The sequence below is a fragment of the Schistocerca gregaria genome, chromosome 9, assembly GCF_023897955.1.
Source record: "Schistocerca gregaria isolate iqSchGreg1 chromosome 9, iqSchGreg1.2, whole genome shotgun sequence".
Classification (NCBI taxonomy): domain Eukaryota; kingdom Metazoa; phylum Arthropoda; class Insecta; order Orthoptera; family Acrididae; genus Schistocerca; species Schistocerca gregaria.
The window spans coordinates 175,237,571-175,523,240 of record NC_064928.1 but is presented as its reverse complement, the minus strand read 5'-3'; the positions used below and the strand labels follow the sequence as shown (position 1 = coordinate 175,523,240).

Below are 285,670 nucleotides of genomic sequence, written 5' to 3'. Positions count from 1 at the left end.
ACGGATGGGTCAAAACAAGGGAATTCCGTTGGTTGTTCTGTTGTTTTTTCAGATCGTGTCCTCAAGGTCTGACTGCCTCAGACATTTACTGTCTTTGATGCAGAATTTTCTGCGATCTTGCGGGCACTGGAGCAGATGAGACATTCTTCCTGTCCTAAATTTCTTGTCTGCTCCGGTTCACTAAGTGCCCTTCACTCATTGCAACGTTTGTATCCAGCAGATAAAATAGTCCAGACCATTAAGGGTGCACTCCTCCAACAACAGTAACTGGGGAAGGTGGTGGCTTTCTGTTGGGTTCCGGGACATGTCGGCATTGCTGGGAATGAAAGGGCAGATCTTGCAGCCGAGGAGGCATGTGTCGATCGACAAGTATCTCAGTGTTCTATCCCCCTGCATGCACTCACCTCGCTGTTGAGCTCACGAGTCATGTGTCGGTGGAAGGATGAGTGGCTGGAAGTGACTCACAATAAGCTCCAAATAGTCAAGCCCACAACTCGTGTGTGGTGTACTTCCTTTCAGCCCTGTCGACGGGACGAGGTTGTCCTCACTCGGCTTCAGATAGGCCACAGCCCTATGTCGCATGGCTTCCTGCTCTGGCGAGAGGACCCTCCAATGTGTGGTGCTTGTGGCGTCCAGGTTACTGTGCGCCACGTTTTATCGGATTGCATTTTATTTTCTGACCAGCAGGCCGTTGCTGACTTGCCAGCGGACCTTCCATCTCTTTTAGGCAACATTCGGACGAATGTGGTTAAAGTTTTAAAGTTCTGTGACATGTCAAATGTTTTTCAAAGATTTTAGGGAGAGGGTCTTAATTTGCTCACTGTGTGACTAGCTCGCCCATATTTTATGTAAGTGGCCAGCCAATGACAAATTTCCTGTGGCATTCTTGTTACTATGTTTTCCCTTTTCTTACGTTTTACTTTATTATGTAGCTTTTTCCTTCTTTTCCTGCTTTCTTTGCGTGTGTGCTTCAGTTTTATTAGGTCTCTCCACATTTGTTCCTTTTAATGTGTGTAAGGGCGCTGATGACCTCGTCGTTGAGCGCCCATAAGCCCCAACACACACACTCGACAGCTACCACCCAATTAGCCTGATGAATGTACTTTGCAAATTGCTCGAGAGGATGGTCAGCTTCATATTATGTCGGGTACTGGAATCTTGGGTATTTTTGTCCCTGTTTCAGTGTGGCTTCCAGGCAGGATGCTCTCCAACTGACCATTTACTTAGATTGGAATCAGCCATTCAACAGTCCTTTATTCACCGCTGGCACCTCGCCACGGTCTTCTTTGACCTACATAAGGCATACGACATGGCTTGGTGCCATCACATTTTGTTACCCTCCATGACTGGGGTTTGTGGTCCCCTTCCAACTTGAATCCGCAAGCTTTTATCTCACCGGCTGTTCCGGGTTCGAGTTGGCACTTCACTTAGCGCCGTTCAGATTCAGGAGAACGGTAACCCACAGGGCTCTGTACTAAGTGTCACACTCTTCCTCATTGCCATCAATGAGCTTGTGACCGCTGTTGGACCTCTGGTTACCTTGGCGTTGTGCATCGACGATTTTTGCATGTGGTGCAGCTCCCACATGGTAGCATCTGCTGAGTGTTGGCTCCAAGACACCATCCGACAGGCCTCTGCAAGGGCATTTCTTCCAGTTTTCTCCCTCCAAAACGTTGGTTATGCATTTTTGTCGTCGACCTACAGTACACCCCAAACCAGACTTTATTTAGGTGACCTGCTCCTCAATGTTGTAAGACAGTCCCATTTTTCGTATTTATTTTTGACTACAAGTATGTGGAAGTTTAATGTTCTCCGTCTCCTAGCCCACACATCTTGAGGTGCAGACAGTTCCACTCTTCTCCATCTTTACCGTGCTCTGGCCTTGTCCCAACTAGATTATTGTACTCAGTTTTATGAGTCAGCAGCTCCTTCCACTTTGAAACTGCTTGACCCAGTCCATCATTGTGAGGTGCAGCTGGCTATTGGTGCCTTTCACACTAGTCTCGTTGATAGTCTCCTCACAGAAGTAGAGATTCCCCCTCTACACATACGACGGAGCCATGTCCTTGCTTCTTATGCAATCACCATTCGCCCATTCCCTGACCATCCTGTGTACCCTGTGCTCTTTGCCAAAGAGGGATGTCTCCCCATCCATGGGTGGGATTGCCAATTGGCATGCGTCTCACTTCCCTGTGTTGGATCTCCACTCACTTGACTGCACTCCATATCTTTCCTCCCATACACCCCCACCCCCTCCCCCCGCCCTTCACCCAATTGCATGGTGCTCATAACACAGATTAGGACCGCTCTATTCTAGGATCCTAAGATTTAAGTCGCTCCTTGGTTTTCCAGCGTCTTAAATGTGCCATCCTTGCAGAGTTCCAGGATGCCACTTTTACACTGATATTACTAGGACAGTCGATAAGGTGGGATATGCTTTCACATCTCCAACTGGCTTTGAATACCATTTATTGCTGGGATCATGTGGTGTTCGCAGCAGAGCTTCTAACCATTCACAGGGTCGTCTTTTTTGTTTCTCAGGCCTCCCTCCACAGCATTTTAATTTGTTCAGACTCCATGAGCAGCCTGCAGACTATCGACTGATGCTACTCTCGTCAACCTTTGGTCTCCACTACCCATGACCTCCTCTCTGCCCTTGAGCATGCCGCCTGTTCAGTCGTCTTTCTCTGAGCCCCAAATCATGTGGGCATCCCAGGGAATGAACTGACTGACCGTTTCATTAGAGAAGCAGATACTGCCCGCATTTCCTTTCATGATTCTAGCTGCGGATATGAGGATCTATGTCAAATCTCTCTTTGACCAAAAGTGGAACACCATCTGGGGTGCTACTGCTCGCAGTTATAAACTCCTCAAATCGAGGAGTCTACAGCATTTTGGTGCTCTTCCTTCCACTCCTCTAGGAAGGAGTCCACTGTTTTTTGCCATTTACGCACTGGTCGTGCCCAGCTCACCCATTGTTTCTTCCTATGTCACAACCCACCCCACAATGTGGATTTGGAGCCAGACTGACGATATCTCACATATTGATGGAATGTCCCCTTCTTTCGGCCCTTCACGTTAAGTATAGCTCTTCCCAATTCCTTAAAATTAATATTAGAAGACGATCCATGGATGGTAGAAATGGTCCTCAGTTTCCTCTGTAAAACTGGTTTTTATTTCCAGGTATAAGGTTCTACTTTAGTCTCGGAGCAGCGGCAGCTTGGTTGTGGTTGGAACTTCTCTTACAGTCTTGTCAACCTTTTTTTCCAGGTTTTAGGTTTGGTGTCACCTTTTATGCCTTTACTGTGTGTGTTTAATGTTCATTATTTTATAATTTCACTCCCCTGACTGAATCCATGCACTTTTAGCGAACCCTCTTTCTTCTGTGACTAACTTCAGAATCACAGGACTGATGACTTCGCCATTTGGTCCCATAACTCCTCTCAATTAAGCAATCAGTCAATCATTTTTGTATGTTTTCTGTCCTATCCCTCGTCAACCTAATTCAATTAGTACATTATAAAATAGATTTTCATGCAAACAGAGCAGCCACTCTATGAGGGCCACCAAACAATAGTTTGATCTACTCATAATACTGAAAATAGGCCTTCAGTATAATTTGTAGTTGTACAAATGATTATTTGATAATTAAGACACCTTGAAAATCTGACACAGGATTTGGTGGAAGCCATAAGAGTGACGTCACAAGGCACCATACTAAGGAAGCTGCCTCAGCAGAAGTTGGAAAACTGTGGGCAGCGAGGAGGGTGTATAATGAGTTACGCCTGTTCCTAACACAGCCGTGAGAGCAATAGGTTGACAATTCATTTCCAGTAAATAGAATGGTGACACCACCAATGATGATGCTGTGTTGAAGGGGAGCAATATACTTTCTTTCTTTTGTTCTCAGTGATGATAAATATCATGCAAAATTTTTGTTTGTTATTTATAAATTTAAAACCCCCTCAACATAAGATGATGCTGTGAGGGTGCAGCCTTAAAAAAACCAGCTACTAGAAGGTAAGCATATCCATGGTAGTTGTGGCTTTGAGAATCTACAAATGGGGCACGCCTTTTATAGAAAACAACTAAGTATTGGTAGATCTGAGTATCATTACGTTTACAAGGACTCCCATATCTGGTTTTAGTAAACTGGTGTCCAAATACCATTTCTGATTAAATACAGCAATGTCGATTCTGAAATTGCGGCTTCAGCAACAAGATTTCGCTTTCACAATCGATCTTTGCTCCTGTGTTGCTCCCACAGGTATGAATTTCTTATATTTGTGCCCCCTACCACCACTGTGTAAATCATTTCACATGCGGAAACGCCTGCATATTGTCACGCCAACTTACACGTAAAGCATTCTGCTCTCTTCCACGACATCACTTCCCTTACCATCGCGTGCGAGTTTAAGCTCATTCTGCTCTGGTTTCTTCAACAACACAGACTGACAGTTGCTTGTTTATGCACGTGAGAAGATAGGGTCATGCCAAAATGATTTGCTTAATCCTCAGCTAAGTGACAAGATGTTCTTAAAAAGAGCGAGCCGCGCGGGAATGGCCGAGCGGTCAGGGCGCTGCAGTCACGGACTGTGTGGCTGGTTCCGGTGGAGGTTCGTGTCCTTCCTTGGGATGGGTGTGTGTGTTTGTCCTTAGGATAATTTAGGTTGAGTAGTGTGCAAGCTTAGGGACTGATGACCTTAGCAGTTAAGTCACATAAGATTTACACAAAACAAACAAACAAACAAAAAAAAGATCGATAGGAAAATCATTCAAACACTCAGCAACTCCTTATAATCACTTATTTGTAACAGAGTAACACACCATTTATATGAAGTGACGAAATGGATTCAAAAGTATGGAACTGAGTGTGTAAACTTGATGAGGTTCATATTACTGCAGAACGGTGAATATTGTAAAGGTATTTTGTTATTTCAGATTAACTATAGCGCTTTAGTCTTTAAGCGTAAATGTAACCATGAAATGGAAATGTATTTGTGCCTTTAGAGATTTAAAGCTACTCTTGACCCACCTTAAACTCCTATGTAAATATATCAGTGTTCATATTGGCACTATGACTGAGTAATGAGTGTTCTACATAGTCATACAATGTCTGATTTAGTACAATACCGAACCAACAAAACGAACATATATTTACAGCACCTGTGAGAACCTTGACTGCTCTGAAAATAAAAAAGCTGAACTGTTGACACAAGAACCTTAAGTGTATTGTAAACAATTTGCAACAGAAGAAAATGAAAATAGTTTTAATGTATATACCGTTCTGTAGACTGTGTTATTCCTTTTGTTGTAGACGATCACTAATTTTGTATCTTTTCATAAATAAAAAATTCTAAATTCTGCATTTTGTACTAGAGCTGCAATTACTTGTCATCTTTGACGTCCTCTCGGAAGAACATCAGTTAAAGGCTCTCCTCCTCACTATCACCATCTTCATGTAAATCCTGTGCTGTGTCTTCAAAATCTGCATCTTGTAGATGTTATGCAGTATAAAGCAGCAAGTTATTGCTGTTGGAACATTTGGTAAGGCAAATGCAAAACAGGAAACCACATCTTCAGTTGACCAAAGCTCTATCACAACTCCTTCTTTTTTAAAAGGTTATTGAATGACATGTGACTATCCTCAGTTGGATTACGAAAGGGGGTCATTAGCCAGGACTCTAGGCCATACCCTTCATCACCAAAAAGAACAGTGTTCTTACATTCACTCAACACTTTCCAGACACTTGAATTTCTCCATATTCGATTGCTATGTACTGATCCAGGCTGGCTAGCCTCAACACTCATGAACTGTTCCTTCACATAACACGTTGCCTGCACATTCATACTAGCAAAACTCTTTCGGTTGATACATTCGTCGCCAAACTGCACAGGTTTTGGAATTCGCAAATGTTTACAGTCAATTACACTAATACCACTTGGAAATTTACATTTTTGTAACCACTCATTTTTAGCCACAGTAATATCATGTGTTGATGACGGAAAATTGATCCACAAATCAGCTTTTTCCATTATCTTTTTAGAAACACAACTCACTGTTTTACTCACTGTAGTTTGATGAGTTCCCATTTCTTCTGCTATTTCAGACTCGAACCCTGGATCAGCTATATACCGAAGTAAAATTTTCCTCTTCTGTTGCGACGATAGTGCTCCACCTCTTCTTTCCTCTGTCTCTGTCAGAAAATGCTTTGCAATCCACTTAACATTTTCTTGGTTGAAACGATACAGTGTATTATAATGCTCTCCAGGTGGACATCGACGGGGTCTGTAGCATTTTTCGCGGTGTAAACGTGTTGCTATCTGAGCTATATCTGTGCTCTACAAACGTGAGGCTGCTACTGACCAGCCTTTAAGTTTTACAAGCAATTGCTTCCAGAGTGAAGCCATAGCTGCTATTTATTCTTCATCTAATACAGAAGCAAGAGCTCAAGGGGAAAGCAAAAGCTTTCATTTTTCTTTTTGTTCCCACAAGCAAAACTCTTGTTTCTCATTTTATTCATAAATTCCGAAGCTTTAGCTTCGAAATTCGAAGGAAAAGCATTTGCTTCACTTTATTCTTACGGGCCAATGAACTCGGCAGAATATATTTTGTACCAAAAGCTTCAACAACCTCTGGTCCTATTTGGTCCTGGTATCATACAGCACAAACCAATGAAAAACAAGCATACATGAATTGTACAACTAAAATCAACTTTACCCCAGGTGGTACACAACTCGCCTGTCGACAGACGGCAACTGGATTTTTCGGATTTTGGGGAGTCCAGCCTGGACAGTGCCATGGCAGTGAATATCGGATATCTCTGATGAACCTCCATACAAGCAGAAAACATTCATTGGAACAGTAAATATCAATACATTGATCCAAACAGGAAAACTAAATAATCTCACATAAGAAATCAGCTGAAAAAAAATTCTCATCCTTACTCGTCAAATAATATGACTAACTGACAATGAAACCCTGCATTACAGAAACTATCGCATCTTCAAGCGCAAAACACAACAACAGGTAGCGAAAGGCTCACCAATCTTCAGCATGGCATTTCTCGCACACAGATCCATCATCAACTCTGTCAAAGAAATCACACTCATCAACAATCGGCTTACGACTATGCACATTCAGAGCCCCAATAAAACATGTACAATCTTCAATGCAGACGCCCTCACCGACATCGAAAATAAGAAAAACTCTGAAAATATCGAAAAATTCTGGAATACACTCAAAAAAACCACGAGCAAAATTCACTAAGGTGATGTGAACATCCTAATGAGAGACTTCAACACTCTACTAGGGACACAAAACCCTATAGAAAAATCATAGGTAAAAATTCAGCACACTGAAACACTAACGCCAACAGCACACTTCTGACTGACATTTGCCAACAATTCAACCTCAAAATGATGTCTACCAGCTTTAGGGAAAAAAAACAGCTCTGAGGTAACATGCTTGCCTAACAGGTGCAAGCTGCTTTCGTTCGTCTTTAAAAACTCCTTGAAAGCCATATTTTTAATACTTTTGTAGCAGAGCCACAAGCAGACAGGTAGAAACTCAAGAAGGGAATCGTAAGACAACAGTCGAATAAAATTCGTATCGCTACTTTCAGTACCCCTTACAGTTAGTGTCAGAGCGAAAACCTTATGGTACTGCAAAATTCATAATGCCACTTTTGTTTTCTGGCGACATATTTTTTGTTGTTGTGAATACATAATTTCATCTATAAACTCTACATTTTCATAATATTTGAGTATAATTCAGAGCTTGAAGTAAATACAGACCTTTTCGAAGTCAAAAGTCGGTAATATCCTACTAATTCGTGTTAAAATAGACACAATTGTGTTACAGACACTTAATGATTTATTAAAATAGACTTCCGTCGTGATGTTTCTGTAGTAAGTTGAATTTAATTTGTATTATTACAGTGAATATTGTAATTGTGTTTTCCATTAGTTTATTGAACACAACAGTAACCATCAACGAGAAATCAGTCAGCAACAGTATATTCTTTCACGATATCTAAAACAACCTGACAATGCTAAAGTAATTTACAAATTCTATGCCTGTAGAAACCTACTAGTTCTAGTGATGTCTTTAAACGAGTGTAGTCTGAAGAGCATTTTTGTCTAGAAATGAAATGCCTTGACGATTGATCGATCAAGAGCGGTAAAGGTAATATTTTATGGGTGTACGAGGAGAGGGACAAGTACCTGAGAGATTACTTCCCTATCAATCTCCTGAATAGTTTTGTTTCTCAAATGAAAAGAGTGCGTTATCATGCAGTAGCACACGGATGTAGTTTTGTCGGTCGATTTTCTTACACTGAGACCAAAAGATGTCTCAGGTGTTGGCAACTACTCCAGCTGCGATAAACACATCCTTGGGGAAGAATTCGTAGTATTAAACACACTTTTGGAGCTATCAAATGAAAAATATTATGTTCACATTACTCTTTGCTCGAGTTTATGTTTTTTGGTGGGGCTCAGCCTTTCATTTCTTCTTAGGAAGTTAACGATAAAGGCTAACTCGTCACCAGTAACAGTATAGCGTAGCTATGTACAATGAGCGACCTGATGTTCAAGAATAATTCCAATAATAGTATCTCCGTTGATTTTTGTTGTTTCGAATTACAGCATACAGTACTCCTACACCAGACTTCTGAACCATGCCTTTTGAATGCAAGTGTCGCATGATGGTTAAATGGTAATCCATCACTTATATCAATAGTCAAGAGTTCCTTAAAGAGGAAAATCATTCATGCCCGAACGAATGATGTTTGTTGGAACAAGAATATCTTTTTTTGAAGTATTTATCCCAAAAGCACTCGCTCCACGCACAGTTCAAATCTTTCGAGCTGCCTCCTCTGCGTTCACCCCTCTGTTATACCAAAAGTAAATATTGATCTTTTTCCAATTTTGCCTAATTTTACAACGCTTAACGGTACTTCATGGTTTTCAAATATGCAAAATCCAATGCTTAACTGCAAGACGATAACTAGAACTTCAAAAGTAGACAATATGTCTTCCTGGTACTTCCTCATCTTACAGCGTTGCCAGATAGTGCAGATGGCCTGACTTAGCTTTGTCAGGGGCAGTCAGTTATATTGGTTCACCTTAAGTTCACGACTCGAACTGAGCCTCTGTGGCGCCCAGCCAGTAGTCAGTTTTTATGTCTAAGACTGTACATATAATTCAGACTTTAATAAATGTAATCCAGCTGCCATGGCAGAGCGTCTTCATGTACAAAGTAATCGGCAAAAATGTTTCTGTAGTGTGAACTGGTTGCATGCATACATATTCGTTGTGAATATCGTCATGAACTAAAAGATATCCATACAATGTGTCTAAATATTGAACACCATCACTCTTTTATACATAGTTGTGTAGAGTATAACACACCTTAACAATGTCTATGGCGAAGTCAACGTCCACATTCAGGAGCCCATAAAAGATCCTCGACTTATTTGCCATTATCCCGAATATACACTTTATGAAACGTCATGCTCGAGAATAACGATAGCTGAATACTTTTTTATAGTACCAAGTCGCAGACCTATGTACTGACACATAATTCTGTGTGACTGCGAAAATGCGTCGTCAGCAACAAATACATAAGGCACTGACGTTTTGTTTATGTCTCAAATATGTGTTATTCTTCCACAATGTCCAAGTTATTAGACAGTATTCGCTTATAGAACACTGATAGTTGAAATATCATTGAGTCAGCACATTTACCATGTGATCCCACATCTACAGCGACAAATTTGTAGTTTGCATCACAAACAGCCAATAATACAATAGAGAAATAATTCTTATAGTCGAAGAACATTGATGCACTGTTTGCTGGTTTCACCAGTTGCACATGCTTTCCGTCAATGGCACTCAAACAGTTTGGGAAATTGGCCTTAGTTTCAAAATCTTTTCCTGTTTGCAGCCAGTCGTTTTGGGTCAGTTGTGGCAAACATTCATCTTTTATGATAATCCAGATTTCATTTTTTTCATTTCGTTAATTATCATCTTTTTCATCATTTACATGATATAGGAATTGTCATAATACTGTCCACAATATGCACAGCAGAATATTACAGATTTCTATCAAACATACATAATTAACATTATGTTGAAAATTAAAACACATTAAATTAAAGTTATATAATATGTTGAAAATTAAATTTTGAATTAATGTGTTATTCTTTTACATGCTCTTTTAACATGTAACATTGATGAACATTGTGTTCTTACAATTTCTCTGATCGTTGTTACTCCAAGTCGGAAAGAATGATTTAAATCAATGAATTTCCAGTTGCCAGGTATCTGAAAGGGAGAAATTAATAAATTATTTCACACTTTTGCGAGAAAGGTTAGTTTTAATGCAACCTTTCTCTGCAAAAAAGACTTGAAATATTTTTCTAAGGTAATCTAATAAACAGAAATGTTCTAATCATTTTCTTTAAATTAACATGTGGCTCTGAGCACTATGGGACTTAACATCTATGGTCATCAGTCCCCTAGAACTTAGAACTACTTAAACCTAACTAACCTAAGAACAACACACAACACCCAGCCATCACGAGGCAGAGAAAATCCCTGACCTCGCCGGGAATCGAACCCGGGAACCCGGGCGTGGGAAGCGAGAATGCTACCGCACGATTAACATATGTCCCATCAGTACTTACTGCATGTGGTATGTGGAAATCCATCTAACATATCACTATTTGTAGCTTACATTCACAAAGAATAGGCATTATTGGTAACTACGATAATATTTCATTTTTACAGGTAGTCTTTACAGAAGAAATGGCGTAACAGTAAAGTTTCCCATAGCCAAGCAAAACGGAAATCAACCGGTAAAAGTGGTTCTGCTGCTGCGAGAAAGAAGCCATGTCTGTATTTTAACTCCTATCAATCTAAATATTACTGCTCCACTGTCGCATCACATAGAGCGTGTCACTTGAGAATGTTGAGAATCATGCTACAGTAGAAAGTTCTAAGTATACCATTCCAGGATACAGTGCTCAGTAAGAAAGGGAAATCAGAAAACGGAATTGCAAGCCAACTAATCGATGTTTGGCAAAAATCTGCCGAAGCCAGAAATCAACTGGACACACAAATGATGACAGATGAGGACAAGTTTTTTTCTTGTCTTTGGTCAGCGACTTAAAAAAAATAACTCAGCGCCTGAAGTTGTCTATAAAACGAAGAATCTTAATTATTATTGAAGAAGCTCAACCGCATCCTAACTATCCAAACACATCTTCCTACAATCATCAGCCGGATATTCCTCAGAACACCAGCCTCTGTCTACATCGTTATCTTGTGATGCAACAGGATATTATTAGGAAAACTATTTCATGCAATCTATTTCTTCTTCTTCTTCACAAACTAATAATTCAAAACAGTCTCCACCAGAAACCACCACCAATGATGGCAGTGTTGATAATCGTGTTACATCACCATTACTTACATGTTTCGGTGACTCATCACGTTAATTTTACTAACTACATACTGTAACAATTTCATTATTGGTAAACATTTTCTGTAATAAAACTTACCTTAATGTGATTGGCAGTTTCTTTTCATTTGCTATGCATTGTCGCATTGCTATGTTAGTACCTCTTGTGCAGTCTCCAATTTCCTTTAATATTTCTAGTGAAACTGAAGAATTTTTCTTTGTGTTCACGAAGTTAACAAACATTTCGTTTGTAGAGTGGGATTACAACATAGGATTAACTAGTATCTTTTCTTCTCTCATTTCACCTGATAATGCCAGAGGTACACAGCTGTTTCTACACTATGTGTGTGAAACTGAAGAATTTTTCTTTGTGTTCACGAAGTTAACAAACATTTCGTTTGTAGAGTGGGATTGCAACATAGGATTAACTAGTATCTTTTCTTCTCTCATTTCACCTGATAATGCCAGAGGTACACAGCTGTTTCTACACTATGTGATCAAAAGTATCCGGACACCCCCAAAAAGATACGTTTTTCACATTAGGTGCATTGTGCTGCCACCTACTGCCAGGTACTCCACGCCAGCGACCTCAGTACTCATTAGACATCGTGAGAGAGCAGATGGGACGCTCTGTGGAAGTCACAGACTTCGAACATGTCCGATGTGATAGTGAAGTGGAAACGTGAAAGGACACATATAGCACAAAAGCATACAGGCTGACTGGCAGAGACTGCCGATAGTTGAAGTAGGTCATAATGTGTTCATAATGTGTAACAGGCAGACATCTATCCAGACCATCACACAGGAATTCCAAACTGCACCCAGATCCACTGGAATTACTATGACAGTTGGGTGGGAGCTGAGAAAACTTCGATTTCATGGTCGAACAGGTGCTCATAAGCCACACATCACGCTGGTAAATGCCAAACGACACCTCGCTTGGTGTAAGGAGCGTAAACATTGGACGATTGAACAGTGTAAGAACGTTGTGTGGTGTGACAAATCACAGTACACAATGTGGCGATCCGATTGCACGTTGTGGATTTGGCGAATGCCCAATTAATGTCATGTACCAGCATGTGTACTGCCAACAAGGGCTTGAACCCCTTGTTGTTTTGCGTGGCACTATCATTGCACACATCTACACTGATGTTTTAAGCACCTACTTGCTCCCCACTGTTGAAGAGCAATTCAGAGATGGAGATTGCACCTTTCAACACGTTCGAGCACCTGTTCATAATGCACGGCCTGTGGCGGAGTGGTTACACGACAATAACATCCCTGTAACGGACTGGCCCACTCAGCGTTCTGACCAGAATCCTATAGGACACCTTTGGGATGTTTCTGAACGCCGAATTCGCGCAAGGCCTCACAGACCAACATAGATACCTCTCCTCAGCGCAGCACTCCGTGTAGAAGGAGCTGCCATTCCCCAAAAAACCTTCCAGTATCTGATTGAACGTATGTCTTCGAGAGTGGAAGCTGTCGTCAAGGATAAGGATGGGCCAACACCATATTGAATTCCAGCATTACTGATGGAGGGCATCACTAAGTTGTAAGACATTTTCAGCCAGATGTCTGGATACTTTTGATCACATAGTGTATCTCCATAATCTCCATAGTGCAACTGAGCTGTAGCCAACCGACTGCCAGTGGTACTGGCTAGCCACCACAGTCCTGGTGGCAGTAGATGCGACCACAGCCAGCCGTTCATTGTGGCTGTGGCCGCACTAGTGCGCTATTGCCCTAAGGCTGGCACTATACTGAAATCGGAAAGCTGTCATTTGACAGTAATTTAACATGTACTCTTAGGTTCGTGACTAGCCGCACCACTGGAAATAGCGACGTATCGTAAAATAAACAACCATATAGTTGTGGCAGGCAGGAATATATTCATCACTGATGCTCGTTTTACATGCCACTTTTTAAGCTGTATTCTTAGATTCCTGCCTAACCACACCCTTAGAAATTGAGGTATATTCGGGGAAAAAAGGTCAGATATTTGAACCAAGAAAGAATATAAATGTTATCGCTCGTTGTGTCACTCACAGCAATTTCATATTTCGTTTCTTAATCAGAGTGCTGTCACAAAATGGAAGGAACTCATTGCTGAGAGAGCATGCTCTTATATTTAAATAACGTCGAATATTACAGAATATACTTCTGTTACATGAATAAGAAATTCCTATTACAAACCTGAAGATGAGAAATATAAAATAAAATAAAAAATATTAGCAACATACTTAGTTCCAATTTACTGTTCGTACTATATCTTTTTTAGGACTCTACAGATGATGTCTCATTAAATGACACAATAATTCCCATATAGGATGATACATATCCATTGTGTCTTTTCCTCAAAACAGCATACTGGAATGGGATTTTCACTCTGCAGCGGTGTGTGTGCTGACATGAAACTTCTTGCCAGATTAAAACTGTGTGCCAGACCGAGACTCGAACTTGGGAACTGTGCCTTTTGTGGACAAGTGCTCTACCAACTGAGCGATAAGTTTCAAAACAGCATACTGTCGTAACATGCAAGTTATAATACGGAAACAACAAAAATATGATGAAACCATATGGCATCTCAAAAGTAGCGAGTGAGGAACGTCGCATGGCTGTTTTCCAAATTCAGCCGAGTGCCAGATGTACTTCCAGTTTTTAAGCTAGGTTTCCAGAGGTTTGAATTTCTAGCACATGCATCCCCCACCAGAACCCTTACATGCACGTTAACATTTCCACATGCTTTGAGATGGATATGCTACTTACACAATTTTCAAGATGGCGACAAGTGAAGCTATTTGTACAGGAGTTGTGAAGATTTTAGCTGAAGATCGTATAGTTTCGTTGACGGAGAAAAAATGGACCCACAGATGTTGAATATGAACAACAAATACACTAATGAGGGAATTCTCTGACAAGAACAATGTTTCGTTCGAAAATGATTTTAGAAAGAGCAACATCAATTTTGAAATCTTTTTGAACCATGTTTTTGGCTCTGTACAAAGGCTGACACAAGTATGTGAGAGGCAATGCCAGCTTGCATTATGTTACAAGTAACACTGAAATATATGGAAACTGGTGTCATTGGAATATACTTACTACATTCTGAAGATCACTATTTCTAAAATTTTATTTTATCTACAACACACTAAGGGTGCATCAGAAAGTCCACATCAACATCTACATCTATACTCAGTAGCCACCATGGCAGAGGGGACATTCCATTGTACCAGTTATTAGGGTTTCTTCCTCTTCCATTAACATGTGGAGCATGGGAAGGACGATTGTTTGAATGTCGCTGTGCATGCAGTAATTATTCTAATATTATCCTCATGATCCCTGTGTGAGCAATATTTAGAGGGTTGTAGTATATCCCTAGACTTATCATTTAAAGTTGATTCTTGATCCTTTGTTAGTACACTTTCTTGGGATAGTTTATGTCTGTCTTCAAGAATCTGCCATTTCATTTCATTGAGTAGCTCTGTGACACTTTCGCATGGATTAAACAAACCTGTGGCCATTTGCGATGCCCTTCTCTGCATGTGTGCAATATCCTATGTTAGTCCTATCTTGTACGGGTCTCACACATGTGAGCAATATTCTAGGATGTGTCACATGAGTGATTTTTAAGCAATCTTTTTAGTAGAATGGTTGCAATTCCCCAATATTCTACCAATAAATCACAGTATACCACCTGCTTTATCCACAACTAAACCTAGGTGTTCATTCCAATTCATATCACTACAAAGTGTTACACCCAGGTATTTGTATGAGTTGGTCGATTCCAACAGTGACTCACTGATGTTATAGTCATAGGATACTACGTTTTTTCGTTTTGTGAAGTGCAAAATTTTACAACTCTGAACACTTAGAACAAATTGCCAATATCTGCACCACATTGAAATCTTATCAAGGCCTGACTGAATGTTTATGGAGCTTCTCTCAGATAGTACTTCATTATAGATAACTGCATCATCTGCAAAAAGTCTGATTTTACTATTAACATTGGTGTTATGCCATTAATATACAACATAAACAGCAAGGGTCTCAATACAGTTCCCTGGGGAACATCTGAAGTTACTTCTACGTCTGACAATAGCTCCCCATCCAAGATAACATGCTGTGCCCTCACTACGAAAAAGTCCTCAATCCAATCACAAATTTCACTTGATACCCCATATGATTGTACTTTTGACAATAAGTATAGGTGAAATACAGAGTCAAATGCTTTTCAGAAACCAAGAACACTGCATCTACCTGGTTGCCTTTTAGTATCTCATGTAAGAAAAGTTCAGATTAAATTCCACATTATCGATTTTTTCGGAAACCGTGCTGGTTGGCATTGAGGAGGTCATTCTGTTCAATATACCCTGTTATGTTTGAGCTCATAATATGTACTAAGACTCTACAACAAATCAAAGTCACGGATATTGGACGGTAGTTTTGTGGACCATTTCTACTACTCTTATTATAAATGGGTGTGAACTGTGCCTTTTTCCTAGAACTGGGCACGTTTTTTTGTTACAGTAGCCAATGGTGAATTTATAATGAGAAGAGGGGCTAATTCAGCCGCAAATTCGGTAGAGAATCTAACAGGGATTCCATTGGGCCTCGGAGCTTTGTTCAGATTTAATAGTATCAGCTTTTTCTCACTACCACTAACACTAATACTCATTTCATTCATCTTTTCAGTGGTACGAGGATTAAATTTGGGCTATTCACCTCGGGTTTCCTTTGTAAAGGAACATTTGAAAACAGAGTTGAACATTTCTGCTTTTGCTTTGCTACCCTCAATTTCAGTTCCTGTCTTACTTGGTAGGGTCTGGACAGTAACTTTGGTGCTACTAACCGCCCTTACATATGACCAGAATTTATCTGGATTGTGTGAAAATTGTTTGACAGTATTCTTCTTGACAGCCAACTACGTTTCATTCAGCATCTGTCTATCTATAGCCCTATGCTTTTTTTATACCTATTATGCAGTAAGCTCTATTTCTCTAGAAGTTTCTTTACATTCACTTTATATCATGGAGGTTCCCTCCCATTATTGACTGTTCCACTGGACACATATGTATGCAGTGCAAGATCAACTACCATAGTTCTTGTACATGCTCCTGCCCTGTGCTAAAAGTTTAAAGTTGCTCACTCAGATATGATACTACTGATTTTTTATCTAGTTTATTGAACATATATATATATATATATATATATATATATATATATATATATATATATATATATATATATATCTTTCTGCTTGTTTTAGTTGTACTTTGGTAATCATTGTTGCCACATCTGCGTCATGGTCACTGATTTGACATGGACATCCTCAAAGAGGTCAGGTCTATTTGTTGCTATTAGTTCCAATATATTTCCACCATGAGTGGGTCTCTTAACTATCTGTCCTAGGCAGTTTTCAGAGAAGGCATTTAGTAAAGTTTCACAGGACGTCTTATCATGCCCAATTTTCCAATTAATTGTTTGATGATTAAAGTCTCCACCAATGATTACAGTATGATTGGGGAACTTACGTACAAGTGAGCTGAGGCTTTCTCTGGCGTTTTCTGTTACATCAGGAGAAGAGTCTAGCGGTCGATAGAAGGATTCAGTTATCATTTTATACCAACCCCTGATACTGTGTCTTCTCCAAACAATCTCATATGCAGTTTCAGTTTCTACCTTGGTGGGTTTGAGTATTTTATGTACTGCAACAAATACACCACCTCCATATTCAATTTGCTTATCCTTTCGAAATACTCTTAAATTTTTCTCAAAAATCTCACTGCTATCAATTTCAGGTTTCAATCAGCTTTCTGTACATAGTGCTATGTACGTTTCACTGCTTTTCATGTGCTTTTCTAACTCTAGCACTTTGTTACGAATGCTTTGACAGTTTACCATTAGGTTTCTAATAGTCTCCCATGTGTGAGGCATGTCCTTCAATCTTTCACTGATGCTTCTTGGTGTCCTACAGCCATCGATATCTAGATTGGTTGGAGAGTCGCCTAATCTAAAGCCCGGTTTAGATGGGACATGCGACATGAACAAGAAAGTCTTCATCTACTGCAATGCTCTGCAGACGGTACAAATACAACAAAGCGTTTACACAGTGCATGGCTGTCTAATGGCCTGCTCTACATATCTGTTGTTTCTGTTGTCAACTTACAGCAACTTAATCAGAAGCTTAATTTCACTATTCATTACTATCAAGTATTTAATGTGCTTTTTGTAATGGTTACTATATTTCATTGCATTTTAGACAGACACTGTGATGCTGAGTTTAGTTCTTTTCGTACAAGTTATGTGAAACTAAGTCACTTTCATGTGTAAACGACCTCACTATAAAAGCTGGAAATCATGTACAAACCAATAAAAATGTTGCTTTCCTGTTGCCAATGTTAATTTACTAGATTAACTCACATTACAAAATCTTGTAGGTTCCAAAAATAGTTTCAGTGGCAGCTAATTTTGCTTCTGTATCCCAAAGTAGTATAGCAACCCAGATCAAATCACACAAACCATACGTAGGCGAGTATTCGCCATGAAAGCAGTAAACATCAACCAATTCACCCATCATCTAGAAGATGCGCAGTTTGCAGTAAAAAGAAAAATCCAGTCTGAACAGTGTGGATGTGTTCAGTGTGCAAAGTACTTTTGTGTCTGAGAGCAGGCAAGAACTGTTTCAAGAGATACCACGAAAATTAAGAACTAGTTATTTCAAAGTTCAACCACCAAATATCAAATTTGTATACTATAATGGGGTGGTGGTTACCTGTAGTGACCACATTTAATGTTAATATTTTGTTGTTGTTTAAGTGAATTTTTACAAACTCAATGTATAAAATAGTAAAAGAAATTTGAAATTTCCAAATAATTTTTCTTGCCCCACTAGGATAAATTTTAGTGGTGTTTACCTGCCCCTCAAAGAGTTAGTCGAGATTCTGGTAGGTCACAGAGGTCACAGGTGCTGTAAATATACGTTTATTTTACAGGTGTGGAACTTAATTTGTAACCAAACATTGCACTACTGTGCAGAACAGTCAAAGATAGCGACAATACAAACACTGTTATGTTTACTGTACATAAAATTTTAATGAGGGACAAGAATAGCTTTAAACCTCTGAATTCACAAATAAATTTCCATATCACTGTAATATTTCACTCAAAGACTAAAGCAAAATATTATGATCATTATACCAAAATGAAAAAGTATTTTTACAGTGTTGACTGTGCTGCAGTAATATGAACTTCCGTTCATCAAGTTCACATTCGTAGTATGAATAGTTTTTCATCTATTTCGCCACTCCAAATGATGGTGTGTTACTCAGTTAGAAATTACTCTTTATAAGGAATTGCTGATTGCTAGAATGGTATTCCTGTCGCTCTGTTTAAGACCATACTGCCACTTTAGAAAGTACGTATTTATTTAGTTGAAGATTTTAGCATGACACTGATTTTCCATGTACATAAACAAACGATTCTAGATGTGTGCTGTGGGTGCCTTCGGTATCGGATTTTGCCTCATGAACCACATTACACACAGCTTTCACCTTTCACCATAGCTATTCTGTTTGACGCTACTTGATCACTTTCAGTGTTTGGTGTTACAAATGTAATGGTTTCAATCAATCTGACCATGTTATAAGCGCTTATATTAAATGCTTGACGTAAATTTGCCACTGGACATCCAGACTTTTAAGCACAACTGGTATTAAAACCTTATCCTATTCCTGCCATATTTAAGCATCAGATCGCCTAAGTCCCAGTCAAAATTTTACCTCATTCACATGCTTCGCTCAATTTTCTACAGTTACTTCTTTTACGCTGCTTTATAAGAGGAGAAGGAGATTAGTCTTTATGGATTTACGACAACGAGGTCATTAGAGTGGAGCATAAGCTAGGATTATGGAAGGACTGGGAAGGAAATCGGCCATGCCATTTCAAAGGAACCATGCTGGCATTTGCCTGAAGTGAGTTAGAGGAAACACCGAAAACAAAAACTAGGATGGCTGGATGCAGGATTGAACCTTTGTCGCCCAAATACATGTTCAATGTGCTGTCCACTGCGGCACCTCACTTGGTTGCTGCTTCATATCTGTTTCTTGGAAGCTTCCAGCGAAATACACTTGATATTTGTCGCAAATAATTTTATTCTGTTTCGTTACATTCCATTTCCATTCGACTGGATTTAGATGTCAATGACAGGAAGGAATCAGAGAACATGATTAGATTAGGTTAGATTAATACTAGTTCCATGGATCATGAATACGATATTTCGTAATGATGTGGAATGAGTCAAATTTTCCAAAACATGGCATAATTAAGTTAATTTAACAAGCTAATTAAGTTAATATAACAACGTTTTGTTTTTTTATTTTTTATAATTATTTGTTTGTTTATTTTTCCTTTTTTTCTTAATTTACATCTAAAAATTCCTCTATGGAGTAGAAGGATTTGTCATTCAGAAATTCTTTTAATTTCTTCTTAAATACTTGTTAGTTATCTGTCAGATTTTTGATACTATTTGGTAAGTGACCAAAGACTTTAGTGACAGTATAATTCACCTCTTTCTGTGCCAAAGTTAGATTTAATCTTGAATAGTGAACATCATCCTTTCTCCTAGTATTGTAGTTATGCACACTGCCATACTGCTGTTACTTTTGGATTGGGTGTGGTTGTTAATAACAAATTTCATAAGAGAGTATATATACTGAGAAGCTACTGTGAATATCCCTAGATCCTTAAATAAATGTCTGCAGGATGATCTACTATTCTGATTACACGCTTTTGTGCAATAAATACTTTATTCCTCAGTGATGAATTACAGCAAAATATGATGCCATATGCAATTAAGCTAATTTACTAAGATGACCCTTATTGCATAAGTAGCTGAACTCAAACGTTTCAGCAGATCATCAATGTGTTTCTTCCAATTTAATCTCTCATCAATGGACACACCTAAAATTTGTGAATATTCTACCTTAGCTATATGCTTCTGATTAATGTCTATATTTATTAATGGCGTCGTACCATTTACTGTACAGAACTGTAAGGACTGTGTCTCATCAAAATTCAGTGAGAGTACGTTTACAAGGAACCACTTAGTAATTTTCTGAAAGACATTATTGACAATTTCATCATTTAATTCTTGTTTGTCAGGTGTGATTACTATACTTGTATCATCAGCAAAGAGAACTAACTTTGCCTCTTCATGAATATAGGACGGCAAGTCATTATATATATTAAGAACAACAAAGGACTCAAGACCGACCTTTGTGGAACCCCATTCTCGGTAGTTCCCCAGTTTGAGGAATGTGCTGATCTTTGCATATTATGAGAACTGCCTATTTCAACTTTCTCCACTCTTCCAGTTAGCTACGAATGAAACCATTTGTGCATTGTCCCACTCATGTCACAATATTTGAGATTGTCTAACAGAATTTCATGATTTACACAATCAAAAGCCTTTGAGATATCACAAAAAACCCAATGGGTGGTGTTCGGTTATTCAGATCATTCAAAATCTGATTGGTGAAAGCATATATGGCATTTTCTGTTGAAAAACATTTCTGGAAACCAAACTGACATTTTTTTAGTACTTCATTTTTACAGATATGTGAAGGTACTCTTGAATACATTACTTTCTCAAAACTTTTGGATAAAGCTGTTAGAAGGAGATTTGACGGTAATTGTTGACATCAGATTTATCCCCTTTTTTATGCATAGGTATAACAATAGCATATTTCAGACTATCAGGGAAAATGGCCTGTTCCAGAGAGCTATTACACAGGTTTCTGAGAATCTTACTTATCTGTTGAGAACAAGCTTTTAGTATTCTGCTGGAAATGCCATCAATTCCATGTGAGTTTTTGCTTTTAAGCAAGTTTATTATTTTCCTAATTTCAGAGTGAGAAGTGGGTAAGATTTCAATTGTATCAAATTGCATAGGTATGGCCTCTTCCATTAACAGCCTAGCATCTTCTAATGAACACCTGGATCCTACTATATCCACAAAATTTAGAAAATGATTATTAAAAATGTTTTCAGCTTCTGACTTTTTGATCGAAAAGTTTTCATTCAATTTGATGGTAATTCTGTCTTCCTGTGCTCTTGGTTGACCTGTTTCTCTTTTAATAATATTCCAAATTGTTTTAATTTTTATTATCAGAGTTGCTGATTTCAGACTTGATACACATACTTCTTGATTTTTTAATAACTTTTCTTAATATAGCACAGTAGTTCAACATGCAACCCTGTTTCTCTTATTATGATCTTGTCCAATCTGTAAACAGACTTCATTTATCGTAAGAGCTGCAAACAGTTATCACTAACCTGTTGTTGTCCCTATGATGATAGTGTTATTCCTTTGTGGGAAGCAAAAGTGTCAGCTTTATTTTCTAGGTAGTCAGGACTCGGTATGTTAACTAGGATGGAGGATCAATGAAAGTTGCGGAAGTAGCATGTCCCAGGAAATGCGTTGGGATCCTTGCTCTTCGTGTTGTATATTAATGACCTTGCAGGTAATATTAATAATAATCTCAGATTTATGTCAGATGATCCAGTTATCTATAATGAAGCAGTCTCTGGAAAAGTCGCACAAATACCTAGTCAGAGATTGATAACACTTCAAAGTGATGCGAGTATCTGTAACTTACTTTAAATTTTCAGAAATGTAAAATTATTCATTTCACAAAGCGCATAACAACATGTGCGAACATGAAATGGACTGATCACACAGGCTCAGCCGTAGGTAAACCAGGTTATAAACTTCGATTTATCGGTAGGACTGTTGAAAAATAAAATAATTCTACGAAAGGAGATTGTTAACAAAACTCTCGCGCAACTCATCCTAGATTATTGTTTATGTATGTGGAACCTGTAACTAATAGGAACAGCAGTAAGATATTGCACGCGTACGAAGGAGGACAGCATGAAGGTCACATGGTTTTTAACCAGCCAAAGAGCGTCTCCAAAAATTGGAATTGGCCGGCGATTGATTTTTCTGAGTTGCGACATCAGCGAAATGAAGAGAATCATCCATCCATAGAGTGTTGATTTTAATTCTCTTTCATCCCAGTGCTTGGCAATTAACGTATCTAGATGAGTAACTTTCCTCTAACTTCGAGGATTGCGCAGATTGTAGATGTGCGCCAGTGGTGCTGCATTGAAAATTGTGCTGTACTCACTGACTTGAAACAGGGAAGTGGAATGTCTCGGTAGCGGCAGTGAAGTTCTATGTCAGTAATCAGTATTTTGTTTACAGAAAGTGTGGGTTAGCGAAAAACGTGTTTCAGTTAGTTGATTGGTAATGTTTTGAACTGCTACTAAGTTCGCTGCTGTCAGAATTAAGAAGAGTGTGAATATTTTTTATTGAAGTGAGTTTTTTTCATTTGAAAAATAATATAACAATAAAGCTAAGTATTTCTCATTGTGGCCAAGCGGTTCTAGGCGTTTGCCTGAAACCGCGAGAGCGCTACGGTCGTAGGTACATAACTGAGGTTGGCGTCAGTCACTACACAGTCTGCAAGAAATGTTAATTTTTAAATTTATCACACTCGCAATTTTTATATACCACTGGATTTTTAAACCGTAATAGCTTTGCAACGCCCTGAACAAAACACACAGCCAACACACATTTTGCTTTATTTTTTTCTATGTATCCTTGTACTAATCAATTACTCCATGTCTAGACATGTAATAGCAGTTGAAAATTGCCTGTTATAGTCATGCCAAACCCAATTTTCACTCTTAAAATAGTGTGTCATTCCATATCAAATCAACACACTTTAAATAAACATTTTACCTCACCCACTTAGATTTTGCTGAAAGTTCGTATACTTATAGTGGGTGCTGAAACTAAGAGAAATACCAAATTTCGATTTTTTTACCTCAAACCATTCCTGAAATATGGTCATGTAAACTTTTCAAAAACTGGCCAAAAATGTGTGAATGGACTTTTTTTAAATTGCCCTAGGAGCTGCCCTAATTGAGCTAGATAACTGGGAAAGGTGTCATTTTGCAGCATTTTTTATGCTCTTTCCAGTTATGGACAAAAAACATAGCTTGTAATTAATAACCTTTTTCAAAATGGTAATTCATATTTTTATTTAATTTTTTTTACAAAAAGTACATAATTGAAAATTTTCGAAATATTTCCATAACTACTTCATACTGTTGTAAATCACATGGCAAAATATAAGTGTGGGATGGTAATGGGTTCATTGTTGAAAAAAAATTATTCCGGACTCTTGTTTTCACCAACGGCCCTAGTTTGACCAAACTGAACTTTAAGGTAGTACGTCAGTAGACAACCCTATGATGATAGTGTTATTCCTTTGTGGGAAGCAAAAGTGTCAGCTTTATTTTCTAGGTAGTCAGGACTCGGTATGTTAACTAGGTTGGAGGATCAATGAAAGTTGCGGAAGTAGCATGTTCCAGGAAATGCGTTGGGATCCTTGCTCTTCGTGTTGTATATTAATGACCTTGCAGGTAATATTAATAATAATCTCAGATTTATGTCAGATGATCCAGTTATCTATAATGAAGCAGTCTCTGGAAAAGTCGCACAAATACCATGTCTACAACCATATACTGCAATAATTCAAAGACTGGGGCCACTGTTGAGATGATGTAGTCTGCATTGTTACCTTCTAAGGCTTTGTGTGCCTACAGCATTATTGTGCACTGTAGTTTTAGTGCAAACCAATTGTTACCTCTGTGTTGACCAGTCTGTATCTATTATATTTAATAGTTCATAATCGAGTAAATCTATACACTGAAGGACAGTTTATAAGTGGTTTTTGTAGAAATATGGAACCAAGCAATAAGTGCAGTGATGTAAGAGTGCAGTGTTGTAATCCATTGAAGAAGCCAAATAATTTTATTAGATACAGAAAAAAACTGAGAAATGTCACAACATGGATGCCCAAATTATTTGCTCAAATATCAATTGGTGCCAAGATTTGTGATAAATGTAGGAAAGATGTAACCAAATTGAAAAATACACCAGGGCCCATCAGTGATGAAAGTGTTGAAGAAGAATCTTCTGGATCAGAAATAATCATCAGAGACCAAGGCCCTGACTTCAGTAGTTGTTAAAATATTTAACACAACACTTCAAGAACTAGGCGAGTCCCCAATTGACAAGAGAAAAATAACATCTAGGCATTATGCCAAATCAAAAGTGAAGAAAATCTAATCAGTGACACGTAAATATTTTGTTGCTCCTGAAACTTCTTGGTCAGATACTGATACTGATGAATCCGTTCTTGAAAATCTTAAAAGAAACTTTAAAAATTCTATAAGTAGAACAAAAAAACTAATAATTCTTACAAGTTTACCTGAAAAGTGAAGCGTCAGGAAAATAATGAGGGAATTTAATGTTCCTAATTGCATTGTTTGGCAGTCCAAAAAATTTTGAAAGAGAGAGGATTAATGGAAGGTCCGAACCCAAAACCAGGGATGTGTTCACCAACAGAAACTGTCAAAAAGGTGCATTCATTTTATGAAAATGATGAAGTTAGCAGGGCAATGCCAGGTATTAAAGATTGTGTGACAATTACAGAAACAAGTGGAAACAAAACAAAAATATCAAAAAGACTTATTTTGTGTAACCTTAAAGAAGCTTACAAACATTTTAAAGACAAGTTTCCTAACATAAGAATAGGTTTCTCTAAATTTGCTGAGTTGAGACCAAAACATTTTGTATTAGCTGGCTGGAGTGGTGCGCGCACACACACACACACACACACACACACACACACACACACACACACACACTCTGTCTGCGTGTGCAGAACTCACCAAATCATAAAATTAATGATAGAAAATGCCAAACTAAATACAGTAACAAACTGGAGCTTCAACAGTTATAAGCAGTGCATTGCAAAAATGCTTTGCAACCCATCAGTTGATTGAAACATGGGAAACTGTGAATACTGCCCAGGAGTAACTGTCATACATAAAATTTTAAAAGGCTCTTTTCATGAAAACTTAATTGAACAAGTTCAGTTCCAACAGTGGATGTCAGTTGACCAATGTAATCCGGAAATTGTTCAGAAAACTTCTGAAGAATTCATAGATTTATTTTGTAGTAAGATGTCTACTTTGATTCGGCATGACTTCATTGCCAAGCAACAACGAACATTCCTCAACTCCACAAGAGAAAACCTTATGGAATCTGAATTTGTTGTCATATGTGATTTTTCAGAAAATTATAGTATAGTTCTACAGGATGAAGCTCAGAGTTTCCACTGGACAAAACAACATATTACCATTCATCCTTTTGTTATATATTACAAACAGGAAGACAAAATTGAGCATATGAGCTTTGTCGTTGTTTCTGATTATCTGGAGCACAATACAACTGTGATTTACACCTTTCTAAAGAAGCTAATTTCATATCTAACAAATATATTTCAAAAGATTCCAAAAAAAGATATACTATTATTTTGACAGTTCTGTTGCTCAGTATAAAAATAAGAAAAAATTCCTGAACCTTTGCCTTCATGAGGAAGACTTTAACATAAAAGCTGAGTGGTACTTTTCAGCCATAGCACATGGGAAAGAACCTTGTGATGGAGTAGGGGGTGCAGTAGAGAGACTGGCAGCTCGTGCAAGTTTGCAAAGGCCATACCAAAATCAGATCCAAACCACACGAGATCTATTTGAGTGGCCAGTAGGTTATATCACAAATGTTGATTTTGCATATTCCACTCAAGAAATATTCTTAAAAAGCCGACTTGAAGAGGCATTGACAATCAAAGGAACACAGCAATTTCACGTTTTCATTCCCAACACTACATCAAAATTAATAGCCAAATACTTCTCAGGTGATATGCCGAGTTGGGAGAGGGAAGTAACTACATCACCAGACAAACTGAAGTTACAAGATGTATCAGGCTATGTCACCACTGTATATGACAATAACTGGTGGCTTGAGTACATTTTAGAAAAAAAAACGAAGAACTTGATGAAGTGAAAATAACTTTTCTTCATCCATGTGGACTGGATAAGTCATTCTCTTATCCTGCACATGTCCTGTGGGTGTCAGTTGTGGATGTTCTCACAAAAGTGAATCCATTTACTCCAGGAGGAAGAATATACAGTCTTAATGAAAGTGATGTAAACCAAACCCAGTCAGCTTTATTAAAATGTAATATGTGAAGTTTCAAGACAATTTATTGGGAAACTGCTTTCAACTCATAACTTAATTTTTGTCTCAGGTTAGTGTTAATGTATATTTTACAGAAAGTTGGTACAGATACCTATTACCCAAAAACAAGGATTACGTATTTAATATGTTTAATAGTTCCATTTCAAACATCATGGACCAGAGCTATTATGTAAATACTTGTACTTATTCATACTTTATTTCAGTTTGTACAGTTAAATGCTCAATTTCTTGTTTTTGTTATAACAGTTAATATACTGTTAGTGAAGTTGTATGAAATTAAAATAAGCAATCAACTTAATTATAAAATATGTCGATAGTTTGGTTTAATAAGGTGATGTTTTGGTATTTCTAATAATTTTTTTTACTTACCTTTCAGTATATTTTAAAGAAATTCCTGTCTGTTAAAGGTCAATTTGGTCAAACTAGGGCTGTTAGTGAAAAACAAGAGACCAGCATATTTTTTTTAACAATGAAGCCATCATCATCCCAGATTTATATTTTGCCATGTGATTTACAATAGTATGAAGTAGTTATGAAAATATTTTGAAAATTTTCAATTAGGTACTTTTTGTAAACAAATTAAAATTAAATCAAAATATTAATTAGTATTTTGAAAAAAAGGTTATTAATTAGAAGCTATGTTTTGTTGTGTATCCCTGGAAAGAGCAAAATGCAACAAAATGACACCTTTCCCAGTTCTCTAGCTCAATTACGGCAGCTCCTAGGGCAATTAAAAAAGGTCCATTCACACATTTTTGGCCAGTTTTGAAAAGTTTACATGACCACATTTCAGGAATGGTTTGAGGTAAAAAAAAATCAAAATTTGGTATTTTTCTTAGTTTCAGCACCCACTATAAGTATACCAACTTTCAGCAAAATCTAAAAGGGTGAGGTAAAATAGGTGTGTTGATTTGACATGGAATGATTCTTGTATAATGTAATAGCATTTGATACAGGTAACTGTTGGTAAGTGTACTTTTATATGCCTAGACTTTATGAAAAGCTTTCAATTCTGCACTACACTGATGCATGTCCAAGAAAATGCACAAGTAAAAAAAAGTTAAACAAGTCTGCAATGGGATAAACGTGTTTTTGTCAGTTGGATAGTGACTTGTTATATTGAATGTAGAATAAACAGAAATAATTCAGTTTTACAAAGGGTGCCTACAGCATTGACGCCTTCATTATCGTGCATTTATCGTGAATCTCTCACACCACACAAAGTCCCAAGCAACTGGAAAAATGCACAGGTGGCTCCTCTATACTAGAAGAGTAAAAAATAGACCAGCTAAATTACAGATCAATGTTCCTAACATCAGTTTGCTGCAGAATCCGTGAACATATTCTAGGTTCAAATAAAATAAAATCTTTAGATCCTGAGACCCTCATGTACATGAATCGGCGCAGTTTTAGGCTGCTTCGTTCTTGCAAAACTCTGCTTGCCATTTTCTCACATGATATACTGTGAAGAATGGATGAAGGGCAACAGGCGGAGTCCATATTTCTAGGTTCCCAAGAAGCATTCAACATAGTGGAGACACTTAATGAAGGTACAAGCATATGGAATGGGTTCCCAGATATTTGAGCGGCTGAAAGACTTCTTTAGTAATAGAACTCACTATGTTGCCCTCGATGGTGGGTGTTCATCATGTTGCTGTGGTCTTCACTCCTGAGACTGGTGTGATGCAGCTCTCCATGCTACTCTATCCTGTGCAAACTTCTTCATCTCCCAGTACCTACTGGAACCTACATCCTTCTGAATCTGCTTAGTGTAGTCATCTCTTGGTCTCCCTCTATGATTTTTATCCTCCACGCTGCCCTCCAATGCTAAATTTATGATCCCTTAATGCCTCAAACCATGTCCTACCAACTGATCCCTTCTTCTAGTCAAGTTGTGCCACAAGCTCCCCTTCTCCCCAATTCTGTTCAATACCTCCTCATTAGTTATGTGATCTATCGATCTAATCTTCCGCATTCTTCTGTAGCACCACATTTCGAAAGCTTCTATTCTCTTCTTGTCTAAGCTATTTATCATCCACGTTTCACTTCCATACATGGCTACACTCCATACAAATACTTTCAGAAAAGACTTCCTGACACTTAAATCTATACTCGATGTTAGCAAATTTCTCTTCTTCAGAAACGCTTTCCTTGCCATTGCCACTCTACATTTTATATCGTCTCTACTTCGACCATCATCAGTTATTTTGCTCCCCAAATAGCAAAACTCCTTTACTACTTTAAGTGACTCACTTCCTAATATAATTCCCTCAGCATCACCCGAATTAATTCGACTACATTCCATTATCCTCATTTCGCTTTTGTTGATGTTCATCTTATATACTCCTCTGAAGACACTGTCCATTCCATTCAACTGCTCTTCCAAGTCCTTTGCCGTCTCTGACAGAATTACAATGTCATCGGCGAACCTCAAAGTTTTTATTTCTTCTCCATGGATTTTAATACCTACTCCGAATTTTTCTTTTGTTTCCTTTATTGCTTGCTCAATATACAGATTGAATAACATCGGTGAGAGGCTACAACCCTGCCTCACTCCCTTCCCGAATCATTGCTTCCCTTTTGTGCCCCTTGACTCTCATACCTGCCATCTGGTTTCTGTACAAATTGTAAATAGCCTTTCGCTCCCTGTATTTTACCCCTGCTACCTTTAGAATTTGAAAGAGGGTATTCCAGTCAAAATTTTCAAAAGCTTTTTCTATGTCTACAAATGCTAGAAACGTAGGTTTGCCTTTCCTTAATCTTTCTTCTAAGATAAGTCGTAACGTCAGTATTGCCTCACGTGTTCCAGTATTTCTACGGAATCCAAACTGATCTTTCCCGAGGTCGGCTTCTACTAGTTTTTCCATTTGTCTGTAAAGAATTTGTGTTAGTATTTTGCAGCTGTGCCTTATTAAACTGATTGTTCGGTAATTTTCACATCTGTCAACACCTACTTTCTTTGGGATTGGAATTATTATATTCTTCTTGAAGTCCGAGGGTATTTCGCCTGTTTCATACATCTTGCTCACCAGATGGTAGAGTTTTGTCAGGACTGGCTCTCCCAAGGCCGTCAGTAGTTCCAATGGAATGTTGTCTACTCCGGGGGCCTTGTTTCGACTCAGGTCTCTCAGTGCTCTGTCAAGCTCTTCACGTAGGATCTTATCTCCCATTTCATCTTCATCTACATCCTCTTCCATTTCCATAATATTGTCCTCAAGTACATCGCCCCTGTATAGATTCTCTATATACTCCTTCCACCTTTCTGCTTTCCCCTCTTTGCTTAGAACTGGGTTTCCATCTGAGCTCTTGATGTTCATACAAGTGGTTCTCTTATCTCCAAAGGTCTCTTTAATTTTCCTGTAGACAGTATCTATCTTACCCCTAGTGAGATAAGCCTCTACATCCTTACATTTGTCCTCTAGCCATCCCTGCTTAGCCATTTTGCACTTCCTGTCGATCTCATTTTTGAGACATTTGTATTCCTTTTTGCGTGCTTCATTTATTGCATTTTTGTATTTTCTCCTTTCATCAATTAAATTCAGTATTTCTTCTGTTATCCAAGGATTTCTACTAGCCCTCGTCTTTTTACCTACTTGATCCTCTGCTGCCTTCACTACTTCATCCCTCAAAGCTACCCATTCTTCTTCTACTGTATTTCTTTCCCCAGTTCCTGTCAGTTGTTCCCGTATGCTCTCCCTGAAACTTTGTACAACCTCTGGTTCTTTCAGTTTATCCAGGTCCCATCTCCTTAAATTCCCACCTTTTTGCAGTTTCTTCAGTTTTAATCTACAGGTCATAACCAATAGATTGTGGTCAGAGTCCACATCTGCCCCTGGAAATGTCTTACAATTTAAAACCTGGTTCCTAAATCTCTGTCGTACCATTATATAATGTATCTGAAACCTTTTAGTATCTCCAGGATTCTTCCATGTATTCAACCTTCTTTCATGATTCTTAAACCAAGTGTTAGCTATGATTAAGTTGTGCTCTGTGCAAAATTCTACCAAGCGGCTTCCTCTTTCATTTCCTAGCCCCAATCTATATCCACCTACTACGTTTCCGTCTCTCCCATTTCCTACACTTGAATTCCAGTCACCCATGACTATTAAATTTTCATCTCCCTTCACTATCTGAATAATTTCTTTTATTTCATCATACATTTCTTCAATTTCTTCGTCATCTGCAGAGCTGGTTGGCATATAAACTTGTACTACTGTAGTAGGTGTGGGCTTCGTATCTATCTTGGCCACAATAATGCGTTCACTATGCTGTTTGTAGTAGCTTATCCGCATTCCTATTTTCCTATTCATTATTAAACCTACTCCTGCATTACCCCTATTTGATTTTGTGTTTATAACCCTGCAGTCACCTGACCCAAAATCTTGTTCCTCCTGCCACCGAACTTCACTAATTCCCACTATATCTAACTTTAACCTGTCCATTTCCCTTTTTAAATTTTCTAACCTACCTGCCCGATTAAGGGATCTGACATTTCACGCTCCGATCTGTAGAAAACCAGTTTTCTTTCTCCTGATAACGACACCCTCTTCAGTAGTCCCCGCCCTGAGATCCGAATGGGGGGACTATTTTACCTTCGGAATTTTTTACCCAAGAGGACGCCATCATCATTTAATCATACAGTAAAGCTGCATGCCCTCAGGAAAAATTACGGCCATAGTTTCCCCTTGCTTTCAGCCGTTCGCAGTACCAGCATAGCAAGGCCGTTTTGGTTATTGTTACAAGGCCAGATCAGTCAATCATCCAGACTGTTGCCCCTGCAACTACTGAAAATGCTGCTGCCCCTCTTCAGGAGCCACACATTTGTCTGGCCTCTCAACAGATACCCCTCCGTTGTGGTTGCACCTACGGTACGGCTATCTGTATCACAGAGACACGCAAGCCTCCCCACCGACGGCAAGGTCCATGGTTCATGGGGAGACGAGGATATTCTCAGGAGTCCCCAAGGTTGTTGTGAAATGCTGTTTGTCTACCATGCTATCCTATGCCTCCTCCTTCAGTGACTCCTTTGATCACCAATGTGGGGTATGCCCCTCTTCATTATTACCTCCTGGAGTTCACTTTCGGGTATTTGCTTTGGCAGGTTCTTTATTACCTCCGGGAGTTCACTTTCAGATGTTGCTCTGGCAGCTTAACTTCATGATACCTACCACTTTCCTAGTGGGTGTGAAGTCTCCACCACTTTGCCTTCGTGCGGCGGCGTATGTTCACCTGGGACTTCATTCGCTTCCTAAGGGGACAAATCCAGCTTGCTCTATCACCATAAGTTTCACGACCTTCACACGGAACTTTGCGATAGTACCTGTGTGTACACTGATGACTCTTGTAGTGACTGTGGTGTCAGGTGTGCACTTGTTATTAGCATCAATGTTTTTCAGTATCAGCTTCTGGAACATAGTTCAGTATTTACAGTGGAGCTCTTTGACCTGTATCACGCCACTCAGTACATTCGGCAACACAGGCTTTTCAATTGTGTCATCTGCTCTGACTCTCTCTGTGCCCTTCAGAGCCTCTGTGAGCTGTATACCATCCATCCCTTAGTGCAACAGGTCCAAATAAGCTTTCACTTGCTCACTCTTGATTGAGCTGGTGTGATGTTTATGTGGATCCCTGGTCACATCGGTCTGACGGTAAAGGAGGTTGCTGGTGCCGCTGCCAAGGCTGCAGTCCTCTTACCTCAGCCTGCTAATTCTTCCACTCCCTGCGATGATTTCTGTGTCACTGTCTGTCAGTAGGTGGTGTCATTGTGGAATCGCCACTGGTCTTCCCCTCGTGAGAACAAGCTACAGGGAATAAACCTCTCCCAGTGGCTTGGCCAATCTTCACTGGGCCGTCTCACCATGAGGAGATCATTTTATCTAGGTTGCGTATTGGGCACTGCCTTTTTAGCCAGTGCCATTTGTTACGTGATGATCCCTCACACCTTGTACTCATTGCCCTCAACCTCTGACAGTTCACCATTCCCTGACAGAATGCCCTTTCTTTAACCACTTGCTCTCTCATTTATGTTTGCCATGTGAGTTATCAGCCATTTTAGTAAACAATGCACGAGCTGTCAAATATGTTTTACTTTTTATTCATTGTAGCAATATGGCAAAGGACATGTAACCTTTAGTTCAGAATCTCTTTTGGCTCTAGGGTGTATTTTATGGACATTTCTCCATGTCACTGTTTTTAGCTGTATTTCCTTTTGTCAATTGGGCTTAATGCTTAGCTGTTTTTAACTGCTTTTTCCTCTTTGTGTTCTACAGTTCTGACAATGGCACATACGACTCTAGTTGTTTTTGCACCCTAAAGCAAAACAAAACAAGCAGTTCTCATTGCCTGTGATCAGTGTTCAGAAAGGTGGATTACTGTTTGGATTGTCCAGCATACCCTGTGTGATTTCTGCCATGCACAAATTGTCAATCAAAATTGAATGTACCATTCCAGAGTTTACCCTACTTCCTTCACAAGTTTTAGTACTGCGATACGATAGTCTTCCATAACCAGAGCCTACACATGCTCAGTGATAGTCATTTTGGCTTGTTGAGGACCTACCTGATTCACTGCCCTATGATATGTGGCTGTCTTTTTAAGAAATTGTACGTTGGATCACTCCTTTATCTGAGTTCCCAATAGCTTTCTCCCCAAAAGCCTATTGAATCTTGTGAATCGTTTCCAGTTTGGAATCATAGAGTTGTTCACAAAATTTGATGCAATATCACTGTTTGTTGCAATATTGCTGCTCAAATTGTGCTTTCATTTTACAATCTACAGCTTGTAGCGACAGTCTATCTTAGTTCACTGGAGTAATGAAGGGTACCTAGCAAATGGAAATAAATGCAGGTCATTGCCATTTTCAAGAACAGTCATGCTGCAGATGCACATAATTATAGGCCTTCATTGTCGACAGCAAAGAGTAGTAGAATTATGGAACACATTTTATGCTCGGGAATTATGACTTTTTGTAATTTTGTTACAAAAATTTCCTCTGTAAAAGTCAGCATTGATTCTGCAAACAGATAGCCTGCAAAACTTAGTTTGCTCAGTTCATCCATGAGATCCAGAGCACTGTAGACAATAGTGTTCATGTTGATGCCATATTCCTTGACTTCAGGAAGGCATTTGGCATCATCATGCAATGCTGTCTGGTGGAAGAAGTATGAGCTGACTTCCTTGCAGACCCAACATGTCACTTGACAGATGTAGAGGTAATTTGCAGAATACCCTAAGGAAGTGTGATCCGAGTGTTACTGTGAAGTGTGATACTAGTGTTACTGTTTCCAATATATATAAGTGACATAGTAGGAAGCATTGGAAGTTCTTTAAGACTGTTCGCAAATGATGCACTTTTCTATAAGAAAGTAGCAGTGCCAGAAGACATAGATTTGCAGAATGAACTACAGAAGTGTATGGTGCAGTCTCTTGCACTTGACCGTGAATGTAAATAAATGTAACATGGGAAAGAAATCCACTACTGTACATCTACGATATTGATGACAAATTGCTGGAAACAATATCTGCCATAAAATATCTAGGAGTGACCATAAATGTAGTGACCGTATAATACAAATAGTAGGAAAAGCAGATGCCAGACTGGAATTCATATGAAGAATCTTAAGCAAATGTAACTCTTTCCCAAAAGAAGCGGCTAATAAGGCACTTGTTAGATGAGTATTGTTCATCAGTCTGTGACCATTTTAGGTAGGACTGATAGAAAAAAAAGAGACTGTAATGAGAAAATTCAAGAAATTAGACCTAATACAAAAGGTTACCAATAGTCATTCTACCTACATGCCCTTTGCGAGTTTAACTGGGAAGGGAGGCTCAGTTAATGGTACCAGAAGTACCCTCTGCCATACACCATCAAGTGACTTTTGGAGTATTGATTTAGATGTAGAAACTGGATGAACATTTACTCCATGCTCGCCATTTACAGGCTTTTTTGAAAAAATGACTAATTATTTCTGTTTAAGAGTATCCCTATGGCACAGGAGTTGTCGACATCAATCGGCATTTGAAAACAGCTGCTGGTATCTGTCTGGAATTATATTTCCATGGATGGACTGTTAGAGTTTTAAACCTTCATATTTCATTCCTTTCTGCATAAAACTTAGATTCATTAAATGATCAAAAAGATGATTTTTCTTCTCAATCTCGGATGGATTGTTGATAACAGATTCCACACTTGTATAAGTATACTGTTAGGCTATTGTTAATATTACCGGCTGCTTGAAAGAGATTCGTGCTAGATGTATGTGCACCCCAGATGTATCCAGGGATGGTGAAGCAAGGCAGTAAGACCTGACGCTAGTTCTCTTGTGGCAGCCATCTGCGCTGCCACACTCAGGTTAAGTGACACTCCCAGTCGGAAAACACAGTTGCCTTACAGTCAGCCACCAGGCAGTAGCACACCGTACAGCCTCCCATCCATAACGATCTCTTCAAATTTTTCGGTGACATCTTGGATATGCAAGATTGATAGTCACCAGGTAACAAAAACTGACAAGTCTATAAGCAAGACTTACACCATTATACAGCAGTGAACTGCCCTGAAGAGGACCGCACAAAGTCGGTTGAAACACCAGTAATTTAACTGTTTTAGTAGTTACCATGATGCAGTCCAATACCCAGAATTATTTTATCCAAAATGGCACTAAGGAATTTCAGAATTAAAATATTGATAGTAAGCATACCATATGAGGACTTGTTTTGTTTTAAAAGTGTTAGTAAGGGGCAAGAAAATTGGAAGCTGTCAACGATGGCCTAATTAGTAGCAACTGTTCCGAAAGTTGCCTGGAAAGACTTGAGAAACCCTTGGACATCTAATATATAGGAGCCCACTTCATCTCCTTAATGACAATGCATTTTTGAACAATGTTTCTACTGTTACATCCATTTTAGTGTGTTATATTATATGTTGAATATCTTGAGAGATAGTAGCACCCATCAAAACAAGGGAAAAAAGTCCATTAACATGGGCTCTAGAATGTGTACCTTAAGAGCTGCAAGCACTTTTTTTATTTTTGCTACTGTGACACGTATCTGTTCTGTTGAAAAAAAATGCTTACAGCTCTTAAGATAAGGTAAGCACTTATAGTAATCATTTTATAGCCCATGTTAATTGGAAAACATGGAGCTTACAGAAGAGATGTGTTTCACAGTATTGAAGATAAACTAGTGCTCAAGTCTCTTAAGGTATGCATCTTATGTATCTGGACTTTTTTCTTGCTTCGATATTTGGCACTTTTTTTAAACAATGAATATATTTGGGCAACCACATGTTGGAAACCGAACAGACACACAGTAACATTTATTAAATTAAGTTTGTCATCACTTCACTTGGGCCTCCTTTGGACCATGTGAATAACTACTTCTGATTTAACTTCAGAGTTTCCAGTAATTTTTCATTTGATCAAGTTTTCTCTGGAGCTGGGAAAATAAAAATTTCTTTCAAAACATATCATTGTTTGCAGTTTCGTGTTCTTAAATGTTAACTTCTGATTTTGTGGAGCTACTTGCACCAGGGAGATTTTTTTGCAACAGACATGTTCAAAAATTTTCTTGTGTGACGTGTTTTCATTCCTTGAAACCAGATGGCCGTAAAACATCAGTCTACGTTTTCTCATTGCGTCATTTAGTTGTTCAGTTTTCTTATACAGATCTTCATTACTCCTGTTTCAGTATTCACTGTTGTGTTTTACTTTCTCTATTATTTTCGCAGAATTTTCCTTTATTTCTGTTCCATGTTTTCTATTTTTCCTGGTGTAGTCAAATTCAGGCGTGTGGATGTGTATAAACATTCTGATTTTCTTACTGTAACGTAGTGCTGTAACTGTTTGAGAGATGATTGTAGACATCCTTAGTCAACTGAAAGGTCTTTCCCATCTTCTTTATTCATTTCCATGTCATGGCTGTTCTTTATTTAAATTTAACCAATTGTAGTAAACTACTTGGAATAGTCGAAACAAACTTTGGTAAACATTAGAGGTAAGAAAAACAAATCAAACTTCATAATGTAATATGAAAGCAAACTCTTCTACTTGGCAGTGAATGTTAAAATCTTCTTCAGAATTATAACATGAGAATAAACAGCACACAGATAAGATTTTTGCACTCCTTAAGTGTTGTAGCTTTGATGGATAGTGTTAACCATGACATGTAGTGTATGGTGTAGAAATATACCAATCTAAATTGCAACACCTTGTTAGCAGGCGGATGAAAAATAAGTTCCACTAAAAATCCCAAGAAAGGAGAAGTTTAAGAAGACCACAGCGTCAGTGGAATGATCACTTCGAGTAGTCGCAGAATGGGAGCATACTCAGTGCTACTTATGTGCGTGATGGTGATGTGATGTGTAGATATAGTTTTACATCAGCTGAAAACTGTTATTTCTGCACTCTAGTCTGATTTTTGAAGTTTTTAATATGTTTCACAGAATTAATTACAAGAATATCTTCACTCCAAACCACATCATCATCTTGGGGGATATTTCAATAATTTAAATATGCGTGATTGTACAATGTCATAGTCATCGCAATGATTATGTAGTGCTGACAGGTTGTTACCTTGTCGATAAGTGTCAGTGGTGAAAGCTGAGTTGTCATATTCATTGCTATGTTGAGCAACTGCATTCAGAATCTTCAAAAGGAGGTGATGTGTGTATTCTAAGAGAGCTTACCATTGACATCCAGTGGCAGCAATTTGTCACTGATTGAGATGAATGTCAGCCCAGAAAAACCAGAGCTCATGCTTATTAAGAGTTAGCCTGTTAACTATGGATTGACAATTGTACGTAGCAGAACAGGATTTATTCATTATTTAGTTCCTGACCTGGTTCTACAACCATTACTCTTGTATCGTGTGTGTCTACGAAGATGATGTAACTTACCAAACGAAAGCATTGGTATGTTTATAGACAAACAAACACAAACACACACATAAAATTCAAGCTTTCGCAACCAATGGTTGCTTCATCAGTAAAGAGGGAAGGAGAGGGAAATACGAAAGGATGTGGGTTTTAAGGGAGAGGGTAAGGAGTCATTCCAATCCCGGGAGCGGAAAGACTTACCTTAGGGGGGGAAAAGGACAATATATATATATATATATATGTGTGTGTGTGTGTGTGTGTGTGTGTGTGTGTGTGTGTGTGTGTGTTTTTCCCCCTAAGGTAAGTCTTTCCGCTCCCAGGATTGGAATGACTCCTTACCCTGTCCGTTAAAACCCACATCCGTCCGTCTTTCCCTCTCCTTCCCTCTTTCCTGATGAAGCAACCGTAGGTTGCGAAAGCTTGAATTTTGTGTGTGTGTTTGTGTGTCTATCAAAATACCAATGCTTTCGTTTGGTAAGTTACATAATCTTTGTTTTCAGATATATTTTTCCCATGTGGAATGTTTCCCTATATACATATCTGCGTGTGGTCTTTGTGGAACTATGTTTACTGTGCCCTAAACAGGTGGTAGCTTATTTCTGTTATATGAAACTGTTAAGCAATGTGTGACTTGTATTTTTACTGTGATATGTAATCCTCAACTCATAGTTGTTCTTTTATTAATTTCAGCTGCTGTGCAGATTTAAACAACCATGTTTCGAGACAGGAAGCCATCAAGGTAGGTATTTTATGTGGTTCTAATTGCCTTCTTTGCTGAATTAATATATGTGTAACTGTACTCTGAGGTGACAAAAATCATGGTATAGTGATACGCAGATATACAGACGGCAGCAGTATCATGTACACGAGCCTTTAAAAGGCAGTGGTTTAGCGGAGCTGTCATGTGTACTCAGGTGATTCATGTCAAAAGGTTTCCAACATGATTGTGGCTGCACAATGGGGATTAACCAACTTTCAACATGGGATGGTAGTTGGAGCTAGACCTGTGGGACATTCAATTTCAAAAAATTGTTAGGGAATTTAGTTTTCTGACATCCACAGTGTCAAGAGTGTGCTGAGAATACCAAATTTCAGGCATTACCTCTCACCAGAGACAATGGAGTGGCCAGCGACCTTCATTTAACACCGTAGAACAGCGGGATTTGCGTAGAGTTGTAATTGCTAACATACGAGTAACATTGCATGAAATAACTGCAGAAATCAATGTTGGATGTATGACAAATGTATCTGTTAGGACAGTGTGGCAGAATTTGCCATTAATGTGCTATGGCAGCTGACGACCGATGCAGGTGCCTTTGCTAACAGCTTTGTGCTCATGTCAGTTGGAGTCTAGATGACTGGAAAACTGTGGCTTGGTCAGATGATTCCCAATTTCAGTTAGTAAGAGTTGATAGTAGGGTTTGAGTGTGGCGCAGACCCCACGAAACCACGAACCCAGGTTGTCAACAAGGCACTGTGCAGGCTGGTGGTGGCTTTGTAATAGTATGGGCTATGTTTGCATGGAATTGACTGGGTCATTGACTGAAAATGATTGTGTTTGGCTATTTGGAGACTGTCTGCAGCCAGTCATGGAATTCATGTTTCAAAATTATGATCAAATTTCTGTGGCTCACAATGTGCCATGTCACCGGGCTACAATTATATGTGGCTGGTTTGAAGAACATTCTGGACAATTTGGCCACACAGATTGCCCGACTTTAATCTCGTCAAACATTTATGAAAAATAATAGAGAGGTCAGTTCATGTACAAAATCCTGCACCAATAGCCCTTAAGTAATTATGGCCTGCTATAGAGAGAGCATGGCTCAATATTTCTATAGAGGACTTCCAGTGATTTGTTGATTCCATGCCAAAATGGGTTGCTGCACTATGCTGGGCAAGAGGAGGTTCTGCGCAATATTAGGAGGCATCCCACGATTTTTTTCATCACAGTGCACATGTGTTGTATTTACCACTGTGCAGAGCGCCATTTTAATCAGTCTGTTATTGCTTCTTTGTTACAGCAGTGGGAAGTGTTATTTCTTGTTGATTTAAATACATAGATTGTTTGCAAAGGAGTGTTGCTGTTTCAAAATTTAATAGAAACTTTATTTCTCATTGTAACTCACTGACAGCAGCTGATTAACGTTTGGGTGTTTACTGTATGGCTCCTCTGACTGTGCGCTGTGTGGCAGCAAGGTTATATAAATCTGGACAAAAGTGAGATCGCCATTGACATGTCTTCGAGCAGACTTCGTTGAGAAACAGAATTAAGCATGTTGAGATAGGGGTTTCATTGTAGGCTTTTACAAATTTGAGAATTGTGTCTGATTTTATACTGATTAAATATTCCTGAAAACACAGGTAAGAATGTTGTGCGAAGGAAACGTCAAAAAAACACACAATGTGGAACCATTGCTCTGATTAGCCTACAAAATTAACAAAATTGGGAACTTTTAAATTGCACATTAATAACACACACACACACACACTTTGTTGCTAACTATTGCAGTGCTGCAGACTCGTGCCACATTGAGTACAGATGTCAGTGACAGAACAATATGTCAGGCAGTATAATGTTCGAATTTCTCATTCTTCTCACTTCTCAGAAGTTGTGACCATAAAATTTCTATACAGTACAATGAACTAAGTCATTCTATAATTCTGTGAAATCAGTGACAGTTCTTCTTCCATTAACATGAAGTTGGAACTTGGGCTTCCATTTCCCAAGCTTATGCATTGTTTAGATTTAAACACCAGATAATTTTGTTTTTGTGGTCTTCTTTTCAGAAAAGACTCCTTCTCATGTGGAATCACTTTAAAGTTGTGAAAAAATTTGTATGTATATTAATTCTTGAATGAATGACTCTGTGCAACTTGTAACTGAATTGAAGGAAACTTTTGTAGAGAAAAGTTATAATTATGAGACAGAATTGTTTGAGTGATATGGCCTTCTTGTTTAACCTTTCCCAATGAATACCACTATCCTCTCTGGAGATGGAACCATTAGTTCCGAAAGCTAAGAAGTGTCTCCTTTCATGTGTGTATGTCAGCAATACTACACATTTGGCCCCCTGGAGGCAAGTGGCTAAGTCAAATGAAAATAGCAGCAGTATGCATATAAAGGTAAAGCTGACTCAGCAATCAACAGCACTTCAGTGCAATAGTTGCAATAATGTCCTGACTGTCATGCTATTCAGTGTTGTTGTTATCGACATCTTGATGCACCTGTCCAGTCTGCTCCATCATGAGCAAATCTGTTTGTCTTTGCATAAGTATGTTGAGTTTCTTTACTGTTTGTGTTATATATTAATGACCTAGCAGGCAGTAGCAAAGTAAACCTCAGAATTTTTGTAAATGGTACAGTTATTTGAAATGAAGTATTGTCTGAAAACAAGAGCAGAAATATTCAGTAGTGTCTCCAAGAGATTCCGTAGTTGTGCAAAGATTGACGACTTGCTTTAAATGTTCAGGAAATGGTCAATTCATGCAAGTACCTGTGTATAACAATATGTAAGGATATGAAACAGCACCACTGAGTGTGTGGGATTCATAGTGAGTGGACTTACAGGGGATATTGAATGTACACAAAGAAGGGCAGCACAAAGGCCCACAGGTTTGCTTCACCTGTGGAGAGTGCCACAGTGAGGCTGATGAAACTAAACTGTTACTTGAAGATAGATGAGAAATATCATGAGAAAGTAAACTTAACAAAGTTTCAAGCTGATGTTTGTAGGAATATACTGCAGAGTGGCACATATAAAACCGGCCTGAACCGGAATGTCAACACGCTTGTGTAGCATTACTAGCTTATCAGTTTCTTTGCCCCCTTTTAACAGCAGTAGTGTGTGGGCAGTTCATACGAAAAGTAGTCGTTATAAACCGTGTACTTTATTGTCATGCCATACTCCATTGAAGAAACTGTGTTTGTTGTTGAAGAATATGTGTGGTCTGAATCCATTAAAGATGTTCATGACACTTTTCCTCCAAGCAATATTCCTGCAAAATCAACGATTCAGGATCTAGTGAGAAAGTGGCAGGATCTAGTGAGAAAGTGGCGTTAGACAGGCAGTGTTGTTAATTGAAAGAGACATAGTGTAATATAGCAAGACAGTCACACAAATGTTAGCATTCTATAACTGGCACATACAACCGGCATAGAAGTGGCACTTTTCAGGTGCTAGTTATGATGGGAATGGCATGTAGTCCATGTTCCTAAATGAGTGTTTCACTTTCAGTTAATTGTGAGTAGATGCTAGTCTAGGAGATCTGAGGAAATGAGTTAAGGCTAACATGAAGATGTTGTCAAAGTAATGTTAACAACTCAGTCCTTGATCCTTCATCCTGGAGATCATTAGCCTACAGCAGGGCACATTTTTTGAAAACAGCCACTGATAAGAAGCAGTGTGGAAAAGAAAGGAAATGCTGACATGAAATGGAAGGATAGAAGTTGCTCCACCTGTGACTGTTTTATCAGCGTGGTAAGTGGTGTTCCTCTTGCATCAGGTTGTACAGCCACCACTGCATGGCAAGACAACCTGCTTGACAGTGAGTGTTTGATGGGATGGTGATTTTACAAAAAAATGATTCCATTCGTAAATATAACGCAAGTAAAAACTAGCTGCAATATCCCTTACTAAGCCTTCCTTCACCACAGAAGGGAGAAAATAGTGGAGCACAATATTTGTACATCTCACCAGTGAATTAAAAGTGCCATATACACAATAAAAATAAATGGAAATAGCGTTTCTCGTGACTGGGGAGAATTAATATTCAGTTGGATAGATTACTACCACATAGAGAAGGCACTGAGTGGCCAACGGGAACATTGAAAGAAGGCCGTTAGAGAGAGTGTAAGCTTTAATCTTGGATCTTTCATTGTTTGATGTGTGGAAAATCAATTGTTCTGTATGTTGATGAATATAGTTGTCCTGCACATTTGATTTCTGGGTTATAATTTTCATTTGTAACCACCGGTGTTACAAGACCTAATTGTATTGACTCATTTGTGGTCAGTACTTAAACGTGATTTATTTATTTATTTATTTTTTATTTTTATTTTTATTTATTTATTTTTTTTTTCCTACAGGGGACCAGCAGGAAGAGGCAGAGGGGCATATCGACCCTTAGGCTTAAAACCCCGAGGTGCAGGAGGTAAGAGGAGTCGTATTGTAACACATTTCAGAAAAAAACGTTCAAAAACTGTAATGTTCTCAAAATACTACTAATAAATTTGTAACATTTGTTGCCTGTTCATACTGAAAAGTTTTTGAACTATTTCAACGCTAAATGTTGATACAACTACTTTCAGATGTGAAGAAATATTTACAGTTTTGCTTGTAGTGTGTGTATCCTTTGTTATATATGTCACAATGATTTTTTCGTCTACTGTGTGAAGTACTGCAAGCAAAGTATCTTGCACAGACAGGAGTTCCTCAATATTTACAGTAATGTATGTTCCTTCCTTATCATTTGATATAACTTACTCCTGCAAGTAGCCCCATATAGTATTGCCTGGTCAAGTCAAATTTCTTCTGAAATGACAGAATCCATTGTGGGAAAATCTGTTTAATAATTGAAGTGGCTGTGACATAGGCTTGAAAAAAATGCAGGCCATTCCCATTTCACAAGAAGGATCACCAGGCAGGTGGACATAATTTTGGAAAGTTACTGCATTGATCTATTGTGGAATTATGAGATATGTTTAATACACGAATTATGGTCTTTTTGAATAATGACAATGTCTATTAAAATCAACACAGCATCTGCACATGCAACTCAGGAAGTCCACAGCACCATAGACAACGGCATCCATGTTGCTGCTGTATTTTTTACTTTTGTATTGTCGTGTAACAAACTAAATCTGAACTTACAGAGTATCGAACCAGATTTGTGACTGACTTCAGGACTTCGTAGCATACATAACACAGCAAAATCAACAGCCCTAAATGTAATTTCAGGAGCACCCCAAGGGAGTGTTATAGTTACTGTTACTAACTCTATAAATGGTCCTGTGATAATGTTGGAAGATCTGTGAGGCTGTCTGCAGATGCTGCTGTTGTCTAGTAGGAAGCTTGGGACACCAGAAAGAAGCCTTAATATTGGTATAAATTGTACTGAAAGGTAGATTAAGCTTTGGGCTTTTGTGTAATAAGAATTTTGTAAATGCACTTGTTTTTTTATATATGAGGACAAGACTTACTTACAAAACACACCTCATAGTTAATGATATGGCTGGGACTATGATTAACTCTGTCAAGTAACAGAAATTTTTTTATCTGATTATAATCATATGTTTCTTTTGCTTTTCCAATTCTAGGTATTGGGCCCTGGTCTACCAAAGGAAGACGATTTGTTGATGCACCTTACAATATTAATAAGAAGAACAAACTGAAAGAACAAAAGCAGATACAGACAGCTGTGAATCCACAGTCTGTTGCAGAAGATTTTGTGGGGTACAGACAGAGGATGTTGATAACACTAGATCCCGATCGAAAATTAGAGGAAAAGGAAATAGCCCAAATCAAAGAAGCACTCCTAGATGCTCTCGAACCTCTAGAGGATGGGTATTTTCCACAGTTTTACGGGACTTCCGTGGCGAAGGGTGCGCTCGTTATGTCTTGTGCCAACGAGCAGACAAAACTCTGGTTAGAGAGAATTGTGCCAGAGTTGAAGCCGTGGAAGGGCGCAAAGCTCCTAGTAAAGCCTAAAGGGGAGGTCACACAAGGAACTAAGGTGCTACTCAAGACGCCAAAGTTGTTTGCCAAGACAGAGCCCAAAAAAATCTTGCAGATGCTCGGCACTCAAAACAAAACCCTCGATACAAGCGTTTGGAAGAATGTCAGTGTGACTTCTGAAGCTACAGGCCAGACTCTAGTCTTCATGGTTGATGACCAGTCTCTCGAAGCCATCCGGGCCTTGGACAATAAAGTTTACCTCGGATTAGGCAATGTTGATTTAGTCGTCTTAAATGAGGAGGATGGCAAGCAGACCTCTGCAGATACAGATGAGAAAAATGAGGAAGAGAGTGACAAGCAGGCCTCTGGAGATACAGACATGAAAAGCAAGGAGGGAGATGCCATGCAGATGTCTGTAGATGCAGACATTAAAAATGAGGAGGAAGTGGCCAAGCAGACACCTTCAGATACAGACATGAAAAATCAGGAAGAAGCTGCCAAACAGACGTCTGTAGACACAGAGGAAGCTGACAAAGAGACATGTGTAGATACAGACATGAAAAACAAGGAGGAAGCTGACAAGCAGACCACCTAGATACATATGTGGCTCTTACAGAACTGAAGTGTATTGAAGTTCATTATTGAAGAAGGAGGCCCAAATATTTAGACTAGTGTTGCTCAAATTGAGCAAATTCGTTTTCTTTCTATAGTGCAATGAGGAGGACAATGTGTGTGCTTAAAATTTCTGTGGCTAGGGCTGGACCTGCTTCCAGCTACAGTACAATCTTGTTAATTTGGACTATGTGGGATCAAAAGTAAGCCTAAAAATACAGGAGAATGTGGTAAAATGAATAATAAAGTTGTAGCCTTCGAGCCAGAAACTCATTTGATACTTCCCTTTTGTTAGTCTGCCCTGTGAAAATGTCTTTGTAACTACCTGCTCACCATGGTCAAGCCTCATTCTTCCTGCACAACTTTTAACGTTCACACTCCCCTCCAGCATCAAGTTGATGAGTCCTTGATGAATCAGGTTGTGTCCTGTCAATTGATCCCTTCCTTTACTGAAGTTGAGCCATACATTTCCATTTGATACAATAAATCCTCAATTATCCATCCTGCCCATTAGATGTTCAACATCCTTCTGTAACATGTCAAGTTTTTTTTTCCCCCTACCATTTAATGTCCATGTTTCGCATTCATATAAGGTTACTCTCTATACCCCAAACCCTTAAATTTATATTAAATGTTAATATATTTCTCTTTCACAGGAAGCTTTTCTTGATTTGCCTGTCAATTATCAGTTCTTTTATCACCCAAATAGCAAAACTTATCCAATTTTTAACATCTCACTTCCTAGCCCAATTCCCCCAACATCACTCAATTTAAATAGAATATATAAATATTTATGTTCATCTTATATTTATGTTCATCTTATAACCTCAAATGCATGATCCACTCCTTTCAAGTAATCTTCCAAGGCTTATGATGAGAAAACATGTGGTTCATTTTGATTTAAAATTATGTAACAAACAAAATTTACAGTTTGTCGAAAAACAAAAATTATTGTCTTTGTGGTACTTTTTCGAAAGACTTGTTGAGCTGCAGTGGAGTGCTGAGGTATGCTGCCTCCTTTGCTCCATATGCAGCTTCTTTGTACTCGTATGCTTCAGTACACGGGCACTGACCGTTTTTTTCAATACCTACATCAGAGCATCCGTTTAATTGTTCATAAATTATAAAAAAATCGCCTTCAACCTTCGCAAACAAATTCACTGAAAGTTGTATATACGCCACTGTATTTAAAAGTTGTTTAATCTAAGAAATTAAAGTAAAATGTTCATCAGAAATTAATTGGAATAAATGAGGGCTGGACAAACGAGGATGTAACATGAGATACTTTAATGTAGTCTTTATATGATAGGTCTTTACAATTTTGAACATTTCTTCCTTATTATAGACTTTTTAAAGTCGTTGTATTTCCTGACAAATAAAATGAAGTGTTAGTTGCTCTTTGTTTATTACTTGCAAATACATGTGTACTAGTCAACGATGCCTTTTTGTAAGTTATGCACTACTAACATATGTGCTGTTTTCTTTTTGCAATTACTAGTGACCTAGTGATATAAAGTGTGACACAAGAGCGAGCATATCACAAAAAAAAAAAGGATCTAAGATTAATCCTTGTTTGGGAAGATGTCAGCTCTGTGAAAAGAATTTCATGGCGTATGAAGATTTGTGCCAGACTGAGACATGAACCAAAATTTCCCTTTTTTCACAAGCAGCTGCTTTAACCAATAAGCTGTGTTAGTATGCACCCACTTTCACAGCATTGATGATGATTTTTTTCCTATTTGGGTTCAGCATTTCTGACTGGTTGTCACAGACCTCATTCCATGGCATTGCTTCTTCATTGATTTTGTCCTTATTACTCCATTATTTTCATTTCAGTGAATGTAATTCAATTGATATCCACGTGAGACTAACACACGATAAAGCATGTAGTAGTAAGCCAAATTTCTATGCAGTAAATACAATTTTAAAGGATTTACTTTTACTAAATAAACTTTATCATGAAGTTTTAATTGAAAATCCCAAACACTTTATTTTTATTCATAATATTCGTGCCCATTAGTATGCCTTACAAGTTGATCTGCAGCAAAGCTGATACCAACATTGTTGAGCTTTTACCCAGCTGTACTTTTTTGTAACTGCCGTCCATAACATATCTGATTGGTGAGGATTCTTGTAAGATATTGACAATGGAAACTAGTACTGCATCCAGTTCTTGCCGTATTCTGAGAAGGCGAAAAATAAGATTAAAGATCTTCTCAAAACATTTTCTGTTCAGTAATTATTTGCCTGGATAGTTCACCCAAGTCACATTTTTTTTTTCAATAATTCAGCTGCAGCCCCTGTTCAGTGTGGGTTTTTTTCTAGAGCACACTGATGCTTTCAAACCTATAAATATAGTAGAATATTGCATTTTGAGAGTATATCATAGCACCATTAGAATTACTGCATTTAAGTGACGTCAAAGTACTTTTATTTAAAACTGATAGGCAGAAAATAAAGAACACAGATAAATAGCCATGACTGAAGAACACATTTTAGTATTTGAGGCAACAAAAGACATTAAAGAGCAAAATATTGGTAAATTCATGTAAGATTCCCTAGCTACTTACTTACTTACATGGAATTTTCTTACTGCTTACTTTTGCTGAGTAAATACTTTATTTACTTTAGATGCATTACCCCAGAAGATTATTCCTTAATACAACAGGGAGCTACAAATACGCAAAATAAGCCGGTACCATTCGATAAAGACAACAAGAGATACTTCTAAGATCCAAAGATGTTAAACTGGGCATTTTGGTTAGCTTATTCATGTGTTGAATCCATTTCAACTTGTTATCCAACTGGATCCCAAAGAATGTCACATACAGCACTTTATTGAGTGTCTAACTGCGAATGCCTATCTGTGGTGCCAGAAGGTGACTCTCACTTGTTTTAAATTGTGTAATCTAGATCTTTGTGTTGTCAGTAAATTTAAACTTTTTTGCAGTGAATCAGATGTACGCCTGTTTTGCTATCTACATCCACAGATGGCAAATGCCAGTTCTCTAAATTTTCTCAATATTGTCTAGCAGAATGAATGTCATCTTCCCTTCGGGGACTCCCATATCAGTTCACAGAGCATTTCCATAATAAGTGTTGATTGACCTTATTGGTAACAAATAGAGCAGCATACTTACAAATTGCTCCCTTGCCTTCCTTTAATCTAACCTGGCAGCATCCCAAACACTCAAGCAGTACTCAAGATTGGGTCACACAAGTGTTATGTATGTGGTCTTCTTCATAGATGCACTACACTTTCCTAATATTCTCTTAAGAAACTGAAGTTGACCATTCACGCTCCTTACAATAGGCCCTTCACGCTCATTCCATTTCATATATTTTGTAGCTTTATTCCTAAATATTTAATCTAGGTATTTGAAAATTCTGCAACTGTTTTTCCTACTCATCATTAGCTTACGTTTTTCTATTTTAAGAGCAGCATGCAATTCATCACACCAAATAGATATTTTGTCCAAGTCATCCTCTGTCACTCAAGAACAACACTTTTTCATAAGCTACAATGCCATCAGCATAGTGTCTCAGATTGCTGCTCACCCTATCCCATAGATCATTTACATATATAGAGAAAAAGAGTCATCCCATCACCATTTGGGTGGCACTCCTGATGACACCTTTGTCTCTGGTGAACAGTCACAATACTGGACAATGTATTGAGTTCTTTGACTTAAAAAGTCTTCAAGGTACTAAAGGTCTTCAAGCCACTCTTATTTCTGAGCACCTAAACGTATGCTTGGAACTTCGTTAACAGTCTGCAAATACAGGTCATTCCAGGAATGTAGCGTTATGAAATCCACTTATTGCCTTTCATCCATATCTCACATGATATTCTGTAAGAAAAGAATAAGCTGAGTTTTAGTTGACCTATGATCTGAATTTCCTCTCTTAAGGTTCAGTTTACACCCTTGATTAGTATGCTTACAATCTGAGCAAACATTACTACTTTCGAACTACCTTTTAATGTCACTGGAAGATCATTTGCATTGCTTAAGAATTAGAGCATTATCAGTACTGACCCTTACTGCACCCCACGTGTGTGTGTGTGTGTGTGTGTGTGTGTGTGTGTGTGTGTGTCATTATGTTCTTAGATTTGTGTTTGTGGCACAGTTTGTCAGTGAGATCCTCCACTTTCTGTTTTGGAGATGGAACTCGAAACATGTAAGGTGGATGCTATTAATGGCATAGCGGTTTAGTCTGATAAGTAGAATTATGTGATTCTACAGTGAACGGCATTGAGGAGGCCACAGAATAAACCAACTGGATACTTTTTCATGCTGTGTAGCCTATAGCTTTCATCTCGGATCTTTGAGGACCAGATGTTAAATGGTTTATCTTACCAGTGGCTAACATTGTGAAAAGCCGCTCTCCATTGGTGTTGGTAGAATGCGGGGTGAATCCACTGGTAAGATAAACCATTTAACATCTGGTCCTCAAAGATCCGAGATGAAAGCTATAGGCTACACAGCAGGAAAAAGTATCCAGCTGGTTTATTCTGTGGCCTCCTCAATGCCGTTCACTGTAGAATCACATAATTCTACTTATCAGACTAAACCGCTATGCCATTAATAGCATCCACCTTACATGTTTCGAGTTCCATCTCCAAAACAGAAAGTGGAGGATCTCACTGACAAACTGTGCCACAAACACAAATCTAAGAACATAATGACACACACACACACACACACACACACACACACACACACACACACACACACACACACACGTGGGGTGCAGTAAGGGTCAGTACACATGTTAAGTCTGCTGAGTGGAAATTTTCGTTATTGTTGCCGCTATTGTGTGCAGGAGACACACATTCTCACCAACAAATGCTTGGTGCATCCTTTGGGCCACATCAGTTGACTCTTAGCTGTTGTGTGTCTCCTATTACAGTATGTGCAAGGAGAACGAACTTCATTCTGATGCACCTGAGACTGTTTAAAGTCAGAAGTTGCAATGAAGGAGTTTACAGCTACTCTCTCGTGCAGTAGCTGCCCAAAATAAAACCATTACAAGGCCCCCTGCCCTCCCCCGTCAAGCTGAACCTCCTGTGCTTGAACACGTCAAGTCAAATTGCATGAATCTTTCCAACCCACTCATTGCTTCCTCACACTTTCTCTCTTTTATAATGTTACCTCGAACTTATAAGTGTTACTTCATATAAGCGTTAGTACAAATGCAATGCAGTATGATCCTTACTTATAACTTTGTCAGTGTAATTAATAGTGACAGCGAAGACAGATAGACCTACTGTTCATTATGGAGCAGCTTTTCTGTGGGCAGAAAGTTTCATGCCATTTTATTTGAAGTCTCCAAGTTCCTCCAGTTGAACTAGATGTGCACAAAGGTGAAATAGGTGAGTAGAGATAAAAGTTTTCGCATACAAAAATGTAATTTTTCATGATTTGTGGTTCATAAGGATTACAAATGCTGAGAAAAAGTGCCTAAAACATTGCTATTATTTGTGTACAGTGTCCAAATTCATAGTTCGGAATTTTGTGTGAAACTGACGAGGTGTTCATCAATAATGGAAATGCCGGGGTGGATCAATGCTCAGCAACTGTGTGGTCCAGCTGTTTCTTGATGACAGTTTGTCGATGGGCATTTATTTGGACAGACAGCTTGTTGGTTGTCATGCCACAAAATAGAATGCAGTACAATGGTTGCAGCTTAGCTTGTAGATCACATGACTCCTTTCACAGGTAGCCTTGCCTCTGATGGTATAGGTGATGCTTGTGGCTGGACTGGAGTAGGTGGTGATGGGAGGATGTATGGGACAGGTTTTGCATCTAGGGCTGTTGCATGGGTATGAGCCCTGAGGCAAGGGGTTGAGAGCAGGATGGAGTGGTGATGGAAAAGGATATTGTGTAGGTTCAGCAGGTGGCGGAATACCACTGTGGAGGTGGGCAGGATATTCCTCTTTTCAGGGCACAACAAGCTGTAGTCAAAACCCTGTTGGAGTACATGATTAAGTTGTTTCAGTCGTAGGTGGTACAGAGCCATGAGAGGAATGCTCCTTTGTGGCCAGACTGTGGAACTTGGGGAGGTGTGAATGACAGGGGAAATAAGGCACAGGAAATCTGTTTCTGTACTAGGTTGGGAAGGTAATTTCTGTTTGCGAAGGCCTCGGTGAGATCCTTGCTATATCTGGGGAGTCAGTTGTTGCAGTTTTACATTATTTTTTGTATTTTACAAGTATTTGCACAGGTTTTTTTACACAATTTACATATTTTTATGCTTTTTATCCATCACACCATGGATCCCTGCTCCTTTCATCTGCACCAATACAGGAAAGTTTCCATATACTTAGTCAGAATCCAGTCCTGCATACTGTTCCTGTGCTGTTGCCTGGCTCATGGAATCTCCTAAAATGGCCTTACCATCAGATTACCCATCTCCAGCTGCAACCCCTCTTTCCACAATGACCTCCATCTGTTTGTATTCTGCCAGTCCATAGTCCTCACCAACCTAGTCCTCTAAATCTATGTAAATCAAGCCCAAACCTCCTTGCAATACCTCCTCTCTATCCATAAAATTCTTCTGCTCTGCAATGCCTGTCTCTCATACTGAAACTCTTGCCCTCTAGGAACCAGAGCAGCATGCACAACCACTATCCACCACCTCTACAACAGACTCCAAACCTCCCCCACATCCCATCATAACGACTAATCCTGCCTTGCAGACCTGTAACATTTACCACGTCCTCAGACGCTCCCTCCCCACACTAAACAGAATCCAGAACTTAAACAGACCCAAACAAAGTCATGAACTTTTCCTCCAAAAGCCTTAGTGCCACAGAAGTAACAATTCTTTCCAAAGACTTTTGCCCCACTCCCAAATTCAAACATGCTTGACTTGTTGCAGACTTTTACCTCTTCTCCCAGAACCTATACTGGAAAAATTTTTTATGCCACTAATCTTACCAATCAGACTCAATCGAAAACCAATGTTGAACCCTGCCTGAGTCAGTTCACTCCTCCACCCAACTGCAATCCATCCCCATTGCTACAAAATAACACCCCCCCCCCTCCCCCGTTAACATTCCAGAATTTCGCAATTTGCCTCAATATCATTTTCCCAAATCCTGCAACATTGAAGATAACCTTAAATCTGCAGAAAGAGCCACAATCCACCATCCCAAAAAACTGATTCCAACCTTGTAATCCTACTTGCTGACTAAGGCTCACCCACTGTGGTTTTGAACTGCAGGGATTTCCTGGCAGAACAACTCTCCCAGCTGTCAGATCGTTCACCTACAAACCCTGCCATAGTGACCCTGTTCCAGAAATCCAATGGGATCTCAAGTCTCTCCTCATATCCTTAGGCCCATCCCAGACCCTCTCCCATGAGTGTCCCCCCCCTCTCTCTCTCTCCCCCCTCCCCTCCCCTCCCCTCCCCTCCCCCTCCTACCCCAAGCACCACTCCCCATACTCCTACCTTGTATATACTTCCTAAATTCCGTAAGCCCAACAACCCAGGACACCCCATTGTGGCCAGTTATTGTACCCTCACTGAGAGAATCTCTGCTCTCATAGACTGACACCTTTGCCCTATCACCATAACCTAATCTCCTATGTAAAAGATGCCATTGATTTCCTCCACTGACTCTCCACAGTTCTTGTTCCTTTAGACACTGTGCCCTGGTCGTCATAATTGATGGCACCTACCTTTAAACTAACATTGCCAATGCCCATGGTCTTGCCGGTATTGAGTACTACATTTCCCATTGCTCAACGGATTCCAAACCTACAATCTCCTTTCTGGTTACTTTGACCAACTACTCCCTCACCCACTATTACTTCATCTTTGAAGGCATCTCCTACAAACTACTCCATGTATGGCAATGGAGACCCACATGGTACCATCCTATGCCAACTTATTCATGGGCCACCTTGAGACATCCTTCTGAACCACTCAGAATGCAAAACTCATCACCTGGTTCACATTCCCTGATGAAATCTTCATGATATGGATCAGGAGTTAAGACATCGTATCCTCATTCCTCCACAATCTCTAACACCTTCTCTCCATTCACTTCACCTGGTTGTCCTCAACCCAAGAAGCCACCTTCGCCGGCCGGTATGGCCGCGCGGTTCTAGACGCTTCAGTCCGGAACCGCGAGACTGCTACGGTCGCAGGTTCAAATCCTGCCTTGGGCATGGATGTGTGTGATGTCCTTAGGTTAGTTAGGTTTAAGTAGTTCTAAGTTCTAGGGGACTGATGACCTCAGATGTTAAGTCCCATAGTGCCCAGAGCCATTTGAAGCCACCTTCCTTGATGTTGACCTCCACCTCCTCTACATCCATCCACATCAAACCAGCCAACCGCCAGGAATACCTCCATTTCAACAGATGCCACCCATTCCATATAGCCCAGTCACCTGTATAGCCTTGCATCTTGCATAGTGATGAGCAGTCCTTCTCCAAATATAGGAAGGATCTCACTGAAGCTTCCGATATTAGTCGCCCAACCTTGTACAGAAACATATCTCCCATGCCTTATCTCTCCAGTCACCTTCCACCTACCCAAGCCCCACTGTCTGGCCACAAAGGATCATTCTCCTGATGTCACTGTACCACCCAGGACTGGAACAACTGAATTACATTCTCCACCCCTCATGTGCCGAAATGATGAACTACTCACAATCCTTCCACCTCTCCCACAGTGGTACTCTGTCACATACCAAACCTACACAATATACTCGTCCATCCATATTCCACCCTTGCTCACAACTGTTTGCCTCATGGCTCATATCCCTGTAATAGACCTAGATGAAAAACATGTGCCATACATCCTCCCACCACCTACCCCAATCTGGTCACAAGAGCTGCCTGTGAAAGCAGTCATGTGATCTACAAGCAAAGCTGCTATCACTGTGCTTTATTCTACATGGGCATGACAACAAACAAGCTGTCTGTCCTTATACATGGCCACCAGCAAATTGTGGTGAAGAGAGAGCTGGATTACCCAGTTGCTGAGAACGTTGCCCAACACAATGTTCTTCACTTCAATGACTCCTTCACTGCCTACACCATCTGGATCCTTCCTATGAACACCAGCTTACCTGGATTGTGAGAACTCTCCGTTCAATATGTCCTATGTTTCCATAACCACCCTGGCCTCCACCTTCGCTAGTTCCTGTCCTTCACCCATCTATCCCCTTCCCTGCTCCCACTCCAACACTACACACCCATCTTTTCCACCACACACCTACAGTCATTTTATCCATCCTCTACTACCCTCCTTTCCTGCCCCCCCCCCACCCCCCCTCGCCACCCCCCGTCATCTTACTCCTGACTGCACCTAGCTGCTGTACCCTATCGACAACACATCCCGGTATGCGCCCGGTCGTGTGTGTGTGTGTGTGTGTGTGTGTGTGTGTGTGTGTGTGTGTGTGTGTGTGGCGGGGGGGGGGGGGGGGTGTTTACTTTAGAAGTGTGCCTGTCTGCAACTCAACATATCCCCTATATGGTGAGTAGCAATCTATCCTTTCCATAATACTGTCATTATTCTAGCCTGGACCTAACTGTTTGAAGTTATGTAGATGTGAGACCGTGCTATCTAAGGACTTTTGGTGGACTGTATCTTTTTGCCTCTTTTGTCCTAATCTGGCTCCATAGTTTTAGCTCTGAAACGTACCCATCCGTCTTCCATTACACTCCTTTCCCCATTTCAATCATTGCCCAGTGCTCCCTGTGAAACTTACCCAAGTCCCCTCTGATCCTGGGAAGATTTTGTAGTTTAATATCATGCAAACTCTAGCTGGCAGATTACTCTTCCATTCCTTTTCCCCTTTACATGCTTTAGTGTTGGTCCTTTTGTACTACTCCCATCACAATTAAATTTTTCTCCTCCTCAGTATAATGAATACGTTTTTTAAAATCTCATCATGTGTGCAGTGTCACATACCATTCCACAGGAGCAATATGTATCCATATGTCTTGTTACTGATGAATGAAAACTTTTGAAATAAGTTATTCTATAGGGAAGCACAAATATTGTGCAGATTTTATTTTCAGTGGAGAGTCACTGTGAGGATCGATGAGTATCTTTGAGATGGGACAGTGATCATGCAGCTTTGTGAGAGGGCTTCTTTGAAGAAGTTCCAAAGTCCTCAAAGTCTGCATAATTTTGACAATAGATATGTTGATTTAAGAAATGTGATTTGTTCTATATGAAAATTTCGGATTGGATGTATGATTTGACAGAAGTCTGATGTTATCCAGTTAATGATGGTTACAGGCTGCCTCAAACCATTTGGGTCAATCTGCAACAGGTGATATTTTGGTCCACAACTGTCTATATTGAGATAGGGAACCAATGGTCAGAAATGCATATTTACTTTATGGACATACACAGCATACAGCATATAACAGTGGCACAGCACTAGTGATTGTTCAAGGGGGTGACCGCCAGTCTCAGTGTATGTATTGCAACAACACCTGCAGTTCTGTCGCATTCTCTTAAATATCCCTGCTATCTGTTGTACCAGGTGACAGGCACATTGGGCCCTACCAAGAAGGTCTTCATCCGTTTCTACGGAGCTTTCATACAAGTCTTGGCGTAACCCCAGAGGAAAAAGAGCAGAGATGAGAGATTGGCAATCACACTGGCCATGGAACAGGACCTCCCCTACCAATCCAACAATGATGTTACATGCTGTTCAGGTGCTCATGGGCATTGACATTGCAGTGGGTTGGTGCACTGTCATGCTGAAACCCCATCGTTTCATGATCAACAAGGGGTTCAGTCTCCAAGACTTGTGCCAGCACATCTTGCAGAAATAGCAGGTAACGTGGACCAGTCAAATGGGCAAGCAGCAATATGGTCCTATTTGGTGACCCTGTAGAATGCCCACCTATAAATTGACAGAGAATTGTTGCCAGTGGCCACCGATAACGGTGACACTGGGAGTTTCCTCACTCCAGACATTTCTGCTGTGGCTATTGAAAACACCATTGTGGATGAATGCAAAATCCTTTGGTCCCAGTGCTTGCACATGGGTGTGTGTATATGATAGATGCAATACCTATATCACCATTACTCTCCACACTGTATCCTTCGGGCTGTGCGTTTCACAGGCAAGTTGGCAGGTGCTTACTGCTGAGTGGTCAGCCACACAATCCAACACCACCAGCTCAAAGTGTGGTGTTGAGGCATATCTTTGGCAGGAAACTTGGTCGGTTCTCTGTGGTGAGTGATCACGTCTCTCGTAAGTTGGTACCCACGGAGATAAACTTATTCCAATTAGGATGATGCCTGTTGGGAAAGCATTTTCTGTGCATTCTTGCTGTTTTCCAGGCAATACATCTTGACACACCACACGTTAATGCATGCCTGCCAACTCTCGTGATCTACATCTACATCTACATGGATGCTCCACAAGCCACCGTACAGTGCGTGGCAGAGGGTACCCTGTACCACTACAATGAATAACATTCCATCTTTGACGACATGTCATGCTCTGTGCACAGTAACATCTCTTCATACACACAGGACAAGCTGTCTGATGCAACTGACAGTTGACACCAGGGATAGCGATGTCCATGCGGCACAGGTCAATGAGCCAGTGCAATGCGTGTAGTTGTCACATGACACACACACGCTGTGATCTACATTGTTTGCAGTATACCTGGCCAGGGGTGTGTGCTGTTTATGAACTGCTGGCTGTTCCAGTGTACAGCAGACACCTGGGATATTTATGGGAGTGTGGCAGAACTGCAGGCACCATTGCAACACATTCATTGAGACTGGTGGTCATCACTTGAAACAATTACTAGGAGCTAATTTCTTGTGAAGCAGTGTATGGTGTGCATGTCCATAATGCAACAAATATGCATTTCCGATCATTGTTCCCCTGTCTCAACTTGACCCAAAAGGTGTGGACAATATGTGGGTTATAACTATAAGTATTCTTTGTATATTATTTGAAAATATTTACAGTGGTAGTACCGAAGTAATTTTTAGCAATTACTGTGCAGCCAGTGAAGAAGTCTGCCACAGCCTTCTGAGAGGCCACAGTTTAATTACAGCACTCTTAATATACATTATTCCATTTTCTGATGTTAGAACAATTTTATATGTGCATCAGTGATTAAACTATTTGGTTATGTCATCATAAGTATTAGGGTTATGTATTCCGTCAGTTTTCTTTGTAGTAGTCTTATCTAATTACTTCCTAACTTACTACCTCATATTTTATCTTCATGGACATTGAGTGTAAAAAGCATTCGGACATCCAGATTTTATGGCTTTGAAGCTTGTGTAGGAATCAATTTGTTGCACTAACAATAATTTCCACAACCTGTGGATACTGTAGTCTTCATTCTACTCACGAGGCACACAAAATAAGATAAAACTTTATGCAGGTGTCCATTTATATATACAATAAGTACTTTGAAACCTATAGTTTTGTTTCATTAGTTCAAGTGATTAAATTATGCAGTAGCTTAGATTGAATTTTATATGAGAATGCAGGCTTTCTCAGCAAATTTTGATGATTAAGTCTTCTCGAGTTATCGTGTGAGTCAAGTTGTTGTTCAGCGACAATGTTTCAACAAGTTTCCTTCTTGTTATCTTCAAGCGAAGTGTTGGGTTTGTGTCCATTTCATATCTTTATAGATGCTGGACTGCAGGCTCATCTGCAATAGCTGGGCCAATTGTCCTCTGGAAGGGGCGTCATCGATGGTGGTTGGGGAGGAATTGTAGGAGGAGGGAGGGAGGGGGGAGGTGGCTCCTGTCATGTTGAAGGGTCTGGGTGTTGCATCCCGGGGCTTCCTGTCTATTCCATTTGCTGCTTTCACATCAGAGTACTCTCCATGTATTATTGCTAGTGCTACGTCGCATGCAGAGCTCAGTGGAAACCTGTATCCCGCTTGACAATATCATAATGTACCCCAGTCTCCACTGTCTGATGATAGAGTCCCAGAACCCGTTTGTCCAGCACACCTGTCTGCTCGAAACCAAACATACGACCTTCATTAAGGCTGTGCTCTGCCACTGCAGATTTGTCTGTTTGACCAAGCTAAACATGTCTCTCATGTACTGAGTGATACTGCAAATTGTGTCTGGCCAATATATTGCTTGCCACACTCACAACTGATACTGTAAGCTCCAGGTGTCTGTAGTCCTAGTTTGTGTTTCATTGAGCCAAGCACCCAGGCATATTTTTGATCTTGACCAATGGGTGGAAAATGTTTTTAATGTTGTTCTCCACTAATTTGGCAACCTCGGCCATGGGTAACCCAGCATATAGAAGGAATGCCAGACACTTTGTCTTCCTCCAGATTCGTGTCGTTCTTCTTCTTGCTCAGCTGGAGAGTGCATCTTTTGTGTGTCTCCAAGCAGCTGTTCTTGAGAAAGGTTACCCTCAGATATTGCAACTCGGGGGGGTAGACTCTGTGTCACGTTTGTACTCTGTGCACCAGGGTAATAAACACAGATTATTGAGCTGGATGGTGGCAGCTACTGGTGTTTGGACATAGGTCCACGTGTGCCCTTTTTTTTTCTATAGACAGATGTCCCAGTGTGCCATTAGTTCCTTCTGTAAGCTAGGCCGCCCATGGCCAAGATTGGCAGGGTACTGGAGACAAGCAACATTAAAACCATTTTCTGCTCATTGGCCAAAATCAAAAATTTGCTTGGCTTAATAAAACACAAACTAGAACTACAGAGACCCAGAGTCTACAGCACTAGTTGTGCTAGTGTGCCGGGTGATATATCGGCCAGGCACAACAGTGTAATTCGCAGCGCTCCTCAGAACGTGTGAGAAGCGTTTGCCTCAGCCAGACGGATGAATCTGGAGTGGCAGAGCACTGTCTCAACGAAGGTCGTATGTTTGATTTGGGGCAGAAATGTCGTGCTGGGTGAATGGGTTCTGTGACTTGATAATCAAAGAGGAATGGAGATAGGAGTCAGTGATTTGTCAACTGGGATAGAAGTTTTGAACCAAGTTGTGCGTGGGATGTAGCACTAGCAACAATACATCAAGAGTGCTCTGATGTGAAAGCAGTGAAGGTGAAAGATGGAATAGACAGGCAGTGCCAGGACGTGATGCCCAGACCCTCCAACACGATCCCCTGCCACCATCCACAAGTCCCCCCCCCCCCTCGCACCATCACCATCACCACACCACCACCACCGACACCCCTTCCTCAGGCACACAACTGGCCCAGTCATTGCAGATGAGCCTGCAGTCCAGTGTCTATAAAGCTATGAATTGGACATGAACCTGACACTTCGCCTGAAAATGACGAGTAGGAAACGTGTAGAAATACTACCACACATCAAAGCCTTGACTCAGCTGATAACCTGAGAAGACTTCTCCTTAGATTGAATCTATCTAAAAACATAAAACTGTGTTTTGTTTTATGAAGGCTGCATGGGATGATTTATGAGAGAGACATTGTTGAATAAGGTCCATTATTTTTACTTGGTCTTACTGCTCATGTAGCAAAAGCAACTTTTAGCCTTCGTAAATTTCTTCCTCTACACCAACCCCCACCCCATCCCCCACCATTTATGAATTTGAATATAACTTAATTTGTTCATAAATAATAATGTGTTAAAGCCACATATCAAATTACTGCCAAGTAATGTGAATATCATGTTAACCGTGCTCCTTGGGAGTAATTGTTACACTAACAGTAAGTCAACTTTCATAGCCAGTCAAGAGATTGAAGCACTGTTCAACATTCAGTTGCTTTCTGAATTTGTCAGGCGGGGATAAATTCCCATCCCTATACAATATGAATAGTTTAATAACACTGCACAACACAATTTTTTTCCCTCTGCATGAAAATAGGTGATAATGACTGTTTTTCATGTACAGAATTCAGATGTAATTAGTTTTCCTCCATCGTGTACAGTTTCTTCTGGTTATCAACTTTTCATCTGTTACGGAAATATGCTTGAAGTTTCAATTTACAAACAACAGGAAAACATTCTTCTCTGTGTTGTGATATAGTTTTAACAATCGTAAGCAGAATTCACAACCTTGCCTTTGAGTATTCATGCAATTTTGAAGCAAGAGTATGGGTGCAACACAGTAAGGACAATTATTACTGTATTGTGTGTTGAGCTTATATGGAGTTTACTCTATAAGAGTATATTCTGTTAGAAACTTCTGTACAGAATGTTGAGGCAATGTTAAAACAACCTCAATAATCATGGCACTGATTGCTATTTTTGTTTGTCCAAAGTAAAAGGGAATGCCGCAAAATCAAAGAGTGTTATTCAATATCCAGACCTGCCCTCAGCCAATTCCTCATGATGCTTCTCCAATTCCTAAACCCCCAAGCGATTGGACCATTGATGAACAATGTATAGAGATAGTATCTGACAGCAGTGGTAATGAAACAGCAGCATCAACCAGGACAACATGTGTTGGTCCAGATCAAGAGTATCTACCACCACAATCACCACCTCATCACATTGTGCAGCAAGAACTTAACCACCTCTGTAGAGCTTTGAATCCCTCCCTGGAAAAATCTCAGTTACTGGGTTCACAGTTGCGAGGATGGAATTTGCTCACTCAGGGCGGTATAATGACTCGATGTAGGAGGCACCAAAGTGAATTGGAAACCTTTCTATCTTCCTTCAATTAGTTTGTGTACTGTAGTCTCATCAATGGTTTGTTTGGAGTACTGCATCATGCTCACAAACGAAAAGAATGGAGACTATTGAGTCCTCGAAATCAGGTTAAGAGGCAGTCCTCCTTCATAATTGTAATAAATATCCCTCATTTCGCTTGAGATACTTTGTTAACAAGAAGATAGTTAAGAAATTATGATATGTGTGACAGGAAATTGTGTGCAGATCCAAAAGTAATGTGGCTACTGACCGATTTGCAACCGGGTTACTCAAAGTACTGCTGCTTTCTGTGTGAATGGGACAATCGCTACGAGAAAGAACATTATGTATGTTAAGAGTGGCCTAAATGAAACACCTACATTCCAAGCAAATGAGTTGCAAGTAAACTCTGAAGATGTATATCACCCACTACCACATATTAAAATGGGCTTAATGACAAGATTAGAAAAAGTGCTGGACAGAAAAGGTTAAATTTCAATGAAATGAACACCCGTAACTGCTTGCAGGCCATGACATACGTCAACGGGGACAGATTAAAATGTGTGCCCTGACTTGGGCTCGAACCCGGGATCTCCTGCTTACATGGCAGTCACACTATCCATCTGAGCCACTGAGGACACAGAGGATAGCGTGACTGCATGGATTTATCTCTGGCATGCCTCCCGCGAAACCTACATTCTCAACGTATTGTCCCGCACTACATTAATAGTGCCCCCGCCCATTATACTCATTACTCGCGGCGCGTTGCCAATTCCAGTAAGAGTTCGGGAACTGTCTGTGCATTCGCACAGAAGAAGAAGATGGTCAAGTGTCCAATATATATATATATAATAAAAACAAAGATTCCAAGACTTACCAAGCAGGAAAGCGCCGGAAGACAGGCACATGAACAAAACACACAAACACACACACAGAATTACTAGCTTTCGCAACCGATGATTGCTTCTTCAGGAAGGAGAGGGAAAGACGAAAGGATGTGGGTTTTAAGGGAGAGGGTACGGAGTATTTCCAATCCCGGGAGCGGAAAGACTTCCCTTAGGGGAAAAAAGGACAGGTGTACACTCGCGCGCGCGCACACACACACACACACACACACACACACACACACACACACACACACACACACACATCCATCCGCACATACACAGACACAAGCAGACATATTTAAAGGCAAAGAGTAAGGGCAGAGATGTCAGTCGAGGCGGAAGTACAGAGGCAAAGAAGTTGTTGAAAGACAGGTGAGGTATGAGAGGCGGCAACTTGAAATTAGCGGAGGTTGAGGCCTGGATATCGAGAAGAGAGGATATACTGAAGGGCGAGTTCCCATCTTCGGAGTTCGGATAGGTTGGTGTTGGTGGGAAGTATCCAGATAACTCGGACGGTGTAACACTGTGCCAAGATGTGCTGGCCGTGCATCAAGGCATGTTTAGCCACAGGGTGATCCTCATTACCAACAAACACTGTCTGCCTGTGTCCATTCATGCAAATGGACAGTTTGTTGCTGGTCATTCCCACATAGAAAGCGTCACAGTGCAGGCAGGTCAGTTGGTAAATCACGTGGGTGCTTTCACACGTGGCTCTCCCTTTGATCGTGTACACCTTCTGGGTTACAGGACTGGAGTAGGTGGTGGTGGGAGGGTGCATAGGACAGGTTTTACACCGGGGGCGGTTGCAAGGGTAGGAGCCAGAGGGTAGGGAAGGTGGTTTGGGGATTTCATAGGGATGAACCAAGAGGTTACGAAGGTTAGGTGGACGGCAACAGTTGCAGTCTGGCCAGAGAGAGCAGTCGTGTGTATGTGAAGTGTGCCTGACTCTGTGAGTGGGTGTGTTTTCCTTTCCTTCCTGAAGCAGGCTTTGGTCAAAACCTCAGTATGTAACAGTCTTTTTGTTGTGCGCATCTGCAACTCGACGTCTCAGTCTATGGTGAGTAACAATCTATAGTTTTCACAATTGCTAGTATTCCAATCCATACTTTCCATCATTTTAAGTGTATTATGTTTTAAAACAGAAGCAGCACTGACTGCTATCAAGAATTGATTAAAGAATAGTTGTTGACAGTATCAACGAGGTCAACAGCAATATATATTCACATGCTTAAGTAACCTTTGCCACGTATATGAAGAAGACTCTCATAGGTGACACAAAAGAAATTCACACTGTGACTTGGAAAGGTTACAGTAGCAACAGCATTCGCTGAGAGCATACCTGCGGCAGCCGACCAGCACAGCTTCACATCACAGTGCAGTGGTCGACGGCTGGCTATACAGCAGCTTACGGTAACATCGTGCAGTACATGTGAGACACTTTGGCTAGCAGTGTGCCTCATAAAGTGAGCTGTAAACAGCATCAAACCTAAAACTTCCTGGCAGATTAAAACTGTGTGCCCGACCGAGACTCGAACTCGGGACCTTTTACCTTTCGCGGGCAAGTGCTCTACCAACTGAGCTACTGAAGCACGACTCACGCCCGGTACTCACAGCTTTACTTCTGCCAGTATCCGTCTCCTACCTTCCAAACTTTACAGAAGCTCTTCTGTGAAACATGCAGAACTAGCACTCCTGAAAGAAAGGATACTGTGGAGACATGGCTTAGCCACAGCCTGGGGGATGTTTCCAGAATGAGATTTTCACTCTGCAGTGGAGTGTGCGCTGATATGAAACTTCCTGGCAGATTAAAACTGTGTGCCCGACCGAGACTCGAACTCAGGACCTTTACCTTTCGCGGGCAAGTGCTCTACCAACTGAGCTACCAAAGCATGACTCACGAGTCAGGAAGTAAAGGAAAAAATTGAATGTACCAGGGCTATATAGCAAACAAAAAAGAATTTCGGTGTCCTAGTGAGCATACTAAAGTATACAACGATTATGAAAAATATTTGAATGGTAATGAATATTCGGAAAAGAACTTAAGCTTTGAATGCTGTGTGTGTGTGTGAGAGAGAGAGAGAGAGAGAGAGAGAGAGAGAGAGAGAGAGTGTCAGGAAAGTTTGATTACTAATGGAGGTATTTATTGGGTTTAAGCAATCACTTGAGCTGCGAGCATAATGCATGAGCACTAGGAAGTCTCTGGAGTATATTGATTACATAGCATTATAATGTAAACATAAAGGAAAGACACACTTTTTTTTTAACTTTGTTTCTGGCAGATCACAGAATGGATCTAGAAGTGTTTGTATAATATTGACGTGTTAACGAAACTGAAATCATCTGGAGAACATGTCACCTTTGCAGATTAATCAGATTGACAGCTGCCAGGTTCCAAGGTAGCTGCTTCAAACTTTCATTTTTCCTTGAACAGTGTTTTCTTCTCTTTCTCTCCTGTGATCATTAACTTGAATATATGTTTCAGTATCCTACCTTTATGTTATCAACAGAATCCATTACTACTCTAGTAAATGATGTAAAGTCATTTATGATTTATTGTGTATGTGGACATATCGCACACACTACAAAAATAGGGAAAGGGTACAGGGTAAGCAATCATCCCAAGAAATGAATTTTTGAAAACAGTAATTAATGAATGGTGCTTATGGGAAGGTAATGTATAACATTGTATGAAACATAAGTAGAAGTTATAAAAGATGAAAACAGGAAACGTGTGTTAGAGTAACCCTGTAACGTCGCTATGCTACGGGAAACTTTGTCACGGGAGATGTAAAGATAAGCATCAGAGGCTGTGTGTACTGTTAAATATTTAAGATGGGATGTGGCTGAATTTGTTGCAGGTATTATAGAGGTGAACATTAGGCAAGTGGTCTATGCCCAGCCCAGGTGAATCCATAGAAGGAATGTGTGAACCACTTTTCTTAATGTAGAGGGGTGAATAGAGGGACACTTGCATTGTAGAGCTGAAAAGGTATTTACGCAGAATCTGCCCATAGAACAAAATGTAAAAAATGTATGAAGCTGCACAGTGACTGCAGAGTCACGCTATTGGAATGTCCTCCAAAATAGTTAGAAGCAAATAGACTTACCTGGGCGTTGATGGCTCTTTGCATCCATGTTTCCGCATGTGTTTGACTTATTACAAATCTGAGATTTGAGAGATTAAATGTCAACATGTAACATGTGGTAAAGATGAGCTTAATGATTTTTTTTTATATTTGAAAAGTTATGTTCTCGTAGTCTATAAGTTCAAAGTAAAGAGAATGCAGTCACATTCACGTAACCATAATATAGTCATTCCTCTATTTCTAGTACTCTTCATTACTAAAAGGAAACAATATCCAGAGGAATCCTATACAGAGGGACCAATAAAATACAAAATGAAAAAGTGTATTTATTATAATTTAAAATGAAACAAACAAAGGATTGGTTGAACATTTACGGAAACATTAGAAGAAAATACATTCAGTGTAACCCTATACTTTGCCTGAGCAGACTGAATTATTACTTCATGGCGATTCATTTTCAGAGATAAGACTGGCTTCTATTTACATGGGAATTTAAAGATGGAAATAATAAGAAACATATTATTATTATTATTTAAAGAATAATTTTTGTTATGCGATATTATGACTAATTAAGTCCCATAACATCTTTCGTCGAAGAGGTAGGATCTGTGGCGTCAACGTGGGATTGGGCGGAATAACATTTTCCACCTTTATCTATCCTCTTAGACCAATGAAAGATGTTGGTGGTAACCAAAAACATAATTTATGTAGTTTTAAGTGTGGAACATCCCACTGTACACACTTTGGTTTGGCATAAAAACAGGTAGGACATGACAGATGCCAGCTCTGGACCCTGGCAAGGCACTAGGGCGACTGCACATCTCCACATGCTGTGGAGGCTCAATTATGGTTTGGTGTTGCCTTGGAAATTTCAAAGAAAAGGAGGCATTGGCAAGAATGTAACCGGCAGAACAGTTGATCAGACATGAGAACTATCATTCCTGGTTTAGAAATCTGTGTAGAAGCATTACACGCACGTGTTGTGACTTACCGAGAGCTATATACTTTGAAAGACCTGTTCACTGCAAATTAAGACTAGGTTGTAAATAAAGACAAGCTCACACAGAAGTATATTTGTTATTTAATAGCTTAAATAGATCAAAGCTGTATTTTAGCTCCTGCACATTACAACAAGGTGAAGAAGTCCAACAGCCTGGTACCGTGGCACTGCATGGCAGAACCGTGAAAGTAATCAACTTGGAGGGTGCCGACCATCACACACACACACACACACACACACACACACACACACAAACAAACAAAAGCTTACACTTCAGGGAATGGAGGAAATGGACAGGAACTGTGCATAGGTGTTGCTCAGTGGGAATGTGGAAAGGCTGTGAGGTGTCCTGAGAGAGTAAGCAGGAGATCCAAGGTTCAGATCCCGGTCCAGTACACATTTTCGCTCATCTCCACTGATTCCACATAATGGCCCACTGCAGCTGACAGTGGTGATCCCCTTCAATTTATACAACAGTTGTAGATCCTGCATGATGCCTGTTCTTTCGGAAATGTCCAAAAGAACAGACACAACACGTTCATATAAAAGATATGAACAGCAAAAACAGGAATGAAGAAGACATATTTCGTATATATAAGGGGGAGGGGGGAAGAGGTTGCAAGTCATTTAATTAGGTCCTGCCTTGATTCACAAACATTACACAGAATAGATGCCATTAAAAAAAAAAAAAAAAGTGGAGGTGGTATTCCCTTGCCTTCCTCCTGCCTGTACATGGACTCCGAATCTTAGTGCAAATTGACTTTTTCACATTAACCAAACATTGACCAAGCCAAAGGAAGAGAGATGTGATTGAAAGCATCACTTTCATTTACAAGCAATTTGTGTTGTAAATGTAAGGTTCTCTGCAGTTTTTGTGTGTACCATTGAAAAATGAGGTGACAAGTACACAGCTTCATTTGAGTGAGCTGTTTTTATTCGCTTACTGAGAAGTTCTTCACTGATTAAAATAACACTCCTAAAAGAATGTTCATTGTGTGTATGGTCTCTCTCTCTGATTGCCAGTAGAGTTCTTCATGACTCGCCATTGCACGCTTCCTGAAGATTGGCTGGTACTGCTATTTATAACTTTAGCTCTGTCCTTGTTATGAATGTCAACAGTTGTTATTTCATGTTCCACAACAAATTACTGAAATCCCAGTTAACTTCTTTCTGAATTACTTGCATTACTTTCCATTCTACCCCACTTATCTTTGATGGATAAGTCCATCCTCTGGACAGAGGTGTGCTGCTACATCCATTTTTCTGGATATTTGCATCATCCTTGCACAGCTGTTTTTGTTACAAATAGAAGCTAAAAAAAAAAAGAATTTTTTGTAAGTGTCTCACTAGTAATGGCAACTTGCAGAGGTAAAATAATTTGCATTCAGCCTAGCTAATGGCTTCATCAAAAACCTTTGTTCATATTTAAATGGAGGAAAACAATTTCTTTTAATTTAATAATTTTAAATAGCCTGTCACTAATTGCCACAAGATGGACTGGGTGCATGCAGATGATGTATAGACAAGAAATTAAGTGGTCACACTTCATTACCCCCTCCCCCCTCCCTCCTCTCTCTCTCTCTCTCTCTCTCTCTCTCTCTCTCTCTCTCTAGTATATACACAGAAATGCCACTACAAGACCCAGGACTTTTGTTGCACGACCTCTGAGCCTCTATTTATTCATTCTTGGCCGTTAAGACTGTGTTCCCAAATAAAAAATAAAAAATATTTTATAATGACACACTGCTGATCAAACACATTCTGGCCCTCCTGCTTAATAGTGTGTCAGTAGACCTTTGAAACTAATAGTGTGTCAGTAGACTTTTGAAACACAGTTCTGTGTGACACAAATTTGACAAGTCCTCGGTAGGTTTCTGGAGGTATCCGGCACAACATGTCTGTGCACAAGTCATGCTGTTCCCAAAAAGTACAGGCTGGCGGTTTGTGGTCACTGAGATAACACTTGATAGCATTCCAGATGTGTTATGTCACGTTCAGATCAAATGAATTTGGTGGACGAAACAACAAAATGCTGCTCAGACCTCTGTAGCACAATTCTGGCCTCACAGCAAGTAGTTATCCTGCTGGAAGATGGCATATCACCCAGTCCACAGGTTTGTGCTGTAGTACCTTCAGTTAACAAGCACAGGTGAACATCTCTTGGAGCACAATACAGTCACAACTGGACTGTATCCATCACGCACTGCTCATTTTGTGCAGCCCACTGCAATTGTAATTGTCCACAAGGAAATGTGTAGGATTTGTCTGCTGCAGAGATGTGTTCAGTGATGTGCTTCGAAACACTCATGCATGCACCCACATTGCCATCTGGTGTCAGATCCAATTTACAGGATGCTAACGACAGTAGCACGCGAGAAGCTAACCCATTTCACCACTTATGAAGTGCTCGTTTACAGGTGCTGTAACACAATCTGCCCTATGTTGCTGTCGATTATGTCAGTGGTGTACCCCATTTGTGGCCCATATCGTTTCACGAATGATTTTACAGTCATCTCTGCTTGACTCATATAGGTTCCCGTACTGCAGCAGCAGCAGCAGCATGTGCCCGCAACACCAGCAGGAGACATTTGATCTTGCAGTGGGAGTATCATAACGTTTTGACTGTCAGTGTAAGTGCACTTTATTGGCAAAATTCAGTCTGGTAGCTAAATAACATTTGCCAGGAAATACTGGACAAATAACGCAAGATGTATAGAATGAATAAAATATTTACACACAGTTAACAGCATATAATAGCACAAACACTGGCATATAAATATTTTTTTATGAAATACATTCCAAGGAAGAACATAATGTGAGAGCACTGGAATGTGTTACACATATTGGGAAAATGAGTTTGCGCATAATATAAAAGAAGCACGATCTACATAATATGGCTTAAAGACTCACCGTTAAAGACGTGGGAATTCTTTCCTCCTCCTCTGCCATTATCAAAAATTATGAGCATACAAAGAGCGTAATTTATAACCCACACTGGAATCGTTCTGATGTATCTAGTGTACACCAGATGTAGCCCATTCAACTCAAACTTCTGTATACCTTGATGTTAACTGACACACACACAAAATCACAACTGCAATGATTATTTAAAGGCACTTGACTAAAATAAGAGTCAATGTATACACAACACTATGATATAGTGTTCTCTTAGAATTTAGTTAGTTTTCTGAACACTATTTTGAGTTGATGAATGCTGATTCTGGAATTTTACCCCTCTCCAAGCTTCATAAAAATTTTTGAGGGCTCCCTTCAAATTATAACCAGTGTCTTCCAGGCACCTGAGCAAACAAGTAGTATTACTTTCTGAAGTCTTGAAAATCCAAACAAGATGAGTAACATCAAAATCACTGGAGGATAAAAGTAGAATCAAAATTAAACTTTTACATACATCTACGCGAGTACTTAGCTATTAACAATAAAGTGCCTGGCAGAGGGTTCAATGAACCACCTTCAAACTGTCTCTCCACTGTGCCACTCTCAAAAGCGCAGGAAAAATGAGCACTTAAATTTTTCTGTGCAAGCCCTGATTTCTCTTATTTTATTGTGATGATCATTTCTCCCTATGTAGGAGGTTGCCAACAGAATGTTTTCGCTATCAGAAGAGAAAACTGGTGATTGAAATTTCACGAGAAGATCCCATCGCAACAAAACACGGCTGTTTTTTCATGATTGCCATTCCAATTCTTGTATCATGTCTGTGCACTATCTCCCCTATTTCACGATAGTACAAAATGAACCGCCCTTCTTTGAACTTTTTTTATGTCATCAACCGGTCCCACCTGATGCGGATCTCACACTGCACAGCAATACTCCAGAATAGGGCGAACAAGTATGGTCTAAGCAGTCTCTTTAGAGAATCTGTTGTACCTTCTAAGTGTTCCGCCAATGAATCGCAGTCTTTGGTTTGTCTGGCAACTACAAATCGTGGAGCCGATGGGGTGAATTCCGCTAACTTCATTCAGTTCGGCACACTTCGGGTCAGCAGACGACGAGCTCCCGCCAAAATGTTTGACTATTTCAGCAATGAAGTGAAGACATGCATTTGTTATCTGACCACCAACTCTCAGTAGCCAACAGATATATATGACCACTTAACTGCAAAAGTACAAAAATGTAAGGCCACGTCTCCCATGACACACAGCGTAGGGGTAGCGTCTGTGACTTGTGCACCTGAAAGTGACACTCTGGTTCGAGACCGGTCATTTTCAAAATTTTTTTTTAACTCTTTACGTTATAATCCTTATCATATGTTCTATCTACAAAGTTTTATCCATAGTATTTACATTGCAGCATGTCAAAGTACATTTGATGTGCCTCATTTGCTGTACATGAAGTCATACATCATTCGTGGCATGCCATATGTATCTTTAATCTATTTACTTCTTACTTTTAGATAATAAATCATTTCACAAAACATTTGAGTGATTTGATCTTGCTCCTCATTTCCAAAATATGAGAAAGACTTCAGTATACCAGCCAATTAAAAAATATGTTTTATGTGTTTTTATAAAAAACACAAGAGAAGCCACTGCTAGGCTAACATCTTATTTTGATGACAATGACTTAATAATAAACACTAGAAAAACTGTACACACAATACACACAGCACAAACGAAAAATCTGATATCACCAAATCTAGAGCTATATGGACAGACAATTGCCAAAACAGCCTATACCAAATTTCTTGGACTTCACCTACAATACAACTTCAAATGGAAAGCACATATTGAGCAAATAAGCAAAAAATTAAGTACTTCTTGTTTTGTGTTACATACATTAAAAAATTGAACCACATCTTCAGTGTGTATATTATGCAGTTGTACACTCTCACCTCTGGTACGGGATTATGTTCTGGGGAAATTCTGGAGATGCCATCAAAACATTCAAAATGGTTCAAATGGCTCTGAGCACTATGGGACTTAACATCTGAGGTCATCAGTCCCCTAGAACTTAGAACTACGTAAACCTAACTAACCTAAGGACATCACACACATCCATGCCCAAGGCAGGGTTCAAACCTGCGACCGTAGCTCTCACGCGGTTCCAGACTGAAGTGCCTAGAACGGCCACACTGGCCGGCCATTTAATATATACATATATACACCAAGCGGGAAAGCGCCGGTAGATAGGCACAATAAATAAACACACACACACACAGAGAATTTCTAGCTTTCGCAACCGGCAGTTGCTTCTTCAGGAAAGAGGGAAGGAGAGGGAAAGACGAAAGGATAAGGGTTTTAAGGGTGATCCTCATTACCAACAAACACTGTCTGCCTGTGTCCATTCATGCAAATGGACAGTTTGTTGCTGGTCATTCCCACATAGAAAGCGTCACAGTGTAGGCAGGTCAGTTGATAAATCAAGTGGGTGCTTTCACACGTGGCTCTGCCTTTGACCGTGTACACCTTCCGGGTTACAGGACTGGAGTAGGTGGTGGTGTGAGGGTGCATAGTACAGGTTTTACACCGGGGGGGGGGGGGGGGGGGGGGGGGGGGGGTTACAAGGGTAGGAGCCAGAGGGTAGGGAAAGTGGTTTGGGGATTTCATAGGGATGAACCAAGAGGTTACGAAGGTTAGGTGGACGGCGGAAAGACATTCTTGGTGGAGTGGGGAGGATTTCATGAAGGATGGATCTCATTTCGGGGCAGGATTTTAGGAAGTCGTATCCCTGCTGGAGAGCCACATTCAGAGTCTGATCCAGTCCCGGGAAGTATCCTGTCACAAGTGGGGCACTATTGGGGTTCTTCTGTGACAGGTTCTGGGTTTGAGGGGATGAGGAAGTGGCTCTGGTTATCTGCTTCTGTACCAGGTCGGGAGGGTAGTTGCGGGATGCGAAAGCTGTTTTCAGGTTGTTGGTGTAATGGTTCAGGGATTCAGGACTGGAGCAGATTCGTTTGCTACAAAGGCCTAGGCTGTAGGGAAGGGACCGTTTGATATGGAATGGGTGGCAGCTGTCATAATGGAGGTACTGTTGTGGGTTTGATATGGACGGATGTGTGAAGCTGGCCATTGGACAGATGGAGGTCAATGTCAAGGAAAGTGCCATGGGAGTTGGAGTAGGACCAGGTGAATCTGATGGAACCAAAGGAGTTGAGGTTGGAGAGGAAATTCAGGAGTTGTTCTTCACTGTGAGTCCAGATCATGAAGATGTCGTCAATAAATCTGTACCAAACTTTGGGTTGGCAGGCTTGGGTAACCAAGAAGGCTTCCTCTAAGCGACCCATAAATAGGTTGGCATACGAGGGGGCAATCCTGGTACCCATGGCTGTTCCCTGGTTGGTGTAAAAACTGTCCTATGCACCCTCCCACCACCACCACCTACTCCAGTCCTGTAACCCGGAAGGTGAACACGATCAAAGGCAGAGCCACGTGTGAAAGCACCCACATGATTTATCAACTGACCTGCCTACACTGTGACGCTTTCTATGTGGGAATGACCAGCAACAAACTGTCCATTCGCATGAATGGACACAGGCAGACAGTGTTTGTTGGTAACGAGGATCACCCTGTGGCTAAACATGCCTTGGTGCACGGCCAGCACATCTTGGCACAGTGTTACACCGTCCAGGTTATCTGGATACTTCCCACCAACACCAACCTATCTGAACTCTGGAGATGGGAACTCGCCCTTCAGTATATTCTCTCTTCTCGATATCCGCCAGGCCTCAATCTCCGCTTACTTCAAGTTGCCCCACTCATACCTCACCTGTCTTTCAACAACTTCTTTGCCTCTGTACTTCCACCTCGACTGACATCTCTGCCTGAACTCTTTGCCTATACAAATGTCTGCTCCTTTCGTCTTTCCCTCTCCTTCCCTCTTTCCTGAAGAAGCAACTGCCGGTTGCGAAAGCTAGAAATTGTGTGTGTGTGTGTGTGTGTGTGTGTGTGTGTGTGTGTGTGTGTGTGTGTGTGTGTGTGTGTTTATTTATTGTGCCTATCTACCGGCGCTTTCCCGCTTGGTAAGTTTTGGAATCTTTGTTTTTAATATATTTTTCCCATGTGGAAGTTTCTTTCTAATATAGGAAAAAAATTCTAAGTATAATGGAAGAAGTAGATAATCGCAAATTATGAAGACCATTGTTTCAAAAAAGGATGGTCCTGCCACTTCCTTGCATATATATACTAGAAAACATAATGTATTTAAAGCAAAACTTACATATAAAAAGACCACTCATCACTCAAAATTACACATTTTCAAAGCAACAACACAAAGTTATTTCAAAATGGCCTTATCCATCCTAGTATCAAACTATACAAAGCCTTGCCACATATCATTAAACACATACAAAACATTGGTCACTTCAAATCTAAATTGAAGTAGTACTTGGTTGATCACTGCTTTTACACGGTAAATGAATACCTACAAACGTCACTTCAAATCTAAATTGAAGTAGTACTTGGTTGATCACTGCTTTTACACAGTAAATGAATACCTACAAACATACATTTTTCTATGTTAACCCAATGTAGTCTCATTCAGTAGACTCTCTCTGTATATAGCGTAACAACAACATTTATTTAAGTATTCGTCATTTATTAATATATTAATGTGTGTTATTGTGTACAAAGGTATATTATATGTAAAACTGTTAATATTAACATAAAAATCTAAATACCTGTTGCACATTGTGCAGCTGTAGATGAAAATAGAACAATAAATCAGTTCAAGAATAACAGGGTTCTAAACATTGACTCATGAACTGTGTATAGTCCTCATTTTCCAAGCCTCAACATTGAAGGCTCCTGCAAAGTGTATTAGTCACTGCACAATCCCTATCTTGATGTGTTGGTAGTAGTCCAGTGGCAATATTTCTTCTTTCCGAGATGTCAGGCTTCATGATTGAGACACACTTTGTTTCCCGTTTCCTTTTGGTGGCCACAAACCTTTTCTGAGGCAAATTGAGAAACTTTGTTTGATGAAAGGGCAGGTAATTTAGTTGATGTAGATTGCATAGTTTGAAGAGTGGGCATCAGAGAGGACAGACATTTGCTGATGACTTCACATGCCTCTTTAGATGTGGCTTCATTCAAACATAGATTAAATTGTTGCAAAAGCTTTTCTCACTTGAGTTTCAGGCTTTTAAAGTGTCTCGACGTGACAGGGTTTTGCAGCTCCTTTACTATCGTGTCCTGATTATTGCCACTACCTGGCTGAAAGACAATCAAGTCAGTGTCTGAGGACTCAGGTTTGCTATCAACTTTTTCAGCTGTAAGTGTGCAAACTAAATGAATATGTTTGCACATGTTGAACTTGATAGCTGTATCAACACAACTACATATGTATTCATGAATCTACATCTACATGAATACTCTGCAATTCACATTTAAGTGCTTGGCAGAGGGTTCATCGAACCACAATCATACTATCTCTCTACCATTCCACTCCCTAACAGTGCGCGGGAAAAACGAACACCTAAACCTTTCTGTTCGAGCTCTGATTTCTCGTATTTTATTTTGATGATCATTCCTACCTATGTAGGTTGGGCTCAACAAAATATTTTCACATTCTGAAGAGAAAGTTGGTGACTGAAATTTCGTAAAAAGATCTCGCCGCGACGAAAAACGTCTTTGCTGTAATGACTTCCATCCCAATTCGCGTATCATATCTGCCACACTCTCTCCCCTATTACATGATAATACAAAACGAGCTGCCATTTTTTGCACCCTTTCGATGTCCTCCGTCAATCCCACCTGGTAAGGATCCCACACCGTGCAGCAATATTCTAACAGCTTTGCAGTCAGAGCAACATAGCTCACATTTGCATAGACTGCCTTGCAATTTTTTTTACATGGTATGTCTCCTCATTATTTGCTGATACTACTTCCCACTCTCTATCTCCACAAATAACAGTTTCAGGTTTCAACTGCTCTGATAATAGATGCTGTTGCCTTATGGCTGATAATTTGGTGGTCAGTTTTCCAGTTTTCCTTTATTCAAATGAATCAACCTATCACCCAACTAGTCTCGCAAGTAGTGCATAAGTGTGGATGGCCACATCCAGTCACTTGGGCTTTTTTCCCTTCAAATGTGTGTGTTTGATCACACCATGCATTCTTTCTCAATGCATGTTGGTGTTTGGGGTGTTGTGCTGTCGGTAACAATATGCCCAATTCACAGATGTGGCCTTGTAGGTTTTTTCAAAATACATCCCAAATTCCGAAAGGTCCGGTTCTGTTTACATGTAGTGTATAGCCTCTTCTAAAATTCCCTGAAAACTTTCTCGATTGTTGTGCTCCATTAATGTTCTACTTAGCTTATACACTTGCAATTGATTTTCTTGTCCCTTTACTCTACACAGATAGGGTCAACATGCCATGAACAGAACAATATGTGCTTGGGTAATCATTATTTTGCACCAGGCATTGAAAAATACATTGCCATGTAAGACATCAACACATTTGTATGTACTGGGACTTGCAGTGTGTTTCTTATGACCCTTAAAAAAACTTCCATAACTGGAAGATATCCTCTATTAGAAAACATGAACGAACGTGGAAATCCCTGCCATAATTTGTCTAACACCAATAAAGTTGTCAATTCGAACCCATAGTCATTTAAACCATGGGTGCTGTCCTTACAAACACAGTTAGGCTACCTCCAAATTTCACACTAGTAAAATCGTTTTTATGTCTTATAGCCTCAGCCTTCAGGTTGTAACTTTGTGCTACATTGTGGATATACACTCCTGGAAATTGAAATAAGAACACCGTGAATTCATTGTCCCAGGAAGGGAAAACTTTATTGACACATTCCTGGGGTCAGATACATCACATGATCACACTGACAGAACCACAGGCACATAGACACAGGCAACAGAGCATGCACAATGCCGGCACTAGTAAAGTGTATATCCACCTTTCGCAGCAATGCAGGCTGCTATTCTCCCATGGAGACGATCGTAGAGATGCTGGATGTAGTCCTGTGGAACGGCTTGCCATGCCATTTCGACCTGGCGAATCAGCTGGACCAGCGTTCGTGCGGGACGTGCAGACCGCGTGAGACGACGCGTCATCCAGTCCCAAACATGCTCAATGGGGGACAGATCTGGAGATCTTGCTGGCCAGGGTAGTTGACTTACACCTTCTAGAGCACGTTGGGTGGCACGGGATACATGCGGACGTGCATTGTCCTGTTGGAACAGCAAGTTCCCTTGCTGGTCTAGGAATGGTAGAACGATGGGTTCAATGACGGTTTGGATGTACCGTGCACTATTCAGTGTCCCCTCGACGATCACCAGAGCTGTAGGGCCAGTGTAGGGGATCGCTCCCCACACCATGATGCCGGGTGTTGGCCCTGTGTGCTTCGGTCGTATGCAGTCCTGATTGTGGCGTTCACCTGCACGGCGCCAAACACGCATACGACCATCATTGGCACCAAGGCAGAAGCGACTCTCATCGCTGAAGACGACACGTCTCCATTCATCCCTCCATTCACGCCTGTGGCGACACCACTGGAGGCGGGCTGCACGACGTTGGGGCGTGAGCGGAAGACGGCGTAACGGTGTGCGGGACCGTAGCCCAGCTTCATGGAGACGGTTGCAAATGGTCCTCGCCGATACCCCAGGAGCAACAGTGCCCCTAATTTGCTGGGAAGTGGCGGTGCGGTCCCCTACGGCACTGCATAGGATCCTACGGTCTTGGCGTGCATCGGTGCGTCGCTGCGGTCCGGTCCCAGGTCGACGGGCACGTGCACCTTCCGCCGACCACTGTCGACAACATCGATGTACTGTGGAGACCTCACGCCCCACGTGTCGAGCAATTCGGCGGTACGTCCACCCGGCCTCCCGCATGCCCACTATACGCCCTCGCTCAAAGTCAGTCAACTGCACATACGGTTCACGTCCACGCTGTCGTGGCATGCTACCAGTGTTAAAGACTGCGATGGAGCTCCGTATGCCACGGCAAACTGGCTGACACTGACGGCGGCGGTGCACAAATGCTGCACAGCTAGCGCCATTCGACAGCCAACACCGCGGTTCCTGGTGTGTCCGCTGTGCCGTGCGTGTGATCATTGCTTGTACAGCCCTCTCGCAGTGTCTGGAGCAAGTATGGTGGTTCTGACACACCGGTGTCAATGTGTTCTTTTTTCCATTTCCAGGAGTGTATTTTCTTGACAGCAAACGGAATTTTCATAGCAATTTTCTTTTCTATTTCCTCTCTTTCAAATTTCGTAAGTCTCAACTGGCCCATCTGCTGCTGATGACCCTCATACGTGCTACAAAAGATAACTGTCATTTGGGCTGATTGATAAAGTGTCACATCCATTCTAGATGGGCAGTGACCACCAGTTTTATTACTGCCCATTAGTTTTAAGTGACACTCATTGCTTCCACGGGGTTTGTAATTTCCACTTAAAATATAACTTACTGCTTCCATCCGCACTTTTATTACATTGTCCTCATGCATGTACAAATTCACTCACAGTATCTTTTTCTAATTCACGTTTCCATTCAAAAAATTTACTTTGATCACAAAATTCATTATTTTCTTCGCGGATAACTAGACCATGGAGCAATGAATAATGTTGAAGCATTCCGTTTCTATTTGAGCTGCGAAAGTCACATAAAGCTCGCAGTACTATATTTATGCGTTCTGTTTTATGTACAGCATACTCATGACGCTTTAGAGAATCTGCTCTGGGAGTGGAATACTCGCACCAAACACACGTAATTTTTTTTACCAACAGCAACCGGGTGCTTGCAGCGGATGTAGCGATATAAGCTTCTGTTGTTGCTATATGTTGCAATGCACAAATTGCAATTGTATTGCTCCATATTTCTAATGATAACCACACCAAACAATAACAACAACAAAAACGGCGAAGTAACGAACAGTACACACAGACTAAGCCGAAAGTAACAGCGACTGTCAAGTGCAAACTGTCAAGCTTTCACCACTGTGCTTTCGCCGTCTGACACCATAAAGCCTACGGTAACTGCACCACTCACCAGTGGAGGCGGAGGAATAATAATCTTTGGCGCAATCTCTGGCGCTGTGACTCAGTGCAGCCACCTTTCAATGTGAAATGTTTTTAAAACCATGCAAACTGTTTTATAGTGCATATTCGGTAGTAGTGATCTAGGCAATTTTCTTCTTAAAGGTATTTTGAATTCAGAAATTGGTAATAAAATGCAAACTGCTTTGCTACAGTTCAGGATTATTGAGAAAACTACTTTACCACAATACAACAGGGAGAGTTAAGAATAAAAACTGCTATGCAGTCTGATTGTCATTACTGTTTTTGCTGATAAGTAAAAACCAAATGAAATTTGTCATTTGTTAGTGACAGTTAGTCAAAAAAATAAAGCAAATTGTCAAAGCACGTTTTTAATGATGAGAACCGTAACGAAGTAATGTCAGTGTGTTTGTTTGATATGATTGGTAAACTTTTGAAGGCTACGTCATAGAAATGAGATATTTAAATTGCACATATATCAGACGAGACAGTCTATATCGTATTTTTCAAATCAATAAATTTATTATTTCATCAGTTTCGATTTTAATGAAATTTGGTATAAATTTCACATATGTGGAGCCTAATATTTGGTATGAGAGTAGAAGAACTTTGTGACAACATCATTCTTTCCATAATATTCTGCGATAGCAACATCTGAGGCGCACGGCATTAAAAGTCAGAGAGAATGATGTTGAAATGTAATCTGTACTAATGATTTGAGGGTTAAATGAAAAGACATATTCCTTAGCTCTTCAGCTGAGTTTCACTCTCCTAAAATAAAGAAAAAAAGTAACGATCATTTGTAAGTATTGTTAACTTTCACGCCAAAGATTGGTTATCAGGACACATGTCACAAGGCCATGTCGTCTATGACACATAGCTAAAACAAAATAAAAAAGAAAAACTTTTTCCTCTTATAGAAGAGCTTGCAGGTTCATATGGTTTACATGCGGTATATAACACACACTAACGCTGTTTCTTCTACAAATGAAAACACACAAGACGTGTCGGATTTCACACCGCCTTGTGATAGGAGGGTTAATTTTATGGAAATTTTGATTATGAAGGTTGTAACCTGAGCAATTTGGCGATGTAAGCTTTATTACTATCAGATGTTGCGGAACACAAATTGCAACTATATTTTTACATTTTTCAAATGAGAGTTGTACTAACGTAAACTAAAGTATAATAAAAAAAAGCGAAAGTGCAAAGAAGACTTCTGTAGGCTTTCACTATCATGAAGAAGCGCTACGAGCGGGAAACTCGAGAGTGTCCATTCAGCACCACGATTTGCTGTCCCTAGACACAAGTGTGGAATGTCTGGTTACCGGCTAATGAACATCTTTGTCGGTATTGGTTTCAAATGATGTGTAGGGGCGGAAAACAAGTTATGATTTAGTGAGTGGTAATAAAATCATAATATAGTCAATAAACTAATCTGTAACTCACAACTGCATGAATTAAGGCACTTATCGAGAAAAACGTAAGCTCATTCATTTGAAATAATGTTTATGGTGCTAGTGTTAAGTATTTTGTTATGTAATGTATAGAGAAGATTCTTCTTGAAGTCGTTTGCCGTATATTAAATGTAACAGATCAGCGAAGGCTATAAGCACATTAGAGTAGACAAACCCGTACGTAATAACAGAACAACAGTAGAACAAATGAATGATAGCTCCTTTAGTGTGTTTTGTCAAAATTTTCGAAGACTGCTATTCACACTTCTAAAATTTCGCACAATCCTTTTCGTTATACCTTTAAGTTACCCTACGTACTTATATTCACGCAAGTGGTTTTGTAATATTTACGTGTGTTACCACACCTGTCACAAACATCATGTAAGCAATAGCTGCTGAGAGAATTTAGAGGCACGTTGCTAATGAAGGCTGTTTGGACTATATATGTATTGTGTTGCGAAAAAGTGTTATACTATACAGTGAAAATCATCTGAAGTAAGGGTTTTTAAAAAAGCGAGACTGGTCTCTGGGATGTGGAAAGAAATTGGAATGTACTTGGAAATTTATGTGCAGTGCAGGAAATTACATTACTGTATTCTAGTTGTAATTCTAATTGTACACTACTCTAAATCATTAAATTTAGAATTTCTGTGAAGATCCTCCGAAATCTGATTTGGGAGAAGCGAGTTTCATATTCTGGCTATCCTCACATGAGGTTCTATGATTTTCCCTTGTTGCTAATATTTCTGCTGTGATCGTTCCATTGATAAGGCCATGGCCGATTTCCTGCCCCATCCACACTTAATCCTGTGTATATGTTACATATGTGCATTTTTTAGCTGCTAGAGGTTGAGGTTGTGTTTGTGTGTGTGTGTCATAATATTGTACCATTCCATCACGTTTGAATTCATTTCTGTACTGTTCTTAGAAACCCAGCTCCACAATGATTTCCATCTTCATTTTATTACCAATATACCATGACCCCTTGTGTACTGGACATCCTGTTACTAGGATATCTGCAATCTGCAAGGCTCATATTGCCTTTGTGTTTTTGTGATAAATTATGATGTCTGCTACTTCACTGTGTGTGTAAGTTGTTCAAAAAGTTCCATTCAGTAGAATTCACAGCCATAATTATCAAGCAAACTGGAGACTATGTAAGAAAATAATGCCACACTGCATATAGCCTGTGACTGAAAGAGGTGGTGCATTGTTTGATACCGAGATTTCATTTAGGAGGATGGAAATTAAAATCTCTGCTTGGAGAAATCTGGATTGAGGTTCTCCACAGTTTCCCTCAATCATGATAGGCTAAAGCTAGGATGTTTCCTCTAAATATGATGTGGCTAATTTCATTTCCCAGCCACTCCTAATCTACTTGTCTCAATTTATAATGATCTCACCATCAATGAAACATGAAATCTTATTCGTCCTTCCTTATCAGAAAAGAGCATCGGATAGTTCCAGTTTTGGTGCTCAAAATAATAAGCCACATATCTTGCCTCTCATTAGTTACACAAAGCTATCCTCTCATTGACTAGGGAGACCCACACATTGCCAATGTATCTATCGTAGAGCTGATTGCCACTGCCCTGTTGTAGACTTTGTTCAAAAAGTCTAATGAAAACCTTCAAAGAAATTAATTTCAGAGGGAAAACTACATTGGAAGTGCTTGAGGCTCGATAACGGTGAATCACTTAAGCAATTTTATGAGACGTGAAGATTAAAATAATTTTGTAAATCAGATGATGGATATGAGAGATATGTTTATTGTGTTTTAACCTACAATAAACATTAAGGTATTTTTGTGACATGAGGAGAACATTTTTACTTACTGCATGTAGTGAAAAACAGTATTAAATACAAGGAATGCATATAATTTTGTGCCATGTCATTGTACATCACCAAAGTTTCAGCACCAACGTTTAGCTTCACTAAGAACTATTCACATTGCTCTCTGTGTAATCTGAGATACGCCCATTAATTAATTCAGGTTCATCTGTCTACTCTGTGGCTTCATACTGAGTCAGGGGTAAATAATATCCATGATGAACTGCAAGTCTGTATGTCTATGGACTAGGCTGTGTAGAATAGGACAATGATTTTTTGGTGTTAAGGTCGTAATTGATGATTACTGTGTAGGATGACTACCATTCTTAAAATTAATTTCACATAATTCTCCACAAACGGCATGTTTCAGCAAAATTGTATCAGGATTTGAGGCCAAAAATTTGAACACTCTGGTTTCTGAAAAGTTAATAGGTTGTTCATCTGTTAACTCTTTCTTTCTGTTGTGTTAGGCACTAACTCTGCCTTCTTACTGGGGGTAACAAAATACTAATAGCATGAACCTACAAAACTTCACTGAACAGTACAGCAATTTAGCAGCAATGTAATGGCGAGCCACAGTAAAACGTATAGTAGACACTTAGTGATGCCATCACAAGAAAAACAATCATTTATGGTTAATGAACTCCAGATAAATATCTAAGAATTTGTCCCATAGTTTATTGTTCCATTAGATAATAGTATTATTTAATGTACTGCGCTGTCATGATAAGCCATAATAGTCTTAATTGCATTTTGTTGCTGCTTTACCTCTGATGATGATGCAATATCGCAAGTGAATTCACCCTCAAAATTATGGGTTCCCATATCAGCTTCACAATGCATATTTCTATATAAATGGCTCATGTGCAAGATGCAATTTTGCATACTAAAGCTCAAAAATGATGTGTTGTTTCTTGGTGCAATACAAAACAACAGTGTGTGTGTGTTGTCACCACGCAATTTCTTCAAATAATACTCCACCAGTGGCTTGCCATCCTCCATTAGATATGAAAAGTGTATAAATTTCAATATTTCTCAATGTGTGGCTTACCATTGTGTAGCCATGAGTGCCTCATTTATCCGTCGGCACCATAGATTCATGCCCAGATACACAAAGAAGACAAAATGATGCTAAATGCGACTCACACAATCAGAGAAGTAGTCACTATTTTAATGCTCCATCTATAAATAGAACGAGAAGAAACTGTAGGCTAATGCACTGTATGGCACAATAAAAAGTCCATTTTACCACACATGTTATGGCGATCAAGAATGAAACATTAACTATTTATTCAAACAGCCGGATCTACATGGCTGAATGGGTCTGTTTATTAACTTCATCTACATCTGCATGGTTACTCTGAAAATCACACTTAAATGCCTGGCAGAGGGTTCATTGAACCACTTTCACAATAATTACTATCAAAGAGATAGAGGGGCTGGCCAGTACTTACCTCAGCTCAGTACAGCCGATAGAAACACAAAAAATAACCGAAAATTTAAGTTCCTAGCTTTCGGAATAAATGTTCCTTCATCAGGGAGGAGAGAGGGGAAAGAAAGGGAAGAAGGGAAAGTGGATTTAGTTACTCACAACCCAGGTTATGAAGCAACAGGGAAAGGAAAACAGGGAGGGTAGCAAGGATGGAGGCATGGTTGTCAGAGGGAAGCCAAAGATATTCTACTATAGGTACTGTGCCAGCTTCAAACCAAAGAGGATGCGTACAAAAGTAAAGAGGTGTATAGTATAAAGATGTAGGATGAAAAGATGCATGAATGGCTAAAGAGGAAAGGGAAAGAGGAGAAGACTGAAAAGAAAATGGGAGTGAGGTTGTTTAACGTAGGTTCAGTCCAGGGGGATGGCGGGATGAAAGGATGTGCTGGAGTGCAAGTTCCCATCTCCGCAGTTCAGAGGGACTGGTGTTGGGTGGTAGAAGCCAAATGGCACATACGGTGTAGCAGGTTTCTAGGTCCCTAGAATTTTGCTGGAGGGCATGCTCCGCTACTGGGTATTGGACATCTCCTTGGCGGACAGTTCGTCTGTGTCCGTTCATGCGCTCAGCCAGTTTAGTTGTTGTCATACCAATGTAAAAGGCTGTGCAGTGCAGGCATGTCAGCTGATAAATGACATGTGTAGTTTCACACGTGGCCCTGCCTTGAATTGTGTATGTTTTACCAGTAGCGGGGCTGGAGTAGGTGGTTGTGGGGGGGATGCCTGGAGCAGGTTTTGCAGCGGGGTCGGTTACAGGGGTAGGAACAGCTGGGTAGAGAAGGTAGTCTGGGAATATTGTAGGGTTTAACAAGGATGTTACGGAGGTTATGGGGACGACGAAAGGCAACTCTGGGTGGTGTGGGGAGAATTTTGTCAAGGGATGATCTCATTTCAGGGGTTGACTTGAGAAAGTCATATCCCTGGCAGAGTAATTTATTGATGTATTCAAGGCCAGGGTAATATTGGGTGACAAGGGGGATGCTTCTGTGTGGTCTGGGGGTAGGAATATTGTTGTTGGACGGGGAGGAATGTATTGCTCGGGAGATCTGTTTGTGGACAAGGTCTGCAGGATAGTTGCGGGAGAGGAAAGCACTGGTCAGGTTATTGGTGTAATTGTTGAGGGATTCGTCACTGGAGCAGATACGTTTGCCACGAATACCTAGGCTGTAGGGAAGGGAGCGTTTGATGTGGAATGGATGGCAGCTATCAAAGTGAAGGTACTGTTGTTTGTTGGTGGGTTTGATATGGACAGAGGTGTGGATGTGAGCTTCAACAAGATGAAGGTCAACATCCATGAAGGTGGCTTGGGTTTTGGAGAAGGACCAGGTGAAATTCAGATTCGAAAAGGAGTTGAGGTTATGGAGGAAATTAAGGAGTGTTTCTTCACCATGAGTCCAGACCACAAAGATGTCATCTATAAACCTATACCAGGCCAGGGGAAGCAGCTGTTGGGTCTTCAGGAAAGCCTCCTCCATGCGGCCCATGAAGAGGTTGGCATAGGACGGAGCCATCCTGGTTCCCATGGCAGTTCCCCTGACTTGTTTGTAGGTTTCTCTATTATTTTACTCTCAAACAGCATTCAGAAAAAATGAACACCTATGTCTCTCTGTGCGAGTTCTGATTTGCCTTATTTTGTCGATTTCTGTTATTTCATTGATGATGATCATTTCTCCCTATGTAGGTCAGGATCAACAAAATATTTTCGCATTTGGAGGAGAAAGCTGGCAGTTGAAATTTCGTGAGAACACCTATCACAATGAGAATCACCTTTGTTTTAATTATGTTCATCCCAAATCCTGCATCATGTCTGTGACACTCTCTCCCCTATTTCTTGATAATACAAAATGTGCTGCTCTTCTTTGAACTTTCTCGATTTACTCCTTTAATTCGGTCTGGTAAAGATCCCACAATGTGCAACAGTATTCCGGAAGAGGATGGAAAAAGCATAGTGTAGGCAGTCTCTCTATTAGATCTGTTGTGTGTTGCCAATAAATCACAGGCTTTTGTTCGCCTTTGCCACAACATTTTGCAAATGTTCTTTTCAATTTAAGTTGTTTGTAATTGTAATTCCTAGGTATTTAGTTTATGGCCTTTAGCTTTGACTGATTTATCATGTAGGCCCTAACTGAAATTTAACGGATTCCTTTCAGCACTTATGTGGATGACATCACACTTTTTATTATTTAGTCAGTTGCCAATTTTCACACCATACAAATATGTTTTCTAAATTGTTTTACAGTTTGATTTGATCTGATTACTTTACAATACGATAAATGTGAACATTATCTGCAAATAACTAAAGACGGCTTCTCAGATTGTCTCCTAAATCATTTATTTAGATAAGGAACAGCCGAGGGCCTATAACACTACCTTGGGGAATTCCAGAGATCGCTTCTGTTTTACTCTATGACTTTCTTTCAGTTACTATGAACTGTGGCCCATCTGACAGGAAATCATGAATCCAGTCACATAATGAGACAATATTCCATAAGCATGCAATTTGGTTACAAGCCACTTATGAGGAAAAGTGTCAAAAGCCATCCATCTGGAAATCTAGAATCAATTATGGAAAAATTTAGGCAGGGAGTTTGAATTGTACATAGACCTGAAACTTCATTTATCAGCCATGCCAATCCACAAGATACACTGTAACAGTTGTTGTAGATATATTTTCTAACCAAGTAATATTATGCATTCTATTTTGGGAACATTATAATACCAATCAGGATACATGTCATTGAACTGACATTGTATCGTATGAGGGGCGTTCAGAAATAAAAAGTGATTCTAGAACATCATGCAAAATGCTAGATGGCAGTTGTGAACAGTGAGTACAGTGAAAGGACAGCACCAGTTTTTTATTAAGTAGAGAATGGATGAGATACGAGGTGAGTATCGTGGACAAAGAGGGCTGCATGGTTTTTCTGCAAGGAAGTAGTCAGAACAATAGATTCATAAATGTTTAACAGCAGTGTGTGGTCAAGAGGCTCCTGTTTATGGGGCAGATAATTGCCATCAGCACTTGAATAATGAGCAAAGTTGATATTACTGGGGCTCATTCTTGTGTCACACCCACCATTATTCACTGGGTCTTGTTCCATCTGGGTGTGCTTGATTCGATAATACAAAGGATGTGCTGTGGGCTAATGACGAAGTCTTACAGGCAGCTGTCTATGAGTGAGTGCTTAGTACTCTCAAACATTGATTCCGTGACACAATAATGAAGTTTCCAGGAAGGTGGCAGTGGTGTACTGACATCAGTTGGGAGTATGTTGAGAGATCCTGTGTTCATTGACTCGTGTTCATTAATAAATAATTACTATTGTAAACCATTTAGTAGTGCCCCTGTTAGATAAGGTTACTTGACAACATACTGATGATTAAGGTAGCAGAAGATTTTGTATTTCACACAAGTTTATTTCAGGAATGGGGTAGCACATATGAAATGGAAGACAGCCAGTCCACGACTGATTTCACCGGTGGTTTTCTTCCATCGTATACAGGAATTGAACAAAGTACAAGAAAGAATCACAAATTAGGAGTGTCATGATCACCCTATGGAATTTTCCTGTGATGTTTTATTGTAAAGTGTGAAGGAAATGATCCATGAAGATTGTTATATGACAATGACACTGTACCTGCCCTACATTTTTCTTGTGGAACCACTTGCTGCATTATTCATATGTGGTTGAATTTACAAAAATTTGCAAATTTACTTTACAAAAAGTTTCCTGCTTTTCGATCATAGCTCACAAATGAAACAGAATGGGCTATCTGTGTAGCACATCATGTTGCAGTGAAGGAAATGATTTTATAACACTGATCATTTTAGGGGCGAGTCACGGGTCCACCACTACCAACCTGATTTGTAACACTCCTCTGTGGAATTAAATAAGTCCTCCTTCCCAGCAAAACTAAAATTTGAGACAGTTTCATAGTCTCTTAGGCTGTGTAGTGTGTCATATTGTGAAAAATTACAGCCTCACGAGGGGTCCCATAATGTCATAAATTCTTGTACCATTCCGTGGGAAGTGCAACAAGCTGAATGCCACAGACAACCTGGACTCCTGATAGCAGGCATGATTCTCATGGATGACAAAGCCCATTATCATACAGCGAGGCAGACACTGGTTTTGCTAACGTTCTGTTGGGAACTTTTGGAACAGCGCCAACTTAACCCCCGGAGTTTGGTTCTCTTATCTACTTGTTCCATAGATCATATTCCAATAAATGTTATGATTTTGAATATGTCAACATAACATAGACCTCATATATTCAGTTAAAAAGAAGAAGAAGAAGAAAATAGGTACATGCTAGCTGTTTACAGATTTCTTATTTAAAAACTAGCTTTGTGCCTGTTGCTTCGCTCATGTAGACTGTATGATCTGCAAAGATTTTTTTTGTTTCCTTTAATCAAATTTTTATGTTGTTCACAAATTGCAACACCTTCTGAACTTTGCACGCTAATTAAGGCCATAGAAGACTGGTCTGTTCTAAATGTACTTCTAACCAAAAAACGATTCTGGTAACTGAAGTCAATGGCTTTTGTTGGTCATGTAATTTTTTTCTCTTCGTGATATTTCCATAGAAACGTCCATCCCATAACACATTACTACATATCTAACAGAAATGAAATACCAATTTACACAGATTTAGCTTCAAAAATTTTCTAATACAACAAAATATTTTTTAAAAGTTTTCATCCCCTATTTCACCTTCTTAGGGGTTGAATTTCCAAAAGTGGTGGAACACACGTTTTTATATTTCTTGCTGAGAAACCAAATACCAATTTTTGTGGTTGTAGCCTCAAAATTGACTTAATAGTGATGTGAATAGTGATATGTTTTCAAAAAGCTTTTCATCCACTACTTCACCCCCTTAGGAGTGGAATTTTGAACAACTCTTTCTTAAACAGTGGCTGCAGGATAAGATCCGCACCCTCATTAAACTTAAGTTTCTATCCTTAGCAGTTTGCAATGGGCGATGATTAGCCAGTGAACCAGTCTCGCTCTGTTTCACCCACATGGGGGTTGAAATTCCAAGAATCTGTGGAACATGTATTTTCTCATTTCCAACTGAGAAGCCAAATACCGATTTTCAGAGATTCAGCTTTAAAATACCTACATAATGGAATGTTTTCACAAAACATTTCATTCTCCATTTCACCTCCTTGGGAGTAGAATTTTCAAAAACAGTGAAATGGCTATTTTTCATTTCTAACAGAGAAGCCAAATTCAAATGTTCATAAATTCGATCTCAAAAATACTTGTATAATGAAATATTTCCATAAAAGCTTTAATCATCTGTTTCACCACAATAGGGGTTGAATTTCCAAAAACAGTGAAATATGTATTTTTTTTTGTCTGATTGAGAAGCCAAATTCAAATTTTCATAGATTTAGTGTTGCTGTCGTAGTGAAATATTTTTTAAAACATTTTATCCCCTATTTCAATCCCTTAGGGGTCAGAATTTCTGAAAACACTGATACACTTTTTTTTAATTTGTAACAGAGAAGTCATATACCAGTTTTCATAGAAGCAGCTTTAAAAATACATTAGTAGTTCATAAATAATGATTTGCATTTAAAAAAAGATCTTTTATTATTACATTAAAGGAGCAAAAAAGGAGAGGAGTGGGGAAAGGCAGGCAGGTGCATTGGCAGAGGACTGCAAATAAACTGGCTGGGAGATGAAAATAGGTTGCAGATGATATGACAGTGGGGGTGGAAACAGTTGGGTGCACGGTGTGGGGACAATGTTACTGTAGGTTGAGGCCAGGATAATTACAGAAGTGGAGAATGTGTTATGAGGATAACTCCCATCTGCACAGTTCAGAAAAACTGGTGGTGGCACGAATAGTCCAGATGGCTCAGGTAGAAGTAGCCATTGAAATAAATTATGTCCAGCTGCATGTTGCGCCACAGGGTCGTCTACTTTGCTCGCGGCCAAAGTTTGGTGGTGGCCACTCATCGTGGTGGGCATCTGGTTGGTAGTCATACCAACATAAAAAGCTGTGCAGTGATTGCAACTGAGATAGTAAATGACATGCCTGCTTCCACAGGTGTCACAGCCCCTGATTGGGTAGAATAAACATGTGACAGGGTGGAATAGGAAATGCTGGACGGTTGGATTGGGTAGGCTTTGCATCTGGGTCTTCCACAGGAATATGATTCTTGCGGCAATGGGTTGGTATTGGGAGAGACATAGGGATCACTAGGATGTTGTTGTGGTTGGGTGGCTGATTGCACACCACTGTAGTAGGGGTGGGAAGTCTCAGATAGAATGTCCCTCATTTAAGATCATGATGCTAGGTAATAAGAGCCCTGGTGAAGGATGTGGTTTAATTGTTCCAGTCCGGGATGACAAGGGACACTGCTTTGTGGCTTTTTCTTGGGGGTGGCGGGAGGATTGGGGGTGTGAGGAGATATGGCATGGGAGACCTGTTTGCAGGCTAGGTCTTGGGCATAGTACCTCTCTGTAAAGGCCTTTTTGCTGAGGCCCACAGCATTCTGAGCAAGGGAGTTTTTGTCTCTGCAGATATGAAATCCCCAGGTGGCTAGGCTGTAGAAAAGGGATTTTTAGAAGTGAAAGAGATGATAGCTGTCAAAGTGCAGGTACTGGTGGTGGTTGGTGGGTTTAATGTGGATAGAGGTGTGGATGGAGGAGGACCACATGAAGCAGATGGGAGAGAAGGTGTTGAATTGTGAATTAACGGAGATAGGCTGTCTGGGCCCTGAGTCCAGATCATGAAGACATCATCAATAAACCTGAACCAGACTAGGGGTTTGGTGTTTTGGGAGGCTAGGATGGTCTCCTCTAGATAGCCCATATAAAGGTTGGCATTGGAAGGTGCCAGGCAGGTGCTCACGGTTGTCTCACAGGATTGTTTATATACTTTCCCTTCAAAAGAGAAGTAGTTGTTGGTTAGGATGAAGTTAGTAAGATGTTTGAGGAATGAGGTAGTGTATTTGGCGCGCAAAGGACATTTGGGAAGATAGTGTTCAATAGCGATAAGCCCACAGGCATGAGGGATATTGGTGTATAGGGAGGGAGCGTCAACAGTGATGAGTAGGGATCCAGGAGGTAAAGGAGTGGGTATGGTGGAGAAATGGCGTAGGAAGCGGTTGGCTTCTCTGACATGGGAGTCTGGATTACGGGCAATTGGTTGGAGGCGTTGGACAACAAGGGCTGAAATTCTTCCAGTGGGGGCACAATAACCAGCCATAATGGGGTGTCCAGGATTGTTGATTTTGGGGAGGATGTAGAAGGCAGGTGTGCTGGGTGTCATAGGGATGAGGAGCGAATTGGATTCAGGAGAGATGTTCTGGAAAGGGTCTAAGGCTTTAATTAGGGATTGGAGTTTGTGTTGGACTTCTGGGATGGGATCAATCACTCTGGCAGAGTTTATTGGTGGCGGAGTCAGGTAATTGGCGGAATGTTTCTGCTGGCTAGTCTTTGTGATTCATAACAACAGTTGTGGAACCCTTGTCTGCAGGTATGATGATTAGGTCAGGATTTGTTCTGAGGTTGTGTATGGCTGTTCTTTCTTCTACTGAAAGGTTGATGTTCTGAGGAAGGGACCTGGGGAAGGATGGTGAGGCTAGGTTGGAAGTAATGAATTCTTAGAAGGTGACCAGTGGGTGGTTAGGTGGGGGGGGGGACAAAGTTGGATGATGTCGTGAAATGGAAGAGGCAAGGTTCAATGTTGGAATTTGGATGTTGCAGGGATTAGGAGGAGGAGAGTAGGTGTTTGATAAGTCCAGCTTGGTAAAATTTGGGTGTAGGGCTAAAGGTGAGGTCTTTGGACATGACTGAAACTTCTGTGGAGCTGAAGCTTGTGGTGGAAAGGTTAGCAACAATGTTACAGGAATGTTTTGGCTTTGGTTTTGATAGGGAGTTTAGGGGGATGGGGCAAGTTGAAAAGGTCAGCTAGGCAGGGTTTAGCTGCAATGAGGGGTGGACAAGGGGGAAGAGTGTGGGTATGATAGGGGTTGGACAGTGGTGCATGGAGACAGCAGTGGGATGTCAGCCGGTAGGATAACTTATGGAGGTGGTGTCTGGAATGCTCCTCCAGGTGCTGGAGAGCAAGAGATTGCATTTCAGAGATGTGATGTATGGAGTAGTGATTGTAGAGTAGAGGTATTTTGCAGAGGGAACAGAGGGGGTTCATGTGTTTTTGCAATACCAGATTTTGAGGGCTAGGGATTGGCAGAATCTGGAAAGGTGTATGTCATTGTGAAAGGAGGGGGTGTCAATCCAGAGAAACGAATCCAGTTAGGCCACTTGGAGGGATTCCACAGTTTAGGCAGCATTTGAGAAACAGGATGTGGGACTGGCTTTTAGCCAGGAAAAGGGAAACTTTTCTGAATGGGTGTAGAAAGAGGGAGCAAGGCTCCAATGTGCCAGGAATGGCATAAAGGAAATGGGATGACGCAGAAATGTGCAAAATAGGAGTTCATGGTTGAGAGAGATGCATAAACATGCACATAAAATATGAAAAGACTTTAAAAAATACACACAGATATGCAAAAACATGCACAAATACATTAAAAATGTACAGAAAGATGGGTGAAAAGGAACAATGAGGTGTGTGTGTGTGTGTGTGTGTGTGTGTGTGTGTGTGTGTGAGTGAATGTGTGAATGGTATGTACCTCTCTTTTACTGATGAAGGCTGTGGCCGAAAGCTTTATGTAAGTGTCTTTTAATTGTACCTGTCTGCAGCTTGACATGTCGTCTTCACAGTAAGTAGCACTCTGTCTTTTCCTGCATTGTTAGAATTAAAATAATACTAGGAAGCATGGTGCATAAGGATTTGCTTTGTTTTTAAAAGTATTAGTAATGGACAAAAAGATGGTATGGCATCAGCTGGGGCATAATTAGTGGCAATCATCTGAAAATTAGTGTGGAAGTACTTGAGAAAACAAGTTGCTTGCAGTTATCAGAACATAATTGATTGATCCCAGGGTGCTCATATTTGAATGGCATTCCTATTGTTGTATTCATTTTAATGTGTTAGATTTCCTTAGTATAAATAAGTAGACTTCAAGCATTTATGCAAGGAATAGGTGTTTGCTTATGTAAAACCTGTGTGCACACTTGCATGCCCACACAAAATTTTGCATAGGTAAGGAAAGTGGAAATTATGCACAGCATTAGACTCTGTCCTCAGCACACACTTAATAGCCAGATTTAGTTGTGACATTGTGGTATTCTATCTAATTTTAGCTGTCTTGCTCCGGCCAAATTCAGTACCCAAGAACTCCTCGTGTATTTTTATTCTGTTCCTCCTGCTGTACATGTATTGAATTTTGTTCATGATGTCATTCTACCTACAGTTAAAAATAAGAGAGATGGGGTGGGAGACATGCAAGTTGTAGTTAGGGATGGGGGAGGGGGGGGGGGGGTGAGAGGAAAAATTCTATGGCTCCCTTCTATGGTCTTGTGTTTAGGAGCGTGTTTGCCTTATTGTGAGACACGCACTGTATTATCATGTTGCCGGGACAATTGATAACATGGTGATAGATCCGTATCAAAATTCCTTTTATTTCCTAAATGCTTGGCCATCTGAAGTTCCCACTTTGGGCATTTTCATGCCTCACCATGCCCTACATGTTCCATGAATTTGGACAAATTTGGCTATGATGAGTAGCTTCCTCTCCTTGTAAGATTGCTTGCATTTTAGAATGGTTACGTTTCAAACCTGATGTTCTGTGCCCTTTCTGATAAAGGAAGTAAGTCAGTATTTATGTTCTGAATGGCTGTGTGTAGACTTATTGAGCTCATACTTAAGTATAACTGTGTGTTGTCACCTTATAAATGATATTTGCAATGGGGGATAATAACCAACACATAATTAACATAAAATGAGGAAAGTAATGGGCCCTATACTACATTCCTCCATTGTGACCACTTTGTTCCTATCATTACACACTGTTGGTGGTATGTAAGTTAAGAGTGCAACCATTGTACAGAACTTGGAAAAAAATTGACTTTTGGGTTTAGCGGGTAGAATACCGAAGTCGACAGTGTCAAAAGCTTTGCTGAAATTCAAAAAGTGCATAATAGTCGCCTCTTGTTTGTCCATAGCTTGTTTCAGTTTGTCAATCACTTTCATTAGAGAAACTTTGAAATTTTTCTGAAATAAACCATGGATCCGATTGTTTCCCATTAAAGAGTATTATACAGCTGTAAGTGGTGTTCTGTTTGCAAAACGTATTACCACAACTGTGGTTGTCGGGAACACAGACTTGTTTGTAAAGCATCTAGTAATTACTACAGGACAGAGAGAGAGAGAGAGAGAGAGAGAGAGAGAGAGAGAGAGAGAGAGAGAGAGAGAGAGAGAGAGAGAGAGAGGGAGGGGGGGGGCGGGAATGGGGGAGGTCAGTTTGCATTCGTTCATGAGTAAAAAGTAGAGACAAGTTACAGGAAGGTAGTTTTAAACTATGAAGACACAATAATATTCGTGAGAGAAGGGCAGAATAGTGACAGAGGGAAAACTGACCATTTACGTTAATATTTGGTGAAACATTAAGAGAGTGATGCATGTATGGCACGCACGGGGCCCCAAGCTATTGCAGTCTCCTTCCTTTTTCCAGACTGCATTACCACCCCTGTTCCTCTCCTTCTCTGTCCTTGCTCCTTTCTTCCTGGCCCCTCCTTTCCCCCTTGGTGGACTTCTTTATATGCACCTGGCTATTCTCCCAACTTTGTTTTGGTATGTGCTATTGTTTAGTTTGCTGTTTCCATCTCCTTTTCGGCATTTTTGGTCCCCTCGGGGTTTGAACTCCATTTCCGATGTTTTCCATTCAGTGTGAGCCATTTGGGGATGAACTCCCAACCTAGTTCCCATGGTGCAGGCTCCTCTCCCCCTCCCTTTTCCCCTTGCACCCTGGCCCCCTTCCTGCTAGGTCACCAGCACGGTTCCCAGCCCGGTGGTGGGGCTGTTAAGTACCCACTTGGCTGAGCCCCCTGACAATACAGGGATCACACTGCTAGTACCTGAGCTGCTGACGCCTCTTTTATGCCAAGGAGTCGATGCTCGTCACTTCGGGGCATCAGAACTCCTGGCAATGGCCGCCATGCCAGACGGCCCTTGCTGTGGCTGGGTGGTGCCCACGGGGTGAGCTCCTGGTCGGTAGGGCAGACGCCTTGCACATGAAGCGACAAAAGCTTCAACATCCTGGCCATTCTGTGGCCATCTCTTAAAGTGCTAGAAGACTTGACACTCCTTCTTCTGATCCTTCTGCCTTCACCTCCCTGGCCCCTTGGGAGGAGGGTCAAGTTCGCCGGCTTGAGTGGAAACCTTTCCCTCGGTACCTGGTTTGTACCAGGACAGATGGCAACAGTTTTGCCATGACCAAGCCTTTTAAATGCTTATGTTTTGGACACATGTCTTCCCGCTGCACCAATGATCCCCTCTGCTGTTACTGTGGGTACCCCCTCCATGAGGGGAGTGCCTGTGCTCCCCCACCAGTGTGTGTAAATTGTAATGCGCAGCATCCTCTACGCTCGCCAGCATGCCGGGTGTAGGTGAAAGAGCAACAGATTCAAGAGTATGAGACCTTGGATATACGTACCTACACCGAGGCATGTCAAAAGTATGACCGGCTCCATCCCGTGTCTATAACTTCTGCTTTTTCTTCAATTACGTCCATCCCCTCTTTTTCCCAGCCCCACCCCATTCGCCCCACACCTTTCACCTCACCCTCACCCTCACTCTCACCCCCCCACTCCCCCTCCCCCTCCCCGTCCCCCTCAGCACTCATACCCAGCCCTTCAGGTGCTGCTCCCCCTCCCCTGCCAGAGAAGTGCTCCCCTTCTTTGGCAGCTGCCGGTACTGGAGCTCCCTCCCGGGACTCCTCTTCCCGGCAACCCCCTGGAAGCGATTTGCAGCTCCACATCAGCCGCGCGATCCACAGCCGGTGGCCGCCGAGATTGCCAGGTGTAATTCCATACCCGACTTTGTTGCAGTCTGCCCTTCTCTTCCATCACAAGACAAGAACCAGAAATGCAAGAACAAGGGCAAAGCCCCTCCAGTACCTCCTGAATACCCCTTCTTTCCTCCTACTCTGCTGCTTGCATTGCTCTTCAGGAGACCCATTTTGTCAATTCTTACTCACCCACCCTTTGTGGGTTCCATGCTTTCTGTTGGAACCGAATTGGCTCGTTGCGGGCTTCAGGTGGTGTTAGCACCTTCGTCCACAAGGAAATTGTTAGTAAATGGGTTTCCCTCCCTACCACTCCCGAAGCGATTGCTCTAGGGGTCCACCTGGCCACTCTAATCACAGTCTGTAATCTCTACCTCCCACCTGACAGGCCACCCATATTCCTTGCCCTAACCACCCTTCTTCAACAACTCCCTTCTCCCTGCTTCCCTCTTTTGGGTAGGATGGTTGAAGCTGTTCTGGCAGGGCTTGACCTCTGTCTATTAAACACCAGCGCTCCCACACACTTGAGTGTGGCACATGACCTCTCCATCTGCAGTCCTGGCCTTCTTCCTTCCATTCAGTGGTGTGTCCACGACAACTTATGTGACAGCGATCATTACCCGATTGTTTTGACCTTCCTTCAGTGTATCTCGCTCTGTCACCCTCCCAAGTGGGCCTTCTCTAAAACTGATCGGGGTGCCTTCTCCTCTGCTACCATCACCCCTATACTACCACATAGCGGTATTGATGAGTCTACACAGACTTAGACTGCTGCCATACTTTCCGCAGCTGTTTCAGCCATCTCTTCTTCCTCGGGTTCCCCCCATCGGAAGATGGATGGTCCCTTGGTGGACTCCGGGAATTGCTATGGCCATAAAAGACTGCCCCAGTGCTCTTCAACACTTCAAGCGGCACCCTTCTCCTGCCTCCTTCTGGTCTTTAAACGGTTCTACAGCTGGGCCAGTTACCTAATCAAATTTCAGCAACGGATTTGCTGGGAACGATATGTGGCTGCCATAGGACCGCACACCCCCTCTTCACAAGTTTGTGCGAAACTCAGATGAATTTTTGGACATTGTCGTACCACTGGCGTTCCAGGAATTTCTGTGCCTGGTGTTGTCCTTACCCATCCGGACTTTGTCGCAGAGCATTTCGCTCAACACTTTGCCCAAGCCTCTGCATCGACTCAGTATCTGTCCACGTTCCTCCACCTGAAAGAGTGCTCGGAACGACTGCTTTTGTCTTCAGTTTCTCGCTGCTTGGAGCCTTATAATGCCCCATTTAGCAAGTGGGAATTCTCCAGGAACCTCGCCCTTTGTCCCGACACAGGTCCTGGACCGGAGCAGATACATATCCAAATGCTCCAACACTTATCGTTGGCTGGCCACCGTTGTATACTAATCCTTTTCAACTGTCTGTGGAGCGAGTGGGTGTTTCCTACCGAGTGATGGGAAAGCGTTGTATTCCGGTGTTGAAGCCTGGGAAGCCATCTCTTCAGTTGGATAGCTACCATCCAATTAGCCTTACCAACACCCTCTGCAAGCTCCTTGAACGACTGGTGAGTCAGCGGCTGTTTTGGATTCTTGAATACCGCAACCTTTTGTCATCGACTCAAGGTGTTTTTCGCTGTGGCCACTCTATGGTGGATAATTTGGTCCACCTGCTATCCAGTCAGCTTTTCCCCATTGGCAACACCTCATTGCAGTCTTCTTTGACCTGCATAAAGCCTTCGACACCACCACATCCTCACCACCCTTCACGAATGGGGCCTTCGTGGCGCTCTGCCCATTTTTATCTGTAACTTTCTCTCGTCGCTCTCTGTGGGTCCAAGTTGGTTCCTCCTACTGCACCGCCATTGGCAAGAAAATGGGATTCCACATGGTTCCGTGTTGAGCGTCCCTCTGTTTCTCGAAGCCACTTATGGACTGGTGGTGGCTGCTGGGCCAACAGTGTCCCCCTCTTTCTATGCTGACGATTTTTGTATCTACATCGCTTCCTCCATCATGGGCGCTGCAGAACGCCCTCTACAGGGTGCAATCTTGGGCTCTGCCCCATGGCTTTTTTCTGTGGCCAAGTTGTGTGTCATGCATTTCTGCTGTAGCCGTACAGTCCAACCACATCTGGACCTGTTCCTCGATGGCCAGTCCCTCGCTTCTTGGGTCTGGTCTTCGATGCCCGGTTCACATGGCTCCCTCATCTTTCCCAGCAGAAGAGGACGTGCTGGTTGCTTCTCATTGTTCTTACATGTCTGTGCAATACCACCTGGTGTGCAGACCGCTCTATTCTACTGGGATTGTACAAAGTGCTGGTCCAGTCTCGGTTAGACTCTGGGAGTCCTGTCTGTGGTTCTGCATCATCTTCGACATTGCAGATACTAGACCCCATCCACCATTGTGGGGTACGATTTGCGGCTCGTGCCTTCTGAAGTAGCCTCGTGATTAGCCTTCTCGCAGAGGTGGGGATTCCAGTGCTGCGAGTTTTGCGCCAACAACAGCTGATATCTTATGTGCTCCACACTCACTGCACCTCAAAGCACCCTAATTATGGTCTCCTTTATCCAGACACGGAGATCAGCCTCCCGTGGTGGCAGCCACTATGTGGACTTACCATGGCTGCCCCCATTCAGTCACTCTTTTCTGAGCTCCAGCACTTCCCTTTATAGCCTCTTTTCTCTACTCATGCACGTACCCCTCTGTGGTGTGTCTCTTGGCCACAGCTTTCTTTATCTCTCCATCAGTTCAAAGAATTCTGTTCCTCTGGAGGCCCTTCACCACCAATTCTACTGCCTCCTCAGTTAATTCCAGGGTTCAGAAGTGATTTATACTGATGGCTCCATGGTTGCTGGTCACACTGGTTATGTTTACATCTATGTGAGACACACGGAACTTCGTTCCTTGTCAGATGGCTGTAGTGTTTTTACTACAGAATTGGTAGCCCACTCGACCACATCCACTTCTGCTCAGGACTGTCCTTCACTATCTTTAGTGACTCCTTGAGCAATTTGCAAGCTATCAGCCAGTGCCTCTCTCTCTACCCATTTGGTCATAGCTATCCAGGACTTGATCAATGTGGATGCTCAGTGGTTTTCATTTGGACCCCAGGCCATGTTGGGACCCCTGTCAATGAACTTTCCGATCAACTGACTAAATTGGCTACTAACAGACCATGTATTCCTACTGGCATTCCGGAAATAGACCTTCGCTCGGCATTACGTCGTCAGGTTTTGGGACTTTGGAATGCAGAATGGCACACTCTTTCTTCGCCAAACAAGCTCAGGGCCATAAAGGATTCTACAACTATGGTGTGGTCCTCCTTACAGGCCTCTTGCAATACCTCTGTCGTCCTTTGCTGGATCCGCATCGACCATACTTGGCTGACTCACGGTTATCTCCTCTGTCGTTAGGACCCCCCTCTCTGTCGTCGTGGATCAATGTTGACTGAGGTTCACCTCTTACTGGACTGTCCCAACTTAGCCGCCCTGCGACAGACTTTTAGCTTTCGTGACTCGCTACCCCTGGCATTAGCTGACAGTGCCTCAGCAGCTGATCTAGTTTTACAATTTCTTCTTGATGGCAGTTTTTATCGCTTTATTTAAGGGTTGGACCTTCAACCTTATCGGTGGGTGGAGGGGATGACAGGCCATCTTGCTCCCCCTTCACCCCAATTGGACTGGCTTCGACTGGGCTTGGTGGTTCACCCCCTCTGCCTTCCCACTCCTTTCATTATGGGGTCTGTTTTATCTCGAGTGTCTATCTTTCCCTCCTCTCTGCTTCTGCCTTCTTCCTTCCTTCTCTGTCAATAGTTTGTAATTTTTATGGCCATTGTAGCTCCCTCTTATAGTGTGAGGTTTTATTGGTTTTAGTTATTCCCAGGTCGGAGGGACTGATGATTGCTTAGTTTGGTCCCTTCTCCAATCCAACCAGCCAACCAATGAGAGTGATGGATGTGTTTCAGCTTCATCTTAAAGCAAGCAGCATAACACTGCATTGTGTGCAAAGTGCAGGGTAGTCTGTTACAGAGACAGACAAGAGTGACAGAGTAGTAGTTTGCAATTTTTTTTCTTTTATGGATGGGCAGAGCTAGGGTAATAGATAAGTGAGACTTTGTGTTTTGCTTATGATGAGATGTACATAATCTCTGATGCAATGCGTGGGCTGTGAGTGCTCCGAGGAGCCAGTGAAGTAGGTACCGTGTGTGGTAATCACGTAAACTGTCTAGCCACAACCTACCCGACTAGCTGTAGATGTTTGAACGAGATGGTAGATGGATATTTGCAGACATAATACATACAAACATCTGTAGTTAGTTGTAACTGTCTAAAGCTCTTACTACTCATGAGACGTTGGATTACATTTCAGTAGAGCCACACAAAATTATCATTACTGTTACATGCAATAGTGCAGGTCGGGTAGAATGAGTTATTGCACAAGTTTACATTTCACATCACAAGCCCTAATCTCTATATTGTATAAATGTGAGGTGAAAGTTGGATACAGTAGAATCAGTCTGAAATCTGTCACAAAAACTGGTTCTCAAAACTTCCTCAGTAGTATTTCGTCAAAAGAAAGAGCTCTTCCCTCCAAAGATTCCCAACTTAGCTCATGGTGCATTTCTGTAACACACTCTTACTGATAGAGCTATAAAAATCTAAGTACCTCAAAATTGCATGAACTTCTTCTTTAACGATATTGAATAGGGATACCGAACACTCGAAGTACTCGAGAAAGAATCATCCGGTCATTATGTGCTGTCACATTTTACATGTGCTACAGTTTTCCCGAACTCAACTGATAAATTGTCAGCTGTTTGCATTTGTTACAACTGACTCTGTTACATGTTAACTCCATTACTTGCTGCATCAGAATGTTACACCTAGATGTTTAATTGATGTAACTAAGTCAAGTGAGATGCCATTAAAAGTCGAACACCACAGGAAAGTTTCTCCTACCCATCTCCGATGAATTGCATTTTACCAAATTTAAAGTGAGCCTCCATTCGTGGCATCAAATAGAAATTTTGTCAGAGCTATCCAAAATTCCTCTGCAGTCACTCGACAACACTTTAACCGTACACGACAGCGTCGTCAGCAAACGGTGCCAGATTGCCGGCCACCGTATTCGAGAGAGCTGCAACAAACATAGAAAACAGCAGCAGTCCCATCACACCTTCCTGGGGCACTCCTAACGTTAGCTGTGTCTCTGACAAACAATTGCTAGCCGGGGCAACACACTGTGCCGTACTATACGGAGAGTCTATGATCGGACCACATATCTCAAAACCTATTCTGTATACCTGGACATTTAATAGTCTTCTGTGTGGTGTATGATAAACACTTTCCTTTTACCTAGTATCACAGAATCTGCCTTTGTCTTGTGTCCACGGTTCCCAGTATATCTCGAGTGAAATGGGTTTGAAAGCTTCTGCTTTGCCATGACAGTCTCCACTTTGAGCAACCGGGTGCAAAATGTACGCTGTACAGGGTTGTGTGCCTTTTTAACCAGTGGTTAAAACATGCTTACACCATGCATATCACTCCTCTAATTTGTGTTTGCTTAAATAATGCGATTTTATGAACCACAAGTGGGCAGATGCGCAGTGAGGACAGTCTTAAGAACCTACGGGATGTGAATTAGAGGCACGTGTGAAGCAGTAGATCCTAGTAACTTACTTTTTTCAATTCTCCACATGTCTATTATGTGCGAGTGTCTTCGTCTCCGAATAACTACCACAGCCTACTTCCAATTGACGTGGTGTAATGTGCTTGTGGCTAGGTCTCCCTCCACAATTTTTACCTACCACACTTCCCTCCATTACCAAATTCCCTGATTCCCCAGCAGGTGTCCTACTAACCAGTCCCTTCTTTTCACAGTGTTTTGCCATACGTTTCTTTTCCCACATTTGATTCAATTCTTCCTTATTAGTTATTTGTTCTACTCATCTAATCTTCAGCCTCACCACATTTCAAAATCTTCCATTCTCTTCTTGACCGATCTGCATATTATCTATATTTCATTTCCGTACGAGGCTACAATCCAGACAAATACCTTTGGAAAGAACTTCTGAACATTTCATATATATTACACATTAACACATTCTGCATTTTATAGTCTGCATTTTATATCCTTGTCTGCTTCAGCCAATTCCAGTTATTTTGCTGCCCAAATAGGAAAACTCATCTGTTACTTTTACTGGCTCATTTTCTGATCTACTCCTTCAGCATACATGATTTAACACAACTGGATTGCATTGCCATTGTTTTATCTTTTCAGTGAAGCTGTGCTGTAAAGGTGTTTTCTCCCCAAATCAGTTCAGTACCTCCTTATTGTTTACATGATCTACCCATCTCATCTTCAGAATTCATCTGTAGTACCACATTGCAAAAGCTTCTATTCTCTTCTTGTCTGTACTTTTTTTGACTACATTTGACATCCTTATAAGGCTGTATTCCAAACAACCACTTCCAGGAAAGCCTTTTTTTTTTACTGTTGCCAGTATGCATTTTATACCATCGAAACAAAACCCCTTAATTTGACAAAGTTACAATCTTTTTACTTTTATTTACACTTGTTGAACCCTCTTTATCCATTCTGTTTAACTTCACAGTCCTTGCCATCTCTGAGAGGATTACTACAAAGTTTTATTCCTTGGCAGAATGAATTTTTCACTCTGCAGTGGAGTGTGCGCTGGTACGAAATTTCTCGGAAGATTAAACTTCTGTGCTGGACTGAGGCTCGAACTCGAGATCTTTGCCTTTCATGGGCAAGTACACTACCGACTGAGTTATCTGAGCATGACTCACAACCTGTCCTCACAGCTTTACTTCCACAAGTACTTCATCTCCTAAATTCCAAACTTCACAAAGTTCTCTTGCAAAACTTGCAGGATTGGGACTCCAGGAAGAAAGGTTATTGTGGAGACACAGCTTAGCCACAGTTCAGGGACGTTTCCAGAATAAATTTTACACCCTGCAGCAGTGTGCGTGCTAATTTGAAACTTTCTGGCAGATTAAAACTGTGTACCAGATGGAGACTCGAACTCGGGACCTCTGCCTTTCGTGGGCAAGTGTTCTTCTGACTGAGCTTCCCAGCCCTTCTCGAGAAGCTGAGTCGGTAGATTACTTGCCCATGTAAGCAGAGGCCTCGAGTTTGAGTTTCAGTCCAGCATGCATTTTTAATGTGCCAGAAAGTTTCATTTTTATTTCTTGTATCTGAACTTCAGTTCCCTTTCCAAATTTCTCTTCAGTTTCCTTATCGCTTGGTCAGACTGAATAACACTGGGGATAGGCTGCAGCCCTGTTTTACTAACTTCCCTGATTCCCTTTCTTGTCCTTCAACTCTTTTAGCTGCATTCTGGTTTGTTACACGTTCAAGTTGTAAGTTAATTTTATGCTCCTTGTGTTGTATCTCTGCTACCGTTTGAGTTTATCAATGTACAGTAGTAAATTGTGGACTGTGCGAAAACTGGGAAAGAAGAGAATTGAAGAATTTGGGACATAGTACTATAGAAGGATGTTGAAAATTAGGTGGACTGTGATGAAGATAAGGAACGATAAGGTCCTCCACATAATCTTCAAGGAAGGGTACGTGAGGAAAACACTGACAGCAGGTAGGAAGCTGTAGAAGGTAAAAACTGTGGAGGGAAGACAGATATTGGCATACATCGATAAATAACTGAAAAAGTTCGGTGCAAGTGCTAATTGGAGAAGAAGAGGTTGGCGCTGATGACTTATTACCTCCAATAACTTTGTAATTGGCAAATACCATTGGCAGGGTAAGGCAGTGTTGCTGGCTAGTACGTGGCATTCCACTTTCTTGTGCAATCAATATGAATCACTCCAAGTTCGGCTCCCCCTCTACCGGTGTAATCTTGCACCACTCGGTGAGGCTGTACATGTACCTAGTTGACATGGCGAGCCCACGGAGCCCGAGAAACAGCTGTGACTGGCAGACGGCTAGTCTCTACCACTCAACCGACTGTAATGTCAGTTGCAAAGTTATTTTAATCGGACTTTAATAGCTGAGAGTAAAGATGATCCTAAAACTTGCAAATTTTGAAACATGCTGAAATGTACCACATGGAAATTTTAAAAAGTGGAACAAGGGCAATGGCTGCAACAGGAAAAAAAGGTAAAGAGGGAAATTTTCAGTCAGTAACAAAACAACAGAACATCTCGCAAACCTTATATATTTGTGTAGACATATGATGCATTTTGTAAACCAGACAGGCACACAGAGGTGAATTTAACAAATTGTGATAACATCATTGGAAAATTAAAAAGAAACTGTGATAGACATTCGGTGTACGGTAAGAAATACCGAATGATGTACGGTAAGAAGTACCTCAGATTTGACAATATGATAGTGAAAACAGCTCTTGTATGTGGCACTGAATATTTGACTCTTCTCCAAAGCCAGAATAAACAGCACACAGATGAGATTTTGACACACTCTATGGGGCATTGTTCTGAGGGACAGGTTCAAAACAATGGCATATAGGAAAAGTGGTTGATGTACAAACATACCAATCTAAATAGCATGACCACGTAAGTAGAAAGGCAGAGAACAAGTTACCATTTAAAGTGCTCCAGTAAAAACACCAGGGAAGTAGGATGGAATAATCGGTTTGTGAAATTATAGAATGAGAGATTACTAATATGTGTGAGTAATTTTGATGTATTCTATAGTTATATTTTTGCCCGTGCTGAAAACACTTATTTTTGGACACTAGTTTGATATGTTCAAGCTTTCAGTAACTTTCAAGGAATTAACAAGAATTTCACTGTCCAAAATCCTCATATTCCCTCGAGGATCTTTGCTAGTTTAAAATATACAGAGGTTACATAGTGCCAAAAAATAGTTGTCTTGTCGATTAGCTTCAATGGTCAAAGCTGACGAGTTGTATCATATTCGTCACTACTTCCAGTAACTGTATTAAGCTCCTGCAAAAGATGAAGAATGTATGTACTCTGTGACAGACTACCATTGAGTGCCAGTCCCTGAAATCTGGGTTGCTGATGGAATTGAATGTCAGTGTGGGGCGGATTGAACTACTGTGTTTTGTTGTTATTAAGAGTTAGCCTATTAATAGTGGACTGGAAAATCTACTCTCCAGAATGTGACTTACTACATTATTCACTACGTGACCTTAGTCTGTTACCATTATTCTTGTACCATACGGCAACAAACGAAAAAACTTTAGACGTCGAGTACTGTTGAAGACAAATAATTAATGTGTGTTGGAGCTAGTAGTAGTACTAGTGTGGAGCTATGTTACTGTGTCCTGGTCAGGTGGCAGCTCGTTTGCTGTTATGTGAAACTGTAAAGCAACCTGTGGTTTGTATTATTACTGTGATATGTAATACTCAGTTTATAATGGCTCTTCACTGATTTCAGGTGCTGTGGTGATTTACACAGTCATGTTTCGAGACAGAAGATTGACAAAGTAAGTATTACGTGATTCTAAATACCCCCTTTGCTGAAATAATGTAGGTAACTCCATACGTGCTGTGTTTACCACTAAGTGGAGAGCTTTTTTAATCGCACTGCCGTTATTGCTTCTTTATTGACTGAGAAAATGGTAGTGCAGTACTTCATACATTACAGCAGTGGGACTGTGTTATTTGCCATCAGTGTAGGAGCACAGTTTGTTTAAAGTAGAACATTGATGTTTCAAACTGCACAGGAAAATTTAGTTCTCATTGTAACTGACGGACAGCAATTAATTAAGTTTCGGATGCACTATACGGCCAGAGTGACTTTCCTCTGTGTAACAGCAAGGTTATTTTAGTTTGGTGTATAAGTTTGTACCATTTTTTCATAAGTTTAACATACACAATAGATACACATAACAGATACTTAAGTCATCAATAATATATTCTCCTTCACTATTTATGACAGTCTGCCAACAATGGAGTAACTTTCCGATTCCACAATTGTAGAAATCATGTGATTTTGAGGTGTAGAACTTGTCGAGCCATGTTCGAAGAGCATTTTCATCTGGTAAGGAAGTTATTTGAAGATTGTTCAGTAGAGAGCAGAAAAGGTGAAAATCTGAGGGAACAAGATCACGTGAATTATGTGGGTATGGTATGGCTTCCCAACACAACTCCCATAGTGTTTTTTGTCACCTCGCATAGTCTTCGTGGGTCACTGTTCTTGGATTGCATCTGCAAAACATCTCAGTTGTTGACAACAGACCTCAGGGAAGAAGTTTGTGGTATACTGTGCCATCTCTGTTCCACCAGATGCATAACATTATCTTTTGTGGACGCACACAGGTCTTTGTGTGGGGAGTTGGTGCTTTGCTCAGCCATTCCTTTCTTTTCCTGATGTTGGCGTAAAGAGACCATTTTTCATCAGAAGTAACAATATAGAACAGGAATGTTCAGTGTTTTCATGAACCAACTCATGATGAGCAGGCAGAGACACACATTTGGCCACCCACTGATTTTTGTGATTTTGGCTTAGAGCATGCGGTACCCATACACCTGATTTCTGAACCTTCCGCATTGCGTGCAAATGCCACATGATGGTGGCATGATCACAGTTTACCACATTTCGCAGTTCTCAAGTACCATGACGTAGATCATAGTGGATTAATGCATTTAAACTAATGTCAAAGTGAGCCTCCTTAAAATGAGAGAACCATTTTTTTGCTGTGCTCTTTCCAGTAGCATTATAGACAAAGTGCAAATGTTTTAGGCTTCCTCCGCTGCTGTCACTTATCTATTGAACTCGTACAGAAGAATATGTTGGAAATCTGTCTCCAAATGACGAAGTAATAGTATGTAAACTCAAATGGCAACAGTGGACTACAAATAAAAAATGACAATTGATAAATAAACCCACAGCAACTGGAATATCAACATGCAAACCAAAAATGCTATGAACTTATGCACCAACAATATAAATACGAATCAAATATAGCACCATGACTGATGTATTTTGAAGGTAACTGAGTTGACAGAGTGTGTTGAGTTCAAATGGTGATACAATTGTAAGAGTACACAAATTCGAGAATTCTGTCAGGTTTTATGCATATTACATGTTCCTGAGTCCAATGTTAAGTCTTGTTTGTTTAGAGGAACTGTCATAAAGGCAGAAAATGTAATCGTTGCCACTGTTGGCCTCAGAAATTAGCCAGTCCAAAATGTTCAAGGAGGTGCGCGCGCGAGCACGCACACACACACACACACACACACACACACACACACACACACACACACACACACAGAGATATTGGTGTTTACTATTCGATTGCTGCAGATGTGCTTGCTTCTCAGACTCGGATGTCAGTAACAGAATGGTTTTTGAGAGGTGATAACATACAACTTTCTCATTCTTCTCATTACCCAGGAGCTCCAGTCTAAACATTCCGATACAGTTTGGCAAATGATTTTCTTCTATAAGTCATCCAAGCGGTGGCAGTTCTTCTGTTAATCTTTCCTGTGATATTGAAAATTAGTTTCTTGATCACAGGCTTCCATTCCCCAAGCGTCCCTAAGTATTTTGTGCTCTGTTCGGAATGAAACAAGCCTCACATTTTTGCATGTGCAATGTATTGTTGCTCGGGCTGATTTGTAATGTAGATAGTATGCACAAATACATACTAAACAACTGAAGGCTCCTGCCGGGTTCTCCTAATTATTACCTTTTTTTGACAAGCAATATGGATGATACCCTTGAATGTGCCACTGGAATTATGTTACAGGCAAACATTAGAGAGGCTGGTATGTTATTATTGATGTATTGCACTATTGCTACCTGTGCATACAAAATGTTAGAAAACAATTTATTTATTTTAACATTTGAATATTTTTTTATTAATATTTTATTTTCTTATGCGGCTAATGATTTGAAAGTGAATGCAAGCTTTTGAAACAAGTCACTGTTAAAAATTGTATGTACTGGGCCGGAAATCTAATTAAATTATACATGCCTTTGCTGTTGCAGTCTGCTTTACAGACAAGATTTCTTTTCTTCTGGGATTAACTATAAGGTTGCAAAGTAATTGGAACAACTCATATATGAAGACATTTGTGTGACTACCTTTCTGTTTTGACCTGCTTCAAGCTATTCCTTCCCCTCCTCTCCCATGGAAGGAATTATTAATTCTGAAATCTAGGAAGCATCTCATATATATCTCAGCAGTACTAGAGATTTTGCAAATGAGAATAGCAACAGTATGCAATGAAAGTTAACATTTTTTATAAAGTAGATGCAACATGGTTCACAGTCACCACAAATTATGTTGTCAGTTACTTTCTGCCACACTGGCAGCTATTGTATAGGTCAAAATATCCCTTTACTTTGCTTTTGTTATTGATTGGTTTTGACTCACAGCGTGAAAAAAAATCTGGGTTCAAGCAAGATGAGAGGGTTCTGGGAGGCAAAATCGTAAAAGTCTTGATGTAGGTTTAATTTCAGTGTACTACTTATTAATTTTTCTTCAATTTATGCTCTTGAAATAACTTTCAGTTGGTTCCTGTAACTGTGAAGATTTATTACATAACAGTGTACAGGTATCCAATCTTAATGGAGAGATCGTTCACACTAATAAAATGATCTGATATTTTACAGAAATATTCACAAGTATATTGTTGAAGAACATCGTCACTGACAAAAATCTTATGGTCGCTCAATCCGAGGCTTCCCACAAGCAGTCTGTGCAGTGTCGGAAGCTGCGTACCATGCCTGCTGCGATGTAAGGGCATCTGCGGCAAACTCTAACCGCCACATGCTGCCCAAAGAGTACCACAAACAAATATTAAAATGCAAAAAAAATATTTTAACTAAAATATAATATACTACATACAAAATATTATTTGAAAGTGGATTTTAATTACTGAAATGTTTAGAGGGCAAGTGCTAAAGAAAGGGAAGAGTTTAAAGTACCTGGAGAGCATAACAGAAGTTTGTGTTTAAAATAAAGAGATAAGTGAAATGGGAAGGTAAGCACACGGATTCCTGCAGAGCGGAAAATGCAAATCTTATACCAACTATATTACTCTCCAATTCATAAGTATCTGAAACGTGTAATGAAGAAAAGGCAGGACAGGATTTGCTGGTACGGATAGAGTAAGGAATGAGGCGGTGAGAGAAATAATGAAGGAGAACCCCTAGCAAGAGACAGTATAAAAGGTAAAATTAAGGTGGTACATCCATGTTAAGAGAATAGAAGTTAATAGAATACAGGGACAGGCTCGTGAAATGCCAATAGAAAGCCAGAGACCGAAAGAAAGGGAAAGGCAGATGGATCATTGGGTGAAGGAATGTGTGAAGAAGAGACGAGAAGACTGGGCAATGTGAAGAGGGAAACATGGTGTGGGGATATGATATGATGGAGAGGCCTGTGTTCCAGATAGACCCAGCCAAGGGCTGTGGACTGTAGATTATGACGACGATTGAATGTTTTCGCTGTGAGGCCTTTTTCAACATATTTTTTGAAACACTTAACATGTGTAACATAGTTAAATTACAAAATACAAAACATCCACTGATTGCTAATTCCAAAGAATAAACATATTTGGATTACAGTCCAAACACTCGTCAAATCACCTAATGGTAAAAATGATAGGGGTTGATTTATGTGCAGCAGAATTTAACACAATTAGCATTACAAATAGTGGGATATAGTAAAGGACAGCATCATGTAAAATAGCAAGTGGTTCTTGAACTGCAGTGGCAATTATGTAGTGTACCACTTAGCAGTGAAAGAGTATTTCTGGATTGTATTCAGTGTCACCTTGTAACCAAGGTGTCATAGATCTCAGTGACACATTATGCTCTGTACGATTCAAAATAATGTTACAGTAATCCAGAAAGTGATACTGCCCAGTCTATGAGCATGAGTGAGGGAAAGAAGAGGATTTCGTTATTCTGTAGGATGTGTTTGCAGGGAATTCGTGCCAGTATCTTCTCTTAACATAGGAGTAACTGACAGTAACATAATTATGATGTGTTATGATGATTATTAAATGGCTAACACCTTTTTGTGTGGCAGGTTTGCTGTTATGATGGTCCACAGTCCAAAGACTGTTTTGTTGCAGCTCTGCACTACAGTGCATCCAGTGTACAATTACTCCAACCTACACCTGTTTGAACCTTCTTACTGTAGTCGAGCCTTGGTCTCTCTCCACAATTTTTACCCATTGTAGTTCCCTCCATTATCAGATTGTTGGTGCCTCAGGATTGTCCTATCAGTCTCTCCCTTCTATCAGGCCAATCATGCAGTGATGCTCTCCTGTCCCTCCAGCGTTCTTATGTGGCACCACATTATCGTGTCTACTGAAACGTAATAAAGTTGTAACACTCCTTGCTGTTATGTAATCCACCTGACCGTCACCACCGAGGAAACAATATTAATAGAACTTTCTGATATTTGTCACTAGACATTATAAAGCTAGTTGATACAGTCCCCATTAGCATGTACAGTGTGTATTTTTGAGGCAGCACTAGTGATCGAGATGAAAACAGAGTACTTCTAACAGACATTCCATAGCTTGGCTGTGACACCAAGTTGTCAGCACTGTAATACATAAGTGAAGTTTGGAAGGTAGGAGACGAGGTACTGGCAAAATTAAAGCTCTGAGGACGGGGCATGAGTCGTGCTTGGGTAGCTCAGTTGGTAGAGCACTTGCCTGCAAAAGGCAAAGGTCCCGAGTTCGAGTCTCAGTCCTGCACACAGTGTTAATCTGCCAGGAAGTTTCATATCAGCGCACACTCCGCTGTAGAGTGAAAATTTCATTCTAAGTTGACTATCATTGTACAAGCACTACAAACCCTTCAATAATAAAATCATAATACACACATCAAAAAAAGGTTTGCATCTCCTCGCTTCCCAGAACTCCTGAAGATAGACATGGACTGTGGATACTGAATCACAGGCACAGTCCCTTTGATTGTTCAGAGATGTCACTAAACCCACCAAAAGATGTAAACAACCATGCATGAGCAGCGCCTATTAGACGGAGGGGATCTGACAGCCAATTAGTTCCCTCATTCCACCAGCAACGAGGTACACGGCTCGTGTTGTCTGTAGTTCTACCATCCCTAGATGGTCAATACTGCGGTTTGATCGCGTCCGCGTTGTTACTTTGTATCAGGAAGGGCTCTCAACAAGGGAAGTGTCCAGGTGTCTCGAAGTGAACCAAAGTGGTGTTGTTCTGACATGGAGGAGAAACAGAGAGACGGGAACTGTCGACAACATGCCTTGATCAGGCCGCCAAGGGCTACTTCTGCAGTGAATGACCACTATCTATGGATTATGGCTTGGAGGAACACTGACAGCAATGCCTCCATGTTGAATAATGCTTTTTGTTCAGTCACAGGACATCGTGTTAAGACTCAAACTGTGCACAAAAGGCTGCATGATGCGCAACTTCACTCACAATGTCCATGGCGAGGCCCATCTTTGCAACCACAACACCATACAACCATACAACGTGGTACAGATGGGCCCAACAACATGCTAAATGGGCCGCTTAGGATTGGCATCACGTTCTCTTAACCAATGAGTGTCCCATATGCTTTCAACCAGACAATTGTTGGAGATTTGTTTGGAGGCAACCAGATCAGGCTGAACGCCTTAGGCACACAGACCAGCGAATGCAAGGAGGTGGAGGTTCCCTGCTGTTTTGGAATGGCATTATGTGGGGCCGATGTATGCTGCTGGTGGTCATGGAAGGCACCGTAATGGCTGTACGATACGTGAATGCCATCCTCCGACCAATAGTACAACCGTATCGGCAGCATATTGGTGAGGCATTTGCCTGCATGGATGGCAATTCGCACCCCCATCGTGCACATTTTGTGAATGACTTCCTTCAGGAAAACAACATTGCTCGACTAGAGAGGCCAGCATGTTCTCCAGACACAAACCCTATAGAACATGCCTGAAATAGATGAAAACGGACTGTTTATGGACGATGTGACCCACCAACCATTCTGAGGGATCTACGCCGAATCGCCTTGAGGGGTGGGACAATCTGGACTAACAGTGTGCATTGATGAACTTGTGTATAGTACGCCACGACGAATAAAGGCATGTATCAGTGGAAGAGGACATGCTACTACATATTAGAGGTAATGGTGTGTAGAGCATTGTGGACTACCACCTCTGAAGGTCTCGCTGTATTGTGGTACAATGTGAAATTAGTGGGTGTGGTACAATATGCAATGTGTGGTTTTCACAAGCATTAAAAAGGGTGGAAATGATGTTTATGTTGATCTGTATTCCAATTTCCTGTACAGGTTTTGGAACTCTCAGAACCTAGGTGATGCAAAACTTTAATGATGTGTGTATTAGCATAGCAGAGATTTCTAACAGTGCTGTTACATCCACTGCAGCTTGTTTCATTTGTTTGACCACAGAGGTAACCTGTTCGAACTTGTGAAATATTCCTTACAGCCAAAACTGTACTGAGTCTGTGTATAGTATGCCCCCCCCCCCCACCCCCCTCCCAAAAAAAGTTAAATTTTAGGGACTAGTTCCTTACAACAGAGTCGGAAAAAAATCTAGTAAGTGCTCTGAAGCTCGTACCTTAAGAGATCTGAGCACTTGTTCATCTTTCATACTCCGAAAGATGTCTCTTCTACTGCAAGCTCTTTGCTTTTCATATTTTAGGAGGAGGTAGTATGGACAAAAACAAGGAAAAAAATCTAGTAAGCATGGGCTCTAGAATGGATACCTCAAGAGCTATGAGCAAGTTGTTGAGTAGAAAAGATGTGTTTCACTCTAGCGAAGCTAAAAAGTGCTCATATCTCATTTGGACTCCCATGTTTATCAGACATTTTTTCCTTGTTTGGTTTGAAACTTCCTCCCCTAAAATGTAAAAAGCAAAGGCTTTGCAGTAGAAGAGACCTGTTTCATGGTACCAAAGATGAAAAAGTGCTCATACCTCTTAAGTTATACATTTTAGAGCCCACACTTACTTTTTTTTTTTTTTTTTTTTTTTTTTTTAAATCCGTACTTAAAAATCTCGACCAGACTTCTTCCGCTTTGTTAAATAGATGTCACATCACTGCTTCCACTACAGTGCAATTGTAGCATCTGGTGTGGTCCAGAAAATAATGTACCTGTAAGACCTCCACCTGAAGCTGAGCCCGTAGTATCTCAAAAATTAGTTAATGGTACATAAAATCATGTCAATACAAAGAGACTGGACATATAATATATCTACGTAAACTACAAATTTAAATCACAGTTGCGGTTCATCGTCCACAATGGATATAATGAATAGAATATTAAATCCTAATACTCCATCCTTTATTTCTGATACAGCTAATACACATTTCCGAAATTGAAATAACCACATATGCTCACAGTGGGTGCAGGTTACAGATTGTCCTGTTTACTTTCCTTGGGAAAAGCTTGTCGAGACACCTTGGCAGTACATCAGTCTTGGAGAAACCATATTCTCCAGCAACAGGTATGACAGCAGCACAGTGTTTTGTATTCATATTGACATGCGTCAACAGTGGAAAGAAAGCCTACTTTGTCATATCCCACCAGACTGTGCCATGGGGTCTGTGAAGAGGACACACCTGGAGCACTAGGGGATTTGAGTCTCACCGTTAGCAAACATTTCGCTTGCCTCTTCTTATATGTGGAAATGTACTTTCTCACCTATTATTGGGACCCTTTTTCCGGACAGTTCTTTAAGGTCAGTCAGAGATTGCATTGGATTTGGTTTTGTCACAGTCTGAGTTCTTTTTGTATAGCTGTTTTTCAGATCCTTCTGTAGGGTTCTGAGAACATAACACTGTAGTGGGTTACACAAATGGCAGTGACACATTTTCAAATGGAGTGCAGAGTGAATCTTATTGATGTATTCCTCTCTGTCTCAACATTAAGCAATCTTTGTACACTTGTTACAAGACCAGACCAGAGGTATTTTCTAGAAAGTTGCTAATTCATTGGAATACTGTATTGTGGCTAAGGACACTCCTTTAATGTATACTATTAGGATGGTAATGGGACAATAGCTGTGTCCTACAGCAGAGCCACTACTAAAAAAATGTTTGTTATGCTTGTGAGATGAATTTTTTTCCACTACTCTGTAGCTACTGACTCGGCTGCCCTTCTGTGAGTGTGTAGTATGCACAATTTGTATAAAGAAGAAAAAACAACACAGATGATGCTGTGTCATCAGGCTTTAGTGCAGCAAACTTATAATTGTAAAGCCCGACTGTGGCACAGGTGGGGGAAGATTATGCAGTGAAATATTTATCCTCTTCATCAGTAAATTATTACACTATAAAAATAAATGGAAATCATTTTCTCGTGACAGCTTCTGTTCAGTGGAAGAATTTATGTGAAACCCAACTCTTACTTTTCTCACGTGCCGTAAGCTTTGGATCAGGGCAGTCAGTTAGATATTGGGGACGTGTACCAAAGAGGACTAACAGGGAGTATTGAACATATACAGAGAAGGGCAGCACAAATGGTCACAGGTTTGTTTGATCTGTGGGAGAGTGTGACAGAGATGCTGAAGAAACTTAACTAGCAGACTCTTGCACATAGATGTAAACTATCCCAAGAGTTTCAAGAAACGCCTTTAAATCATGACTGTAGGCATATACTGCAACCCCCTATGTATTGCTCACATAGGGATCGTGAGGGCAAGATTTGAATAATTACAACACACAAAGAAGCATTCGCTCAATTGTTCTTCCAGCACTCAATGTGTAAATGGAACAGGATGAAACCCTAATAATTGGTACAATGAAATGTACTCTCTGTCATGCACTTAGCAGTGGTTTGCAGAATACAGCTGTAGATAGACATTGATATTCACTGAGAAAATGTTTTCTTTCCATATCATAACAAGATGCTGCAGACTCAGATTGTGATTATTCAGTACAGATTTAAGATGCAGTAGTGACCTTTTCTCCTTCTCTCTCTCTCTCTCTCTCTCTCTCTCTCTCTCTCTTTTCCCCCCCATTTGAATAATGCTTTTACCATTCTTAGTACTTGAAACTTGAATCTTTTTCTATGACAGTCTTTGGATAGATTGCTACCCACCACACAGATGAGGATTTGAGTGACAGACAGGGACATTGAAAGAAGGCATTTAGATATTGTCAGCATCCATCTCAGATTTTCCATTGTTTGATATACCAGTTGTTCTGTATGTTGATGAATGTAGCTGTTCTGCACATTTCAATTTTGGGTTACTATTGTCATTCTTAACCACATGTGTTACAAGAATTAATTGCACTGAGACTCGTTCTCACTCAGTACTTAAATGTGAATTCTCTATCTCTTTTTTTTTTTCTGCAGTGGACCAGCAGGAAGAGGCAGAGGGGTGTTTCGACCTTCAGGCTTAAAACCCCGAGGCGCAAGAGGTAAGAGGAGTCTTCTTGTACCAGATTTCAGGAAAAATATTCAAAAACAGTAATATTTTCAAAACAGTTTCTTTAAATTTGTAACATTTGTTGCCAGTTCATATTGAACATTTTTTGAAATATTTCAACATTAAATATAATATTACTTTTAGATATGAAGGGCTTCAAGAAATATTTATAGTGTTACTAATAGTGTTTGTATCCTTTGTCACCAAAATTTTTTAGGCTGCTGTGTGAAATTCAGCAAGCTATGGTCTCGCTCAGACAAGAACTTCTCAAAATGTACATTAATTTCTTCCTTAGGATTTGCTATCAATACACAAGAGTGACCTCCTCAAAGCATTGTCTGGCCAAGTTGAATTTCTTCCCAAATGGCTAAATCTATTCTGGGAAAATCTGTCTTAATAATTCACCAGTACCATCTTTGAGGTGGAGGTCAACATTGAGGACGGTGGCTTGTTGGGTTGAGTATGAGTAGGTAAAGCAAATCGGGGAGAAGTTGTTGAGGTTGTGGAGGAATGTGGATAGGGTGTTTTCACCCTCTATACAGGTCATGAAGGTGTCACCATTGAATTTGGTGAGGCGTTTGGGATTCAGGGTGTTCAGGAAATATTTCTCTAGATGGCCCATGAATAGGTTAACATACTATAGTGCCATGTGGGTGCCCATAGCCATATCCCAATTCATTTGTAGGTAATGCCTTCAAACGAGAACTAATTGTGGGTGAGGATATAGTTGGTCATGGTGACTGGAAAGTAGGTTGTTGGTTTGGAATCCATTCGGCTTTGGGGAAGGTAGTGTTCAATAGCTATAAGGCCTTGGGCATTAGAGATGTTAATGTAAAGGGAGGTGGTATCAACAGTGATGATCAAGGACATTGTATGGTAAAGGAACAGGAACTGTGGAGAATCAGTGGATGAAATGGTTGGTATCTTTTATATAGGAGGGTACATTGCAGGTAATAGGATGAAGGTCTACAAGAGCAGAGATTCTCTCAGTGCAGGCACAATAACCCGCCACAATGGTGCGTCCTGGGTGGTTGGATTTATGGACTTTAGGATGGATGTGGAAGTTAGGAGTGTGGGGAGTCATAGGGGTGAGGAGAGAGATGGTTCTGGGGAGTTGTCCTGGGATGGGCCTAAGCATTTGAGGAGAGACTGGAGATCCTGGTGGATTTCTGGAACGATGTCACCATGCAGCGTTTTTAGGTAGTTGAATCTGCCAAGTGGCGGAGTCATTCTGCCAGGTAACCCTTGGCTGCTCAAACCAACAGTGGTGAAGCTTTTGTAAGCAGGTAAGATTGTAAGGTCATGTTAAGTTTTTAGTTGGTGGATTGTGGTTCTTCCTGCAGATGTAAGGTTAGTTTGCATGCTGAAGGATTTGGGAATGATTGTGAGGCAAGGTTTGAGGTTAAGAAATGCTGGAAAGTTAAGAGGAGGTGGTTTGGGGGCAGTGAAGGTGGATCACGGTTGGATAGAGGGCTGAACTGAGTCAGGCAGGGTTCAACGTTGGTCTTTAGTTCAGTTTGATTGGTAGAGTTGGTGGTGAATGTGTTTCCACTTAAGACTGGGAAAAGGAGAGAAGGTCTGTAACAAATGCTGCATGATTGAATTTTGGAGTGGAACAAAATGTGAGGCCTTTGAAAAAGACTGATACTTCTGTGGGGCTAAGGCTTTGGAGGAAAGGTTCATGACTGTTTCAGGTCTGTTTAGGTTCTGTGTTGTGGTGGGAGGGAATTTTTGGGGGTATGGTAAATATAGTAGGTCTAAGAGGCAGGGTTTATCAGCTACAAGGGGTGTGGGGGAGATTTGGAGGTTGTTGGAGAGGTGGTGGATAGTGGTAGTCCAAGGGAGAAGTAGGAAGTGAGCAGGATGGAGAGTTTTTTGAAGTGGCATTGTACATCTTGCTTTAGTTCCTGGAGGAGGACACCACCTGAAAAAACTCTTTATCCTGCTCATTTCCTACTCCCACCTTAGACTACCGTTGTCCACCACCCTTGCAACAATCTCTAAACCTCCCCCACAGCCTCTCAAAGCTGACAAACACTGTCTCGCAGACCTACTTCATTTCCCCACCATCAAAAACACTCCCCCATCTCTACACAGAATCCAGAACCTAAACAGACTTTAAACATAGTCACGAAACTATCCTTCAACAGCCTTAGCCCCACAGAAGTACCAGTCCTTCCCAAAAGCCTCTTCTTTTGTCCCACTCAAGTTCACTCATGCAGAACTTGTTAAAGACCTTCTCTCCTTCTCCTGGTCCATACAGTGGAGACACTTTTTCACTACCAACTCTACCAATCAAACTCAACTAAAGACCAATGTTGAACCCTCCCTGAATCAGTTCACTCCTCCATCCAACCGTGATCCCCCATCCACAAACTACCCCCCTTAACTTCCCAGAATTTCTTAATGCCAAACCTTGGCTCACCATCATTCCCCAAATCCCTCAACATGCAAACTAACTGTATATCCACAGGAAAAACCACAATCCACCACCCAAAAACTTTTATCAAACCTTATACTCCTACCAGCTATCAAAGGCTCCACCATTGTTGTTTTGAACCGCAAGGATTACCTGGAAGAAGGACTCTGCCAGCTCTCAGATTCATCCACCTACAAACCCTGCCCGTGACCCCTTTCCAGAAATCCAGGAGGCCCATTCCAGAACCTCTGCCCGGAGTCTGTCTGTCTCCTCACGCCTACCACTCCTTGTACTCCTACCTCTTACATGCTTCCTAAAGTCCATTAACCCAACCAACCAGGATTGCCCCATTGCAGGCAGTTACTGTTCCCCACTGAGAGAATCTCTGCTCTGATAGATCAACACGTTCAGCCTATTAGCTGCAACATACCCTCCTATATAAAAGATACCAAGCATTTCATCCACCAACTCTCCACAGTTCCTGTTCCTTTACCACACAGTACACCTGCTTGTCACTATTAATGTCACCTCCTTTTACACTAACATCCCAAATGCCCATGGCCTTACTGCTATTGAACCACTACCTTTCCCAACACCTGACAGATTCCAAACCAACAACCTCGTTCCTAGTTGCCACGACCAACCATATAATTACCCATAATTACGTTTCCTTTGAAAGCATTACCTACAAACAAATCTGGGGTATGGCTAAGGGCACCTGCATGGCACCAACCTATGCCAACCTGTTCATGGGCCATCTAGAGGTATCCTTCCTAAACACCCAGTATCCTGAACCCTACACCTGGCTCAAATTCATTGGTGACATCTTCGTGAGCTGGACGAGGGTGAGGACACACTATTCACATTCCTCCACAACCTCAACACCATCTTTCCCATTCACTTTACCTACTCATACTCAACCCACCAAGGCACCTTCCTTAGTGTTGGCATCCACCTTAAAGACAGCTACATCAGTACCTCTGTCCATATCAAACTTACCATTCACCACAATACCTCCACTTCGACAGTTGCCACCCATGCCATACCAAGATGTCCGTTCCATACTGCATAGTAACCTGTGGCCATTGCATCTGTAGTGATGATTGGTCCCTCTCAAAATACACTGAGGGCCTCACTGAGGCCTTTACAGATCGTAATTACCCTCCCAACCTTGTACAAAAACAAGTCTCCTGTGCCTTATCTTTCCAGTCATCCACCATGTGCCAAAGCCCCAACATCCAGCCACATCGGAGCATTCCCCTCGTGACTCACTACCAACCAGGACTGGAGCAACTGAATTACATTCTTCGCCAAGGTTTTGACTACCTCTCGTTGTGCCCCAAAATGAGAAATGTATTACCCACTATTCTTTCCACCCCTCCCACAGTAGTATCCTGCTGCCCACCAAACCTACACAATATCCCCATCCATCTTTACACAACCCCTGCTCCCAACATCTTCCCTTATGGCTCATATCCCTGTAATAGAACTTGATGCAAGAACTGTCCCATACATCCTCCCACCACCACCACCTATTCCACTCCGGTCGCAAACATCACCTATCTCATCAAAGCCAGGGCTACGTGTGAACCCAGTCATGTGATCTACAAACTAAGCTGCAACCACTGAACTTTATTCTATGTGTGCATGACAATCCACAAGTCGTCTGTCTGCTTGAATGGCCACTGGCAAACTGTGGCCAACAAACAACTGGACCATCCTGTTGCTAAGTACATCGCCCAACACAGCATCCCTCATTTCAGTGACTGCTTCACAGTCTGTGCCGTCTGGATCCTTCCCACCAATACCAGCCTTTCTGAATTGTGCAGGTGGAAACTTTCAATGCAATATATCCTATGTTCCCATAACCCCCTCTGGCCTCACCCTTTGTTAGTCATTGTCCGTACCCATCTAGCCCCTTCCCTGTTCCCATTCCAGTACTACACAGCCCTCTATTCCACCAATGCCACCAAGTCTTTTTACTTTTCTGCTACCCCCCTCTCTGCCCTGCCCTCCATCTAACCCCTTGACGTGTCACTGCACCTAGGTGCCCTTCTGTCCAGCTTGTTTCTGCACACTCCCACTAGCAGTACTTCACTGTCCCCCACTGCAAACCTTCCCCCCCCCCCCCCCCACCCCACCCCACCCCCTTGCCCCAGCCTCCTCCTTACTCACAACTGGTTGCCTCTCCCATCATGCGGTGCTGCTAGAGATTGTGGTCGTGTGTGTGTGTGTGTGTGTGTGTGTGTGTGTGTGTGTGTGTGTGTGTGTGTGTGTGTGTGTATTTTGTTTATTTGCAACAAAGGCACTGTTGGCCGAAAGCTCACTTTCCGACAGTCTTTTTGTTGTGCTTATCTGCAACTCAGCATCTCCACCATATGGTGAGTAGTGACTATCCTTTTCATATTATTGTTACAGTATATTATGGAGTTTCCTTTGTTGATTTTGTTTTAATAATTCAAGTGATTGTGACATAGAGTTAGAAAAAATTGCAGGTTACACCTGTTTTCAAGAAGGGTCATGAGACAGATGCTGATTATTTTAGACTAACATAGCTAATGCAGTCTGTTGTGGCATTATCAAACACATTATAAGGTACATATGGGTTCACGAACTCACCTTGTGAAGCTCAGCTTGTTATTTTTGTCCATGAATCTGCTTCCAGAAATGCATTTGATGCAATTCTATAGCACTGATTACTGAACAAAATATGAGCTTACCAAGTTTTGAACCAGATTTGTGACTGAATTCAGGTTTTATTAGCATACAAACGACAAAATCAACAGATCAAAAAATTATTTCAGGAATGCTGAAATGGTCTCTACCAGAAATAAAAAAGATATGGATACAAGGAAGGGCAAATTCGGAAGGCTCTACATCCCACACCTACAGCGTCAGCAAAAACTGAGGGAGAACCTCAGGAGGCAGCGGCCTTGGCTATTATTCTGTTTTGTGGGGCCTTATCTGGAAAAATTGGACACATTTTACGTAAACACCAAGTGAAAACCATCTTCCGTCCTCCAAGCAAAACCAAGAGCCTTCTTGGTAGTGTCGAGAACAGCTTTGGGCTACATAAATCAGGGGTTGATCTGAGACCTTGCCAATGTGGTAGTGTATACATAGGGCAGACCATCCGTACCATTGAGGACCGATGCCGAGAACATCAATGGCACACTAGACTGCAGCAGCCCAGTAAGTCGGCAATCGCTGACCATTGCCTGTCGGAACTCCACAGCTTGGATTATGACCAAACCAAAGTCCTGGCACAGACTTCCAAATACTGGGACTGTGTCATCAAAGAAGCCATAGAGATCAGAGTAAGGGAGCCACAACTAAATCGTGACAGCGGTTACATCCTTAGCAAGGTGTGGGAATCCACGATCACCTGGATTAAAAAGGAAAAGGATATTTTCCAGAGTGTACCGACTTCGGAGGAGGAGGGCAGAATAACGAGAGCGGTGTCGACAGACCCTCCTTAATGAGAAGACCTAGGACGCAGTGCCCAGACGGCGGGAGAACGGACGCTGTACCTGGGGCGCGGACCGCACCGACTGATACGAAATGCCTGAGGGAGGAGTGGGAGGGGGATTGTCCTATATATACATGGCGCCGGCCCACCGTTGGTCAGTACATCAGCGCACCTGATGATGGCAACATGGTCGATTGCTGAAATATTGTGTCCTATGCACAGTCATACCAGGCTGTTCACCCGAGATTTATTTTGTTGCCCTTTTTTGTCACCGTCTATAGCCTTTTGACTTACAAGGGCAGTAATCACAACTAAACTGAATATATCAATTTTACTTATATGAATTGAACTTTTTAAATATATTTAAATTTTACAATTAATAGTGTAACATTGGGACAAATAAAAATAAAATGATAAAAAAAAATGATGGCAACAGTGGGCTGCAAACCCGAGCTGATGAATTGGCAGTTAGTGCACTTCACCACTTGGCCAAGGAGCCGTTATATAAGCTGCTGCTCAAAAATTCCTCATATGGTATGCTTGCACAGTATCTTATGTGCACTTTCAATAATAATAATAATAATAATAATAATACTGAACCTGGTGCTGTGGAAAAGTAGCACTCATAGTGCCGGAAGGGATGATGTCACATCAGAGCATTTGCAGGCAGCTGTGTCCCTACTCAGAATTGATCATAGCATTTGACACTGGTTTCTAGTTGTCATAAAGAGAGCACAGCAAAACTTGTTTTCGTTCATTTTATTTGCACGCCAACATGCATTTGAAGAGAGATGGTGTAATTTTAATGTGATTTCCAGCTCGCATTCAGAGAGAAATGGCATAATTTTAGTGCAATACTTATAGTTTGCTACAGCATGTTTGCATGCCATAACCGGCCACTGGTGAAATTTATGAAAGCCCTTTGAAATAAAGACAAGTATACAGCAAAGTGATCATCTGTTCCCAATTCCTTTTCATTGTGGTGTAGGGAAAGTAGTGAGAATTTGAAATGGAAAAACTGAATGGGTATAAGATTTCACCAATAAAATTGGACAGAGGAAACATAGACGTTTGATTTGACTGTCTCACATTTGCAGAAGACATTGCTACAGTTTCTGAAAATGTTTAATCTACTGTGATACAAATAATCTTTTAGAAGAAATAACCTGTAGCTTTGGCTTAAGATTTTCTGTGGAAAAAACATTTAAGAAACATTAAAAATGAACGGAAATTTCTGAAAACAGTTATTGGTCAAATATGGAAGGCTAAAAAATTTAAATATCTTGGGGAGATAATCCAAGAAAATGATTTGAATAAGGCTACTACAGAGGAAAGAATACATAAAATGTGAAGTGCATGTGGTATAATTTTTACAGTAAAAAATTCATGTCTAAAAATGCAAAAATGAGGCATTATGGTGCAGTAGTGAAACCATAATTTCTGTATGCAAGTGGATGTCTAGCTTTTAAGTATAATTTAGATAAATTAGAAATACAGGAAAGGCAAATCGCTAGGAAATTTTTAGATCCACAAAGAACTATGGAAGATTGGAAATAATGAAGTAAGATTAAATTCATCAAACATAGAAAACTAATCAGAAATAACGAGAAAAAAGAAAACTGGCATTTTTTGGGCACTATAACAAATGAAAAACAATAGATTAACCCAAAAGACCTTCAAATATTCAAGTCAACAACAGACTGGTTCCACAAAGTAAAAAGAGTTTAGGCAAAGAGTATTGAATACGGAAGGATTTCAAGGCAGGAGAATGGAAAAAATGGTCTGTAGGTAGCAGTCAGAAGATGGGAAGAAAAAACATAGGGAAAAATTGAGGGTACTGGAAAAAAGGAAAAGAACAATGAATAAGAAATAGAAATTGGTACATTGTTCGTAGTTAGCCCATCTGAGACGGAGAAAAAAAACTCGCGAAGCAGACCAACAGTTCTGGAGCATCTAAGGGGAGTGCCATAGAACTTTTACAGTTTCTGTTTACAGTGTGTATAAATTACCCCATGAATAATTTCAGATGATCATTAAGGCTGTACGTGAATGATGGTGCTGTGTGTAGGAGGCTTGAAACTCCAGAAGCTTTAATATTGGCGTAACATGTATAGAAAAGTAGCCTAAGGTTAAGGCTTCCATATAGTAATAATAATATGTTAAATGCACCTGCGTTTTTAATATAAAGATAGTATTTACTTACTTTTTCTTTTTTAAAAAAAGTTCTGATAGAATGTAAATATGTCTGGATTAAAGGAGACCACTCACCAAAAAACAGGAGTGTGTAATCATCAACAGGCACTCACATAAAGAAAACTTTATAGCTTTGGGAGACTTCTATTTTGAACTAGAGTGCACACAATGTGTGTGTGTGTGTGTGTGTGTGTGTGTGTGTGTGTGTGTGTGTGTGTGCGCACATGCACGTGCACGTGCACGTGGGCGTGGGAGTGGGCGTGTGTGTGTGTGTGCACGCTCGCGCTCGTGTCACTAGCTCAAAAGAGGATTTTCCAAAAGCTAGAAAGTTTTATTTCTTTATGTGCACGCTAGTCGGCAAGCCAGTGAGTGCGCGTGCCCACACGCTCATGCCTATTCCCCTACATGGCACCGACTAGACACACGGTCACACAGTGCTGCATTTTGATAAGTGGTGTGGGTTGTGTTGGAAGTAGGTAGGTAGGTAGTGTGTGTGTGTGTGTGTGTGTGTGTGTGTGTTTTTGAGAGAGAGAGAGAGAGAGAGAGAGAGAGAGAGAGAGAGAGAGGGGGGGGGGGGGGGGGGATGCAGAGGCCTCAGGTTGTGAAGCATCAATTGAAATTGAGCATGGTATGCTTAGCAGCATTTTGTGCCACTGGACAGTCAACTTTATTCTCAGTAACAGTTGGGCAGTGGCTGTTCATCCTCGTGGACAGCTGGTCAGTAATCTTACCATCATAAAGAGCTGTAGAGATGTTTGCAGCTGAGGTGGTATATTACGTGGCTGCTTTCATAGGTGAGGTACGATAATCCTGTGACAAGACTGGAATAAAGAGTGCTGGGTGCTTGGATTGGACAGGTCTTGCATGTTGGTCTTCCACAGGGATGCGATCCAGGGGGCAAGGGGTTGGGACCGAGTGAGGTGGTGCAACAGTTAGCACACTAGACTGGCATTCAGGAGGATGATGGTTCAAACCCACATCCAGCCATCTTGATTAAGGTTATCCATGATTTCACTAAATCACTTGAGGCTAATGCCAGGATGCTCCTTTCAAAGGCACGGCCACCTTCCTTTCCTAATCCATTGGGCGTGATGACCTCGCTGTTTGGTCCCGTGGCCCAAACAAACCAACCAGCCAAAGAGTTGGGAATGGAGTGGACTAGGATGTTATGTAGGTTGGGTGGGTGGGTGGGTGATGGAACACCACTTGAGGAAGGGTGGGGAGGATCTTGCAAAGGATGTCCGTCATTGCAGGGCATGATGAGAACTCATCTAAGCCCTGATGGAGGATATGTCCAGATGTTCCATTCCAGGATGATATCTTCACCATCTTGACTGAAGGCCAAGACACCATATCCTCATTCCTTCACAACCTCGATTCCTTGTGTCCCTCCCACTTCACTTGCCCCTCCTTTAACCCTAGGTATCACATTGCTTGACATTGACCTTCACCCCTCTGACGCCTCCATCCACACCTCTGTCCACATTAAATCAACTAAACATCAACAGTACCTACATGTTGTTAGTTGCCCTGCCTTCTACCCCAAAAAGTTGACCACCAGGAGGCAGGACATGCAGTTAAATGTAACATGCTCAATTTCAATGACTACTTCACAGCCTGAGGCCATCTGGATCCTTCCCTTCGCCACCAGCTTCTCTGAACTACGCAGATGCGAGTTAACCTTGCAATACATCCATCACTCCCATAATTGCCCTCGTCTTAAACTCTGGTAACCCACTGTCCCCCAACAGTCACTGCTTCCAACATCTTGCCACTCACTCCAAAACTCACATTCTGACACCACTGTTTCTGACCAGTTGGGACAGTGGTGCATCTAGCACTTATTCCATTCTTCTGCCACCCGTCCCTCCATCATTCCTACCCAGCAAATTGGCTGCCTCCTAGCTAACAGCTAGCCACTCACCCCTCACTGCTAACCCCTTACCCTGCCATCCAACTCTTTCTCTTCCTTTATACAACCCACACGACACAAACCTCACGACAGACTAGTCCATCTGCCAAAATGCAGCACAGTGTGTCCAGCCAGTGGCATGTAGGGGCATAGGCGTGTGTGTGTGTGTGTGTGTGTGTGTGTGTGTGTGTGTACACTAACTCAAAAAATTAATTACTCAAAATGATTGCCAGTTTTCTTTCCTGGTGTGTGTGCCTATCGGCAACTCAACACTTGTGCTGTCTGGTAAGTGGTCTCCTTTACTCCAAAAGTATTTACTTACTTAAAGAACACACCTTGTACTTCCAGATGTGGCTGTTCTCTTGTTTTTTTCAAATGTGATTTGTAAATAATCTGAATATAATCTATTGTTCTTTCAACTCTAGGTGGCGGACACTTGTCTTCAGGAAGAGTAGTGAAGAAGGCCCAAGCGGCGAGAGCTGTATCACCTCGGAAGAAATTAGAATCTCTCAAACTGAAACTAGCTGCTAAAGGAATACAATACGATGCAAGTTATATTCAGAGACAAAGACAAAAGCAGCTACGGAAAGATGAGAATTCGTCAGCTGATGCAGAAGATGGGGCGTTGTACAAACAGAAGATGTCAGTAATGCCAGATCCTGAGCGTAAGTGTACTGAAAATGAAATGGAGAAAATCCAAGATGCACTTATAGAGGCTCTCGAACCTCTAGAGGATGGCTATTTTCCACGGTTTTACGGTACGTACACGGTGAAGGGTGTGCTAGTCATGTCGTGTGCCAACGAACAGACAAAACGGTGGCTGGAGAGGATTGTACCCCAGTTGGAGCCGTGGGAGAGCGGAAAGCTCTGCGTAAAGCCTAGAGGAGAGGTCTCACAGGGGACGAAGGTGCTACTCAAGACACCAAAGTTGTTTGCCAAGACTGACCCCAAAAAGATCTTGCAGATGCTCAGCACTCAAAACAAGACCCTCGAGACCAACATGTGGAAGAACGTCAGTGCGAAATCGGAAGATTCGGGCCAGACTCTGGTCTACGTAATCGACAACCGGAGTCTCGATGCCATCCGGGCCTTGAACAATAAAGTGTACCTCGGATTAGGCAATGTCGAGTTAGTTATCTTAAATGATGAGGAGGATAGCAAGCAGGCCTCTGCAGATACAGAAATCGAAAATGAGGAAGATGACAAGCAGACCTCTGCCGATAAAGAGATGAAAGATCAGGAGGATGACAAGCAGACCTCTGCCGATACAGAGATGAAAGATCAGGAGGATGACAAGCAGACCTCTGCCGATACAGAGATGAAAGATCAGGAGGATGACAAGCAGACCTCTGCCGATACAGAGATGAAAGATCAGGAGGATGACGAGCAGCCCTGCGTAGACACAGAAATGATTAATGAGGAGGAGAATGATGAGCAGACCACTGCAGATACAGAAATGAAAAATGTGGAGGAGAATGACGAACAGACCACTACAGATACAGAAATGAAAAATCAGGAGACGTCTGTAGGTACAGAAATAAGAAATGTGGACAGTGCTGACAAGCAAACCTCGTAGTTACAGGTGTTGCTCACACAGAAAGAAGTGAAGTTCATACATAAGGAAGAGATGCAGTGTGTGTGTGTGTGTGTGTGTGTGTGTGTGTGTGTGTGTGTGTGTGTGTGTTGGGGGGGGGGGGGGGGGGCACAGGCGCATGTGCTTAAAATTTCTGTGGGTATGACTCATGCTACTTCCCATCATAGTACAACCTTGTTTATTTGGGTGTGTGACCAGAGGAAAACTTAAAAAACAAGAGAAGGTGGTAATATGAATCATAATGTTGCGGACCTCAGGCCGAAAACTTTGACACTGCTCTTACTGTTGCTGTTCTTTTTTTTATGACTGGACTGCATTTGAGCCTACATATTGATGTCAAAACTGTCTCTCTCTATACAGTTTTTCTCTCACACACTTTTATTGATTACCAATTTAACATTTCTGATGCCTCAGGATGTGTCCTGTCGGCTGATCCCTTCCTTTAGTCAAGTTGTGCCATAAGTTTTTGTTGTACCTGTTTCAGTTGATTACTACTTCATTAATTATATGAGTGACTATCTCATCATTAGTTATCCGATCTGCCCATCACTCTTGAACATTCTTCTGTAACATTTTTTGTAACATGTTTCACTTTTGTACAAGGCTATTCTTCACACTGCACACATTAAATTTATATTAAATGTTTCTCAGGGAATGTTTTCTTGCTATGTCAGTCATTTGTCATTTATTTCATAAGCCAGACAGCAAAACTTGCCAACTTTTTTACCATTTTATTTCCAAGTCTAACTCTCCCTGCATCACCTAATTTAAATAGAATGCATTCCCTTATTATTTTTCTTTTATTTGTGTTCATCTTACACTATCTATCAAAGGTAGTATCCATTTCAAGGCTTACCATTGGGAAAACATATGCTTCTTTCTTATTTAAAATTATTTAGGTAACAAAATTTACAGTTCGTTGAAAAGCAAATACTACTCTCTTAGTGGTACTTTCAATTGACTTGTTGAGCTGCAGTGGAGTACTGTGGAACGCAATGTGTGCTACCTCCCTTACCCCCTGCTACATCTTCTTTATCTGTCGCAGTACCACAGGTACCGACTGATGTTTCCCATATCTACATCAGAGCATCTTTATTTGTCCATAGATTTATAGAAAATTACTTCAACCTTTTCAGACAAATTTACTGAAAATTGTATGCTCACCACTGTATTTAAAGGTTGTTTAATGTAGGAAATGAAAGTAAAATTTTCATCAAGATCTAATAGGGGTAAATGAGAGCTATAGAAACAAGGTTGTACCACAGCAGCAACATGAGGTATTTTAATGTAGCCTTTGCAAGACAGATATGCACAATTCTCGATATTTCCTCCTTAATAAAGACTTTTTAAAGTTCCTGTATGTTATACCTTTCCTAAAAAAAAAATAAAGTGAAATGTAAACTGTTCTTTGTTAATTTATTAATTGTGAATGCACAATTACTAGGGAAGGAATGCCTTTTGCTAAGTTAGGCGCTACTAACATATATGCTGTTTGCTCCTTGTGGTATCCAGTGAGCTAGTGATATAAAGTAAAGTAAAGGGTCGACAATAGGTTCGTGAACTTGCACCACTTATTGCTCGAACCGCCCTTTTCCGAGCCAAAAATACCCTTTTGGAATGGGAAGAGTTATCTCAACATATAATACCGCACGACATAAGCAAATGAAAATAAGCAAAGTAGATCAATTTTCGTGTCAAATGTTCACTCACTTCAGATACCTTTCAAATAGTAAAAATGGTAGCATTAAGTCTTTGAACAAGATCCTAAATGTGGGCTTTCCACGGCAGTTTACTATGTATCTGAACACCTATGAATTTGAACTGTTCAGTTTCACCAATCATATGCCCATTCTTTGAAATTAAAACATCAGGTTTTGTTGAATTGTGTGTTAGTAACTGTAAAAACTGAGTCTTACTGTGATTTAGTGTTCATTTTCTACAAGCCATGAACTTAGGTCATGAACTGCACTATTTGAAACAGAGCCAATGTTGTACACAACATCCTTTACTACCGAGGTAGTGCCATCAGCGAACAGAAACATTTTAGAATTACCCATAATACTAGAAGACATATAATTTATATAAATAAGGGACATGAATAATGTTGGTTGTTAAAGTAAGAGGTTAACCAACTGTGAGCTACTCCCCTTATTCCATAATGGTCCAACTTCTGGAGCAATAATTTGTAATCAACACAATCAAATGCCTTAGTTAAATCAAAAACTGTGCCTAGTGTTCAAAACCTTTTGTTTAACTCATCCAGTATCTCACAGAGAAGAGAAAATATAGCATTTTCAGTTGTTAAATGGCTTTTAGAGCCAAACTGTACTTTTGATTGCAAATTGTGCAATATAAAATGATCAATTGTCCTTACATACATGACCTTTTCAATAACTTTAGCACACACTGATGGCATAGAAATAGGTCTAAAATAGTCTACATTATCCCTTTCTCCCTTTTTATAAAGTGACTTTACTATTGAGTTCTTTAATTGTTCAAGAAACAGACCATTCCTAACGGTAAAATTAAAAATATGGCTAAATGCAGGGATAAGATGTGCAACACAGTTTTTTTAATATTCTGGTAATATTGTGTAAAAAGAGAATGTCATGGTTAAAAGAAAGTTAGTGCCATACTCAGGCACAAACTGAAATAGTGTTTTTTACAAGGAGCTGCATTAAACACATCTGATATGATACACTTTTATTGTGACCAGTGTTTCCACCTATTGCATGTTCAGCATTTCTGACTGGTTTTCACTGACATCATTTCGTGTCACTACTTCTTCATTGATTTCATCCTCATTAATCTTTTCTTATGATTTTAGTGAATCTGATTCAGTTGATGTTCGAAACAAACTAATGCAAGATTAAACATCTTAAAGTGAAGCAAACTGCAATGCAGTAAATAATTTTAAAGGATTCTCTTTGACTGCATAAATTTTATCGTAAAGTTTTAATTGTAAAACCTACTCTCTTTAATTATTTAATAATAATCTTGCCCATTAACATACCGTGCAAGTTGATTCACAGTGTAACTGATACCAAAATTGTTGTGCTTTCACCCAGTTGTCCTATCCCCGTTTTTGTAATTCTTTTTCACAGTGGATTAAAATTATTTTCAAAACATATTTTCCATTTTAAAATTACTTGCCTGAGTAGTTTACCAGAGTTGTATTGCCAGAGGTTTTTGTTTATCAGGTGCATAGCTCCTGTTCCATTTTGTGCAGCATATTGATGCTTTCGATTTTAAATATCATGCATTTAGATAAAGTAGAAATTTTCAGTTCCATAGTGCTCATTTTCACATTATGTCGTGGCTTTATTAGAACCATGCTATGTGAAACTTTTCCAATATCACTCCATCAGTGGTCCACAGGTGTCGCATTGGACTGTGTTGGGAAAGTTGCAGTGTTTCAATGAGAGAGCTGCTCATCACCTTCAGGCGCTTACTGACAAGTTGCTCGCCAATATATACACTGGTTGGCTAGAAAAGCCAAGGGATGTGTGGCTGTAACTTTAGTGTAGATGATTCGTAGAGGACTTCGACATTCAGAGCCCCAAGTCGATAAAATGGGCCACAGTCTTTGCATGTCCACAAATTGTGACCCAGAACATGCAGAGACACTGTGTTGGCGCACAATTTAAGTGTCTCTACTATGTCTCCCCGACTAAGTTGATTTGTCGGATTTGTTCATACGCAGTCAATGAACTTCCGTGTGTCTATTAATCATGCCATTAGTTACACATATTTAAACTTCCTTAGTGATGGAGTCTCAGTATATGAAGGCAGCCGAAAGGCTCTTTGTCTCTCCATAGTTCACGCTATGTCCTGTGTCAAGACTGTATTCAGCAACTGCAGACTTTGTTGGCTGACCTAATCTGGTGTGATGTCTATGTTCATCTTTACAAGTGTGACACATTTGGCCAGTGTATGATTTCCCACACTGGCATGGGATTTTAATATTTCTGGTCTCCTCAGACCTATGTAGTCTTTAACAGAATCCAGCACAGAAGGGCAGAAGACAAATTTTATATGATTTTCTTAACTAGCCTGCTAATCTCAAATGACATGCCACCAACACAAGATGGGGAAACCGTTCTTGTGAAGTTCTCGATTTCTTCTTGCTGTTCTTGAAGTTTAGTGCATGATGGTTGAAATACATTTTGAATCTGCTTATCAGAACATTAATTCTGTACAAATCCAGAGCTCTGCTGATCAGCTCTCACAATCTGAGAGAACTCTAGCCTATGAACAAAAGTCCCATAATACAACACTGTGTTAAGATGGGCAGTTGCAGCTTGTAGATATGTCAGTGTGACTTGGTTTACAGAACACACGGTGATCCAGGAAACCATCTTATTTTCTACGGATCAGTACATCTAAAAATGGGAGATCTCCACTTTCTCTACTTCTACGGTGAAGCAAATGCATGGATGGAGGGAGTTATGGTGTTCCAGAAGTGAAGGAAGATTAGCTGTCCTAAATTCCATAGCACAGAGGTGTCCTCCATGTATCTCCAGAACATTTAGGGAGACAAAGGGCTACCTATAGCAACACTGTCAGTTTGCTCAAGATATTGTTTGTTAAAGTTAGCCAAGGTAATCACGTGTTTGAAGAAATGTAAGATGTCCTCCTCCAGCTTAGCTCCTATGAGTTGTAGTGAATCCACAAGAGGTAGCCGTGTGAACAGAGAGACCACATCGAAACTCACTAAAATGTCAGTTGGTTCAAGATTCAAATTCTTCAGTCACTGTATAAAGTATTCTGAATTTCAAGTATGGTGTTCATATTTTCCTACCAAAGGACTCAGAAGAGAAGCCAAATGTTTCGCTAGGTGATATGTTAGGACTCCCCTATTACAGTAGGGCGAATTGGAACCCGTACTTTATATATCGTAGGCAGATCGTAAAGTCATGGTGGAACTGACTCTTGTACTCCTAAGCTCCTTTTAAGATATACAGCAATTATAAAAATCACTGAATTAATGTGATGATCGAAGCAACAAATTGTACTACTTGCAGCAACTGACCATTTTCTTCCTCCTCACTTCTGATGAATTAATACTTTATTTATTATAGATGCATAGATCGACAGCAAAGGTCAGTTACATGGAAAGAGTGTATACTTTGAAATGGCATTGCATTGATCATATCGCTTAAATAAAAGGTGCCTGGTGGTGAAAAAAAGTACTAGATTGGAGTCCAATCCCAATCACTCAGGTAGTTCTAAAACACGGGTTGCACAAGTGTTTTGTATGTGATCCCCTTCATAGATCTGCTACACTTTCCTAGAATTCTGCCAATAAACTGAGGTTGACCATTTGGCATTTCTAACATTGACCAAACATGCTCATTCTGTTTTGCATTTATGCCTGGATTCTTAATTGATGTTCTGTGAAGCAGCACAAAACTGTTACTGTATTTAAACAATACAGGATTGTTTTCCATTCTCATCTGTATTAACCTACACTTCTACACTTATAAAGCAAAGCTGCCACCATCACATCAAATAGAAATTTTTTCGAAGTCATCCTGTATCATCTTACGGTCACTAGAAGACGACACCTCACATTTACGTACTAGAGCTTCATCGACAAACAGTCACAGATTGCTGCTCGGCTTAGCCACCAGATTGTTTATGTATATAGAGAACATGCGGACCTGTCACACTTGCCTGGGGCACTGCTTCATTAACAGTCTGTAGTGTGGCACTGTGTCAAATTCTTTCTGGAAATATAGAAATATGCAATCTGTCCACCTACCCTACTTCAGTGGTTCACAGGATGGTTCACAGGACATTGTGCAAGGAAACGGCAAGCCAAGCTTCACATAAGCTACTATCTGAGTTCTCTCTCTTTGTTTGTGTTGATTAAGAACCAGAATGAGGGGCAATACTTATTTTTCACTGGACTCCACATGAGGTTCCCCATTAAGTGATTAGATTTGTGCCTGTGGCACAGTTTTTCAGGGAGATCCTTTGCATTCTGCTTTGAAGGGAAGATACCTCCTATGTAAGAGGGATGCTGTTTATGCCATAACAATTGGGTCTCCAAAGTAGAATTACATAATTCGCACAGTAAAAGGCATTGGCAAGGTTGTAGAATATGCTGACAAAATAAATCTTCTTAGCATGTTGCCTCTACACTCATCTCTGAAACTTCGGCAGACAGTCGCCAACTAGTTTTTCTGATGCTAGGCCATCACAAGTGGCTAGAATTGTCGCAGAGTCAATCTCCATTGTCGCTGGTAGAATGTTACGTGAATTTTTGTCAATGCTAGGCATTTGCGCTGAAGGAATGTTGGGACATACAGTTAATAACTAAGGGACAAAGACCCCAAGACCAGCACCAATGGGCAACATGTCAGTGACCCTTTGATGGAAGATCAAATAGCATTGCCTTCTACCTTAAAAAGGCCAAGAGACCACATTGTAAATCAGTGGGTTGGACTAAATACTGTTTTGGTCAGACTGGATACTTATAATAATCACCAGAGCAGATAACGTTTTACCTGAAGCATTCGGATGCAATCCATGGCATGTATCATGTGATCAGGTCAAGTGCAATGCATCAGTTACATAATTTTGTCAGCACCTATCTAATTGATGAGCCAGGTGGATCTATTACTATGACATTATTTTTCGTTATTCTTTGCAAAGTTGCCAGAAACCCCTCAGAAGTGTAGTCAGGATTGGAAAGTGCTTTGGGCTTGTAATTAATATACAGGACTCAAGTTTAGAAAAAGAAGCTGTACAGTTTATTTGCTAATGGGGGTTACATGTTGAGGATTGCCAAGGAGATGAGAGAAGATAAATCCATTAAGCCAGACCCATTTCAGAGGAGAAGGAAAAATGCCAAGGTAAAGGAACTGATCCACTTAGTGTCTGCTATAGTGGCAGCTTGAAATAGAAGAGAGAGATGTTTTTGGGGCGTGACTCTGAGATCTCTGTCTCGCAAGTCAGGTGATCCTGCTGCGTGATTTGATTGGCGGAGGGCTTTTATGGTGTCACTTCAGCCTACTCCATCGTGAACTGGACGATTATCATCATGTTGTCTGAAAGGTGGTGGACGAAATGGGTGACTTCTTTGTAAAAATTCAAGTAATAAAGGTTACTTGTGTTTAGAGCCTGGGAGCATCTTACAGTGCTGCTTTTAGGTACTAGGGTACTTTGGTACAGTTGAGCAGCTACACAAACTTGGCATTTACAGACCACTAGAATTATGAAAGTTAATAACCTTCCTCACAGTTCACATTGGCCTACCTTTTGTGATAAGACAGAATAATTCAAAATTGCTTGGACCTGCCACAGTTGTTTGTTTTCTGTCAACACCATATGCTGATAGTTGTGCACTAGATTAGTTAATATGGCATCTCAGCTCTGTAGATAAGTCCTAATTTGCAGAAGAGCTCAAAGGTTCTGTCATGTAAAGCCTACTGGCAAGACTCTAAGTGGAAATTCCGGTTTTGGCACTGTTACTGTAGTCTTTCTACAGAAGACACATTCTCAGCCAGACAGTTTGGTGTGCCGTATGGGCCACCTTAGTTGCCTGTCATGTACAGTATGGCATGACTGTCTCCTAGTGCAGTATGTGTAGGCAGAATGCTTCATTCTAATGAATCTAAACTGTGTTCAGTGTTATTAAAGCCAGAAGAAGCACTACTTCTCTCTCATGCACTGACTGTTCAACATTATTGCTTGCACTAGACTGCACTATGCTGACTCAATTGAGTAAATCCTTTGGGGTTGTAGTTAGAACTGAAGAGCAGTGTGGGATTGTAACTAAAACTGTATCAGTTTATTTTCTTGTGGGGGTGGGGAGATTACAGGGTGAGAATCACTAATGGAACGATAGAAGGTACCTCCAGATCCATCTAGGAGGTGAAGGGAAATGCAGAGGTGAGAAAGCTAAGCCATTTAACCATCTGCTCTGGAAGCAGCTCAAAACAGGAGGGAGCGACATTTTTTGGATGTGGCTCCGTGAGCCCTCAGTCTCACAAAAATCAGGTGATTTGATTGGCAGGGCAACTTTGTTGACGAGACTTTTGACCTATTCTGATGTGAACCAGCTGATTGTTGTTTGAAGTGAGTGGATTTTTGCGGTAAAACTGCTCCAGCCAAAGTTATTTGCGGTGTGTCACCCTGATGTTATTCATAATAAATCTTACTGTCTTTACTCTTGACGGTCACGGTTTCGTAGTTTCTCATTGCAGTAGACCTGCTATTTAGTGCTGCTGTTTCTGATTGTGGGATTCCATTTCTGTTTGCAGAAGGTCGAGGACTGAAAGAGAGCACACAACTACTCCAACTCACTATGAAATGACATATCCACTTATAACAAAATATTCTGCTTCTTTCATAAAACACATACAGTTGTGGGTATACATATCATGTTATGACAGAATAGTTAAAAGATTACATACTGTCTCTCCTTTTTCTGGACATGCCCATTGTCGCCTGCGCTCTGTTTCTCCTAAAGTTCAGAGGCACTGCCAAGCCGCAACTTCAAAGCATGAACAGGCGTCCACAGCAGGTAGAGACGCGTGATTGCTGCCATGCCTTGCTGATGTTTGGAGTTCACTCCTCTTTTACCCAACTCTGGTAGATACACAACAAAGGGTGCACACAGTCGGCTGTCCCACACTTACTCACACCTTAGAATACCTTTTTAACACTTACGAACATCTTTCATCAGCCTAAGAGGTAATAGTGGAACACGTTATTCTGAAGAATCTCATGTTATGCTACAGATTCCACCACTTAAATGAAAGATGAACGTTAACATTTTTTTCTAATCTAAAAGTTTCACCAATGATTATTTTCACTGAACTTAGTCTCATCAGAACAAACTTCATTTTTGTGGAAACATTCCACGTGGGAAAAATATATCTAAAAACAAAGATGATGTGACTTACCAAACAAAAGTGCTGGCAGGTTGACAGACACACAAACATACACACAAAATTCAAGCTTTCGCAACCAACGGTTGCTTCATCAGTAAAGAGGGAAGGAGAGGGAAAGACGAAAGGATGTGGGTTTTAAGGGAGAGGGTAAGGAGTCATTCCAATCCCGGGAGCGGAAAGACTTACCTTAGGGGGAAAAAAGGACAGGTATACACTCACGCACATACATGCATATCCATCTGCACATACAAAGTCACAAGCAGACATAAATGCGAGTGTATACCTGTCCTTTTTTCCCCCTAAGGTAAGTCTTTCACAAGCAGACATGAATGTTTGCTTGTGACTGTGTATGTGCGGATGGATATGCGTGTGTGTGCGAGTGTATACCTGTCCTTTTTTTCCCCCTAGGGTAAGTCTTTCCGCTCCCGGGATTGGAATGACTCCTTACCCTCTCCCTTAAACCCACATCCTTACGTCTTACCCTCTCCTTCCCTCTTTCCTGATGAAACAACAGTTGGTTGCGAAACCTTGAATTTTGTGTGTGTTTGTGTGTCTTATCAACCTGCCAGCGCTTTCGTTTGGTAAGTCACATCATCTTATAAAATAGAAAGAAACATTCCACATGGGAAAAATACATTAAAAACAAAGATTCCATGACCTACCAAACGGGAAAGCGCTGGTGGATAGACACAATAAAAAAAAACCAAACACACACACCAAATTTCAAGCTTTCACAACCAACAGTTGCTTCGTCAGGAAAGAGGGAAGGAAAGGGAAAGATGCTTTCCCATTTGCTAAGTCATGGAATCTTTGTTTGAGCATGTTTCTCAGCTTAGTCATTTATTTTTTCTTTATAACTGTTCTTATAGCTTGCCTTTCCATTTTTATATAAGTATTTTCCGGTTTTGAAGGTTTATTGGGAAAGAAGTATCACACCCCTTTTGTCTCTTCTCTCTTTCTTAATATAATCTGTTTCAAATAACAGTAAATATTTATTACAATGTGATGTTGTTTCCTTTATCATTCCTTTGTCGTTTTTCTCAATAACTACTTATTCTGGTCATACCTTATTATCATGAAACAAATCTTGTAAATACAAAAATGTACTAAATTTCATTTGTTATCTGTGGGTGACAAAATTAAAACACAATAAGAGATGTTACTGATTGTGCAAAAATTATATCTAAATGTTATTCACTTATTAAAATAAAAGTAGGGACATGAGGTCTTCCTCTTCTGATGTTCACTTCACTTCACTTCTTCTTGTGCTTCATTAGTGAACAGAGATATGTGTAATTGCTCTGTGTAATTTATTATTATCTATTAATAATAAGTTAATTTTCTTATAAATATATCTGTAGTCATTTGTAAAGTCATGTGGAACCATATATTTTAATCTGGTGTATGAGTTTTAACATTTTTGCACACATTGTTTGCAAGCAAAACAGCCAATAGCTTATCACATCAGGTCGCTTCACCATTACATACATACAAAGTCAAACCTTTGTATTATTTTTCTATGTAGTCTGATTTCATACTTTTTGCCACTTTCTACATGAAAATCAATTTGATATATTTTTTTGGTCAATGCTTTCAAACAGTGATGATTTAAAACAGACACTAGGGCCTGATATACATCAGGAAGACATCAGAACCACGATGGTACAAGTAAGCTACTGAAGCTGATGAAAGTGAAGTAAGTAATACTAAATTTTATGATTTGTGTTAAACTAATAACCAAATTGTGCCATCACTTTCGTGATGTATCTTTTCTGAGGCAAACTTTTCTTAACTGCATTGCATATATTTTGGTAACAATTAAATATTTTTTCTCAAATTTGATTCTGCCATTAAGGAGGGATATGTTAATACATGCACGCAAACTACTTATTATAATCAATCAGGTGCTAAGATTTTAACAGTCTACCATAAGGAGCTACATGCTCATACATCATCCTATACTACATTCCATGACTTCAAATCTCACATTTGTAGTAAGTCAATATGTATGGTAACACCGTTTAAAACATAAATTACTTCTCAGGTAACTTTATTTACTTTTGACTGTGTTAGAGTGCACTTCGTTAGCGTGACTCATTGTCACATTATAGCTTACTATCCTTGTAGTAGCCACATTTACACCTCATTCTTTGGGCAACACTGTGTACATATCCTGTCCTCTTTGCAATGTGAGTGTCCCATCCTTCATACCTCCATACAAAAATGGTACATATCATTCCTTCTGTGGATCCACCAGACCATGGGTAAGACCGTCCTTCCTACGGGTCCTTCTACCCCCCACATTTCCGTGCATAAAATGGGTCCACTACACCTTAAAAATTATAAGCACACCTCTGACCTTTCTTGTTATCCATTTCTACATAAATGTTTTTCTGTAGCCTGTTTAACTTTCATGCGGCTGTTTCAAACACATTTTCTATCACCTTACTTTCTAGTGATCTTACTAGGCTTTTTGCAAAGCCTTTCCTCCTGTATGTGTTTTACTAATATTTCATACGGAGTCTTCTCTCTTATGCAGTTTATCTTGGCTACAGTCAGTCTCCTCTCATTCCTCTGCTTCGGCGTTTGAGGTTCCTCTTTTTCTTTTCCCTCCTTGTGCCCTCCTGAAAGCCGGCCCACGTGTCTGACGTGTAACAGGTTATAGGGTAATGCGTAATTCCCAGCCCCGGGTTGACAGGTAGGGTTCACACGTACCCCTTGGTACAGGCCAGGCCCAGTGAGGGGTGATTGCCTGAGCTGCAACCTTCCCAAATTGCCGATTTGTCGCTCTGTCAGGTGTTCAGGAGGTGAGACCTGAGGTGTGAACAATCACCTAAGGCAGGTGCACCCCCTTATTAAGTGGGCCCCCAGTTGGAAGGAGCACGCCATTGGAGACGCTGGCAATTGTCGGAGATTTTCTCACAATGAGCCAATCATCTTCATAATCAACATCTACGGAACATTAATGTAATGAGGCTAACGATTCAAAGACCCTTCCAGCTGTACCGTGGTTCCTTCACCTCGGTAAATTTGTTATTAGCCGGAAGGTGTTTATGCAATTGCTGGCCCTGTTAAATCCTGCTCTTGTTTATAGAATAGCTCTTTGCTTTTGGAGACTACTTCTGATTTTCAAGCACAACAAATCGTCACGCTTCTCCATGGCTACCCTGTTCATGTTGATGCTCATACAACTCCAAATTCTTCCCGTGGCGTTATTTACACTAGGCTGCTCGAAGGTCTAACAGAGGCCGAAATCCAATCTTACCTCTGTGATCAGTGTGTCACTGCCATCCATTGGGTGATGAAGAAGGTACATTCCTCCTTAGTAACCAACCACACTCTTTTTCTCACCTTTGATAGAGTGGTGCTTCTGTCCAAGATCAAAGCAGACTATGAAAATATGACAGTCCAGCCATACATTCTGAACCCGATGTGCTGCTACCAATGTCATCGTTTCAACCACATTAGAACATCTAGTCGACACCCAGCGCCAAGTGTAACCTGTGGTAGGAATGCGCACAAGGGCGATTGTCTGCCTCCTTCTCCCCACTGTATCAACTGCAATGGCAGTCATGCCACCTCCTCACAGGTTTGTCCCGTGTATCTTGATGAGCGGGCTGTCCAAGAGATTTGGGTAAAGGTAAAAGTGCCTTACCCACTCACTCACAAGTTATTGGCTAGTCATAAACCCTGCGTTCTCCCGTCTGGCACTTACAGTTCTGTTCTTGCTACCTCTCGCTCCATGAAAGACATGCCCCACCCAGACATGCGACCTCAGATTCAGCTCTGAGGTTGTGAAATTGTCCAGTTAGTCAAGGTAGCATCACTACAACCCCCCCCCCCCCCCCCCCCTTTCTCTGCCCGCCCATCCAGCTGTGCAACAAGCAGTCAGATTTCGCCTCAAGGGGCGAAGCCACCAGCTACACAACAGGTAGGCCGGAAAGGACAGAAGGAGTACTACTGTGAAGACTTCCTACATACCTCCAACCAAACAACACCCAAATCTTCCTCTGCTAACCAGAAAGTCTCGAAGAAGTCCACTAAAGGCAAACGGTCTTTTCCTTCACCGACTCGAAGATCCTTTTCGACAGTGTTGCCACGTGATACCTTAGCCTGGCTGGCATCCGTGTCACTGGTGCGCGCCACTAACTGTTTTTCTGAGTAGGACTCCACAGACTGACAGTACAAGCAAGCCGATGCTTCTGTGGACCCCATGGAGCAGGCTGCTCCTGCTTCTGTGCCCTGTAGCAGTGACTCTTCACAGGCTGTCACACGGCTGCTGTCGAGGTGACACTCATACATCTCTTCCTCGTCATGACTCTCCTATGGACCGCTTGTGGCCTGTGGTCCCACAAAGAGGATTTATAACTGCTTTTAGTATCGCAGCATCCCCTTGTACTCTGCCTTTGGGAAACACAATTGCGTCCTAAGGACTGCTTCGACCTTCTACATTTCTTCCCGATTTGTTTTGACCTTCCCCCTAAGGTCAGCATTCCATCTCAGGGGGGCACCGTGTTGCTCATAGGGGATGACATTCATAGTCAACCCATCTCCTTGACTACCCATCTTCAAGCTGTTGCAGTTCGTCTTTTCCTTCCTCACCTGCCTTTTTCCCTATGTACTATTTATGACCCTCCATCATTCGATGTCACCAGGGCAGACTTCCTTCGGCTTATTGGCCAGCTACCTACCCTATTTCTGCTACTTGGTGAATTTAACACACAGCGTCCCCTTTGGGGTTCTCCCAGAACCTCTCAGAGAGGTGCCCTGTTGGCTGGTCTTCATAAACTCCACCTCTTCTGCCTTAACACTGGAGCACCCACTTTCCTTTTCGACTCCTCACACACCTATTTCCATTTGGACCTATCCTTCTGCACTACCCAGCTTGCCGATCATCTTGAGTGGTTCATTCTTTCTGATGCATGGTTGAGTGACCATTTCTCATGTGCTGACTCCTACCCCACCTGCATGCACACCCCAATGGCAGCTTTACTCCACCTTGGCGACCTTCGAAGAACAAGATTTCCCCAGTTGTGATAACCAGGTGGAATATCTCACTAACATTATCCTTACTGCTGCAGAATGTTCCATTCCTCTCACTTGCTCTTTATCACACTGTGTCCCAGTCCCTTGGTGGACTGAGGTGTGCTGCGACACAATTTGCGCAAGGAGATGTGCACTTGGCGTTTTTAACCGTCATCCTATGATGGCAACCTACATTCATTATAAACAGGTGCGTGCAAAGTGACGTGTTCTTTGGGATAGCAAAATAGCTAGCTGGATTTCATTCACTAGTTCTTTTAACAGTTCCACCCCTTCCTCTGTCATGTGGGCTAACTTCCGACGGCTCTCTGGGACCAAGATCCATTTGCCAATTTCCAGCCTGACAGTAGCAGATGATGTTATCGTGGATCCTATTGCTATCTCCAACACCTTGGGCCACCATTTTGCAGACGTTTCGAGCTCTTCCCACTATCACACTGCCTTCCTCCATCAGAAATGAGGAGAGGCAGCTCAGGCGATACCCTTCTCTTCTTAGAACCGTGAGTGCCACAGTGCCGGTGTTTTCTATGGGAATTGCCCCAATTTAATCCTCATACCACTGAAGGAATGAATGAAATAAGTATTAGTGCCAGTGGTGTTGAGAAACAGCTGAAATCGTTACAACTGAACAAAGCTCTAGGGCCCAATGGGATCCCTATCAGGTGCTATACTGAATTTGTGGGCAAGTTAGCCCCATTTGTAACTATAATTTATCATAGATCCCTTGCCCAGTTCTTGGAATGGGGGGGAGAGGGAGAGAGAGGGGGGGGGGGGCAGCACAGGTCACACCTGTCTACAAGGAGGGTAGTATAAGCGATCCACAAAACTACCATCTAATATCCTTAACACTGAGTTGTTGTAGAATTAGAATATCTACTGAGCTCAATCATAATGAGGTATTTGGAACAGAATGACCTGCTGAATGCCAACCAGCATGCATTCTAAAAACATCATTTTGTGAAACCCAACTTACACTTTTATCACATGACATACTGAAAGCTTTGGATGAAAGCAGGTAGGCGAAAACAGTATTTCTTGATTATCAAATAGCCTATTCTCAGAAGTACAATCATACGGGGTATCAAATGAAATTTGTCACTGGATTGAGGAATTTTTGGTAGGAAGAACACAGCATATTATCTTGGTTGGACAGTCATTGTCAGATGTAGAAGTAACTTCAGGTGTGTGTACATGGAGTGGACTGGGTTCTCTGATCCAACTGAACTGATCATTGACAGCAAATGATTATGTTCTGCAATGTGGTGACCAAATGATGCTGTAATTTTTACAGATGACAATACAACATGTCACATTCTAGAAAATTTGAGCAAATTATCTGGCCACACAGGTCATCTGGCATGAATCCCATTGAAAATTTACAGTCAATCAAGTGGTCACTTTGCGCACAAAATCCCACACAGCTAACGCTTTCCCAATTATGGGCAGCTAGAGAGGCAGCATGGCTCAGTATTTCTGCAGGAGACTTCCAACTACTTGTTGAGTCCATGCCACATCCAGTTACAGCACTACTCCAGAAAAAAGGTGTGTGATGTTGAAAGGCCTCCTCATCAGACTATAGTCAGTGTTTCAAAGACAAAATGGCATGCAGTGTCCAAAATCCTTATTGTGACTGGGTAACCACTGGGATGCACCATTTAGTTACTATCCTGACAATAAGGCAGATCAAAATCATGGAATGGAATTTTGACACGATAATTTGTTTTAAATGTGATAAGGGAGAAATGAATCATTTACTTAAAGTTTGTTACCAACTCTGTTTATGTCCTCTAATTACCATTATAACTATTTAATCGAACAAAGAAAAGTTGCAAAAATGAAAATATAGTATATTAACAATGCAATGATGTGTATTATAAACAAATCATAAATCATTTACAACAAACACCAGAGGGTGATTCGTTTGACCCAATTTTACTTGATCACTAAAGCAAGGTAATTTAGTTCAGTTAAAATTAATAGAAATATTGTAAAAATAACTTGTCAATTAAAACATCATATTAAAAAATAAATATAACGATAAAAAACTACTATTTGAAACAGTCAAAAAAAGTAAACAGTTCATGACAACTGGAAAAATAAAAATCGTCATTGACTTTTGTGTTTCACCCCATTCCAATCCACTGCAACTATCCCAAGACACGTGATTAGCTGTATGCATTTCTCTACACAAACTGCTGGCTTAACAACAGTATATAGTCACACTCAGTATCAAAAGACCAAGCAGGGCAGAAGTCACTGTGGAAACAAGTAAGATATGAGGCTGGTGGAATGGTGAATGTGGGTGTCAGCTCGATCTAGTGTGACTTGTTGCTGTTCCTGTGCTGTCAACTGATTGGAGGACTTGAGCAATTCGGTGTTGTTAGTATCAGGAAAAAGAGAGAGAAATCAAATTCTGCAATAAATAACAGGAATAGTTCAATACTGGCTTTCAAAGTTTCGTTTGGTTGCGTAAAATACTGAATCTCAGTTCCCAGGCTATTGGAATGGGATGCTTTGAAAAGAAGTCCACACCTTTTTTTTTTTTCTCTCACACACACACACACACACACACACACACTACCCTGTATGTGTCTGTGGAGTGCAATTCTGATCGTCACACGTCATAAACCAGAATGGGGGGTATAGCACAGTGTATAGGGTTTGATTAAAGCTGGGTCACAGCAGTTGTTTAGTTTTTGCTAATAAAAGAGAAATTTCTCAAAGAGATGTGTTGGTGTATAAAGTTAAATCGATGCAAATATAGTTTGAGCTATACCGGCAAGTCTGTAACTCTCCAGCAAACAAAGTTGAATCCCTCCATTGATTGCTGGTCATTAAGTAGTCCTTGTTTTGCCAAGCTATATACTTGAGAGCAAATTTCCAGGGAATGGGTAAGGTGTAAAGTCTATATCTTTGTAATTCACAATTCAGGCAGCAGATGGGTATCAGCAAGTGAAGAATAACTTTGGAGCAATCATGAGTCAACTTCACAGTAATGCAGTTATCATACAGTGGTATGATGCTAGAAGTGAGGAGAGATATCATTTGAAGAGGGGAGCATAGTTTTGTTGAGATATTCATAAGGGTATGGAGCAAGGATTTGGGAGGAATTAAAATCATATTGGTTTATAGTGTAGACTAGACTGTATGACCGATATTGATATATCCCCTTGGACATGAACGGAGTTTATGTTGTAAAATAAGGTTTGTAGCATGTGGAAAATAGTTCATATCTTGATTTATGATGTCGTGGAATTCATAGTTAGATAGCAACCAGGCGGTGACCATCAAATTTGTTGCATATGAGGATAAACCGTCTTCAGTGTGATCCAAGGTGAAACAAAGTCGACAGGACTCTGAACTGTTTCCTCACGTGTGAGTAAATATGCTGAATTGTGTCGGCAATGTTGGAGATGTTGCTTGGAGTAATGTTGGGTTGAGATTATTCAGCAAAGTTGGACAACAGATGGTTCGGTCCACCGGAGAGCAGGATCTTCTTTCTGCTGATTTCTTCGAAACAGTTCTGCAACTTCCGAGACAGTGGTGAAACAGGTGTAGCACCAATGTCTCAACTTAGTGAAATAATGCAAGCAAATGACAGAACCATTCAATAGGTGGGTAATAAAATATAGGGGAATAAGTAGAAGAGTGGAGCAAGGCTGAAAAGGGTATATTGATTAATTATGGAATAATGGGGAGTGTCTAACTTACAATGTAAAAGCAGTAACACAGGTGCCGGCTGCTGGTTCTACAGAACAGAGATTAAACCACAGAGACCTACATTATAACATAAAGTGTGGACCAATGGTGATATGGCATCAGCTTTGTGACTGAGGTGGTATGATGGAGGCCAGATGTTGACTACAGAGAGGCTGTTGCTCATATTGACCAGATCAGTAGGGGGAATAAGTTCTTTGCAACATCAAACACACATGCTTAAAAACCATTAAGGTACAGAGGTAACTTTATAACAATGGCAACACTTACGAAAATTTTCTAACTAATGGGTGCCAGATGCAGTGAAAACACACAAAAGAATCATCAATCTGGGTAATCAATAGAGGACATCGAAAATACTTACATCATATCCTGCCTAAGATATGATTTGTTCTTAATCCCTTGACTGTAAATTGCACAGAGGGGCAGAACATAAATTGTGGTGCCAGAAACTTGTCGGTTTCTGTGTAACAGTTTTGCTGCACATTGGCTTTTGTACTGAATGATACTTTGAGTTTAGCTGGAGCCACTGCAAGGAGATGATATATCCCTACCTTTATACTTGGTTAAGCAATCAAAATGAACAATCTTTCAATCTGGGAGCTCTAATTTGACAGTGACAGGTGACCTGAAATGTACAATCTGAAACGGTCTGTCCCAGGGGTGTGTAAAGTCTGTTAAGTAAGAGCATGGCCAGCATTACACACAGATGGTAAAAGATACCGCCTCAGTTCTTTCACACCCTAATAGAGGGAATATTTGTCCTTCATGCACTATCCATGAAACATTAGTTTACTTTGAATTTTTGACTGAGATACACAAGTGCAGCTAATGAGTCGCATTTTGAGGCTGTGTTTTTCTGTAGCTACCCCAAAGATCCGAAAATGAGCCATGCTGCGGCATCTGAATATGTGGGGAAATCAAAGTTGTTGTTGTTGTTGTTGTTGTTGTGGTCTTCAGTCCTGAGACTGGTTTGTTGCAGCTCTCCATGCTACTCTATCCTGTGCAAGCTTCTTCATCTCCCAGTACCTACTGCATCCTACATCCTTCTGAATCTGCTTAGTGTATTCATCTCTTGGTCTTCCTCTACGATCTTTATCCTCCACGCTGCCCTCCAATGCTAAGTTTATGATCCCTTGATGCCTCAGACCATGTCCTACCAACCGATCCCTTCTTCTAGTCAAGTTGTGCCACAAGGTCCCCTTCTCCCCAATTCTATTCAATACCTCCTCATTAGTTATGTGATCTATCCATCTAATCTTCAGCATTCTTCTGTAACACCACATTTCGAAAGCTTCTATTCTCTTCTTGTCTAAGCTATTTATCATCCACGTTTCACTTCCATACATGGCTACACTCCATACAAGTACTTTCAGAAACGACTTCCTGACATTTAAATCTATACTCGATGTTAGCAAATTTTTCTTCTTCAGAAACGCTTTCCTTGCCATTGCCAGTCTACATTTTATATTGTCTCTACTTCGGACATCATCAGTTATTTTGCTCCCCAAATAGCAAAACTCCTTTATTACTCTAAGTGTCTCATTTCCTAATCTAATTCCCTCAGCATAACCCGACTTAACTCGACTACATTCCATTACCCTCATTTTGCTTTTGTTGATATTCATCTTATACCCTCCTTTCAAGACACTGTCCATTCCGTTCAGGTGCTCTTCCAAGTCCTTCGCTGTCTCTGACAGAATTACAATATCATCGGCGAACCTCAAAGTTTTTATTTCTTCTCCATGGATTTTAATACCTACTCCGAACTTTTCTTTTGTTTCCTTTATTGCTTGCTCAACATACAGATTGAATAACATCGGGGATAGGCTACAACCCTGTCTCACTCCTTTCCCAACCACTGCTTCCCTTCCATACCCCTCGACTCGTATAACTGCCATCTGCTTTCTGTACAAATTGTAAATAGCCTTTCGCTCCCTGTATTTTACCCCTGCCACCTTCAGAATTTGAAAGAGAGTATTCCAGTCAACATTGTCAAAAGCTTTCTCTAAGTCTACAAATGCTAGAAACGTAGGTTTGCCTTTCCTTAATCTTTCTTCTAAAATAAGTCGTAAGGTCAGTATTGCCTCTCGTGTTCCAACATTTCTACGGAATCCAAACTGATCTTCCCCGAGGTCGGCTTTTACCAGTTTTTCCATTCGTCTGTAAAGAATTCGTGTTAGTATTTTGCAGCTGTGACTTATTAAACTGATAGTTTGGCAATTTTCACATCTGTCAACTCCTGCTTTCTTTGAGATCGGGATTATTATATTCTACTTGAAGTCGAGGGTATTTCGCCTGTCTCATACATCTTTCTCACCAGATGGTAGAGTTTTGTCAGGACTGGCTCTCCCAAGGCTGTCAGTAGTTCTAATGGAATGTTGTCTACTCCGGGGGCCTGGTTTCGACTCAGATCTTCCAGTGCTCTGTCAAACTCTTCACGCAGTATCGTATCTCCCATTTCATCTTCATCTACATCCTCTTCCATTTCCATAATATTGTCCTTGTATAGACCCTCTATATACTCCTTCCACCTTTCTGCTTTCCCTGTGATTAGAACTGGGTTTCCATCAGAGCTCTTGTTGTGGTTCTCCTTTCTCCAAAGGTCTCTTTAATTTTCCTGTAGGCAGTATCTATCTTACCCCTAGTGAGATAAGCATCTACATCCTTAAATTTGTCCTCTAGCCATCCCTGCTCGGCCATGTTGCACTTCCTGTCGATATCATTTTTGAGATGTTTGTATTCCTTTTTGCCTGCTTCATTTACTGCATTTTTATATTTTCTGCTTTCAGTCAAATTCAATATTTCTTCTGTTCCCCAAGGGTTTCTACTAGCCCTCATCTTTTTACCTATTTGATCCTCTGCTGCCTTCACTGTTTCATCCCTCAAAGCTACTCCTTCTTCTTCTTCTGTATTTCTTTCCCCCATTCCTGTCACTTGTTCCCTTATGCTCTTCCTGAAACTATGTACAACCCCTGGTTCTTTCAGTTTATGCAGGTCCCATTTCCTTAATTTCCCACCTTTTTGCAGTTTCTTCAATTTTAATCTACAGTTCATAACCAATAAATTGTGGTCAGAGTCCACATCTGCCCCTGGAAATGTCTTACAATTTAAAACCTGGTTCCTAAATCTATGTCTTACCATTTTATAATCTATCTGATACCTTTTAGTATCTCCAGGGTTCTTCCAGGTATGCAGCCTTCTTTCAAAGTAGTTTGTACAAAAGTGGGTAACACTGCTATAAATTGGTTAAAAATGTGCATGACTTTGAAGAGCGTGGCTGAATTGGTAAAGTGACTCCAGAAGTGGAAGAAATGATTATTATCCTATGTTCAGGAAACCCATCCATAACAATGCGTCAAGCACAAGCAAAATTCACTTTGAAACAGCTGTCAAGGCAGATTTGAGGCATTTGGAGGTATCTTCCACATAAATATGCGGAAAACTTGGTTTCAATGATGTCTCAGAGATGCCAAGCAATAATCAATGCTGTGGATGTATTATTATATGTAATTGCATTTTTATTTTGTTCACATATGATGTATGACTAAATTTCTGAGTTCTGCACACATTCAAGACAGTTTATTGTCATATAGTGTAATTCCGTATTTGATATAGCAGCATTCCACCATTTATTCAACTACAGAGTTGTTGTCTCCACGTTGGAGCTGCACTGTTCTGCAGAACTCTCTTCCATATAAACTTTAATCTTTTAGCCAAGTGTTTCAGTTTGCTGGAATTTATTTTAGGTGGTAACTTCTTGATATCAAAAGGGGAAGGCATTTTGCAACCATAAATGACATCATAGGTTCTCAATCCTGTTGTTTCATTATCTTGGCACTGTATGATGGTATTTTGATAACAGATAATCCCCGTCTGAGTGCGAACCATTCACGTAACACAACCACATTTTAACTACGGTTTTATGGAAGCAGTCAACCCTGCCATTACTGTTAGGGTGAAATTGCATAGTTCTCCACTTTTTTTATTTTAAATACACTGTATATGCGAATTGGGTGATCGTTGATGTACTGGTGATGGTTTTGACATCGTCCACCAACAGATAGCATAGTGGCATAGCTACCAGAGGGCCATTTGTTTCTACCCTTTACTACGGAATACTTACAGCCAGATGGCTCATTGTGATGCAAACGTGTGAAGCAAGCAGGCAGCCATACCACAGACACACTCTCGTACTTCCTACAGCCAACTGAGCGAGTTTGAAACAGGTCAAATTGTGGCCTTCCGAGTGGAGAGATGATTCTTTCAGAGAATTGGCACACAAGCTGTGTCAGTTATGCAATGATGCTTGTATCGGTCATGTGAACATTCTCGCACCTGTACACAATGTTCTGGACATCCGTGCAGCACAATCGTGTGCCAGGATCATCATATTGTAAGGGCGGCAAGAGCAGATTGTACCTTTGCACATGTAAGAGGCCATGTGAGCACAGACAGGTCAACACATGCTGTTACGAACCAGTTGTTAGATATGGGACTATAGTGAAGCACGCATCTAGCCCACCTTCCACTCACACCATAGCATCGACATGCACAACTCGACTGGATCACTTGGAAGTGAAATAGTGCACTGTGGTCTTTAGCAATAAAAGCAGATTCTGCCTGCACAGAAGTGATGGTCATTTGCGTGTACGGCATCGACTGGTGAGTGCTGTCTCGTAGAGACGACATTGACTGGTGATCGCTGTCTCGTACAGTGGATTCATCCGAGACACACTGGCTACATTCCAGGCCTTATGGTCTGGGGTGTGATAAGCTGCAACTACCATTCACCTTTGCTGTTTCTGGAGGGGACACTAAATAGTGCTTGGTATGTGCAGAATGTTGTTATACCTTTTCTTGCAACTGGAAGGCAATTTGTTTTTCCAACAGGATAATGCTCACTCACACTGCCTGTGAAACTCAACCTACTCTGCAAGACATGCAGCAACTTCCTTGGCCAGCACAATCTCTGGCATGTTTCCAATCCAGCACTTGTGAGATATGATGGGACGAAAAGTAACTCGTGCGACTTGTCAACCAACAGCTCTTACAGAACTATGTGAGCAGGTGTGGCATAACGTATTGCTGGACAATATTCGCCATCTGTACAATCAATTGGTTGCCAGAGTCAACGCATGTATTGCTGCCTGTGGAAGCTACACCATGTGCTAATATGGGTTCAGCATGGGTCGATATCTGATACCTCAGAACCGCTTATGATATTTACCTGTAAATGTACATTCATGTATTCCATACACACTGTTGCAACAATAAATCTTGAGTGAACTGGAAACCTCCAAAAGTTTTTTTCCCTCAGCAATGTAGTTGGAATACCTGTACCACAAGATTGGACATAATTTGTCCTTAGATCTCTTATAATGGCCTGTGGCGCCCCAAATTGTAGTACTAAATGAGTGCCAAAAACTTTCGCAACAGTCTCTGTAGTAATGTATTCAGTCGATATTATAAGAACATAGTGAGAGAACTGGACAATAACAGATAAAATGTGTGTTATTTTGCGCCATTACGAGAAACTGTTTTATGATATCGAGTGCTACAATTTCAAAAGGTCCTGCTGCCTCAGATAGAGCTTGAAGAGGTACATTTGGTCTTTGATTTTTTGAATGTAATCTACTTATTTTCATTGCGGCCATTGTTAATGGGCTGCCATGCACAATTTCCTTTTTTAATTGTGACACACATGTATGCTATCGTCACAACGTTGCAGTATGTACTTGAGGATTACCTTTGGTACTACTATCCATTTTCCAAGAAGCATTTTTTTATAGAAAATCATCTCTTGTAATAAAATACGGCGATGTAGCTAATTTCTTGTTCTTGGAATCAGATTCTTATGCTGTTTTTAATTCCTTAATAAGCACATCGTGTCCTTGTGGAACCTTAATTTTCCTACTCGAGGGATCTTCACTCTGGTTTAACGTGCCAGGCTTGTGTTTGACTACATAATGTTCACCGAGTTTTAAAGGTGATCTACCAGATCTACTGCTCTGGAATCTTTTAAACTCAATAGCCATTGTAAAGCCACATGATGTGTAATTATTGGTAATTGTCATCTGTATAGGTAATACCGAAAGTGTTAAGTTCCAAAAACAAGTGCCCTAAGTTCCTTTCTATGCTCCGTAGTATTGCCAGCTTGATTCAACAGATGCAAAGCATGCATCGACCAATTTTTTTTCCATCATCATCTTGTATTTGACTCAAATGTAGCTAGAGTGACACTGCTAGCATCACACGACTAGTTAAAACACTAGTGCAGTAGTGTGACAAATTATTTTTAGTTTAAAGATATGGCAAAAGATTGACTTTTGCCAATGCTGTCTCTTCTTTTGTGTGCTGGATATATTTCCACTGTGGTCCTAAATTTCTTATCTTTACCAATTTGTGCATTGAAGCCCCCAACAACAGTTTGATGTTGCAGGCTGGAATTTTATTCCTCATTTCCAGGGTTTATCTGCTTGTTACAGTTGTGGATGCATGTGTGTGCTTTGTTTTTTGATCAAAAGTAGGGAACTTCTTTCAGAGGAATGTGTGAAATTAGTACTGACTTGATGAAATTTTTCTTGTGTTGCCTTTAAATATTGTAATATTTCTGGTACCTTCTGTTATAGTTTATGTAGTGCTGTTCAAATTTCCTTACTTCAGTTTTTGTTTTATTACTGTATATTAAAACATTCAGTGCTACTACAGTAACGATGACACACTATCTCAGCAAGAAACATACAGGGTGTTCAAAAAGTCTCTCCGCAGTGCCGCATGATAGCCACGCATGCCATATGCCGCAGTGAATATACCGAAATGAAACTCAGTGAAATACAAGTTATTAATTTATTGAATATTTATTTTTACTTACAAATTTTCACATTAAATGTTGAAAGTGTCCCCCCTGTTGTTGAATACACAATTCAATTCGTCTAATCATGTTTCCAAATACAAGTTGGTTCATTTCTTTTGTAACAGAAGCAGTGAAAATGGATATTGCAGTTTTCAATTCATCGATGGATTTTGGACATTTTTATAGGCAGTTGCTTTCGCTACACTGCAGAAGAAAGTTTGGTGGTGTTAGGCCAGGCAATCGTGGAGGCCTAAGTCCCTGTGAAATTATGCAGTCACCAAAAACGTGACATTGAAACGCGTGCAGTCACCAAAAACGTGACATTGAAACGCGAGCTGTATGCTCGGTTGCACCATCTTGTTGAAAATAACCGTCCAGTATTGCACTTAACCCAATTTCTCCTATGAATGGGTACAGAATATCACAGCAGTATCGTTGTGCGTTTATTGTTTTGTTGAAAAAACCACACAGGCAACCAATCGTACTGCACTGCTTAGCGACTTTTTGAACACCTCGTATTACTTCAGGAAAAAAGAAGGGTAGACAGTAGTATTAAGGTAACCAGCAGAGAAATGAATTGTACCTTATTAGGTTCTATACGTGGACAATAAAAAAAATTCTGAGATTTTTCCCGGATCTCCCGGTTAAAAAATCACTTTTTCCACGATAAGCGACAATGTGATTTCCGTCAAAGCTATAAAAACATCAGTCCTCTGAATGGAAGACGTTTTACAGAAATCCATTTTGTTTTCATGTGACGTGTGAACTGTAAATGAAGAGGAAATAGGACATCAGGAAACAGCAAAATCACTAATCGTAAACACAGGTCACTATCCCCCTCCCCATTAAAACCCAGACAGCTTTGGGCATGGCGTGAATCTGCCAGCTTGGGCTCGCCAGAAAAATTTTTGTGTGTACCATGCATTAATGCTTCTTGTTACCAATGGAGCCACATTTCAAGGAGCCAGAAGCGGGAGAGGGCATTGCCCATAAGCAACTCAACTGTGTGTGAGCCTGCTGTCAACTGCTCAAGACAAATTTAAGTCAGAAGCAGTTTGCTGTTATGAAGTATTCCATAGTCTTTGTCCCAAAACCTTTGACACAGTTTGGTGTTTATTATTTCTTACCAGTCAAAATTACAAAATTTTAAATCAAGACTAAAACAATGAAAAATTCCCAGTTTTCTCCCAGATAAAAAAAATTCACGGGTTTTTCCCGAAGCATATACACCTTGCTTATGTAACTTTCATTTGTGTCTCCAAATACTGTGGAAGGTGGTGTTTAAATCCCACACAGTGAACACACAGATTACACTGTCAGCCCTGATTTGTAAAGCAACTGTGTGTGCCTTCACTCTCACATAACTATTTATCAGTGCTGTTCTGTACCTCATGTCCATTGAGATAAGGAAGTGGTGTTAATGATTCCAGATAGGACTATCATGATGCACATTTCTAGCACCAACGATACAGACAGCAGTGTGTGTCATATAGCTAAAATACTAGGGATGAGAAGTGATAGTACACGTCTCTAGAACCTTGAGGATTTCCCAGCGCACATCTTGCAAAGCATGCCTTGTGAGAAACTCTGAAATGGAAGTGTGCTTTTAATATCACATGTTCGAGCTCAATAACATTCACTAGACTTCGATGTCTCGCAGAAGGCAATTGTGAACTGAGGCCTTCTATTCACAGCAAATAGTGTAGGTACAGTCTGGTAATCCTGCAATAGGAACAACACATGGGGAGAATATGGTCATTTGTTTGGCACCAGTCGGGAAGAACTGTATTGAATGCAATTCTAATACACATATTGTGGCAATGAAGATGAAATAATTGGCCTGGGAATAAACTGGATGTTTCTAAAAATAAAATACAGTGTCATATTTGTCCCTGGTATACTATTTCTGAAAGATTAAATACAATTGGCATGATTTCCCATTTGAAGAGACATGAAATGTTTCAAGGCACTTGAGCATCAGCTTGTATGTTCGGCATTGCAGGTTATTAGTGCAGATATGACAAATGACAATAAAGATGTAGTCTACAATACAAAAATTAATTTGATGCAGTCTCCCGGCTGGTCTATCCCATGAACGTCTCTTTGATTCTGGATAATTACTGCAACCTGCATACATATTTTTAAGTCTTCTCTCACAGACTCGATTCAGTACCTCTTTCTTCATTGGTTTCCTGATCTACCCATCTAATCTTCAGCATTTTTCTGTAACACCACATTTCAATAGTTCTTACTCTTCTCTTCTCGTTGCCCATTGAACAGTCGATCTCCTGCAATACTCTGGTTGGAACCTCACCTCCATTCAGTCTGGACACTATTACCTGTTTTCCAAGTTGAAGGAACGTTTGTCTGCACAGTGGTTCTTCGCTGACAACAAGGCTCAATACTTTCTGAAAGCCATGGCAGCAAGCTGGTGTAACATGGAATTCGTAAAACTACGGAATTTGTAAAACTGCCTCAGTGTCTCCAAAAAGCATCGACCATAATGGCCATTTTGTAGAAAAATAAAGTGTACTTCCACCTTTAAAATTATGTAATTATTTTTATAGGAAATAAATGGTTGGTTGTATAAATGAAAATGCAGGAGACCTTACTTTTGGAATTTTCCTCATAATTGTGATGTTTGACTAGTGTTACAAGTGGAAACAAATATTATGTCGGTCAAGGTGCGACGACAGGAAAACAGCTTCACCTGCTGTGTGCGGGACCTTTTATGTTTTGACATCGCAACTTGATCGTTGAGGAGTAACCGAGCTCTCCAAGAATGAAAATAAAACATAAGTTGGTTTTGCGGTAAGTAAAATATCTGGTAATCCAGATTCTAATAGGTTTACAATATAAGTTACTCTTCTCTTCACTTTGGTAAAGGACCATAGTAGTCAGCTGCTGTGAGATCAAGTAATGCTATAGGTATTACAGAATATAGCTTATATGGTACTCAACTACTATTTTCTTTTATCTTTTGACACAAGTCACAGGTGTCGAAAGTGTTCTTAACTGTTTGACTTAAGATTTTATAATAAAATTTAATCATATGTGTAATACACTCCTGGAAATGGAAAAAAGAACACATTGACACCGGTGTGTCAGACCCACCATACTTGCTCCGGACACTGCGAGAGGGCTGTACAAGCAATGATCACACGCACGGCACAGCGGACACACCAGGAACCGCGGTGTTGGCTGTCGAATAGCGCTAGCTGCGCAGCATTTGTGCACCGCCGCCGTCAGTGTCAGCCAGTTTGCCGTGGCATACGGAGCTCCATCGCAGTCTTTAACACTGGTAGCATGCCGTGACAGCGTGGACGTGAACCGTATGTGCAGTTGACGAACTTTGAGCGAGGGCGTATAGTGGGCATGCGGGAGGCCGGGTGGACGTACCGCCGAACTGCTCAACACGTGGGACGTGAGGTCTCCACAGTACATCGATGTTGTCGCCAGTGGTCGGCGGAAGGTGCACATGCCCGTCGACCTGGGACTGAACCGCAGTGACGCAAGACCGTAGGATCCTACGCAGTGCCGTAGGGGACCGCACCGCCACTTCCCAGCAAATTAGGGACACTGTTGCTCCTGGGGTATCGGCGAGGACCATTCGCAACCGTCTCCATGAAGCTGGGCTACGGTCCCGCACACCGTTAGGCCGTCTTCCGCTCACGCCCCAACATCGTGCAGCCCGCCTCCAGTGGTGTCGCGACAGGCGTGAATGGAGGGACGAATGGAGACGTGTCGTCTTCAGCGATGAGAGTCGCTTCTGCCTTGGTGTCAATGATGGTCGTATGCGTGTTTGGCGCCGTGCAGGTGAGCGTCACAATCAGGACTGCATACGACCGAGGCACACAGGGCCAACACCCGGCATCATGGTGTGGGGAGCGATCTCCTACACTGGCCGTACACCTCTTGTGATCGTCGAGGGGACACTGAATAGTGCACGGTACATCCAAACCGTCATCAAACCCATTGTTCTACCATTCCTAGACCGGCAAGGGAACTTGCTGTTCCAACAGGACAATGCACGTCCGCATGTATCCCGTGCCACCCAACGTGCTCTAGAAGGTGTAAGTCAACTACCCTGGCCAGCAAGATCTCCGGATCTGTCCCCCATTGAGCATCTTTGGGACTGGATGAAGGGTCGTCTCACGCGGTCTGCACGTCTAGCACGAACGCTGATCCAACTGAGGCGCCAGGTGGAAATGGCATGGCAAGCCGTTCCACAGGACTACATCCAGCATCTCTACGATCGTCTCCATGGGAGAATAGCAGCCTGCATTGCTGCGAAAGGTGGATATACACTGTACTAGTGCCGACATTGTGCATGCTCTGTTGCCTGTGTCTATGTGCCTGTGGTTCTGTCAGTGTGATCATGTGATGTATCTGACCCCAGGAATGTGTCAATAAAGTTTCCCCTTCCTGGGACAATGAATTCACGGTGTTCTTATTTCAATTTCCAGGAGTGTATATTTATTAACTTTAAAGTGCCCATATCCTTCAAGTAAGAATCAAACAAGGTACTCTTCTGCATTCTAAGGAAACTGTGTAGTTTCCAAAATGCTGAACCTCTGTTGACTCTCCAAAACAAATATTCTTGATACACTACTCATTTCTTTTACAGTTCGTATACCTCGTTTGCTAGCTACAAATATCTCACAAATGTCTTTTTTATTGTTCATGCTGAGTAACGTCCTTCATTCTTAGTGTAACCAACTGATTGGATATTTATGGCAAATATCAGTCCCAGGCCTCCTGTTCTGGTTAAGTCATTCACAGCAGGGGTAATTTGGATAGAGCATTGGATACCACATTCTGTGACAGCTTTTCATAATTTCTTTGTATTTTGAATTCCTGCAAAAGAGCACCGAGCACATAAGCTTCCTATGCAGCACTCTTTTCTTCATTAGGAAAGATGGCACTCGGTGAGCAGTGTAAACCACAATCTTCGACCCCGAATGAGCATCTGAAACTTAAGCAAACTCAATACTGAGGCTAATAATCCTTTTCAGTGACTGTGTCCACTCAGTTCATGCTTATTCGGGTTCCTGTCTGCAAAAGCTATAGTTGCATGTTCACCTTCTTCAGGATTTCATACCTCTTGAAACATGAGACTAACGTATAAATGATAAATTGCCTCTCAGCTTTTGTCTCATGATCTTGGGCTCACATTTTTAAGACGTTTCAGTCTTCCACTGCCGGTAGTGGATGGGAGTAGGTAGATATTGTGGATGGAGATTACACGTATGTGTTGCACCAATGTCTGATGGTTTTCTCTGATCTCTGCTCTGATTTCTCAGTCCCTGCAATTGTCATTCATTGCAGCAAGTCCTTTTACTTAGAGTTTCTCTTATTTTTCATTGAAACTATTGCCAGTTTTGTGAAGTATTGCAGCTTTCCTGAACAATGGGCAAAGTGTGAACCCACGTGTTGGGGAATTTTATTGTGTGTTCGGTGTCTCACAGCAGGCGCTCCACCACAGCCAACTTCTGAACCAGCCCACCACCAATAAAAAAAGTGTGAACCTCTGTTCTCTGGTGGTATTTCACCTTCTCATACAACTAGCACACCAGATGGAATAGTTTAGTCACGGCTGACTCTCTCAAGACTGGCAGTAGTTCTGGCAGAATGTCCACAACTCTAGAGGTCTTTTGACTTAGGTCTTTCAGTGCTCTGTCAACAGGGGGTGGCTGCTTAAACTTGGAGCTTTGAGTGAGGGGGGGGAGGGGGGGGGGGGGAATTCCAGGTGTAAGGAGGAAGATGGGTCAAGAAGCCCCTCATAAATTAAGGGTGAGTGCAGGCCAGCATACCACAGTAATGACTTCTTCCTCTCAGCTGAGCAATATACCAGCCATAAGCAGTATTTCAACCACAAATTTTAAACATTGACAATTTATATGGAATAATATTCAAACAATTAACACACTTTGAGATATTAAGTATTTTAAAATTTGTGACTTATAAAACTTAATATAATTCAGTTTCAATGGCAGTTAAAAACACAGAATTCCGTGAGATTTAATAAATTTCTCTGAGGTTTTACTTATTTTTTGCCAGAAAAATTTATTCCCTGTGAAAGCCAGGTTTTCCAGATGGATAGCCACTCTAGTGAAACTCTTATTGAAGTATCATATCCCCCCCCCCCCTCTTATCTTCATCTAGGTTCTCCTCCCTTTCTACAAATTGCCATCTAAGTTCATCATCCTTGAACAGATTCCCTACATCATGGTTACTCAACTCAAAAGTAGTCTAGGCCCAGACAGAAACGAGAATCTAAAGTGCAAGCCATAGTACATTTCTTGGTATATAATCTTTAAAATTAATCATTATTTCAATTATTAATTATTATTTTATTATATATTTTCACTTAGTTGTGACACAAATAGAAAACATACAGTACAGAACGTAAGCAGCAACCAAAAATATTAAACTTGGTATACACAAAAATAATTTTTGAACTCTTGAATACATACATTATTTACAAAATATTTTTATTAAATGACACATTTAGTGGCCGTGAGGGATGATTGATTTAGTAGCATGACAAACTACTCTCCTGAAAAAAATAATACACTATTAGAGGTTTCCAATTCACTCAATATTTATTGTTGCAACAGTGCATACGGAGTACATGAACGTACAAGTGCTTCTGAGGTACAAAGTATCAACCTATGCTGAATCATCCATATAAGTACACGGTGTAACCTCCACATGCGGCAATACATGCACTGTCTCTGGCATCCAGTCTATCATAAAATGGTGATTACTATCCTGGGATATTGTTCCAAACCTGTTGCTATATTTCTGTAAGAGTCGCCGGTTGACAAGCTGTACAAATCATTTCTCGTCCCATCATGTCGCACATGTGATCAATTGGACACAAGTCCAGAGTTCGTGCTGGCCAAGAAATTTGCTGCACATCTTGCCGAGCACGTCGAGTTTCACGGGCTGTACGTGTGCGAGCATTTTCCTGTTAGAATGACATGTCACCTTCCTGTTGCAAAAACAGCTAAAGAATCGATCCAACAACCCCGACAACATTCTCACGTACCGAGTGCTGGTTAGTGAGCCCTCGGCACATACCGAGCCCTGGTCGGTGACGCCTCCAGGCACACCAAAGGTGAAGCGCCCCAGGTCATAAGCCCAGTGTGTTTTGGACGAATGCACCTACGAAACAGCGCTCACTAGGTCTACGCCGTACACACAAAAGACTGTCACTCGCATGCAGGCAGAATCTGCTTTCGTCACCAAAGACAGTGGTGTGCCATTCCACCTTCCAAAAGATCTCTTACGGCACCAGTCGAGCCACGTATGTCGATGCTGTGGCATGGGTGGAAGACGGGCTAGAGGTTGTGCGTGCCCGTAATCCCATTGCTAATAACTGGTTCGCAACAGTTTGTGTCGGTATGTCTGGGCTCAAAAGCCGCTGTATCTTTGCTGTGTATGAACTGCCACTGCTGCCCTTACAACACAGTGATCAAGGCAGGCGTGTGCTACGTGGGTGTCCAGAACCTCGTCTACATGTGTAAGAATGTTCGTGTGACCACTGATACCAGTATCGTTATACGACTGACATAGCACATCCTGCTTATGTGACAATTCTCTGAAAAGGCCATTCCATTACTCGGTAGGCCACAATTTAACCCCTTTCAACCTAACTCAGTTGGCTGTAGGATGCACAAGTGCGCCTCTGTGCCACAGTTGCCTACTTGCTTCACACATGTGCATCACACTGAGCCTTGAGGCTGTCAGCATTCTGTATTAAAAGGTAGACACAGATGATGCTCTGGCAGTTTTGCCACTACACTACCTGTTGGCAGATGACACTGAAGCCATTTTCAGTACACCTACCATTCCCCAGGTGGCATATGCCATTAGATCAAAATCAGCATCATCTTTCCAGATGTAATAATTTTTTTCTTTTTCTGGCAATGTATTACTCACGAAAACAGTATAGCTTGAAACAAGGCTTTAAAGTGAGACATGTCAGCCACACATTTTCCAGAGGCTGAAGTCATATCTGACATTAAAGTTTTTAGTATGTGTTTTAAATGTTTGTCAGCTAAACAAGAGCGAAATCTGCTTTTATTTAAGTAACTGCTGCCAAAACATGCTGAATGTTTTTATTGCTGTATCTCTCAGGCTATTACATTTATTTTTGTCCAAGCTTTTATAGAAATCAAGGAGACCACATTCTCTATGCTTGTTTTTATAGAATGGAGAACACTTAATTTCTGTGAACTCCAGCTGTAAGTCCACAGTTAGCTTTCCTGGGATGACAGAAAAAGGATCTTCTGCAACCTCGAATGATTGACTCCTCTTTTGACAATGCGAACCTCTTGTCAAATTCTTTAAGTAATTTATCAAAGTTTATCTGAAGGAATTGTTTTGCAATTAGGAAAATTGATCATGTTTCCTTTCAACAGTTGGCTTTTGGAGAGCAGGATTCGTTTTGAAGGCACATACTGCTGCCAGCGACTTCCCTGTAATTTCGAGTTAAGCTCGTTTCAGTGAGCCATTGTATCAGAGAAAAACACGAGTCATAGATCCAATCTTCATTTTTCAATTGAGGACAGTCCTTTGGATCATTTTTCATATCATTGGTTTTTCCCATCTAAGCGCAAAAAAGTGCTACAATACTTTCTCACGACTAAGCCAACAAACATCTATCTGATACACTTAATCCCCGAATTTTGTGCCCACTGTTTCTTCAAGAAATACATGAAATGTTAAGTGTTTAAGCCCTCTTGATTGGATGTAGTTTAGAACAGAAACCACAGCTGCCATGATACAATTGTATCCAAGAACTTTTTTGCATAACACTTGATGATGAACAATACAGTGTAATTTGCTTATTGTTTTGCAATGATACCACACCAATCTTCTTTCCATACATAGAGCAGGTGCGCCATCAGTGCAAATAGCCACAATACTTTCAAAAGTCAAACCCAGTTTCATCGTGATGCCTTCTTTCACTACTGTTAGACACGTCTCCACCGGTTGTTTGGCTTTCCTGGAATACAATCCTGCTGGTTCTTCTATGATACTGAAATTGTTATCGACACCAAAAATTAAAACTAAAAGCTGTGCAGTATCATTTACCAGTACTTGACTACTTCAGTTTTATGTCTTCACTGGCTGTGAAGGTTGGCAGAGATAGTGTGCACTCTTCTTTGAACTGTCATCCTGAACAAAATTATGCTTTCAAAAATTTGATTTTGTTCTGGACACAGTTCTCACAAAGTGATCATCGTGTACTTTTTAAGAAATCTTTCTGTGTAAGGTTATCCACCAGCAGCAATTTATTTAGAAATTAAGCAGCTTACTTTTGTAGCCACTTCACTCTCTGTCTCTGTTTTCTTGAAAAATTGCTGTTGACTGGACACGCTTACTCTTTGCTTTCTGTCTGATAAGCAGGACTTAAGCCACTGTAGGGCACTGCCACTAATGCCATACTTTTCAAAGTTTCTAAACAAGCAATGCATGGTGTACAGAATCAAATGCATTTGTAAGGTAACAGAAAATTCCTACCACCTATTTCTCGTCTAATGATGTACTTATTTCCTCAGTGCAACTGTGCACTGCATCCAAGGTTTTTCCCCGCTGCTGAAAACCAAATCAATTGCTTAGAATAACAGAATATTTTGCAATGAAGTTTAGAATTTTTGCAACAGCAAGTTTTTCAAATATTTTAGATATGACTGGGAGAATCGAGCTAGGATGATAATTTCCCATGATCTCTCTTGATCTCTTCTTGAAGAGTAATCGGACTTCAGCATATTTCAGTACCTCTGGGAAACAGCCCAGCCCAGCTGAGCTGATGGGTTTGCAATTTTATTGTCTCCCACTTTAATAACTTTGGTGGGTATTCCATCCCAACCTGCAGGCAAGGGATTTACTTTGTTGTGATAAGCTCTTACACGTACATCAGGCATTGCTACATTTATAAAGAATTCATTAAAGATACTCTGGTATCTGCATTAGACTTATAATAGTAGTTCCTTCAATGTCAATATTTGAAATTTCTTGGTTACAGGCTTTAACACACAACTCAGATTTTATGACTGGCCACACAGCCTTTGTCTTATTTTTATGATTTAAAAGTAGCCTGCTATATGCCAGTTTTTTTGCTGCCTTGACAACTCTTTTAAATATGGTTTTATAGTGTCTAACATATTCAATTAAATTAATATCTTTATTATATTTTAGTTCTCTGTGCTGTTGCCTTTTCTTTACTCTGGAAATTTTTATACCCTGGGTAACCCACTTTAATTTATTTGTTATTTTGTTGCTGAAGAGTCTAGGTGGAAATGTTTTATTAAAGGCACCAAGAAAGCTATTTCAGAATTTATCAAAGTTTTTGTCACTTGAGTTACAACGATCAAAAGCCCACATTTTCTCTTTTGGATTCTCACAAAATGTTAGCAAGTTTTCTTTGCCAAAGTTCCTGATCACATGGGTTCTCATAGGTGAAACGTTCCTGTCTGACTGTGGCAGCTCAATGAACAATGCACAATGATCTGAAATACCTAGATCTACACAAAATTTATACACATTTTCATATACATAATGAGACAGAAGTCAATACAGGTTGCTGATTGCCCATTGTCTCTGATAGATTCAAAGAAATTCCATTTGAAACCATTTTTCTTTACTAATTCAGTTAATCTTGAAGCATAGCTACTATACATGTGATCCTATTACAATTTTTTCGTCTCTCTCTCTCTCTGCAAAGGTCTTCTAGTGTAATTTGAAGCTTAGATAAGAATAGTTCTGTTGACATCCCTGGAATTCTGTATATTGAGATTATTATAACATTTGCTAGTGAGTCCACTATTTCTATACAACAGCTGTCAAACACACATTCTTCATTTAATAATTAAAATCACTATGTGGAAGTGTACATGAGTCTCCATGTGACTTGTTCTGCAAAAGCTACTTGCTAATCTGAAGTTCCCTATTTTGTTTAAAATTTTAATTGTGTCTCGGTAAACCAGTGCTCATTTAAACAAACAACTCTAATATTTGCACATTTTGTCAGAATGTTTTTATTGAACGGATTTATTTTATTGAATTAATTTCAACAAACATTCTGATAAAATGTGCAAATATTACAGTTGTTTGTTTAAATGCGCACTGGTTTACTGATGACACAATTAAAATTTTAAACAAAATAGGTAACTTCAGATTAGCAAGTAGCTTTTGCAGGAGAAGCAAGTTACATAGGGACTCATGTATTCTGACAGAATGATTTCCATTTCGTCTGTTTTGAAGCTTTTATAGTTTGAAGCATCAGTTTCATGTATATACCAGGGGATAACATATCTGCTTTGACTATTTGTTATGGGCTTTAGCACATATTTTGCCAGATAATGGTTTGGTTTTGTCTGACTTAATGCTACACAAGTTTTTTCACCCCACCACTACTTTTCAGTTCCATTATTTGTTATTACCTGGCAAGTACCTATGAACATTTTACTGAATACTTTTTGAGCCCAATCTATTCACATGTAGACTATCTTTGGCGAGACACTTTGCACTTAGAAATTTGTTGGGATCAATGAAAATGACTTCTAGTTTATTGAAATGTTCTATAATATTGCTATTTATTCTCTGCACATAGCTATCACCTGCCAATCTCCTGTACACAATACCACTTATTATTATTCTGGAATTTGAGTAGAGCCTTCTGGCCATTCAGATGAGGTTCCTTGTGTGATTTACAATTTCTTCCCCGCTGTAGTTTCGAAGCAAATTTGTTCCCATATGGATAAAAACATCTTTTGGATTTCTGTTACGCTTATCTGCTGTGTTCACGCTTGAGTTTGACATTGTGTAGGTGTGTACGCAATTGAAGCATCTTGATTCCTGGTCGGACATCAGTTTCGGAGTGACTATGTTTTTCAATAATAATAATAAAGAATTCACTTTCTGCCTCATTAGAATACTTCTCTCTTTTTTGTACATTACATCCGAATAATGCGGACAGAGATTTCAGAACCAGATTTAAACAATAAGACATTTCAAGGAGCAGAAGTGGACTATCACCACAATTTACTACTGGTTATGAGCTGCAGATTAAAACTGAAGAAATGGCAAAAAGGTAGGAAACTAATGAGATGGAAACTGGATACATTTCAGGAACAAGATGATGTTGAGAATTTCAGAGAAAGCATTAGGCAACAGTGGACTGAAGTGGGGGAAGAAATAAAATAGAAAACAAATGGGTAGCTGTGAGAAATTCAATAGAGTAGGCAGCAGACGATGACATAGGCAGAAAGACAAGGCACAATAACAATGCCTGGATAACATAAGAGATATTGCATTTGATTGACAAATGAAGAAAACATGAAAATGCAGCAAATAGAATGGGCCACAGGAAATAACGATGCTAAAAAATTATACTAAGAGAACTGAAAAATGGCGCACAGGAAGGGAATGGCTTAAGGACAAATGCAAGATGTAAAAGCATGAATAAATAAGGAAGAAATATATGCCACCAACAGGAAAATTAAAGAGATATTTCAAGAAATAAGAAGCAGCTCTATAAATATCAAGAGCTCAGGTAGCAAGCCAGTGCTTAGCAAAGAAGGAAAAGCTGGAAGAAGTATATGGAAGGAAAAAAAAAATGAACTTTAGGCAATATTATACAAAGGGAAGAGGGCATCAATGAAGATGATACAGGAAATATTATACGGCAAGCAGAATTTGACATAGCGCTAAAAGAAATATGAGGTGTGTACAAAAAGTAGCAAGGAATTTTTAATTTTGCGGGCTTTATACGTCTGATTTTTACATTTTTTTTTTTTTTTTTTTTTTTTTTTTTTTAAATCTTGAGGGTCCACACATTCCACATGCATGTTTGCATTTTCAGCTGTTTTGAGTATTTAGTTTATGGTTGATAGTCGAAAAGGTTACACATGTTTTCGAGTGTTTGGCAAACTTTTTACTTTCGAAAAATACGGATCAAACAATTTGTATTAAATTTTGTTTCAAAATTGGAATAAAATACAGGATTACGTGTGAAACGTCAACTGTAGTTTTTGTCAAGTCTAGTGGGAGTGAGACAAGTGTTAGCAGCTTTTGTCAAGTCTAGTGGGAGTGAGACAAGTGTTTGCAAGTGGTATAAATGTTTCAAAGAACCATTGCTGATGATGCTGGCTGGCATATCCTTGGGCTCATGCCAAGCAATTTTATCAGATGTTTTTGGCATGAAACATGTAGCAGCAAAATCTCTTCTAAAATTGTTAAATTATGATAAAAAATGATGTCACACAGACATCACACAGGAACTGCTAGAAGTTAACAATTATCCAGAACTCCTAAAGAAGGTTATAACAGCTGACAGAACGTGGGTACGACATCAAAACCGAGGCCCAATCGTACCGATGGAAACTGCCTGAAGAGCCAAGACTGAAAAAAAAATAAATCAACTAGTTTTATCCCATGTTAATGTTCTTCTCATGGTTTTCTTCAATTACAATGGGATAGGACTGCATGCGTTCCTGTCTTAAGGTCATACACTCAATAAGAAATACTACCTAGAGAAGAATGGGACCAGAATTGTGGCAACACCACTCACCAAAATTGCATCACAATAATGCTCCCGCTCATGCCTCAATGCTTGTTCATGATTTTTTGGCAAAAAACAGAAGCGTTATATTGCCTCAGCGACCATACTTGCCGGACATGGCCTCCAGTGACTTCTTTCTATTCCTGAGACTGAACCATGAACGGACATTGTTTTGTCACCGCTGGCAAGGTAAAAACAGGCTTGCTGAAGGTGGGATTCCTATGCTGCATTTGATGCATGCAGCAGCCGTTGTGTGTCTGACGGATAGCTGGCGATTCCTATAGAGCGGTGGCCGCACAGTGTTTAGTTGGTCTGCTGCGTCTGTGCCAAAAGGATGAGTGAGCGCGATTTGTTGTTTTATCTAATGTTAGAAAAAATTGAAGATGAAGAAATTCAGCTTCAGCTATGTGAGGAAAATGCTGAAAAACATCCAATTTACCTCACAAGAACTGAGGAAGGCTGTTTCGAACAACTCATCAATCAGCACTTGTTAAAAAATGACCAGAAATTTAGAGAGTATTTCAGGTTGAACATAGTGCAGTTTAACTATGTTCTCAATATTGTCAAAGAAGATATCGGGAAGGATTCGTCTCCCAGATATCCATACCCTACAATGCCAGATAAAAAAACTAGTTTTAACATTGAGGTATGTACAATAAAATTTGTTAATGTTTTATTGCTTCATTAATAATGCACACAGTGTAAAAAAATGAAAATTGCACAATACAAAAATATGAAATTAACACTTATTGCAACATTAAATGCATTAATAAGCTGGCGTTTCGGTCTCTGTGGTGGTCTGAATGATGCGATGTCCTCCACGTCTTCAGAAAAAAATTTCTTTTTCTGACAAAGTTGGCAATGTCTAGCACACCTCTCTGTTACTCAGTTCACCATCAAATTGTGGGCTTTGCACTTCATCTGCCTCAATGTTGGATGTACTTCTGTGAAATATATTACAAAAATACAGGTAATTCAGTGTCAATAATAAAATGAAACAGAATAAAAAATAATGTAAACAGGCAAATTGTGTGGCAACTTACACTCGCTTGTGATCCATTTTGTTTAAAAATGTTAACATATCAGCCAGTGACCAATTATTTCCTTTACTGGAAGCAGAACTTCCATTACTTTTCCTTTTCTCTGCCGTCTTCAACTATAAAACACAATATAGTCGAATAATTAAGTACCTTAATATTTATGTAAATAAATTAGAAAGAAACTTCCACATGGGAAAAATATATTAAAAACAAAGATTCCAAGACTTACCAAGAGGGAAAACGCCGGCAGACAGGCAAAAGAACAAAACACACACACACACACACACACACACACACACACACACAGAATTACTAGCTTTCGCAACCGATGGTTGCTTCTTCAGGAAGGAGAGGGAAAGACGAAAGGATGTGGGTTTTAAGGGAGAGGGTAAGGAGTCATTCCAATCCCGGGAGCGGAAAGACTTCCCTTAGGGGGAAAAAAAAAGGACAGGTGTACAATCGCGCGCGCGCGCGCACACACACACACACACACACACACACACACACACACACACACACACACATATTTAGGCAAAGAGCAAGGGCAGAGATGTCAGTTGAGGCGGAAGTACAGAGGCAAAGAAGTTGTTGAAAGACAGGTGAGGTATGAGCGGCGGCAACTTGAAATTAGCGGAGGTTGAGGCCTGGCGGATATCGAGAAGAGAGGATATACTGAAGGGCGAGTTCCCATCTCCGGAGTTCGGATAGGTTGGTGTTGGTGGGAAGTATCCAGATAACTCGGACGTTGTAACACTGTGCCAAGATGTGCTGGCCGTGCACCAAGGCATGTTTAGCCACAGGGTGATCCTAATTACCAACAAACACTGTCTGCCTGTGTCCATTCATGCGAATGGACAGTTTGTTGCTGGTCATTCCCACATAGAAAGCGTCACAGTGCAGGCAGGTCAGTTGGTAAATCACGTGGGTGCTTTCACACGTGGCTCTCCCTTTGATCGTGTACACCTTCCGGGTTACAGGACTGGAGTAGGTGGTGGTGGGAGGGTGCATAGGACAGGTTTTACACCGGGGGGCGGTTGCAAGGGTAGGAGCCAGAGGGTAGGGAAGGTGGTTTGGGGATTTCATAGGGATGAACCAAGAGGTTACGAAGGTTAGGTGGACGGCGGAAAGACACTCTTGGTGGAGTGGGGAGGATTTCATGAAGGATGGATCTCATTTCGGGGCAGGATTTTAGGAAGTCGTATCCCTGCTGGAGAGCCACATTCAAGGTCTGATCCAGTCCCGGGAAGTATTCTGTCACAAGTGGGGCACTTTTGGGGTTCTTCTGTGAGAGGTTCTGGGTTTGAGGGGATGAGGAAGTGGCTCTGGTTATCTGCTTCTGTACCAGGTCGGGAGAGTAGTTGCGGGATGCGAAAGCTGTTATCAGGTTGTTGGTGTAATGGTCGAGGGATTCAGGACTGGAGCAGATTCGTTTGCCACGAAGGCCTAGGCTGTAGGGAAGGGACCGTTTGATATGGAATGGGTGGCAGCTGTCATAATGGAGGTACTGTTGCTTGTTGGTGGGTTTGATGTGGACGGATGTGTGAAGCTGGCCATTGGACAGATGGAGGTCAACGTCTAGGAAAGTGGCATGGGATTTGGAGTAGGACCAGGTGAATCTGATGGAACCAAAGGAGTTGAGGTTGGAGAGGAAATTCTGGAGTTGTTCTTCACTGTGAGTCCAGATCATGAAGATTTCATCAATAAATCTGTACCAAACTTTGGGTTGGCAGGCTTGGGTAACCAAGAAGGCTTCCTCTAAGCGACCCATAAATAGGTTGGCATACGAGGGGGCCATCCTGGTACCCATGGCTGTTCCCTTTAATTGTTGGTATGTCTGGCCTTCAAAAGTGAAGAAGTTGTGGGTCAGGATGAAGCTGGCTAAGGTGACGAGGAAAGAGGTTTTGGGTAGGGTGGCAGGTGATCGGCGTGAAAGGAAGTGCTCCATTGCAGCAAGGCCCTGGACGTGCGGGATATTCGTGTATAGGGAAGTGGCATCAATGGTTACAAGGATGGTTTCCGGGGGTAACAGACTGGGTACAGATTCCACGCGTTCGAGAAAGTGGTTGGTGTCTTTGATGAAGGATGGGAGACTGCATGTAATGGGTTGAAGGTGTTGATCTATGTAGGCAGAGATACGTTCTGTGGGAGCTTGGTAACCAGCTACAATGGGACGGCCAGGATGTTTGGGTTTGTGAATTTTAGGAAGTAGGTAGAAGGTAGGAGTGGGAGGTGTCGGTGGGGTCAGGAGTTTGATGGAGTCAGGTGAAAGGTTTTGTAGGGTGCCTGAGGTTCTGAGGATTCCTTGAAGCTCCGCCTGGACATCAGGAATGGGATTACCTTGGCAAACTTTGTATGTAGAGTTGTCTGAAAGCTGACGCAGGCCCTCAGCCACATACTCCCGACGATCAAGTACCACGGTCGTGGAACCCTTGTCAGCCGGAAGAATGATGATGGATCGGTCAGCTTTCAGATCACGGGTAGCCTGGGCTTCGGCTGTGGTGATGTTGGGAGTAGGATTAAGGTTTTTCAAAAAAGATTGAGAGGCAAGACTGGAAGTGAGAAATTCCTGGAAGGTTTGGAGAGGGTGATTTTGAGGAAGAGGAGGTGGGTCCCGCTGTGATGGAGGACGGAACTGTTGCAGGCAGGGTTCAATTTGGCTAGTGTCTTGGGGAGTTGGATCATTAGGAGTGGGATCAGGATTATTTTTCTTCGTGGCAAAGTGATATTTCCAGCAGAGACTACGAGTGTAGGACAGTAAATCTTTGACAAGGGCAGTTTGGTTGAACCTGGGAGTGGGGCTGAAGGTGAGGCCTTTGGATAGGACAGAGGTTTCGGATTGGGAGAGGGGTTTGGAGGAAAGGTTAACTACTGAATTGGGGTATTGTGGTTCCAGATTGTGTTGACTAGAATTTTGAGGTGTTGGGGGGACTGGAGCTGGAAGTGGGAGATTGAGTAGATGGGAGAGACTGGGTCTGTGTGCAATGAGAGGAGGTTGAGGTTTGTTGGAAAGACAAGGAAGTTGAAGAAAAATAGCAATTTCCTAACTGTGCGAATTTTTTCCACTGCACTGTCGAGCTCATTGTATTACAACCACAAATTTTTTTTTTTTTCTACCATCCTTCTTGCTGTGGTTGACGCGAACTACAAGTTCATTTTCATTGATGTCGGGTCATATGGGAAAGAAGGTTACAGTAGAATTTTTGATAAAAGTAATATCGGGAAACTGTTTTCAAGTGGTAAGATGTTTCTTCCACCTACTAAGCTGCCGGATTCGGACATAGTAGTGCCACATTTTTGCAGGCGACGAGGCGTTTCAATTACATTCATGATAAAACCTTCCTTTTATTGAGTTACTAGTACTGACCAAAAAAAAAAAGCTATTTTTAACTACTGTCTTTCATGAGCTCATAGAGTTTCTGAAAATGCCTTCGCTCTGTTAAGTCAAGTATTTCGCATATTTTATTCACCGATCAGTCTGAAGCCAGAAAAAACTGATAATTTGATTATTGTTGCTTATTGTTTACACAATTTACTTAGACATGCATTCTTAGAGAAAGTTAATGAGCCTTATTTTGAATTAAACGGAAGTGAAACGCTACCTACTGAAAATCTTGGACCATTAGCAAGGAGTGGCGGTTATGCACATGCTGATGGATTTTCTGTGCAAGATTCATTTACAGAATACTTCAACAGCCGTGCAGGTGCAAGGATAACGCTGTGGAAAAGTGATCATGTTAACAGAACTCAGTAAGCTTTGAGCTCCCTAATCTTTAAAAATTTATATGCACATTATAATAAATTGAATTTTTATAATATACGCCAGAGTTGGGGGTTGGTGGGTTGTTTGGGGAAGGAGACCAGACAGCGAGGTCTTCGGTCTCATCGGATTAGGGACGGATGGGGAAGGAAGTCTGCCATGCCCTTTGAAAGGAACCATCCCGGCATTTGCCTGGAGCGATTTAGGGAAATCACGGAAAACCTAAATCAGGATGACCGGGCAGGATTGAACCGTTGTCCTCCCGAAGGCGAGTCCAGTGTCTAACCACTGCGCCACCTCGCTCGGTTATACATCAGGTTTTATTATTCACTTTGTGTACACTTCATTATTATAATAATAACAACTGAATATTATGTGGGACAATGCTACTTATTTTTGTTTATTACAATATGCATTATTTGCCTGACAACTAAGTATTAAACATTATGAATAAACAGAAAATATATAGTACTTTTCGTACTTGTTCTTTCCACGAATTTCGCTATCTCTTTTCCAAGCATTATCCTTCACAGTTTGGTACTTGTATGCTAGTAATGATACATCATAGATACAAGGAAATTTAGAAACCATTTCTACCAGTTGCTAATCTTCCACCACCACGAACAGTACTTTTCCCTCTGACATGCTGTCATGTTTTCCTTTGCGGCTGCGTCTAGACTGCTCTCAACCGGACGAGCCGCAGCCATAGCGTCAGCTGCACAGGCCCGTTTAACACCATCTGTAGCAGTACAGTGTGACAGAGGCATAATGGTGGCTGCATGTGTCAGACACTGCATAGGAATCCCACCTTGAAGGGGCTGAACATCACAATGAAACGTGACTTCCAGAAATGCTCCAACACTGGAAAAAGTGCTGGCACAAGTGAATTATATCTGAGGGGGGCTACTTTGAAGAAGACAAAGTTGTTGGTGATGAAAAATGAGACTCTTCATGAAACACAGAAATTCCATTACTTTTTGATCACACCTCATATGTGGAAACAAGGTCCATGGAGCAGACAACATTGCCTCAGAATTGTTGAGATCCTTCGGGAAGCCACGTTTCAGGTAATTATTCCATCATGTGTGCAAAATATATGAGACGGGAAGTACCATAAGGCTTCAGGAAGAATGTAATAATTCCAATGTCCAAAGAAGGCAGGTGTTGACAGGTGTGAGTACCAGTGGCCTGGGAGTTAAATAAACCATAGCAGCAACATACTGACAAGAATTATTTACAAAAGAATGAAAAACTGGAAGAAGCCACCCTCAGGGAAGATCAGTTTGGGTTACAGAGACATACAGGAACACGTGAGGCAATAATCCCTCTACAACTTATTTTTGAAGATAGGTTGATGAAAGGCAAACCTGCATTTGTAGATTTAGAGAAAGTTTTGACAAAGTGCACTGGACTAAACTCTGAAACTTTGTTAGCAGGCAGGAAGGATAAATGCAGAGAGCGAAAGGTTGTTTACAACTTGCACAGATACCACACTGCAGTTATAATAACGAAAGGACTTGCAACAAAAGTAGTGGTTGAGAAGGGAGTGAGACAGGGTTTTAGCCTATCCATGATGTTAATCACTCTGCACACTGAGCAAACTGCGACAGAAACCATAGAGAAATTTGGAAAATGAATTAAAGTTCAAGGAGAACAAATAAAACCTGTAAGGCCTGCTGATGATATAATTCCATCACAGGTGGAAATTGACTTGGAAGAGATGTTGAATTCAACAGATAGTGTCTCGATAAGAGATTACAAGACAAACATCAGCAAAAATAAAACAAAGGTAATGGAAAATAGCGGAATTAAATAGGTGATGCTGAGGGAACTAAATTAGGAAATGAGACACTAAAAGCAGTAGATCTGGAGAACAGAAATTTGTTAACATAAAACATAAAAGTACGTGTTAAGATTTATTTTCTGAAGGTATTTATCTAAAATGCAGGGGAAATGTGGACTTATACAGATGTGAAACATGACAATAAATCACTCAGACGAGAAGAGAATACACATTTTTGGAATGTGATGCTACATAAGAATGTTGAAAATTAGATGGGTGGATCAAATAACAAACAAGGTGGTACTGAATCAACGTCACTTCCCAACAAGGCTGCACACCGTCTCCAGTGTTGGGCTCTTTACTTGTCTTGTTTCAATTATGAGATTCATTTCTGGCCGACGGCTCAACATGCGAATGCTGATGTTCTGTCTCGCCTTCACATGGGTCCTGATCTGGCATTCGATAGGGACGAACTTTTGTGTTTCCACCTGGATGTTGCCGAGCAGCGGATTGTGGACGGGCTCCCCATCTCCCGGGTTTTACGCTGTATTCAGAAGGGTTGGCCAGATTGTCTGTCCGCTAAGACTTCTGATCCATTGCGAAACTACTATGCTTTGCGTTACTGCCTCACGGCTAGGTAAGGTGTTATCCTCCTTTCCACCGAAAATGCTTCGCCGTGTGTTGTGGTACCTGCGTCTCTGCGTGCAGGACCTTTTTCAGGTACTTATTGGCTTCTCGTTACTGACGCCTACTCTAACTTTCCTTTCATTGTCCGTTGCACGTCGCCTACCACCGCAGCCAAAACCAATGCTCTAGCCCGTTGTAAGGCCTTCCCTCTACTCTTGTTACTGATAATGGTCCGCAATTTGCCTCTTCCGATTTTGTGGATTTTTGTGCCCATCACGGCATCATGCATGTCAAGGCCCCTCCATTCCAGCCACAGGCTGAATGACTGGTCCGCACATTTAAGGCTCAGATGAGGAAACTCCTGACTTTTTCTGCTGATGATGTGCTTCTCCAACTTCTTGCTTCTTACCATTTCACCCCCATGGGCAACCACAGCCCGGCTGAGCTCTTACATGGCCAACAGCCCTGCATGCTACTTCATTTTCTGCGGCCTTCCACGTCACGGCCGCGGGTGCCTTCGGTTGGCCGGTTTGGACATGGGTGTTGCAGTGCGTCATTCGGACCAGCTTTGGCCTCGTGTGCTTGCAACGCCTGTTCCGGATGCCGCTACACCACCTTCAGCTCTACCTGACACTCAGATAGGAATCTCTCATTATCATACCAGTACCAGCGGAAAGGACTGACGCTACCAGGAGATGTGCCCATGCAGGAACCAGATGACCATCATCTGTCGGAGCAACTCTACTCGCCTCCTTTTCCTATGGACGCAGACACCTCGCCCATGTCTCCTGTTATAACACCTGGACTTGCCGCAATGGGCAGATTGGTGCACAGGGTCCCAGCAGATTAGACCCCTCACGTCTCCTGTCATCTCGGCCCGTTATCATCGGGGACACTTCCGTCCGTACGAGAAGCCTCCTCCTCGAGACTTTACGGATAACACCTATGGACGTTAGCAATTTACAGGCCACCTCCATCGAGACCTGTGCAAGAAAGTGTTGTGACTCGCCGATCCTTCAAAGTGCCGCCAAGCAGTTACGCGCATCCTCTACGTGCGGCGCTGTCTGCCAGGCATGCAGCTGCTAGACTTGGACTCAGTTATGATTTGACTGTTAAAGTGTATACATGTCTCACTCTGTTTACTTGATCTGTGACTTTCATGTATTGCGTCTTCCTTGAAATATAAGTTATTACACATACAATCTTAAAATATAAGATTAAAGATCTTACTATTAAGGTGATAGTTTTCTGGTTATGTCAATTGTGTGCACTAAATAAAACCAATCTTATCACACTGTATACCTTTTGTCTTTATTTTTTTTTAAGGCATATCAGTGTTCTGAAATATATCCATATTCACGAGTACAGCAATTTGCTTTACATACTAGACACTCTACTTCCAGATCAGATGCAGTGCTGGCACTCTATGATTTTGTATAATACAGTAATGCTGCTCTAAATATGAGCTCATTTTCTGTCTTTAAAGCTGCTGTTCTGCTTGCGGCCTTTCGAGCTATCATTGGCACAGCACTGAGAGTATGAACACACATTTTCTTCATATTGTTCCAGACTACTGTACAAATCTCAATCATTATTACATTATATAAAATCAGAAACTGCTACAAATGTTTCTAATCTGAAAGTACAATGCCTAGAATGCAAAGCAAAGTGGTACACATACAGATGCACAAATTATTTTATGTTCTGGACAACCACAGCTGTTGAAATGTGTGATGTTAGGAAGAACTCCACTAACAACTGATAAAATAGTTGTCTGTTAAACACAACCGGTTTAATGGCCTAAAGGCACATCATCAGGTGAAACATACATGGTAAAAAGCAAAGTCCAATGTCACCACATTTTATGGATATAAAACTTAATAAAGAAATGTGTAAAATACACTCACAAAGTTAAGAGGTGATAGGTATACCCGTCGCTGCTAGTCAAAACTTAAGGCATATTCAGTGACTATCGTCAATACTACAGTAAGCAAAATATAAACAAGACGTCCTCCATTCTTTAAAATTTGCCTGCTCTCTAACAAGAAAAAAGGAAAAATATTTTATACTGAGCAGATGGTTCCGGATTGGCAATAAAAAGTTGTCTCTGCTAACATCATTAGTCGTGGCACTACGCAAATTACTATGTGGGAAGTATCACGTGGCAGTGTCTTACTAATGTGACAGCAGAGCAGCTCAGTGCAGGACAGGGCAAAAGCAGCCTGTAACAACAACAAAGAGAGACCAACTGGCTGGCAGAAAGGAAGCTATTCATTTGGGCAGCGTGATGTCATATACTCCTGACTAGGATTGCTGGGCCCTGGTCCCATCTTTAGAAGTGAGAATACAAACACCTAATCGTACAAACAATTAAAATTGTGCAGAATGCTATGGTACTTTCATTACAATTGGTTATTCAAAGTAAATTGCATGTTTTCGTTTTAATATCTAAAATTTTCTTCTTCCTGTAACATATTCAGAATACGTCTTTTTCTTTTTTTATGAAGTATTTATAAATTTTCTGAAGCTCTTTTGATGTCGTGCCCCTCTTTGCAAATATGCATTGTTAATGCAGTTTGTGAGTTATTTAAAATAAGGTGTTTCTGACATCTTATTTGAAATGACCTAGCACTTTGGTTTATATATTTCTTAGGACAATCACTAAATGTAATGCAGTTACACCCACATAATTATTTACCACAGTATTTTCCTGATAATGCTTGGACCAGCCGAGCAGACAAAGGAACCTTGGCTTTTTTGTAGAATAGCTTAGTTGGGTGCAAAAAAAAAAAAAAAAAAAAAAAAAAAAAAAAAAAAAAAAAAAAAAAAAAAAGGCTGACGTACAAGATCTAAAAACATTATTCTAGCGTATTTTACTTTTTTGGATCTAGGCAGAAAACTCGGGCACAAGGAAAAAGCTGTGGTAAATAAATGTAATGATGCAAGTGTGTACTGCACTACATGCAATGATTACCCGAAGAAATATATAGAGCAAACCAGTAGGTTATTTTAAATACGACACAGTGCACTTTTGCAAAGAGGGGCATCATAAGCCCTTCAGAAAATTTAAAAATACTACATAAAACAGAAAAAAGCCGTATTTTGAATATATTAGAGGAAGCAGAAATTATTAGACATAAAAACGAAAACACACAGTTCATACTGAATAACCAATTGGAATTGAAGCACCATAGTATTCTGGCGAATTTTGATTGATTGCACAACAGGTAATAGTACATAATAAAATTCTGTATTATTCTCACTTGTAAAGGTTGTGACCCAGCGATCACAGTCAGGAGTATATGACGTCACACAGTCCACATGGGTAGCTTTCATTCCACCAGCCTTCAAAAAATTAAGGAAAAAGGCTTCTGGTACAATAAAATTGGTATTACTCAATTGCCTGTAGATGAATGTAATGTGGAAATTATCAACACAGTATTACAAGTAATTTAGCATGACAATTCAACAGAAGTTACAGATGTTCATCGTTTACATTTATGGAATGCTTTTATTGATTCTGATACAAGATCAGACCATAGTGCAGTGTTACGCAATGTCTAAACACCTGCAACTTCAAAATGCTTAGTCTTCCAAAAGATGCAAGTACCAGCGTGCTAAAGTAAAAGGAATTGTTCTCATTAGTTGGGTACAGAAGCTACAACATGGTAGTTGTTTGATGTTGTAGTGCTCAATAATTCTCTGCTTTTTCAGAAAATGCACTTGAAAATAAACATTGGATAAATATCAGGTATCAACTACTGACTCTGGCCTTCCATAACTCTACATTGCCTGATGTTTTAGTTCATTTTCACTACTTTTTCTCCCCTATTTTTTGTTATGGGTAGAGATTTGGCTTTCAGCTCTCTAGTTCCCTTATCTGCTACGAAAACCTCAACACAATTCAACAGAGGATTTATGAAAAGAATTTTTTTGTGTGTTCAGATGGCAAGAAGTGGTAGTTGCCTTCTGCACACTAACCTCTGCAACTGAAGCGACACACAGTAACTTTTGCTCTTCCAGGCTCTTCTGATGATTTGTTTTCATCCTATTCATCTACTGAAAAGAATAATGTACTACATGATAGGTCAGTCCTTGTTTAACTGACTAGAAATAAAACAGTCAACTGAACTCCCCCCCTCAATAAGCAGTAAGACTGCTGCAACACTGACACGCTGTCAGTAACGTACCTTCAAACTTCTTACAAACTCATCTTATTCATTGTTTAAGTCACCAGAAATCTCTTCCACATTAATTAAGCTGGCAATTTAGCTGTAGCCCAGGGCAAGCATCTGTATGCTGCAATGGCTGAATGGCTCGTATGTGTGCAGAATGAGTGCAGTAGCACTGCAAGGTGGGTAGTCTACACTACATGCATCTAAATGCGGGCAAGCTAACAGGCAGTCAGCATCCCCGTGAGATGGTGACGGAACGGCCCACTTCAAACTGGCCACTGCAGTCCGTGGTCGCTCTAACTTCAGCAAAGTTGAGATAACATTTGGCCAGTATATTACAGAGCTTTGTTGCTAAGTGAGTCAAGGGGGTTTTCTGGTCTAGAAGTTTCAAAAAATCGATTATTTTTATTGTATATTTTGATATTATGGAGAATATGTGGGCAAAATCGCTTTGCCTGTAAACTGTTTCATACAGTCAAAACACAACGATCAATGGTCTGGTAGTTCTGTGGTAGAAGGTTGTCCATATCGCTTTCCAGCAGTATGGGCAACATTCTACCACAAGACTTCAATAGACGATGAACCTTGGTACGAGAATTGCTGTGAGAGCTTGTATGATTGGAAGAAGGTTGGAAAAGATGGGACATTGAAGACTTACACGCACAAATCACCACTAGACGAAAATGTTCAGGAGGCAATCAGATCCGTATACAAAGACCTATCAAATGACAATTTACTGGGCAGATGTGTTGGAGCAAACACTCAAAACTCTAAGTTGATAAATTCATTGATTTGGACATTTTCTCCAAAACGCATACATTCTGGTAAACATGTAATCGAAACTGCAAACAATTTGGCTACAGTTATCTTTGACAACAGCTTCATAGGAACTGCACAGACAATGAATGTCCTGGGTATTCAACTTGGCAACACAGAATTCAAATGTTGCAGAAGGCACAATGTGGACTGCCTTGGATGCTCAGAGCACTGCACATCTATGGCCCATAAAGAACCCAGATCTGCAGCCTGTGAGAAAGCAGTGTATGCAAACTAGATTTACAAGCTCAAGGAAGGTGTTAGTGTATGCTCCACACATCACAGGCTGATGGTAAGCTATAAATACTGACAAATATCATATCCAAAACTTTAAGCACAATTTTCCAAAAGTATTTTTTTTAAAATTGTGGAAAAACTAATCAACCAATTTTGATGTTGCCCAACTATTTTTGTAGAGGACTGAACTGGCCATGGTTGGAACCTCTAAAACTAAAACAATTTTCATCTTTTTATGTGTTTGAATGCCCAAAAAACTAGATTTTTTTTTACTTTCCTTTCAAATAGCCACCACTGTGCAAAAAGACATTTTTTCACTTTTATGAGAATCTGCCATAGTTTATGAGTTTCTGACCATAGCTACGCTCATATATTTTAATAATTTTTTGATCTGATCTTTTCTGTCACCAAATTACCTGAACCAGGTCCACCTACCTACCAGTTCACAGTGTGCATTACGATCTTCAGCACCATTTTGTTTAATAATCCCTTAATATTTTTGGCCAAAAAAAATTTTTTTAATGCAGCTAGAACATGGATGAATAAAAGGTTATAAGCATTGCTAGACTTATCCTTTGATATCACCTTGAAGGGGGGGGGGGGGGGGGGGGAGTTGAAAATGAGGTAGAAAATCGGACCTCTAGACTTGAAAAACCCCTTAAGATGAATTATGGTTACAGAAACAACAATGCAGGAGAGAGGTGATAGACAAGATATGGATTTCTTAGACCTGTGAGTTCGGTATCACAGGCAGTCCAACAATCACAAGTGAGTAGTGTGTGTGTGTGTGTGTGTGTGTGTGTGTGTGTGTGTGTGTGTGAGAGAGAGAGAGAGAGAGAGAGAGAGAGAGAGAGAGAGAGAGAGAGAGAGAGAGAACGAACATGCATACAACAAAGGGAGTTATCTTTTAGTCCCAGGAATATTGTTTATATAAGAGAGATCCGAGAACTTTTTCTGACTGTCCAGCCTTCTTGAAACAGTTTCTTTCAGAGCTTCTGATAGGTTGAAATCTTTACGAAACAGTTTGACTGTCATTTCAATCTATAGGGGTTAAAAAAGCACAATTCTGTCAATCAGGCAGAATTATCACAAAACATTTCATTGAATATACTACTTATGAATCCAAAAAATTCAATGGTATTACTACACTTGAGGATACACAAAATTTAGCTTCGCAGCTGGTTTTTACTTTCCAGAACAAAATTCTACCATACAAACAAAGTGATAGCGGGGCCTGGGAGGGCTGCCCTTCCAGCTTATCCCTCCCCTACCTGTGCCTTCTGTCCTGCCAGGGAAAGGAACAGCTATTTCACTTTTAAATGTGTCTATCATCAGTGCTGCAAGTATCCCTCCTGTAGCTAAGTACTGGTTGGCAATTCCATCTCTGTAATGTTGCAGTTATGACATAACAACTCCCCATAATACTTAGTATTTGGCAGAGGGTTCATAGACTCAGTTTTGGACTATTTCTCATCTATTCCATTCTCCAATATCACTAGGAAAGATGAACACCTAAATCTTCCTGTGCACACTCTGATTTCTCTTATTTTATTATGATGATTTCTATCTGTGTTGGTTAAGTCAATAAAACACTTCTGCTTCAGAGGTGAAAGTTGGTGACTAATTATGTGAAAAGATCTCACTGCAACAAAAAGACCTTTGTTTTATCAGCTGCAACCACAAATCACATATTGTATTAGTGGCAGTTTCTCCCCTATTCCGTGATAATACAAAACAAGCTTTCCTCTTTTGAAGTTTTTTGATGTCTTCCGTTGATCTTACCTCGCAAAGACCCTTTATTGCTCCGTAATTCTCCAGAAGGAGACCCACAAGTGTCGTTCAGGCAGTGTCGTTGTAGATTTGTTGCATCTTCTAAGGGTTCACGAAATAAAATACAGTCTTCAGTTTGCTTTCCCCATGACTGTTCCAATTTAAGCTTTTTGTAACTGTAATTTCTAGGTATTTAGTCAAATTGATGACCTTTAAATTTGTGTTATTGATCAAGTAACCACAATTTAATGAAATTGTTTCAGTATTTGTGTGGAGAACCTATCATTTACAGCCAACTGCCAGTTTTCACATCATGAAAATATCATGTCTAAATCATCTTGCAATTTGTTTTGATCTGATGACATTACTATACAGGAAACAACAGCATCAGTGCAAACAGTCTAAGAAGACTGCTCATATTGTTTCCTAAATAATTTATGTAGATTCAGAGCAGCATGGGACTTTTAACACTTCCTTGGGAAACCCCTGATATCATTTCTATTTGACTCAACGAGTTCCTGTCAATTACTAAAAACTGTGACATTTCTGACAGGAAACAATGAATCTAGTCACACAACTGAGATGATTTTCTTAGAAGCCGCTTGTAAGGAACATTGTCAAATGCCTACTAGAAATCTAGAAATATGGAATTAACTTGAGATCCCCTGCTGATTGCACCCATTACTTCACATGAATTAAGAGTCAGCTGTGTTTCATAAGAACAATGTTTTATTAATCCACAATTGTTACGTATCAACCAATCATTTTCTTCAAGACAAACGCTTGGAATATAGTCCTCTGGTGAAGGTGTGAAATGCAGTTGGCAATACAAGACAGGCAGTGGCCGAGAGAAATGCAAGTGCCGCACGAGTGTGAGTCAGTCACACTTAGTCGAAACATTTATAGCGTGATTCAGTGTTAGCGGAAAGTGTCATTTATACTATTACACACAGACTCGAGCCCCATTATCGTACAACGGCTTTACAAGTTTGAGGTCTTTGATCGATATTGCTACTGTTAATACATTAAAATTGATTTTGTAGTGTGCAATAAATGGTTGTTTTAGCCCGAGAACTTATGTCACTTGTAACCGTTCCACCTGTGTAGTATTATAGACTGGGGAAGCTAGGTAACGAGACTGGCGGACTTTGTACTAGTTTTCGTGCGTGCTGATGCCTAGGCTGCAGGATTCTCACATTCGCAGGCTCTATCTGTGCTTGGAGACACAGCTACACATCTTAGCAAAATAATGATGGCAAAATCATTTGAATGAAATGTATGATAAAAATTTAAGGAAAATATCCTTTCCAAGCATCAAATCAGTAGATGTATCACTCTCATTTGACATCCACTACTCTGTAAAGACCAACTCGAGTTTTCTCCACCCATTAAGATCTTCAGCCATATGCATCCCCATTGTTCTTGTACATTTTCTAATGTCGTCTACATATATTCCATAAGGTAATTGTTACCTCTGTCTTGGAATCCAGGAAAAACCTTCACTGTTCCAACTACCATCCTCTCAATTGTCCACATATCCTGTGCCACCTCCATTTCTTTCTGCTTGTGTCTCACAGCTGTTAAGTTGGAACTGAAAGTGAACATCTGATATTCATTTTGAAAACTCTTTATAACGTACCAGAAGCTTTCCATCTGTCTTTCCCTTTTACTATAGAGATACCCGAGGCCAGACCAGTTTCCTAGAAGCCTACGACAGCTGAAGCCTCACAGTTTATAGTAACGTTTTTGTGGTTTGATCATTTATGATGCTTACCCTCTGATTAACTGGCTCTTTCTCGGACTTGGTGTTTAAGTTAAGTAAAATTATCGTGCCATTCAGATTACATGTGCTGCTAACCATTTCTGCTTTCTGTCTAAGCACCTATCTAGTCCTTGGCACCCATATCTGCCACAACCCCTATCTCTAACAAAGCATCAACAAATTTTATATAGGCACTAAACTGCTCTCTCTCATAGGATGTTCCATTTATAAGTTCCACGCTGTAGTCATGTTAAAAGTACCTGCTCATCTTCACATAGTAGGTGTAACAAATTGACAAAGTCACTTGTTCCCTCAAACTGCTAAGTAATGGAGAGAAGACGTGATTTTTAGTAAACAAGCTTGGTTTTCTTTCATTTATGGCAGCTTCTCCTTTGAAATCTGACTGAATACATTCAAATTTGGTTTTAGGCATTTGAATTTCTGGACAGACTCTCTGTGGCAGCCTGATGTTTCACACACTTTAAGCTTTTCTACCCTTCACTTCAGTCCAAAAAACCAGCTTCCACAGATTTTCTATTTTGTGAGAAAACTGAAAAGATTTCCTTCAAATTTCTATTCACAAATTTAACAAAAATAACATCTTTTAGTTTATTGTTACCAAGTTACACAATCTGCTGACTCCAAGGGGGCTGATAAATGCGATGATTTTTCCTGGAACTGTGTTTTTGTCTTCTTTTTCCAGAAAAGCACCACTAACACTACAGTTGGTGTTGCACATCAACACATTTCTTCCTAATTAAAAACTCATCCACTTTAAACTGTCCAGTAAGGGACAAGAGACTGACAAACAATTCAACTGAGCCTGTGGTGTAACATGTCGTTCATCAACAATAACAAGTTTCACTTCTTCCTTGCAAGCAGATGAAAGATGTTAGTGTAAAAACGTTATTTAGGTAATTAGTATGTAGAGAATTTTCCACTGTGCATGCTACGGATTGACGTACACACAGAGCTGGGGAGGTACGTACAAGCACAGCATGTCTCTAAGGCATGGAAGCGATTGAACACCCCCACCTGCTGTAAAGGCGTTGCTTAAGCTTTGCCGTCACGGCTTGGCAATGTCTCGGAAATAGAGGAGCAGATGGACAGGCAATAACATCAACATCTGATAAACAACTGAAGAGATATAAAGTGAACAGCATTCTGTTCTAACCTTCTATTTGGATATCATCAAGGTGACAGATCATCTGTGGAAGTAACGAACCATATTGACTTAGTCCACATCCAGAAAATGGATGTTAAATTCCAAGCTGCAGTAAAACTAAGTGACCACAGACCCTGTCCACTGTGTACCGTATTGGTGCAGTGCCGTAATAGTGCACACAAGTTACACAATAAGAGGTTTAGAGACACTAATTGCACACTTTTGCTCGGCCCCTCTCTGATCTGTAGAACTTGGCCAACTTTGGGCCATTCCAGAATACTTACAGTTGCCACCAACATTAGCTACATCAATATTATTTACAAAAGTGAGTGAAGAGGCTTTACAAGTAACTTATTCTTCTACTGACTAGCATCAACTTTTGATTCACTTCTGTGACTCGTGAACCTTTCTTTTATAAGCTATGAGATGGCTGCCCTGTGGGGGGAGGTGAGGCTCGTCCGAGCTGTCAATGCACTACAAGACGACTGGAAGATTCTGTCCAGGTGGGCCTCCGTAAAAGAGTGTGATTAGTACAGATTCAGGAGCAAATCCACCAAGACAGCTCATCACATGGAGCAGTAGCAAAGATCAACTTGCAATAGGTCATCAAACTGACATTTTTCCTGTACCAAATCATTACATACTGTCATGTAACAATGTACATGCAATATTAACAGATTTCCCAGTAAGGGGGGGGGGGGGGACAACAAAGGAAAGAAACACATGCCTGAGGGCAAAGGGAGGGTGGGTGGGGACAAGACACCTATTTCTGAGTACTGGAGCAAGGGGTTGAGTGCACAAGTACCTTCCCCCCACCCTCACCTTCCAAGTCAGTGGAAAAGAAGTTGTCCAGCACTTGTTTCCAATGCAGTTCGTCAGTCACATAGTTTGACTACAGGAGGACATCGTGGAAAAAAATGATCAACTGAGGCAAAGTCGAAGGGAAAACATTGTAAGGAAGACCACCGAGATGACGGACTGACCAAGTAAAGGAGAAGATGCACCAAACAAGGGACCAGCTACTCTGAGATGCAAAACACTGGAAAAATGGAGACAGACTGTCAAGAGGATTGTGTGATGGGTCACCAACTTTCAACTATGAAAGACAGAATGTCAATGGTGTGACTATGGCCTCTACGGCGACACGACCAGCAATATCACGAAACCATAAACTGCAGTCTAAATACGCCACGGTCTGGCTGCTGTCCAATTCAGGTCTGTGCTGGTAGACGTTTTTCCTTCTTACAAGCAAATAACACAATCTTCTCAGAAACAACTGACATTCAAATATGATTTCTGAATGTGAAATCCACTGAGTAATAATTCTTCACATACAGATTGTAGAAGACATAGCTCTTATCTACTTTCTGCAAAATACTAATCACCTGTATATCTATGTGCAAAATGGGCATTTTTGGCATCTTGCCTTCAAAATATCTCTGCGATTCGTCAGTACAAGTTAACTGAAGGTTCACACAGAAGTGCAGAGGAACCATTTGCGATGTGTTTCTCAATGTTACCTACTACACTCTGCACACTTTTCAAGGGACAGGGTGCTCTCTTCTTTTAGCATAGGCCATTTCTCAAAAGTTTGTAATTCTTAGGGGTATCGTATTGTGATTATTGTGAAGTGCTGTGTCGAAATGTTAAATTATTTCACAGAGCGATCGTACGCTCCTTTTACCTGTGAAAGATGCACGACATTCCATTACTTTGTCACTGCTAAAATAATGTCTGCCCTGCCTGGTGTCAAGTACAAAGGCATGCTGCCACAACGGCTAATACCACAATTACAGAAATAGAGTGGAGACTTCATTTCACAACAAGACCGTGCCCCACCACAATTTCTTTCAGATGTTCTTGATTACCTCAATGCCAGACTGCCTCAGTATTGGATCCGACTCACTCACATTCAGTTCTTCTTATGGGGTTGTTTCAATGACTGTGTGTTCCTGCCTCCACTACCATTTAATTTTTGGAGAGCTTCAACAAAACATAATGAATACAGTCACTGACTTTCAGTAGGTCATCGGGGAGTGTTTACGCAGACAAGGCAAAACACATTTGCGGATTTCCCAGTTAAAAATACACTTTTCCCTGGGTGAAAATACACATTTTCCCAGATGAAAATACACTTTCTCCGTTTTAAGTGACAGTACACTTTCCCAAATTTCACCAAACACAGCATGTTAAACCAAAGCTTTGAAACCAAGACTGCAATGCACTTTTGTCAGCCAATCATAGCTCATATCAGATAATCTCGACAGCAAATGACAGCAGATATTCAGAGCATAGGACTCATGATGTACACAGCTGACAGCGACATCGCTGTTAAGTAGCACAAACACTCAAATAGGAAAAGTTAATGGTTTAAATTAATATAGAAGTTGTATAGCTACTAGAAAAGCAAAGCTTTCATATATATTACTGGTCTTTTTTGTGGGTGTTGCCCTTTAAGATACATCAAACAGAAATGTGCCACTAAAATTTTAAATAGTGATATAAATTGGACGAGGTATTCTGCCTTATGCATATTTCAGCACTTTTTCATGCTATCTTCAGTGGGTTATTTTATATTCTTACTTCAAAATCGTTATTACATATTAACATTTAGAGAAACTTTTGATGCAAAATATTTACAATTGTGAATGAATAATTGTTGTAAAATATTAAACATTATTTGCAGTGATTGTGTGCCCACACTAGCTACCAACATAAATACCCAATAGCTTCATGTAAGGTATGTAAATTACTAATGCATACATCCACTCTTTTGCCAATCAAGCTATAACTAGAAATTTAGACACAATGTAATAAACAACATACAATACATGAGGTCGTTAATACATATATCAACTGTGAACTGTAAACAAATAATGTATAATATTTTACAATTATTCATTCACAATTGTAAATATTTTGTACCAAAAGTTTCTCTAAATGTTAATATGTAACAACAATTTCACAGTAAGAAAATAAAATAACCCACTGAAGAAGCACAAAAAGTGCTGAAAACATGTCTGGGTAAAACGAAACTGAAAAGATGTCTTGCATAAGAGAGGAATTCCTCAACCTATTTTCATAGCCAGCATGGACATAAGAAGAACTACAGCACCACAAGATGATTAATGATATAAATGTTTGGTCTCCTTGCCCAAAATTTTTCAAAGTGGCTGGTCCTCAAATTGTTAAATTTCAAATTAGAGTCAAATGTTCCGCGATTTAAGAAATTCGTCACACGTAACCCATCTCCCATAAAAGGAAATTTACTTTGAAAGTAACGGTTCTCAAACCACCACTCGCAACACCTTTCCCGTGACCTGTTAAAAATGTAAACAGCTGTGACATCATGCTCATACAAAGCAGTTTGTTGTTATGAAATATTGCACAGTCTTCATCCTAAAGCCTTTGACATGTTTTGTTGTTAGCAGACACTTGTGTGTGCACTTTGTTTTTTGTTGTGAGGGGTGCATTTTCTTGGCAGTTTAAGTTTTATTTTGGTGTTTTTCTCGCAGTTACGTTTTGTTGCTGCAGCATTATTCTGCAGTTGTGAGCTAAACTAAAAATTCTTTGTTAGAGTATTAGTTCTTGCCAGTCAAAATTACAAATATTTAATTGAAAATTAAAACAATGAAAAATTCCTATAATCCTAAGAAATTCCCAGGTTTTTCCCCAGATGGAAAAATTACTGCATTTTTCCTCGATTTCCCGGCTGTCGCAGGACGCATACACCACAGTTATGCTGTACAAGCCAAGTTACTGTAACTTAACCAAGTTACTGAAACATAACCTATCACACGGTATGCCTTGAGACTTCACAAGGTCAATCAATGTTCCCTCCCAATGGACAGGTAGATTGTGATAATCTCTGTTCTATCAGAATGGATAATCCTCACACCTGTTAATGAAAGTGTCTTGCATACTATTTGCTCTAGACCCCAAAACAAAAGCCTCTGTGACTGAAGTCACCTCAAAATGTGGAGCTTTCAAATACCTATTCCACCAATATTTTGTATCAATGTGCAGGTTAAGTCTATAAGGCTCTGAAGCACTACAAAAAGCAATTAAACAGAAAACAAAACATGCCTGATATTGGGCACACTACACTTGGAACTAACATTGCGTGGTGACTGTAAAGGTGGCACATAAATCAAGTATCAATAATTTATGTTACAATAAAAAGCTGTACCGAAGACCCAGACTCACAGAGAATGACTTCTCACAGTTTACAATTAACAGTTCCTTCTGACAGTTCATAAATTTCCAAAACAATAATTTTCACATAGTAACTAAGGAACTAAAACAACTAATTAACAAAAACTGATACTAAAACAGCCCAAAATAAACAAATGAGTTATTTATCCTTCACAATTGACTAATGCCTAGTACAAGGTATTACTTTAGTAATGTTGCCAACCCTCTTACCTCACCATGGAAATTTTGGTCCAAAGTTGGTTATATAAGCAAAACCACACAAGAAGTATAGCTAAAAAGTAACTTTGCCTGTTTTAAGGCCAGTCATTAAATTTACAAATAGGTGACAAAATTACTCAGCAGAAACTAACCTCTACAAAACTGTTGGAGACGTACGGCACTTTAAGATCTTGCTTGCTGAGTGTTTCCTGTTCTACAGCACAAATGTTCACAAAGAACATTATGTGGTTATTTTCCATCCTAAACTGTAAGAGAAGTTCAGAGTATAGACATGGGTTTAGTTACAAACAGAACAGTACAAAACTGTTCCGCAAAATTTACAAAGCAAACAGTGGCAGACAGACACACACATATGAAACAAATTAGAAGCATGTATTTGACAACACTTGCTACAATGACTGCCTTTTATGTATGTATAAAAACAGTTGAAAAAGAACATTTTTTTGTACAAATCATTCTATTGTTGCTCAAAATATGTGTCTATAAAATTTATGCACCTTTGCATTTGTTCGATCCAATTATGGAAACTTTTTTTCCTCTCTGATGTTGATATCTTTGATAATTTGGTTTTGGGAGGATTCAACAGCTTTCTGAGTAGATGGAAATCACTGTCTATGTAATTTTTTACTTACACAAAACAAACAAAAATAACTTTTTAGGTCATAATACAACCAAAGAGATGTAAATCTGATGTTTTTCTCTGTCAAATAATCAACTATTTGACATTTTGAGTCAGATGGTATTTTCGTGCTAAAGAATGAGGCAACATTTTAGGTGGTTTTCCCTATTTTAACTGACAACAAAAAATATTGTTGTATACCATTCAGTGTTAACTTATGTCCTCTATAGAAATGTCAAGGTAGCCCAGTATGACTAGAGAAATAAGTCGTCTCTCTCTCTCGGAAGTGCTTCACCAAGAAACTACTTTTGTTACTTTTATTAGGACACACTTGATTGCTGCATACTTTCCAGCTCATACAAATATGATGGCTGACTAAAAAGTTCTCAGCCTCACCCAGAGATCACAGCACTACTTGCTTGATATTTTCCCCCTTATGTTGGTACACGTTACAGACACCATGTAACATTGCAAGTTGACTGTAGGCGGTCATTTGAAGTAGTTGTGGTGTGTGTGGTGTTGAAAATGGAAAAAATTGAAAATTGTACAGTGATTAACTTATTCTTAAAAGAAGGAGTAACACTGACCAAAATTCATTTGTGGCTTGTAAATATGCATAACGGCTCTGTACCTTCAATTTCCACTGTGAAGAAATGGACTACAGTTTGAACACGGCCTTCAAAGTGTCCAAGATAATTCACAAAGAAGATGTCCAAGAACTGCAAATGCACCAGAAATCAATGACAAAGTCCATGGTATGATTTTGGAAGACCGGCGTATAAAGACGAGTGAAATTGCTAATGCTCTAAGGATATCAAAGAAATGTGATGGTCACATTTTCCACTAGGAACTGAATATGAGAAACCTTTATGCAAGATGGGTGCCACGTATGCTCACTGGGGATCAAAATTGCATTCACATTACACTTTCCGAAAAGTGCTTGGTGCGTTTTAAGAAAAACAGAAGTGACTTTTTGTGTTGACAGTCATGACAGTGGATGAAAAATGGCTTTACCACTACACACCCAAATCCAAACAGCAGACTATACAGTGAATGCAAGCTACAAAGATGGCAAGGACACAGGCATCGGAGGGAAAGATCATAGTGCTGGTGTTCTAGAATGCAAAAGGAATTTTATTGATTGTCTGTCTTGAAAAAGGTAAAACCATAAGTGGAGAATACTGCTCTCAACTTCTCACAATATTGGATGCAAGCAGTTGTGAAAACAAACAGCCTAAAGAAGAAAAAAAATCATCTTCCATCAGGACAACGCACCTGCCCACGAAAGGGTCTTGCCAATGGGGAAATTGCAGGATTTGTTCTATCAAGTGCTGGAACATCCACCATATTTCCCAGATTTGGCTACCTCAAACTTTCATCTGTTCTCAAAACTGAAGACATTCCTCACTGGTCAGGGCTTTCTATCCAATGGAGAAGCCACTGTGGCTTTATCATGGATACTTTGCAGCACTCTGCAAGAACACCACAGAGAGGGGATAACAGCAATCTAACAATGCTGGATGAAATATACTCTTTGATAGCATAAACTGTCATATTCACTATCAGGCTCAGAACTTTTCAGACGGGCCTTGTATAAGTGAGATGAGCCTCCTGCTACAGGGTTGCTTATGAATTTTTCCTTTCCCAAGTCAAAATTTTTGAGCTATTTATTTCACTAACTAACGCGAGTCTCATTTTTAAGCTTCGATCGTATTGCGCAACACCCACAGGGAACAGATATTTTTTCTGAAAGCAATCGATTACAAAAAGTTGAACAAAGCAATTTGAGGTATCATTGTAGACTTAGGCTTTTATGCAAGTCTTTAAAGAAAATTCAACAAAAACTTTTACACTTTTTGTCTACAAAATTTTGTTAAACATTCACTGTAAACAAAGTAATCAGGCAAATTCAAAGCTTCCATTGTTTCAACTATAAAAATGAGAAGTTTTAAACCATAGTCATGTCACATCTCAACAGCACTACATAGTGGTGATTTGCAAAAACTTAAAAAGGAGACGAATTTGTTCTGCAAATGGTAAAGGAATGAGTCAGTGACAGACACTTTGCCAGAGTTCACTTCTGTGTTAACTTCCCCATACTCTCGAATTTACCTCTACAGCACTCTAAAACTTCCTTCCCAGACCTGCGGTGAGCTGAAACTGGATTTGTGGTACACGTCATGTGGGTACATGACTTCTCACCCCTAGATGAGTTCAATCCACTTGATTATTGTTGTTTCCATTTCTTAACTGGACTGAAATACAAGCAATAATCAGTTCACACGCACAATGTATGTGAATGGTACAGTAATAGATGAAAAATACACAGCTAATGTTAAAACTCAATCTATTATTATTTCTGAAAATACTATGTACATCTACATTTATACTCAGAAAGCTATCTTGCACTGTGTGGCATAGTGTTCACAGTGCACAGAAAGAACTGCTGTCAGCCAGAATGAAATTTCACTCTCCAGAGCGGAGTGTGTGCCGATTTGAAACTTCCTCGCAGATTAAAACTGACTACTGGACCAGAACTTGCATCTGTGGCCTTTACTTTTCACAGGAAAGTCCTCTACCGTTTGAGGTATCCACCAGCAAGTTTCGACGGTGCACACTCTGCTGCAGAGGAATTTTTTTTTAAACAATCCCCTAGACTGTGGCTGAGCCATTTCTCCACAACATTCTTTCTTCCAGCAGTGCTCATCTTGCATGGTATGGAGTGCAACTTCTGTGAAGTATGGAAGGTGCGAGAAGCAGTAGTGGTGGAAGTAAAGCTATAAGGTCACATTGTGACTCAGGCTTGGATATCTCTGTCGGTAGTTAACATGCGTGTGCGCACGTGCCCGCACACACACACACACACACACACACACACACACATACATACTCTCTCTCTCTCTCTCTCTCTCTCTCTCTCTCTCTCTCTCTCTTTCTTCCTACATACTGCTCCATTTCCATGTTGTCAACAAACAGCCTTCTGAAATTTTTAGACAATTATTCACTAGACTGATTACATATGTTAACAGTGTTGGTGCTACAATTCTTGCTTGTGGATGCTTGAAGCAACTTCTCCAGCTACTTCCCTCTGATGAGCACAGCATATTGATCTGTGATTGTTATGCAATCTACAATCTGAAAAAAATGCTGGTCTAATACTCCACAAACTTTACTGTGTTTGTAGTAACACAACAAACACTTTCCATTATAATGGGTAAACATGATCTTCTAGAGCAGCAACACTTTGACACAACTCTGTATGGTCATTTCAGAAATTTCACACTACACTTGTCAGGAATACCTTTACAAATCACCATTAGAGGGAATCTTTTTAGATTTAGCAACACTTTAAGGATAACAAAAGTATCTAAAAAAAAAACATCAGTTGGTCACAAACCCGAATTGTATTTTATTGCAGGTCTAGATTTCGGCTATTGAAAAGATAAACACACACACACACACACACACACACACACACACACACACACACACACACACACACACACACCACACTCTGCTAAAAAATTCATGAAAATATACACGAATCAGTAATTGAAAAATTTAAACTAAAACCACATTGCACAATAGTAGTGATAATGTATTAGGTACCAAATGATTGAAATGGAGTCACACCATACTCAACAAGCTTGTGACAACGCATTGCTACATGACTTTAACATGTACACAGCCAGATTCTAATTAAGGCTTTTGAAATGTATGAGTACCACAAGAGTCTTAGGATCAGGTCTGCTAATATCATCTAGCACATCATATTCAATAAACTATGCATTGCAAAGAAAGTCACACCCAGGTACATACGAGCCAGGTTTCACAGCAGGTTAAGGACTGAAAAAGTGCTAAAGTGTACACGAAAATGTGAGGTTGTGATTATGAGAAGTGAAATAAGGGAGTTGTTCATCAAAAGAGAAAAAAAAAATGTTATGAGTGGTATAGATAACATTTTGAGATAGCAGAGCTTTTAGCTTCTTTAATGTTAGCAGAGCTTTTAACTTTTTTAATGTTTCCTTTTTAATCTTCTCTTCTTCTTCTTCTTCTTCTTCTTCTCTCTCTTTTTATATACGGACAATCTTAACAAAGTAGCTAGTGAAACAACACTAAGACATGATAGTAAAATTTGAAAGTTGATGGGGCCCTCTGTGGGTTGTAATACAGGTAGTGAACAGAAATTTAGTGTAAATCTGACAAACATTAGCTTCAGTGCACAGGGAAAAGTGATTTTAAGCAAAGTTTTGAAATATAATTAGAATACTAAAATTAATGGTACAGTCATAAAAGCTACTATTGTGAAGTATGCAATTGACACTCAAAAGTCTTCAAAGATTGAACAAAGTAGGACTGTAGTAGCATTGTTAATAGTGAATGTATTAGATCCTCTAATAATAATTGTAATGAAAAGGCGATAGTCGACAGGATCGATAACAAACTTCATGATGAAGAGACCATCATTATGAAAGCTGTCAAAGGAAACTCAGTGATTATAGAGGGAAAATCTGAATATATAACTAACTTTTGGGGAACATAAGACTATAAGAATTGATAGGGACATAACCTCCGTAGCACAGAAAAAACTAAGTGAAAGCTAAATTTATATATAGAGAACTATTTCCACCTAGACAAACACAGCATTAATCCTTGCACACCTACACTTGGTGCACAAGTCCATCAGTAGATTCTCAATTTTTAAGAAACATTTTTGCTACAATAGACAATATTTAGCCAAAAATAGCTGCGATTTGCCCAATAACATTCGTAACATAAAAATATCAGCGCCATGAAATTGTGTCCTTAGACACAAATATACCAGTTAACAGCACCATTGAAATTATTAGGAAGAATCTAGGTGATCAGAATAAGCTCTCTAAAAATGAAGTAAATAAGTTTCATTGATTTCTTGTCACCAATTCTGAAGTGTAACTGTTTTAAACTTAGTAATGAAAAATACCTCCAAAACGATTCCATTTCTGGTCTGCTGGACGATATTTTTAGCAACTTCCTTGAAAACATGATTTCCATTTAAAATCTAAGTTTAACAGAAAATATAGTAAACTACTTCAGATATGTTGATGATACACTTTGTCTGTTACATATAATAATGATGTTATTGATGTATTCATAACTGACTTCAATGATTTACACGATAAAATCAAGTTTACATGTGAAGCAGAAATCAACTGTTCTGTTAATTTATTTAGATTGTAAAATATCAAACAATTAGAGTCAACATACAAACACTTTTTTTTTCAATTTTGCTATCAAATGGCTATTCAGGCTCCCACTCTCACAAGCTGAGCAAGACGAGAAATAGAGATAGAAACTGTTAAATACACTGCCAATGCAAATGATTATCCATTACATTATGTAAATAAAACTGCAGCTAATTGCCAACAAGATGTAAAACCTGGTATTAGTAATAAACTGGAGGACAACAAAAACAAATAAATTTGAAACTTCCTGGCAGATTAAAACTGTGTCTCGCACTGAGATTCGAACTCGGGAGCTCTGCCTTTCGCGGGCAAGCGCTCTACCATCTGAGCTACCCAAGCATGACTCACGCCCTGTCCTCACAACTTTGCTTCTGCCAGTACCTCGTCACCTACCTTCCAAACTTTACAGAAGCTCTCCTGCGAACCTTGCAGAACTAGCACTCCTGAAAGAAAGGATATTGCAGAGACATGGCTTAGCCACAGCCTGGGGGTGTTTCCAGAATGAGATTTTCACTCAGCAGCGGAGTGTGCGCTGATATGAATCTTCCTGGCAGATTAAAACAGTGTGTCAGACTGAGTTTGGAAGGTAGGAGGAGAGGTACTGGCAGAAGTAAAGCTGTGAGGATGGGGCGTGAGTCGTGCTTGGGTAGCTCAGTTGGTAGAGCACTTGCTCATGAAAGGCAAAGGTCCCGAGTTCGAGTCTCGGTCCGACATCTGCCAGGAAGTATCATTTCAGCGCACACTCCGCTGCAGAGTGAAAATCTCATTCTGGATAAATAAATTTATTCGCCATATCACAGAAAAATTAGTTCAAGAGTAGCATCAGTTTTTAGGAAACCTAAAATATGGTTGCATTCTCAACTATAAATAATCCTGGGCATTTTTTAACTAACAGTATTGACAGAAGAAGTTTTTATCACAAATCAGGTGTGAATAAAATTAAATGTACAGACACTTATTCCTGTTACGGGGGTCAGAAAGCAAGAAGACTTGAAATTAGGCTTGATGAATACATGGCCTTGGATAGGTGAGATATAGTTGAAAAATCTAGCTTTGCTGCCCACATGGTGTTCCGTCCTTGCTGTAACAAAGCTGAAATGTGCGAATGTATACACCTCCTGGAACACACTGAGATTTTTTTGCCATGGGAGGCCATCTCAACAAGCAGGTGGTGAAGAGAAGCAACGATTTTTTGGGAGCTTTTTGATGGCCACCTACTTGTAGGCAGAAGGCATTATGATCTGTAACATAGCAGGTGGATCCTTTCCACCAGGTATGTTTCTCCCCTGCCCTCCCCCCTATTGTTTTGCAAATATCTTCAATATTATAATTTATATGACGTGCACAGTGCCTACAATCTTGAATATTAACTCAGGGCTTAGCCAACTTAACTTTAGTATCTGTTAGTTTTTGTTATTTAGAATCCATAAGTGTAATTAGTTTACCTAACATGCTAATTATGAAACATCAGTAAATTTCTTTATCACTGTTCACTTTTAAACATACACCTGATTACTGACTTCCTGGTAAAGTAGATGAAAAAGACATATAAATAAGCAAAGTAGTTTCACAACCAATGGTGAAAACATGTTAGCAACTCTTGTACTCATTTAGTTTCAGAGTGATTAGATTTCTTACCAAAAACATTGTTAGCAAAGTAAAATCGCATATATAGGTAAAACAGTCAGCGTAATTTAACAGAAATTATCATTACATCTGGAAGTTCATATTCAAATGAATCTTCTTCCACTCTTCAGTTACACGGAAATGTAAATCTTTAATTATAATGTATGAGAATCCAGTAAACAACAATAGATCAGGTAAGGTCTAATTACTGTAAATCTACATTAGAAGCTTGTAGGAAGCCATTTTAGATCAATCTGCGATGAGTTTAATAGGATTAGGACCTATTCCCTCTGATAAGATGAAATGTACCACATTTGAAGTTTCATCTGCAAATCACAAGTCGGAAAATGCATTGGGATTTACCTAAATTTCATTTCCGAGACTTCATTCCACAATTAATTGACTGTTTTTAATGCTCAACTATGAACTTGTAATTATTTTTGTGAACTGTGTTAATCTTCTAATAATAGATAATGCTAATTCATACAGTAGGATAAGAATATCAACAGTATTACTTCCCAGAGTTACTTGCTGTGAACATCATTTTCATATCGATATGATAGTTAGACTTCAAGGACAGTGATTTTAGAACTTAATTCAATGACTGTGTTCACTGTGTACATTTACTGCATGTGAACTTTTGCGAATAGTTCCATTGGTAATAGGTTACTGCACTCTTAACAATTGGACATAAGTTGAATGCAGTACATTGCTATCCAGTTACCTGTACTGTTAATTAAAATACACGAAACTCAATCTGGACATAAACAGCAGTTCATTCAACATCTCAGAACAAATAAAATGTCTGAACTGAAAATCTGGTGCAGTCTAAATTATTGACAATAGCTTACTTTCAACCACCAACTTTTCTGCCAGATTCGATTGATGGGCAGCTACTGATGGCATACTTGTACAGGTAATGCCTCTGCTACAGACTCAGGGTAGGTGTAGCATGCCTAACAATTATCCTTTTTCTACAACGCCTAGGAATTCACCAAGTGAGAACAAAATTTATTACTACTTGATGGGGTTGCCTATTTTATAATTTTTTGTGTGTTATGTTTTTAATGCCAATTTCATCCAATACATTTTGAGTTAACCTCTTACTAGTTCACTAGGCACTATGTGTAAATCCAGGATCGATACAAGTTTCCACAAGAGAAATTTCCTGATTTCCAGACAAGTTTTATCATTTTTCCCTGAAAATTTTGAGATCTCAAGGTTGAGTAAAGATGTAGGTTGACAAAAAAAAAATGTAAGGAGTTCTGTATTTCTAAATGTGAGCAAACATCTTAACAACTAACATCAAAATCTTTTGTAATGCACTGTTTTTAGATGGAGAAAGCAAGCCAAATGGTATGTGTGTTTCATTAACACTACTAATGTTATTTTATTTTAATATAACGAAACACATTTGATGACAAAAACATGCATTTCCTTGGAGTCACAAGTCGGATTTAAAATATCTTCACTGATATCAGAAATAACCTCAGAAAAAGTAGGTCTCCTGAAAGAACTGTATAAGGTGGGGAAGAGTTGTGTAAACCAACACTACAGGTGACAACCAATAAAATATTGATTCTGCTACATTCATTATTGTCAGTTATTACCCACTGTGTTATTTCTATTATTAGAGAAATTGTGTGTCTGCCTGCTTAGCTGAGTGGTAACATGTTTGTCTATCACACAGCCGGCCCGAGTTCTATTTCCAGCCAGGTTGGAGATTTTCTCTGCTCGTAGACTGGGTGTTGTGCTGTTATCACCATTTCATGATCACTGACACTTAAGTTGCCTAATATGGCATCGCCTGAACGAAGACTTGAAACCTGGCAGCTGAACTTCCCCAAAAGGGGCCTCCTGACCATCAATGCTACACAATCATCTCATTTTACAGGTATTGAGTGATTTTTCTTTCAAAAAATATATGAGTACGTATGAGCCACACACAGGTATGCAGAAAAGACAGTCACAATGCTCACAACTAAATTTTCAGCCACAGCCTTTGCCAGAAAATGAGAGCATACACATTTTTACATAACTGCTCAGACACGACTCGTGCGCACATGACTGCCATCTCTGGCCACTGCGTCAACAGTTTCTGAGAATCAGATCCAAACAAACCACTCCCTGCCTCTCGTTAGCAGCTACTAGATTAGCAGCAAGATGTGGTGGTAGCACTGACTGCAAGCTGAGGGTAGTGGTAGGAAGGGAAGAAGCAGTAAAAATGAGGGAGTAGGGAAGCAGCGCACATACTCAGCTGCACCCAGCTTGCGATGAAGCATGACATCTTAGTAAAAAAACCATTTCACCTACTGAGACAAAAACGAGATTCTTCCAGTTCCACAGTTCCAGTCCCCCCCCCCCTTCAAATTTCTCTCACAAGTTTGAAAGTCCCCGATTTTCAGAACTTGTGGCAACCCTGAAATATTTTCTTTTCTAAAATTAAGGCACTACAGTTCAAATGACATTATTACGTAAATTAATGTAGATACATTATTTTAATAGATGGTATTACGTTAATTAATGTAGGTACAATACTTTAATAGATGGCACTGTAATGATAATCAGGGAGTGTACTGGTTACTCTAAGCTTTAATCAAGGTATAACATTCATGAAAAAAAATTTACAGTATTTTCAATCATTTTCCGCATTTATTCAGTGAATTAATTTTTTTCCTCTAATTCAATGTTATCTGTAATATTTTAACATGTAACTTGGTTTATATAAAAAATACCAAAAATTTTTAATTGTAGTATAGGTTACTTGGTTTCCAGTTTTTAAATTTCTATATCGATTTTATGTACAAACTGAACTGGTAATTCTGTGTCGATATTAGTGGTATAGAGGCAACTGCTCCCCCTGAATGGCATAAGCTGTGGCTGCTTGCACTGCTCTGTAAACAACAGTTTCATTTAGTATCTGGCTATGTACATGTTAAAATCATATACCACCATATGTTGTCACATGCTTGTTGTGTCTACAGATCTCGGTTTAAATGGTATGTTACCAAATATGTTGCACAGTACTTCACAATGAGGTTTCATTTTACATTTTTCGATCACTGATTTCTGTATGTTTTCTTCTATTTTTTTAGCACTGACAGTACCTATTCGATAGCTGAAACCTAGATCTGCAATAAATACACATTGCATTTGTGACTGATTGTTGGATTCCCTTTCCTCGTTTGAAATGTATCACAGTCACTGCAAACAACTGTTCTAATGGAATCAAACTTGGACAACACAAGTAATTTCATGATATATGTATCAGCAGCACAAAATTATATCCTGTCTTCCTCTTTGTTTGAGATACCACCAAACTCAATCTCCAGTGTAACAAATTACTGCCAGTAACACTGCTGTCTATTCCATTTGAGTGACGATGGGTAAATATCAAAATTTTCAATATTTTAAAATATTTGTTACATTTATGTTTCAACACATTTTCCTTTGTTTTACATGGAGTTGATAAGAATTGTGACAAGGCAGAGCATCACATTCATTTGAGTTGAACCCTTGCCAGGCCAAAATCCAGCAACCACAAAAAATTGGGGCCACTTCTTGAGATATCCAGTGTTTCTACTTCGACTGACACAAGAGTAATATTGTGTTTATTAAATAACAAGATTTTCACCAGGAAACTGTCTGTGTTATGATATTCAGTTTATGTGACTACTGATTTTAACCTGCACCCAATGGTCCCACAGTGGTATTGGAAAACCATTCAAACATGCCAGCTGGCCAAAATGGATAGTGGAATAAATTTAATATTGTACTATAGACAGTCAGGCAGCAAACATTTAGTTGTTTCATATACCCCATGTTCTGTATTGTAAAAAGGAAATGGAAAAAAAAATTGTTCACTGTTAACAAGCTTTGTAATGTGATGCAAGAAAATGTTAGTCCTTTGTGTCAGACAAAAAACACAAAATCACTCACTGTACTGCAGAAAATGGTGAAGTAAGCAATTGTTTGTAATATAAATTTATAAACTATGATTAAATTTGAGTCATTTGAGGAAAAATATTTTAGCACTGAGTGGTCTTATTTTCTCAATAAAATTCTTCATTTCACAAAATGAAAAATGTATGAAAATTGAAATGAAGGAAAATGAGAGACAGAGTTGAATTTTGATGCAGGGAATATGTTATAAGCTTTACAGTAGAAATAAATGGCAACTGTTTCGACTCGTAAAGATTACAACTTTTTAGTAGTTCTTCCATACCAAATAACATGAATGAACCTGCTATTCTAAAAAAGAAAAAGAGCAAAAGAAACTAAAAAAGAGCAAAAGAAACCATTATACATTCAAGACAATTTGTTTTAGAGACAAATCCCTTGTTTTTGATGTCCAGCAGCTTGTACACTCATGTTCAGAAAAAATGGAACATCCTGAATGACTAGAGATAGGACATTTATATTCACAGGACATGGAAATTAGTATGTTCTGTAGAAATGATTGGCTTTCTAGTCTCCTTGGTTCAGCACATGTCCTGTTGCCTAGAAGGCACAGGGTCCACCATGGGCCCTGATCACTTGTTCCACACATAATGGCATCAATGTACATAAGGTGCAAATGGCATCCTGTGGTGTAGCCATCCACACTGCATTCCCTGGCTACAAGTGTGGTGGGCACTGGGTCACAGCGCTGCACCTGCCGCTTTGCCATATTCCTCAAATTTTCAATTGCCGACAAGTCTGGTGATCTGGTGGGCCAGGGCAAAAGGCTCAAGTACTGTGACATCAAGAAAGCACATGTTCGTGCAGCAACATGTGGTCATACATCGTCTTACTGAAAAATTGTGTCTGGGGCGTCATGCAGGAAGGGTACGGTTGCAGGTCACAAGGGGTTGCACTGGTCACAGTGCCATGGACATGCACCAACTGTGATATCCAGTTGTGCCCAACAGCACCTCACCCCATAAGACCTCGAGTTGGCGCCGCATGTCCTTTGCAAATGCAGTCTCTGTGATGCTACTCCCCATCTGTGGTGAACCAAATTGCGGCCGTCATTTTCAAATAAACTGAACATGGATTTGTCCAGAAATACTATCTGATACCATTCCTGACCGCAGGGACGCTATTCCATTCACCACTGCCACCTAGAATGTTTCTGCACATTCATCAAAGGTGGGCAAAGAAGTGGATGACGTGCACGTAACCCATGCTGCAACAGACAGCGGCGGACTGTCATACCGATAGTGTACGATGTGTTACACTGATCCACTGTTGTGCCAGAGCCAAGGAAGGCACGGATCTGTCCTACAATGCCATTCGATTGAAATGTCGATCTTGACTGGTGGTGGTCTGGATGGTGGGACCTGACCCATCTCATCGTGTTGTGCAGCCTTCCGTGAACCATTCTGAGCACACCCATTGCACTGCCGAAATGTTTCGTCCCACACAAGCAGTATCACATTATCTCATGCTGATAATGCACCCTCTTTCAATCTCACTGAATTGACGATATGTTTGTGCATACTTTTGCGAGACATCCTGGGCGTATGTTCGAGTCACATCGATCCAATCATCAGCTTCACTTTATTGGAAAAATGGGAGTCACAGGCACATTTTAGTAGTATGTGGTGTTGTGCCATGATATCGATGTTGACCTGGAACCCACGGGCCGGCATGGTTCAAATTCTATCATTTCTGCAGAACATACTAATGTAAAAGTCCTGTTAATATTAACATCCTATCTCTTAGTCATTCTGTTTTTTCTGAACATGAGTGTACCAATGAAGTCCAATGCACACACATTCATTGAAACTTCAGAAAACATTCTTCTTCTTCTTCTTCTTCTTCTTCTTCTTCTTCTTCCTCCTCCTAACATCTTCCTGTTGGGGCAGGATATGCTTTTTGAGATGAAGCATGCCATTTGTTCTGATCTAATGCTTTCTGTGGATTTAAGCATCTTAATCTAATATCCGAATTTACAGTGCCAGCCACCATAATTTAGGATTCCATGCTGTCTCTTGCCTTCAACAGTGAGCCGATGGGCTGAGATGATGACTGAGCTGGGTGGATCATGTGCAGTGTGCCCATACAAACTCAATCTTCATTCCTGCATCTTCACACTGATTGGAACCACTCCAGCTAGATGTCAAATCACCATATTGTTTATACAGTTGGGCACAGAAATGCCTAATGACCTTTTCGGCATCCGCATTTCCGCGACGTGTAATAAGTGCTCAGCACTTCTAAGTGTGGGCAAACACTTGGTACCACATAATACAACTGGCCTCACCATCAAGTGGTATATCATTGATTTTAGGTGGGTACGTATCTTCTTATCATAAACACCACCAGTGATGTCTCCGAATCACTTCCAGGTCACTACAGTTCTTGCTCACCAGTCCTCCTCCACATCGTCGTAACACTGTTGTCGAGAATATTGGCATCAAAACATCTACGTCAGTGAGAGGAGCTCAATTACTTTTTACAGTTCCCAGACATGGAATCATTCCAAGGTACTCAGTCTTGTTGCTGTTCAAATAAAGGTCCAATCTTTACAGATGATCCCGCCCCATTTGGACTCGAGTTTTGAGACCTTTCCTGGTATCAACTGCAAGCATCATATTGTCAGCACATAGCTCTATCCGTGGTACACAATTCTGTAGGTTGCACATGACAATATCCATTACGATAACAAAAAGCAACAGAGACAGAGCTGAGCCTCGATGAATGCCAACTATCGCAGGGAAGTTGTCGCTCAGTCCTGCAAACCACCACACCTGCCTGGTGCTATTATACAGCAATTTTATCAAGCTTATGATCATGAAGAGTATACCGAATCACCTGAAATGGTACTCAATCGAATGCCTTCTCAATATTGAGAAAAGCAAGATGTAATGACCTTTTTTGCACAAAATTTCTCTATCACCTGGCGCACAGCAAATATTGCATCTATCGTGCCATATCCCTTCACACAGCAACATTGATTTATTGAGGGCTGGTGTATGTATCAGAGCCTGTTGTCAAGGATACTTACAAATGTCTCCATAGCAGGTGTGACTCATAACTAAAGGTTCTGAGGCAGAGCCACCCTAAAATATATATTAAAATAAATTTCTCAATAACGTAATACAGAATTTAAATTAGCAGAATGCATTTCTCATGTAGATTTAAATAGAGCCGGTCAATGTTTTCGGAACTGTTGATATGTGATATCATGCAATGTTTTTCAAATAGGTAGTAGCTAGTCTTATGGCTGCACCTAGAAATGTCACTTAGCTCTGTGTCGCAGAGGTCTAGGCGTGTGGCTTCCTCGGAGTACAGCTCTAATTGGCATCCCGAAGGCTCCAGTGTTTCAGTCTAAGGGTGACTTACCAACCTGCACAAAATTTTCACATTCCAACCCAGCATGTTGAGTTGAGTGAACATTAATCCAGTAGTGAAACTCCACTATTTTGTGATCATGCCATTTGTTCGTGTGCTGCTGCTCAAGAGTCGCCGTGAGATGAACAGTAGCAAGTGGAGCGTATCGAGTTGGTGGAATCTATTGGCCATCTTTCACTGCCTGTTATTAGTTTTGAATTTTGTGTTATTATTTGGTGAAGTGCAACCAGTGGTAATTTTACTGCCTAGTGGCCACTAATGCCCCACTTACCTGCCCTGGAGGTTAGCGTAATTTTTGCGGCAGTATACTTTTCCTCGTCTTGCCGATACTGTCCGGCATGACGTGTAGTTCGACAGCCTCCTTGATTGCAGTTTGGATTGTGGTTTCTTTTGTCTACCTTGGTTATAGTGGTTCCTTCTGCCTCTCGATGTCATAAATACTGGATTCTGAAGACGCAGTGCTGTGTGTCACTCCTCGCTTGCACACGTTAGATGGAGTTGGTAAGAGGATTGATCGGCCTTTAAACTGTTCCTACTTTGAGTTGCCATCCTGTTAGGTGAGTGTAACTCTTGGCTGCCTGTCCCACCACTTGCGCAGCTGTAGGGGCTTGTCTTAGGTCGATCCCTGGAGCACTGGCTGTGGATCACTCCCTTTTTTATTTGGTCTGATTGTGTCAATTGTTTAAATTATTCCTGTTGCTTGTGGCCTTCAGCTGACAAACAATTTTAATTCTTTCTTAATAAAGCCTTCGGCCGTTAGTGTAGCTTGTGTTTCAGTCACTTTTTTAAAATGACTGTTTTTAAGAAATTATTTCCTTAAATAAAGTGTATGTGTTTACTTTACAACCAACAGTAACTGATTAGGCATCATCCACACCTTTTCCTGCCTTCCCTAAGTCCCACATTTCAGTAGTAGCACAGCATGGTTACTATTGTAATAATGCCATTATAGTTACCGTTGGTTCAAATTTTAACTCTGTCAGTGTTACACGATTTTTGTCTTTGCTATTTGGTTGTTTCAGGTGAGCAATTCTAATGGTGGTCAGGCAGTGCCCCAGTATCGGCCTGTTGAGGAAGGACCACCTCACTTATGAGCTGGCGATAAGTTGCCAACCCAGACTTAGCCGCCCGTTTGCATGCTACCATTCTTCAGCCGGTTGACATCACGCCAGATGTTGTGGGTGAGACAGAAACAGCCATTGAGTTTCTGTGTAAGGCTGTTAGGGGCCTTGAGGACACCATTAGCTTTTTGGAAGGCAGTCAGTCAGAGAGAGTGTGGTCACAGTTAGTACATTTAACCAACCAGATAGCGGATTTAAGGACATTAGAGGATCGTTATAAGGAATCAACTGCTCAATTGGGGTCCTTGATTAATGAGTTGATTACATGTTGAGAGCTTGATGGGAAGAGAACTGGGGAGCAGGACTTGCTGTCTTTAGGGGGGTGCACAAGCCAGCCTGGGAATGATGCACTTACGTCTACCAAGAGATTAGATGCAGCGTTTGCTAAATTGCCTAATCCTCTGGTGCATCTCTTTTGGGACATCACAGAAGTAGTGATAGACCAACTCAAACAAATTGAAAGGTTATTATGGTTGTTTGTTCGTCTTGAGCAACACCCTGATGCCTTTGGTGTTTTGCATCAAGTAGTTTTGTTGCTATTGTATCAGTTAGCTAGAGGGGAATTGAGGACCCTCATTCCAAAGCATGACAGAGGGGTTTTCCTTGCGGCAGTTGAGGGAGCTTGTAATTAACAAAAGATTGACCATGAGATTTTGCAAACAACTCGAGTGTCGCTACATTTGGCAGTTGCAGCAAGATAAAGAGGAGTCACAGCAATATGTGGACAGAGTCAAGGGGACCTTCTTGGCCTTGTTAGTCGACTTGCCAGAACACGAATTAGTTTCTATTGTTCTGAGGGGAATGCGAGCAGCAGATAAGTTGCACTTTGTTTTTTGTGGTCATCTCTCCACCTGGGAAGAACTTTGTGCTGCCGCTGTAGCGATATCTGCGTTACCGCTCGCGGACGATCCATACCATGAAGTTAAGATTCAGCCAATGGGCATTATCAAGGACAACTCCAGATTATCTACAACAGCTGAGTTTGCTAAAAGGGAACCACGGCATTACTCCAGGTGCGGTCAGACAGGTCATTTAGTTCGTTCTTGTGTTCAACCACACGAGCCCAGATAATAAATGACATTGGGCTGGGCAGTGACCTCGGGATCGAGCCTTTAGACCTTGGGGTGCCCATGTCGTTGCTCGATCATCACCTCCCCTGCTTTATATTTGTTCTCAAGTAGGTGGTGAACCTATTTGTGCCGTTTTGGATTCTGGTAGCTCCTTTTCGTTATTGAGCTTGGAATGGTTTCTTGAATTTGGTCATCTTACGAGACTTAAGTCGGTCCCTTCTTCGGTGCAGAGATGTCAGGATGCCAATGGCCAGGTGTTGCCTCTGCATGGTTGGGTCTGAGGGAATATCTCGTTTGGGGATTTCTCCTGGCCCTTGTCTTTGGCCTTGGTTAAGAAGCTGCCGGCTGATTTGATTTTGGAATGTGATTTTATCAGTAAAACTGGCATTGTCTTGGATTATTCTGGGTACACCTTTTTTAAGTTCACTTCTGCTCAGCGTAAGGTGCATCGAAATGTCAGTATGCTGGCTGTTAATGCAAAGGTTAATGAGTCTTATCTTGCTCATCTGTCTTCACAGCAGGCCTTTGAACTTGGAGATTTGCTACAGAGGTTCCCCGAGCTTCTCTGCGAAAGACTGGGGGTTACTAATTTTCTTGAATACCATATTCATCCGTCTGACCATATTCCCATCAGGCAGAGCCCATATCGTCTCTCACTGCATAAGACAAAGATACTAAGAGGAAAGATCTCTAGGATGCTCGAGCAAGGTGTTATTAGGCCTTCTACATATGCTTACGCTTCCCCCATATTCCCTGCTCCTAAGGATCAGGGGCAAGATTTTCGGCCTGTTGTTGACTACTGGCGCCTGAACACCATAGTTGTCTTCGACTCTGTTCCTTTATCTGATCTTCATAACTCTTTTACTTGGTTTGCCAGCACTAATTGGTTCACTGTGCTCGATCTGAATCGAGCCTATTTTATCAGATTCCCTTAGCCGAAGAATGTAAATACGCTACAGCATTTTGTACTGATTGGAATCTGTTTGAGTTTAATTGTTCCCTTTGGTTTGGCTACTGGCGCAGCCATTCTCACTCGTTTGCTGGATAATATTCTTGGAGACTTGTAATTAGTCTGTGTTTATAATTACTTGGACAACTGGGTGATTCATAGCTGTTCATTTCAGAAGCATTTGGAACATATCCAGCAAGTCTTTGCTAAGCTGCAAGAGGCCGGTTTGACTGTTAAACCCAGTAAGTTAACATTAGCCAGGCAGCAGATATCCTTAGTATCAGGTGAGAACATTCCCACTGACCAGGAGCTGACTAAGGCATTGAGAGCTCTTCCGCTGCCTGCTGATAAACATGGGATTGTTAGGTTCATAGGCATGGCAAATTATTTTAGACATTTTGTCCCTAATTTTGCTCAGTTGGCGGCTTCTTTAAATGAACTTTAAAGGGATGTGTGTTTTGAATGGGGGCCTACCCAAGAGGCCACATTTGAGCACATTAAGAGAGTTACAGCAAACCCTCCCAGTCTCAGGGTGCCCGAATTTAATAAAAAATTTATTGTACAAACTGATGCATCTAGTGCGGGTATTTCGCCCATCCTCTACAGGAGTCTGAGGGCCAAAGGCAGCCATTAGCGTACACAACTCGCCGGTTGACCAGTGCCAAACTTAAATATTCTGTTTACGAACGTGAGGCAATGGCTATCTTGTTCACAATGGAGAAGTATTGCTATTTCAGCTAGAAACTGACAATCAAGCATTGAGCTGGGTGCTAGCAAGGCCGCATAAAACTGGCCGTATCGCCAGGTGGGCAGTACGCATTTAAATTCGAGGTGAAGCACAATTAGAGGCATCGAGAATGCGTTCGCAGATGTCCTTAGCCGTGTTTTTACTGAACAACCATCTAATAAGGACGCCCAAGAAGCGGCGGCATGCAATGTTAGGCAATATTCCTCATTTATTTAGTGACATTGCCAACTACCAGGATCAGGACCCCACTTGGGGGCCGGTTAAGAAACGGCTTTCAGTGGGAGAGCATTTGGATGAACTCATTGTCAGGAAGAGTATTTTGTGTAAAAGAGTGGGACGTACTAAGGAGGTAATCAATAAGTCTTTCGGAGTAAACCAGGAGACCAGGTGTATGTCTGTGATTTTCCCGGGAGGGAGGTGCGTGTTAGAAACCTTGGCAAGTTCATCCCGTTTCCTGGGTCCCTGTACTATTATGCATATCTTAGGCCCAGTTAATCTTCTGGTTAAAGACAATCGCACTATTAAGCAATACCGGGTCCATCTTAATCAAATTAAGTTTGGTTAGGCCACTTGTTGGGTTACCCCTGGACTGGCGTTTCAGGGGAGGAAGTTGAGCCGTGTGCTGCTCGCGTTGGTACCGTTGGTAGGTTGGCATCATGTAATAGGGATAGTGGCGTCTCGTTTTCTTCTTCTGTTTACTGGCACCACTCCATCTGCTAGCATTGTCTGTCTGTGAGGGGCAGTAGCAGTGTTTATTGATATCTAGTACCAGTGCTACCTTTGGAAGGATATGAAGTGTTTTCGAGTCATGTGTGTTGGTAGTTCAGTTGGGATGGAGGAGCAGAGAGGTTAGGCAGCTTGAGGACATGCTGGGACCGCTGGTGGCACGCAGGCATTGCCGGATCGAGGGGCTGTAGTTATGAGGACCACAACCCCATTGTCCACCGGACCCAGCACGTTGAGTTGAGTGAACATTAATCCAGTAGTGAAACCTCCACTATTTTGTGATCACGCCATTCGTTCGTGTGTTGCTGCTCAAGGGTCACCGTGAGATGAACAGCAGCAAGTAGAGCGTGTCGAGTTGGTGGACTCTATTAGCCGTCTTCCACTGCCTGTTATTAGTTTTGAATTTTGTGTTAATATTTGGTGAAGTGCAACCAGTGGTATTTTACTGCCTAGTTGCCGCTAACGCCCCAGTTACCTGCCCTGGAGGTCAGTGTATTTTTGTAGCAGTGTACTTTTCCTCACCTTGCCGAAGCTGTCCAACATGAAGTGTAGTTCGACAGCCTCCTCGATTGCAGTGTGGATTGTGGTTTATTTTGTCTACCTTGGGTGTAGTGGTCGATTCTTGGAGCACTGTCTGTGGATCAATCCCCATTTTATTTGGCCTGATTGTGTCAATTGTTTAAAAATAATATTTGTTTTAATTATTCCTATTGCTTGTGGCCTTCAGCCAACAAATAATTTTGAAATCTTTCTTTATAAGGCCTTCAGCCATCAGTGTAGCTTGTGTTACAGTCAATCTTTTTAAAATGACTGTTTAAAAAAAAAAATATTTCCTTAAATAAAGTGTGTTTACTGTGCAACCAACAGTAACTGATTAGACCCTGCCCACACCCTTTTCTGCTTTCACTAAGTCCCACATTTCAATGGTGTAGGCTGTTTAATGAAGAAAGGACAAATGTTCATGATGAAGTACAATCTGGATGGCCTACAGCCACGAATGAAGGCTCGACACAAAAAGTTGACGAGGCAATTCACCACAACAGACGCTTCTCTACTGACGAACAGCATCAGATATGTCCACAAGTTTCATGATCAGTAACTTATCAAACTGTTATCGAGAAACTTCACTACAAAAAAGTTGTGCAAGACGAAAAAATGTTAACAGAAGAACATAAAACTAAGTGAATGGCACATTCTTTGTCCATTTTGGAGTGCTATGACACGCAAGGTGATGAGTTCTTGAGTCACACTGTAACCAGTGATGAAACATGGATTGCGCACTACACTCCAGAGAATAACCATCAATACAGTGAGTGGCATCATTCAAAGTCCCCAATGAAAGCACGAAAATTCAAACAAGAATTTCAACATGGAAAATCATCGCCATGGTGTTTTGGAACCAGAAAGGAATGCCTCTGTTAGACTTTTTGCCAAGGGAAATGACTATAAATACTAATAAAAACTTTGAAACATTATTAAAGCTTAGGCGCACGCTGTTCAAAATCACCAGCAGGGACTGCTCTCTAGCTGTGTCATTCTGCTTCATGACAATGCTCTCGGCCTCACGCTGCGGCAAGAATAAAGACGTGACTGCACAACTTTCATTGGGAATTACTGAATCATCCGCCATATCACCCTGACTTAACACCATCAGATTTTCATCTGTTTCCAAAATCCAAAACTGAAGGAATTTCTTGATGGAAAGCACGTGGAAAATTATTAGACAATGAAAAAAATTGTTACTAGGTGGTTTGACAGTCAGGCAGCAGCATTTTTTGATGCTTAGATCCAAAAGCTGGTGCAATGGGTCGACAAATGTTTAAATGTTCTTTGGTGACTAAACTGAAAAAAGGAAAATGTGTTTACTGTAGTTTGTGATACAATCTTCTTTCGTAAATAAAGTTTCTCTTACTCTATTGCAAATAAGTTCTCCCTTTAAAAGTGCTTTTGGTTTCAATGGATTTTTTATTTGTGTACACGGGTAGAGTCTGTACTACCACTCTTCTTCTTAAAATTGCTCAGCTAATGCACAGCAGAGAAACTGGAGATGTGAAATTGTATGACAGTTGTAGCAAATTAATGACGAGACTGAACACCTGATACAGAAATAGAATTGAATAGAAGTATTTGAATATCTAGGAGATTATGTCTGTGAGTTTTAAAGTGGACTGACTGGACAAATCTAGACATGGAAAGGCAGATGCCAGACAGAGATTTATTGGAAGAATCTTAAGTAAGAAAGAAAGTAAAATTCGTGCACAAAACATTATTCAAGTGCTCTAATTACTGCTTAGCATTACTTTTGTGTAAAGCTCAAGAATTAGCATGTGTCTGTATGACACAAATAATATTGATTAAATTTAAATAATTGATATGTGACTGGTAGTTTAAGGAACAATTTACAGTTCTTGAACCCAATAGAACATTATTTTAATAGTTATACTAAATCTAAATCCATTGTGTGATCAGATTCGGAGTGAAAAAAAGAAGAAGTAGTTTTAATTCAACTGACAATTTATTCTCCGTAATAGACAGCTTCTCACAACTAATAACACAGGAATGAAAGAAAATATCTTCAACAGGCCTTAAACAGGTGGAACAAAATTACAGAAGCTCATTGTTTTGCAAGAAATCAGTGAAAGTCCAGTCCTGTCATATGTACCATAATGTAATGCTGGCTGCTAATGGAGAAAACTAGATGACACTATAGTTTGTAGTTGTAAATAAAAATGTTTATTAAAAAAAAAAAACCTCAAGATAGCAATGTAATTACTAGCCAGTGTTCTCAATACTTTACTGTACACCACTAAATAAAGAACATAATTAATTTCCTATACCTATTACTCCATTCTGTCAAGACACCTGACAAAAACGTTAAAGTTCACAACATAAAATCTTTTGGGTTTTAAGGGAGAGGGTAAGGAGTCATTCCAATCCCGGGAGCGGAAAGACTTACCTTAGAGGGAAAAAGGATAGGTATATGCTCGCGCACACACACACACACACACACACACACACACACACACACACACACACACACATCCATCCATACATACACAGACAAATGCTCAGTGTATGCTCTGTTTTCCCCCTAAGGTAAGTCTTTCCGCTCCTGGGATTGGAATGACTCCTTACCCTCTCCATTAAAACCCACATTTTTCCTTTTCCTTCCCTCTTTCCTGACGAAGCAGCCGCTGGTTGCGAAAGCTCAAATTCTGTGTGTGTGTTTCTGTTTTATTCATTGTGCCTATCTACCGGCGCTTTCCCGCTTGGTAAGTCTTGGTATCTTTGTTTTTAATATATTTTTCCCATGTGGAAGTTTCTTTCTATTTTATTTACAAAATAAATTATTATTTATATAATGATAAATTAAGTGTGTGCGACATTGCGGGGCTAGCCTTTTTATAAATGGTAAAATAAACCACAAGAAACTACCAGACATTTATGCAGTACTTCTGCTCAGATCTTACTTTTGTGTACTGGGTTTGAGATAAAAGCAATAAGGTTTCTAATTCAGCATGCCAAGGTGTATTTTCATGTTATCCCGTGCATTCGAGTGAACTTTACATCTTGCTGTTGATAACTCGGAAACTTAAGTTTAGTTAAGTTCCCAGTACATGCTTCTGTGGATTTTCCTGGTTACATTGACTGCAAACAGAAGTTTATGGACCATACCTGTGCCACTGAGCATTTTATGCCCTAGCTCAGTACAGTAGGCAGAGTTTGACTGCCAGACATTTCTTCTTCTGTTCATACACCTGCAGGGAACTTTGCGTGGCTCTTTCCTGCTCGGAAACTACTTTACTCACCACACTGAGCTGCTCATAACTGGACTGCGAGCTCGCAGCTAAGTGACACTGAGATAAAATCTGTGTACGATTGCCACTGCAGGAATTTCACAGGACACTCAAAGCCAGTGCATGTGTTCACTCCAGTTACACTCTTACATGTCAGAAGGCTGCAACATCATCCAGCAGTTAGATTTCTTACTTCAGGAAACTTCTCCTTACTTAAAACAATTCCTGGTGCAATTCTGTTCTCACACATTCCTGTATATGGTGAGCTTTTGCCTACATGTCTACATCTACTCTGTCCAGTGTGTGGTTAAGAGTTGTGTACCTGCATCATTTTTAACACTTACCATTCTGTGGGAATGAATGTCAGAGAAATTAGTACATTTTGTGACCCATTTTAAAATGTAAGCTTTTGGAATTTTGTAAGTAAAGCTGCCCATAATGCACAATGTCTTTCTAGTACTGCCTCACACTGCAGTTTGTTGAACATTTCTGTATCTTATGCTGACCGAACAAACCTGTAATGAACTTTGCGGGTCAACTTTTTATGTCGTCTCTCATCTGTCAATCTAACTCAGTACAGCCTGCAGCCTGACGAACGGTACTCGAGAATTGGTTGCACGTGGACACATGCTAATTATTATACTATGCCTACTGCTGTTCTAATTTTTCTTAGGGAACAAGGTTTTGGTGACATTAGGACTTTAAGAGAAAACTGTATCCCCCAACATTGTCCCCTTCCAAATAAGAAGAAAATAGAGAAAGACAAAAAGGTGCTATTCATTCTGCTAAACGAAAAGAACATAGTCTGTTGTTGTGTAAATAGCAGGACAATTTCACTGTTTCTACAGAATCAAATACAACTGTTCTGAACCCAATAATTAATGTTAAAAGAAATTCTTAGTGGTCAAGGAAGCACACTGAACTTCCTGGATCCTCCATCCACACAGAATACAAGTCCACTAGCTCCAGTTTCATGGAATGTAGCACCTGATTATGAAAATTAAGGGACTCAGAAGAAGGGGATGTAAGAAATCAGCAAGTACCAAGTGCAAGAAGTATAATGTGAGACTATACCTGTATATTGAGTGTTTTGCTTCCGATCACCACAAATAATTAGTTGTTTTTGTTTTTGATTTGTACTGTGCACTCGTGTTGAATTTGTTTCTTTCAGTACAAGAATGTGTAATCATTTCGTATGAATGTACATTTTGTTCTCAATTGTGCTTAGCATTACGTACATGGTATAATATATTGTATTAAAACAAGAATGGTAAAAAATTAACTTTCTTCACTTTAAATGCTTCTTTTTCAATATAACAAATAAGGTAAAAGTAGTAAACATAAAAAAATTTAACAAAAATTAATTTGGCACAAACTGATTAACACTGTAGCTGTATTGTCTCCACCCACTTACACTCGTTTAATATTGCAGTTACCAAGTTCTTCAAATAAACTCTATGAACCTTAATTTCAAGAAGGGAAATGTTTTGCATCAGTTTCTGGCCCATGTGTAGTTATTTATAATTTTATTTGTTTAACTGATGGTACTCATAATGTCACAAGACCACTGAGCAATACGGGGGCAAGGTGAAATGTTAAGAGATACATTCAGAGGTCAGAGTATTATGTCATATGTTTTGATGAGTTCATTTCATGCTTTAAGTGTGATTCTGAAAGGTCTACAAATAGGCACCTATAGCTACATTCCACTGGCTCTCAACATTTTCAACCATAAATATCTTTAGATGCAGGGGTACATGGAAAACAGAGGAGCAAAGTCTGGTAAATGACACAAGCCTGTTTCTAATGCCATTCAGTTTTCCACTGTAGAACACCTCTGTGGGTAACAAGATTGTCCCGATGAAAGATTTTTTTTCCCATCTAGGCAGTCTACAATAATTTCACAGCATTCAACAGACGCTATTTTATTCTTTGAGAGGCAATTGATGAGAGAAATTCCTTTTGCATCCCAGTAAATGCTAGCTGCAAATTTTCCAAGCAAATGAATGTGACATCATATTTTGTTGTGCAGAGTGAACCTCAACCCCCCTTTTTTTTATTGCTATTTTCTTCTAGGTTGAAACTGTGGACTCTTGTCTCATCCACAGTAACTAACCAGCACCAAAAAGCTTACATCTTTTTTAAAACACTTCAGATATTGCCCTGATACTTTATTCTGATTTTTGATGTTGTTCAGCAATCCGCAATCTTCACTGAATATGCATACAGTGACGAATACATTGGACATTTATAATCATCCATTGTAGAATACAATACTCAGCTTTTTTTATGTTTTCATCTGTGATTGTAGTTTTGGGACATCATCCAATACAATATCTTCAAAAGATTCATGGACCCATCTGCATTCCTTTCTTCACTATTGAAAATAATGAGGAATGAGCCAAAGCTACTTCATCTTTGGACGAATTTGCAGCGGCAATAAACCATCCAACAAGAAAGTTACCTACACTAATCTTTTGAATGAAATAGCACAAAATGACTACCTACAAAAACTGCCTACTCTGCAGATCAAATTTACACTGAACAACAGGACTGCCCAACTTTACCTGAAGTAACATTTGCCGTATTCAAAAGCCTCATCTCAATAATGTGGTTTATGAATAATGAATGGTATCCTACCGGCTGGGTTTTGTTCTAGGGCATCAGATGCTTGTAATATTCAGTGGATACATTATTGCCTCAGAATATACATATGAAAACATACTTAAAAGCGGGTGAGGTTGTAACACATCACAACTCCCCTGGCTGTGACGTAGATCTTTCTGTTTAGTTTTCGGGTATGACATAAAATTATCATCTTTATTTTTCTCATCAAGTATTCTTTATTATCAATTAGGTGCTCACTTAAGGAATTTTATCTCTGTTGCCATTTCATTTCTAGTTATTCTAAATTAAATGAGGAAAAGAGAGAGGCAGATGTATTTTGTCTCCTCCCAGTGGATGTCAAACCGAGGGGCCACAAAGAGTGTGCACTAAAATTTTTGTACCAGTTTTGACAAAATGAAAACGAATTGAGCGTTAAGCCCTCTTGGTGTGGACAACATCATCACCCTGTTCAGTTATTTTATATTTGTGTTACATGACGAACACTAACAGAGAGCATATGAGACAAGGCACAGGAAAGATTTCTTCACAAAGAGATAGAGGGGCTGGCTAGTACTTACCTCAGCTCAGTACAGCCGATAGAAACACAAAAAATAACCGAAAATTTAAGTTCCTAGCTTTCGGAATAAATGTTCCTTCATCAGGGAGGAGAGAGGGGAAAGAAAGGGAAGAAGGGAAAGTGGATTTAGTTACTCACAACCCAGGTTATGAAGCAACAGGGAAAGGAAAACAGGGAAGGTAGCAAGGATGGAGGCATGGTTGTCAGAGGGAAGCCAAAGATATTCTACTGCAGGTACTGTGCCAGCTTCAAACCAAAGAGGATGCATACAGAGGTAAAGAGGTGTATAGTATAAAGATGTAGGATGGAAAGATGCATGAATGGCTAAAGAGGAAAGGGAAAGAGGAGAAGACTGAAAAGTAAATGGGAGTGAGGTTGTTTAACGTAGGTTTAGTCCAGGGGGATGGCGGGATGAAAGGATGTGCTGGAGTGCAAGTTCCCATCTCCGCAGTTCAGAGGGACTGGTGTTACTTTTCAGTCTTCTCCTCTTTCCCTTTCCTCTTTAGCCATTCATGCATCTTTCCATCCTACATCTTTATACTATACACCTCTTTACCTCTGTATGCATCCTCTTTGGTTTGAAGCTGGCACAGTACCTGCAGTAGAATATCTTTGGCTTCCCTCTGACAACCATGCCTCCATCCTTGCTACCTTCCCTGTTTTCCTTTCCCTGTTGCTTCATAACCTGGGTTGTGAGTAACTAAATCCACTTTCCCTTCTTCCCTTTCTTTCCCCTCTCTCCTCCCTGATGAAGGAACATTTATTCCGAAAGCTAGGAGCTTAAATTTTCGGTTGTTTTTTGTGTTTCTATCGGCTGTACTGAGCTGAGGTAAGTACTAGCCAGCCCCTCTATCTCTTTGTTAGTAATTGTTTCACATCTTTATATGAGATTTTCCATTAATTAGAAAGATTTCTTCAGCCAGTTGTACTGAAAATGATACAAGATGGTATAAGTAATAAACAACAGTACCCATCAGTACATTACCACTAAGTCCATGATTCTTTTACTAATCAAACTCCCACGTATAACACAGCTTTAAACTTCTGATTACTTTACAAATGAGTTAATTTTTAAATATCTGACGTTAAGCACCTAAGCAAGAAAAAGTAAGGAATTACATTTAACCCACTGTCCCCACACCCTCTATCAAACAATTTCCCCTTCTTCTGTTCTGACATGCCCTACCAAACTATGCCCCCACATCACCGGTGCACCGGCTCTGGCACCCACGCACCATGTGCCTATAGTTGATCCCTGACTGCAGCGGGCGGGGCGCACTAGCTTTGTGGGCCTAAGTGAACCAATTACGTAATGCAATTTTGTAAATGTCTCTACAGCAATGCTTCAGTGTTGTCAGAACTTTGTACACAGCTACTATTTGTGCACGTTGCCATTAGTGTTTCACTGACGAGTGCCAGCAATGGCGTTGTGAGCTGTCAGAGGTCTTCTTATGCTGTCTTAACTATAGCCTGCACACCTAGCACTCCTCTCCCCCGCATTCATAGTTGGCAAACCTGCTGCCTCCCTCTGAGCCACTAGCTATTCTTCCCCAGCCCCTCTTCCTGTCTTCGCCTCTCTCCCCCCGACAAATGACATAACCCAACCTCACCATAGTCCACTTACTGAAATGCAATGTCGGCATTGTATGTCCCATATTTTTCACATTAATCAAAGTGTTGCCTCCAGACTGTGGAGGAAGTTCCAGGAAACACGTTAAATAGCGGATCAACATCACGAAGGCTGTCCACACAAAACTACAGCAGCTCAGGACCAGTACATAATTAAATGTGCACAGATACGCCCTACAAAGACAGCGACTACACTGTGCCACAAGTTTTGAGAAGCCACAGGGGTTACCGCAAGTACCCAAACTGTGTGCAGCAGACTTCCCTGTAGGGGGCTGAATGGTCAAGGATCTTTCAAGACTCCACCACTCCGTCCACATCACAGGAGTATTCGTGTAAAAGGGCTTAGGGCACATGAATGTTGGACGCCAGACCATTGGACCAAAATGCTGTGCACAGACAATGTGTAAATGGACTTGCACCTTGATAATTCTGTTTGCATACAGAGGTGAACAGGGGAACATAATCATCCCTCAACAATTGAGGAACATCACCAACAATCTGGTGGCTCAGTCGTGTTGAAAACAACATTTTCCAATCCATAATCAGTGGTTTTGCAGAGACTGTAGGGGAAGGGTTTACTCTACAAGATGATAACACCCGATCTCAACGTGCTCGCAGTTTGTGTCGGTTTCGGATAGGACGTGGGATCCGAAGAATGGATTCGCCAGCACGCTCACAGGATACGAATTGCATAGAGCACGCACAGAGCTTGCTCAAAACAGCGATCTCTAATCATCAGCACCCTCCATTAACGATTGAAGCTATCAGGAATGAATGAAGGGAAAATATGTCTCAAAATGCCTGCAACGTGTTGGTACTAAGCATGTCCCATTGCATTTGAGAGTGCCTGAAAGTTTGCGGAGGACTTACACATTACTACACAGTGCACTGTTTTTTGATGCTGTGGGACATTGCAATTTTTTTTTTTTTTCAAATAATGTTCCTTTTTCACTTCATAACTGATTCAAAACGAACATATAGTGTAGTTTTCCTTTGTGCAATATTCTGTATTAACAAAAAATACAGTATAAGACATCTATGTTATTTCAAGATACTAAAACCAATTGTATGCTTAACCTTTTTTGATGGATTTATTAAGGTTAAAGTTTGTTGGAAGTCATTAAGTTCTCTCATTATTAATCACTGGATAAGTATAGTATGGGTAATTTGGAATCTGTTTTAAGCAACAGCTAGTTTTTCATGCATCTAAATGCATATGGTGTCATACAATGATATAATTTTACAGGTACATTCAGTGATAATATGTGGATACTGACCTCAAAATGTGTTGCAAAGAAGGTTAGTAGTAAAGCAGTAATAAATTAATTAAGTTTAATGCTGTTAAGAGGCAGTTTCACTGCAGAAAATGCAAAAATGTCATGAAAAAATGATTATTATTATTTTTTTTCATTATTTTGTGGAGGGTATCGAACCAGACTCAGGACTGAAGACAACAACAACAACAACAACAACAAACAACAACAGTGAGAAAAAGGTTCATGTAGATTTGAAATTAGAGGAAAGTTTGTTGTAAGTCAATAAGTGTTCTCATCTCAAATACTGGATGCAACAGTGTGTGGGTAATTTGCGTGCAGTGAGTTATGCTGCCTCGACACACACACACACACACACACACACACACACACACACACACACGGTTTATAACTGTAATCCTAGTCTTACAATGTTAAATCTTCAACGTAAGACTATGTCTCATAATGAGTACATTACATAGCAATTTCAGTTTTTACATATGTCCAAAAAATACTGAAAAACACATTTTTGTTGTTTCTGTAAGCTGTTTAATAAGCAACCTGCAATTGTGACATGCAGCATTGGCTGGGTTAGCCGTTTAGTAATTAGTAATAGAGATGCTCACACCTTTTGATGTTCCTCTCACATTCTACTAAATGGGGCTCTTTTTCTGAATCTGTAGATTCACTTCTCATAAGGAGAAGTTTCAGCAGGAAGAAATCCCAAGTCTGTAAAGGAAAACCACTGTAATCATGATGCTGTGGTAGAGGAACATGTCACTATGTTAAGTGAACAATAAACAAATACTACAGGTGATACATACGTGTCTGCGTAATAACATTTCAGATTACAAGTAATAGAACATATGAAGAAAGGTGATGGTCATTATGAGTTATTTTGGTGACCACCCCAAAATTTGCCTGTAATGCTTCAGCAAGAACACTGAATATCTTATGACTAATAGTTAGATGATGTAGAAACTCCTATATATTTGTAAATGCAGGATAAATGTTGTCATAATGTTATGAAGTTTGCAAAGCAAATAATTTCTTATTTTGAACATTTGTTAAAAGAATACTGTAGGCTCAAGTTGTAAATCCTTCTTAAAGCTTACAGCCATTATTTTTACACATTGTAAAATTGCCGAACATGACACCCTTGTAAATGTTTATAGCTTCCCATATGATTGTAAGAACACCGTGCTTTTAGCGTTGTAACCATTATTATTTAAACACTATACAATGCCTAATTTCAAATCCGGGTGACTTAACTGAACTTGACTGCATCAAATGTTAGTTCCCCCATCAAAGGAACTCACAATCACAGCTACCGGGCAACTGTTTGACACTCCACTGCTGACAAAAGTTCTGGCAGTGAAGTGGTGGGTTTGCGCTAGTTAGAGGAATAAGACAGGTCTACTCCCAGACTCAGAAGAATGGCGTAAAGGAGCCATCGTGTTCGGATGTGTCATGACCACACTGCAAATCCAGTCGCTCAGTCTATTGGCGTACCAATAGGAACTGTATGAAGGCACAGTGAACCTCTCACAGCCCCGTAACGTGGCTCATGAACAGTGTCATGCCTCACCAGTGACAACTGGTTTCAAACCGGACAAGAACTGCTATCAGCAAATGCGGGCTCTTCTTGACCAGTCTCGTGTGGATGAGAGAACTGCACGCAGTGGAGTTCTGGAGGTGGCTACTTCACACGAGGCCATTCCTCAGAGCGATACATAAAGCTGTGCATCTTCAGTGTACCGAACAACTCTGAAACAAGACAGAATCTTACTGGAGACACGTAGTATAGTCCGACGAGTCAATTTTTATTCTTTGCGAAAAATACGAGGTGTTGAGTGTTCTGAAGGTCCTTACAGACATTTGACCCAGCAGTTTCTTAGGCAAGGCGTGATTCTGTGATGTTTCGGAGGGGCTTTTCGTGCCAAAGCCTGGGCTCACTCGGCTGTATCACAGCAAATGTGAACTAGGTCGTCCATTTTGAGATTCTTGGTGACTAAATGTTCCCCTTTCTCCTACATCTCCATAATGAATATGCTGTAATAACTCCTATCTTCTAAGATTACAACAGCCAAGTTCACTGGGCTGCACATGCATTCCTAGTTTGACAAACTTGGGCACCTCAGTACACCTCAACAGACTCACTATATATGCCAATCTTGACCCCTTACAATATGTCTAGGATTATCTGGAACAGAAGGTGAAACATAGCAATCAATATCCCTGCAATTTGGTATGTGTAGAGGATCTAATCATTATTCAGTAGTTTCAGCTAGATGTACTACCTGAAGAAACTTGGGGATGCTCTTTAATCCCATTATTGACAACAGAGGATCAGTATTAAACAGTATTAACGTAATGTCTCCTAAGACTGACAAATTTTTTATCTGGTGTGCTTATATGGAACATATCTACCACTAAGAACTAAATTATCACACAGTCATTGTGAGAAATATTAGCTACAGAAAGCAGAAAAGTATTCTAAATAGTTTGATCCATAGACTAACTACAATTTCAGCTTAAGAAAAATGTGTCAATGTACTAATGTGAAATATAGGTCTACTTACAAAATGGGGAATAAGTTTCAGTGGCAATATTTGTTTGTTGATGGCCATGATGACAAATTTTCTGCTGCTTTCTAGAACTTGGGTTTTGATCTGGAAATAAAATATATAAAGCTTCAAGTAACAACAACAACAACAACAACAACAACAACAAAGGAAATAGGAAAGTGAAAATATCTCCTTTTGGATGTTTCTACAACATGAAACGCAATAGGCTACCAGGACAACTATTTCTGGAATGAGATGTCAAGAACAGCCTGGATAACATAAATAAGAAAAGAACAGGAAAGTAAAGCCATTAAAAGGCTAGAAATAACAGACAGCAACACTTTTACAATTCATGTACTTTATTTTCAAGGGGATTGAGGCAGGAAAAAAGAAGAACCACAAAGACAGGAAAAGGTAACTTGGTGACAAGATGAATGAGCAATGAATGAAACAGAAAGAACAAGGACTGTACAGAAATTGAATTTTGTTATGTCATGATGATGAGAGAGGTCACATCATCCACTACGTGAACAACTTTCCACTACAGACATTAGTCCTTGTTGCCAAAATTGGACGATTGAAACTGGAAAAACATTGTGTGGAGTGACAAATCACAGTACACAATTTGGTGCTCCGATGGCAGAGTGTGGGTATGGCGAATGCCCAGTGAACGTCATCAGCTAGTGTGTGTAGTGCCAACAGTAAAATTCGGAGGCAGTGGTGTGGTCATGTTTTCCCTGGAGGGGGCTTGCACCCCTTGTTGTTTTGCAAGGAAATGTCACAGCACAGGCCTACATTCATGTTTTAAGCACCTTCTTGTTTCCCACTGTTGAAAATCAATTCAGAGATGGTGACTGTATGTTTCAACAAGATCAACCACCTGTTCATGATGCACAGACAGTGGAGAAGTGGTTACATGACAATAACATCCCTGTAATGGACTGGCCTACACAGAGTCATGACCTGAATCCTACAGAAGACCTTTGGGATGTTTCGGAATGCTGACTTCGTGCCAGGCCTCACCAACTGACATCGACACCTCTCCTCAGTGCACCATTCCGTGAAGAATGGGCTGCCATTCCCCAACAAACCTGCCAGCACCTGACTGAATGTATGCCAGCGAGAGTGGAAGCTGTCATAAAGGCTAAGGGGATGGGCCAACACCATATTGAATTCCAGCATTAAGTCATTTTCAGCCAGGTGCCCGGATACTTTTGATATCACATAGTGTAGAAGTAATTTTGAAAGCAACACTACTGCACCCAAATACTGGAGTAAAACATGACCAGTGTAAATGCACCTTTTGAGAAAAGCAGGTGTACCGTATAATAATGCTTTGCACCACTTTACATCCCCCCCCCCCCCCCCCATTTGGGTAAAACTGCCAATCCCATTCTTGCAGGAAACAGGTGTCTACACACAAAATCTACATTGCAAGCTAAGAAACCAGTGGCAGTATTATTCCAAAAACGCACCCGGAAGCTTCCCGACTGCTATATACCCTGTTTCCAAAACTAAGGAATCCACATTTTCTACTGCCTGTCGGATGTGAATAGCTCCATCCTCAAATTTCCTCATGAACATAAAAATCAAGTGGTTCACATGCTGCTATTTACGAGAAAAGTCTCCTGTATGTCGGCAGCATTTGTATCTTTATAAAAAATGATACCTGATGAAGAACCTGGTGTCTTTAAAAAAGATGATCTCTCACAAGACGTGGGTAGACAAAAATTCAGAAATTGAATGTCTTCTTTCCTGATCAATGTTCTTGTCAGACTGTGCAGCTGTGCAGGGAGAGACTGCCATGGTTTCTCCCATGGAATTGATAGTATTCACCCGGTCAACTGTGCAGATGATAAAATTGGCTGGATGAAACTTTCACTGATTATGTTAGGATACTCAGGTTGTGCACTCTAGGAAGAAATCATGTCCATTGCTTCATCTAACTATGTGGATCTATGGCTTCATGTTTTCTTCCAGACCTGATTGGCCAATAAAAATCCCTCTGACAAAACGTATGATATTGAGCATTTTTAGTACAAAGGTCCTGATCACGGATACTTTCCAACAATTCGTGAGCCCAGTCATCATTTCACCCTTCAGCAGCTCCAATGACAGTATCTGTTAATTCAAGTATCATCACTTTACGAACAATATTTTGATTTGCATTGGGAAGTTTGCTAAATTTCTCCCAATTTGCTCATCACAATAATAGCAGTGTTTATTAACATAAAATACCTTCCTGTATGATCGAAGATTCAACACTGACTGTGAAGAGCCTTTGGCCAAAGACGATCTAATCAGTTTTGGGTTACTGTACTACTTCTGACAAGCATTGTGCACTTCAATTTCAGCCAGAATGGTTAATGACTTATGATGTGCTACACACCACAACATGTAAATCGAGGGAGATCTATGTACCTGAAGGTGGGACAGATTTATGTCTTCCCATTGGAAATTTCATTTCACTGAATAACTTTGACTTACAAAACAAAAAAACAACAAAATCGAATTACTTTGACTTTCAAGTGCATTAATGCTTAACAGTGCCTGAAACTGAAAAACAAGTTTCTTTTGTAGCACGAAATTCCATGCACTACGTCTTTGATAATTTGTCATTTTTCATTTGTAATAGTAATTTTTGAGTTACAGGGGTTGGAGTCGACTTTTTAGCTAAGCTAGTAAAAATGAACTAACTTTGACAACTGATTACAACCAAATGGCTGCAACGATTTTGATTCGATACAAAAATTTAATGCTCTTTCATTTTGGTAAGGGCAACGTTTCAGTAGGATGCGCAGTTTCTGAGTAGTGGGCAAAAACCTTAAAAAAGTGCCAAAATATCTTGGTCTTTTGGCCGCAAAAAGATGTCCCGAGGGTTCTGGAGATCAAAAACTTGGATTCAACAAACTCTCAACTATAGACACAAGATAAAAAAATCCTTCTACCTCATTTTTTGCAAACAACAGGCTTTCTTTGTGATGCCATTACTGGACTATGTGGGGGTATGAGGTGATATATACCACTCCGAAAGAGTGACCTGTGTCTCTGCATCTTCTTATCACTGAATGATACTTAGAACTAAAAAGTAAAGCTATTGAAAGTGCAGCTACAGGTACTTGTGTGTGTGTGTGTGTGTGTGTGTGTGTGTGTGTGTGTGTGTGTGTGTTTTGTTTTGGGGGGTGGGGAGGGATGGGGGAGGGAGATATTTTTATTTGCACATGCCGAGCTACGATAATGGACAATGTAAGTATTCAAAACAGGTTGGCAATCGCAACAATTTCACCAGAGGGAATACCTGTTTGGATGAGAAAATTGAACTTCATCAAATTGCCAGCCCATTTTGAAGATGTATCGAGTTCCTACGAATGACTCTACAAGCAATGGACATTAGGTTAGGAGAAACAAATGAAATGTTCTTTGAGATTTATTTGACAGCTGATTAGGAATACTGGTGTAAGGTACTGATGCAGTCCAATTGAAAACAATATACAAGTTATTAGTTCAACTTGGACTTCATACTTCATTTGGTTGAAGCTTAAAGTGTGGTGTAACTTTCCTTAATTACAAGCAAGATTTGGCAAAGAAGAAGTCTGGTTAGCCTTATAAGATATCACGGTCAAGAATAAAGCTAAAGAGGATCCAATCAATATTGGCATTACAGAGCAGCACGAATACTGTAAGAAGGTTCAAACAAGTCTTCGGAATGAATAAGAAATGGTACACCTCTGTATTACATAATTTACAAGTTCAGATGTTGAAGATGAAGTGTTCATGTTGCAACTGTGACAAAAATAAAGAGGACTCAAGGAAGGACTTGTGGTGCCCTGAATAGGCTGCTATAAATAATGCAAACTGCGTGTACACTCCACCTTAACTTCAACACTATCTTTAATGTGGACACGACCACCTGGCAGCTGTACACACAGAGGAACAGCCACTGCTAAATTGTAGTTCCACAGTTGCAGAGCATATTGCAGGACTCATCATGCACAACTTCAATGGTCTTTTCAAGCCCCATCCCCAGACAGCAAACATGAGAATTGTTCTCACAACACATCTTCCAAACCTGTCGTCCTCCTGGCCACAATCTCCACCAGCCCCTGCCATGCACCTTGTAGAGATGCATTCCAGTCATATGTCAGAGCAAAAATGCTCATGACAGAGTAGTTGATAAGTGGTGAGCACCCCAATGTTGGGAGGTGTTTTAAATTGCAGATGCTGATGCCAGAGCTAACGATCCAGGACTGTAGAGAAGTGGGTAGCACTCAGAGACGTGGAGATGCGAGTTCCACGGAGTGGGTGCTGTGGAAGAAAGAGCCCCATGAAATCTAAGAATGCAAAATGTCAAAGATAATAAATGTATTGTAATTGTTAACTATCATGTTCAGTATCAGATCTGTTATGCATGTAGTACATAGAGGCAGTAAACAATTTGGTAGCTGTCCTCATTTATCATGTACCGAGTTGAAATTCTTAAGATTATATAAAAAGGTAAATTGCATCTCACTTCTTATTTATGTGTTGGAGTGAATGAAAATGAGAAATTAATTTTCAGCAAGTTTATCTTCAGCCTGTAACAGCGTGAAGTCTGAGCCAAGTTGGAGGAAGAAGGCACACAGATTCAGAGCACAGACTAGCTGGACCCTGATTAATAATACTTAAGAGGGGCCAAATATTCAGTAAACAACTTTCGTTGTAAATAAAATGAGTATTCAGGTGGCAACTTATTTAGGTGTTTAGTGCTTGAGGTGAAGTGCAACAAACTATATAACAAACTACAACACCGTTCAAACCAACTCGAAACACTTCATGTGACGATCTTGCAGCTACAAGACAGATAAAGTATAACAAAAAAGTCAAATCTCAAAAAAATTTCGTAGGGAAGCGCCAAGGAGAAAACGTGTTGCCAAGGACAACGAGAATTCAACAAGATGTTCTATACAGTACCGACATCAAACTGAATCAGGCACAAATAATAAATTGGGTGAAAATGCAAGAACTCTGTTGGGGGAGAAACGAAGCAGTATTCACCCAAGGGCAGTGTGTGCTCTACAAGCAGTCATCAAAAGACAGCAGCGCACTCACAGTCATTGACATATTGCAGCCTACATGCAGTTCATTAGCAGCATGCAGCCGTCCACAGATTACAGACCCCGCGCAGCACATCGGCAACACGCAGCCTTGAGCAACTAGCCGTAGAAGTGCAGTACGTCGCCAGCATGCACTATAAAATTAACGGTGAGCTGTGCTTGCAAACAATTTAAGAAGTTGTATGTGTTGTGAGTGATACAATAAGACAGTGTCAAATAGAATTAATTTTCAAAGTAAAACCCTCAATATAGACAGTAAGCATACTGATTAGAGAAATAAAATATTTGTTTATGCCTGTCATTACAAGAAAGATGACCATGACACGAGAAATGAATTTAGAAATAATTTTGGGAATATCTGATGAATTTACTAAGCAGATACAAAATCAGTTTAGACGTTAATAATAAAATACAGTCATCCAAAGAAAAGGTACTTACCAATAATAATGACAGATTCGCTTGATTTGATGAGAAACTTGAGCATTTGAAGGAGTGTTTAGCGAATACACCAGATCATCAATGTTTTTAAAAACAAAATTCATACTGAAATGCTTAAACAATGTGACCTTGTACATAACGAAATTCAAGAACGTATTAGCGAAATTCATACTGATGTAGATAGTTTGCAAGAATTTGCAGTAAAAGAGTGTAAACTAGTAAGAGATCACATCGCAGATGCGCAAAATCATGCTCAACTTTAAGGGCAAAGGAGGGAGAACAGAGATTCCATTTCTTCACATGATATCTTAATGGGTTTGGAGGAGAAAGTACAGGCCTTAGTACAATCAAACATTTCAAGAGAGTGCACTAAATTTAAACAGCATACAGCTTTACAGGGATGAAGTAACTCATCCAAATAATGAATTTAAACGATTGTGAGATGAGTTAGTTAAAACGTGACAAGAAATCACAGAAAGTCAGTGCAGAGGAAAATCATTAGATACAAATAGTTTTTTAGAAGAACTACAATTAGGCAGTAGCATGAACCTATAGAAGCATTTCCCAAAGTTTAAATCAGACAGAGATGTACACCCAACATACTTACGAGTTTTTTTGACATCTTTACCTCAAAAATGGGACGATTCTCAGAAAATAAATTTTGCATTAAGTTATCTAGTAGGGGATGCTGCTCAGTGAAGGAATGCTACTCAAAATAATTTACTTCATGGAAGGAGTTTCAAGATAGATTTAAACATAAATACTGGTCACAAACAATACTGGAAAAATTAACTTTAGAATCACTCGATCCAACACGCTACAATACTTCGTGGGGAAGTTTCAAATAGTTTACAGAGTGCCATTTAACACAATCTAAATATTTAGACACCCCACTGGACTTGTCAGACTGGACTGTCCAAAAGAATGCGTTATTTTGGAGAGTCAAGAAAGTTATACTAAAATGGAGATTGGTATACCACAAACAGTGAAGTTCAAGTTAATTAATTTTATTCACGGAGGGTATGGACATTTTGGAGTATGCAGATGTATAAAACACATGATTAAAATTTACTACTTTAAAAACTTAGGTCAAAAAGTATTATCAATAATAAGATCGTATTAAGTATGTCAAAGGATGAAAGACAATAATCAAGTAGTGTTGTATAAGCTGTACCTAATAATATCCAAGGGACTGCATGGCCTTATAGCAATAGACTTCTTTTGTCAACTACCCACGAAGAGGGGAGGAGTGAATATCATATTTGTACTAGTAGTGTGTTGGTCAAAGTACTTTATGCTCTATCCAACCATACAAGTTAACACTGAAACAGTAATTAGGTGTTTAAAGCAACATTTCAATGATGTAGGAAAACCTCGTAGAGTATTGACAGAAAATGGACCACAGTTTTACCAGCCAAGCCTTTAAAGAATTTTTAGGATGGGAAAATGTTAAACACAATGATATTTCAAAATAACATCCACACAGCAGCCCTTGTGAATGAATAATGAAGGAAATTGCTCAACTTCATAGAACCAGTCGATCAAAGCAATGTACAGGTTGCGCGCAATGGATTTCAGTTTCAAATGATGAAATGATTATTAACAAACTGCAATAGTAAAGAAGCTACATGATGCACTTAATGGGAGTTTATGGGTAAGGAACTTATACCAGTTTTGGTTCGACCCAGGGAAGGGATGACCTCAACCACTTTGTAGGAGTTTATGGGTGAGCTGCTCCAGAGAAGGGAACTTATAACAGGTTCAGGTGGACCCGAGAAAGGAAGGACCCCGACAACTTTATGGGAAGAGAGGTACATCACATTAGCGAGGGTACGAAGTTATAGGAAAGAGTACTTAATCCCTGGAAGGGCAATGTTGAGAAGTGTTTATGAGTATTACCACTTGCTCAAGGGTAGAGATCCTGGATAAGGGAGCTTTTAGTCCAGATTGATTAAATAAAATTATTGAAGTCAAGTAATTTACCTGTCACTGAGGACACAATGTAATCCCAGAGTGCTCTGACATTTGATCCTAGAAGTACACATATTTACCTTCCCCGAGAAAGAAATAGATTTTTGTGGTAAGGTATAATGTAATATGCGTCGATCGTAAAACAAAACACTAAGAAAGCAGCTACACAGGTAGCACAGTACTTGTGGCGTGCACATGAGTTTTGTTTTAGATTAGGTTCCTCCCCATGGGAAACAAACCGTTGGCCTGAAAAATTACAAGTTCGTGTCACTGATGTAGGTGTGCCAACTGTAAAAATTGTTATTTTGCCTAAAAAGGTCATTCCAAAGGATTTAAATAAGCTTAATCTCGTGTTAGTAAATTGTCGAAGTGTCTGTAGTAAGATCCCCGAGTTACTCTCCGAAACAAACAGTAGCAATCCCAATATTGTATTAGGTACCGAAAGCTGGTTGAAACCAGACATAAAAAGCAGTGAAATTTTGAACTCAGATTGGACAACGTTTAGGAAGGATAGGACTGATGCTATGGGAGGTGGCGTGTTCATTGCAGTTAAAAGCTGTTTAAACACAGTTGAAATCGATAATGGGTCGGACTGTGAAATAGTCTGGATAAAGTTTTCAATCAGACAAGGATTGACCATTGTATTAGCATGTTTTTATAGACCACCAGAGTCTGCAACAAACATCGCAGAACGTTTCAGGGAATGTCTTGAGTACATAGGAAATAAATATCCAAATTATCCATTAGTTATAGGTGGAGACTTTAATCTGGTATCCATTGACTGGGAAAATTATACGTTTATCACAGGGGGCAGAAGCAAAGATTCGTGTCGAAGTTATTCTAGGAGCACTCTCAACATACAACCTTGAGTAATTCGTTAGAAAACCAACTCGAGATGGGAACATATTAGATATCTTGGTGACAAACAGACCTGATCTCTTTGAGGAAGTTAATCTAGAAGAAGGTATTAGCGACCATAATGTTGTTGTGGCTTCTATGTCAGTAGAGCTCCAAGCATTCATTGCGGGACGCAAGATACTGAGCATCTTTGGTCGGAATTTAAAGGTATTGTCCACCATGTGCTAGAGAAGTATGTACCTAGGAAAAATATAGGGGAGAGAAAGTATCCACCTTGGTACAACAAACATATTAGGAAAATGCTGAGAAAGCAGAGAATTATGCACAGTCATTTGAAACGTAGTCACTGCCCCACTGACAAACCGAAATTATGCGAAATGAAAGCAGCTGTCACAAGGACAATGAGATTCTTTTAACGAATTTGAAAGCAATATTTTATCTGCAGATTCTAAAAATAAACCCAAAAAGTTTTGGTCATACGTAAAATCTATGAATGCTACAAACAATTCAATACCTTCTCTTGCTGACAGTATGGGTAATGTAACCGATGATGATAAACAGAAGGCCAACATTCTAAACCTAGCTTTCAAAAACTCGTTTACAGTAGAGGACTGCAGCACCATTCCCCCTTTCAATTATCGAACAAACGCAAGGAAGGCTGATACAGTGTTTAGTGTATCTGGGATTGTAAAACAGTTAAGATCCTTAGATGCCAGGAAGGCATCTGGCCAGGACGGTATCCCCATAAGACTATATGTTGACTATGCTATAAGTATAGCACCATTCTTTTCCATCATCTATCAGAGATCATTGGAACAGTGGGACGTTCCATGTGACTGGAAGAAGGCCCTGGTCATAGTAATCTATAACAAGGGTAGATAATTGGATGTACAAAATTACCGGCCAATTTCACTGACATCAATTTGTAGTAGAATCATGGAAAATATTTTGTGTTCAGATATAATGACTTTTCTTGACTCTGAGAAGCCCATCTGCAGAACAGTTTTAGGAAACAGCGATCACGCGAGGCACAGCTGGCCCTCTTTGTGCATGATGCAGAACAAGCTCTAGATACCGGCTCCCAGGTTGATGCCATATTTCTCAACTTTCGAAAGGCGATCGACTCAGTTCCGCACTGTCGCTTGCTCCAAAGAGTGCGCCCTTACGGTCTATCCTATGCCGTATGCAGTTGGATAGAATGTTTACTGACAGACAGGTAACAGTATGTCGTCCTGAACCGGGTGACTTCAACAGAAACAAGAGCAACTTCAGGTGTGCCCCAGGGCAGCGTAATAGGCCCGCTGCTTTTTACAATTTACATAAACGATCTGGTTGATGGTACTGACATCAGCATTAGACTGTTTGCTGATGATACTGTAGTCTACAGACAGTATTATCACATGGAAGTTGTGAACAAATCAATGAGAATTTGCAGAAAATTAATGTGTGGTGTAATGACTGGCAGTTATCTCTCAATATTAGTAAGTGTAGCCAACTGCGTATAACAAGACGAAAATCCCCATTAATGTACAAGTAAAAAATAAATGCCAAGTCTTTGAAAGCAGTAGTATCCATCAAGTACCTGGGTGTGTCTATTCGAAATGATCTCAAATCGAATGATCAGACTATACAAGTAACGGGTAAGGCAAACTCTAGATTGTTGTTTATTGGTAGAATCCCGAAGTGATGAAATCCTTCAACAAAGGAAATAGCTTACAATACATTAGTTCATCCAGTCTTACAGTATTGTTCGTCTATATGGGACCCTAACCAGTTGGGTCTGATTCAAGAGATTGAAAAAGTTCAGAGAAAAGTGGCAAGATTCATGATTGGTACATTTAGCCACCGCGTGAGTGTTACAAATCTAATAGAAAGTTTGAAGTGGTACACTCTTGCAGATAGATGGCACGCTAAACAGAAAGGGCTGCTCACTAAATTCTGAAATCCGATCTTCACTGAGGATGTAGAGCATATATTATTACCACCAGCTTTCTAATCGCGAAACGACCACCATTCAAAGATGAGGAAAATTAGAGCTTGTACTGAGGCTTTCAGACAGTTGTTTTTCCCTCGTGCGATCCGCAAGTGGGACAGAGGGGGGGAAATATGACTTTGGGGCAAATTGTGCTCTCTGCCACACACCGCTTGGTGGCTAGTTGAGTAAATATGTAGATGTAGCTGTAGATGTAGATATATTTAGTGCAATGATAAACTTCAAGAAAAACTGAAAGTAATATGAAGCTAATGTGTGTATTTATGTAACACTCGTAAAATAATTCAAGTTGAATGTGTGGTCATGACACCTTTTCTCTTAGTGGAGGGATATGTAGTGACACATCCCATCCCTTGAATGAGAGGTATCACATCCTTAACTATGTATGTCAAAGAAAAGATGTATGTGACAGCATAGTGGATAAATGGTTAACACCCCACTGCTGGAAGGTGTTTTAAATCATAGGTGCTGTTTCCAGAGCTAACGATTCAGCAACTGTACAGAAGTGCTTAGCAGTGAGACCTGCTGAGGTGGAGACAGGAGTTCCTTGGTTCGGGTGGTGTGGAAGAAAGAGCTCCATGAAATCTAAGAATGCAAAATGTCAAAGATAATAAGCATATTGTAATTGTTAATCATCAAGTTGAATATCAGATATTTTATGTACATAATACACCGAGGGATATTTTATGTACGCAATACACAGAGGTAGCACACGAGACAGTAGCTGTACTCATTTATCATGTATTGAGTTGTAATTTTGAAGGTAACATAAGAAGATGAATTGCATCTCACTTCTTATTTATGTGGTGGAGTGAATGAAAACAAAAAGTCAATTTTCAGCACCTTTATCTGGAGCCTGTAAAAAGGTGATGTCTGAGCCAACCTGGAGGAAGAAGGTACACAGATACAGGGCACAGACTAGCTGGACTCTGAATAATAATACTTAAGAGTGATCCAATATTCAGTAAACAACATTCATTGTATGTTCGGGTGGTAACTTGTTTAGGTGTGGTCAAGTATAACAAACCAACGCGCAACCCAAGCCACCAAGAAACACTTCAGAACCTGCCCACCCAACCTCCATTTCACTCATTCTGCACTCACATGCTCCTCTTCACACTCTCTTTCTCTGTTCGACTTCCCCATCCCATTTCACTCCTCCATGCAGACATGTGAGACATGTGCCAGAGTGGCCGTGCACACACTCACTCACCCTCCCCCCCCCCTCTCTCTCTTCCCCCCCTCCCCCACCCCATATCCCATTCAATTGTCAGCCGTCCTTCCCTCCATATTCTTTCACTCACTCCACCCTGTGCAACTTCTCACTCCAGTCAACTACAGTGCACTAATAATCATCAATTGATGGTTCAATGGCTACCAACAGATTCACAAATAGATTTACCTTTGTTTTTATTCACATGTAAATTGCTCAAGTGCCATAATACAATCACATTACATTGATTCCACAAGTCAGTGGATAATATGCACTGCTTTACTCTATTACTTTTAGTATTAGAATAATGAGAGCTGAACAGTTCAATATTAATCTAACTTCGAGAAATGTTAACCACATAAGGATATAGACACTCCCTTATCCATGTTAAAAACAAACTAATGCTGATGACAAAAGAAAAGATCAGCGATTTACACTCATTAATAATAGAGGTTACCCTGAGTTAACACATATGAAAGACAGATTTGTAAAAATAACATTAAAAAATAATTTAAACTCTGCTGTCTGGGCAGTTGACGTCACAGTACCCGAGATAACACGATGTTCCCACTTGCTGGAGTTGACAGCAAAAATGCACACCGCTCACTCTCCAAATCATCTTCAGTGGAAGATTTGTGCAAGTACAAAGTACACTGTCAAACTGAAGATAGAAATGTTACTCATCTATGGAGAATGTAAGTTAGCAGACTGGTTATTTCAATAATGTTTTCTCATTCACAATATCCTCAAATAAAAAAATGCATCTTCATCATCATTTTCCTTTTATTGGGGTCAAAAGTAGGCATAATACTACTTGGACAGAGCAACTGTACACAAAGTGTCAAACAAAACCAATGCAATCGTCATACTCACACAAGCCTTCCACTGAAGATGGCTCACTGAATGACCAGTGTGCATTTTCCTTCTGTTTCTTTTTATTCGCTGTCAAGTTCAGCAAATGAACAAGTTTAGGGCTACCACACGTTCCCCCAAGTGAATTGCCCTGATATTTCCCTGATATCCAGATAAGTTTTAGCATTTTTCCCTGAAAATTTTGAGCTCTAAAGAACGAGAAAAGACATAAGTTGACAAAAAAACGTAGGGACTTCTGTATTTATAAACATGTAAGCAAAAATCTTAAGTACTAACATCAACATCTTTTATAATTAACACTATTTAGATGGAGAAAGTAAACCAAATGGTATGTGTGTTTCATTGAGAATACTGATGTTATTTTATTTCAATAAAACAAAACACATTTGGTGACAAAAATTATAATTTCCTTGGAGCTGAAGGACAGGCACAGAGGTCACAATTGTCACGTTGTAGAGCATGTTCTCCAACAGGATATGGGTGTTGCCAGTATACACTCTCTGCCTATGCCCATTCATCCTAATTGATAATTTGATGGTAGTCATGCTGATGTTAAAAGGTGGAACAATGTTGTTTTTTGGAGAAATCAACAGTACTTTACAGACAATGGTTAATAAGAGGTAATGAGTGGGCAATCTATAGAATCTGAAAAAAAAAAAACAACTACAGTGCACACCACTGGTGACTCAGTATTATCTGGTCTGGAAGGTTTTAATCAGCTACTTCGACAGGCCGTTACTTCCTAAAATCAATCCCTCAAATGAGATCCATTCTGTCTGAAATTTTGCCCGCAACACCTAGAATAACTTTTCATCACCTTCCCAATCTCTACAATATTCTTGTTAGACCCTAGGCTTCTTTGGCTCCCATCTCCCTACCTTATGTCTCCTACTCCTGTGATCATCCCACTGCAGGCCTTGCCCTACGCACCCTCCTACCACCGTCTGTAGCAGCCCTGTAACTGGCAAAATATAAACTATCAAAGAGAGAGCCACCTGTGAAACAACACGTGTCATATACTAGCTGTTATGTAAACACTGTTTGGGCTTTTACATCGGCATGACTACCACCAAATTATCAAATAGGATGGGGGCATAGGCAGAGGGTGTATACTGGCAACACACAAAATCCTGTTGGAAAGCGTGCTCTACAACGTGACAATCCTGAACTTGGTGCCTGTTTCACCAGACGCACCATCTGGATTCTTTCCCCAGACATTAGTTTCTCAGAACTCCACAGATGGGCACTAGTGCTACAACATATCCATGATTCCCACCACCCACCTGGCCTTAATTTTAATTAATTTCTTGCATTTCTTCACGGTAACTACTCTTTCCTTCACTCCATTTTAGTGTTCTACATCCCTCATTGTCTTACCCGTCTATTTTTCATAGCCCCCTCCCACCTCTTGATACATACAATGCACTTAGCTTTTCACTGTTATTAACTCGTGCATGATGTTTAAGCGGTAATATTTGTCTTGCATATTACCCTGTCTTCCACCTTTAATTGCTCAGGCTTTCAAATCTTGTCCAATGCAGTCCCCAACAATCGGTCTTTCCTCTCTCATCCTGCGTGGTAAGTCACCCCTGATCCTTGGTAGTGAAATCTACCACTTTTTTACATCTCTCTAGACCTAGTCTTTTTCCTTCATGCCTCTTCCTTCCCCTTCAACCATTATACAACGTTCTTTTATGTGTGTGTTGTGCTTCCGCTTGGTGAGTAGATTTTTTTATCTATTTAATTAAATTATTTTGTCAAGAAAGGCAGTTGCTCAAAGACCATCATGTACTTAAACAACACTGCTCAATATATTTTCTGTTTTGCTTCTCGATAAAAAGTTATTTAGGGCGCTCAAAATAAACGGAACACCCCCAATGATGTTTGCTAATAATCAACATCAATACTTATTATATAAATGGATGGTTGTATGAAAATAAGTTCTCTGGTACTGCACGCTGCAGTTTTTGAATCCACGTCAGATGGCATGGACGTCGAAGACCCCTAGAGGTCTCTGCACCGTCGCACTGTAAGCAGTGGCGGCGCATGCCTCCTGGCCCATATTTAATGTGAGTGTGCCACGGTGGAACACATGGTCCCAGCGGCCAATAGCGGCGTTCTCGATCATGTCTTTAAGTACCTGCCTCTTGCTCTGCCAGTCAGTCTAACCTTGGCGTACATCTATTGATAGCTCACCTCAGATAGCATATTTACATTCTTGTTCCAGGTACGAGTGGACGTGGTTGATTAGTTAGGTTCTTGTGACTCTGTTGTTTCTGTCTTGTTGTTCTTCGTAAGGTCCTTTGTTGTTAGTGTCTGTCCTCTCCCATACACTGAGGACTGTAAATACACAATTATATCGTTGTACTGCACTAGCTCAGGAGAGATGACATCAGAAACATTAAGCACAAGGTCAGTTTCTGCATAGTAGGGGCACGGACATACAGATATAAATAAATACCTGGGCAATATCGAGTTTCTCCACTAAAATATGTGTAAGAGGCAAGTGTGTGTGTGTGTGTGTGTGTGTGTGTGTGTGTGTGTGTGTGTGTACATGAAGAGACAACTTTCCTCCGTGATCACCCACAGCCTCTCATTCGCAGTGGTGATGGTAGATAGCCCTCTGTCTCCTGGTGTTAGTAACGGAGTTTGGTCACACTGGGTGATTGCTAGTGTGTAACACGTTACAAAATTTACTCTCACAGAAAATTCTAAAACATTCAAAAAAAATTAGATTTCCAATATCAAAGATGTGTAAGGTTAAATTCTCATGAAATTTCTTCAATATCTGAAACCAAATATATCTGATGCTGTAGAATATCAAAATTGAATACATCAAATTCTGATTGTCAATATAAGTTGCAGTTCAGCTTGTTTTTGTCAGTCAAATTTTGACAACATTCAAGAGACGATCAAAGAGAAAAATACCAGAAAGTAAAAAGTTAATGTTCCAATGGTAAAGTAAGTTAAAAAAAATTGAATATTCAAATGGTAAACTGAATACAAAGAGAGAGAGAGAGAGAGAGAGAGAGAGAGAGAGAGAGAGAGAGAGAGAGAGAGAGAGAGAGAGAGAGAGTGTTTTTAGAAAAATTCTAAAAAGGAGTGCAATAAATAAGGGAACAAAAAGTAAACATTAACAGTGGGACAAGAATTAGAATAAATTCAGTTTGAAACAATGAAATGTGAAATAAACAAAATAGAGAACTAATGGACACACTACGCGAACATCTAGGAGTTACAGTACGTAGAAGCTACAATTTAAAACTTGAGGCATTCTATTATGATTCCATGAAAAAAATACAACGAACATCCAAATAGCATTGGTCGAAAGATGGACAAGACATGTAAGTACTACTGTGCAAAAAAATTTATGCGTATGCTGTATGAGTGGTACAGACAAATTACCAACACCACAAGTGCCACCATCAGAACTATTTGTTTATATGATCAGAACAGTTCCAGAATCAAAATATTTTCTACGACATATGCATCAATATAATTATTCCTTTCAGATGGAATTGTTCAGGGCTACAAAAATATACAATGGAGAAAATTGCATTGGGGTTTTAAAGTTCAAGAGCAAATTTATCACTGAATATGCTCTATAATGAAACACTGAAATTCGTACAAATACATTTTGTTGGTGATCAAAAACTCAGCATAGATAAGTGTTGTACTCACATTCAGAGTCTCCAATGAGAAACTGTTCTGGAGTTACAATGCATATTCCATAACCACAAATAACTATAAGATCATCATTTGGGCCAACAAAAGACCAACTGATGAGCATGAACTAAGGATTATTGTGCTTCAGGTCAATGAAGTTGCAGCAGCAGCAGCAGCAGCAGCAGCAGCAGCAGCAGTAGTTGCTGGAACACGTTGCACTACGGTATCTGCCGATATTTTGGGAAGGTGAACACTATCTGATATCTGATCTGTTTACTTAAATAGTTATATTGCATTGTTGATTAATTAATTTAGTATACCATATTGTAAATTTAATGGAATGACTGAGGGAACAGTCCTCATGCCATCAACTGTGTGATATATTCTGACCTGGGCAACACAGGTATTGCAGTTAGTATAAATATAATCATCTAATTATGTGATAGTGGTAACACACAATGTTGGATGCAAAGCACATTGCCAATGGTTGTCACACAATATCCAAATTTATATGCTGATTACCAAGGTCACATAATTAAGACAATTACATGAATACTACCAGGAAAAGTTGGAAATAATGAAGAAATCTGGATTTGTTGTGGTTCACAGATACAAGATGGAAAGGAGGGGCAAGGAGGGAATTGAGGTAATGCTATCAATTAAACTGGGGAGTAAATGACGATGGAAGGAGAAATGGAATGGGAGTAGTAGTGAGTGATGGGTTAAAAGAAGTGGAAGGGAAAGCAGAAAAAGATGTGAGGAAATAAGAGTGATAGTTATTGGGGATTTAAATGCACAAGTTGAAAGAGAAAGACAAGGACACGAACGTGTGCTCAGACCATAGGATTGTGGCAGTCAAAATGAGGAAGGTAAAACTTGGGTTTCTGGCAAAGGAATGGTCTATTGGACAGGAACTCCTGGTTCGAGAAAAAGAAATGACGAAAAATTACATAATACAACAATGGGAAAGTCAGTAGTTGACTATATCCTCTACAACAGTGCAATGAATACGAACATCACAGATATTGAGGTAATAACATCGGAGGCCTCAGACAGCAACTGAGAAGAGAACAATGTAAAGTACTTCAGAAAAGTGAAGGAATATCTTCCTATGGATGAACCAAAAAATGGTGGAAGAGGAATGGGATAGATTTAAGAGAACATTACTAAGAGTGGCGGAAGCAGTACGTGGGAGGACAAGCGACAGAAAAAGATGGAAGGAACCACCACAGTGGATGGAGGAACAAAAACTATACGGCAGAAGAATAGTAGAGTGTCTAGTGTGTGCTTCCAGAGTAGGACAGCAGAGACACGAGAAGAGTGATAGGCAAGGCAGAAAGAGGCAAAAAGTCTGATGGCTGAGGAGAGAAAGTGGATGGAAGAATGGACTAGCCTCTAGCATCTGTAGACATCATACACAATCCTTCTGGTCCACAAATCTTTACTCACTTTCCAACTGCTGGAGCAACGGTGCCTTCTGGCATACACTTGGTGTTTTCTGTTTTCTCACTTGTTGGAACTTCTCTGTGCCTTCAATGGAGGGCAGCAGCAGTTGGAAAATGAATATTATGAAAGAGTGCATCAAGTCGTGATGCAAAAATTTAAATATCCACATTCTTTTGGAATCTCACACGTTTAGGAGTCTATTTATATCTGCAAGTATATCATTCATTATGTAAATAAATATCATTACCCAGTTACTAGCCTTAATGATCAAAATGTTCTACTTACTTGGAGGTATCAACCCTGATACCTCAGTCCTCAATTACTGAAATGTACTGTCATTGTGTAGTTGATTATAGTAGTGTGTCTGTTTGTTTTTTGCTTTTAGCTAAATGTTCTTTTGTTGGTTCATAACACAGAAATACATTAGGCATTTATTTTATTTCAACAGCAAAAAGAGTATGAACACAGCAACTCCAGTTTTAGCAGTAGACCCAACTTACGGTGAAATAATGGAACTATTGGAAGTGGAGAGCCCAAACATTTCTGAACTCGAGTTACCCGAGGAAGAAGATATGGTCGATACTGCTCTCAGACCAAAAATGCCAGTAGCTGATGCTGTATCATCCAATTCGAAGGACGATAGGGTACTTATGAGTGAGATCAGACATAGAGGTGCAAAATGGAGACACTAGACAGATTAAGCAGTTGCTGGAGGCAAGTTTGTGCACCATATTTAAGATATAGCTGGCAAAACATAATTATATTTTACTTTTATTTCCAGGTCTACCCCTGACAGTCCACCAGCAAATAAGGCATCTTTCACTTCTGGTGTTCATCCCACTGCCCACATTCAATGTTGCTCTAAGAAAGATGAGGCTTTTGTACAGATTCAAAAACCAAATGCAATTACAGAATATAATACATATATCCATGGTGTGGCTCTCCAGGGCTGGGCAAAATATCAAATGAGAGGTAGAACAAAACAAGTGGACAGTATACATGATCCACCACTTCACACATTTTGCTGTTGCAACAGTGTGGTTACATTATAGGCCAGCAATGCAATGTAATAAATTTATGAGGAAAGACATCATGCAACACCAAGCTATCAAGCTTCTTATTTTCTACAGGGTGCCAGAAAATGAGCAAAGCTCAGTCTCGAGCTTCGATGGTGGTGGCGGTGGTCCACCAGCAAAACAGAGGCTGTAGAAGTCAGAGTGTGAAATGCTAAACAGATGCCCTCAGTTGATGAACGATGAAAACAGAGGTCAAAATGCACTTTAGAAGGTTGTAGAGGCCTGACAATTGTCCGATGCAATGCATGTCAAATGTTCCTGTGCTTCACAACTGAGAGAAATCTTTTTGCTCTTTTTCATGAAAAGTGAATTTGAGTTAAGTTTCTGTCAATAGCAGCATTGCATAAAACGTTTAGAACAATACTGCTGTTAAGATTATATGTATCTTCCCGTATCAACATAGGTATCATACGTGATATCACATTAAAATTTATGTTAAAATGAAATTTTATCTCCATTTTTGACTTACCCGTACCAATATCACTTCTGCACATTAATTTCAACAAAATCAGAGTTAATATCTACCTTCAGAACTTTAGAGGCTGGAATGATGGAGGAGGGTAGTGCTGGTCAAAAAAAGATGCTACATGAGCAGTTAAAAGTAACAGAGAGTGTTACATTACAGACTGTTCAAAAAGTGAAAAGAAGCATCCAAGAGGTAGAAAGTAAGAAGGAATTCGAGGCCATGGCAAGGGAATATCCTGAAGAACTCAAACCTGAACAGAGACCTGACGAGGAGGAGAAAATTGAGGAGAGAGAAAGAGAACTGAAAACAGGAAAGGACTTAACTTGGGGAGAATTGGAAGATGCACTGAGAAAGATGAAAGGAAGGAATGCATCAACTTTGGATGAGATGAATGTAGAGATGATGAGAGCAGCAGAGGAGATGGGAATACAAAGGCTCTATCAAGTGACGAAAATTGTGTGGAAAGACAAAAGAACTCAAGAAGACAGGAAGAAGGGAATAACTGTCCTCATCTTCAAGAAGGGTAATAGAAAGGAATGCAAAACATTTCAGTGAATTACACTGATAAACAACTGTGCAAAGATCTTTGAGACAGTTTTAGAAACATACACTTGGATAAAAATAGAAGGAAGGCTGCGAGAACAACAAAGTGGGTTCAAAATAGGATGCCCCACAGTAAATCTAATTTTCATTGAGAGACAGTCAAGGAGTACCTCTATCAATGTTGAAATAGATTCACTGATGGCCTTCCGGGAAACAAAAAAAATCATGTGAGAGTATATGTAGAAACAAGGTACGGAAGTTCCTGGAGGTGTAGGAAAGCAGACTATATGGATGATAAGAGGAATGAACAATGGATCTGTGAGCTGTATGAAAGGGGGAGTAGAGAAATCAGATTGGCTGCAACAGAATAATGGCTCGGCACAGGGCAGTGCACTCTTGCCATCACTCTTCACCGGGGTGATGGGTGAGGTAATGGCCAGAGTGATACAAGTAACTGAGGAATGAAAGATGAAGAGAATGGTGTTTGTACACAATTTTACAATTTGGGGAAACAAGAGGAGGAAGCATGGGAGCAGTTGAACATATGCCAATGGATAGTACAAGGATACAGGGTGAAGTTTTGTATACGGAACAGTGAAATGATGATCAGAACCAAAAAGAAGGAGAACCACTGACGAAGGTGGAGCATTGCTAGTACACTATGTTATTCAATTTCTTCATCTAGGTAGTCAGGATGTTCACACAGTCACTTTGCTAATCAAAATGTTTAGCTATAATGATTATTACAAAATTTTTAGCTATAATGATTATTGCAGTCTAAAGTACATTAATCAACCATCTGTTTAGTTGTGAATGGAGACATGTTAATTTTTGTTAGGTTTACTTACAGGCTATGTGAGCTGCCAACCTGTAATGCAATCCCTAAGTTATTACTTCAAAGCTCATCACCATGTGTTTGAGAATAATAAATGTGAATTAAATGAAAGATAAACTTGACACTATTAATTAGACTAATTTGGTAATGTTTTAGAGCAGTGGCTACCAACAGGTGGTCCATGGACCCCCAGGGGTCCATGAGCTATGCCAGAGGGGCCTGCAAGGTGCCATTAGAATAAAAAATATATTAAATATATTTCATATGATAACAGATTTTTTGTTTTGGCCGCTTCCTGAATGAGCAGAGCTTTAGCTAACGCTAACTTCAGCATCTAGTGCCTTCCTAGAGCCAACTGACACTAGTATGCTCTAGCGAAAAACTAGAATTAGGTAGAGGCAAATAGTTCTGCTGTATGCTGTTAGACTGCGCGCGCTGCCTCTTTGCAGCTGACAACTGACAGTCACTTTACACAGAAACTCGCATTTCAGACGACAATCGACCACTATTAATTTATTGCCAGTGCTTTCACAGACCATGTTGTTTACATATTCAATATTCTGAATTAAAACATTAGTCCAGAATGAGATTTTCACTCTGCAGCGGAGTGTGCGCTGATATGAAACTTCCTGGCAGATTAAAACTGTGTGCCCGACCGAGACTCGAACTCGGGACCTTTGCCTTTCGCGGGCAAGTGCTCTACCAACTGAGCTACCGAAGCACGACTCAGGTCCGGTACTCACAGCTTTACTTCTGCCAGTATCCGTCTCCTACCTTCCAAACTTTACAGAAGCTCTTCTGCGAACCTAGCAGAACTAGCACTCCTGAAAGAAAGGATACTGCGGAGACATGGCTTAGCCACAGCCTGGGGGATGTTTCCAGAATGAGATTTTCACTCTGCAGCGGAGTGTGCGCTGATATGAAACTTCCTGGCAGATTAAAACTGTGTGCCCGACCGAGACTCGAACTCGGGACCTTTGCCTTTCGCGGGCAAGTGCTCTACCAACTGAGCTACCGAAGCACGACTCAGGTCCGGTACTCACAGCTTTACTTCTGCCAGTATCAGTCTCCTACCTTCCAAACTTTACAGAAGCTCTTCTGCGAACCTAGCAGAACTAGCACTCCTGAAAGAAAGGATACTGCGGAGACATGGCTTAGCCACAGCCTGGGGGATGTTTCCAGAATGAGATTTTCACTCTACAGCGGAGTGTGCGCTGATATGAAACTTCCTGGCAGATTAAAACTGTGTGCCCGACCGAGACTCGAACTCGGGACCTTTGCCTTTCGCGGGCAAGTGCTCTACCAACTGAGCTACCGAAGCACGACTCAGGTCCGGTACTCACAGCTTTACTTCTGCCAGTATCCATCTCCTACCTTCCAAACTTTCATATCAGCGCACACTCCGCAGCAGAGTGAAAATCTCATTCTGGAAACATCCCCCAGGCTGTGGCTAAGCCATGTCTCCGCAGTATCCTTTCTTTCAGGAGTGCTAGTTCTGCTAGGTTCGCAGAAGAGCTTCTGTAAAGTTTGGAAGGTAGGAGACGGATACTGGCAGAAGTAAAGCTGTGAGTACCGGACCTGAGTCGTGCTTCGGTAGCTCAGTTGGTAGAGCACTTGCCCGCGAAAGGCAAAGGTCCCGAGTTCGAGACTCGGTCGGGCACACAGTTTTAATCTGCCAGGAAGTTTCATATCAGCGCACACTCCGCTGCAGAGTGAAAATCTCATTCTGGAAACATCCCCCAGGCTGTGGCTAAGCCATGTCTCCGCAGTATCCTTTCTTTCAGGAGTGCTAGTTCTGCTAGGTTCACAGAAGAGCTTCTGTAAAGTTTGGAAGGTAGGAGACGGATACTGGCAGAAGTAAAGCTGTGAGTACCGGACCTGAGTCGTGCTTCGGTAGCTCAGTTGGTAGAGCACTTGCCCGCGAAAGGCAAAGGTCCCGAGTTCGAGTCTCGGTCGGGCACACAGTTTTAATCTGCCAGGAAGTTTCATATCAGCGCACACTCCGCTGCAGAGTGAAAATCTCATTCTGGAAACATCCCCCAGGCTGTGGCTAAGCCATGTCTCCGCAGTATCCTTTCTTTCAGGAGTGCTAGTTCTGCTAGGTTCGCAGAAGAGCTTCTGTAAAGTTTGGAAGGTAGGAGACGGATACTGGCAGAAGTAAAGCTGTGAGTACCGGACCTGAGTCGTGCTTCGGTAGCTCAGTTGGTAGAGCACTTGCCCGCGAAAGGCAAAGGTCCCGAGTTCGAGTCTCGGTCGGGCACACAGTTTTAATCTGCCAGGAAGTTTCATATCAGCGCACACTCCGCTGCAGAGTGAAAATCTCATTCTGGAAACATCCCCCAGGCTGTGGCTAAGCCATGTCTCCGCAGTATCCTTTCTTTCAGGAGTGCTAGTTCTGCTAGGTTCGCAGAAGAGCTTCTGTAAAGTTTGGAAGGTAGGAGACGGATACTGGCAGAAGTAAAGCTGTGAGTACCGGACCTGAGTCGTGCTTCGGTAGCTCAGTTGGTAGAGCACTTGCCCGCGAAAGGCAAAGGTCCCGAGTTCGAGTCTGGGTCGGGCACACAGTTTTAATCTGCCAGGAAGTTTCATATCAGCGCACACTCCGCTGCAGAGTGAAAATCTCATTCTGGAAACATCCCCCAGGCAGTGGCTAAGCCATGTATCCGCAGTATCCTTTCTTTCAGGAGTGCTAGTTCTGCTAGGTTCGCAGAAGAGCTTCTGTAAAGTTTGGAAGGTAGGAGACGGATACTGGCAGAAGTAAAGCTGTGAGTACCGGACCTGAGTCGTGCTTCGGTAGCTCAGTTGGTAGAGCACTTGCCCGCGAAAGGCAAAGGTCCCGAGTTCGAGTCTCGGTCGGGCACACAGTTTTAATCTGCCAGGAAGTTTAAAACATTAGTGTTTGTAAAGCGTTGTTTTTCACGGAAGCTACAGTTCACATGGTTAAACATGGACCATTGGTTAAAAAGTGTTCGTTAAAATGAGAAAGGCCTACAGATTAAGAAGAAGATAATGCTTTTGATGTTTAAGCAAGTAAGTCAGAGACTCTCGAACCGAAGTTGTCAGTGGCCACTGAACCTAAATCGTCGGCGTCCCTTGAACCTAACCCTTCCAAGATCAGTGTTAATCTTACTGGAAAAATTAAAAAAAATATAGCTTTGATTACCTGGAAATCAGTTTTACGTTCACCAGACCTGAGCAACAGCCTAAACCTCAATGTATAATTTGCTATGAAAGCCTTTCGAATGAATGTATGAAACCAGCAAAACTCCAGCGCCATCTTGAAACAAAGCACTCTGAGTACAAAAAGTAAGTCATTAGATTTTTTTCAAAAATAAATTAGGAATGTTGAAAACATCTCATAAAACAATTACCAAACACTGTGGTGCAAATGTAAATGAAAATGCAGCCCTTGTGTCTTAGGAGGTGGCTCAGCTTGTTGCTAAATGTGGGGAAAACCACAGAATTGCTGGGGAACTTATACTGCCATCAGCAATAATACTTTGCAAGAGAATGTTAGGTAATAGGAACTGTCCGGCTCTCAAATAATACTGTTCAGAGACAAATTACTGACATGGCAGTTAACATCAAAGAAACATTGCTGGTTAGACTTTGCACGAGTGACATGTATGCTCTACAACTGGATGGAAGCACAGACATTTCAAAAAAAGCTATAATGTTGGTTTTCGCGCGACTCTTATGGGAGGACCAAGTGTTCAAAGATTTTCTTTTTTCATGCGAACAACTGCGTACAACAGCAGACGATATTTTTACTGCACTAAATAATTATCTCAATGAACACGATGTCACCTGGAAAAAAGTGTAAGGATGTCGACAGATAGAGCAAAGTCAATGGCTGGGGGAAAAAACAAATCTGTAGCCCCTGAGGTGAAATGGACTCACTGTAGTATCAATCGTGAAGCCTTAGTAGCCAGAAGATTGCCTGAACCTTTGCAAAAAATACTTAACAAAGAAGTTCAAATCATCAACTACATTAAAACTAGACATCTGCAATACAGACTATTGCCTTTGTTGTATAAAGAGATCGGAAGTGAGCGTGAGCAACTTCTTATCCATACGGAAGTAAGATGGCTTTCTTGAGGTAGGATAGTCAAGATTTTCTGAACTTAGAGACAAGGTTAGTGTCTTCCTTCTTGATACAAAGTACGCAGATCTTCTCACTAACTTCTCTTGGCTTTGCTCAGTTGCGTACTTAGCTGATGTGTTTGAACAACTGAATGTGTTAAACTTGATTTTACAAGGAAAAAATTTAGACATGTTCAAAGTTGAGGATAAAATTAGTGCTATGGGCAAAAAGTGTCAGATCTAGGCATCAAGGATAGAAAAGAGTCACTAACTAACTTTTCTACTTTAGAACAATTCTTGGAGTCATAAGAGGAGAGTTTGCCTGACCAGATCAAGATCAATGTAGCCGAGTATCTATGCAGCCCAGCCACAACTTTTAGAGAGTATTTCCCTGAACCTGACCCTGACGACAGAGGGATTCGAAATCCCTTCAGCTGTGAAGAAATAGACAAAATCCAAGGCCTCACTGAAGAAGAGCAAGATCAACTTGTGGATCTGTCCAGCTGTGGTACGGTGATAAACATTTTCATCGGTGATAAAATTACAGACTTCTGGGCATCAGCACGTAAGTACTACAAGAAACTTGGAGATCAGGCAAGGAAAAGGTCATTCCATTTGCAACTACATATTGGTGTGAGCAAGCATTTTCTTCTATGTGTTTCATGAAAAACAAATATAGGAATCGGCTCAACATGCGGTCGGATTTCAGAGTGAAAGTTTGAAGTTTGGAACCTAATATTTCAGAAATAATGGACCCAAAGGTCAGACTGAACTCACCTTATTAAGAACTGAAAATTAAAACTAACTGTATACTGATGGAGTACTCTGTTGTAAATGCATTTTTTCAAAAAAAGTAATACCTTGAATGAAATTAGTGTTTTCTTATTTTTCACACGTTTCTACTCAAAGCAACCTCAAGTGTAGTACACTTGAAACACCAATACACTCAATTTTAATTTTTTCTGTCATTTTCAGTTCATACTCAATTTTTATTTTTTTAAGGAGTTTGTTATACTAAACTCCCAGATCTGAAGACGAAGATTTTGAGCAATAATCAAAAATTTACCAATAACAATGATGGCTAAATTGAAAAAGTTCTAAGCTCAATATTTTTTCAATAATGAGTATGTCAATGTTTTTCCTAAGTACCAAAAATAGAAAAAAGTATAAAAAGACTCTTAATTTGCCTTTTTTAGGTACTCCATACTCTGATATGACATGGTACCAATCATGCTGGATGAGGGGTCCCTCGAGAAAATTTTTTTGGGAACCTCTGGTTTAGAGCATCAGATAGACATCTGGATGACTGGGGTATCAAAAGATGTAAGAGACCTATGAAGGATCCAAAATAGATCAGAAGCTTACACAATAAAAATCTATAAATGACCTAGCAGATAATGTCAAAAGTTCGGTTAGAATTTTTGTTGATGATGCTGTCGTATACAGAGAAATTGCAAAGCTAGAAAATTTTAGCAAAATTTGGGAGGGCAGCAGAGATCGACGCTCAGTGTGGTGATCGGCAGTCGGCCCTTTATTGTACAATCTTACAACTGCAAAGCAATCACTGGAAGCAGTCACATCTGTAAAATATCTAGGAGAATGTGTACGGAGTGAGAAGTGAAACTAATCGCAATTAAGCAGATGTGAGACAGAATTGTTGGAAGGACTTCGAAGAAAGTGTAGCCCTCCCACAAAGGTGGCAGCTTTCAGAATCCTAGTTCTACCAATACTGGAATACTACTCATTAGTTTGAGATCTGTGCCAGATAAAACTGACAGATGAAACTAAGAAGATTCAAAGAAGAGCAGCACATTTCATTAAGAATTCATTTAGTAAGCACGATAGTATCACGGACACTCGCAGCCAGCTCCAATGGCAGACAACGAAGGGAGGCATTCTACATCAAGGTGTGGTTCACTTTTAAAACTCTGGCAGCTTATATACCTAGGAAGGTCAACTGTATGACACTTCTTCCTACATATATCTAAAAAAAAGACCACAAGAATAACATTAGAGAGATTGGAGCTCACACAGAGGCTTATCCGCAAACCATCGATGACTGGAATACAAAAAGGAGAAAGTAACAGTGGTGCACAGAGTACTCCCTGCCACACACTGTAAGGTGGTTCTGTTGGGTAGAGATGTAGAAATCGATTTTCTGTTAACAGAAATAGCAAACTTCACTATCCTAAAAAGAAAAAAATAAGAAGCAACAAAGCAATAACTGTGATAACAGCTATTGCATCTCACAACACTCTCATCATGAAGAATTCACTTACCTGCCTCTGTGACTGTGCTCGTCACTTGCGGCGTAGCTACAGTTGTCATAGGGCCCTGTGTCACGGCCGGATGTTGGCTCTGCTGCACTAGCAGCTGTGTCCGCAGCAGAGACGGCCGCGCCTTAAATGTCTGCTGCAGAGCCGGCCGCGCATCAGGCGTTCGCAGAAGAGGTGAACGCACCTCAGGTATTTGCAGCAGACGTGGCCTCGCATCGGGCGCCTCCAGCAGATGCGGCCGCGCATCGGGCGCCTCCAGCAGATGCGGCCGCGCATCGGGTGCCTCCAGCAGATGCGGCCGCGAATCGGGCGCCTCCAGCAGATGCGGCCGCGAATCGGGCGCCTCCAGCAGATGCGGCCGCGAATCGGGCGCCTCCAGCAGATGCGGCCGCGAATCGGGCGCCTCCAGCAGATGCGGCCGCGAATCGGGCGCCTGCAGCAGAGGCGGCCGCACGTCGGGCGCCTGCAGCAGAGGCGGCCGCACGTCGGGCGCCTGCAGCAGAGGCGGCCGCACGTCGGGCGCCTGCAGCAGAGGCGGCCCCACGTCAGGCGCCTGCAGCAGAGGCGGCCGCACGTCAGGCGCCTGCAGCAGAGGCGGCCGCACGTCAGGCGCCTGCAGCAGAGGCGGCCGCACGTCAGGCGCCTGCAGCAGAGGCGGCCGCACGTCAGGTGTCTGCAGCAGAGGCGGCCGCACGTCAGGTGTCTGCAGCAGAGGCGGCCGCACGTCAGGTGTCTGCAGCAGAGGCGGCCGCACGTCAGGTGTCTGCAGCAGAGGCGGCCGCACGTCAGGTGTCTGCAGCAGAGGCGGCCGCACGTCAGGTGTCTGCAGCAGAGGCGGCCGCGCCTCAGTTGTCTGCAGCAGAGGCTCCCGCACCTCAGGTGTCTGCAGCAGAGGCTCCCGCACCTCAGGTGTCTGCAGCAGAGGCTCCCGCACCTCAGGTGTCTGCAGCAGAGGCTCCCGCAACCCAGGCGTCTGCAGCAGAGGTTCCCGCACCTCAGGCGTCTGCAGCAGAGGTTCCCGCACCTCAGGCGTCTCCAGCAGAGGCGGCCGCACATCAGGCGTCTCCAGCAGAGGCGGCCGCACATCAGGCGTCTCCAGCAGAGGCGGCCGCACATCAGGCGTCTCCAGCAGAGGCGGCCGCACATCAGGCATCTCCAGCAGAGGCGGCCGCGCATCAGGCATCTCCAGCAGAGGCGGCCGCGCATCAGGCATCTCCAGCAGAGGCGGCCGCGCATCAGGCATCTCCAGCAGAGGCAGCCGCGCATCAGGCGCCTGCAGCAGAGGCTCCCGCACATCAGGTGTCTGCAGCAGAGGCTCCCGCACATCAGGTGTCTGCAGCAGAGGCTCCCGCACATCAGGTGTCTGCAGCAGAGGCTCCCGCACATCAGGTGTCTGCAGCAGAGGCTCCCGCACATCAGGTGTCTGCAGCAGAGGCTCCCGCACATCAGGTGTCTGCAGCAGAGGCTCCCGCACATCAGGTGTCTGCAGCAGAGGCTCCCGCACATCAGGTGTCTGCAGCAGAGGCTCCCGCACATCAGGTGTCTGCAGAAGAGGCGGACGCACTTCAGGTGTTTGCAGCAGAGGTGACCGCACCTCAAGTGCTGCCTGTGCCTCAGGCGCCTGAAGTAGAGGCAGCCGCGCATCAGGTGTTTGCAACACAAGCGGCTGCACCTCATGCGTCTGCAGCAGAGGCCGCCGTGCATCACGTGTTTGCAACAGAGGTGCCCGCATCTCAGGTGCCTGCAGCAGAGGCCGCCGGGGCTGAGGTATCTTCAGTAGAGGCGCCTCGGCCTCAGATGTCTGCATCAGAATCGACCGCGCCTCAGGTGTCTGCAGCAGAGGTGGCCGCACCTCAGGCGTACGCAGCAGCAGACGCGGACGCATCTCAGGCGTATGCAGCAGCACACGCGGACGCACCTCAGGCGTATGCAGCAGCAGATGTGGACACACCTCACGCGTCTGTGGCTGCTGCTGCTGCACCACACGTCGTTTTGCTGGGGACGGAGGACCGTATTGTACTGGCCCTCTGTCTATAATCGGCTCAGGGATGAGGTGGACGTGGGTCAGCAGCCGACTAAAAACAACACACGAGATATTAAATCAACAAACAAGGATTAAAATACCAGAAAAACAGACTATAAGAGTATATTCAGGCCACTGAGTGGCCAGCTGAGATTCTAAACATTACAGTTCTTCACTAATATTCAATTTATTCTGTCATGTACATGATGTGATCAAACAGGAACGAGAATTTTTTCCTTAAAGAACCTTATTTGTTCATCAACGTCTCTGTTCCATCGTAACTAATCCATCTCTGATATAATGTACTTGTGCCAGCACTTTTTCCAATCTAGAAACAATTTCTGGAACTCACTTTTTGTTATGGTGTTCAGTTTCTACAATGATTCTGTTTTTACCTCATCAACAGTTGCACAATGACGTCCTTGCACAGTTCTCCTAACCCCTGGGAAAAGAAAGAAGTCCCAGGGGACCATGTTAGGTGATTACAGTGGCTGAGGCAACGTTACGGTTTTATTTTTTGCCATAAAATGAGGAACAAGCATTGAGTTGTGAGCGGGAGGATAATCGAGAAGCAATGTCCACAAGTGGTGTTGCCACAATTCTGGTAATTTTCTTCAGATTGGTACACACAAATGGCACATAACTTCCAGGTAGTAATTCTTACTGATCATACTACTGTAAGGCAGGAATTCATGATGCACTATCCCATTGTAATCAATGAAAACAGTGAGAACAACCTTCATAATTGATCGAATTATTTTAGGTCTCGGCTCTTCAGGCAGTTTCTGCTGGACGATTGGATTTCAGTTTCAGCATGTATACCCACATTTCATCACCTGTTATAACATTCTTTAGAAGTTCTGGGTCATTGGCAACTTTATTCGGAAACTCTTGAGTGATGTTTATGCGACGTCATTTCTGGTTGAAATCCAACAATTTTGGAACAAACTTTGCCACTAGAAGTTTCATTCCCAAAACATCTGAAAAAATTGCTTGGCACGAGCTAAAGGATATGCTGACATTATCAGCAATCTCTCCAATGATGATTTGGCAATTTTCTAGAACCATTTTCTTTACTTCTACCACAAGGTCATCAGCAATTGATGTTCTAGGGTGTCCAGGGCAGTCATCATTACTGATGTCTTCTCGACACTCTTTGAAATGTTTACACCACTCTTAAAATATCGTCTTACTTGTAGTATATTTGCCAAAAGCCGCAGTCAAAATTTCTAATGTGCTGCTGCACTTTTCTTCCATTTTTGAAGCAAGATTCAGTGAAATTTCTTTTATCTATCTTTTTCAAAAGAAAAAATTCATAAAGCCCTTGCAAACACGTATAACCTTTTCAACTCTCAACAGTAAACTAAATATTCAAAATAACTGAAAGTTATGTGTTGGGAGCATGTGTACCAACAACAGTATTTTTTTTTTTTTAAATTGAAAATCAGATATATGAAGCCTGTAAAATTAAGAAAGTTGCATTACTTTTCGATCACAATTTGTATATGATACATCCCTATCACAGGGGTATTTCCGCACAGGTTGAAATACATATCAGTGAGAACCATTTACAAGAAAGGTAATAAGACAGATTATTAACAACCACCACCTCCTCCTTGAAGGTAGTCAGTATGCGACAACTGTAACACACTCCTCTCTAAACAATAAACTCAATCAGCCTCAATTTCAATTTCAAAATGGTGTCTCCAAAGAACATGCTATTTTGGATTTCAGAAATAAGATTCTACAAAATTTAAATGACAAAATATTGTCAACTGGTATTTTCTGTGACTCATTAAAAGTATTCAAATGTGCATTTCGCAATATTCTCGTAGAGATCTTACTGGTAACTTATTTTCATTATCTCCAAGTAAAATGATACAGTGGGTCGCATTGAGGAGCTCAGAGTGTGTATAAAATGAAAACCAATCTTCAGAATGGGGAATAATCATTGCAAGTGTAGCACAGTGATTGACACTCAGTCTGCTCTTATTCTGGTAACGTATTTATTCATGACACTGGAACAGCTCCTTTTGCTGACAATGGAAATCGGTATAATAAATAAGCCTAAATGAGTAACTTTGACGGGGAAAGAAATGCTAGCCAAGTCCACCGATCATACAGGACTGAGGAACATTTGATAGTTTGTATGCCATGTTGCACGGTTTGGTTACAAAAATAAAAGAGAGGACACAAAAGAAGGAATTGCTGCAGAGTCGATATACCTTTCCATTCTTAACAGTACACTTAAACTTAAAGATATCTCAGTTACTACTGAGGATGAAAATATAATGGGCGTGTTTCCTGAGACAGGTCCAAACATATTTTCTCTCTTTCAAAGAATATTTACAGTACTGTTTCTGTCATGTCGACAGAATGGATACACACAGAGGGTGTTCACTGGAGTGTTTCACGAGATGAGACCTCAGACATCCGACACTGCCCAAAATAGTGTTCTGGTGCTCTTTACGAATCAAGTGTTGGGGTAAGTTTATGTGACTGACAGCACTGCCTCATATTAAATTGTAGTATAGTCACATGATATGCAAGGAAAAGTCAATATTTTGAGCAATGAGTGGTTCAGATGTATGCTGCACTGACTATACACCAGAGTTGCTCCATCAATGTTGTAAAGTCCAGTTATTCTTTGTGTATCATTATAGCCCACAATACACATTGCTGAACTGAATATCATAGCAGGCTAATAGAGGAGAATTCCATTTATCAGGAACATATAGTTAGGAATTAGTAAAGAATGCATTACAGCACCAGCAATTCAGTGATACATAAGTCTAATGGAAATAAAATAAAATAAACAACAAAAATGTATGTCACTAGCAACACAAAGTCAACATCACAGCAAAAACCAACAATTCAACAGAACCTTAACAAGAATAAAAGTTTACATGCAAAGAAAAAACGGAAAAATGAGAAAATAATGAAATTTAGAAAACTGAAAAACATAACTTAAGATACATCCACTAAGACAAAAACAAGCAAATAAAAAATAAAAATAAAAAACTAGCATAATTGACCATGTAATTTCAACAATGTACGAAAAGGCAGATTGCTACTTACCGTAGAGAAGACATGTCAAGTTGCAGACAAATAAGACACTTACATATAGCTTTCAGCCACAGCCTCCGTCAGTGAAAAACACACACACACACACACGAGCGCGCGCGCGCGAGCGCGCGCAAGCGCACACACAACTCCCACACACAGGACCACCAGCTCCCAAGATGGTGGAGTTGGTGTGTGTGTTTTCACTGATGAAGGGCGTGGCTGAAAGCTGTGTGTGTATTTTAATTGTGCCTGTCTGCAACTTGACATGTCCTCTTTAAGGTAAGTAGCAATCTGTCTTTTTGTACATTGTTGATATTGCTACCGGAAGTTTCAATTGTTTGGCAATGTGATTTCATATGGATAACACTAGACTTACTGAGATGTGAAACATTTTTAGACCCAAATTTGAAATTTAGGGAATTGCCATTTTTCTTCACTCCAAAATGGTATAGCTATAAGGTATTATATACTTCTTGCCTCCTAAAATGTTTATAAAGTCTTTGTACTTCATTGCTTTGATGAATTTATTACTTTTGCTATGAAACAGCATTACTAACACAGCTTGACCAATTCAATTTTTTGTCAAGTGTTCTTTGATGCATTATGAATAGTTTCTTACACGTATTTCTTTCATTAAAAATGTAATCTAGGTGTTACAGAAGTCAAGCCTGTTTAAACAACTTAAAAGCATTTATCAGTATTTCATATATATGTATTAACGTTTCAGGGGCTATTCTATTCCACATATAAATTTTTGAGATTGTGGACTGAAAACTGACCTTTCCCCTGCAAAATTTGCCTCTGCAAATGTCTTATAACAAGAAATATACTGTTGAGAGAGAGAGAGAGAGAGAGAGAGAGAGAGAGAGAGAGAGAGAGAGAGAGAGAGCAAAAGGGTGCAAATATCCAAATGGTGTGAAAGTCAGATATTAAATAATGAGGAAGACTATAATTTTGTTCCACAAGGAAAATGTGGACAAAAGATTAAATTGAGTTGAAAAACTGAATGCAGACCCATCAGACACCACAGGGAGGCACCATCAATATTTCAGGAACATCATGCGAAAGTATCAAGTACCCATCTGTGCCTCCAATGTGCACAGAAAACTCACTACACCCCCGCCACCTGTAAATAATCCTTTCAGCAATTTTTATAGAGAGATTCAGCAAATCATACACTTTTGTAATTAGGTTTAATAATACTGCTTGACCAAACCAGATTGATATAATATACTGTGCACAACAAATTAAATGTATTATTGCAGTATATAAATTACAAGTTGTATAAACTGTCTAAAACAGTTGAAAGTAAACCAAAATATACATTTAATCATTTCTGGCAGCAACTGCACATTGGTTTTAGTATGATGCATAATAATAAGTGGAGTTGGGAAAATACACTTTTCAGGGAATCGTGTTTTTATTATAATTTTACTTTGCAGTTCCTTGCTTTGGGTGAAGCAAACTTATCAAAGTCAAATTTATCAGTATTTCACATTCTATCGACAGTAATTCCTGCAATTCCTTTCCTTAGGTGAAGCAAACTCACCAATTACGTCATCTAAGTCAAATTTAGCAGTCGTTTCACATTCTACTGATAGTAAGTAATTTTTGTCATTTGCGATTTGCTGAAACTGCAATGACAAGATATTGTGGTCACTAATATTGTCATAAATATCTTCAAAGCTATATTTTGCGAAACCAGTCCTTCCAACCAACAAAGGTTGGTCGTAACTTCTAGTAAGTGTTTTTATTAGTGGTTTAGTAGTCACTATGTAACTGCATATTGAACGGAAAATTTTCTGTTTTCTTGTGCATCTGATGTGAGTGAGGCTGACTTCCCTTTGTGACACTTGCTGTTTAGGAAATTATTCCTTGTTGCTGGAGTTCTGCCTAGAAGACTCACTGTGGACCCGAGAGCCTTGGAGCTCGTAACAATTCCACTAATGTCACGGAAGACAAGAAAATCCAGTTTGCCCAAGAGACAGCTAGCTGACAAGATAGATGAAACTCTATCAAGAGCAATTATAATATCTGATTCTGAGATGCACGTATTATGAAATGAAAAATTATAACAGAGGTACACTATATGCGTGTACAAGAAGAAGACGTGTTGAGTTCATTGAGCAGTATTTGGAATTTTGAGCCTACTTTTCAGCTGTAACAAGCAGAGTAGCTTCAAGAACGCACAGTCTGATGCCTGATCATCTGTTCATAGCCATCCACATGGCAGTTACATAGCAAACTATAGCAACTGCAGGACATTACTTAATTGCTAACCTCCTTACAACATCGTAATGTAACATCACCTATCACATATTCCATTCCAACACATGAGCACGCATGCGCTCACCTGTAACTGTATGTGTGCCATCACAACATAAGGATAGAAAAGAGTGTGTGTGTGTGTGTGTGTGTGTGTGTGTGTGTGTGTGTGTGTGTGTGTGTACTCTGGCACATCAAGGATTTATTTTGAAAGCTATCAAGTTTTCTTTCTCTTGTGTGTGCCAGTCAATGACTAAATTTTTGACCCTGAACATGGGTCTTATTGAGATGTTTACACAATTATAGCACTGTGATGACGTATTGAAAATTTTTGTCCAGTTTCAATAGAAAACATGTGAAAGAGAACTGAATTGTTAATAAAGGTGAATGGCATGCACACAAAATACTGATGAATTTAACTGTTAATCAAGTGTGTGTAATACAAGAATGTTCTTTTTTCAAAAATTCTGCTAGAGGATAATAGTTTTCATGTTTCTGCATGTACGGTCAATAAGCATCAGGATCCAGGACAATACGAGTCATCAACAGCTCGCCATGCTACACAGAGTTAGACGTAGTAAAAAATGTGTAAGAAGTGACAAATGGGACATGAACCCGTCACTGCCATGGCACATGTGTTTGCTTATTGTATGGGTTTTTGGCACACTGGAAAAAAATACAGTGTGTGTAGAACATATTATTTACAATATAAAATCTTAGAAACAAACATCTAGGGCATTTATATAATCTATTGACTTTGGAGTCACCAATAGGAAATCTTCTAGTCTACCATCCTCTGCTCTTGTGGTGCATTATTCTGTAATGTGCCCGATAGTCTTTGGTTCTCTGCAATCACAAAGCGGGGATGGCTGCTTACCCCATTTTCATAAAAACTGTGCACACCTGCCGTGTTGGGTACTAACTCTGTTTAGCATTGCCCACGTTTTGTGTGGCAAGTCAAATACCAGTAATTTTTTGGTGATACACAGCATATTATTATTTTGTTGTCCAGTCCATTCTTCAGTCTATCCATTGGTAATGTTGAACTCATCTTCCACAGCAACCCTCGCATTATTGTCAGTGGTCATCTACAGCAGTGTCTTTACAGTTTACATCATCCACACCTTGATGGATTGATAGATTTTTTTATTATCCATGACCTCCTTGAATTTATTTGTGAGAGCATTCAATTGACGTAATTGAGTTGGTGGAATGTGGCTTAGTGCTGGCACCCAATCTATAGGTGTTGATATAAAAATGCGTGTGATTTAAAAATGCCAGCAGTCATTCTCACGGTATTATTTAGCTGAACATCTATCTTTTGTGCATATGTGCTGCTCAGCCAAGGTGGGGTATAATATGGGCGCTTGAGAAGACAAGTCCCACAGCAAAAGAATGAAGTGCAGATATTGATGCTCCCCTTGTTGCACCACATAGCTTTTGAATAACATTGTTTGTTGTTTTCAGATTTTCAGCTGTTTTTGTTACATTCTCTCTGAAAGACAGACTTTTATCAAGAGTTACCCCCAGGTACTTTGGTATTTTATTATGAGTGAATGCAATGTTTTCAAATTGTATGACAAGTTTTTGTTCTGGCAAGTTTCTTATTTATGTATAAACAGGAAGCCTCTATTTTGGTAGCGTTTGGTTGCTGTCTCCCTTCGCAAAGATATTTTACCACTACATCTAGGTCCTCCCTTAGGATTTCTTCTGACTGTTCAATTAAAGTTGAATGCACCCAGTCATCAGGTTAACAAACTTCCTCGGTTTTGTTTTGGCAAGTCTGCCACATAGAAGTTGAAGAGAAGTCGAGCAATGACTGATCCCTGCGGTAGACTTCTCTTCTTCTTCTTCTTCTTCTTCTTCTTCTTCTTCTCTCTCTCTCTCTCTTCTTCTTCTTCTTCTTTTTTTTTAACGAGCTGGCATTGACTCCATGACTATTTGGAACAGTCGATCATTTAACACACTGTTGATTAGGCAAAAGGTTGACGCTGCTGATAAGCCAATGGATGCAGCTTCAGTTTTAAGCTTTCTTGGAAATCCTGCCTCCATGTAGGTCATGAATGACAGAACTTGATGTCTGCAGCTTCATTTTGGCTGGAAGCCTGCTTGTTTGACCTAGATTGCTTCAAGTAATCTTGTATTAATTCTATTATGAATAATCTGTTCCAGTAGCTTGTAGATCACACATAGCAGAGTCTGTAGCTCAGGGCTATCAACTGGTTTCCCAGATTTTAATAAAGAGATTAACATAGGTCACTTTAATTATTGTGATATATTGCCGGTTTGAAAATCTGCGAAGAAATGAGCCACCCATACTATTGTGTATTTGCTGCATTCACAGCAAGGAGCCAGAGTGGGACTTGGAAAAGGTGAGAAAGATGACACAATATATGAAAATGGTGATAAAGTATTTCAAAAAGGTGATTAAGAAGGGATAAATTAATTCAATAAACAGTTGGTTGGTTTGTGGGGGTTAAAGGGACCAGACTGCTACGGTCATCGGTCCCTTTTTCCAAATACTAAAAACACCCACAGAGAATAAAAACGATCAACAGACGATAAGACAGACGACACAGAACAAGAGAAACGTAGATAAAGACCAGACAAGACGAACTAAAATCACACAGAGTGTGACGGTGGTTGGCCGACCATACAAACAAAAATGGAAAAGCCAACCACCGAGAAACTCATGAAAAAAATTTAAAAAATCAGACAAATCGTAGGCCATAGGCCAGAATCAACACAAAAACTCACACACTTACATTAAGTGATAAAATCCCCCTGCCTGAATAAAATGCAGAACTATGTCCGCTATGGAAGAGTCGTCAGATAAAAAGCGCAGAGAGCGTATCAGGCAGCGCAAAAGTCTGCCTGAGCACAGTTAAAAGAGCGCACTCCAACAGAATATGCACCACCGTGAAGGACGCCCCACAATGACAAAGAGGGGGATCCTCACGACACAGTAAATAAATGTGCGTGAGTCGGGTGTGGCCAATGCGGAGCCGACAAAGGACGACTGATTCCCTGCGGTTGGCTCGCATGGATGACCGCCACACAGTAGTCGTCTCCTTGATATGGCGGAGTTTGTTTGGCACGGGCAGGTTGCGCCAATCAGTGTCCCATAAATCGTAAACACTGCAGCCAGCCGGCAACGAACGTTGTTCAGAATGGTCCCATAGAGTTAGTGCATAACCAACACGACCAGCAACCATCGAACCGTCTGTATAGACAATGCCAGAGCCCTGATACATGGCCAGGATGGAGTAAAAGCGGCGTCGGAAGGCCACCGGAGGGACTGAGTCCTTCGGGCCCTGTGCCAAGTCGAGCCGAAGGCAAGGGCGAGGCACACACCATAGGGGTGTACGCAGAGGGGCCCGGAAAGGAGGTGGTACAGGGAAACACCCAAGCCCGTAGAGAAGCGGTTTGACGCGTATGGCGATCGGACAACTCGACCGAGGCCCACTTTCTGGCAGACAGACGACTGACTGCGGGAACAGGACACGATAATTTGGATGCCCGGGCAAGCTAAAAACATGGGCAGAATAAGCAGCCAGTAATTTTTGGTGTCGTAACCGCAGTGGAGGGACACCTGCCTCCACAAGTATGCTGTCCACAGGGCTGGTCCGGAAGGCACCAGTGGCAAGGCGTATCCCGCTGTGGAGGATTGGGTCCAGCAGCCACAACGCAGATGGGGATGCTGAGCCATAAGCCAGACTCCCATAGTCCAGACGGGACTGGATTAACGCCTGGTAAAGCCGTAGGAGAGTAGATCGGTCGGCGCCCCACCTGGTGTGACTCAGGCATTGCAGAGCATTTAGATGTCGCCAACACGCCTGTTTAAGCTGCCGAATATGAGGCAGCCAAGTCAACCGAGCATCAAAAACCACCCCCAAAAACCTATGTAACTCCACCACTGTAAGAAGCTCACCGTCAAGATAAAGCAGCGGCTCCGGGTGAACAGTGCGTCGCCGGCAGAAATGCATAACGCAGGTGTTGACTGCCGAAAACTGAAAACCATGCACTACTGCCCAAGACTGTGCGTTGCGGATTGCGCCCTGTAGCTGACGTTCAGCAGCTGCAATGCCAATAGAGCTGTAGTAAAGGCAGAAGTCGTCAGCATACAGGGAAGCGGAGACAGAATTTCCCACGGCCGCAGCGAGCCCGTTAATGGCTATTCAAAACAGACAGACACTTAGAACAGAACCCTGTGGCACACCGTTCTCCTGGACTTGTGAGGAACTATACGAGGCCGCGACGTGCACGCGGAAGGTACGATACGACAGAAAATTGCAGATATAGATTGGCAGAGGGCCCCGAAAGCCCCATCCATGAACCGTAGAAAGGATGTGATGACGCCATGTCGTATCATACGCCTTCCGCATGTCGAAAAAGACAGCGACCAGATGCTGACGGCGGTCAAAGGCAGTACGGATGGCCGACTCCAGGCTCACCAGATTGTCGGCGGCGAAGCGGCCTTTACGGAACCCACCCTGAGACGGAGCCAGAAGGCCCCAAGACTCCAGTACCCAATTCAAGCGCCGGCTCACCATCCGTTCAAGCACCTTGCAAAGAACGTTGGTGAGGCTAATGGGACGGTAGCTGTCTACCACCAAAGGGTTCTTCCCCGGTTTCAGAATGGGGACAACAAGACTTTCCCGCCATTGCGATAGAAACTCACCCTCAACCCAAATGCGGTTGTGAAGGTCGAGGAGGCATCGCTGGCAGTCCACTGAAAGGTGTTTCAGCATCTGAGAGTGGATGCTATCTGGGCCAGGAGCAGTATCAGGAGAAGCGGCGAGGGCACTGCGGAATTCCCACTCACTGAATGGAACATTGTACAATTCAGGATGGTGGGTGCGAAAAGAAAGACTCCGACGTTCTATCCGCTCTTTAATGGAGCGGAAGCCCAAGGGGTAGTTGGTAGAAGCAGAATTCAGAGCAAAGTGCTCTGCCAAGCGGTTTGCAATGACGTCGGAGTCAGTAAAAACTGCTCCATTCAGTGAGAGTGCAGGGACGCTGACAGGGGTCCGACAGCCATAGAGGCGGAGAATCTTGGCCCAGACCTGTGGTGGAGTGACATGGAGGCCAATGATGGACACATACCGCTCCCAAGCACTCCTGCTTTCGTTGGCGGATAACGCGGCGGGCTTGCGCACGCAGCCGTTTGAAGGCGATAAGGTGTTCGATTCTTGAGTTTCTCCCGACGTATTTGATAATCAAAATATCCACGGGTGTACTGCCGGTCTATAGTGTCCAACGGGCACAATATTTCGGCGATCAAACATGTCGCCATCATCAGGTGAACTGACGGACTGAGCTCCTGTGAACGTGCCGGCACGGAGATCCGTACGCTATGGCTGCTCAGGGGGAACTGGGTTCGGTCGCGGCGGCGGCCGATTGAAATACCCTCCGCCCGCGGCGCGCTCCCTCCGCCGTCCGCGCCCCGCGCCCCGCGCCACGGTCTCGCGGTGGAACAGATTGCGGCGGCGTCTGAGATGACGTCGGTGTGATGGCTCTGTCCGCCGTGGTCGTCACGACTATGCGTTTGCTCGATTTACTCTTGATTAACCCAATCGCTGGTTCCCAAGCCTTGCTAAGATTATAGCCACAGTCACGGTTTATGAGGTCGTCATTGGTGCGAATTTCGATGGCCTCTCTAACAACGCTGTCCCAGTATCTCGACGTCTGTACCAGAATCCTCGTGCGGTCATACTCCATAGCGTGATTTTCCGACAAACAATGTTCAGCGACCGCCGACTTGCTCGGATAGATTAGTCGAGTGTGCCTCAGGTGTTCACAGCATCGATCCTCGACAGTACGCATCGTCTGACCAATATACGACTTGCCACATTGACACGGAATCTGGTACATGCCAGCCTTCCTCAAACAGAGGTCATCTTTGGCGCTCCCCACCAGTGCACGAGTTTTGGTCAGAGGTTTGACGAGAATACCACTGAACTTTTCAGGCATGTCTTGACTTCCACGTATTTTCTTTTTAATGGAGAATACTACGAACAAACGGAGGGAGTCGCCATGGGTAGCCCACTCTCACCGGTGGTGGCGAATTTGTACATGGAGAACTTCGAGGAGGAAGCCCTGTCGTCATCCGAATGGAAACTCACTTGCTTTTTCCGTTACATGGACGACACGTTCGTCATCTGGTCACATGGTATGGATAAACTCCTTGACTTCCTTACACATCTAAACTCCATACACCCCAACATCAAATTCACTATGGAGACTGAAAAGGAGGGTAAATTACCTTTCCTTGGCGTCCTGGTCAGGAGAAGGGCTGACGGCACCCTAGGTCATGGGGTGTATCGAAAGACAACACACACTGATCTGTATTTGCACGCAGACAGCTGCAACCACCCTTCACAGAGGAATGGGGTACTTAAAACTCTAGTACATAGGGCGCGCACTATCTCTGACACAGAGAGTCTACCCCAGGAATTGGAACATCTGAGAACTGTGTTTCGAAAAAAATGGGTACTCAGAGTGGCAGATCCAACGTGCTCTCCGCCCAACCACTGCAGCACAACCTGTTGATATGGATGAAGTCACGAGGGAGGAGGTAGGCACTGCATTTATTCCATACACAGGCGCACTCTCGGGGAAAATCGCCCGCATTCTGAAGAAACACCGTGTCAGAACTGTGTTTTGTCCTCCGAATAAAACTCGTGCACTGGTGGGGAGCGCCAAAGATGAACTCGGTTTGAGGAAGGCTGGCATGTACCAGATTCCGTGTCAATGTGGCAAGTCGTATATTGGTCAGACGATGCGTGAGTCCCAGTCAGCCTTATTCAGAGCCCATCTGCTAGGGCACCCAGAAGACTGACGCTGTGGTAGTGACAGAAAGATCGGAAAGTGGTCACTACCACAAAGGTCATCATGCACTCTCCATTGGACAGACGGTAAGAGGCTAGGGCTACAGATCGAAAGGTCAATGGCGGAGTATGTGCCATGCGCCACACTGAAGTGTGTGAAGGCACCATCATTTAATATCGAGAGATCGAGTTGTGCCAATAAATGCTCAACGATGGCGCCTCGACCTCTTGCCACCGACCCACCCCACAGATGGTTATGGGCATTAAAGTCACCCAGTAACAAGAAAGGTGGCGGCAATGGGGCTATCAGAGCAGCCAAGACATGCTGCGCGACATCACCATCCGGTGGAAGGTAAAGACTGCAGACGGTAACAGCCTGTGGCGTCCACACCCGAACAGCAACAGCCTCTAAAGGTGTTTGGAGAGGTACAGACTCGCTGTGAAGAGAGTTCAGGACATATATGCAGACAGCACCAGACACCCTTTCATATGCTGACCGGTTCTTATAATAACCCCGGTAGCCACGGAGGGCGGGGGTTCGCATTGCCGGAAACCAAGTTTCCTGCAGAGCAATGCAGAGGAAAGGGTGAAGGCTGGCGGAGCTCAGCTAGATGGTGGAAGAAACCACTGCAGTTCCACTGGAGGATGGTGTTGTCCATGGCTGAGAAAGGCGTGACGGGCCTGGGAAGGGAGATTACGCCGCTGGGTCACCTGCTGTCTCCGTTTTAGCACCTGTGATAGTGTTTTCCATGGCATCTGATGGACCGGCAAGATCGAGGTCCTCAGCGGACGCCAGAATCTCCACCGCATCCTCAGACGCAGAGCTGGAAGGTTGCGGTGGGATGGCTGCCACCGCGAGTTCCTTGGGCTGAGAGCTCTTCTTGGGTTTCTCACGCCGTTCCTTGGTTCGCATCCACTGGGAGGGCTTCACCGATTCAGTCTCCGGGACGGAGGAGGATCGTGAAGCCCTACGACCAGCTGATTGCGGGCACTTACGCCACTGTCGGTCGTCAGCCTTCTTGCTGGCGGAAACCTGGGAAGGGAGGAACCCAAGGGACCCCTTGCAAGCGTGAGAAGCCGAAGAAGTTGGACACTTCTCCAGCTTAGAAGTGGGGACGGACGTCCCCGATGGGTGGGATGGTGTTGCTCCTGAGGTAGGTGGCGCAGGAGCAACCCGGTGGGTAGAGCCCCCCACTGGCGTGGGAGCACGAGGAGTTGTACTACTCATCGATCCAGCCACAATTGGAGAAACAGACGAGGCTAGCACAGGTCTTGTAGCAGCAGCGTAGGAAGATGTCATTCTCACAGGATGGAGTCGGTCGTATTTCCTTTTGGCCTCAGTATAGGTTAGTCGGTCCAGGGTCTTGTATTCCATGATTTTACGCTCTTTCTGGAAAATTCGGTAGTCTGGCGAGCAAGGTGAATGGTGCTCCCCGCAGTTGACACAGATGGGAGGCGGGGCACATGGAGTATTGGGATGTGATGGGCTTCCGCAATCTCGACATGTGAGGCTGGAAGTGCAGCGAGAAGACATATGGCCGAACTTCCAGCACTTAAAGCACCGCATCGGGGAAGGGATATAGGGCTTAACGTCACATCGGTAGACCATCACCTTGACCTTTTCCGGTAATGTATCCCCTTTGAAGGCCAAGATGAAGGCACCGGTAGCAATCTGATTTTCCTTCGGACCCCGATGAACGCGCCGGACAAAATGTACACCTCGGCGCTCTAAATTGCGCAGCTCTTCATCGGACTGCAAAAGAAGATCCTTATGGTAAATAACTCCCTGGACCATATTTAAACTCTTATGGGGTGTGATTGTAACGGCAACATCCCCCAACTTGTCACAAGCGAGTAACCGTCATGACTGGGCAGAAGATGCCCTTTGTATCAGGACTGACCCAGAGCGCCTTTTTGACAAGCCCTCCACCTCCCCAAACTTGTCCTCTAAATGCTCGACGAAGAACTGAGGCTTTGTGGAGAGAAAAGACTCCCCATCAGCTCTCGTACAAACTAAGAAGCGGGGCGAATAACTGCTACTGCCATCCTGAGACTTACGTTCCTCCCACGGTGTGGCCAGGGAGGGGAACGTTTTCGGATCGTACTTCTGAGCGTTAAACTGAGCCCGAGAATGCTTAGAGACTGCTGGCGGCTGGCCACCAGCGAGAGACGATGTACCACGCTTCATTGCGGGTCATCCGCCCTGATGCCACCTACTCCGACCAAGGGCCCTCCCCACGGGCGCCACCCAGCCACGGCAAGAGCCACCTGGCAGGATGGCCGTTGCCGGGAGTCCCGATACCCCAGGAGGATAGGCATCTACTCCTTGGCATACGTGGGGATTTACCGGTGCAGACATCAGTAGAGTGATCCCTGTGTTGTCAGGGGGCTACAACCAATAGGGTACATGGCGGCCCCACCACAATGGACTGGCTACCGTTCTGGATGTTAGGTAACATGTGGTCCATGGTCGCCGTCGGTGCAGAAAGAGGCACTGCACAGTGCAAGGTGTAATCTGCACGCACAAACAGAGTCATGCCCAAGAGATGGAGAGCGGACAGGACTGCAGTTCAACGGTGTATAAGCTGGCGAAAGGTCTGATTGCAAGATGGACACAATGCACCAAGTAAGGCACCCTTCCCCAATCGGCTCGCTCTTCGGAAAATTTTGAGAGATGGAGGTCAAACCCAACAGGGGACCATCATATAAGGCCGAAAAGTTTGAGACTCCTTTTAGTCGCCTCTTACGACAGGCAGGAATACCGCGGGCCTATTGTAACCCCCAAACCCGAAGGGGGCTCAATAAACAGTATGGCATAGATGAATTGTTAGCATTTTTTATAATCTCCTACCAAAATGGCCAATTAGGACTATAATAAATCTCTGTATTATGATCCTGGATGTGGTGTTGCCATTTTCCCCTTCATACAGATTTATTACCCTTTAACCATTGGTAATTCGATATTGATGATTCAGTGCTGGTAATAGTAGTTCACAAACCAAATCTACATTATGTTTTTACAACTAATTATTTTATGCACTTCAATGCTGGAAAAAGATCAACAAATTATTTTTGGATTACTGTTTCTCAGGAAATGAAGTAATCATATTAGATTTTGTTTTTCCTGATTTTTCTCAATGGTTTCTACCTTCCTTTCATTTTCCCTTTATTCTATTTTCACAAACTGTACACCCTCAAGTACATGCTGAGCCAATTCTGTCGCCTTTAAATCATTTTCAGTGTTTTCTTTAGTATAGCCGAAGCTTCTGAGAGCTCATACCCAGCCTCTTTAGACAGTTGGAGTTATTTTTTCTTTCTTTCAGAGCAGCTGCCTCACAGTCAATTGAGTTTTCGTTATTCACTTTTTTAATCTACACTTCTAGATTTTCCTTTCACATTTTTCCTAATAAGCAGTATAATTTGCATGTGCTTGATACACATATTTAATGAGCTGTCAGCCAATGGCCACAGAAAGAAAAATGGGGGAATTGTCCCAAAAATGCCTCACTGTCAAAACACTGCTTGCAAATCTTCTGATCATCACTGCCTTGTCTTATCTTAATGTGTGCTTCAAAATGGAATATCTTCTCTCTATGCCCACATCTCCACTGGACAGTGGAAGAGAACACTTGTCTAAAAACGGACCATCTTTTTCACACTGTAGAACCTTCCATTCATCTAATAAGTAATCTTGCTGGACATCACATGGCATCCTTTTTGCAATCTTTAGCATATCACTGCAGCTTCTTCTCTTTATTCTTACTTAGGGGTCTAAAAACCTAAAATGTTTAATTGGTGCACTTGATAAATATGTTTTTCAATCACTTCTGCAAGCTGCAATTTAATGTTTTTGCGAATCTTTTAGAAACAACAACTCAGTCTACTATGCTCTTCAGTCACTTGCCCACAAACAACTAGTTGTTCAAGAGCTAGCAGATTATTCACTCTAAAGAAATCATTACGAAGAACTTCAGAAACAGTCCCAATTTTTCTCAAAGCTTAAACCTTCAAAACACGAGCCAAAAAGGTTTGAAGTACATTTTCTGTTTATGGATGAAGCTTGTGAATCATAAGTATTTGGCTTCGAAAATGTCATATGAAGTTTCTGCAAATCAAGTTCTGCTGTCATTAATGTCCTTTTAAGTTCAAAATAGCATTTTTTTAGAGTTACATGCTTAAGAATGTAATATTGAAAATCCTACTGGCTGAATGTCCTAAAATAAGCCACCTAGTAGCTGCATGCCTCAAAAACTTGTGATGCGGAAAATTGAACTACCACATTTGTTCAGGTTCTTCCCAGGGAATAGGCCAACTGCCAAAATAATATTAAATATTGACCAGAAATTTTGATGCTTCTTCAACTAACCACTCCATAGCCTTTAGATGCATAAGGTGTGCTTGCTTGTGTGAATATGTGTGTTTTCTATCTGAAGAAGGCTTTGGCTAAAAGCTCAATGTGTAACAGTCTTTTTCTTGTCCCTGTATGCATCTCAATGTGTCACTTTTATGGTGAGAAGTAAATTATCCTTTTCATAATACTGTTGACGAGAATAATGAGAAATAAAGATATTATTTTATTCTATAAATTAGGTTAAGAAGATCTAAATTTATCAGACGCAAATAAAAATTTTGCATCTTCATAACATAGTCATAAAATAGTTTAGAAGATCATAAAAAGACAAGGATGAATGAGAATATTTCAGGAAAGTGAAATAATTTGAGTGAAGTTAAGCATCAAAGGTGGGTCGAATGTGGTCATTGAATGCTTTTACAGACCACCTCCATCAGGTGGTGTAGTGTCAGATCACTTCAGAGTGAGTTGAAGAATACTATGATTAAGTTTGCTGTTCATGCTGGTGTAATAGTGGGAGACTGTAATTTACCATCTACAGAGTGGGAATGTCATGTGATTAAAACTGGTGCCAAGCAAAGGGATTTGAGTGACATTGTTTTGAATGTGTTGTCTAAAAATGACTTTTAAGCCAATGGAAAACAAACTCATGCGGGCAATGCCTCAGACATTCTAAAAACTAATAGACTCCAACCTTCTGAATCAGGTAATGTAGATGACATTATGACTGATAATGAGACTGTAATAATATCGATTAAATTGATATTATAAAGGCTTTACGAAAGGTAGAGCAAAATTTTGCTTAAGAAGAATGACGTGAGACAAACTGCAGAGTATCTGAGTAGTCAACACCAAACATTCAGGTCTAGGCTTGATGATGTTGAGCAAAAATAGGTCAAATTCAAAAGCATTGTACAACGAGCCTCAGACTTGTATGTGATGTGCGAAGGTTATGAGGGATGGGAATGACCCACTGTGGTTCAATAGCTATAACGACAGAGTTGAGTCCAAGATTTAAGAAAAATCAAAACCTAATTGACAAAAGCCAACTGAAGGGGGAAAAAATGAGCATAAGGAGAGAATTCAATCAATTTCAAAAGTTTGTAAAGTAACCTGATTAAAAATTTAAGAAATTTTGTTCCCACAAAAAGGCAACAACCTAATCAAAATCATCTATTCAGTTGTTCAGTGAACATAGTGGCAAAACAACAATGACAAAGAGGAGACTGAAATTGGGATCAAAAACAGTTTAATTGTGGGAGGTCATAGTTCAATTTCTTCTTTGAACCACCTGATGAAAGTTGAAATTGTATAACTGAGCTAAGAGATTGCAGAACAGGAAATAAACTAAACATGTTCAACAGTGGAAAGGCTTGTGGAAATACCCATGAGATTATAGAGATATTCATCATCCTCTTCTAGCAATAGTTTCTCAATGCTCGCTGTAGAAACAGAGGGTACCAAGCCACTGGAAAAAGCTGCTGGTCATTCCTGTTTTCATGTGGGGTCAAACAACAAATGCACATAATTACAAACTGATATTGCTGAGATGTCAGTATTTTGTAAAATTATGGGTCAATCCATATAAAGTGGTCCAGTGATGGTTGCTTGACCATTTTTAAATATTTTAATTTTTTAATATATGTGATTGCCCTATGTTTGAGAAGTTCAAAACAGTTTTTTAAAATTATTTATCTTGCACCTTTACTGGGTGGCGGTCATTTTTATTCGTAGGTGCGCTACGATCTTTCAGTCTGGAGACATTTGTTGTGGTTGGCAGGAGAGCCAACACTGTGTTACTAGAGAAGGCCGAAAGGCTCACGCAGGCTGGCGTGAGGTCTGGAACATGACAAGGGAATTAGAATTGAGAAAAACGGATGTAGCTGGTGGAATACTTAACTTTAATCCATTAATGATTCACAGAATCAATAGTAACTGATAATGGCGCCTTGCTAGGTCGTAGCAAATGACGTAGCTGAAGGCTATGCTGACTATTGTCTCGGCAAATGAGAGCGTACTTATTCAGTGAACCATCGCTAGCAAAGTCGGCTGTAAAACTGGGGCGAGTGCTAGGAAGTCTCTCTAGACCTGCCGTGTGGCGGCGCTCGGTCTGCAATCACTGATGGTGGCCACACGCAGGTCTGACGTATACTACCGGACCACAGCCGATTTAAAGGCTACCACCTAGCAAGTGTGGTGTCTGGCGGTGATACCACAACATTAATGAAAATTTGAATATCTCTGCACTGGGTTAAGTTACAACATTACAATTGACATGATTGTTTTTAGAAAAGTGTCCTCTACAACATTGCCTATTACACAAAATACCCTAAATTAAAAAATAACTAGTCAAAATGACCTCCAAAGTTTGGTTCAAATTTTCAAAAATCCACTTTTTAGGCCCAAAAATAACAAACAAGGAATGATTTATGAGAATCTATTTTTTTCCTATAATTAGATATCATACACTACTAGCCTCACATACAGCAAGGACACTTACAAATGTTTCCTTAATTTTTTATGAATTTTTGAAACTTGAAAATTTTCAGTTTTTGTAAAGTTTGGGGTTAGTTATCTAAGGTGGGACTGAATATAAAAATATGATTTTTGCACAGTTTGTACACCTACATGATAGCAATGTACTGCGTAAATTTCAACATTGATATCTGACTGTGAACAAAGATATGAATCTTTGAAAATAAGGAAATAATTCACATTACTCTACAAGTGATCTTATGGCTTTTGCCTATTTAAATGGTTTATTGTAATAAAATTCAATTGTGACATATAATTAGTTTACTCTATCACCCAATATTCATTTAGTTATTTTTAATAATGCAATATTTAACAATCGGAGCTTTCGCCTTTTGTTCTACGGTAAAAAAAGGCCCATTTATGCTTAGGTTTATTGTCAATAAAGAAGTACATTATTGCTGAGTGTGGCATTGCAGAAGTACATTATTGCTGGGTGTGGCATTGTTGTAGTCAGTCTGTTCTGATACCGCTGTTAGAGTGGATGTACATACTTCATCCAGAGTGTAGAATGTGTTATGTGCTTTGTTTTGTGCAATTTGTAATTAATTTTGAGAGTTTGACTGGAATGCAATAACATGGATGAACAGTGCTCTGTTGGACAGATAGCAAGTTATGTATGTCACAAAACAGTTTACGGTTCAGTTTCAAAAAACTTGAAAAATGCCAATGACTTTGATGAAGTTAGACAAACTTTGTTTAAATTTCTAGTAAGTTCTTCTGTAACATCATGTGTGAGTATCGTGAGAACAAATATATTCTGTAGTACAACTACATTTTAGAAAGAAAGTGCTGTGATCCACTTAAAATTCATAAAAATCCTATTACTAAAGGTTTGGGGGAAATAAAACTTGAACATTTGTCCTTGTTACGTGAGAGTTAAACAGCTTCCCAAGTGAAACATAATGTGATTCCTGCAAATTCCCTGTGCCCAAATTATTACTCAAAATTATTTGTATTGAATCCAGAACTAGAATCATGTAATGTTGTTAATGACATGTATATTCCTTATGAGGAAGCATATTGGATTTTGCTTGTTCTAAGTTAGACGTATCTCCTGTTTCCAAAATAATAAAATTAATTAGCATAACAAGAAAAGCAGTTATTAAAAATAAGGTACAACAAATTTCAGACAAAATCAGAAAAGACTTGGAATCATGCTTTAATAATACAGATACCAACATTATTTCTAAAGAAGAAGAAAACCTGCCACCAGCATCATCTGACACAGAATATTTGAGCTTAATAGAGAAATTAAAAATTAAATGTTCAGTGACATTTAAAGAGGACAAAGTCAAAATTTAAATTTGCTCCCTGACTCATGGTCAAGAGAAAAAAATAGTTCATGAATTCAACGTTTCTCATAATTTGGTTAAACTAACCCAAAAATTAGTGAAAGAGCAAGGCAATCTTCCAGGTTTAGAAAAGAAGAAAGGGGTAGGTATAAGTGAAGAAACAATTAAAAAGATCCAGCAGTTTTTTCAAGATGATGAAAACAGTGGAATGTGCCCAAGTTGAAAAGATAGGAAAAGAGCTGTTATAAATGGAGATAAAGTAACAAAGCAGAAATGACTAGTGATGTCAAATTTAAATGAACTTTGTGTATCTTTCAAAAATTCTCATCCTGAAAAATTGGAAGGTCAAAATTTTGTGACCTCCACTATAAGTGGCTGGATCCTCAGGGACACACTCTGTATGTGTTTGGTTATATCATCAAAATGTCAAACTGATGATTGCAGGTGCAAAACTCAGTTATCTTAACTACAGAGTGTTACTAGATTTAATGGTCTGTGACGCTAACAGTTATTACTGCATGATGAGTTTATGCAATAAATGCCCTGGTAAGAAAACTGTAATTGAAATGTTTCACGAATATGATGAGGAAATGCCAGACAATATTATCTTCAAACAGTGGGTCACAACTGACAGGACAGGAATGATAACAGTGGCTAAATCCCAGGAAGAGTACTTGGAATCTTTAACTGATAACTTGCAAAAACTCAAAAGTCACTGCTATGTTTCTAAAATCCAAAGTAAGTTTTTGAAGGACAAAAGAGCACAACTTCATAAAACTGAATGCATAGTGCTAGCTGATTTTGCAGAAAATGTTACATTTGTGATTCAGGATGCAATACAAGGGTACCACTAGGTCAATGACCAGGCAACAGTGCATCCATTTATTATCTACTTTAAAAATGAGAAAGACGAAGTTTGTAGTTCTTCACTTTGTATACTAAGTGACTACTTGGAGCACAATGCTTTGGCTGTACATGTATTTCAAAAGTATGTAAAAAATTACACAAAAGAAAATTTCCCAAGATTGAGAAGCTGATATACTTTTCAGATGGATGTGGCAGTCAGTATCGGAAGAAAAAGAATTTTTCAGATTTGTGCAACCACAAAGTAGACTTTGGGTTGGAGGCTGAATGGCACTTATTTGAATCTTGCCATGGTAAAAATGCATGTGATGGAGTAGGAGGCAGAACAAAGTGTGAAGTACAGCCAGCCTACAAAGACCAACCACAGACCAAATTATCACAGTCCAGCACATGTATTTCTTCTGCAAGGATAATATTAAAGGCATTACCTATTTTCTGATCAAGGAAGAAGTGGTTCTGCATATGAATACAACCTTCAAAGCACATTTGAAAACTGAAGGGTCTTTAGCAATAAAAGGAACAAGGTGTTTCCACAATTCCTTGGCACTGCAGAAAACTTAGTTTGATGCGATGTAACATAAGAAACTGAAATTTATGAGGATCATTGTGTCAGTAAAATTACAACTCTGTTGTTAACGTTGAATGAAATAGTGGCAAGTGTGTATGATGGACAGTGGTGGCTTGCAGTGTAAGTTTGGAAAACAAAGATGTTTTTGTACATTTTTACCACCCTGCTGGCCCAAGAACATAATTCAAGAGATCTACATGTGACAAAGTTTGGGTATGAATGAAAAATGTTTTAAGGAAACTTTCAGTGCTTGACCGTACCACAGCAACTGGGTCGTCTCATACTATATCACAAAAGCTGTCTGAAGAAATAAGTGTTCTTAACGTTCACCACAAGGTTTAGGAACAGTTGCATCTTGAAGGATGTTAATTGAAAAACTTTAAGCATGTCAAAATAATATATGGGTTAATTTCAGTGATGTTTCCACTTTTTTTTAAATATAATTCAGTACCTTACTTCAATAATAATTGATTATATCCTGCCAATGTCACACATGAATAGGCAACAGGCATAAGTAGAGTAATGTGAATTATCTCCTCATTTTCAAAAATTCATATCTTTGTTCACAGTTAGATATCAATGTCAAAATTTTAAAAGTATGTTGTTATAATATAGGTGCACAAACTGTGCAAAATAATATTTTTGTATTCAGTCCCACCTGAGATAGCTAGCCCCAAACTTTACAAAAAATGAAAATTTTCGAATTTCAAAAATTCATAAAAAATTAAGGGAACACCTGTAAGTGTTCTTGCTCTATATGAGGCTGGCAGTGTATCTAACTATAGGAAATAAGACTCTCATAAATCATTCCTTGTTTGTTATTTTTTGGCCTAAAAAGTGGATTTTTGAAAATTTGGATACCAAACTTTGGAAGTCATTTTGACTAGTTATTTTTTAATTTAGGGTATTTTGTGCAATAGACAATGTTGTAGGGATCATAGGGGTCACTTTTTTAAAAACAATCATGTCAATAGCAATGTCGTAACTTAACCCAGTGCAGTGATATTCATATTTTTGCTAACGTCTCTAAACTGAAACATTATCATGCGCTTACAAACAAAAATGGCTGCCATTCAGTAAACGTGAAAGGTAAATTAAAAAAAAGAGCTGCTTTGAACTTCTAAGTTATACTGTAATCACATATATAAAAAAATTGAAAATACTTAAAAATGGTCAAGCAACCAACTTAATTTTTATTGGACGATTTCATTTGGACCGACCCTTATGCAACATGTTTTATGCTCTCACATTATATGATGTTTGGACAGTGATAATTTCCTTTGTAAAAATCAACATGAACACAGGGATACTGCACTCGCCTCACTCTCTTCACCTATGGAATTCAGTGCACCAACTACAATTGTGCCCCTGATGAACCCATATTTCAGACTTTCAAAAGGCATTCAATACAGTTTTGCACTGTTGTATAATGAAACAAATATGAGCTTACTAAGTGTTGGGTCACATTTTGATTAGTTCCAGGGCCTTCAAGAACTCAGCACATTGTTCTTGACCACATAAAACAAATTGTATGAAAAGCAGACCTTAGGTTGAGATCAATTGGAGGAAACTTAAGAAAATGTTTTACATCCACAAAAGAAGTGGCTTACAATACACATCTGGCAGATTCCTTAATATTGCAGCCAGTCTGGGAATCTTAGAAGTTTGATAAAAAAAATTTGAAAGCCTATGGCCCTTCAATACAGCAATTAACAGAAACCACACACAATTTTCTTGTGTGTCAGTACTGTTATCACTTCTTCCATTGGCACTCATAAGTCAAATTACTTCTTTGTTAACAGCACAATGCAAATGACAACTCTTAGAACTAGTGCCATATGTGATAAGCCTACTGCAAAATGACTGATTCAGTTTTTATAAGAAATATAACTTTTACTGCAAATAAAATTGGGATTCCTTAGAGAATTATGTTGAAATCAATACTCACTGATTATATTTCCGATCCATGTCCCAGAAATGTTGCTCACCACCTGAAGCAGAAAATAAGTTGTTATCTGAATAATTTGTTGGAAATCAAAAGCCAGAATAAAAAATACTGCGCGTCACCAGTGTTCAACATACGCTGCTCTTGAACATGCGAACATGAAAATCAGACAATGCAACCCAACAGATTACGAGAAGCTGTATACATATCATGGAACTTAACTATGTGGTAATTTGTCAATACACATTACAAACAAACAAATGTCAATAATCAAAACAGTTTGAAGGATTGATTTGGTTGTCACATATCCAGCATTATTTCGCTGGTGATAGTAGAGAAGCTGAAATCATGTGGAGAGTTTCAGAGAGAGCATTATGGAATGATTGACAAGAATAGGGGAAAGAAATACAGTGGAAGAAGAACGGTTAGCTTTGAGAGACGAAATTATGAACGCAGCAGAGGACCAAGTAGGTAAAAAGACGAGGGCTAATAGAAATTCTAGGGTAACAGAAGAGATACTGAATTTAATTGATGAAAGGAGAAAATACAAAAATGCAGTAAATGAAGTAGGCAAAAAGGAATACAAACGTCTCAAAAATGGCTAAGCAGGGATCGCTAGACGACAAATGTAAGGATGTAGAGGCATATATCACTAGGGGTAAGATAGATACTGCCTACAGGAAAATTAAAGACACTTTTGGAGAAAAGAGAACCACTTACATGAATATCAAGAACTCAGATAGAAACTCAGTTCTAATCAAAGAAGGGAAAGCAGAAAGGTGAAAGGAGCATATAGAGGGTCTATACAAGGGCGATGTTTTAGAGGACAAGAGAATGTAGATGAAGATGAAATGGGAGATACAATACTGCGTGAACAGTTTGACAGAGCACTGAAAGAACTACGTCGAAACAAACCCACGGGAGCAGACAGCATTCCATTAGAACTACTGATAGTTTTGAGAGAACCAGCCCTGATAAAACTCTACCACCTGGTGAGCAAGACGTATGAGACAGGCAAGATGCCCTCAGACTTCAAGAAGAATATAATAATTCCAATCCCAAAGAAAGCAGGTGTTGACAGATGTGAAAATGATCAAACTATCAGTTTAATAAGCCCCAGCTGCAAAATTCACGAATTCTTTACAGACGAATGTAAATACTGATAGAAGCGGGCCTCGGGGAAAGATCAGTTCAGATTCTGTAGAAATGTTGGAACATGTGAGGCAATACTGACCCTACGACTTATCTTAGAAAATAGATTAAGGAAAGGCAAACCTACTTTTCTAGCTTTTGTAGACTTCGAGAAAGCTTTTGACAATGTTGACTAGAATACTCGCTTTCAAATTCTGAAGGTGGCAGAGGTAATAAACAGGGAGCGAAAGACTATTTACAATTTGTACACAAACTAGATGGCAGTTATAAGAGTCAAGAGGCATGAAAGGTAAGCAGTGGTTGGGAAGGGAGTGAGACAGGGTTGTAGCCTATACCCAATGTTATTCAATCTGTATATTGAGTAAGCAGTAAAGAAAATAAAAGAAAAATTTGGAATAGGAATTAAAATCCACGGAGAAGAAATAAAAACATAGAGATTTGCTGATGATGATGTAATTCTGTCAGAGACAGCAAAGGACCTGGAATAGCAGTTGAACGGAATGAACAGTGTCTTGAAAGGAGAATATAAGATGAACATCAACAAAAGCAAAACGAGGATATTGGAATGTAGTCGAATTAATTCAGGTGATACTCAGTTAATTAGATTGGGAAATGAGACACTTGAAGCAGTAGATGAGTTTTACTGTTTTGGGAGAAAAATAACTAATGATGGTCAAAGTAGAGAGGATATAAAATGTAGACTGGCAATGGCAAGGAAAGTGTTTCTGAAGAAGAGAAATTTGCTAACATCAAGTATAGATTTAAGTATCAGGAAGTCGTTTCTGAAAGTATTTGTATGAAGTGTAGCCATGTATGGAAATGACAGAAAGAGAATGGAAGTTTTCGAAATGAGGTGCTACAGAAGAATGCTGAATGTTAGATCACATAAACAAGGAGGAGGCATTGAATAGAATTGGGGAGAAGAGTAATTTGTGGCACAACTTGACTAGAAGAAGGGATCGGTTGGTAGGACATATTCTGAGGCATGAAGGGATCACCAATTTAGTATTGGAGGGCAGGACGGAGGGTAAAAATAGTAGAGGGAGAACAAGAGATGAATATACTAAACAGATTCAGCAGGATGTAGGCTGCAGTAGGTACTGGGAGATGAAGAAGTTTGCACAGCATAGAGTAGCATGGAGAGCTGCATCAAACTAGCCTCTGGACTGAAGACCACAAAAACAACAACTGTTATACGTTTGACAACGTCGGTAATTTCTATCATGTTTTAATTTTGTTTACGAGATAATATAGGATTAATTTGCATCGCACGTGCAAATGGAAATTTCAAAAATCTTTTCTAATTGACCAACAATAATGACTCTATTAGAAATGGCAATATTACTCGATTAATATCTTTTATTTACAAAACGGTCAACTTATCTTGTTTCCATCTCACACCCGGGAATTTACTATTTACACTGTCATTCAACGCCCAAGAGCGTTGTCATATTAAATTCGAAATAAAAAAGTACTTACAAGCTGATATTAACATTAAAAATTACTTAACGTTCCCTAAATAAACAGCCTGTGAGACTCACCGGAAATTGATATTAGTATGAATAAGGTTTCTTCTGAGTCACAATTTCAGTAATAGACTTATCCTGGCCTACAATTAACTCTTACCAAACATAACACACACATACCAATCGTAAACACATTGTTCAAAACAGAATCAACAAAGATTTTTTGCGTTAGCAGTGTCGCCAACGCGGTAAATGAAAACGCACAGATACTATTATATTTCTGGTCGAAGGCACAGAAGCCTTTTCTCATCTCTGAAAAGCACCAGCGAAAGCACTACAACTAATCAAATGACGTTATCATTCGATACCTCTCCTGCCATGTGAAGAATGTTGATAAAACTAGTTATACAAAGTGTAGTAAAGTAAAATTGAAATGTGAAACAATTAAAACGGCCATAGAGGTAATTTTACAATTGTCTCAGATGAGCTATCTAAGTAAATTCAACTTCCTCTGGAATGACCAGCATGGTTTGGGCCTGGTAGAGGTACAGAATTTGCTATAGCACAATTAAAAAAAATAGTTTTAGGAGCACTAGATGAGAACAGCTATGTAAATGGCTAGACCTGTCTAAGGCATTTGATACTGTTGACCATCAGAAGCTGTCGCATAAGTTAGAGGCACTAGGAGTAAGGGAAGTGGTTCTCAAATAGTTTAGTTCATATCTAGAAAACAGAGTACAGTTAGTAGAGATCACTCATGTCTCCAGTGGATCAAAGTACATTGAGAAACATATATCTAATCTACAATATTAGAGTCCCTCAAGGAAGCGTACTGGGCCCAGTATTGTTGCTGGTGTACACAAACGTTTTCCCACAACATATCAGCAATTGTTGGCTGATGACAGCAACATAGTAATCACCAGGAAGACACCAGCACAATTGCTGGAAAATTCTGCTGAAGTGCTGAAGGATGTTCACAAATGTACTCAGGAAAACAAAGTAACTCTCAACATAAAGAAAACAAACATAATATGCTTTAGAATGAACAGAAAACAGAGTCCCTTAAATTTAAAACTAGATAACATCTCCATAGATGATGTACCTACAACAAAATTCTTAGGGTTGCACACTGACAGCCAAATGAAGTAAAATGAACATGCTATGAAACCCCCAAAAAAGATATCCACAACATGCTATGCACTTAGAATCCTTGTATCAGAATGCAGTAATGAATATTTGAGAATTGCACTTCAGTTATATTCTTTCAGTAATCAATGTGAATTTATATGCCAAACCATGGTGTACATCAAGAAAAACATAGAAAATTATAGTACTAATAGCAGTTTTCATAACTATAGTACAAGTCACTGTCTTCACCTAGACAGGAAGATTAAACATAAGACCCAAAATAGCTTGTATGAAGGTGTAAATCTACATAATCAAGTGTCACAAAAAATAAAAGAAACGGATAACATGTACTGCATTAGGAAACATGTTAAATTGTTTTTGCAGGAACACTTCTTTTACACTATAAGTGAATTCCTTAGTACAAAATGGTTGTAAGTAACTTTTGTTTCACAATATTTAACTATATGTAACTTTTTGATAAGGTTTGTAAATAACTTATATGTCACAATGTATAACTACATGTAACAGCAAACTGTATAAATATATTAATGTACACAAACTGACAACATTCATACATTTTAAAATGTCCACAGATGGCTAAATATATAAATAAAAATAAATAAATAAATGTACTACCTTACAGAGCAGAAACCATGTTTTGTAAGTTATGTATAGTGATCAGATGTTGCAACGATGATTGTTGTGACACCACACAATGTTCGACATACTTATGGTCAGTGATAAGTTCAGAGATATGTGATTACTTTTTGTAGTTGTTAGCGATTCTTTAGTCTCAAATAAAATATTTTTTATACTATCTGCATAACTCTTTTTGTAAGTATACTGTCCCAGTACAGCACAAATACGCAACATTACTGGTGACGAGCTCGGTACACATGAACACATAACGTGATCGGAAGCAAACGCGACGATCCGTATCGACTGCCTGACGTACGTGAAACATCGGCGGCAGTGGCGTCATGCTGCACGTGTCTTAGATTAGTTCTCTTTCCTAAATGGCGTCCCACACGACATCGTTGACATATCGGAGGACCAACCGCAGACTGAAAACAGTACGGACAAAGTGAGAGTGTGTAGGATAAATGTGCGCAATCGTCAGGACTGTACAAGCAGATGGCATGACTGCGCAAGAGTTCAAGAGTGTGAATGCTTGAACGTGAGCAGGGAGGCTTGTGACTCCTTATGTATGTCAGTGACAAAGTGACAACAATGACTTAATCCGTGAAGCTAGCTGCCCAAGTATTATAAGAATGTTCCGTTATCTTGCAACACTGGTAGAATTCAACTCAAGCGACAATGACAAGCGTCCGTTTACAAGAGTACTTCGAAAGTAGTTCATACATGTTTATTATAAGAGAGTGAAGACGGATGCTGTAGGAGGGCCAGTTAACAACGGAGTTGATAGATGCTCAGCAACAACCAAGAAAAAAAGAAAGCATGTCGTAAGGCAACATCAGTCAATCCAAAAGAATGGAGATGCTTTTTTCGTAAGTTTCCCATTCTTTGGCAGACTCACTGAAAGTTATAAATGGTGGGAGATAAATGACTGGGGTAGCGACAGGCAAAACAGGAGGTGGAAGGGGTGAGTTGGCAGGCGACGTAGACTGAGACGGACCTGAACTGGCCAAAACAGAGGCAATCGTTTCCAATACCTGGATTTGATTTGTTGCACTGTGGCAAACGCCTCCTGCTGTCGGCTGAGATGCTGCAACGCCCCAGTAAGAACCCTTTTCCAGCATAAAAACGCGTCAGTAGCACTGTTAGACATCGCAGACACATCAGAGGACCAACCAGAGACTGAAAACAGTGCGGAGAACAATCCCACACTTGTCGTGAGTTGTGTTGTAACTTGGACAACAACACAACTAAGAATGTTAGTACAATTTTATTAGACTTTAACATATACGCCAATCACCACAACATATACTGCACACAATCTACATCTACATCTACATTTACATCTACAAGCTTACTCTGCATTTCACACTTAAGGGCCTGGTAGAGGGTTCATCGAATCATTTGCATACTACTTCTCTACCATTCCACTCTCGAATGGCGCGCGGGGAAAAGGAACACCTAAATCATGCCGTTCGAGCTCTGATTTCTCTTATTTTATTATGATGATCATTTCTCCCTATGTAGGTGGGTGTCAATAAAATATTTTCGCATTCAGAAGAGACAGTTGGTGATTGAAATTTCGTAAATGGGTCTCGCTGCAAAGAAAACGGCCTATGTTTAAGTCACTGCCACCCCCACTCGCGTATCATAGCAGTAACACTCTCACCTCTGTTGCGCGATAGCACGAAATGAGCTGCCCTTCTTTGCACATTTTCGATGCCCTACGTGGTAAGGATCCCATACTTCGCAGCAACATTCCAGCAGAGGAGAGACAAGTGTAATGTAAGCTGTCTCTTTAGCGGGTTTGACGCATCTTCTTAGTGTTCTGCTAACAAAGCACAGTCTTTGTTTCGCCTTTCCCACAATATTATGTATGTGGTCTTTCCAATTTAAGTTGCTCGTAATTGTAATTCCTAGGTATTTTGTCGAATTGACAGCTCTTAGAATGGTGCGATTTATCGTATACCCAAAATTTATCAGGTTTCTTTTAGTACCCATGTGGATGACCTCGCACTTTTCTTTGTTTAGTGCTAATTGCCACTTTTCGCATCACTCAGAAATTGTGTCTAGATCATTTTGTAATTGGAATTGATTGTGTGATGATTTTACTAGATGGTAAATTACAGCATCATCTTCAAACAATCTGAGGGAGCTGCTTGGATTATCACCCACATCATTTATATAAATGAGGAACAGCAGAGGGCCTACGACATTACCTTGCAGAACGCCTGATATCACTTCTGTTCTACTCAATAATTTACCATCTATCAATACGATCTGTGACCTCTCTGAGAGGAAGTCACGAATCCAGCCACACAACTGAGACGATACTCCACATGCACGCAACTTAATCAATCACCATTAATCAATAGTCGCTTGTGAGGAGCAGTATCATAAGCCTTGTGGAAATCTAGGAATATGGAATCGATCTGAGATCCCTTGTCGACAGCACTCATTACTTCATGGGAATAAAGAGCTAGATGTGTTGCACATGATGGATATTTTCTGAAGCTGTCAATAAGCACATTTTCTTCAAGGTGATGAATAATGTTCAAGTATAGTTCATGCTCCAAAATCCTACTGCAAATTGAGGTAGTGATATGGTTATGGAATTCAATGGGTTACTGCTATTTCATTTCTTGAATATTGGTGTGACCTGTGTTACTTTCCAGTCTTTAGGAACAGACCTTTCGTCAGGTGAGCGGTTGTAAATGATTGCTAAGAAAGGCGCTATTGTGCCTGCATACTCTGAAAGGAACCTGATTGGTATACCATCTGGAGCGGAAGACTTGAATTTCTTAAGTGATTTGAGTTGCTTCACAACACCTAAGATATCTACTTTTATGTCATTCATGCTAACAGCTGTTCTGGTTTCGAATTATGGAATATTTACTTCGTCTTCGTTCGTGAAGGAATTACGGAAAACTGTATTTAGCAACTCCGCTTTAGTGGCACTATCATTGGTAACATTTCCATTGCTATTGTTTTTTGCCACTGGTGTACTTTTACATATGACCAAAAGTTCTTCGCGTTTTCTACCATATTCTGAGACAATATTTCATTGTGGAAACTATTAAAAGCATCTCGCATTGACGTCCACACTAAATTTCGAGCTTCTGTGAAACTTATCCAGTCTTGGGAATTTTGCGTTCTTCTGAACTTGGCATGCTTTTTTCATTGCTTCTGCAACAGTGTTCTGACATGTTTTGTGTACCATGGTGGATCAGTCATGTCTCTTATTAACTTATGCGGTATGAATCTATCAATTGCTGTCGATACTGTATCTTTGAATTTGAGCCATATCTGGTCTACACTTACATAATTAGCTTGGAAGGAATGGAGACTCTCTCTTAGGAATAAAGAATAGGAATAAGATAAGGCAAATGTATGCAAGCAGTAATAGCATGGCAACTGAGCATGAGCGTAGTGCGGCAGGACTTAAATGAACATTGTGCTGTGGAAGTACACAGTACCACTCTTTTGGGGCGTACTCTCATGGATGAGGACAAACTACTAATGTGTGTTGCTTTCAACTGCGCATGCATTACTTCTGCTTTTGCTACTGTTATTTGCTCTTTGGCCAAATTAAGCAATTGCTTCTGTTAATTTTCAGTTAGTCAGACTTTGATTTAAAATATGAGGCACCCTGCTCATTTGATGTTCCAAACAATATTTTACTAATATGACTCAAAGATGTAAGGCACTTTGCTGAGTTCCAAACTCGTTAATCTTTGTTTACAGTATCCTATGGATAGAAGTGACAGTCTCTCTGTCTCATCAGTTTTACCCAGTTCTCCTGTATTAATATAACTGACGATTTTCCACATCACCCTGTAGATTTGTACCTTGCAAATACATCATAGTATAACCCTGATGATTAAGGAAACTTCCATATAATAAAATACCACCAGATTGACTTATCTGAAATTCAAGAAATAGCTCAATTTCAGTAGAAATCCTTTAACCTCTTGGCATATACTTTTAGAACTTTTTCTGCTTAAGCAAATGACCACCTTTGGGCCTTTTGTACTTTGGGCTAGACCACTATGTTTCTAGCTTATGGCTTCTGCCCTGTCTAACGCTTTCATCATAAATAGAACTTAAATCATGTGTTTCAAAATCTTTCAGATTCTAGTTTCTAGGGTGGTACTCCTTATTCTTCTATTTCCACTGTTTATTACAACACCTGGCATACTGGTGCATACATCACATTTTGTCCTTTAGTTTGAGTATATAATCATCATAAGTAGACATAACATCTACGCGATCTCTTTGCAACATACCCCATATGTTACACACTCTACAAAAAAACATGTTGTATAATTCAGCATACTGTGGGTTGTGGTGTTCTAGACAAATACCACAAATTGAAGCCATTCGTCTCAGCTTGGTTTAGCTCTATTGATATAGCATCACAGGAAATCTGTTATAGTTGAGTGTGATCTTTTCAGTGTTCCATTTGATTTAGGATGGTAACAGAAGGTCTGTACCATACCAATCCTTAATAATCCGCACACCCTCATATTTCCTTTAAATATTTAATCCAACTGCTTTACTGGCCAGTCATGGCCATTTAGGATAAAGAAATTTGTAGGGTTACATGGAGTTAGAACTGAGACAGCTGTCTGGAATTAATGTACTCAGATTCTTTTGAGAAAAGAGTAATTGTCCAGAATTCACTTGAGTTAATAAATTTAATACAAGCACATATTTAATTGAAACCATATTTTCTAACATCAGAACTCAAATTGTATTGTCCTCTGGAATGAATAATGTATATCCTTTGTTTTATTGGAAAGAAATATTTTAATTGAGAATGTCTTTTCCTGTATTGATCAAGTAACGATGTGTGTACCTTTTGGTTTTGTGTTAAAATAAATTTTGAACACAGTGGCTGTCCACTCAGGAACAACTATCTCTAAGGAAAACAGCTCCAGTGTTAAGTAGCATCCACTCTCCCCCCTTACCCATCCCTTTAACCTACCTGCTGGGTGTGGTTCACTATAGGAGAGCACAAATATTGTGTTGATCTGTAACTTCATTTGCATGTGAAATCGATCATAGGGGCAATGAGTATCTTTAAGATGGGACAGCCTTTACAGCCACTGAAAGACCTATGATCATATTGTGTGAGAAATTTGGATCATCTTCACAGAGTTGCTAGCATTCTCCACACACTTCCACTTCTGCTGCTTTTCCACATTGTTCAAAACTCTCAGCACAAGTTTTCTGAAAACGTTCCACAAGGTCAGTCTTTTGATACAATCTTATGAAAACCATTTTCAGCAAGTCCAATAATTCTGACATCAACCATTCACTCATTCGTCGGTCTTTAATCAGCAAATGGTGCACACAAATCACATAGTCATCTGCTCGAATTGTTGACGGGTATCCCTCGCAAACTCGTTGGTGACCTTTTCATGATCTCCTCTAAATATCTTGTGCCCCCTGTTCAACCACGATCTAGAAAGGCAGTCGTTCCCCAGGGCTTCCTTAAGCATTCCAAAAGCTTTCAGTGGGTCTTTTTTTAGCTTCCCGCAAATTGTTATCACATAGCGTTGCTCCAAAGTTTTATCCATCGTAATTTCAACTAGATCACTATTCAGTGGTTCACAGAAGAAGCAACCCTTACCCTCCTAGAGAACGGAGGCAAATGAGCAGCCTAATGGTGGAAAACTAAGGGTATTCCTACCCCACCCTCCCTAACTAGTCCAGCCGCTGTGGAGTATATAGTCGAGTCACAAAAAATCCAACACATTACTTTCTGAAAACACCATATGGTCTATTTGGTGTGCTTCACATGTAAAATGAATATTACAGTGTCCACAGTTAGTGGTGGGCTGCACAGCGCTGTTGTGGCATAGAACTTGGCTACACTGTAAGGAAATTGCAAAATGCTGATTTTACTATAGATGACTCTCCACCAAAGAGAACATGCTGAATCCTCCATATCAAAAAGTCCTCAATCTTGTCACAAATTTCACTTGATATCCCGTATGAGCGTATTTTTGACAATAAGTGTAGGTGCAATACTGAGTCAAATGCTTTTCAGAAACCAAGAAAGCTGCATCTACCTGATTGCCTTGATCAAAAGATTTCAGTATGTCACTGAGAGAAGTGCGAGTTGGGTTTCACATGATCGGTGTTTTCGAAATACACGCTGGCCGGCATTGAGAAGGTCATCCTGTTCAAATTATCTCATAGTGTTTGAGCTCAGAATATGTTCTCAGATTACATTAACTCGTAACTGGGTATTTTTACAAAAACAATACTTGCATCATCAGTTGGTATGTGCTATAATTGAGTTCACAGGCCTACTTCTAGTTTGTCATGGCTGTACTAGGTGTAATAAAACTAAAATCATGTCAAAATGATTATTGTTGCAAGAAGCACTACATCTTGTATGGAATTAGGAGTATTAAGCAATAGAGAATGAACGCTGTAAACAAGCGGTTGTCATTTAAATCAAGCACAATCTCACATTACAGAATACTGCAAAGTTTTTGTTCAAGATGTAATTCTCATTTGTACATAAATATCCAAATATGCGTTAACAGGACTAAAAACGCATTTCGTTTGCTGAGCTGAGTGATCAAGTGAGCTCGGGCATACCTTTCTGTTACACATCCCATGGCCTGTCTTTCTCAAAGGCCTTGGTGTTCTGAAGGTCGGGCCACAGATGCATTGGCTAGGGCTCATTCTCCTGCATCAAAAGTAGAGTTGCCAAATATAGCTGCGACCTCGTTGGAACACTCTGAGATTGGGATATAGAAATGAAGTAAAACATTTAATTAATATAGTTACTTTTTATTTAGAACACAATTACATGGAACTTATTGGGGCGGCTTAGTTAGTACATCACACTTTTCGGAAAATTCACCTTTTTCATTGAGTCTTTTTTGCCCTTTGTGTAATTATAAAACTCCAAGCAAGTCTCAACTTACAGTTAAACTAGCACCATAAGATTTATTTCACAGTCCCTGGCAGCAGTCGATTTTTCATCAGCCCACTGGACTGACATTAGTGAAAATGCTCTTTCCACAGTGGCGTTGTGTGCGGGAATAGAAATCAAATACATGCGAAATTTTAGCAATTGACATTTGTGTTCAGGATTTTCGTTTACCTTAAGAAATTAAATCCATCTTGCTTCCAGTGACTGTTTAGACTTGCATTCTTTCCAGTCAATCTTCGTTTTTAAAAAGGTCTTCAGATACACATATTCCTAAAAAAAATTGTCACCTGAAATCTTCACAACACTTTTAGTCAGATATATAATAGTATTTTCAATCATGCCCCACCATCCATTCAAATACTTGATTTTTTAAAAGAAATAGCCCATTCACCAAGTAATCAAATGTTATGTAATAAAACGTATTGCCTCTTCCTCAAATTTCGAAATCACATTAATTATTTCTTCGTTATGGATCTCATTCTTTGGTTTGTTAAAATTCATCTTGGTTTGTATACAAATAAAATACACAGTCTTCCTTCCATTCAGACATTTTTGATTGTCGATTGATACCTTTCTTATTTCAATTAATGAGACTTTATTCTGTCCATACTTTTTATATTTTTTCAAACAGAACCAAGCTTGACTGCAGAAATATGAATGAACGAACTACAGGAAACAATCTGAAATTATTTTAGGAGACGTGTTTTTGGCAGCAAAAAATTGTTTTAATGGAATCCAAAACTTAAGAATTCTCTCAACTGCAACTACAACTGTCTTGTTTTTGAGTGAAATAGAAGAGCCTGATAAGTGTCATCAATATATAGGCAGAACTCTTTCATCTTCTCTGGCCTGACTGTGTTTATTAAAAATAATGAAATATTTTCACGACAGTTATTTCAGTGTCGATAGTTAACACTCCAGCAGAGCATGATATCGCATTGTGAAGAATATGGGCAGGGTATCCAATTCCTTCTATATTTTGATTAGTCCTTGTTTAATGTAGTAAAACATATTTCACTGATCACATTGAAGAAGCCCTCCGAAGTTGGTATTGGTATTGTCCCCAAAAACGGCGATTAATTTATCTAATGTAATTTGCAGTAGTCTTAAAGTGTCTAGACGAAAATTTGCAACTGTCTCTGATGTTTTATTATTCAGTGAATCATATTTCAACAGCTTCTACTGAATTCCGTCAGTTTCAGTAAAGTAGTGAACAACTAAAGAGGACATCTTTTCAGTCTTGTCCTTCGATTCATCAGTGACTATGTCATAAAATGAAACATCTTGCAATTGTTTTACACATTCAGACACAGAGTATGATGCGAGAATATTTTTAACAATTGTTGTAATTTTCGCCCTGGCTGTAGACAGCTTTGTGGTAGCTTTGGAGTCAGGATACATAACCATAAGGCCAAAAGAAACGAAGGGTTGATGACGCCTGACAACTTTACAAGCTGTTAATAGTTCTGCAGCAGCAACAAGCAATTCTCCCTGGGTCTTTAATCACAAATGTAGAAATAGGCTTTAATGTCGACGCTACTATGAATCTACTTGAATGATTCTTCACAGAAATGTTTATATCACATTTGCGACACTGATTATCAAACACATTTTAAGAAAAACGATGCATGTATAAGAGACAGTACAGACGCTCCCGCAGAAACTACAGTTTCTCAAGCACAGTCAGCAGACAAATCAAAAAGGAGAAACGCTAACAGTTTTTAACAAGACCTGTTACGAATTCTTGAACAAGGACAAAGCACCTCTCACAAATCTGACAATCCAGATATCCTAAATTTGACCTGACGCAACGAATCTAAATCCATAACATATGTGCAGCCCGCACCACCATCTACTTTTCCAGTTTCAAATGCAACAACCCAATCCAAAGATTCTTCGATGTCATATTTTGATCTGTCATAATTATTGAATTGAATTGTACCATCAGAATCTCAGATTTTTTAAAAAGAAATACATTAAATTATCTTAGAATTTATATAATAAATGGCAGTACAGCTGTATTACAGTAGGGCTATTATTATTATTATCATTATTATTACTATTATTTTACATGAATAGCACTTATCTTAATGTAACTAATAGCACTTCTTGGGCTCCTGTAGTATCTCACATATTGATTTCTCGGCGTGCAAGTTTTTCACATACCTTAGAAAGGAGACACTCAAATGATTGTATTGATATACTATGGTAATCAAAAAACGAAATAGGGTGATTTTAAGGTATTTTCTGTATATTTACGAACTTTCCTTTGCGAAGCAGATCTACTGTTACTGGCTGTATCAACCACTGTTTCTGTTTTTCCTGTTTCGCCTGATAACCAATAGCGAAATAATCACTTCTCATGTTATGCTCATATTTGTCATTGTACTTCGCAGTTCTCGACATACATTCTTCCCTATAGCCGATGCACAGTGGACTGTTGGGATGGGTTGGGTTGTTTGGGGAAGGAAACCAGACAGCGACGTCAATGGTCTACAGTGGACTGTGCTACAATGGAAACTACGTTAAAAATACCTCGTGTAGCATTGCTGTTGTCGTGGTCTTCAGTCCTAAGACTGGTTTGATGCAGCTCTCCATGCTACTCTAACCTGTGCAAGCTTCTTCATCACCCAGTACGTACTGAAACGTACATCCTTCTGAATCTACTTAGCGTATTCATCTCTTGGTCTCCCTCTACGATTTTTACCCTCACTTCCATACATGGCTACACTCCAAACAAATACTTTCAGGAGCGACTTCCTGACACTTAAATGTGTACTCGATGTTAACAAATTTCTCTTCTTCAGAAACGCTTTCCCTGCCATTGCGTCTACATTTGATATCCTTTCCACTTCGACCATCATCCGTTATTTAGCTCCCCAAATAGCAAAACTCCTTTACTACTTTAAGTGTCTCATTTCCTAATCTAATTCCCTCAGCATCACCCGACTTAATTCGACTACATTCCATTATTCTTGTTTTGCATTTGTTGATGTTCATCTTATATCCTCCTTTCAAGACACTGTCCATTCTGTACAACTGCTCTTCCAAGTCCTGTGCTGTCTGTGACAGAATTACAATGTCATCGGCAAACCTCAAAGTTTTTATTTCTTCTCCATGGATTTTAATACTTACTCCAAACTTTTCTTTCGTTTCCTTTACTGCTTGCTCAATATATAGATTGAATAGCATCGGGGAGAGGATACAACCCTGTCTCACTCCCTTCCCAACCAATGCTTCCCTTTCATGCCCCTCAACTCTTATAACCGCCATTTAGTTTCTATACAAATTGTAAATAGCGTTTCGCTCCCTGTATTTTACCCCTGCCACCTTCAGAATTTGAAAGAAAGTATTCTAGTCAACATTGTCAAAAGCTTTCTCTAAGTCTACAAATGTTAGAAACGTAGGCTTGCCTTTGCTTAATCTATTTTCTAAGATAAGTCATAGGGTCAGTATTGCCTCACGTGTTCCAACATTTCTGCAGATCCGAACAGATCTTTCCAGAGGTCGGCTACTACCAGTTTTTACATTCGTCTGTAAAGAATTCGTGTTAATATTTTTCAGCTGTGGCTTATTAAACTGATAGTTTGATAATTTTCAAAACTGCCAACACCCACTTTCTTTGGAATTGGAATTATTATATTCTTCTTGAAGTCTGAGGGAATTTCGCCTGTCTCATACATCTTGCTCACCAGATGGTAGAGTTTTGTCAGGACTGGCTCTCCCGAGGCCGTCAGTAGTTCTAATGGAATGTTGTCAACTCCCGTGGTCTTGTTTTGGTCCGCAGCTCGTGGTCGTGCGGTAGTGTTCTCGCTTCCCGCGCCCGGGGTGTTGTGTGCTGTCCTTAGGTTAGTTAGGTTTAAGTAATTCTAAGTTCTAATGGATTGATGACCATAGATGTTAAGTCCCATAGTGCTCAGAGCCATTTGAACCTTGTTTCTGCTAAGGTCTTTCAGTGCTCTGTCAAACTCTTCACGCAGTATCATATCTCCCATTTCATCTTCATCTACATCCTTTTCCATTTCCACAATATTGTCCTCAAGTACATCACCCTTGCATAGACCCTCTGTATACTACTTCCACCTTTCTGCTTTCCCTTCTTTGATTAGAACTGGGTTTCCATCTGAGCTCTTTGATATTCATGCAAGTGGTTCTCTTTTCTCCAAAGGTCTCTCTAATTTTCCTGTAGGCAATATCTATCTTACCCCTCGTGAGATAAGCCTCTACAGCCTTACATTTGTCCTCTAGCCATCCCTGCTTAGCAATTTTGCACTTCCTGTCGATCTCATTTTTAAGATGTTTGTATTCCTTTTTGCCTGCTTCATTTACTGCATTTTTGTATTTTCTCCTTTCATCAATCATATTCATTATCTCTTCTGTTACCCAAGGATTTCTACTAGCCCTCGTATTTTTACCTACTTGATCCTCTGCTGCCTTCACTATTTCATTCCACAAAGCTACCCATTCTTCTTCTACTGTATTTCTTTTCTCCATTCTTGTCAATTGTTCGGTTATGCTCTCCCTGAATCTCTGTACAACCTCTGGTTCTTTCAGTTTTTCCAGATATAATCTCCTTAAATTCCCACCTTTTTGCAGTTTCTTCAATTTTAATCTGCAGTTCATAGCCAATAGATTGTGGTCAGAGTCCACATCTGTCCCTGGAAATGTTTTACAATTTAAAACCCGGTTCCTAAATCTCTGTCTTACCATTATATTATCTATCTGAAGTCTTCTAGTATCTCCAGGGTTCTTCCATGTATACAACCTTCTTTCATGATTCTTGAACCAAGTGTTAGCTATGATTAAGTTATGCTCTGTGCCAAATTCTACCAGACGGCTTCCTCTTTCATTCCTTAGCCCCAATCCATATTCACCTACTACGTTTCCTTCTCTTCCTTTTCCTACTGTCGAATTCCAGTCACCCATGACAATTAAATTTTCGTCTCCCTTCACTACTTGAATAATTTCTTTTATATCATCATACATTTCATCAATTTCTTCATCATCTGCAGAGCTTGTTGGCATATAAACTTGTACTACTGTAGTAGGCGTGGGCTTCGTGTCTATCTTGGCCAGAATAATCCACTCACTATGCTGTTTGTAGTAGCTTACCCACACTCCTATTTCTTATTCATTATTAAACCTACTCCTGCATTACCCCTATTTGCATACTTGCTTGCAAACCCGCGACATTTTACCACACAAAACAGTGTATCATTTAGTCTATGGCATAGCCGTGGTAATAAAATGTTTTTGCGGTAATTTTT

General features: G+C 40.5%; 3 protein-coding genes and 1 long non-coding RNA gene across 8 annotated transcripts; 2 read left to right on the top strand and 2 right to left on the bottom strand.

The window, feature by feature from the left end:
- Nucleotides 1-22,643: 22,643 nt before the first annotated feature.
- Nucleotides 22,644-46,199, top strand: LOC126291835 (uncharacterized). The gene is made up of 4 exons (XM_049985548.1): nucleotides 22,644-22,845; nucleotides 38,206-38,254; nucleotides 42,605-42,669; nucleotides 43,835-46,199. The coding sequence occupies exons 2-4, from the start codon at nucleotides 38,229-38,231 to the stop codon at nucleotides 44,785-44,787; spliced, it is 1,044 nt and encodes a 347-aa protein (XP_049841505.1). The 5' UTR covers nucleotides 22,644-22,845; nucleotides 38,206-38,228; the 3' UTR covers nucleotides 44,788-46,199.
- A 32,439-nt stretch (nucleotides 46,200-78,638) lies between these two features.
- Nucleotides 78,639-126,372, top strand: LOC126291877 (YTH domain-containing protein 1-like). Of its 3 annotated transcripts, none has more exons than XM_049985601.1 (4): nucleotides 78,639-78,739; nucleotides 103,436-103,484; nucleotides 113,325-113,389; nucleotides 123,816-126,372. In XM_049985601.1, exons 2-4 carry the CDS (start codon nucleotides 103,459-103,461, stop codon nucleotides 124,964-124,966), a joined length of 1,242 nt encoding a protein of 413 aa, XP_049841558.1. In that variant the 5' UTR covers nucleotides 78,639-78,739; nucleotides 103,436-103,458; the 3' UTR covers nucleotides 124,967-126,372. The 3 variants fall into 3 exon arrangements, with proteins under 3 accessions (XP_049841558.1, XP_049841559.1, XP_049841557.1); XM_049985602.1 differs by having other exon boundaries at nucleotides 78,649-78,746; XM_049985600.1 differs by having other exon boundaries at nucleotides 78,658-78,824.
- Nucleotides 126,373-163,730: 37,358 nt separating this feature from the next.
- Nucleotides 163,731-243,441, bottom strand: LOC126291568 (uncharacterized). 3 transcript variants are annotated; one of them, XR_007551818.1, is made up of 8 exons: nucleotides 243,331-243,441; nucleotides 231,133-231,276; nucleotides 220,567-220,802; nucleotides 216,513-216,602; nucleotides 214,559-214,659; nucleotides 184,777-184,890; nucleotides 164,123-164,235; nucleotides 163,731-164,023 (listed from the first exon to the last, which is right to left on the bottom strand). It is a non-coding gene; the product is annotated as an uncharacterized LOC126291568 (long non-coding RNA). The 3 variants fall into 3 exon arrangements; XR_007551816.1 differs by lacking the exon at nucleotides 220,567-220,802; XR_007551817.1 differs by lacking the exons at nucleotides 220,567-220,802; nucleotides 231,133-231,276.
- Nucleotides 243,442-243,452: 11 nt separating this feature from the next.
- On the bottom strand, nucleotides 243,453-271,918 carry LOC126291479 (uncharacterized). Its single transcript, XM_049984989.1, has 4 exons — nucleotides 271,760-271,918; nucleotides 269,070-269,112; nucleotides 243,532-245,402; nucleotides 243,453-243,463 (listed from the first exon to the last, which is right to left on the bottom strand). Exons 2-4 carry the CDS (start codon nucleotides 269,087-269,089, stop codon nucleotides 243,453-243,455), a joined length of 1,902 nt encoding a protein of 633 aa, XP_049840946.1. The 5' UTR covers nucleotides 269,090-269,112; nucleotides 271,760-271,918.
- Nucleotides 271,919-285,670: the final 13,752 nt, after the last annotated feature.

Coding starts and splice junctions, on each gene's coding strand:
- LOC126291877 (XM_049985601.1), top strand. CDS start 103,459: ATGTTTCGAGACAGAAGATTGACAAA. Junction 103,485..113,324: donor CGAGACAGAAGATTGACAAA/GTAAGTATTACG, acceptor TTTTTTCTGCAG/TGGACCAGCAGGAAGAGGCA. Junction 113,390..123,815: donor AAAACCCCGAGGCGCAAGAG/GTAAGAGGAGTC, acceptor TTTCAACTCTAG/GTGGCGGACACTTGTCTTCA.
- LOC126291835 (XM_049985548.1), top strand. CDS start 38,229: ATGTTTCGAGACAGGAAGCCATCAAG. Junction 38,255..42,604: donor CGAGACAGGAAGCCATCAAG/GTAGGTATTTTA, acceptor TTTTTCCTACAG/GGGACCAGCAGGAAGAGGCA. Junction 42,670..43,834: donor AAAACCCCGAGGTGCAGGAG/GTAAGAGGAGTC, acceptor TTCCAATTCTAG/GTATTGGGCCCTGGTCTACC.
- LOC126291479 (XM_049984989.1), bottom strand. CDS start 269,089: ATGGATCGGAAATATAATCA. Junction 245,403..269,069: donor ATGGATCGGAAATATAATCA/GTGAGTATTGAT, acceptor TGTTGTTTTTAG/TCGGCTGCTGACCCACGTCC.